Consider the following 283,360-nt stretch of genomic DNA (forward strand, 5'->3'; position numbering starts at 1 on the left):
CACACACACCTGAATTTAAACATGCTTTACCCCCCACCCCCCGTGCTTGCCATCCGACAAAACTGAACTGCCACTAACCTTCAACTTATGAAAGGCCGTATCTATGAAGCACAAGAACCTGGGTGGTCCTGTGCCTTGCCAACGGTCTAGGAAACCTGGAGAGATTATATGAACAACACAAAAGAGACTTTAAGGCAAAGCGTGTTGTTAGAGACAAAGGGACAATTCCTAAGGATACCGATGGAAGGGTCAGTTCATCAGGAAGACGAGCAATTAATTCTAAAGGGGCGCGGCTGGTACCAGCTTCAAGACGCTCGACGCAGAACCTGACAAGTGGGGTTGGAGACGCTGACGGCCTCACGCTCTTGCTAGGACAGCCGGGGAGTGAGCGCTGGAGGAGGGAAAAGGGGATCGGGGCACCCACGGATGCCCAGAGGGCACGCGCTGGGAACTGCCCCCCACACGGCCACCTCGAAGCGCTTCCGCCAAGACCCCACTGCCGTGGCTTCTGGGTACAGAGGCTGCAGGCTGCACCCCACTCCTGCCACCGAGGCTGGATGCCCACTGGAGGCACGGCCACCTGGGCCCTGACACCTTAGGGGCAGGACCATGCAGCACCTGGCTGTTCCTGTCGCCCACCTCTGGTCCATTTCCTGAGCGCATCGCCTGAGCCTGCGGTGACCGGTAAGTCTGGAGCCCCCTCCTCTCGATGGCAGTCGCATGTAGATGACAATTCTGCGGCCAGCAGGTGCCCCAGGCCAGGTTAACTCCAGGGCCCGTGAGAGGGAGGACCTCCTGCCAGGTCTGATGACACCTGTCAGGACAGGGGTCCTCTCCAGGCCTCTCAGTGCTGGGGGGCTTGGGAGGAAAGACCCCCGCTTTCAGGGGAATGCAGCCTGGATGGGCAGAAGCCCCCTGGATCTTCAAGGTGGGTCCGGGTCGGGGGTGGGGCTTGGAGGGAGCAGCAGGTGTGTGCCCCACACTCAGGTCTACGAGGCCAGGGCCGCCTGGGCCGCTTCAGGCGCAGTGGGGACTCCGGGTCCAGGGGAAGGAGTCGCCAGGATGGGGGCTGTCAGGCTTCACCCCCAGACCTGTGTCTGGGTCTGGAAGGGTCCCCCCGACCCGGTTGGCCCAGGTAGTGGTGGGTCAGCCCAGGGCCCCTCTGCCCAGCATGGTTCAGCAGAGGTGCCTGTCCCCCCGGGGATTGAGTGGCTTTGGGGCCACGTTCCCAGGGCGCCCTGCCAGGTTTGGGGAGCAGAGTCCCCAGGAAGCCATTGTGGTGGCTCGCAGGGAGGTGGCACAGGGATTCCAGGAGAAGTCTGGGGGCAAGTCCCTCAGTCCATTCCACTGCGGTGGCACCCCTGGATGCTGAGGCGAAGGGCCACTGGTGAAACCTGAGCCGCCCCCTTGCCCCACCTGTGCCCGTCCTGTTTGGCCATCCGCATTTGCAGCCTATGTGCTGGGTGTGCAGAGCATAGCTCATGAGTGTGGTCGGGTCCCTGGGGAGGCGGGCACTGCACATGGGTAGGGGGCTGCTCTGGACGCTGTCCTCCCACCTGGACCTCTCCTGGGAGAGCCAGTGGGGGGTAAGCCCCCCAGGAGTCAGGGCAGTTTGCACTTCCCACAAAAGGAGGACACCCTGCGGAGGGAGCGGGCTCTTCAGCCAATTCTGCGGTGGAAGAAGCCCGGGAGGCCGGCCCAGGGCCTCCCCTGCCGGGAGCGGCAGTGGCCAGGGCCAGGGCCGAGCAGAGGAGATGGGGAGAGGGCGGGGGTCGCAGGAGGCTGTCTGGGCCGCTGTGGGGATGCAGGTTCCCTCCCACCAGTGAAGTGGGTGCCCACTGGCCATCAGGGCGCCCTGTGCACCAGGCGAGGGGTGGCCAGTGACAGGAGTCTGGGACACCGCCCATCGCTCGCCCCCTGCCCCATACAGCTGCTTCCCGACAGCAGCCAAGCGTCCGGGTGCCTGGAGGGGAGAGCCGGCCAGGTCTCCTCGGAATTCCTTCCAAGGAAGCTGGGGGAGAGCTGTTGGCTTGGCCGGCGCTGCCAGGCCTCCTGGGCAGAAAGGCCCACGCGGCCGCAGGGGCAACAGTGTGCCCAGTGTTGGGGACATGGCTCGGATCGTCAGTGTCAGCAAACGAGACGTGTACACGGGGAGCTCTCGACTAGGCTCTTTCCTGCTGCAGAAGGGCCCGGGCTTCGAAGAGAAGACCCTCCCTATTGATTCCCGACGCAGGTGGTGTCCCTGTCCCCTTCCCATGGGTCAGGTCAGGGCGCACAGCTTTCTCGGTTGGCTCATTTGCAACGAATTGTTACTGGGAGAAGAGGGAAAGCAGATGGGGTCGCAGTAGGGCGTTGCAGCCGAAACCCGAGCAAAATGGAGTCACCAAGGTTTCCTTTGATGGAAGGGACGTTATGATACTTCCCACAGCAGGACCAAGGTGAGCCAGCTCTGTCACCTGTCCTGCGGGCCAGCAGGATGCCTCCAGGGAGGGGGCAGGGCCCTCAGGGAAGATCTGTGGGCAGGGGGTGCCAGCTCTCTTGCCCCTCCCCTCCATCCTGTCTCTCCCTCCACGCCCCACCAGGGGCTGGTGCAGGGGGATGCCCACACCTGCTGGCTGCAGCGTGGGGACTGTGGGCAGCGGAGTGGGTGCAAGAGCTTCCTGTCTGGCAGGCTGTGATTGGCACGTGGATGCCCATGCATGTGGTGCCCATGGTGGGCGCTCAATGGCTTCTTCTTGGGGACAGGGTTGTGCTGTGGTCACGCTCTCAAACCTCTGATCAGATTTCGAGTCATCAGCTTCTCAAGGGCGCTCATGCCCCAAACCCGCACCTCCGGGCCATGTGCATGGGGCAGCCAGGGCCCCGGCCACCCACTGGCACCCGCTCCCCGGTGTGGCCCCGCGTGCTCTGACCCAGGCCTGGGAGCCAGCAGCTCACACGAACAAAAAGGAAGCTGGCCGCCATCCCGAGCCCTTTGGCCACACTGGGAGCTGTCATGAGCTGTGATATTTTGAAAACATGAGCTGGATGTCAGAGATTGTGGGCCAGCCCTCTGCCCCGACGTCTGGCGCCCTGGCTGCTGTATTTTGGTGAACAAACCATTTTAGCCTACAGGAGATGTCGCTTCCAAGAAATTCTGGATTGAAAAATCACCCGGCAGCAGCTAATTCTTATCAGCTGTTAGGGACGCAGGGTGGGGCTGAGGGCCAGAGCTGGTGGCCCAGCCTCTGTCCCCTCTGTGCTGAGGCCTGAGGTGCCCGTGGCCCTCCGCGTGGCGCAGCTCGCGGCCACCGGCCCCGCCCTGGAAACCTCGCCCTCAGAGGGCCAGGGCCTCTCACGCCTGAGCTGGGTGCCAGGCTCGGCCACCCGCACTCCGTGGCACCCCCTCATTCCTGTCACCCTCCGAGGGTGGATTCAAGGTCCCTGAATGCAGGTGAGGAGGCTGTGCCCTGAGAGTTTAGGGACACCCCCGTTGCGCAGGGACCGGGACCCCAGCTCTGGCTCCAAAGTCCAGAGCACTGCTTTGGTCTGCAGGGCCTGTGGTTGGCCCTCCAGCTGGTGCGGCCTGTCCCTTCGCTGCCTGGGGCCTGCTCCCCAGGTCCCCAAGGCTGGCTGGATCCGCCCCCTCCTCACCCCCCTGCAGCTCAGCTCCAGTACCTGGACTCCCACTGTCCAGACAGCAGCCACAACTGGAAGGTAACCCCCTCCAGAGGTGGGGGCTCCCTGCCCACCGCCCTGGGGCTTATTCCTGTCCCGCCACCTGCCCGGCAGCCAGGTGGAGTGGGTTCAGGGGCAAGGCCCCAGCTATTCTTAGTGCCTCAGGCTCCAAGGCTGCTGTAAACACAGTGCTCCAGGCTCTCTTGGCCCCAGAGACCTCCTCTCCTGGCGGCAGCGTAGCCAGGACTGTGGCTGTCACGTGTCCCCGCAAGGCCTGGAGGAGAATCTGAAATGTCCCGCAGAATTCTCCTCCTCCTGCCGAGAAAGTCGCCCTGAGTCCCTCAGCTCCCTGATTCAGCAGTTTCTCCCCGGAGCCAGGCGTCAGGACTAGGCCACAGCTCGGGGCCGCGAGTGCCACCAGCCCTAACCTGGGCTAAGCGGGGCTCTGCGGTCCCACTGCCACCTGCACCGGCCCCAGCTTAAGCCGTCGCCACAGGCTTGTGCTGAGGCCCCTTCGCCTCTGCCCCTTACTTGCCTGTTGGTGTGTCGCCGTTGCGGGGGATGACTCAGGCGACAAGCCCTAGTGCGGATCCCGGGGCTGGACGCGGGGGTGGCGGGGACCCATGTGCGGCCTCTCATCAGTGCCGGCCCCAAAGCCCCCGCAGCGCCTATGCGGGAGGGACCCCATCCCTGTTCTTCCCTTTCCCGCTGGTCGACGGACAGCTGACCGCTCTGCAGGCTGCTTACCGGCCCAGCCGTCGCTTTGGGGGCTAATGGTTCTGTTTGTTTTCCCAGAGCAGGTGGGGGCAGGGCCTTCTCCCGGTCCTTTGTCCCGCACTGAGCACACCAGGCAGAATCTTCTGGCTCTTGCTTGAATTAGCCAGGAAACAGCAGGGGGCATGGTTGGAGAGGTGTGAGTATTTGTGGCTGTGCAGGCCCAGAATCAACAAGTAATAATCAGTAAATCAGCAAAAATTACACCAACAATCCACAAATAATAATACCCCAGGAATCCACAAGTACTGGGAGCGAGGTTGGGCATTGCAGCCTTTCTCCGCTTTCGGCCCCTCTGCGGTCACAGCCCAGGCGGCGCCGGCTCGGCTCCCAAACCCCCCAAGGTGGTCGTGGGGTCTCCTGTTCCCTCGCCAGTGGGGGAGTCGGGGCTCAGAGAGGTCCCAGGGCCTGTCAAGTGCCCAGGAAGCAGAGGGCGAGCAGGACCGTAGGTGCAAAGCAGACCATCTGAGCAGATCCTGGGAGGCTGGGAGGAGCCTGGCCGGAGCCGCTGCGGGCAGTGACGGAGCTGGTCACCCCTGCGGGCTCCTGGGGTTCAGTCTGCGGGTCCCCCTGAGAAAGTGTGTATCATACGCTTGCAACGGCCGATCAGCACGAGGGGAGGCCAGGTATTTGTCCAGTGATTCCTGACCCAGGATGTAGGGGCCCCCCCCAGGGGTGATAACGCTCCAGCACCTTCCACTGGGAGGGGAAGACGGCTCAGCTGGGGTGGGGCTGACTCAGGACCTAGCCTTGTCCAGCCCTGTCCACGGCGGCTGCACAGAAACTGGGCCAGGGACACCCAGACAGCGTGTCAGCCCGGGGCCTTGGAGCCTGGCTCAGGTGCATGCTTCAGCCCACGTGGCCTCGGAAAAGAACGGGGTGATGCAGACAAGGAGGGCTGCTCCTACAGACACCCCGAGGTTAAAGTTCACCAAAGCCCTTCGCTTTCCAGTGGCAGCAACACACTCCGGGACCCGCAGAGTGGGCTCGGCAGGGAGCCGCCTGCCCGGGGCTCGGTGACCCCCAGGCTGGGTCTCCCATGACCAGGAACAAGGCAGTGGCCACACAGTGACCTGCACAGACCACGGGCCGCCCAGCGCAGCTCCATCAGGGCCCAGATGAGGTGGGGACCGGGCCTGGGGCTCAGGGCTCAGATGGGGCCCTCCGGTACAATTAGTGGGACCCCAGGAGCAGGTCACAGGGCTGTCAGCCTGAGAAGGCAGACAGGCCCGTCTGAGAGGGTCTGCCCTGAGGCCGGGTGAACTGGCTGGTCATGAGCCTAGAACTGGGCTCCCTGGCGGGGTCGCCTGTTACGGGAGGCAGGAGGCCCAGGCTCCACAGCTGCACTCAGATGTCAGCTCCGCCACTCAGGAGCTGTGTGACCCTGGGCTGTGTGACCCGCTCTGGGCCCCATTGTCCTCATCTCTAAGGCAGAGATAATGGAACCTTCCACAGGGCAGCGTGAGGGTCAACTCAGAGAGCTGGGCAGTGCGTCATCGGAGGGGCTTATTATTCCTTAAGATTTTCCTTTTTTCTATTATAGTTCATTTACAATGTTCTGTCAGTTTCTGCTGTCCAGCAAAGTAACCAAGTCATGCACACACACACACACACTCTTTTTCTCACATGATCCTCCATCCTGCTCCATCACAAGTGACTAGATAGAGTTCCCTGTGCTAGACAGCAGGATCTCAGTGCTTATCCACTCCAAATGCAATAGGTTGCATCTGCTAACCCCAAACTCCCACCCTCCCACTCCCTCCCCCTTGGCAACCACAAGTCTGTTCTCCAAGTCTGTGAGTTTGTTTCTTTTCCGTAGGTAGGTTCATCTGTGCCATATATTAGATTCTATATGGAAGCGATATCATATGGTATTTATTTTTCTCTTTCCGACTTACTTCACTTAGTACTAGAGTCTCTAGTTCTATCCATGTTGCTGCAAATGGCATTCTTTTGTCCTTTTTAATGGCTCAGTAGTATTCCATTGTGTATATATACCACATCTTCTTAATCCATTCACCTGTTGATGGACATTGAGGTTGCTTCCATGTCTTGGCCATTGTGAATGAACATAGGGGTTCATGTGTGTATATATAATTTTTTTTTTTTTTTTGCTTTTTAAGGCCTCATCCATGGCATATGGAAGTTCCCAGGCTAAGGGTCCAATTGGAGCTACAGCTGTCAGCCTCTACCACAGCCATAGCAATGCAGGATCCAAGCTGCATCTGCAACCTACACCGAAGCTCACGGCAGATCCTTAATCCACTGAGCAAGGCCAGGGATCGAACCTGCATCCTCATGGATACTAGTCAGATTCTTTTCCGCTGTGCCACAACAGGAACTCTGCATGTGTCTTTTTCAATGAAAGTTTTGTCCTGTCCTGATATATGCCCTGGAGTGGGGTTGCTGGGGCATATGGTAGTTCTACAGTTAATTTTCTGAGGTACCCACCCAATGTTTTCCACATTATTTGTACCAGTCTATACGCCCGTTAATAGTGAAGGAGGGTTCCCTTTCCTCCACACCCTCTCCAGCACTTCCTCTTTTTTTTTTGAGGCTTTATTTATTTAGTAATGATTTTTATGTTTTCCATTATTGCTGGTTGTGTTCTGTCAATTTTCTACTGTGCAGCGAGGTGGCCCAGTCACACACACACGTGTACATTCTTTCTTCTCCCATTGTCCTCCATCCTGCTCCATCAGAATTGACTGGATAGAGTTCCCAGTGCCCTGCAGCAGCCTTTGCTAGTCGTTGACTTGTGCATGATGGCCATTCTGACCCTGTGAGGTGGTACCTCGTTGTCGTTTTGATTTGCATGTCTCTAATAATTAGTGACGTTGAGCACTTTTCCATGTGTTTGTTGGCCATCTGTGTGTCTTCTTTGGAGAAATGTATATTCGGGTCTTCTGCCCATTTTTCAGTTGGGTTGTTGGGTTTTTTGCTGTTGAGTTGTACAAGTCGTTTGTCTATTTTAGAGATTAAGCCCTTGTCAGTTGCATCATTTGAAACTATTTCTCCCATTCCGTGGGTTGTCTTTTTTTTTCTTTCTTTTTTTTTGTGGTTTCCTTTGCTGTGCAGAAGCTTCTAAGTTTGATTAAGTCCCGCTGGTTTATTTTTGTTTTTATTTCTGTTGCCTTGGGAGACTGACCTAAGAAAACACTTGTACCGGTTGATGTCAGAGAATGTTCTGCCTGTGTTCTCCTCTAGGAGTTTGATGGTGTCTTATGTTCAAGTCTTGTAGTCATTATTATTTTTTTTAGCGCTGCACCTGCAGCATATTGAAGTTCCCAGGATAGGGGTCGAATTGGAGCCAGGGCTGCCTCGCTACACCGCAACTCACGGCAATGCTGGCTCCTTAGTCCACTGAGCAAGGCCAGGAGTCGAACCCATGTCCTCACGGGTACTAGTCAGATGTGTTACTGCTGAACCACGACAGCAGCTCCGGGCTTATTACTAGCCATGCTGACCGGACAGACTGCTCTTCCTTTCGGATGCACCGTATGGTTTCTCTTCCGGCCCGCATGCAGGGGCCGTGGTCACCCGGCTCCTGTGTCCCTCCTGGTCGCTCACCACTCTCCCCTCCTCCTTCCCCACGAGGGCTGGAATCTTGGGAAGGGTCAGCTGGGCTGAGGCTGAGGCTACAACCTAGGGCCACCCATTCCTTGTCCAGAGGTGGGGACAGGTGGCAGAGGGGTTGGGGTGCCCCAAGGGGCTGGTGGGGTTGGGGCGGGGCTGAGCACCCAGTTCCCCCCCCAAGACACGGTGACCATTCCTTCAGCCCAGAGCCAACACAGGAAAACATGAGTATTCATGGTTTTTCTCCCAATTCAAAGTGAAAATAACTTTACTGCGACCCACAGGAAAAATCATACAGGCAGACCTTAGAAGTACTATGGGTTTGGTTCCCAGTGCATATAAAATTTATATTTACAGATGCGGCTCGGATCCTGCGTTGCTGTGGCTGTGGTGTAGGCTGGCAGCTGTAGCTCCGATTGGACCCCTAGCCTGGGAACCTCCATATGCCGCGGGTACGGCCCTAAAAAGCAAAAAATAAATAAATAAATAAATAAAATAACAATTTAGGTTTACCCTGTACGGTAGGTATAGTTACCATGAGGGCGCAGTAGCATTGAGCCTACAAAAAAAAAGTACTACCTTAACTGAAAACTACTTTATTGCTAAACCGTGCTGGCGTCTGAACCGTTCGCAGGTCACAGGCGTGCATATCCAGGATCACTGGTCACACGTCACCAGAGCCAATCCCAATGAAAGGGATTGTGAGAATTAGCAAAATGCGACACAGGGACACAAGCGAACAGATGCTGCTGGAGAAATGGCGCCGACAGACACGCCGGAGGCAGGGTCACCACAAAATCTTCCATTTGGGAAAAACGCAGTATTTGCAAAGTGCAACCAAACAAGGAGTGTCTGTCCTCATGTCAAAGGCCTCTAGATTATTTCCCGGAAAAACCGGCCCACCTGCCTCGGCCCGGGATGTCCCGATAACCCGGTGCCTGGTGGGCCCTGAGCTGCTCCCTGGGGCCGAGCCGTCCACAGCCGAGGGTCTGAGGTCACGAGTGGACCCCAAGGCCCCCTGGGGACCCTCTGGAGCGGATACCCGATCCCCACACCCAGACAGATTCCCCCCCTCGGGCCCCTCGCTCTGGGCAGAGCCGTCTGCTCCCTGCCCTCCGTGCCAACCAGGGCCCAGGCCTCCTCTCTGCCTCTGCCCCCCAGGGGTCCTCCCCAGGCCCCCGTCTGCCCCTGTCCGGGCTCTGCCTCTTCCTCCCCGCCTCCTGGTCCTGCCCTGAGGCTGCCCGCTCCAGCCCGGCCCTGCCTCCTGACTTCCCCAGGGGCTCAGGGCTCGCCCGCCTGCTGCCTGAGGCCGGGGCGGTTCCGGGCCCTGCAGTCCAGAGAACCGGTCTGGGTCTTGTGCGCCGTCTTCTGGGACATCCCATCTGGGAGTGCAGCCCTCGTGGCCCCAGGCCCCTGTGAGAAAGACCCTGCTCCATCTAATGGGAAGGGATCCAACACACCGAACTGCTAGACCACGGCCGTGTCCTGGAGTGGGTATAGGATGTCGCAGTGAAAAGGCATCTTCTTAGACCCCGGACTTCATGTGGGCACAGCCTGTGCTGCCTCACGGGGCTGCCCTGGGCAGCACTTTGCCGTCCTCACCCTGCTCTTCCTCCGAAGCAGCTAATGCAGGTGTTTATTTACTTATCTATGTATTTATTTTTTTTTTTTAGGGCCGCACCTGCGGCATCTGGAGGTTCCCAGGCTAAGGGTTGAATTGGAGCTACAGCCGCCAGCCTACACCACAGCCACAGCAACACGGGATCTGAGCCACGCATGTGATCTACACCACAGCTCATGGCAACACCGGATCCTTAATCCACAGAGCAAGGCCAGGGATCGAACCCATGTCTTTATGGATACTAGTCAGGCTTGTTTCTGCTGCGCCACAACAGGAACTCCTCACAGTGTGATTTGGGTCATGTCAGAGTCCTGGTGGGGCTCCTTCTGGGTCCCCGTTACCCTCACAGAACCTCCAGACTCCAGCCCCAGTCCCCAGGCCCTGTCCCCTGTGGGGTTCTCAGGACGCCCCCTCCTCTAGGCTCAGCTACCGCTCACCTCAGAAAAGCCTTCTGGGGCCCTGGACCTTCCTGGGGGCTCTCTCTCTGTCCATGGGTGGTTTTACATCCAGTCGCGGGGTAGCTTAGTTAAGTCCCCTGGGTTAAGTGCCACAGGGGCACGTGTGCTGCTGGCCTGACCCCCAAAGGCCCTGGGGGGAAATGACTGAATGACTCCGACACGCTGGGCCTGGAAACTCACTTTCTCCTCTTTCCAGGACCTGTCCCGCAGGTGACCCTTCTCCCCGTCCTTGACTGTGCCCATCTCAGCGGGGGGCCCCACCAGCCATCCAGCCACCCAGGCCCCATCCTGAGCGTCACCTGGCTCACTCCCCACTCCACCCCCCCACCAGCTCCCAGCCCACTGCCCAGTGATTCCGCCTCTACCACCTCCCCAAACCAGAGCCTTCTTGGTATGTCACATGCTGCTTCCCCAGCTCAGGCCTGCAGAGTGCGCCCCAGAACCTACCGCCTTCCCACCAGTCCACCCTCCATTCTGGCCACCCAGGAATCTCTGCAGGATGCACGTCCACGTCCACCTGACCAGGTCCCTCCCCATCTGTGGCTCCTCTGGGCCCGCAGGATAAACCCCAGCCTCCTTGGCCTTCCGCGCTTTTGCTCCCTGACCTGGCCCAGGGCCCTGCCAGCCTTTCCCTCTGCTGTGCCCTCTGCCTGAGCAGCCTGTGCCACCTGACCCCGCCCAGGCATCCCCTCCACCGGGGAGACCCTGCAGCGGCGACTCCAATCCCCAAGCCCTGGGTCCACACCTGTGCTGACCACACTGTGTGGACACTGGCTATTTCCCCACTAAAGTGAAGCCCTTTGAGGGTAAGGACCACGTTTTATTCACACTCACACGTGCCCCCCGGCGGCAGACACAGCCCCCGGCCTTCTTTAATTATCACTCAGGTGTTGGACCTGCTCTGTGTGTTCTGGAGCAGAGTGACACGTGGGCGGTGGCTTCTGAAGGACTGAATTGAGTGGCCTTGGGGTGCTCGGAGGTCCCAGGCCCGCAGGCTGTGCACAGAAGCGGCAGCCCCTGATTTACCAGAACAGGACTCAGCAGGGCACCGCCAGCCCCGGGCGTTCGGGTCTGGGTCCTCCGAGCTCTGGCTCTCGGAAATGATGAGCTCATCGCCACACAGAGAGGCTGAATTCCGCATCCTGAGTACAGATAAAATTGCATTCTCAGAATATATATAAATCCTTATTTTAGGACTGGCCAATTGGTGTCAACACCGGACGTCAGCATGATTTTTCTGGGCCTGTCTGTATATCTTTAGGACACTGGTATATTGGGAAGGTCAGTAGCTTGGCCGGCGTCATCATCAACACCACTGGCCCGAGAGAAGGAGAGAGTGGATTTAGAAAGCCCAGGACTTTAAGCCAATTCCTCTGGTGACACAGCACACAGAAGGGGGCTGATGGCCTGGAAAGTCACTCTGGGACACCCCAGAGCCAAACATGCCTTTTCATTTATTTCGCTAGGTGGATTTTAGTTTTAATTATTTAAGAGAATACTTCATGAGGTATTTTCAAAGAGAAATGTGAGATCTTAATAATCTAAGCTCTCATTAGAGCCCTCAGCTATTAAATCCTTATATCTCTCTGCGGGAAGCCGGGCAGGGAGGCTGGGTTTGGAGGGCCATGGACTTGAGGCAGGACTGAGTAGGCAGTGGGGGCTTGGAAGTGTTAGGAGGCCCATTTTCCCATCTGGGGTTTCAAGTTCAAGGGTGAGGGCTGCTCCCTGGGTGCAACTGTGGGCGGGACCAGTTCCGACAATGACAACTGATGACAGGGAACTGAGGCGGGGTGGGCCAGCTGCCAGAACCCAGGAGGCTGCCTGTGGAGGTCCCCCTCCCAGTGAGCTGCCCTCTCCGCCCCTCCCCAAATCAGGACGTTTCAGTGCCTTGGGGGAGAGGCGGAGTTTGGGTTCTTGTAACTACCCCAAATGAAGCAATGCCTGTCCACTGGCTGCAGGCCTCACTGAGGCCTCAGTTCTGCTCCCCTGATTCGCTCCTCCCTCCTGAAGCTGCTCGGACTCCTGGACCCCAAGGGAGGCTCAGGGCCCCGAGGACTCACCAGGCCTCTGGCCACCATGCTGCTTCCTGCTGAGAAGGAAGGACTGGCGAGGGCCTTGTGGGTGGATGTCCTTCCCTTTGGGTCCCTTGTCCTCACCTCAAAGGCTCCAGGCCCCAAGCTCTACCTCTCCCCCCATGCCCACAGCTCCCCTTGAGTCTCCCTGGGATGTGGGCCAGGAGCCTCAGACTGCACACGACCGAGCTGGTCACAGCCCTTCCCCCCACCCCCTCCCCGTATCTCTTGCCCGGGCGCCGGGGCCAGAGCCCTTGGAGCCTCAGCATCCACATGCCTTCTCCCTCACCCAATGGCCAGTTGGTCACCAAATCCTGCCAGTGACAGAGCCTAAGCCCACCACAGATCAATCCTAACCTCCCACCTGCCAGCTGGAGGCCTGGCCTCTGCTCAGACCCTCAGCATCAATGTCCTCAGGCCTGGTGGTCACAACCACTGGCCACCTGCCCATGGCTGCCTTGGTCCACACTCTGCCTGGAGTTCCCTTCCCAAAATGGATCCGAGCATCCTGTCACTCCTCTCAGTGACCTTTGCCTGGAGCCCACGAACAGGACTGACGGCGATGACGACCCCTGGGGGTCCCTGTTGCCCTCCTGTGTCTCTCTGCCCCAGCCCATCTGGGTTCACTGCCTGAAGACCCCTCCAATCCTCTTGAGCCTGGACGGTCCCAGCTGGTCTTGAGAAGCAGCTTAACCACTGCTGCCTCCGTGGAGCCTAAGGAACCCAACTCATGTCATAGAGTAAACAAAGGGGTGAATGAATGGATTCTTCTCTAGAAGAGGGTGAAGCAGCCTTTTGTTCCTCCCGTCACCTGCCACCATCATCTCGGAATCACAGTACATCTGCAATAGGAAAGAGGTGGAACTCCTCTGGGCCTCTTCATCGACAGGGAGGAACTGAGGCCAAGATGGAACTGGCCTCAGCCTCCAGACTTCCAGGACAGGCCAGAGAGTGCAAGTCTGCAGTCTCCCCCAGCGCCCCCGAGCTGCAGGTGGGAGCAAACAAATCCGGAAGAGCTCACAGGAGCCTTCTGCCTGGCAGCTCCTCTCCGAGGGGCGGGAGAGGGAGAAGGTCAGGGGTACCTCTGAGAAGAGTCCCAGCGCCACCGTGTCGGTGGACTGACATCCTCTCTTGTTCAGTGTCAAAGATACACAAAGAAAACTTCAAGTGCATGGCAAAGTTCCCACGGAAGCAAGGCATCCTTTTTCTTTTCTAGTACAGGTCGTAGAGCCCAGCACACGCTTCAGTCTTAGAAGCAGAAACGTACGCTGTGCCCGCAGGCACTGCCGAGAAGGGCGTGTGTTTCCAGGAAAAGACAACTCAGCTGCTTAGAAAACTATTTGGAAAATCTGCCTACCTGCCACCCCTCTTTTGACATCAGACACCCTAGACCCGCGAACCCCCCTCATCATTACAGAATCGGGTCCTCTGCACCCTGCCCATTATCAGCTAGGACACTTTCAGCTGCAAGTAACAGAAACCTGATCCAGCTGGATTAAATAGTAAGGAAAGCAGGTGAGCCTCCCCAGGAAGGGCAGCTCTAGGCTGACCAGTTCGCTCCCTCAGTGGCACGTCGAAGGGCCATTCGCTCACACTTCTGCTCTGCCCTGCCCTGCTCAGGTGAGGCGGCACGGGTTGCAACCGCGTATGCCTCAGAGGTAAACTCTGATTGGCTAAGCCAGCGGTTCTCCTCGCCGATGACTGGCTTATAGAGGGCATGTGACCCTATCCTAGCCAATGAGGTTTGGGGGGCTGGCTACTGAGGAATGCTGGGAGAGGTTTCTTGAGCCATAAAAGAAAAAAAAAAAGACAAAAGGAGGCTGTTTTTGGTCTTATTGGCTAGGATTGGGTCACATGCCCTGTGCAGAGCCAGTCATTGGCTAGGAGAAGCATTGGCTTTAGCCAATCAGAGTTTACCTCTGAGGCACTGGGCAGTGGACCCGAGGATGAAAATGGGCTCTAGCAGCGAGGAAGGGTCCTCGGCCGTTGGCTGCGGCTTTGGAAGAACCAGGCCCCTTGCTGTTCTTCCAAAGTCTGTTACAAGCGCCACTTCCACCTGGAGGCAAAACCCTCAGAGGTTGCTTTGCTCTGCTCTGCCAGGGTTTGGGTCAGTCTGGGGGTCCCTGTGGGAGGAAAAGGCCATTTCCTAGAACTTTCTAGAAACTGAAAGGAGGCGTCTCCACGAGGGCCAACCCGTGAGTGTTGCCCAAGGCCGCCTCGCCTAAAAGCTGCTCTCCAGGCACAGCTCCCAGAGTCGCTGAGTTAACCCTCAGGGCAGCTGGTGAGTGGGGGAGCCGGGATTCCAGTCCAGAGCTCACGCTGTCCCCCGCACCCGTCCAGCGAAGTCCTTTTTAAAAATCGAGTGTAATTTGAACGGCATGAAATCTGCGCTTTTGAAGTGTACGATTCCGTGGTGGTTGGTATATTCGCAAGGTTGTGCAACCATCACCACAATCAATTTTAGAACAAGAGCATTACCCCAAAGAGAAACCACTCGCCCCTTAGTGGTCTCCCCGTTTCCCTCCCTCCCAGGCCACTACTGGTTTACTTTCTGACTCTCTAGGCATGCGAAGCTGGGCATTTTCTACACCGGAATCATGCAGTATGCAGGCTTTGTGTCTGGCATCTTCCACTTCACGTCACGATCTCACAGTTGACCCATGTGTAGCAAGTGTCAGGGTTTCGTTGCTCTTACTGCCAAGCAGCAGCCCATGGCGTGGACACACCGGGCTGTTTACCTGGTCCTGGGTTGCGGGGCCTCGGGTTGTTTCCTGCTTTTGGCCACTGTGAGGAAGGCTGCTGGGAACAGTCGTGTGCAGGTTTTCGTGGGGATGGACGTTTTCATTCCTCTAGGGTAGATACCCAGGAGTGGCATTGCTGGTGAAAGAACTTTTTAGGAGGTGAAAGCACCTGTGTATTTAAAAGTAAGAGTGTCAGCAGCGCCGGAGTGGGAGTGAGGAAGGTATGGTCCCGCTGTGCTGTCTGGCGGCTCTGGGACCTTGGGTGGATCTCACGAAAGGGTTGGGGAGTGAATGCTCCCCTCCCTGCCTTGAGGGGGTAGCTGCAGGCCCAGCTCCTCCCTGACACTGTGCTGGGGAGTGATGGCGGTGCCCAGCCACAGAGGGCATAGAAGGGTGTGGGCCTCTACCCTGGCTTTGGCTCCCTGACCAGGCCCTTTGCTCCCAGAGACAGGAAGACCCTGCTCTCCTGCTGTAATCAGCACCAAGTTTCCATTTGCACTTGAATGTCTACACTGCTTTCCTCTGTGGTTCCCACTTAGACTGACAAGTAAGGGTTAGCTAATTGCAACAAGACAGCCACGCAAAGCTCTGCCAGAAATTTAATTGTATTTACTAAATAGCTAATAAATATTTACTACAAACCCCATTGCTCCATAAAATTGAAGACCGAACCTTGGGCAGGCTTTCTGGGCGGTGAGGCAGGCCTGGGGGGAGAGAGGGAGGCAGGCTGGGAAGGGGAGGTGGAGGGTTGGGTCTGTCTCCTTGTTTCAGCGTAGCCGTGGTCCTGCTTCAGGTTCTCTGTAATGAGATCTGATCGCTCACCAGCGCCTTTGATCTGAGGATGATCATTTTATCCAGAAAGCGAGCTCTTACAAGAGTTCATTTCACTTGCAATTCCAAAGCAGTTTTCTTTGATTATGCATGGAAAGCTTACAGAATTTTCCACCGAAATGATTTTTTTTTGGTCTTTTTGATATTTCTTGGGCCGCTCCCGCGGCATATGGAGGTTCCCAGGCTGGGGGTCCAATCGGAACTGTAGCCACCGGCCTACACCAGAGCCATAGCAACGAGGGATCCGAGCCGCATCTGCGACCTACACCCCAGCTCACAGCAACGCCGGATCGTTAACCCACTGAGCAAGGGCAGGGATCGAACCCTCAACCTCATGGTTCTTAGTCAGATTCGTTAACCACTGCGCCATGACGGGAACTCCAGAAATGATTTTTGAATTAACTGAAAACTTAGCAGTTTCCTAGTTTTGGAATTGTAGATTTTTCACCTCCCCTTCTTGGTCTCGTAAGTCCATGGCTGGGTCATTTTAAATCTGAAATTTGCCATAGGCTGAGTCCTCGAAGAAAGATATATACCCTTGACATTTAAAAAAAATTAATGGAAAATCACTAAATCCCTTCAAATGCTACATTGAAATGTAGTTATAGCTCTTCCCTCATGCCCAGTGAGAATTTAATCATAGCAAAATCTTCATGTTTAATATAGAAATCTTCATTCAAAAGACCCAAAAAAGTTTTGCAAGGGGCAGCTTGGCATTTCCCAAACCTGCCGCGTAGCTCCTGGATCCAGGGAGATTGGAAGCTGTAGCAGCTGGAGAGATGACGCTGACTTTTACCCAGATCCAAAGTTTGGGGCCCCAGAGGTCGGAGACCCAAGGGCAAAAAGTGTGGGCTGGGAGAGTATTGCTCTGGGAACGCTGCAAGGGCTGGTTCCTAGTTGCTCCCAGGACCCGCAGGAGCCCCAGAGCTTGTAACTGGACCATAGGTCTCATTTGGGTGGGGGCTCTGGCTGTTTGGAGAACCGTCTTGGCTGATAGCTCTTCAGGTCGGTGTGAGCTGCATGCAGGGGGGTCGGAGGGTCAGAGGGCCTCTTTTTCTCCATCCATGCAATGATAGCAGGTTGGCAGGCTCTTAGGGCGATTAGGTTTCTGTAGTGGACACTACTGGTGCCTGTATTAGTAGCTCTGACGAGTAACAAACCACCCAGAGACTTTGTGACTTAAAATAGCTAGCATTTAAAGGCCTTGGATTCTGTGAGCTGGCACTTCAGGCTGGGCTCAGCAGCGTGGTTCTGTTTGTCCCACTTGGGCTCAGTCACGTGGCTCAGCTGAGGCTGGGTGATTCAGGATGGCCTGATAGGTATTTTTTTTCTTTATATGGCTCCATATGGAAGTTCCTGGACTAGGGGTCGAATGGGAGCTGCAGCTGCCAGTCTACACCACAGCAACACTAGAGCCAAGCCACATCTGTGACCTACAGTGAAGCTTGCGGCCATGCTGGATCTCTAACCCACTAAGAAAGGCCAGAGATCAAACCTGCAGCCTCACAGACACTATGTCGGGCTCTTAACCCACTGAGCCACAGTGGGAACTCCTGATGTGTGTATCTGCAAGGTGAAAGCTGCTGACTGGAACGCCTTGGTTCTCATCTGCGTGGCCCTTTTGGGAGTTAGCGTGAGTGTTCCCCTGGTCTCAGGGTTCCAGTACCCAAGCACTCCACACGTGTCATGTGTGCTAATGTTCCAGTGGCCAAAGCACATGACATGGCCCAGCCCAGCCTTTAGGAGTGGGGAAGAGACTCCTCTTGGAAAGAGTCATGAAGTCGGGAGGGAAAGGGGGTGTGTGCAGGGAACGGCGGGCTTTGCGGCCCCTCTGCAATTGACCAGGGAGCCCCCATGCTACCTTTGCAGGGCTTGGGACAGCCATCCAGTCCCAGCTGCCACGTGTGTCAGCCACTGACCGAGCTGCCTTCTTCTCCAGAGCATGGCCCCAGCTAATGAGTGCCACGCACCCCAGTTCACATGCTTCCCTCCGCAGCCAATGAGTACGGAGGCTGCCCCCTTTTTCTTCAGGACAGGGCAACGGTGGTGTGGTTTGTGCTCCCTGAGCCGCATCCCCACTGGGCTCTTTCCCCTTCCCACCCTGCTCCCCTTCCTCCCAGGTTTTTGGTGAAAAGCAGACCCTCCACAGACCACAGGGCCCCCTCTACGAGCTGCGTCCAGGGAACTCAGCTGTGGAGGCTGTATTTTCCCAGGATGGCCCAGTGGTATTTCCGGCCCCACGTGTCTCTCTACAGTGTGCCCCGGACACTCTTCCCACTGAGAGGTGGGGTCTGTGTCCCCTCCCCTTCAACCTGGGCAGGCTGATGACTTGCTTGTAACCAACAGGGAGTGGAATAAGTGACACTCTGTGGCCTCCAGTGGAAGGCTGTCAAGGTGGTACAGATCCTGCCCTGTTTGCTCCTGAAGCCTCCAGCCTGACCGACGGCCCGGAGGCTACCTGGTTGTGAGGAGCCCAAACCAGCCCACGTGGCTGATGCCCGGCCAGCTCCATGCTGTCCTGGCTCTGCCATTATGTCACTGCACCTGGAGCAGAGACCCGACCCATCTAACCCTTTCCTGATTCCTGGCCTCAGAAACCTTGAGGGATAAGAAAATGATTGTTGTTGTCTAAGCCTCCAAGCTTTGGTCTCATTTTTTTTCTTTTTGGTTTTTAGGCCCACACCTATGGCAGGTGGAAGTTCCCAGGCTAGGGGTCGAATCAGAGCTACAGCTGCCAGCCTACACCACAGCCACAGCAACGCAGGATCTCAGCTGTATCTGCAATCTACACCACAATTCACAGCAACACCAGATCCTTAACCCACTGAGCGAGGCCAGGGATCTAACCCGCATCCTCGTGGATACTAGTCAGGTTCTTAACCCGCTGAGTTGCAGCGGGAACTCCTGGTCTAATTTTTTGTGCGCTGATCTTAGGCGGTGTCCATCCCCCTATAACCATGAGGAGCGCAGATAAGGAGAGGCTTCCCGAGGACGTGGGCTCCTGTGTCCAAACTGCTGGTCCTGCGTTCTCACTCCCTGCACAGGTTAATTCGGTGTGTGTGTGTGTCCTTTTGGTTCATTTGTCTTCCCACCCCCAGAGCCCCCGAGAGTGTCGGCTCTCGGTGCTGTCAGTGATATTAGCGAAGGTTCCTTGAGCTCAGGGCCCCAGACAGAGCCTCTTGTTCTCTAGCGGCCTGTTCTGTCCTCTCACCTCCTTTCTGCTAGAGGACTCAGGAGAGAAACTTCCAGAACAGTGGATGCCTCTGTGGTTGCCCTGTGGAGGGGACGGCAGTGGGCTTGGCTAAAGGTCTTCTCTACTGGAGACTCTGGACGTGCGCCCGTTTCCAAAGGAACCTAAAATTGTCCAGCCTTCCTCTCAGCCCTGTGTGGGCAGCTCTGCAGTCCTGGGGTGCAGTCCTGCAGGAGGACCCGGGAGAGGGGGGAAGGGCTGGGAGGGCTGGGTCCCGGGGTCAGAGCTTCTGAGGTTCGGATGCAGTTGGGGGGTGTTGGCATCCTTCCCAGCCCACAAAGGCTGCCCACTCTTCAGCCTCTGCTGAACTGCTGGAGCTGGGGACGCGCACTGGGGGAGAGTGACACCCTTCACCACCCAGGAGGCTGAGAAAGGCGCGTGGAGGACGATGGGGCAGGACTGGTGAGCGGCAGGGAGTGGCGGGCATGTGGGCGACAGAGGACAGAAGAACAGGGGAGGGCAGTGGGGACGGCCAAGGGCTGGCGGATGATAGGAAGCTGTGATGAGGGCTTGTGGGTGGCAGGGAATGGCTTGGGGTACGTTCCAGCATTTGGGGACGGATCCTAACCTCTGTGTGTACAGCTGAGCAATGCTATGGATCTGGCCTAATTACAGAGGGCTTTAGGGGTTGTATGTTTAAGTTGTCTTGTTTTTCTGGGCAAATGTCGGAGAGTCTATTGCACTATTAGGGTTTCTCTTGACAGGATGGTGACAGCTGGACCCTTGTCCAGGGGCAAAGACCTCGCAGCACGCAATTCTGAAAACAAACTCAGTGAGTTCATGGCCGCCTGCTTCCAGATCCATCCCAGGGGGTCAGGAAGCTTGGACAGAGTGAGGTTAAGGTGCAGGATGGGGACACTTTCAGAGACCATCACCAGCCGTAGCAGCGGGGCTCCCAGGCTGGGCAGCTTTGGGGGTTTACACAGGAAACAGGCCTGATCAGATCCCATTCCTCAGCTCAGCTCCGTGTCCAGCGAACCTCGTAAGCGGATGAATGAATATGCCAGAGAGAGACAGACGATGTTATTTTTTACTGATCTTGGAGCAAAATCAATCTTGTTTATCCTTAATGATGGTGGGAAAAAAGTAGAATCAGGGCTGTGGATAAACTGGGGAACTTTTCTTTAATCCTTTTCCAACTTTTGTTTCCTTTTGGGAAACAAGAGATGTCACACCCACCTGAGTGGAAGCATGCAAGGGGCATCCAAGTCCCATTTCCTCATCGCCCAGGCGACATCAGGCAGATCCACGCCTGTTCCCATTGTGTCCCCAGAGAGGACAGGGCCGGGGCCCTCTCTGGGAGGTGACCAGGCAGTGGCTGCCCAGAAAGGCCTTTCAGTTTCTGCATTTGGAGTTGCAGAATGAAACGCTCCATCAGAATGTAAAAGCCCCAGGCCAAAGTTAGTGTCCGATTTTGGTTCCTTAACCATCTGTGGGGAAATTTTTTGGTTTGCCTCATACTCAAAAAGAAACAGCAAGGGAGGAAAGGCCGTTTCCTGTCACAGAACCACTGGGGGTAGCCAGGCTGTCTTCATAGGCCTGAGGGCCTGCGTGCCCACCTTCCCCTGCAGGGCCTCGCCTCCGCTGGGCCTCACGGGTTGACCTCCCGAGAGCCCTGCCCAAGTGGCTTAAACTGGCTGGTGCCTCTTGTTATCCTCCAGAACGTCCCCTCGAGGTGTAGGAATGGGCCCAGGACGCCCAGGCCCAGGGCCCCAGGGTAAGCAGAGAGTCCAGGTGGGCATCCACGCCAGTCCTCGTCCCTTTAGTCCTGCCCTTAAGGCTCCATTTGGCAGCTCTGCCTCCCCTGCTTTAGAAAGGACAGTACAGCTGGTGTTGAGCAAACTCCTGTTAGACTGATAAAACACAGTTATTTAGGTAGTCTGCTAATCACAAGGAAAAGAATTATTTCCTCAAAGAAGCTCTAAAACTGTCACTTTAGGTATTGGCACATTCAATCCCCCCTGTGAAATGAGCTAATTTGGGTCCATGTTGAAAAACAGTAGAGGGAAATTCAAACTTGGTGGTTATGAAAAATCACCTACCTTGCAAATCTCTCACAGAAATTAACATCTTGGAACAATTGATTGGGTAGAAGTGCAGTGATAACCTGAATTTGTGACTCTGTGACCTTTTGTCCTTGCTACCCAGGACGGAGGAGATTTGGCAGTTACAGGGCTATTTAGATCCCCTTTGGGGATCCAGATTGGAAACTCCAAGTCCCAACTGTGGGGGGATGTTTTCCTTCACAGCAGCTCACCCCGGTGGCCTCACTTTACTTCTCGGTCCTGAAAATGCTCCAGAGTTTAGGAATTCTAGTTGTAGTTGACTTTTATTGTGTGTGTGTGTGTGTGTGTGTGTGTGTGTGTGTGTGTGCGCGCGCACGCGTGTTTAGCTGTGCCTGCGGCATATGGAAGCTCCCAGGCCAGGAACTGAACCTGCGCCACAGCAGTGACAATGCCAGATTCTTAACCCACTGCACCATCAGGAAACTCCCTGAAGTTGACTTTATTCATTGCTTGACTCAAGTGAACCAAAGTCAGAGCTGGTTTTCCTGGGAATTCCCCAGGACACACAATCCACAGGATTCTAGAGTGGATTCTTGATCGCCCTGGGGTGGACAGACGCCGGCCTTGGGTTTCTTCTGTGTCAACACTCCAGAGACCCCCGATCTCCAGCAGCCCTAGATCTATCCCCAATCCTCGTAGTAAGTGAAGGAATCGTGCTTGTCATGGGAAGGACCACTCAGGACACGGCCCTCAGATGTCCTTCCAGACAGATGACCACACCACAGACCTGCCTGGTGTGGGCTTCCCCGGCGGCCCAGCCCTGAGCCCTGCCCCAGGCCAGAGTCCCCTGCGGGGAGCTGCCCAGTGATGAACTAAAACTGGAGGCATATGAAGTGGACAGGAGAGATGTGGCTCGGGCAGGTGGTCCGCTCATTCATCCACTTATTCATGCCTGGATTCCCTTAGCCACAGGTTTTAAGGGCTGCCCAGAACTTTCCACAGGGAGAGGGTGAGGGAACTAGCCAAGTGGACCAGAGCTTCTGGCAGTGAAGTGGGCCAGTCCTCCACTCAGATCCTTCTGGAGGATGCATGCAAGGTGAGCCATACCATCATTTATTTGTTGAATATAACAAACCTCATTAATCCAGACTCTTACTAATTTTGAGTATTTCCCCCTGGAGTGGGTAGAAATACCAATTTTCACAGCACACAAAACAGATGTGTCAGCAGATGTGAGGAAAATAACTTAAAAAAAATTTTTTTTTTTTTAATTTAGGGCCGTACGCACGGCATACGGAGGTTCCCAGGCTAGGGGACTAATCAGAGCTACAGCTGACGGCCTACGCCACAGCCACAACAACAGGGGATCCGAACCACGTCTGTGACATACACCACAGCTCACGGCAACACCGGATCCTTAACCCACTGAGCGAGGCCAGGGATCAAACCCACAACCTCATGGTTCCTAGTCGGATTCGTTTCCGCTGCACCACGATGGGAACTCCGAGGAAAATAACTTCTAAACTACGTACAAACTCCACCTGAGTTGTGTCTCTATTAGGCTGGTGGCCTTTCAGATGCACCAGAATCCATAACAAGAAATGCATTTTACCTTAAGACAGACAAAGTTATGTATGCCCATGCAGAACTAAAACAAAAGGTTCTCAAAACTACACTGACCCTTCCTAGGTGTGAAGCATTTTGCTATTTCCTGTTTTATTTCTTTTGTTTGTTTTCTTTTTTATGGCTGCACCCCTAGTTCCTAAGCTAGGGGTCGAATAGGAGCTGCAGCTGCCAGCCTATGCCACAGCCTATGCCACACGGGATCCCATCTGCATTTTCAACCTACACCCGATTCTTAACCTCCTGAGCAAGGCTAGGGGTCCCACCTGCATCTTCGTGGAAACTAGTCAGGTTCTTAACCGGTTGAGCCATAATGGGAACGCTTCATTTTTTTTTTTAAAGATGCTGCTCACACTCACTCAACTGCTTTTATGACCAACTGATAGATTGCAAAGTGCAGTTTGAAAAACTGCATCCTAGGGAGTGGGGCTGGCCCCTCCTGATAGCTCATCTCATCCACAGTGGAGACCTGAGGACCAGTCCTTCAGAAAATACTTTTCAGGGAATCAATAACGAAGTGTACCATCAGTTTAATACCACGACGGGCTGGCACCCCTGACGATGTGATGAGAAAGCATTAGACTAGGTAACATCTCCCCAAATAGTGGGGCAGATGAGACTGTTACCTAGGGTAACTGACCATGAACACCTCAAGTTTCAAAGGTCCCTCCCACCCTGGGAAAGCTGGCTGGGACTTTTCTACACAATACTAGCAACAGCAGCAGAAACACAGCTTCATGCCTTTCTTCTGGGTATCATGGCACCTCGCAGGGACACGTTGGCCACATGGTCCCGCTGGCATCAGCTGCCTTCTCAAGGCCCCCTTGGGGTAGGCCAGGCCGTCGTATTTCCGCTCTGTGAAAGGGGAAACCCGGGGCCAGGGAGGTAAAGTGCCTGCCTAAGAGCATACAGCTAGTCATGAGTTGAGTTCTGCTTTTTCGATTCCTGGTCAAGACATCTCCTGCTTGAGCGAAATCCTCTGGGTCACCTTTCCTAGGAGACTCAGCACTAGGAGGTCTGGGGAGCTTGTCCTTGGCCTTGTTCTGATTTGGAGGTGACCCGCAGTGAGTCCCGGAATCGAACCTTTGATCTGGAATCCCCCCAACTGGCTGTGCCCAAAGAAGAGCAAGTAAAGCTTCGAGTTACCTGGGAAGAGCATTCCAGGCCGAGAGAACAGCGTGGCCCAAGGCCTGTGGGTGAGTCAGCCTGGGTCCACCGAGGGGCCCTGGAGGCCCACGTGGGTGGATCGGGTGAGCAAGGGGAGCCACGGAACCTGCGGTGACAACTGTGGCCCTTTGGTTCCTCCTAGGGACTCAGCCACTGAGCAGCTCCACCAAGGCTGCTCTGTGGAGACAGTGGTGCTGTGGCTGGAGCCTTGGCCACAGGCGTGCGCTGCGGGCTCTCACCCTCACCGGGCAGCAGATCCCGCACTCTGAGCATCTGTTGGGTCTAGACCACCACCCTGTGGGCCACCAGATCAAGGCCGATACCCCTTCCCTTGCTTTGGTTTCAAGGGTGGGAGGTACCTGATGGTTTCCTCGTGTTTGGTATTGTTTCTTTGGAAGATGCGGGCCACTGGGTCAGAGGGCTCCTCTCCCTTTTTAGTGCTCAGGGGGTGTGTGTGTCTGGTTGCTGGCCCACACCTGTGTGCCCATTTGCCAGTGCTGAGTGTCCATGACTGATCTCATTCATTGCATCGCAAAATCATGTCCCGCTGTTGCTCGGATTTGCCTGGTGCTCAGGATGTGCTCATTGGCCGAAGGACAGTGAAGTAAGATCAAATGCGGGGTTGCTGTGGACAGAGCACAAACTTCCCAGTGGCTGCCCCTTCTGCTGTTAGCCAGGTCTCCCTGAAGGACAAGACTGGGCAGGAGTGGGGGGACTGGAGTCCTTGGCTTTCCAGCCCAGCACTGCCGTGCCCACGCCTGATGGGGAGGAGGGAGGGGGTCCTTTCCCACGACCCCCATCCCAAACCCGGCACTGCTTTCTCCATCCTCAGCACTACTTTTACTGTAGCATAGTGTTTCCAAACCTCAGGTCATAAACCAAAGCAGCATTTACAGAGTAAGTAGAATGGAGTTCCCATAGTGGCTCTGTGGTTGACGAATCCCACTAAGAACCATGAGGTTGCGGGTTTGATCCTTGGCCTCGCTCAGTGGGTTAAGGATCTGGCATTGCCTTGAGCTGTGCTGTAGGGCGCAGATGTGGCTCGGATCCAGCCCTGCTGTGGCTGTGGTGTAGGCCGGCAGCTACAGCTCCGATAGACCCCCTAGCCTGGAAACCTCCATATGCCGCGGGTGTGGCCCTAGAAAAGACAAAAAAGACAAAAAAAAAATGGAATGGAGTAGAAAATAATCAGAGTTTACCACGGTTGAGATCAAATATTGATATACGTGTGTGTGTCTCTGTGTGTGTGTGAACACACACCTCCTACGCAATGGGTTGGTTATGTAAACTGTATTCCAGGAGCTCCCACCATGGCACACAGGGACCGGCGGTGTCTGCAGCACTGGGACGCCTGTTCCCCCCCCCCCCCCAGCACAGTGGGTCAAGGTGCAGCCAAGGCCACCGCTGTGGCTCAGATCTGATCCCTGGCCCGGGAACTCCATAAGCTGCAGGGTGGACAAAAAACCAAAAAAGTATTCCAAAAGTTTGGGAGCCACCTGTCTGAGCAGTTAGCGGAACTGTTTTTGATTTTGCCACGTGCCCTGGTCCCTCCTGAGGTGATGGTTCGCAGGTTTTAGCGGGAGCAGCTGCCAGCACATTTCAGCCAACGTCAGACCTTCAGGGGCTGAGGAACCTGGCGTGGAGAGCGGTCCCTGTGGGTGTGACCCCGGGCGCTCAGGGAGAGCGCTGGTGAGGCCCCTCGCACACCTGAAGTCCCCTCGCACTGGGCAGTGCGCAGCTCTCCGCCTCTCTGGACGACACACGGGAATGGCTCCGGAGCCACTGTGCAAGTGAGTCCCTGTAGCATCTGCGTGCACTTCTCCCAGAAATGCGGCAGACAGAACCTGTAACGCTACATAAATTCCTGTGAGAGATTTCTTTGCCCAGAAAGCCTGTCGGCTTGTTGCTCCACGTTGCCATAGGGAACGGAGAGCTCGGCTTTTGAAATGCAGCGAGGAGAGCTGTGATTGGCTCTCCTTGCTGCCCATCACTGCTGCCCAGCCAGCTGTAATTGCCGAGGACGGAGGGCCCGCCCCCAAAGCGGTGGCCCCGATTCGGGCAAACTTCTTTGTGCTGCCCCCTCCCCTTCCTCAAGGCAGGGGACCCGGAACTGTTCGGTCAGTTGGAGAAGGAAAAGGCTCAGGAGCAAGGGGGGGACGAGAAGGAGCAGGTCCCCGGTCCCCAGCAGGGGGCTCAACCGCGGCTGGTAGCTGCATCTGTTCATGCTGAATGTCACTTGATGTTGCTCTGCCGGTTGTAGAAAACCCCTCTGGCCTTCGGGTCTTTGAAACGTCCACCTTGTTGCTTATTTTAAAAGAACCAGAAAGGGTTCAGTCCAGAGAATTTCTGGCAAAGTCTTAAAGAGATACCAATATGGTGTGAGGCAATAGTCCCGGCTGACTGTGTCCCAGGACTGTGGCCCGAGCAGGCTTGGTGACCCGGGAGGAGATGGGCAGGTACACAGAGGCCTCGGAGCCTGGGGTGTGAGCAGCAGTCTGGACGCTGTCCTTTGAGTCAAGTGCCATTACAACTTCTGAGAGCAGGAAAGGATACCCAAGGCTCTGGAGGGGAGTCACCAAGAGGGAAGGGGGAGCTCAGCTGGTGGCCTAGGTTGGGCCCAGAGCCCAGGGTCTGTGAGCCAGGGCTGGCCGGCCACCCTGGCGCGGTCGCCTGCGGATGGGCAGCATCTTGGCCTCTCCGGCCTGAGCTCAGAGCTGGGCGCCTTCTGCGGTGGCCCCGGCCCTGGTGCTCCTGCAGGCTGGCTGAGCCTGGAGGGCAAGGCCGCACCTCTGTGGCTGGAGAGCCAGCACCTGTTGGGCTGATGGAGCCGGAGGCGTGACTCCAGCAGCCTGGTCAGACTGTCCAGGGTTCTGGAATGTTCCCCAGAGGAAGCCTCAGGAGGAGATGCTGGACTTCCTGCCTCTGTTCAGTATGAGTCACTGCAGAAATATAAGAAGGGAGGCTGGCCTGAGCTGGTCACGCGGGTCTCAGCTGCGGCCTAGGGGTCTTTCTGAGCCCTCCTGAGAAGAGAAGCGCGAAGAGGCCGTCCTGTCTCCGCAGTGTTAACCTGCGCAGTTGTGCGGCGTGGCCTGGCCCTGGGCTTGGCCTGGAGCCTCCCAGAGACAGGCCCCCATCGCTAGGCCCAGTCGGGTTGGACGCCGGCTTACAGGACTTGGCGGCGTCACCGATGCCTGCGGCCCCCGGAGGCGCGGCCGGCCCTGGCTCTGGACGCTGCACACGCCCAACAGGCCTGGGGGCGGGCGAGGAGCGGGGCGCGGGGCAGCGGGGCCAGCGGGGGGGCCCCGGCCGCTTCGGGCAACCTGGCCACGCTCCTCAGACTTGACAAACCCAACTTCCCGGGTGTGGGGGGAGCCCAGGGAGCCGCGAAAGTCCAGTCAGGCCGACACTTGGACAGGCCCCCTCATGACAAACTGGCCCCCACGGCTGAGTCAGCCTCGGCCGCGCCCACCTGCTTGCGAGTCCGAGGGCCAATGTGTGCAGGGGCCAGTGCGTGTGTGTGTGCCTTGCGCGTGGTGCGTGAGTGCGGGCGACTGCGTGTGCAGGTGTGAGCACGAGCTGAGACCGAGGCGGGGGACGCACGTCTGTGGCACGCGTGTCTGAGCGGGAGGGACGGCGGGGGAGAATGTGGGTGTGTGTCCGCCGGAGACTTGTTGTGCGCGAGGGAGAGACTCAGAACGTGTGCGGACGGACGCGTGTCTGCGTGCGTGTGGGGGATGGTGAGTGTGAGTGAGGGTGGCCGCCCTGGTGAGCCGGTGACGCCATCGCTCGCGACCGCGCGGAGACCTGCACCTTTGGGGCCCCCGCGCGGCCTGCGCGGCTTTTTGACCCGGAAGAGGGGCGACGCCGGGGCGGGGGCTGCGCGGGGCCGGGGGCGGGCGGCGGGGAGGGCGCGGGGGGCGCCCGAGGCCGCCCGCGCCCGCGCCGCGGCGCCGTTGCTAAGGCCGGCCGGCGGGCGCCGGGCGGGAGGGCCTTAGCAACGGGCCGCGGGCTCGCGCGGGCCCGGCGGGGGCGCGCGGGGCCGCGGCGCGTGGGCCGGCCGCGCTCGCGGGCTCCCGCCGCTCCCACGCGCGCGGGCGGCGGGCGGCGGGCGGCGCGGGCGGGGGCGGGGCGGGCGCGCGCCGGGGCGCGCTCCGGCGGCCGGCGGGGATTTCCAGCGCGCGAGAGGAAGTGCTGCGAGAGGGTGCGTGAGGGCGCGAGGGAGCGCGGCGCGGCGCGGCCGCCGCGTGCGCGAGCCGGGGTTGCAGCCCAGCAGGGACTTTCCAGCCGGCGGCGGCGGCGGCGGCGGCCGCCGGCCCTTCCCCGCCCCCCGACATGGGGCTGCCCGGGGAGCAAGACGCTGCGGACCGCGGCGGAGGACGCGCCCGGCGCCCCTGAGCCGGCCGAGCGGCGGCGGAGCGCGGGTAAGGGGCCGGGCGGGCGGCGGGCGGCGGGCGGCTCCATCCCGGCGGCTCCATCCCGCGCCCTCGGCGGCGGGCGGCGGCGGGCGGCGGGCGGGCCCGGGGCCGGGCGGCGGGGCCGGGGCGGCGCAGGCCCGGCGCCCGGGGGCGAGTGCCCGGTGCGGCGCCGCCTCGCCCCCGCCCCAGCCCGGGCCCGTCCGCCCCCCGGCCGCCTCAACTTCGGGAAACTTTGTCCTCCAGCCCGGGCCGGGGCCCGCGGCCGGGTTCCCGCAGCTTTTCAGGAAGCGGGGCGCCGAGGCCTCTTTGAAACGTGACCCCCTCCTCTCGGGGCGGCGAGAAATCAGCATCCCCGGCGAGGTGTGTGTTTGCGGCGAGAGGAGCGGGCTGGCCCGGGTGTCTGCAGAGACGAACGTGCTCTCCCTTGGGCTGCTTTAGCTTCTTCGTCGGCGCCGTCGTCTTCTTCTTCTTTTCTTAAGCCATTATTTAAAAGTTTATACTGAGTCATTCCTCTGCAGATGAACCTCTGACGGATTCATAATCGGAGAGCTGCAGTGGCCTCGGCGGCAGGCGGGTCCTGCGATCCAGTTTGGGGCGAAAGGCACACATTCCACCTTTGGCTGGTTGCTCACGGACGCTTTGCCACGTTTTCACACTGTCACCCCTTTGGGGGACATCTCTTTGATACTTAGGCCTTGGGGGAGAGTTCTGTGTGGAAAAACATTCTTTATCTTTCCTTAGAAACAGCAACAAAATGGAAATGGATGGAGTGTTGTGGACGTGCTTTGAAATTTAAGAAGCCTTGAGATAATTGTCCTTTGAAGGAAGCAGTTTGGTTTCACGTTTTTTGGGTTAAGCTCTGAATCAGTTTTTAGAATGAGATGGGGTGTGTGTGTGTGTGTGTGTGTATGTATTTCTTATTCATTAATTTTTGTGGAGTCATAAAGGCTGAATTGAGTAGCGTTGTTGCTGCTTCTTAATTTACATTCACAGCATACAACTGAGGAGGAGCCATAATTTTTTTTTTTTTTTTGTGGCATTTGCTAGGAATACACGCTGGTGAGGCTTTTGGAAATGTTGTGTTCCGTAATCTTATATATGTCTGCACAATCCTTGTTGAAGGAAATGACCAAGTGGACCATCATTTAGTGCTAAAATCTTCTTCTGTCTTTTGCATCTTTGAAAATGGCTTGTTTAAAAGACTGCATCATGTGTAGGATGTCTGGCAAAATAGTGAACAGCCAATCGTTTTGCAAATGAAAGGAAATATTTGCCTTTTTACTGTGTGGTGACTGTATATATGGATATATACATACATACATACGTGTCTATATCCGTGTCTGTCTGTGTCTATATCTATATAAATATTTAGTCCAAGATGAAAAATTCTTTGGCTGAAACAAAATAAGCCTTATCAGTGTGAAAACTGTAAAATACATGAAATTGGAAATCTGATGAGTAGATGGACCTAGAATTCCAGCACTAGTTAAAATCAGACCTTACCAGGGATGAGGTTTAAGATGTAAGGTGTCTCACCCAGACGCCATCTGTTCCAGCTGTCACAATGCAGAAGCCAGGAAAGCAGAGAGCAGGCAGGGAGAATTCCAGCATTTTTTTTTTTTTAAGACATTTATGTGAATTTTTCTGTGAGGGGTAAGAAGACCAATTATTTTCCTTGGATGCTATCCATTCATTTTGGAATTAATAAGATGACCCCACTCAGTATAAAGAAGGATATAAAGACATTCCACTGGAAACAGGCCATAGCAGGGGCCAGTTGTTTCTTTTACCATCAAATATTCCCACTCTTGTTCATGCTTTGAAGAGAGTCCTTCATTTAACTGAAACATCTGAGCTGCTCCTCGCTGTTTTCCCCTGTGTTTGGGATTTTGATTCTGTAAACACCCCTGCTAGCATCCCTTTAATTTTTCTCTGTTCAAGGCCAGAAGGGACTTGGAGGAGAGGTGTATTGTCAGGATAGATATGCTAATGAGCTGAAGGATGAGAATGATTTATCATTCCCTTAAAGTGCTTATTTTATGATGTTAAAGCTGTACTTCAAGAAAAACTGTCACTGTGGTGTTGCAAGTCTGGGCTTGCTCAAGCAAACAAAGGAAATTGCGTTAAATTTGCCCATCTCTCTTTTCTCATCTTTGTATAGCAAGACTCTCCAAACAGCAAGTGATCTAACCTATCAAATATTATGCAATAGCTGAGTTTCCTTGTAATGGTCCATTGAGGAACTATTAGCTTAGCAGAGGAGACAGCTTATGACCAAAGCCTCTGCGTCAATTCCATGGAATCCGGGACCCCTGCATGCTTCTTTACGAGGGTTCACAGAGGAAAAAAAATTACTATTATTTTTTGTGTGGGGGGACAGGGCAGGAGAGTTCAGCTACAGAGAGAAACAAGGAAGAGAACCACAAAGTGAGAAAGAAGAAAACATGGCCAGTGGATTTAGAAGGCGACCAGGGAGAGGCAGCCGAGGCCTAAATGTGGAGATGATGCTTAGACTTGTTCTGGGCAGGAGGCATGAAGCCAGAGTTGAGAGGGCTGGGTGCCCTCGGGCAGGAGGGCACTGGAGAGGTGAATGGGGATGGGCGGCTTGTGCCGTAGCAGCAGGCTTTGGATCCAGAGGAGCTCATGGAAAGAGAAGACAGTGCAACTTTAAACAGAAAAGGAAAAAAAAAAAAAAAAAAGAAGAAGAAGAAGAAGAAAAGGATACATGCACTTGTGTAATACCTATTTTAAAAAAAATTTTTTTGGGGGTCTTTTTGTCTTTTTAGGGCCGTTCCCCTGGCACATGGAGGTTCCCAGGCTAGGCTGCCACTGCTAGCCTACACTATGGCCAGAGCAACTTGGGATCCGAGCTGCACCTGTGACCTACACCACAGCTCAAAGCAACACCAGATCCTTAACCCACTGAGCAAACCCGCGTCCTCATGGATACTAGTCAGATTTGCTAACCGCTGAGCCACGATGGGAACTCCTGTAATATCTATTATTAATAATTAATTGAAAAATGCAAAATGGGGAGTTCCCATTTCGGCACAGCAGAAATGAATCTGACTAGGAGCTATGAGGTTGGCCTCACTCAGTGGGTTAAGGATCCGGCGTTGCCGTGAGCTGTGGTGTAGATCGCAGACGCTGTTTGGATCCTGCCTGCTGTGGCTGTGGTGTAGACCAGCAGTTGTGGCTCCAATTAGACCCCTAGCCTGGGAACCTCCATATGCCACGAGTGCGGCCCTGGAAAGCAAAAGAAACCCAACAAACCCTCCCCCAAAAATGGCTTTCTCGTTTTACAGCGAGTTCGCATTTATTGACAGTCTGTGGTCTGCCCAACGCTCTCCTAGACATAGTGAGGGTAGGGAACTGACCCGTTGAGGAAGGAGACGGTGAGATTTTATCATTAAGTATTAAAACCTCTTGGGCCAACGTTTTTTGACTCCCGGTGCAGACACCTTGGGGTAAGGCTGTTGGGTGGTGAGATGAAGTAACTGCAGGTGACTGTCGTTAGTGTCTGTCAACTCCAGAAATCAGGTTGGAATCTCTCTTTTTTTTTTTTTTGCCTTTTCTGGGGCCACTCCCGTGGCATAAGGAGGTTCCCGGGCTAGGGGTCTAATGGGAGCTGTAGCCGCTGGCCTATGCCAGAGCCACAGCAACGCGGGGATCCGAGCTGCGTCTGCAACCTACACCACAGCTCACGGCAATGCCGGATCCTTAACCCACTGAACAAGGCCAGGGATCAAACCTGCATTCTCGTGGATGCTAGCCGGGTTTGTTAACCACTGAGCCACAACGGGAACTCCCAGGTTGGAATCTCTTGCTTAATTCTCTATTCTCTGAGACAGGTAGATTGTTACGTGGGACTTGGGAATCTTTTGCTCATTGAATTTGGTGTTCAAGGAGCATGCCTTGAGTTTTCATAGCCTAAGTGTTTCAGGGCTGGGCTGCCTTTAAGGGCATGGCCCTGCAGAAGTCCAGGGCATTTTGACTCCTGCACGTGGTGAGAGGGGATGCCAGAAACCAGTGAGTATTTGGCCCAGATAGCACCAGAACTGAAGCTTGTGGCAGGAAGGGTGGAGAAAAAGCAAGGTCTCACCATTCTGCCCTCATGGAGATGGCCTCTTAGCTAGAGAGGGAAGACCCGCTGGGAAGAAGCTAGAAAAGTCAAACAGTGTAGGCTCGAGTGCATTGGTGGCTTGTGCAGGAGACTTGAAGTATGGTGGAAATTCAGAAAAGGGGAAGAAGGCTCCTGGCTGGCTGAGGCAGTCAGGGAAGACTTTGCTCCAGGAGCAGGTGTTGAGACCCAGGGTCAGGAAGGCAGGCACAGTGGGCCAGTCCAGGGGCTCTTGCTGGGCCCTGAAAATGGTAGTAAGAGGATTTCTCCCCTCCCTCCTTTGTTACTGTAAGATGGGATCTGACAGTTTGCTGTCCTCTTGTTTCTTGCCAGTAGATACAGTACTGGAAATGCTGCTGGTCAGTGGGTTTCCAGTTGTTCTATTTCCTGTGCTGTTCTCTGGCACCTACTAGACCCTTTGTGACCAGGAGCTTGAGCGGGTCAGGCCGTCGACCCTGAGATGGGCCTGGTCCGCTGGGGAACACAACTGTGGGCCCCACCCTGCACCCACTTTGCTGTCCCTGCTGTTTCTCACTGAAAGGAGAAAGTCTCAAAAGGCGGTAGTGAGGGCAGGGGTGTGAGTGTTAGAAAGCCCCTCCCCCAGGGGTCCCCCTAAACTTACTGCTGTATCGTCCATACTCAAGTGACCTCAATCTCTCTAATTCTCAGGAAATAAAAAGAGGGCCCTGTTCATAGTTTCCACTTTTTCCTATGGTTTGCTTCATTCTGATTTTGACTTCATATACTTTTTCAATGGAGGTTAGTTGGTAACTTCTTGTGAGGCCATTCTCCCAAGAAATTTATCACGCCTGCTGTTCTGATATCTTGATTTCCTTTCCAGTTGAAACACTGATTTTTATGGCAAAACCCAAAAGCATATTTATTGGAAGCTTGGTGTCTTCAAGTGGAGAGAACAGCTAAATTGATTGAGTGGGGGAGTTCCTGTCGTGCCTCAGTGGTTAACGAATCCGACTGGGAACCATGAGGTTGCAGGTTCGATCCCTGGCCTCGCTCAGTGGGTTGAGGATCCAGTGTTGCCGTGAGCTTGGGGTGTAGGTTGAAGATGTGGCTCGGATCCCGCATTGCTGTGGCTCTAGCGTAGGCTGGCAGTTACAGCTCCAATGAGACCCCTAGCCTGGGAACCTCCATATGCCCCAGGAGCGGCCCCAGAAAAGGCAAAAAGACAATAAATAAATAGATTGATTGAATGGGATAAGGTAGTCTTTAGGACAGCAGTTGCATCAAAATACTAAAACATTAGTTTCCAGGAGTCGTAGTTGCCATGGAGGTTTTCAGAGACTAACTGTGTTCTCTGGCAGGTTGATGTTCAGTTGGAGGCCTGCATATACTGGAGGTAATGAGATCCTGGTCAGCCCCCTCTCCCCCCACGGCCTGGCACATGGTAGACTGACCCTCCATCAGTGCTTGTGTCCAGGTTTGCAAGTTCGGGGAGAGGAGGGGTGTGGCAGATGCTCACACGGTGGTTCCATGTGGTTTGGCATATGTGTTTGCAGGTGGATGTGCCCTGGAGCCGCCTCCCTTGACTGTGCGCCCCCTCCTCCCCCGCCACCGTTCTGAGAGCGCTTGGCTCCTTGATTCATTGCATTATGGGGTTTATAATCTGGGAGGCTTCATTCGACCTTTTAACTTTCCTGGGTGCTTTTAATGATCTAAAACGGAGGAGCAGGGAATCTAGTTCTCTTGAGGTCTTCCTTGCCCAGTAATGCCCAGAAGTCACAACTTTATTCCAGAAATTAAATTCTGCCTTTTTTGGATTAATATAGCCTGATGTTTGAAATGTTATTATGGGGTAAATTAAGTGTCCTGGTTTCAGAAGGGTTTTCTGTGTGAGAAAGGGCGTATGGCATGGTGTTAGTGCAGTATGTCTCAAACCCTTGATAGGAGTCCAAGCCCATTAAGTTTTATTTTAAAATTTAATAGGAAATTTACACTGTATCAATAATACGTCTTTTTTTGAGAAACATGTTATTGTAAACATACTTCGTCCCCTCAGATTTTGCGTACCTTTCATTCTCCAAAAGATGCGTTGTGTTCATCCTTGGCTTCCCCAGGACCTGCTGGGGAGGGATCTCCTGGCATTCCCACCCTGTGTCCCTAGGCTGTCCACCTGAGAAGCCTGAGAGTGTGGCTGTGGTGGATGGCACCAGCGTTAAAGATCTGGGTGTCAGCCCTGCCCCCCGTCCACACCAGCAGTGACCTTGGGTAGGCTGCTGGGCCTCTCTGAGCTGGTTTCCCCATCTGTAAAATGAGACTAAAAGTACCACGTGCATACTTGCTCCTTAGGAATGAAATGGATACGAAAGCATTCTGCTGATGCTAATTTTTATAGCAACGGAGGACGGAGGCGTCAGGGAGCAAGGGTGTTAAGGTCCTGGGACGTCAGCGTGACGCGTCCGATCCTGTTGGTGAGGACCATAGGGATTGTCTGGTGGAGTTCCCTCATCTTGTACGGAAGGCAGCTGGGGCTCAGAGTTCAGGTGAGGAACTGCCCTGAGTCAGGAGTCGGACAGTGGCAAAGCAGGGACTGTTCACCCGGCGAACCGGTTTTTGTTTGTTTGTTTGTTTTTTCCCCTTGCAGTCTTCGTTTTTCCAAGATTGGCCCCAGGGAAGCTGCTTGGCCTCTAATTCCAACTTGAGATAATTGAAAATTATTTAATCAACCCACAGTCTTTGAGAATGTACCCAGGAGCTATGCTAGCTGCCAAAGCTAAAAAGTCGAGTGAGATCCTGTTTGGTCACTGTCCTCATGGAGCTCTGTGGGGTGGCTAAGCCGGAAGAATCTTTGGTTTCAACACAGTGTGGCGGGTGCTGTGATGGTAGGACACAGGTGCCCTGGGAGCCTGGGGGCACCGTACTTTGGGGGTGTTTTTTGCAGGGAGGGTGAGTGGTAGTGAGCCAGCCGGGGAGGGGGTCCCTTGTCAGTGGCCCTGAGCCTGCAGTGGTTCCTTGTGGCCGCCTTCAGGGGAGGGGGCTCAGGAGAAGGGGCCCGGCTGCCCCTGGGGCCGCCTTTGGGCGGCTGCCTTAGGGAGACTCTCCCCCATTTACACACGGGGAGAAGGAAGAGCAGCAGCCTCTTGGACCCAAGTGCTCGTTTTCATCACTGCGCTCTGCAGTCAGTTTAGGCTGACTTAAAATCTGGTTTTGGATTTTGTTCTTATTCTAGACTTTTTAGTTTTGCTTTCAGATTCTAGATGATTTAGTTTTGCTGCTGTGTAGTGCTTCTTATAGAAGCTGTGCGTTTTTCCAGCATCAGGTTACCATGCAGGCTTTCCTTTCCTACAGCGTCGGTTTTGCCTATACTGACTCATTTCCATTCCCTCTCTCTGCTTTGAGTTATGTTCTTACAGCAGCAACCGTGCCTTCCATGTGCTTTAATAAGTTCAGTTAAAGCGTCCTTTGCCCCTGTCCTTCTTGCCAAGGAACCGTCCCAAACCTGATTTACTAACGTGTGTTCTCTTCTCTCACTCTCTCTCTCTTCATTTCCATTTAAACTGGTAGTCTAGTAATAATGGTAGTGTTTAGTCATTATGTCTTTACAGTTACAAACATTAGCTGGTTAGTAGTGAACAAGTCCCGGAGGCCTGGTCACTCTAGAGAGCTGGTTGCAGCCCAGCATAGGCAGATTCAAACCCATTAGTCTGGAATTTCATGATAACTGTGGGTTACTTACGAGTTCAAGACAAAGAAGCCTTCTCCACAGCTAGCAAGGGAATGACATCATTGGCCATTCTGGAGAAACTTTTATGTGGCCCTTCTGCTGGAACCACTGTGAAGTTTGGAACCAGGCAGGGTCAGCGATGGCTGGACGAGGGTGAGGGCTTGTTCCATAGCCGTCGGTACCTAGTCCAGGGAGAGAGCGCGCCAATCAAGAGGACACAGCTGGGCACGGAGGCCTCGAGATCCGGCTCCTCGAGTTCTGGTAGAGGATGGATTTCTTAGTTCTTCCAGCAAGGCAGGCCTTTTGGGGTCAGGGCAGTGGCCCGGGATGGATACCAAAGCCCTCGTGTTTCTGGAGCCTGCCCCGCCTCCTCCAGCTCGAGGGATGCTCTGATGTGTCTTGGTTGGGCCTCAGTGTTGAGAAGACAGGCTCCTCAAGGACAGTGTCACTTCATTTTTTTTTTTTTTTTCCAGTCTGGCCTAGGATGTGCTTAGACCATCTCAGAGGAGGCGAATTGTGTATGTAAGGAGTCTGGGTCTGAAGTCAGACCTGAGGTGACTTCTGGCTCTTCCTTTGACTAACTGATAGTGACTTGTCTTCTCTGAACTCAGTTTTTTCATCTCTGAAGAGGTGATTGTGAAGATTAAGTGAGAACATGAGTAAATGTGAGGACCTAGCATCACGCGTGGTGGTTCCTTTCCTGAGGGATTTCCCAAAGGGAGAACAGGCCTCGTTAGCTGTCTTGGGAGTACGACCTGGCCCTGCAAGGCAGGTAGGAGCAGAAGGAAGATGCACATTATTGGATAGTAAAGAGGTTATTTGTAACCAAGAATAAAATATCTGGAAACTAAAAATCATTGTATATTTGCACAAAAAGGAGTATCTGTAGATAAGCCCCTTTTTAAGAAATGCAATTTTTGCATATAATGATTTTTGAATAATTTAAAATTATATTTTAGTACATTATTTTCTTCTGAATCAGAGCCACAGCCGTCAGCCTACACCACAGCCACAGCAACGCGGGATTCGAGCTGTGTCTGTGACCTAGACCGCAGCTCATGGCAACACCTGATCCTTAACCCACTGAATGGGACCAGGGATTGAACCTGCGTCCTCACGGATACTAGTCAGGTTCATTACCACTGAGCCACAACAGGAACTCCTTCCTTACTTTACTTTTTTAAATTCGCAGCAGAAAATTTTTGTCCATCACCTTAATCCATTTACTAGGAGAGTGCCTGGAATATGTTAGATATTCAGGTATTTGTATGAATCAATCAATGATTAACTATAGTCCAACCAGATTTTCTTTTATTGAGGCAAAATTCACATCAGATATAATTAATGCTTTTAAAGTGTATAGTTCGTTGGTATGTAGTGTATTCAGAATTTTGTGCAACCACTAGCTTGCTCTAATTTCAAAACTTTTTCACCCCGTAAAAACTCTACTTCTTAATCATTCCCTATTCCCTCTTTCTTCCAACCCCCGATAACCTTTAATCTGCTTGTCTGTAGTTACAGATTTGCTTCTTCTAGATGTATCATATAAAAGGGGTCATGTGTGGAGTTCCCGTCGCGGCTCAGGGGTTAACGAATCCAACTAGGAACCATGAGGTTGTGGGTTTGATCCCTGGCCTTGCTCAGTGGGTTAAGGATCCGGCGTTGCCGTGAGCTGTGGTGTAGGTCGCAGACGCGGCTCGGATCCCACGTTGCTGTGGCTGTGGCTGTGGCGTAGGCTGGCAGCTATAGCTCCGATTAGACCCCTAACCTGGGAACCTCCATATGCCGCCAGAGTGGCTCTAGCCAAGGCAAAAAGACAAAAAAAAAAAAGTGATTTGTGATCTTTGTGTCTAGGTCCTTTCATTTAGCATACTTTTTAGGTAAATCTGAGTTGTAGCATGTATCAGCATTTGTTCCTTTTTGGGGCCGAGTACAATTCCATTGTGTGTATACATCAAGGTTCCCCATGCATCCACTGTTGGACATTTGGGCCGTTTTTACTTTTTGATGATTATGAATGATGTGTACAGGTTCCTATGTGGACATGTGTTTTCATTTCTCTTGGGTAATATACCTGGGGGTGGAATTGTTGGGTCCTATGGTCATGTTGCATTTAACTAGTCCCATCTCCAGTGTACTGGGGTTCCAGTTTCGACACATCTTTGGCAGCATTTTCTTTGGTGTTTTTGTTTTTGATTAAAGCTATTTTAGTGGATGTAACATGGTATCTCATTGTGGTTTCTTATTTCCTTAGGGACCAATGATATTGAACATCTTTTCATTGTGTATCTTTTTTTGAACAATGTCCACTTAAGTCCTTTACCCTTGTTTTAATTGGACTCTTTGTTTCATTGTTGAGTTGTATGTGTTCTTTATATACTTTGGATATTAAACCCTCAATAGATATATGATTGACAATCTTTTTTTCTCTTTTTTGTAGGTTTTTTCACATTCCTTTTTTTCCCTCCTTTTTTTGGAAGCCCTGTGGCATATGGAGTTCCTGAGCCAGGGATGACATTCGAGCTGCAGTTGCAACCTGAGCCACAACTGTGGCAAAGCTGGATCTTTAACCCACTGTGCCAGGCTGGAGATCGAACCTGCGTGTCAGTGCTCCCAAGACGCTGACAATCCCATTGCACTAGCAGGAACTCCGTTTTTTCACATTCTTGATACTAACCTTTGGTGCATAAAAGTTGTTAATTTTGATAAAGTATACTTTATTTTTGTTGTTGCTGTTCCCTGTGCTTTTGGTATCAAACCTGTGAATCCATTGCCAAGTCTGAGGTCATGAAGACTTACCCCTATATTTTACAGTTTCAGTTCCTACATTTAGATCTTTGGTCCATTATGAGATAATTTTTTTGGCCACACCCACTGCATGTGTAAGTTCCCGGGTCAGGGATTGAACTCATGACTCAGCAGTGACAACACCAGATCCTTAACCTGCTGAGCCACATGGAAATTCTGAGTTAATTTTTATATATGAAGAAAAGTAGGAGTCCCACTTCAATTTTTTTGTGTTTGGGTATCCAGTGTCCCAGCACTGTCTGTAGAGGAGACTATTCTTTCCCCATTGGATGGTCTTGGCACCTTTGTTGGAATTACATTGGCCATAGATGTTTGAATTTATATCTGGACTCTCAGTTCCATTCCTGATCTATATGTCTATCCTTATGCCAGTAGCACACTGTTTTGATTATTGTAGCTTTGTAGAAAGTTTTAAAGTAGTAAGTTTGAGAAGTGTTCATCTTCCAACTTTATTGTTCTTTTTCAATATTGCTTTGGCTACTTGGCACCCCTCTTAGTTCCATATTAATTTAAGGATCAGTTTTTCTCATTTTGGAAAAAGGTCATTGGAATTTTGACAGGGATTGCACTGAATCTGCTTTGGGGAACTGTCATGTTAGCACTTAAGTCTTCTAATCCATGACCACGGAATGTCTTTCCAATTATTTACACCTTTAATTTGTTCTAAGAAGATTTTTATAGTTTCAGTATATAAAATTTTCACCTTCTTGGTTAAATTTATTCCTACGTATTTTATGCTTTTGGTTACTATTATTATAAATGGAATTGTTTTCTTAATTTCCTTTTTGGATTGTTCATTGCTGGTGTATAAAAATGCAGTTGATTTTAGTGTGTTGATCACATACCCTGCAGCCTTGCTCAGTTTAGTTATCACCTCTTAATTTTTTGGTAGGTTCCATGGGATTTTCTTTTCTTTCTTTTTTTTTTTGTCTTTTGTCTTTGTTGTTGTTGTTGTTGTTGTTGCTATTTCTTGGGCCGCTCCCGCAGCATAGGGAGGTTCCCAGGCCAGGGGTTGAATCGGAGCTGTAGCCACTGGCCTACACCAGAGCCACAGCAATGCGGGATCCGAGCCGCGTCTGCAACCTGCACCACAGCTCACGGCAACGCTGGATCGTTAACCCACTGAGCAAGGGCAGGGACCGAACCCGCAACCTCATGGTTCCTAGTTGGATTCGTTAACCACTGCGCCACGACGGGAACTCGGGGATTTTCTATGTGTAGGATCATGTCCTTTGCAAATAAAGATAGTTTCTTTCTTTCTTTCCAGTGTGGATACTTTTTATTTCTTTTTCTTGCCTAATTGCTCTTGCTAGGACTTCTAGGATACCATTAATAGAAGTAGTGAAAATAGACATCCTTTTATTTTTTTACCTTTTAAAAAAAATTGTAGTTAATTAGACATCCTTGTCTTGTTCCTGATCTTAAGGGAAGGATTTTCAGTGTGATTATGAAGTTATATGTGACTTTTTTTTTTTTCCTTTTTGTGACTTTTTAAAAATAAATGCCCTATATCATATTAAGGACGTTCCTCTAAAATCCTAGTTTACTGAATGTTTTTGAATTTTGTCAAGTGCTTTCTGTATGTCTATTGATATGAACATGTGTTTTTTTCCCCTCCTTGTGTTATTAATGTCATGTGTTTCATTAATTGATTTTTATATGTTGAACCACCATTGCTTTCCTGGGATATATCTCACTTTTTAATGTGTTTTTGGATTTGGTTTGCTACTATTTTGTTGAGAATTTTTTTATCTGTGTTCATAAGGGATATTGGTCTTTAGGTTTTTTTGTTGTATTTTTGTCTGGATTTGATGTCAAGGTACCAAACCACATTTTGACTGTACATTGTGTTTCTTCAGAATTTTGAAACCTGTCCTCAGTAGTTTGTAGAAGATTCTAGGAGGGTTTTGAAGCACACAGGAGAACTCTTTTTTTTTTTTTTTGTCTTTTTGCTATTTCTTGGGCCGCTCCCGCGGCATATGGAGGTTCCCAGGCCAGGGGTTGAATCGGAGCTGTAGCCACTGGCCTACACCAGAGGCACAGCAACGCGGGATCCGAGCCGCGTCTGTAACCTGCACCACAGCTCACGGCAACGCTGGATCGTTAACCCACTGAGCAAGGGCAGGGACTGAACCCGCAACCTCATGGTTCCCAGTCGGATTCGTTAACCACTGTGCCACGACGGGAACTCCAGGAGAACTCTTTGATGATAATCATACCACGAACCTACTTGCTTTTTTTTTTTTTTGGTATTTATTTACTTTATTTTATTAAAAAAAATTTTTTAGGAGTTCCCTTCGTGGCTCAGTGGTTAACGGATCCAACTAGGAACCATGAGGTTGCGGGTTTGATCCCTGGTCTCGCTCAGTGGGTCAAGGATTTGGCGTTGTCCTGAGCTGTGGTGTAGGTCGCAGATGCGGCTTGAATCCTATGTTGCTGTGGCTCTGGCAAAGGACAGCGGCTACAGCTCCAATTAGACCCCTAGCCTGGGAATCTCCATATGCGAGTGCAGCCCTAGAAAAGACAACAACAACAACAAAACAAAAAAAAAAAAGAAAAGAAAAGAAAAATTAAAAAAAATTTTTTATTAATGTATAGTCAATTTACAGTGTTCCTTCAGTTTCTTCTATAGCAAAGTGACCCAGTCCCTCTCTCTTTCTCTCTCTATATATTCACACACACATGTACACACACACACACACATATATATGTATACACACACATTACTTTTTTCATGCTCCTTTCCATCATGTTCTAACCCAAGAGGAAGGGTAGAGTTCCCTGTGCTGTATGCTAGGATCCCACTGCTTATCCGTTCTACATGTAGTAGCCTCCTTGCTGTCCCAGTGGCTTGCAGCTAGGACGATCCTGGTGACAAGACCACCGTAACTCTGTGTCCACCAGTGGAGAATGGAGGAGGGTATTCCATTTCTAATGCCAGAGCTGGAGCTTCTGCCATTTCCTGAAAAAGCCACAGATTGTTCCAGATCGTGTTTGCTGCGTAGCAGACCGTCCTGGGCGTCAATGACTTAAAGCAGTAGTTTGGTATTAGAAACTGTGGTTCTGTGGGCTGATCAGGCAGGGCCCCGCAGGGTGATTCTTCTGCTCTCTGTGGCATTAATGGAGGCTGCTCACTGGTGTTTATCTCTTCCGGTTTGGAGGGTCCACAGGGGCTCTATTCATGTGCTTGGAGGGTTGGAAGGCCAGGCTTAGTGGTTCCTCACTCTCCGCATAGATTCAGGGCCACCTCGGGCAGCCTCTCTGCGAGGGTGGCTGGACTTCTTACATGGCAGCTGGAGACTCCTAGGAGTCTCCTAGAGTTCTAGGAAAGGATGTGGGGGCTAACCTGTCAGTAGCATTATTCTTGTTGTGTTCTGTTGATGGAAGAACCCATAGAGTACACCCAGATTTAAGAGGCGAGGCCACAGCCCACCTCTTGATGAGGGGAGTGTCAGGGAATTGGTGACCATCTTTTGATTTTTGTTGTTGTTGTGTCTTTTTGCCTTTTTCCAGGGCCGCACCTGCAGCATATGGAGGTTCCCAGGCTAGGGGTTTATCTGAGCTGTAGCTGCCAAGCCTACGCCAGAGCCACAGCAATGAGGGATCCGAGCCACGTCTGCCACCTACACCACAGCTCAGGACAACGACGAATCCTTGACCCACTGCGTGAGGCCAGGGATCGAACCTGCAACTTCATGGTTCCTAGTCGGGTTTATTAACCACTGCACCACGATGGGGACTCCTAAATTTCTTTTCTTCACCCTAGATCATTCTAGTAAATCTGCTGGAGAGACTTATTAGAATAAATTTAGAGCGTTTGTGTACAAAGGGTGGGAATTTGGCAGCATGTGCAGAGGTGTGTATGCATCGGTTCCAAGTAGAAATTCCATTTTCTGTAAACCCTGCCTTCTCAGCTTATCTCAGTGGATTGTTGTAACTCTGTTTTAGTGGGAACAAGTGTGATGAGGTCAGAGGGGAGTGAGGGTGCGGATTTAAGTAACGAAACAAGGAATGTGCGCGTCTTTGGTTGCAGTGGAACCGCCAAATATCGGGATTAATAAGGGTGGAGGGGACGGAGCTGTGTCCTGCCTTCTTTCGCCCTTTGCCTGCACCTGCGCAGACAGCCCTGCTTCATGGGATGCTGCAGAGGCCAACCGAGCAGGAGCTGCCCAGTTCTGTTTCCCAAGCGTAGCCTTGGTTCCCTAATCCCCATCCCTCCTGGGCATCCAACCTTCTGTTCAAAGTCGGTGTGAATGAAGAGTCTGCCACTTTACATAGTTGGTGTGCCAGAGTGACCGGCTGATATGTGGAATTTCAGGGCATCCTGGGAGCTCCTGAACCCCTCCTGTCGTGCCCGGGTCGTCTGAGGTCTCCTGTAGTAAAGGAATCAGTGGATGAGGAAAGAAGGAAGGAAATTTGGTACAGGGCACCCATTTCTTTTTCTGTCTTTTTTTTTTTTTTTAATATGAATTCGGAAGTTTGTGGCCTTTGGCCATTTCATCAGGGAGAAGAAAATTGCTCTCTGCAGTTTTGGGGGTGTCCCTTTGAGACCACTTACCATTTCACTGACCTTTAGCTTCAGGGTTCTGTCTACCACAGGATGGTGGCTGTGGCCCACGGGTGACAGCACAAGGGTTGACAAAAGGCACGGAGACTTGAGCACCAGGGTGGGTGGTAACCGAGGCAGCGAGGGGGTCAGGAGAGCAGCGCCATTCACACAGGTGATGACAGGCCCTTTGCCTGTTTGCTCTCTGTGTTCTGGCTCACGTAAAAGTGGTAGTTCCTCGTGTTGAGATGAATTAAGATAGTTACTCTTGCTTTTTATTTCGTCATAAGGAGCCAGGAACTGCGTCAGATTTTTAGTCGCTATACTTAGAGTAAAATCCGTAACCTGAAAAACATTGTGGGGTGGCTTCATAGGGGTCTCAGTTCTGCGTATGGAAGGTACGGCCTCTTAAAGCTTTGACCTTCCGTTCTTCTAAGTATAACACTACAGATAGAAACACAGGTTCTAAATTACATAGAGAGGCAGAAAACTGGGAGCCCCCCTGTTGGTGAGCCAGGAGCTAGAGAGGTGGGCGTGGGGGCCAGGAGCCAGCGGAAGCCCCGCAGCAGAGGGACGAGGTCCAAGACGGCGTCGGTGGCCAGGGTGAGGCCCATCAGTCCTTGTGACCTCGGGCAACTTATTAACCTTTGAGACCTGTCCTTTCCTGGAGGACAGGGGCAGCAGTGTTGTGGTGCTTGTGAAAAGTGAAATTGTAAGCCTTAAAAAAGGAATTCACCAGAAAAGTGAAATGTGGCCTATAAGGCTAGAGGAACTTGCATTTTTCAGCCCAGGCAAGTAGAGGGTACGTCCATCAAACATTCACCATTTCAGCACTTATTCATCTGCTGAGTGCCTGGCTCAGTGTCATGCTTGGCGGGGGTGTGTGTATCTGTGTGTGTGAAAACAACGTTTAAATGAACACTGACCAAATTTAGTTTAGCTCAGCAAAATTTTATAAAGCACTTCCTGGATGCCAGTCACTCTGGGGGGGGTGTGTGTGTATGTGTGTGTGTGTGTAAATACTGAGGTGCTCTCTGTGCTCCCAAGAAACTCAGACTGCTCATTTCAATCTGGAACATTAGGCTTTTTGAAAGAGGCATGTACTAGCTCAGGCTGTCATAACAAAATATCGTTAATTGTGTGGCTGAAACAACAGGAACTTATTTCTCACAATTCTGGGGGCCGGAAGTCCCTGGTTAAGGGGCCACCCGCTGAGGGTCCCTGGAGAAGGTTCTGTTCTGGCTCGTAGATGGTCACCTTTTCGCTGTGTCCTCGCGTGGGAGGTCAGCGCTCTGCTCCCTCCTCTCATTAGGGCCCCTCGTTGTTTCCCAGAGGCCCGTCTCTCTCCAGATGCTGTCACGTTGGGAGTGAGGGCCCCGACATAGGAATGTTGAGGGGGCACAGGTCAGCCCCTCGCATTCTGCTCTGGACCCCAGCATTCATGCCCTTCTCACACTCAGAATACTTTGGTTCTACCTCAGCAGCCACTGGAGCCTGAACCCTGTATCCCCTCCACCATCCAGAGCCTCATCTGGGTGTCAGCGACGTGAGGCGGGAGTGACACTGGAGGAGAATCCGTCTTGGGCAGAATTCCTCGCCACCCGTGAGCCTGTGCACCGGGTAGGTTATGTGCTTCCAGCATGTACTGCGGAGACAGGCACAGGGCAGACAGCCCCCCGACCAAAGAGGGGAGGGGAGAGGAGAGCAGGAGGGGCCGGCCTGTCCACAGGTTAGCAAATCAAATGCCGACAGATCTGGAGACTTGAGAATAATCCTCTTTGGTTTGATGCTTTGCCTTCTGGGCTCATTGGCCTGGAGGTTCCACCTCTGCTGGGCTGTGCCGCCAGGGCCCTGGCAGCTGCTGCCTGGCCTGTTGAAACCTGGGTGACAGCCACCCGTTTTTGACACTGAGGAGGCAGCCCTGATGCTCTCTGTATGGCCTGGAAAGCAGTAGGACAAAAATTAGAGGGGGCAGAAGACGGGAGGAGTCAGTAGGTTGCTAAACCAGTACGGATCAGGACGGGGCTCTAGGTCCGTGTTCATGGGGCTTCTCCCGAGTGAGAGCCTCACTCGGGAGAAGTGACCTTAGGGTGTGGAGCGTGTGCGTGTCATGTCAGAAAGGACCCGAGGCTGGGCGTGGAGGGCAACGGCTGAGGCGGCGTTTGGGAGGCTGCTGTGGAAGGCTGCTCAGGCCCTCCTCCCGGCTGGCGTGTTCCCTGGAAGCTGGCAGACGTCTGGCCGGTGCTGCACGCGGTGGGAGGAGCAGGCCGCGGACCAGCTGATGTCCCTTTCAGCCTGGGGGGTCAGGACGCTCATGAAAGGTCCAGATCCACAGCTTGACTGCTGTGTGCACGTCTCACTCAGTTGGAGGATTCGAAGCAGCAGCCTGAGCGTCAGAAGGTCTTCTCTCCTGACCTTCGCTTCTTGTTCCTGTCCGCGAATGGGCAGCAGCTCTCTGTTCTTGGTTGATGATGTGTGGTTGTCCGATAGGACTCGGCCTGTCGTGTGGTGTGTCTAGGATTTCATTGGTTTGGCGGGGAGAGGATGCTCATGGGGTATTCCATCCCTAAGGAATGAAATGACATGCCTGGTCGTCACTGGAAGCGTCGCACACTCCTCTGATGGAACTGGGGACTCTGGACTGGAACTCCTGGAGACCGTGCCGCAGGCTGCCTTCCCAGGGTCCCGATGTGGTTAGTGCCTGCTTCCTTTCTCTTCATGGTTTCGTGTCAGTGACTCTGAGTCCTGACTGTACATTGGAAATATTGGAAAGAGCCACAGCAGGTTAAGGATCTGGCGTTGTCACTGCTGTGGCACCAGTTCGATCCCTGGCCCTGGAACTTCTGCAGGCTGTGGGCGTGGCCACAAAAGAGAAGGAGGCACGAAGGCTGGGGGCCCCACTTCAGACTGTTTCAGTCAGTTAAGTCCCTGGAAGTCAGATTTCTGGGTACTGTTCAAGACTCCCAGACTGGGTGCTGCTGTGCTCTCAGCAGGGCCGGAGCCTGTGCTTAGTGCAGCGAGCATACTCCCTTCTCCTCAGAGGGTGATTCCTGGTCCTTAGGAACGCAGCTGGGGTTCCAGTCACGGGAAGGCTGCACACCCTGCCTCTCCTCCTTCTCAGCTTGCGTGACCTTGAGCAAGTTCCCTGACCTTCCTGAGCCTCGGGCCTGCACGTGGAGTAAGGCCCGTGCTGCAGGCACCACGTTCCTCAGCCTCAGAGTCCCTGCGAGTAGACTGCTTTTGCCATAGATTTGGTGCCCAGACCTGGCCTGAACTCGTGTGATGCTTTTTGTAATCTTTATTCCACTCGGTATGAATATTCTTGAATTTCAGTGCACGCTGCTAATGTGTTTTCTCATGGCTGCTGTCCTAGACTTCACTGGGTAATGTATAATAGATACACACAATTCTTTTCTGAAATCCCTAAATTCGGAACCCTGAAACACATCTGGCATTGGTTTGGGGCAGGGACCGGGGAGCGGTAGAGCCTCAGCTCATAGGTGGTTGTAGTGAGTCCGGTGTGTATCATATTCACGTGTCACTATGTATGTGAAACTCCTGGCAGTTAGCTGGCATCCCGCAAGTGCAGCTATTAGTAGGCTTCTAACTTCCATGTGTGCATTTTCACTTTCCCGTTTGGTTCCTCCACTTGCTCAGCACCTTTGTATTTGGTCTACCAGACTTTATTCTTCAGATAATTCGGTAGTTCCTGTAGATCAGAAGTGCATTGAATCAGCAGCGGGGTATCCGCAGTCCACTCTGTGCATGTGTCTGGATGTCACGGGAGAGCAAAGTGTGCATACGACAGGGTCCCTGCTGGCCAAGAGCTTAGAAGGTAGTCTTGGAAATAGAAAACGTGGAAAGGTTTTTTTTTTTTGTTTTTTAAGCACCTATGTAATAACATTTCAAGCCAAGAAGAGAGGTTGCATTAGAAGCTTATGCTCCTGGCCAGCTCTTTATAAAGGGGGCAGTTCTCGCTGGGTGTGGGAGCCCCATGCACTTCACAAGGATGGCGTCTCAGAACCTTCGCTCCCAGGCTCTTGCATTTCTTTTCACCCAGGTGATGGGTGCCTGGGAGGCCCTCAGGGCAGTGCCCTGTGCTGGTGAAGGGCGTTGGGCCCTGTAGCCCGCCTGCTCACAGCCCTGTGGCTCTGGACAGTCTCCATCTCTCCAGCCTCTGTCTGGCTGTTTGTGGAGAGTCTGATGACCACTGCATACACCACAGAAAATGCACAGACGGAATGCTTGACTTGGAGGAGGTTGCCCTGTGCAGTTGGCTGACAGAACTGCCTAAATACTCAGAGAAATGCCGAGTTTACCTCTGTGCCTAGATAAACAGCTATGCCTTCCCCATTTTACTGACCTGAGACACGGAGCCTGAGGTTCTCCAGTGTGCCTGCCAGTGCTCCTTTCAGCCTTGACTGACCCAGGCTAGGAAGACAACTGGGTGACGCGTGTCAGCATGTCCCCAGCTTTGCACTATGATGACTCCCCCGCCTCGTGACAGAAGAGTGGGCATGTGGCTTGTACCCTTACAGGGGCCAAGAAAGTGGCCTGTTCTCCACACAGGGTTTTTGTGGTTTGTTTTGTCTGAAGTTCATAGGAATTTTGCATTTTTCTATGTGGTATGTGTTGTAATATTACAACCCTATAAAAAAAATCTGTGCACCAATGGACCGTCCAGGCAGAGAAGCTGTGCCTGTCCTCCCACGGTGCCTGACTCAGCGCGGCACTTTGAGAAGCGCAAGGACAGACTTTGACCTTCCTTGGGCAGAGCAGAGTCTGTGTTGAGATTGACATGTCTTTAGTCCCTTAATTACTTGTCTTCAATTTTCTTTCCTTTTGGCCCTTAAGGGAGTGTTTGTTCTACATGTATATTTGGTGCCTTTTGATTTAGATAATTCGGGTAATTGGCAACCAGTTTTGAGCTTATTAAAAATTTTGATCTGGATACCAGCATCACCAGTCACATCAGGGGGGCATTAGAAGGCTGAGAGCCTCACTGGCTGCTTGTTTTGTGTGTGAGTGCTCTTGTAGGAGGGAGGAAAAAGTTAAAGCCTCAAAAGCTCTGTGGTAAACTGATGTGGGATCTGATACTGCACACGTCTCCAGTGATTTAAAGCGTGTCAGTTTGTTGACTCTCTCATGGAGGGCAGTGCACGTACGGGCAGTGGGCTGGAGAGGGTGTCCACGTGAGGCCGTCACTGCTCTCGGTCCGGGGCCTGGGAGCCCCCTTGAGAAGGAATCCCCCTCTGGGCTGGAGATGGCCCTCCTGGGATGCAGCGGGGCCTGGAGCCGCAACTGCCCGCGATGTCCGTTGGGTCCTGGCCGTGGGGCAGGGAGAGCCGCGGAGGCACCACGGAGCCTGCATGTAGCCTCCTCTGTGCCCCCCCCCCCCCCCCCCCGCCAGTTGTACATCTGGGGCAGCAGCTACACAGGCCGTGTTCTCAAGTGCTGTGAAGGGCCTCGGTCAGCGCAGGTGGTTTGCTTGGGGGAAGCTTCATCTCGTAGGAATGGAGAGGCTCGGGGACGAGTTCCCTCCCTAGAGTGAGAGGTGGCCCTTCCAGAGATTCTCACATCTAGATTCACTCTCTGCAGAGGAAGTGTCAGCATTGCTTGATGTCATGGTTCAAAACCACACCAGGATGGGGGTGAGTGTATGTGTGTGTGTATCTGTTTTGCTTTCAGTTTCAGTGGAGGATGTAAGTTGGGTCAGTTTTTAAGCAAGCAGGTCAGACGTAATAGAATTTTATCCCTGCTTCCTTGGTCATATCGATAATATGAGAAAACTGTTTGGTCTAGGATAGGTGTTCTCAGCTGGGAGAGGGAATGGCGATTTTGTCCCTCAGGGACAGTTGGTGACGTCAGAGCGGGTGGGCAGTGCTGTTGGTATTTAGGAGTCCAGGCCTTAGACATCCTCCAGTGCCCAGGATATTCTCGTGCAAAGAATTGTGTGGCCCGAAATATCAGTTGTGCCACGGGTGAAAATATTGGGGTGGAGATTGTTCAGAGATACTCTTTTCTTGATTCCCAGTGGTGTGTTATTACTATGATTTAACGTTTTTGTAAGGTGAGACGCTTACAGAAGCTTCAGTCTTTAGCCACTCAGTGAGATCTCAAGGATTAAAACCATCTTATTGATTTATTTTATTGAGGTGTAGTTGATGGACCGTATGACATGCTTCCAGTGTACAGCATTGACTCACAATTTTTAGAGGCCATATACTCCATTTAGAGTTATTTTAAAGTATTGGCTGTACTGCTCCTGTTGTGCAGAAAAGTCTTGGAGATAGTGGGGTTCTACTAGACGTGTGTGTTAAAATTAGCAGAGGGAATGGGAACCCCGATGTCCATCAGGTCTGTTTGGATAACCCCCCCCCTTATTTACATTTGTTTTTTTATTGTGGTTGATTTACAGTGTTCTGCCCATTTCTGCCGCACAGCAGAGTGACCCAGTCGTACACACACATTCGTTCTCTCAGTTTATCCTCCACCCTGTTGCATCACAAGTGATTGGATATAGTTCCCGTGCTACACAGCAGGATCCCATTGCCCATCCACTGCAAATGTAACGGTTTCATCTACGACCCCCAGACCCCCAATCCATCCCACTCCCTCCCCCCAGCAAACACAAGTCTGTCCTCCAAGTCCAGACTTAAAACCCTTTTTAAGATACCGTAAGTTACACTGAAACTTTGGTCAGCAGAATGGGAATTTTTTTTTAGTAGATATCATTAGAAAAATAAAGTAATTTTCCAGCTGTGGTTCCCAAGTTCCCCAAATTTATGTCTTTAACCCACAGCTCTCTTCAAGCTTTCGATTTAAGCGCGCGTATTTGTTTAACAGCTCTTGATGGAGTCCTCAGTGTGTGCCAGGCGCCATCACACAGGGACAGACAGGGAAGTCCGTGTGCTGATTCCGTAGTAGGGTGGGATGGGTGGGGTTGGGGGCAGGGCAAGAACAGGACACTGCCCCGGGGGGGCTGGATGCCCAGGACCTGCAGGGGAAGGAGGCGTGTGTCCCTGCGCCCTGAGAGGGCATGACCAGACTCAGCTGAGGCTACCTGAGGCTGCGCTGGGATGTCTCCCGACCTGCGGAACTCTGGAGCCCTCCCTGCGCCCAGCCGGCTGCTTGAGCCACAGATGGGGGAGCCTTCCGTGATCCCTGTCTCCCCCGTTTGGTCCGTGGCACTCAGTCCTGCGTCCTGCTTTTCTTCGTGTCGCTGGTCCCAGCCTGGTACAGGCCTCTGGCTGATGTTGCTGCTCTGACTCGTTCTGCTTCACTCCAGGCCCTTCTCCATACGGTGGCCAGAAACAGAGACTGCCTCCCGCCCTTCCGTGAAAACCCTTCCGTGCCTTCCCCCGGCACTCGGGAAATTCAGCGCGCTCCTCACCAGCCCTGTGCCATCCTTCCTGCTGAAGCTCCCGTCTAGCCTTCCAGGGGCCGCTTTTCAGAAGAACCGTCTGGCCAGAGGCTGCGTCTCTTCTCTGCACTCCTGCCTGCGGCTTCCTCCCTCTTCCTCCGGTGGGCCTGGAGCCCCTTCCCACCCCGCCTGGTTCCTGCAGGCGCCCCTCACGCTGGCCATGTTTAGATGAGAAGCCACTCACCTGGCTGTGCTCCCTGGGAGGGAGGTGATGATTCAGAAGGCCCACCCTCCTTCCCGCAGGGCTGGGGTTTTTGCATAGGGGATTTTTCTGTCAGTTATTTTTTCCTCACCTTTTGGAGTATTAAAAGAGCCGGGGCAGTGGTGTGTGTGTGTGTGTGTCGGGGCGGGGGGGGGGACTGTACCTCCTGGGGGGCTCTCTGATCCCCACAGCCGGCTTACGCTTCACCCCTCCACAGTGCACAGAAAGACGGTCACGCGCTGACTTGGTTGGGACGCTTTTGGGGTAAAGCATGGTGCGTTCATCTTACGAAAAGGGAAATGGGAGCGTCGTGCCACGGTTTCAGCGTAATTACTCCAGCATGCAAATTGGTGCTGCAAGGAAGCTGGGGCCGTGTAGGTCTATGCTCTGCTGGTCCTCAAGACGGGCCTGCCGTCCATGCAGGCTTGTTTTGCTAGATGTGAAAGAACCCATTCTCCAGGTGTTCATGACTGAGTAGTGGTGTGTTTATCTGGCCCAGCTTTTTGGATGAGCAGGATGTGGAAGTGGGCACAGAGGGTTTGCCTGGCCTTGTCCCTTATTTGCCACAGGCAGAGGCTGGAGAATTCCTAAGTTTCCCAGTGGAAGATGAGTCTAAGTGAAGGAGCCTACCTGTTAGGACTGCAAGGGATTCCAGGTGGCCTCTGAGAAAAGAAAGCCTCTGATTTCTTGGTCACAGAAACTTCTGAGTCTCTCTAGCAGGTGGAGATCAATGAGCTATTTTACAAGAAGTCATAAGCTGGAAATACTGAAGGTACATTTTCCTAATGAGGGCAGAATACACCCTCCAACAGCTAATTGCTTTTTCTAGAAAAATTTGAATCCTGGTCTCAATTTTCATTTGTTTGAATTTGTTAAGATCGAAGGTTTTTTTTTTTTTTTTCTTCCAAGCCTGCGTATCTCCTGAAAACTGCATATATACCACATAGGTATTGTTTTTAGGTTTTGTAATGAAATCCTTTATAGTATAGAATTTTAAAGACCTGTGTGGACAGGAGCAGATCTTTGAAAGTAACCCTTGATTCGGCATGAAAGTTCGTGTAGTTGAAATTAAACTAAGGAGGTTCACCACCTCTAATTCCAGGCAGTCTTCATGTATTCAGGATGCTCCTTAGAAATCTGCTGTACCAAAGACAAGTTCTTTAGCTGCTTGTGGTGGGAAATGCTTAAATAAGCAGTTTAAAATTCAGCACACTGTTCAGAAGTGATCATTTTAAAAGATTCGTGGACAAAGCACCTTATGTGTATTCATACCATGTAGTGGGTGCTATGGAGGATAGAAGTAGATTTTTCTTGCCTCCTAAGAACAGGTAGCCAGAGGAGGGGCAGATATGCAGACAGTGTTAGGCCAGTAGCAGAGTGCAGCAGGTGTGCTAGAGGGACAGTGTTAGTAGCCATGGTAGTAAGAGAGGCAGAGGCAGCGAGGAAGGAGACATCACAGCCCAGCGTGGGAGTGATGCGTTTGGAACAGGGGTTGGAAAACTGCAGGTCTATAAATGGGTTTTTTTTTTTTTAAAGGTTATAAAAATAAGCAGAGAAGAATATGTTACAGAGACCATCAATGGTCTACAAAGCCTAAAGTATTTATTATCTGACTCTTGGTTTAAGGGTCAGGAAATGCTTTTCAAAGACGAAGACTTGAGCTGGCGTTTGATAGGATAAATAGCATTTTGACGTTCAGGGCAGCAGCGGTGCGGGTCGGGGTGTTGCTATGGGAGGGCCGGAGGCGAGAGGATGGGGAGCACAGGCTCTGTGCATCACACACATGCTGTGGGCCGCGGTTGGCGCTTCGGGTGGGCCACGTGTTTTGTGGGACCTGGGAAGAGGGGCAGAGAGTGTGGCTTAAATACCAACAAGCCTGAACTCACTTCTCAAGTGAGTCATGAGCTCTCAAAAGCTTTTGAGTAGGAGACTGTCAATGTCATATTAGAGTTAAGGGTGAGAAGTTGAAATAATAGGTCTTTGTCGGAGTTCCCATTGTGGCGCAGTAGAAATGAATCCCACTAGGAGCCATGAGGTCACGGGTTCGATCCCTGGCCTCGCTCAGTGGGCTAAGGATCCGGCGTGGCCGTGAGCTATGGTGTGGGTCAAAGACACAGCTCTCATCCCAAGTTGCTGCGGCTCTGGTGTAGGCCTGCAGCTGTAGCTCTGATTTGACCTCTAGCCTGGGAATCTCCATATGCTGTGGGTGCGGCCCTAAAAAGACAAAAGACAATAAATAAATAAATAAAAATTAATAGTTAATTTTTTCTGAGTCATGCTTTTCTAAACTATAAAATAGGGTTCTCTAGAAGTGATTGTATTGCTGGAGTTCCCATTGTAGCTCAGTGGTAACGAACCCAGCTAGTATCCATGAGGACATGGGTTCGATCCCTGGCCTTGCTTAGTGGGTTAAGGATCTGACATTGCCCTGAGCTGTGGTGTAGGTCCCAGATGTGGCTCGGATCCCACATTGCTGTGGCTGTGGCGTAGGCTGGCGGCTATAGCTTTGATTAGACCCCTAGCCTGGGAACCTCCATATGCTGCGGGTGCGGCCCTAAAAAGCAGAAAAAAAAGGGGGGGGCTCTTGTTTGCACCAGGGTCCTCCCTGAGGAGCCCTGACCAGTCCTTCGAGATCAGGCCCCTCCACCTAGGCTTGTCCATCTGGAGCCACCCTCCCGACCTGGCCCCTGAGGTTTGCTGTGGGCATGGGACACAGCCCCCACCCTTAGTGGAACTATGTGACTCAGTCTCCCCTTCTCCAGGACACCGAGTGTGGCAGACCGGGCCCCCGGTATTAGCAACAAACACACGAGTCCCTGTGGGCTTCACTTCAGGATGACCAGCATCTGCTTACACTTGCTCTCTCTTACTGAGCTTCCCAAAGGCCACACTGCTCCCATACCAGGATTTTAGTGTCCTGAAAGGGGTGTGTGTGTGTCTTTTATTTAAAAAAAAAAAAAAGCCAAAAGAAGAGAAACTTTTAAAAAAGAAAAAAGTCAATGTCATGGCAGAATATTTAGAAAATGCAAGTATTTCCCACTGCCTCACCACTGTCATTATTTTGGTCTATATCATTCATCTTTTGGGGAGGCATCATCTTATATCTTTTTATAATAATTGGAATATAATTAAACAGGTTTTTTTTGTCTTTTGTCTTTTTAGGGCCACACTCATGGCATATGGAGGTTCCCAGGCTAGGGGTCCAATTGCTGTTGCTGCCAGCCTACACCACGCCACAGCCATGCCAGATCTGAGCCACGTCTGCAACCTACACCACAGCTCACGGCAGTGCCAAATCCTTAACCTACTGAGCGAGGCCAGGGATCAAACCCACAACCTCATGGTTGTTGGATTCCTTTCCGATGTGCCAAGACGGGAACTCCTAATTAAACAATTTCTGTTATTTTTTCTTTTTTGGCTGCACCTGCAGCCCTCAGAAGTTCCTGGAGCCAGGGATTGAATCCTCGCCATGGCAGCAGCTGGAGCTGCTGCAGCGACCATGCTGGATCTTTAACCCACTGAGCCATAAGAGGACTTCCAGTGTTGAATTGGAGCTGTAGCTGCCAGCCTACACCACAGCCATAGCAACACGGGATCTGAGCCACCTCTTCGACCTACCCCACCGCTCTTGGCAATGCAGATCCTTATCTCACTGAGTGAGAACAGGGATCGAACCTGCATCCTCAAGGATACTACTTGGGTTCTTAACCCACTGAACCACAACGGGAACCCCCACACCCCTTTTTATTCAAAAAAGGAATGCCCTTTCTGTTACAGGGAAATTGTTTTAACAGGCAAATTAAAAGATGAAAAATACGGAGTTCCCATCGTGGCGCAGTGGTTAACGAATCCGACTAGGAACCATGAGGTTGCGGGTTCGGTCCCTGGCCTTGCTCAGTGGGTTAAGGATCTGACGTTGCCGTGAGCTGTGGTGTAGGTTGCAGACGCGGCTCGGATCCCACGTTGCTGTGGCTCTGGTGTAGGCTGGCAGCTACGGCTCCGGTTTGACCCCTAGCCTGGGAACCTCCACATGCTGCGGGAGCGGCCCCAAGAAATGGCAAAAAGACAAAATTAAAAAAAAAAAAAAAAGGATGCTCAACTTCCCTAATTATTAGAGAAATGCAAATCAAAACTACAATGAGACATTCCCTCATACCAGTCAGAATGGCCATCATTAAAAAAAAAAAAAAGATGAAAAATACAAATACGGTTCTGCTCACTCATGTCCCTGTATGTTCTCCTAAGCCATCTTTGGGACATACATATATTTTCTTTTTGTAAAGCTACAACTATTCTTTATCATACCATTTTATAATCTACTTTTAAAAATAATGGCATTACGGAGATGTAATTCAGATGTAACATTCGCCCTTTAAAAAGGTACAAGTCAGTCATTTAGCACAGTCAGGAACTGGCAGTGATTACCGCTTTCTAGTTTTAGAACCTCTCCATCCTCCCCAGAAGAAACATTGTACCTGAGGGGTCCCTTCTCGTTCTCCCCTCCCCCAGCCTTGGACCGTCATTCATCTGTGTTCTGCCTCTGTTGATTTTCCATTTCTGGAAATTTCATGCAAATAGGATCATATAAAATGCGGTCTTTTGTGACTGATTTTTTTGTATATAACAGTGTTTTCAAGGTTCACCCATTTCGTACTATATAACAGCAGTTCCTGTTGATAGGCGAATAATATTCCATTGTACCAACAGGCCACATTTTGTTTGTACATTCATCAGTTATGGACAGTCGATGGTTGGTCCCCCCTTTTTGGATATGACGCACAGTGCTGCTGCAGACAGTCCTCTAGGTTTTTTGTGAGAACCTAAGTTTGGTTCTTTTACCGAGTTTTTGTGTCTGTTGTAAACAGCTGGATCATGTGGGAACTCTGTGCTTAACTCTTTGAAAGACTGCTAGACCATTTTTCAAAGCCGCTGGGACATTTTACATTCCCATCAGCAATAAATGAAAGTTTCCGTTTCTCCGCGTCTTCACCAGACCCTTGTTATTGTCTGTCTTTTTTATGTTAGCCATCCTGGTGGGCATGAAAGTGGATATGAAATGGCACCTCGTCTGTGGTTTTGGTTTGCATTTCCCTGATGACTTAATTATGTTAAACATCCTTTTGTGTGCTTGTTGACCATTTAGGTATCTTCCTTGGAAAAATGTCTCTTCGTGTCCTTTGCTCATTTTTAGAGTTGGGTTGTCTTTTTGTTATTAAGTTACGAGTTCTTTATATACTCGGAATACAATTCCTTTATTACATAGATGACTTGTAAATATTTTCTCCATGTTGTGAGGTGTCTTTTCACTTTCTTGATAGTGTCCTCTGATGCACAAAAGTCTTTAATCTGGATGACATCCCGTTTATCTATTTTTTTCCTCTGATTGCTTGTGGTTTTGGTGTTGAATTTAAGAGACCATTGCCTGGTCCAAGGTCAGGAAGATTTATTCCAGTTTTCTTCTATGAGTTATATAGTTTTAGCTCTTTAACCTGTGATCCATTTTGAGTTAATGTCTTTTGTGTGGTGTGAGGAGTCTAGTTTCAGTCTTTTGCGTGTGGATACCCAGTCGTCTGTTCATTAAAAAGACGAATCTTTCCCTCATCAAATGGTCCTGGTACCTTTGTCAGAAGTTAAATGACCGCCAAGGCAAGGGCTTATTTCTCTACTCTGACTTCTGTGCTGAGGATCTCTGTGTCTGTTCTTATGCCAGTACCTTCTTGATGACTTAGCTTCGTGGTGAGTGTTGAAATTGGAAATAATGAATCTTCCAAATTTATTCTTCTCTTTAAAGCCTGTTTTGTCTGTTCTGAGTACCGTGTGCTTTTATGGCTTCCTCTGTGCATTTTGGGACCCATTTGTCAATCTCTGCAGCATGTAACTTTTTCACTTATCATACCATGGACAGTTTCCCACTTCTTAGTCTATAATTGTGCCCAGTCCAGATTGAGATGTTCTTTGTGTCAAATGACAACAGATTTCAAAGAGTTTGTGTGGGGAAAACCCACAATGTATATCTCATTCGTAATTTTTTAGCTTGGTGACATGTTATATTGGGCTAAATAGTACACGTTGCGTAAGTTTAATTTCTTTTTGCCTTTTTAATGGGGCCACTAGAAGCTTTCAATTAGCTCCGTGGCTGTCATATTTATGCTGGGCAGAAAAGAAGCACTTTAAACAGAGTGGTCTCTTCGGTTGTTGACGTGAGGATTCCGTGATTGCGTCGGGACAGACTTCCTTGACGCAGCTCTCTGTTGCTGGACACTGAGGTTGTTTCCAGTTTTCTCTGCTTTACACAGTGTCCTGGTGAGTAGTCACTTTGCAGCTGGGCCCTCCTGCACCCCAGCGATGGTGCCAGGATGGAGTTCATAAGGAGGACGTGGGCATGTGTTTGCTGGACTTCTAAGTCTAGGGCTTGCAAACTCCTGTGCCAAGTAAGTGAATGAATGTTTTCATATTAACACAAACAGCGTTTCAAAACAAGGCTGCAAACAGATCCAGCAAATACTGATTGAGCCCCCCCCCCCACTTTGAGTCAGGTTTTGTTGGCGAATGAGTCCAAATTCTAGCCCCCTTGAAGTTTGTATTCTAACGGGGGAGAGCGATAGTTCACACACCGGTACCTGTGTCTGTGGGTGCTGAAGGGTGGTGTCAGGAGGACGGAGAAGCAGTGCTCTCCTGATAGAGTCGTCGGGGAAAGCCTTTCTGAGCAGGCAGCCTTTACCTGGGCGTGGAAACCTGGGGGCTAGAAGAAAGGAAGGGAGCCACGTGGCGATCTGGGGGAAGAGAGTTTTTAGGTAGAGGGGTCAGGAGGGTCAAAGGCCTTGCAGTGAGAATATGGGTCTTTTAGAAACAGGGAGGCTGCTGTGGCTGGAACTTGTTGCGAAGGAGTTGGGTTGGAGATGTGTTTTGAAGGTGGAGCTGACAGTCTTTTCTGCCGGGCTGGGTGCGGGGCATGGCCGGAAGGGAGGCTCTCGTGACCTGAGCAGTGGTGGGGTGCTGTTCACTGAGCCGGATTGCTAGAGGTGGGTCAGCAGGGAGGGCACCGAGTTCAGAAATGCCTTTTGGGTGTTCACCTGGAGGTGCTGAGCTGGCCCTTAGCTGTACTGGGCTGGAAATCACGGGGGAGGCAGAGCCGGAGATGCCTGTTTGCAGGTGGGGAAAAGGCACGTGGACCTCAGGTGGGTTGAGTGAGCGTGATGGTTGGATTTGGGAGCTGGAGTCTCCGAGGGCGTGGGTGAGATTGGTGTGGGTGGGCTGCAGCGGGGCGGCGGGTGGAAGTGTTCAGGGGAGGGTGGGGTGTGCGTGTGGACAGCTCCCACGAGTTTGCTCTGAAGTGAACAGAGTAATGGGGGGAGCTGGGCTAGACTGCCTCTTCCCGGGCACTGCTGGGAGTGGTCCTGGAGAGAGCCTGAAATGGGGGCTGGGCTGGGATCTGGGCCGGTGTGCAGGGTGGGTCTCGCTCACAGGGTCGGGAGAGGAGGCAGAGTAGACTGTCAGCCTTCCATGTGGTAGTGGAAGGATGAGAAATTTCCAGGTGTTTCTAAAAGCTGAGAGTGACACCGAGGGAAGGGGTGTTGTAGGGTTTGTATGGAGTTAAATGTAAAATTACCCTGAATTTTTAGCATGAAACATAAGACTTGACATAAATTGAGTCGCTTCAAAATGCTTATTACCCTGGGGGCTCTCTCTCCTGTGCCTTTGGGTGTGTTTTGGTGGAAAGTTTGAGAAGCCACTTCATTATTGTATTCTATTGTTACATTGTTAAATCTTACCCAAGTGACTGTTTAACCTTAAAGAGTTTGAGATGCACTTACCCATTTTGTTGTTCTTAATAGGGCTTTTGCAGCTGCTTCAAATATCCCTCCATTTGTGCATCTTAATAGTTGCTTGGCAAGCCACTTCCTTCTGCACACACAGGGGAGGGTCACGCGGCAGATGGCCGGGTGTCTGTGGGTAGAATGGGACGGCCCTCAATTCCAGGCCTTTCCAGGGAGGCGTATGGAGGCTGGCAGGGCCCCTGAAGTGCACCACCTTCCAAGGACATTTTTGTGAGCCTTCTCCCTCCTGTCACACAGTGATTAACCCATGCACTGCACGTGTCTTAATTCTGGCAGGTGGTTCGGGTAGTGCTGTTTGCTGCCTTCGTGCAGTGCTTCTTTCCTGTTCATCCCATTGCCCACTCTTCCTTTCTATACAGTTTAGTAGAACTAGGTGCTGGCCCCCCCGCCCCATTTAGATTGTTCACCTTTCTTAGTAGAAAGCTCTGTGAACAGTTGGAGGCGCTTCACGGGATGGGAGCAGGAGAACAATCAGAGTTCCGGTCCCTCTTCCCTTTGGCAGATGAGATGGCTGAGGCGTGGGAGAGCTTGCTTTGGGATTGGAGGTTCATGTGCATGACCAGGTCGCGTGCTCCTTGTTCCCAGTTCTCCTGCAACCTTGCTCCTGTCGCCTGCTCCTGCCCTGCAGCCCAGAGCGAGGGTGTTCCTGCCTGGCCTGCAGCACTCCCCGTTCCTAAAGGCTGGCCCGCAGAGGAGAGGTCTCCCCTGTCCACCTTCAGCAGGATTCCTCTTGGAGCGTCTGCACAGGCACCCCGACCCCAGCTGGCGTCTGTCCTGTGTGGCCGGGAGCACTCATTTATGACTTCCTGGTCTCCCCCCAGGCGCCGGGTGCCACGAAGGCGGGGAATCCGGCAGCCGGTGAGGGGTTTGGCACACTTGTGCCCAGAAAGTGTGTAGAGCAAGCAAATATGTATGTAAATCTAGGCTTTTACTCCAGGTGGCCGCCATCTCCTGGCCATTACGGGGGCTCGTGTGTCGCTGTTTCAGCCAGTGCCTGACCTGTTGGCACTTAGCACTAAGGAGTGCTGGGGTGTTTGGGAGGCTGGAGTTTTCGAGGTTTGAGAATGGAGTGAATGGCTGTGCCATCCACTGTGCAACATCCTCGGCTGCACCTTGAAATCAGACACTGAGATTTTGGCAGCAAGGCGTGTGCCTCCAGCAAGTGGGACTGAGACTGCGGCCTGCAACCCAGTGTTAGGAACACGTTCTCAGAGCTTTTGGGATTTTGGAATCACAGATAAGGGATTGTGGATGTGTTTGGTGGATGTCTGTTTTTCAGGCACTTGTGCCTTGCTCTGGAAAGGAGGAAGAAGTAGCGTCTGCCCTCCCGTGTGGGGCACACAACCCATCCTGTGGCCTGAGGAAGGCTCTGCTCTCATCCCTAATTGCTTTCGAGAAGTGTGCCCCCAAAGGCACTGGCTGCAGGGCCACTGCACCTCGGGATAGGAAGCTGCTGTCCTGGTGCACCTAGATCCCCTTCCCGTGACACTGCGTGGGGGGGCCCTTGTCATCTGTACCTGTTCCTTTGCCCCTCTGTCCCTTTCACTGGTTGTGAACCAAGCCTGGAGGCCGCTTCAAGGCCTTCAGCTCTGGGGCTGACCTGTCTGCAGGCTCACCACCCTTTGCCCTCTTGAGCTAAGAGTTTTTAACATTGGGTGGGTTTAATATACGTTTCCTGACTTTCAAAATATGAGTATAGTTTTACTTTAATGTTTTTAGGATGATTTTTGATGTAGATAGAAATCTTTATTTTAAAAAAATTAGCTGCTGCTTTCTGAGATGGTGCATGCATTTTGAAAAAATGTTTAATTACCAGGCTGTGGGAAAGCCTGCCCTTTCTTATTAGAAAGTGAAGAGCTATCACTCAGATATGGCTAAATATGTATATTTCAAGTATTTAAAAAGGATATAGGGTGAAATAGCTGTTCCTGAAGCAGATGTCCCTTTGTAGCATTTCCAAAGTTCTTCTGTGGTCTTCGATAAATTATGTAGATTGTTTTAACGCACATCTGAACATGTATATTAAAGATGATTCTTTCGAAAGATGCGGAGTTATTTTTGTCCAGGGTACCGGACTTCAGATTTAATCTGACGCTGCATTAGAAACACACTTTCAGTCTTTCAGATTTTATGAGATATTATGGTTTTCAAAAAGACTTATAAGAACAGTGTTTTGCAGTGTATTTTAAGGTAGTTAAGAATAGAGTTTGTATGGTAAAAACTTCCTTCGAGACACATTCTGGGGTCAGTGGTTAATGGTGGATCACCCGAGTTTTGTGGTTAATAATTGCAAATAATTAATTTAACTCCTTGTGTTTTACCCTTTTGGGGGGACCAGCCTATAACATAAAACATACCTGGTGGTATTATCTTTGGTACAGATATATTAGGTTTGTAGAATGGGGTATTTGATTTGTCAGAGTGTGCACGTAACCCATAGATTATGTAGTATAAAATGTTTGCATCTGTATTGCATGTGCAAACATTAGCAGTTTCCAAGCATAGCCTTTAGAATATCATAGAAGATGAAGGGTTTTTTTTTAAAAAGGTCATCATATAAAATTTGTGAGTTTTAATTGCCTAAGTGTTTCTTTCCCCTGGGGATTGTTTAAAAAAAAAAAAACCACACACACACACACAAACCCAACACTGAATGTAGCATGTGAGAAACTGCTAAATGGATGCAACATTCTGTATAAGATTTTCCACAGAAGTTTATTCACAGTGAGGCACGCTGGGAAGGCTCCTTTAACACATTAGATGGTATCGTAATTTTGGAAAAACCATTTCACCGTAGGGGTGTTTACAAAAACTAAAGCCACCTCTGCCAGGTTTTGACATTGCTTAGCTATTTAGGTAGCAAGTGACGCAGTGTCAAAACCAATTTGAAATAACCTATGTTGTCAGCATGCAGATTTTCTTTATTCAGTATTTAAACTACAGACTTACCAGTCTGAGTAATTTGAAGTACAGTAGCTTAAAAAGACTTAGAATTACCAAACCGAAAATGTGTGCATATCTAAAGTAGTTTCTTTTCTTGATTTTGGTTAAGTTAACAGAAGTATCTTCACATCTGTAATTTCTGGTAACTTAATGAGAACACACTGAACTTTTGGGTCACAATAAATTTTCCCATTATGTAAAATATTTTACACGCTGGTTGACTCATTGTGACTTGTGAGTAGACGTGATTCTCTTCCTGCGGAAAATAGAGACGTGTTATTGTAATGACGATGCTAGCCAGTTACAGAGTCGTGCTTGGCCTGCCATGTGGTCTCCTGCTGGTGGCTCGTTGAAAACTCGAGGTGGACAAACAGCAGTAGGAGCCAGTTGGGAGCACCTTGGCTGGGTGTTGGGAAGCTGTCTTTCTGTAAATCAGTCAGGCGGCTATTTCTCCCATACCTGGGCTTGCTTCTGCTTTGGTTTTTTTAAGTGATTTTTATTTTTTCTATTGTAGTTGGTTTACAGGGTTCTGCCAGTTTTCTGCTGTACAGCACAGTGACCCAGTCACACATACATGTATAGATTCTTTTTCTCATTGTTTCAGTTTTTACAAGTGTGATGCTTAGCACATTTGTTTTCTCCGACTGCAGTGACTCCAAGTCTTATACATATTTCTGGGTCTTTTTTTTGTTTTTGTTTTTTATTTTAGGGTCGCACCTGCTGCATGTGGAAGTGCCCAGGTGAGGGGTGGAATCAGAGCTACAGTCGCCGGCCTACACCACAGCCACAGCAACATGGGATCCGAGCCACATCTTCAGCCTACCCACAGGTCACGGCAACTCTGGATCCTTAACCCACTGAGCGAGGCCAGGGATCGAACCCGAGTCCTCATGGATGCTAGTCAGGTTCATTAACCACTGAGCCACGAAGGGAACTTCTGTTTCTAGGTCTTAAAAATGCAAGTTCTTAGAGTTCCAGATGTGGCACAGTGGAAATGAATTCAACTAGTAACCATGAGGTTGTGGGTTCAGTATCTGGCCTGGCTCCACAGGTTAAGGATTTGGCGTTGCCATGAGCTGTGGGGTAGGTTGCAGACATGGCTCGGATCTGGTGTTGGCTGTGGCTGTGGCGTAGCCTGGCAGCTGTAACTCCTATTTGACCCCTAGCCTGGGAACCTCCGTATGCCCTGGGTGTGGCCCTAAAAAGCAAAAAAAAAAAAAAAAAACAAAAAACAAAAAACAAAAAACAACCAAGTGCTCGTATTTATTTCGTAGTGGAAAGAAGTGATGAGTACTTTTTGGTGATGGTGGTGCGGTTGATAGTTTCCATAATGATCATCCTCCCCCATATTTACATGTGTAGATGTAGTAATTTATATTTTACAGTAAGGCTAAAATCAAATGTTTTGTTACAAAATTCTTGAACTCCGAGATTTGGGTAAGAAAAGGTTACCCAAAACAGTTCTGAGTTGTTTTGAACAGCGAGAAGCTCATTTACAATTATATGGAAGGGGCACCCCAAAATAATGCATTTGAGAGTCACAATGAAGACGCTTGTAAGACCATTTTCCCTTTTTTGTTTGTTTCTTTGAGACGGAGAGCTGCCTCTTGGTAAGTGATGTTAACTCTCAGATGTTTGGCCTTTTGCCTGATTGTGTCATCTTTTTAGCAGAGGTATCACCTACCATGCAGTTCACCTGTTCCAGAGCCCCTCCTTTTAGTATATTCGCAGAGTTGGGCACCTTTTGCCTATTTTGGACATTTCCTATGAATTGGATCATCCTTTACGTCATCTTTTATGGCTGGCTTCTTTCACTTGGCATCATGTTTTCCAGGATTCATCCAGGTTGTAGCATGTGTCAACTGGTTGTTCCTTTTTGTTACTGAATAATATTCCTTTGTACAGATGTACCACATTTTATGTATTCCTAAGTCCATCGATAGACATTTGCGTTGTGTTCGCTTTTTGGCTGCTCTGACTGGTGCATTTTGTGCAGGTGTTTGTGGATGTTTTCATTTCTCTTGGGTTCAGACATGGAGGAGTTTGTGCCAGCTTCTGATGCTGCTTTGACCGACTCTTCAGATCCCTTTAAATTTGTAAAGAGGCTTTTGCTTCTTGTAACTGGGGCTTCTTTGGCCTTTTTTGGGGTGACCTGGTGGTTCCTGTTTCATGTTTGAAGCCCCTGCACTCCATTGCCAGCAACATGGAGAAGCAGCAGAAGTACGGTAGCCTTCTTTCCTGAGATCAGATCACATCTGCCGGTATCACAGGGCCTTATCAAATAAGTGTCCTGTTAGATTTTTTGCAGCTAATAAGTGAAGTCTGTTTTGCATTTTATATTTTTCCTATGTCCTTCTCCCTGCTTCTTCTTGAGGACACCCTTTGTTCCTTGGCCCCAGCAGTATCTCTGTCTGTCTGTGTGTTTTCCTTTTAGGCAGTATACTGCTTTCTCCCTTGGCTTTGTTCATGGTAATTTTGGAAACTGGGTTGCCTGCTTTCGAGGTAGGGAACACCTTAAGACAGTAGTGATACTCACGAACATTTTGTTAAATACAAAACGAGGCCTCTGGGGCTGTTTCCGTCGTTTGTATTGATACATTACCAGTATTAGCTGACTGCCCAAGTTAGCAATGAGTTTGATTCCTGCTCTTTAGTAAAGGGATGGATCTTGCCACGGTCATTTCAGTTCATGGGGAGAGCCCTTTAGGTCTCTCGTCACATATTTTAACTGAGTTAAGGAGTTCCTGTTGCGGCTCAGTGGATTAGGAACCTGACTCATATCCATGAGGATGTGGGTTCGATCCCTGGCCTTGCTCAGTGGGTTAAGGATCCAGTGTTGCCACAAGCTGCGGCATAGGTCGTGGATGTGGCTGGGATCTGGCGTTGCTGTGCCTGTGGCATAGGCTGGCAGCTATGGCTCCAATTCGACCCCTACCCTGGGAACCTCCATGTGCCACAGAATAAAATAAACTAAGTTCAGCTTGGAAAAATTGAGTGCTTTGTGAACAGTGGTTTTATTTTGTAACGGTTGTGCCTTACATTTTGAGAGGCTTATACTTTCAGGTACTTTTCATATGCATTATAATAGTTAAAAATCAAATCAGTTCTGTAAAGTTTATAGGAATTTCTCTGAGGTTTATAGGACAAGAAATTCCAGATTCAGAGAATGAGTGGAGTTCCCATCATGGCTCAGTAGAGACGAATCTGACGAGCATCCATGAGGAAGCAGGTTTGATCCCTGGCCTCACTCCGTTGGTTAAGGATCCAGCGCGCTGTGAGCTGTGGTGTAGGTCAAAGATGCGGCTCGGATCTGGCGTGGCTGTGGTGTAGGCTGGCGGCTACAGCTCTGGTTCGACCCCAGCCAGGGAACTTCCATATGCTGTGGGTGAAGCCCTAAAAAACAAAAAACAAAAACAAAGAAAGAGTGAGTGATTGGTTGGGGGACAGAGTGCCCTTTCTGCCCTGCTCCAGGCATGGGCTGGGAGGAGGCAGGATGTGGGGAGCAGGACCTGCCCTCACCAGGAGGGTTGTGCCAAGTCCAGGGCCAACAGCTGGGCAGCATGCTTGAGCACCCAGTGGTGCACTTGAAAAATTACTTCTGTTCAAGTCTGGCGTCTTCCTCACATGTAACGTGGAGCAAATCAGAAGTCACCCCACGGCGACTGGGACTGCCACGTGCTGGGCATGAGCTCACCGCCCCGGTTTGCAGCCGGTTGACGGTTGGCCTGGAAGGCGGGTCCTATGCCTCCACCTCCTCACCCCCACCTCAGCCTTCCACCTCTGGCCCTGGAGACCCCACTGTCCAGGGTGCACTCCCCGGAAGCAGTTCTCCTTGCTGCGGCTGGAGGGGGCGCTCAGCCCCAGGTCAGCTGTCAGCCCTGCTCTCCAGGCATTGCTTGCTGTGCAGACCCTCCTCGGGGAGCCCTCTCAGGCTGGAGCCCAGGCTTCTGGTGCCCAGGCTCGGGGCCGAGCTGACCAGGCGGGGGCACGTGCCAGCACTGCAGCCGCCCGGGCCCTGGGGGTGAGCCCGCTGCAGGGCAGCCCTTGATCCTGATCTGAGAGGCAGAGTTCCACGGATCGTCTGGGGGGGGGCGCCCAGACTGGCGCCTTGGAGGCCTTTGATGAGAGTCCTCTGAGTCTGTTCAGCCACTCCAGTGAGTCTCTGCAAAGCAAAGAGAAAGTCCCTCACGCTGCCTCTTTCTTCCTGCCTTCTGATCACCCACCGCGTGCTGTGAGATTATCCAGCCAGGCAGGAATTTACACACGAGGTGCCTCTGGTTGGGTCTAAAATACTCATTTTTTCATCGCTGCCCCTGGAGAGGGGGACGGTGCGGGAAGGCTGCAGTGCTTGCTTAGGTGCGTCCCATCCCGCCCCCGACAGCCAGTGGGGCTGACGGGATGCTGGGTGCCTGGAAAAGCAGTTCCTGGCTGGGTGGGGTGTGGCCTGGGGAGCCTGGGACCGGGCGTCTTGGACTCCTGGCCCTCTCATCTGGACTGTGAGCCTGTCTGTGCCTCAGATGGGGATGATGCTGGAAGCCTTCCCAGAGGGACAGTGTTCGGTGCAGCCGTGGCTGGCATGGAGAGCCTGCTGCAAGCTCTGGCCACAGCGGGTACAAAGGTGACTGCCCAGATGGTCAGTCCTTGAAGAAATGTCACTTCCTTGTAGTGTGAAGGGTGGCGAGAGCCCGGAGGAAGGCTCCTTGCTGCTGGGGTAGGGAGGGAGCTGTGAGGACTTCGTGGAGGAGAGGATTCTGGAGCCTGTGGTGTAGGGGGCCAGGTAGACAGAGGAAGGGAAGCGGAGGATTTGCAGCAAAGAGAAGAACCCAGTGTTTGCAAGGCACTGCCCTCTCCTACTCTCCACGAGCACGTGGCAGTATGTTCCCTCACTGCTTAGTCCCTCACCTGACTCCCTACTGCTACCGAGGACCTGCTCAGTGTCAGCTCAGGACTAATGGGGGGAGAATGGAGCCGTGGGGGGGTGGTGGCCAGCATCCCTGGGAGATGGCTGTTAACTGCGGGCAGGGGCCGGCGCGTGGCGTGGTACAGAGCTGCCCGCCAGTTCAGACTCTGCACCTCTGCCTGATCATGTGCCCCGGCAAGGGTGTGCCCAGGTGCAGACACCCCCCACCAGATGCTCTTGGTGGTGGCAGTGCCTGCCCCAGGCTGCCTGGGGGTTAGGTGGGCTTCAGAACAGAGCCGCCCACGCTTTTGCTGGGGACTCAAGGATATAGCACGTGCCAAGGCGCCCGTGTGTCATTCTGAGGGTGTTCCTCTCCTTCCCCAGCGGGGAGCTCACCCCTCAGCCCCCGCTCAGTGGCCTTCCTCACAGCCCCTGGCCTGGACCCCCAGACCTGCCCCAGCTCTGCCTCCCTTGTGTGCGGGCCTCTCCCGCATGCAGGTCCTCGTGCGTGGAAGGACATGTCCTCCGTTTGTCACCCACCGAGTGCCTGTGACCATCAGGACAGTGAGCGCTGTCTTACTCAGGCCCTTTCACACACAGCACGTGGTCGGTGCTCACCAAATGTATTGAATGAAGGAACCAGAATTAAAGGTCACTTAGCAAGCACGCTGCTATTTTAAGTTGTCTTTTTCTGAATTTGGTTGTAGCGTCAATGGTTTACTATTTCGAGTGCTCTGACCACATAATGGTTTTTACTGTCTGGGAAGGTAGCTGGGTGGTCAAGGTGATTGCTGCCCACAGAGGAACTAGAAGTGCTTACTGCACTTGCATTTTCTGGAACGAAAGTCCTGGTTCGCTCCCAGTAGCTCCTCTGCAGGGGCCTTGAAGCTGGTGTGAGGCTGCAGCTGTGCAGGACTCTGGCAGGGAGTGCTTGAGCATGAAAGATGGTGTATCATCAGGCACGTTCCATTAATTTCAGTTCAGTTGTCAAAGCCGTCCTCTAGGAAAAACCCCAAGCTCGTCAGCCTTTAGGAAACAGGTTGGAAATCTAGACCTGCCCCCTGCCCCAGGTTTTTGCAACATTTTAAAAAAGATCCTTCCAAAATCTTTGTGATTCCAGAGGCAGCTTCCCGTGCTGGGGAGTCTCTCCAGCGCTCCTGCTTCCGAGGTTGGTAGCTTTCAGAAAGACTGCAATGCAGCGCTCACCAAAGTCCCTGTTATTATGGAAACGGCCGGCCAGCCCGTGAGGGCTCTTGCTCCCCTTCGCAGCTGCCACTGCTGCTGCCGCCGGTGGCCTGCAGTCTGCAGGAGGGCATGACGGAGGTGACGCTCCCTGGACCTGACTGATTAGTGCCGAGAATGGAGGCGGTGTGGGGGGACGCCATGGCAGCACAGACATGCCCTGCAGCAGCTCTGTCACGTCCCTGATGCAGTGGGCTTCCCGGGAATGTGAGGCCGAAGATGCCTTTGCAGTTAGGGCATGGTGATTTGTTTTCTCCTCGGTGTTCACGGTGGATTAGGAGAAGGTAAGGGACTTTAAAAACCAGGCATAATGTCTATTTTAAATGTTTGTCAATAGCCCTGAGGCAGGAAAAGAATTGTGATGGAGTAGATCTCTTCTGAACCTAGGAAATAAAACTTTGATTTCTTATTAAGGACAGTTTGGATGTTTGAACAGCTGCCTTATTTGTGTTAACAGATGCCCTCTAAATAAATGATAAAAGATGTTCCTTAGAGAGATCTGCCTTTTCTTTGACTTGCTAAACATGGTCAAATTCTAGAGATGTAGCTGTGGATGGAGTGAATGTATTTGTTTCTTCAACTTAAGCGATGACAGCTTGCGTGAATCTGGCAGGGAACACTTTGTTTTAGGAAATCTCAGCCATGTGGCGGTGGATGATGAAGTGTGATATCCTTAGCTCTCATTTGCCTTCAGATGAGCATTTTTGGGTGTGTGGAGCCCTGTCCTTATCCTGGGGTGAGTTGGGTACTTCCTCCAGCTGTTCCTCTTTGTTTATCGAAGAGGCAGGCTGAGAGTCAGATTTATTTTGCTATGAATTGGTGGCTCCAAACTGTATTAAATACTTTACAGGTGGTCATTTATATGTCCAACGCCAAGGAATATAATGTCAGGGTTACCATGGCGACTGCACGCTTTCTGAGAAGCTTATGAATGGGGTCTGAACCTTCTGGCATTTTAAGTGAGATGTTCCAGCTGAGAGGCTGCATCCGTGATTAGTGTAAATAAATTCTGCCTCCCTTGTGCAGCACCTCCTTTCTGCTGGTTCACCACAGCTGTGCCTTCACCTCAGCTCTTTCTCTGGTGGCATCTGCCTCCGTCTCTTGGCTCCTGGCAACAGACTGTGTTTGAGAGGTGGTTTTCGATCTGAGGTTGGGGACTAGCCTGCACATGTGCAGTATCCTGGCACTGCCGTCTGTGGGCAGTGTAGACGCGGCTGGCAGTCCTCGACACCCCAAAGCACACTTGGGGCCCGGGTGCTGCTGTGGTTCTGGCAGAATCCTCTCCATCCGAAGAGTGTCTCTGCAGTAACACACCCAGGGCTCTGGGAGAGCTTGATGTGCAGGGAGGCAGCCCTGCCTGTCACGGATTCCAGGGTAGCGTGATGGCTGGTTTTGGAGAGGGAGGCCCAAGTTAGAAAGACCCACGTTCAAAATGCCAAACTTGGAGTTCCTGTTGAGGCTCAGTGGAAATGGATCTGACTGGTATCCGTGAGGGCGAAGGTTCGATCCCTGGCCTCACTCAGTGGGTTAAGGATCTGGTGTTGCCGTGAGCTGTGGTGTAGGTTGCACATGAGGCTCGGATCTGGCACTTCTGTGGCTGTGGTATAGGCTGGCAGCTGCAGCTCCGATTCAACCCCTCGCCTGGGAACCTTCACATGCCATGGGTACAACCCCAAAAAGACAAAAAAAAAATTTCGAAAAATTTAAAAAATGCCAAACTTGTGAACATAATAAGCGAAGGCCTGTTATCTTCGCTTCCAAAGGATTGTTTGCTGTTTTTAGAAATACGGGTAGCATGATTTGTTTGAAAACCAGTCCCCTGTGCGTTTAAACTATATTCACATCTTATCTGCAGGGCACTGAAGTATCTGGTAATATTTTGTAAAAGGCATCTAGCAGCCTGCGCGTGGGGGGCCTGAGGTTTGAGGCAAAGCTGGCTGTTGAGGCAGTAGCTCCTAAGAGGGCCGGCCAGGTTCAGAGAGAACATTTCATTGTCATTTTGTCGTTAACAAACATTCAGGTCCTATAGTTTAACCTCCGGGGAGGGTTGGCCTTTCAGCCTGTACATCATCTCAGTGACTCGCCTGTGGGCCTCAGTGAGGAATCTTGATCTAGTTCAACCCCTTTATTTTACAGATGAGAAAACCGAGGCCCGAAGAAGTTAGGCTACTTGGTTAAGGTCCCAAAGCAGGTAGAACCAGACCTAGGATCAGAAACCTGGCTCTGTGTTTCCCAAGGATCGCTTTCCTCCTGGAAGAGCCGTGCCCTCAGCTCATTATTTTTTGCTTCTCTTTTATCAAAGAGAGGCCTGGCGTAAGAACTGGGATGGTGGCTGTAACTTTAAAGTTCCTCCCTCCCCTCCCATCCTTCTTCTGTCGTCGTCGATGTCGGGGGCAGGGTGAAGGAGGGCATCCCTGCCCCACAGGCCCCGTGCCATGATGAGAGGTTCGGGCACCAGACACAGCCTGAGCCTCGACAGCTACGCTTCTGCCTGTGTGTGGCATTTTCCAGAGACGCCGATGCCCAGTGGTCACTGGGGGTGACCCTGAATCATCACCTATTGAATCGAGGTCACGATGCTGTTTTCACTGAGGCAGAACAACAGGGTTATAAGAGGTTCAGCTTACAAGGCTTGAACTATGACTTGATAGTCCAGATGCTGGTTAACCCGGGTTCTGGACTTCAGGAGGGCTGGGGTTTTATTGCAGACCTTCCTTGGGGTAAGAGACTGTGTTCTCCGAAATGGCCTCAGTGTCCTCTCCCATCCTGTGTACGCTCTCACAGTGGGACCTTGGCTGGAGCTGAGGTCTCTGTTCCTTCTCTGTGAACCGGGGCCAGCTGTGTGAGCTGCCTCGCCTAGCCATGTGGCAGAGGTGATGCCCTGTGCCTTCCAAGCTGAGCCTTAAAGAAGATTCCATTTTTGCCTGGCTCTTCTTTTGTGGAAAGCCAGTGCCATGCCGTGAAGACCACTAGTTCTTGCAGGAATAGCACGTGGTGAGGTCCTGAAGGAACCATTCAGAGGCCCCAGTCACCACCGCCTGGCATGAGTGAATGGCCCAGCAGGTGATTCTGATGGTCCAACTGAGGCCCCAGACACCGGAGCAGAGGTGTTTTGTCAACACTGTAACTGGTCCAGGTCCCCAACCCACAGGGCCTGTGAGCGTGACTGGTCGGGGTTTATACCACTTCATCTTGGGGTAATTTATTATGAAGCCCAGTTACTAGAGTCCTTATGTTTTCTTTTTTCTTTCTTTTTTTTTTTTTAAACCTGTGCGAGGTAGTACCTTTTTGTGGTTTTTTTTTTTTTTTAATTTATTTTTTTTCCCACTGTACAGCAAGGGGATCAAGTTATCCTTACATGCATACATTTTTCCCCCCACCCTTGTTCTGTTGCAATATGAGCATCTAGACATAGTTCTCGATGAGTCCTTATGTTTTCATTCGCCAGTAGTAGGTATGACATTTTAATTACATGCTAGATGTAGAAAGCATTAGAAATTGCTATTTTTAAAAAGTAATTAACCACAGGAGTTCCCACCGTGGTACAACGGGATCTGCAGCATCTCTGCAGCTCCAGGACACAGATTTAATCCCCAGCTCAGCACAGTGGGTCATAGGATCCATTGTTGCTGCAGCTGCAGGGTAGGTTGCAACTGGGACTTGGATCTGATCCCTGGCCTGGGAACTCCATATGCGGTGGGGTGGCCAAAAAAGGAAAAAAATTAACCTTAGAATTTTTTTTTTTTTTTGGTCTTTTTTAAGGCCACACCCGTGGCATGGAGTTTCCCAGGCTAGGGGTCCAATTGGAGCTACAGCTGCCAGCCTACGCCACAGCCACAGCAACGCCAGATCCGAGCCACGTCTGCGACCTACACCACAGCTCACAGCAAGGCCAGATCCTTAACCCACTGAGTGAGGCCAGGGATCGAACCCCCAACCTCACGGTTCCTAGTCGGATTCTTTTCCGCTACGCCACGACGGGAACTCCAGAAATTTTTTTAATAACAGCTTTTTGGAGATGATTTGCGTAGCATAAACTCTACCCTGTTAATAGTGTACAGTTCAGTAGTTTTCAGTACATTCCGGGTTGTTCATCCAGAACAATACTTATCACCTCGAAATGATAGACTCTTAATCTGATTTACTCCACAGACAAGTAGAGATGAAAGATTAGGATCACTGTGTTGGACCGTGGCCCTGGGTGTCTGGGACCTGGCAGGCCCGCAGGCCATGATGACGATGCGTGAATTAAACTCCAGAGCAAGGATGATGACCTGATGGGTCGAACTGGCTGCAGCGCTCCAGGCACCTGTTACGTGCTCGGGAGTTCCCATCAAGTCTGCTGAGAGGCGAGCTCTAACTGGCGTTTCGTGGAGGGAAAGGCGGGAGTGTGCGGAGTAGAGACTCTCTCCCGCGGGCCTCCACGTCAGACGAGGCGGGAGCGCCAGGCGTTGCCAGGCAGGGCAGATCCAGGCTCGTGTTGTGCCCACGCGTTTCCCCCCACCACACCTGCGTTCTTCTGCTCCTGTCTGCCCTCCGTGGGCGCGTGTGTGCCTTTCCACACACGCCTGTGCAGGGGCTGACGTCATGGGAAGCCAAGATGTGGCCGGGAGAGGAGAGGGCTGCTGACCGCTTAGACCACGTTTTCTGTAAAGGGCCACATAGTATAAATGGTTGTGGCTTTTGCCAGCCAGTCCCATGTCTCCGCTGTTGTAGGTAGTCCATAAACCAGTGAGCACGCTACAGGACGGTGGGCCGAAGGGTGCCTGCCCCTGGCCCAGGTGAATCCGTCAGCCACTGCCCGGCCTTTGGTCCTGACGCAGACATCGCTGGCACTGCCCGTGTCCTGCTTGGGCTGCGAGGCAGTGAGGGCCTTGTCACAGTGCAGCCCTGCCTGCTCACCCTGCACTGAGTTGGCTCTCTGGCTCCAGACACCGCAGGAGCCTGCGAATACCTGGAGCCCCTGAGGAGTGGATAGGGCTGTTGCAGATTCGGGGGTGGGCGGTAAAGACGGCACCGAAGGAGTAAGACTAGCAGGTCCTGGACCCCGTTGCTTAGTGTAGGCCTGTGGTGAGGCATGGGGCTATCTGGAACGGTGAGAAAGAGGTCGGGCAGGTGGTCTCTGAGGTTTCTCTCTGGCTCTTACGTGAAGAGCCAGGACCCCTGCGCTGTTCCACTTAAGTGAGAGTAAATGAGCTCTGGCGGGGACCCGCACTGGGAGCCTTCCAGGTAACCTCTCAGGGGGAAGCTTGTCTGCTTTTAGATCTGGGGAGACCCTGCTTGTTATCATGAGGAATCACGGAACCTAGATGCCTTACCTGAGAGTCTCATCAGCAGGTCTCTAAAGCAAGTGCCTTGGTACCCAGCAGGGGGTTCAGCTCCCCAGGTGGTTCAGGTGAGAGAAAACCCTAGAAGGAAAAGCCGGCACAGTCGTGGGCTGTTGACCCCTGTCCAGGTCCAGGGAGCAGTATCCCTCACTCATGTATCGGGAGTGCATCAGACCCAGGCATTAGAGCCTGGGGTAAACTAAACATGAATTCAACAGAATAATCTCATTAAAATTCTTCTTTGAGAGTTCCCTCGAGGTCTAGTGGTTAGGACTCGGCACAACTGCTGCAGCCTGGATTCAGTCCCTGGCCTGGGAACTGAGATCCCACGTCAAATTGCACACAGGGGCAAAAACAAAAACAAACAAACAAAAAATTGTCCTTTGGCTTAGAAAAATAAAATTCCTTCAATTGAAGGGGAAAGGATCTTGACTTGTCAAAAAAATGATAATTAAAAATGACAAATTTTCTCACTTGATAAGCCCTGCGTATGTTACAAGGTGGCATTTCACGGGCAAATTCACTAGGTAGGATTATTTTGCAAGGGTCTTCAGACCCTCGGATTGGAGGAAGCACAGCTGCTGCTTTCCTCGCAGCTGGTGTTCAGCCATAGGACACGTATGGAACGAGGTGACCTCTGTATTCCGAGCGACTCCACTGTTGCGTTGAAACTGCATCACTTTGCTCTACAGCAGAGATTAACACTACATTGTAAATCAACTACAAGCAAAGCAAAACAAAACAAAATAGCTGTGTCCCTGAATATACAGTTTGCGAAGAGAAGGTTAGGATAGGACTTGGGTTTGCCACACCATGAAGACAGGCCTTTTTGCAGACATGGGTTGTGAAATCTGTAAACCTCAAGAAATTATTTCATTCAGTTCCTTGCCACCAACCCTCTGTTCACTGAAGTTCAGTCCAGGGTGCAGAGGGGAGGGTCCGATCCCAGGTCTGTGGGCTCCTGTCCAGCCTCTCGGAGCTGTTGACTGCCCTCTCCTGGGGTGGCTTTCTTTCTCCAGCCCCAGCCATGTGTCTTGCCGCCCAGAGAAGAGGAATCTTTCTTAGCTTTGAACCCGAAGTCAGAACCCGCAGGACCTGGAGCATTGCTTCCATTTTCCCTCTGCCTGGGGTTTTGAAAGTATCTAATAATGTTGGACAGTTTTCCTCATCGTTGCGAGTAGGATGGCTTATCACAACTTGCAACCACAGATCTTGAGCAAATTCATTTTCTGCATTCAGATTTGTTCATTAAGAAATTCTGTTTATAATATTAACATATTAATACTTATACTATTCTATATGATAATTTGTGTTATTGAAAAATAGCTCCATCACCTTTAATAAAGGTATTTTTGCACTGTAATTTAATGTGTGGAAGTGAGTTCCATGGAAATTTAGTTTGTTGCTTGAAAGAGTGTGAGAAGAAAAGTACCCTTTGGGGGAGTTGGGGTGGGGGGGTGCTGCGCCTTTGGCAGGCACAAGTTCCCGGGCCAGGGGTTGAACCCAAGCCACAGCAGTGACAACAAAGCTGGATCCTTTAACTGCTAGACCATCAGGGAACTCCAGAAAAGCATCTTTTTTTTTTTTTTTTTTGGTCTTTTCGGGCCTCACCCTCAGCATATGGAAGTTCCCAGGTTAGGGGTCAAAATGGAGCTACAGCTGCCAGCCTACACCACAGCCACATGGGATGCGAGCTGTGTCTGTGACCTACACTACAGTTCGTAGCAACACCAGATCCTTAATCCACTGAGCAGGGCCACGGATCGAACCCACATCCTCAGGGATACCAGCTGGATTCGCTTCCTCTGCCCCACAATGGGAACTCCGAAAAGTATCTTTTTAACAAACACATTTTCTAAGATCTGACTGGCAAGCCGCTTATTCAGTTAATATTTTTCAAGCACGAGTATTTATCAATATAGCATATTATTATATTTGTGTATGTACTTATATCCTTGTGCTAAATAAACGTTAGTGTATGTGGGTATATGTGTATGTTATACTCTAATTATATATACACATATATATGTACATTAATTATATATATGTCCATGTATACACTAATTAAAATCAAGAAGTATAGCAAAAAGTTTGATACCCTAAAATTAAAATGTTTTTTTCCCCTGTATAACCTTTTATAAAATGAGATACTGAGTTGATGTTCAGTATGAGCCACTTTTTAAACACTTTATTTTTCTATTTTATTATTATTATTATTATTATTTATTTATTTATTTTTGCCTTTTTTTTGAAGACCGCACCCATGGCATATGGAGGTTCCCAGGCTAGGGATCTAACCTGAGCTACAGCTGCCGGCCTACACCACAGCCACAGAAACATGGGATCCAAGCCGTGTCTGCGACCTGCACCACAGCCACAGCAACGCCAAATCCTTAACCCACTGAGCGAGGCCAGGGATTGAACCGCAACCTCGTGGTTTCCTAGTCGGATTTGTTTCCCCTGCGCCATGACAGGAACTCTAGCAGTTGATTTTTTTAAATTATACTTACCTACGTTTATAATTTTTAAATTTGGGGATTTCAGAAATAGTCGATTTCTGTTGATCCTTTGGCTTCTGGCTTAAACATCCTCTCCTCAGGGAGGCCTTCCCTGCACCCACGCAAGTGGGTGTCACTGGTGGGTTTGCCGTGTGTGTCTGTTCACTAGTTTCCGTGTCACTCTGCCCCTCCCCACGGACGGACAGGCAGGGAGCCCTGGGAGGGAGGGCCCGTCTTCCTTGTCCCCACTCCTTGGCTCCTTGCACTGTGCCTGCCCCATCCCAGGCGCTCGAATCCATGCTGAATCCCAGGTGAGGCTGGGTACCAGTGTCTTCCTCCAGAGGGGTCGTCATGATCTGTATGAACCTTTCCTTTGTAGGACTGGCTGTCTTGGAAGTCTTCAGATGCTTTTTGATTCAACCAAGAGATCTTTTTATTATTTTTTTTTCTGTTACTTCCTATTTTTTTCAAATTATTGAATACTTCTATTTTCCTCTCCTCCAAGGAGTAGGAAACTACTAAGACTATTTTCCTCTCCTCCAAGGAGTAGGAAACTACTAGACTAGGCGAAACTACTAACCCTCTTTGTTTCTTCTCTCAAGTCCGTCATGCAAGTGGACAGATGTATTGTGCAGGGTAGCACAGTGAAAAGGATCCTTCTGATGCAGGATGGAGACTGAGAGCAGAATGAGGTGGTTTTATGGCACTAGTGAAACCTGCCCTGGTGCCTGTGATGCGTCAGCTACAGGAAATTCTCTTTCATTCTCCTCATGACAGGTGGTGGATAGGAAGCTGTCATTCAGAAATACTTTTCAGGCACTTAATGAGAGTGGAAAGAGAGAAGGTGAGGTCGGACAAGCCTGGCTTTTGTCCCAGCTGCCCGTGACCCCATGGCCCTCATCGGGGTGCTCCACACAAGGTGTGCAGCTGGGTGCTGTGGGGCCACCGCACAGAGGTGCTCACTCCCTGCCCTTCGCCAGGGCACCCTCAGCTCACTGGGTCTGTCCTGCTGTCATTTAGCAGCACGGCTCTAACCTATAGGTAGAGATTTGTTTGCATATTACTCTAGTAGAAAGTTTTATTAATATAGCCACTTTATTCATAGAAAAACTGTTGACAGTAGAATTTTATGTTCAAAATATTGATTAATTTGGGGGGAAACCTAAGAGGTTTGATGCTGCATAACAAATCTCTATATGAATTCCCCGAATAAACTGCAGTGGATCATAACTATATGGAGCAGAAGCCAACACTGCAGAATAGAGTTTATTTGAAAGACCAATTAGATGAGAATTTCAGGGTGACCAGAAAGGTGTCACGCTTCTGTATAACTCTAGGTTAAAAAAATAGGAACAGTGGGGTACCATGTAGGAGTCTTTGTTCTGGTGGGTCTATATCAGCAATAGGGGTCACATTTAACTAGAAAGTAGATTTATTCCAGATGGTTTATGTAGCACGAATAATATCAAATGCAAAGAGATCTTGGAAATATTACACTAGGTATCTTAAATTTTGAACGTGACTCTATCCCAGAAATATTCCTGACATTTTGTATTTTAGGACTAACGTAGGGATGCGGTGGTAGTGACTGTTTGGCCATGATTTCAGGCGAATGATACTTCAGAGAAACCTATCCCAAGGCCAAAACCAACCTCACCATTACCTTGCAAATCCAAACCATGACTTGTTTCACCCAAGGATGGTTTTAACTATGACCCAGGAGCATGGGGTAGTCATTCCACTCTTACCTGGCTCGCCTCCTTGTTCACATCCATTTGGATGGTGCTTTTCAAAAGTAAACAAAATTAGGAGTTCCCTCTATGGCACAGTGGTTTAATGATCTGGCTTGTCTCTGTAGAGGTACCAGTTCAATCCCCAGCTTGGTGTAGTGGGTTAAGCATCTGGTGTTGCCATATCTGTGGCATAGGTCGCAGATGCATCTGAGATTCAGTCCCTGGCCTGGGAAATTCCATATGCTACGAGTGCAGCCAAGAATGGGGCGGGCGGGGGGGGGGGGAAGCAAAATTATTCTGGTCAATTCTCATATTAAAGTAGCTAGAAGCTAAGCAAATAATTATTTAAATGATGTGAGAAAATTCATTTTAGCCTACCCAAGATTTCAGTATCTTCCTTGAAGTCAGAAATGGCCTTCCTTGCTTCAGCCACAGGTGCTTTTTTTCAGGGCATTGGGTTGTGAATGCTGTTAGTCCTAAGGGAATAGATAAACCCTGGGGATGTCAGTGCTGAAATTCCGTGAAAAAAGATGCTTGGTTTTAAAAGGGGACACATGCATCCGTTAGGCATTATTGAGTCTTGGGAATTTTGAGGTGTGAGTTTTGCTTCCTGCTAAGGCATTAGGTGATTGCCCAGGATTGAACAGGTGTCAGAGCCATCAGAACAAGCTGATATGGGGAACACTGGTTCCTGAGACCTGGGTTTCAGCCCTGGTGACTCTGACTTTGGACGAGTAGTTAAATGTCATTATTTTAGTTCCTCAACAGACCAAGGAGGATTTTGGACCATGGGATAACCTTCAAAGATAATTTGTGCAAATGGCAGATGCGATTTTACAGCATCAGTCTGTATTGACTCTCATGACATCTTAAGTCAGTGAGCAGTCACTCTTGGATAGCAGGCACTGTTGTTAACAATGTGGGTTTGAGGAGTTCCCTGGTGGCCTAGTGGTTAAGGATTAGGTGTTGTCACTGCTGTGGCTCAGATTTGATCCCTGGCCTGGGAATTTCCGCATGCAGTGAGTGTGGTCAAAAAAAAAAAAAAAGGAACATGGGTTCAAAAGGCAGACGCTCTGCCACTTGCTAAGGTGTAATGTTGAGAAGCTGTTCAGCCTGTGTGTTTTAGTCTTCTCATCTCTGTGACGGAGGAGGAACGTATTTGCAGAATGGTGAGCAATAAGCGAACACCTGCAGGACAGAGTTGGTAAGAACTGATAATGACAAGGATCCGTATGCACTGAGTGCTGACAGTGCGGCAGGCATTTTCTAAGTGCCGAGGGCACAGACCAGAAGAAGATGCATTTGTCTTCAGGTGCTTACAGCCAGGCTGGAGGGAGAAGGATGCAGGGCTTGTGCAGCCTTGTCAGCGTCACAGTAGGCATCCTCGCAGTGCAGACCAGGGTCACTTTCCCTGGGAAGGGGCAGCTCCCAAAGATGCGACTTGACATCCAGTTTAACTGAAAGGAGTTTAGCTCCGCAGAAAGCCAGTGCTTTGGTGAGTGGGCCTGGCACCTTATTAGATGCTGTGGACGCTGCCCTAAAATTAGAAGCCGGGAGTCTACTATTAGTGTCCGTGGTGGACTGCAGGACACCCGAGTGTGGTCTTCAGGATGAGGTACTTGACGGGACAGTGGAGGGAGGGGAGGCCAGGAGCATGAGCACAGGAGGAAGGGCTGGGGTCTCCGCAGAGGAGGGTCTGCAGAGCCAGGCTGGGTGCGAGGCGTGGCTTCCTGCCATGAGTGGTGTTTGTTAAATTGAGTTTCAGCAATTCTAGACTATTCATGAAAACTTTAACTTTTAATTTCATAGTCTGTTTTTCCACCAAACTTAATACCATAAAATTTTTAATTAAGAAAAAGCGCTTTTTGGTTATCACACTTGAACATTTTTCTGCACCTGTGCCTTAGAAAATGAAATAAACAATATGTAGAAGTTGGCCTGGGTGCAGACGGTTCTCTAATTCTCAGGTAGATGAGCTGGTCTTTTGTCTGCCCGGTGCTCTTCCACTGCATTCTTTAGAGAGGAGTGGGAGCTGGGAATACCTCGGAAATGAGCTGGCTAACTTCAGAGGGAGGGCAGTCCCACAGGGTCAGGAGAGGAATTTTGTTGGTTGATTTGCTTTTAATTGAACTCATATGTTCAGGGACTGTTCTACTTTCACCAATCAACAAACTGACTTGGTAGCAGCTGCCTTAGAGGTTATTTTTGTTACACAATGTAAAAGTATTGGCTGGATATTGTGTAATTTGGTACTGATTTATACTCACATTGTCTTTGTATGCATATATTTATTTAGCGATTATAAGAAAATGTCTAGGAGTTCTCGTCGTGGCGCAATGGAAACGAATCTGACTAGGAACCATGAGGTTGCGGGTTCAATCCCTGGCCTTGCTCAGTGGCTTAAGGATCCGGTGTTGCCGTGAGCTGTGGCGTAGGTCAAAGACGTGGCTCAGATCTAGCCTTGCTGTGGCTCTGGCGTAGGCCAGCAGCTGTAACTCCGATTAGACCCCTAGCCTGGGAACCTCCATATGGCCGTAGGTGCGGCCTTATAAAGACAAAAGACCAAAAAAAAACACAAAAAACTACTTTTTTTTTTTTTTTTTTTTAAAAGAGCTGCACCTAAAAAAAAAAAAAAAGGAGTTCCCGTCGTGGCGCAGTGGTTAACGAATCCGACTAGGAACCATGAGGTTGCGGGTTTGGTCCCTGCCCTTGCTCAGTGGGTTAATGATCCGGCGTTGCCGTGACCTGTGGTGTAGGTTGCAGACGCGGCTCGGATCCCGCGTTGCTGTGGCTCTGGCGTAGGCCGGTGGCTATAGCTCCGATTCAACCCCTAGCCTGGGAACCTCCATATGCCGCGGGAGCGGCCCAAGAAATAGCAACAACAACAACAACAAAAAAAAGAGCTGCACCTGCGACATATGGAAGTTCCCATTCTAGGGGTCAAATCAGCTGTAGCTGCCAGTTTATACCACATCCACAGCAATGAGGGATCCAAGCCGCGTCTGTGACCTACACCGAAGCTCATGCCAACGCCAGATCCTTAACCCGCTGAGCGAGGTCAGGAATTGAACCTGCATCCTCCTGGATACTAGTCAGGTTCTTAACCCTCTGAGCCACAACGGGAATCCAAATGTTTATATTCTTGTAGTACTTTCCTGTCGACAAAATGGGTGTGTATGGGACCCGTACATGTAAGACTGTGGCAGCAAACGGGTCCTTAGAGCATCATGTTTCACATCGAAGCATCTTCCGTTTCTAAGATAATCTCTTGAGAAAGAAAGCTTTTAAATTCTTGTAGTTATAACGCATTAGCGTGATTCTGCTTAGTAAGAACGTTATTCCTTGAGCTCCTGCTACGGCACAGTGGGTTAAGGGTCCAACTGCAGCAGCTTGGGTCGTTGCAGAGGCGCAGTTCAATTCCCAGCTTGGAGCAGTGGGTATTGCCACAGCGGGTATTGCCACAGCTGCAGCTTGGATTCAGTCCCTGGCCTAGGAACTTCCATATGCCGTAGGCACAGCCACTAAAAAAAAAGGAAAAAAAGAAAGTTATTCCTAGACTCTTTTATTTCACTTGTGATGGTTATTTACTCTCCACCAAGAGTAGGGTGAGGTGAGTGAGGCATTTGCCTCAGGTGCAGAGTTTAAGGGCACACAGGAAAGCTCAGTCGTTGAGATTAATAACTTCTTTTTTTGGCCAAAGGAGCAGCTTGATGTGGGATCTCAGTTTCCAGACCAGGGATTGAACCCAGGCTACAGCAGTTGAAAGTACCAAGTCCTAGCCACTAGACATTTTAGTGCAATACTTTGAAAAAATGGAATTTGATAAAAGTAAAAAAAAAAATCTATAATTTAAAAAAATCAAATTTTAAATAAAGATAGGATCAGTAGTAACGATTTTTCCTTTTGCCTCAGCTTCAATATGGCTTGGCTCAGCACTGTTACTGATACTATCTTTATTTAAAATTGTAACATTTTGTTTCTCATGGTTTTTTGCATTAATTTTGATTTTATCCCTATTGCTGAGTGTTTTGGCACTTTCTGAAAATTCGTACCTGAGGTGAGTGCCTCACTCACCTTGCCTTCCTCCCAAACCTAACTTCCATCTTAAATGCCTTGAAGACCAGACAAAACACATGAAACAATAGTTCTCAGACGTTGGTCAACAGGCAGGTTAGGACTCTGTTCCTCGAAATAAGGGAAATGAAAGAAATGAGCTGTACAGTCACTCCAACTTATTCTCTAGAGCAGGGAAAAACAGACTTTCTCTATAAAGGGCCAGAGAGTGAGTATCTTAGACTTTGCAGACCATACGGTCTCTGTCGTAGTCATTCAACTCTGCCATTGTCTGTGATTACTTTCATACCAAGTATGAAAATGAATGGCCATGGGTATGTTCTAATAAAACTTTATTTATAGAGACAGCAGGTTGGATTTGGTCCTCAGGTCACAGTTTGCCCATCCTGGTCTAGAGACAGTTTCCATGTTACAGGACAGGGAGAGAGAAAAGGTGCTGAGTTAGCTCTGGACTAAAGGACTGCTGCAGACTTGCCCTAACTGATTCCAGGTAACTCAACTGCATTCCCAGAACAAAGTCCCTGCTGTAGTTTAAAGGACATGATAAAATCCGGCATCCAACAGTGTAAAAAAGTTTCGTGTCCAGCATCTAACAAAAATTACCAGGACTGCAAAGAGGCAAGAAAATGTGATCTTAACCAGGAGGAAAATCAGTCAATAGAAACTCAGAAATAGGAATTCCTGTCGTGGCTCAATGGTCACGAACCCAACTGGTATCCACAATGACGCAAGTTCCATCCCTGGCCCTGCTCAGTGGGTTAAGGATTCAGCGTTGCCATGAGCTGTGCTGTAGGTCGCAGATGAAACTCAGGGCTCCCGTTGCTGTGACTGTGGTGTAGGCCAGCAGCCGAAGCTCTGATTCGACCCGTAGCCTGGGGACTTCCATATGCTGCAGCTGTGGCCCTAAAGAGCAAAAACAAACCCTCAGCAATAACGCAGATGACGGAATTAGCAGGCAAGGACACTAAAACAACTATTATAAATAAGTTATACCCATTTGTGAGGGAAATGAGCATCATGAGCGAAAGATATGGAAAATCTGAAGTAGGAAAGATGCAACAGAGATTTGCAGCACATCGGCACTACAGACCAGTGAACTTCGAGACAAAGCAATAGAAACTATCCAAAATATGGTACAAAAAAGAAAGACTGAACAGAATAATAGCGTTTAGTGACCCGTGAGACAAAATCAGCTGTTTGGAGTTCCCGTGGTGGCTCAGCAGAAGCAAATCTGACTAGGATCCATGAGGATGCAGGTTCATCCCTGGCCTTGCTCAGTGGGCTAAGGATCCGGTGTTGCTGTGAGCTGTGGTGTAGGTCACAGATGCAGCTCAGATCTGGCGTGGCTGAAGCTTGGCATAGGCCAGTGGCTGTAGCTCTGGTTCCACTCCTAGCCTGAGAACTACCATATGCTACAGGTATGGCCCTCAAAAGACCAAAAAAAAAAAAAAAAATCAGCTGTTTTAAGATATGTGTGACTGGAGTCCCACGAGAAGAGGAAGGAATGGAGACAGTATTTAAAGAAATAGTGGCTGAAAAATGTCCAAATTTGCTGAAATCTACAAACCACAAGCTCACAAACCCCAAATAGACTAAACAGAGAAAATCACACCAAGGTCCCACATAATCCAGTCGCTGAAACAACCAGTGATAAGGAGAAAAAAAATCTTAAAAAGCAGGGAGAAGAAGAGATATCACATCACAGGGGAGTAAAGACGAATGTCAGCAGACTGCTGGTCAGAACCAGTGCTGGCCAGGAGGCCGCAGCGACGTTTTTAAGTAACTGCCCCGAAAGGAACAAATTTGTTAGTTTAGAATTCTGTACCCAGTGCAAATATCTCTCAAAAGGGAAAGCAAAATCAAAATTTCTAGACTGAGAAAAGCTGACAGAATTTATCGCCAGCATAACTTACATGATGAGACATTTTAAAGGAAGTTCAAATAGAAGGAAAATTATATCAGATGGAAATTTTTACACAAAGGAATGAAAAGATCCGGAAATGATCAATAGATTGGTAAATATTCACACTTCCAATTTTTTTTTAAATTGACTATTTAAGGCAAAAATAACAATGTATTTTGGAACTTAAAATACTTTTAGAGATGAATAAATGGCAACAGTAGCACAAAGGTTGGAAGGGGAGAAATGAAAGCACAGTATTACTGTATCTCAAGTGGTTGTAACATTACTTGAAGGTAAAATGTGATAAGTTAAAGATGTGTGTTATATCCAGCAACATCTCTCATCAGTGGGGGAAAAAAGAAACATTAATTGCCAATATCAGGGACGTAAAAGAGGATATTATTACAGATCCTACAGACATTGAAAGGGTGATAAGGAATATTATGAATAATTCTATGCCAATAAATTTGACGACCTAAATGAAATGAACAAATCTGTTGAAAAACATAAACCACCAAAGTTCACTCAAGAACAAATATATAATCTATATAACAGTGTATTTATTGGAGTTCCCGTCGTGGCTCAGTGATTAACGAATCCGACTAGGAACCATGAGGTTGCGGGTTCGGTCCCTGCCCTTGCTCAGTGGGTTGACGATCCGGCATTGCCATGAGCTGTGGTGTAGGTTGCAGACGCAGCTCGGATCCCGCGTTGCTGTGGCTCTGACGTAGGCTGGCGGCTACAGCTCCGATTCGACCCCTAGCCTGGGAACCTTCATATGCTGCGGGAGCAGCCCAAGAAATAGCAAAAAGACAAAACAAACAAACAAACAAAAAAGTGTATTTATTAAAGAAGTTGAATTAGTATTTAAAATCCTTACCTCAAAGAAAACTTCAGGCCCCAATGACCTCATTTATCAATTAACTGTTAAACACTTAAAGAAGAAAGAAGACTAATCTGAAAATAAGAATATTTATTTTCAGAAAATACGAAAGGAGGAAATACTTCCTATCTTGTTCTATAAGGCCAGTGCTACCCTGAAAGGAAAATCAGACAAAGACATTATAATAAAGGAAGGCCACCAAGCAGTATTTGGCATCCACACAAAATCTTCCATAAATCTTCACAAATAGAACCCACTAGGCAACATATAAAAAGGATATTACATAATGATCAAGTGAGGAATGAAAGGTTGGCTTAACATCGGAAAAATCAATCAGTGTAATCTACCAACAGTAATAACCAAAAGAAGAAACATGAGAATGAAGCACAGAGATTGGAATGTGGCAAACACAAAGGGAAGGCAGGAGAGGCAGAACAGTGAGCTCCTGCATGCTCATCATGGAGTTCCCACTGTGATGGGTTCTCAGGAGGAGAGAGAGGATGGTACAGGGAACTATTTAAAGAGGTAATGACAGAAAATCCCACAAACTATGAAGGAAGCCAAACCAAAGATCCAAGATGTTCAACAAATGAGAAGGAGGAGAAGTCAAAGCAGATCACCCCTAAGCCCACAGTGAAACCCACGGAAACACTTTAAAGGAACAGCAGTAGACTTCTCCGCACGAACAGTGAAAGTCAAAAGACTTGGAGTGATAGCTTGAATACACTAGAAGAAAGAATTGTACATCTAAAAAAAGAATGAATATTGTATAAAATATTAACCACAAAAAGATTCACATGTGTACACATACAACAGTAGAATGTAAGTTGGAAATATGATAAATGGAGTTAGTATTTTAAGGTCTTTGCTGAGAAGGGTAAGAGTAAAAATATTGAATAACATTGAACTTTGACAAGAACCTGTATGTTGTAATATCTAGAGTAATTGCTAAAAAATAGAAACAATATGTAACTTCCACATTACTGGGGAATGGGTACTAGAATGATAAATAACCCCAAAGAAGGCACATAGAAAGCCCCTGATAAAATAATAGAATTAAATCTAGGTATGAGTAATTACTTTCCAATGTAAATTGATTAAATGTTCCAATTAAAAGATAAAGACAGCTGAAGTTCCAGTTTGGCTCTGCAGGTTAGGAACCCAACCAGTATCTACGAGGATGCAGGTTTGATCCCTGCCCTCACTCAGACTGCGGCATAGGTCGCAGATGCAGTTCAGATCCCACATTGCTGTGGCTGTGGCAGAGACTGGATACTGCAGGTCTCATTCAACCCCTAGCCTGGGACCCTCCATATGTTGCAGGTGCACCCCTAAAAAGCAAAAAAAGAAAGAAAGAAATTCATCATGGAGTTCCCATTGTGGCTCATTGGTAACAAACCCAACTAGTACTCAAGAGGATGCTGGTTCAATCCCTGGCCCCACTCAGTGGGTTGGGGACATGGCGTTGCCGTGAGCTGTGGTGTAGGTTGCAGACTCGGCTCAGATCTGGTGTGGCTGTGGCTGTGGCTGTGGTTGTGGTATAGGCTGGCACCTGTAGCTCCGATTCAACTCCTAGCCTGGGAACTTCCACATGCCACAGGTGTGGCCCTAAAGAAAGGAAAAAGAAAAGAAAATCATTATAATTATAAATGTGAATAAGCCTGATAATATGACTCTAGAATATCCAAAGTAGAGGTTGACATAAGTACAAGGGAAAAATAGATTTATAGTTATAGTGGAAATTTCAGCATATCGCAGTAACTAACAAAAAGAAAATCTGTTAAGCACAGGTTTTTTGGTGGTGGTGGTGTTTTTAGGTGTTTTAAATAGGCTCTGATATACATATAAATATTCTATTCTGAAACTGCAACGTATACTTTATATTCAGGCATACATAGGACATTTACAAAAATTGACCATATTAGACCATAGTGAAGTACATTTCAAAGAATGTAGATTATAACCTCTGACCTCAGTGGAATTGAGCTATAAATCAGTAACAAAAATATAGTTATAAAATCCCTAAAAGTTTAAAAATAAAGGAATATTTTTATTTTTGTTACATACCTCCCTGATTTATTTATTTATTTATTTATTTATTTATTTTTTTAGGGCCATACCTGCAGCATATGGAAATTCCCAGGCTAGGGGTCAAATCTGACTTGCATCTGCTGGCCTACACCACAGCCACAGCAACTCGGGATCTGAGCCGCGTCTGCAACCTATACCATAGCTAACAGCAATGCTGGATTCTTAACCCACTGAGTGAGGCCAGGGATTGAACCCACATCCTCATGGATACTAGTCAGGTTCTTTTCTACTGCACCACAATGGGAATTCCCAAGGAATATTTTTAAAATATTCTAAGTTGATGACATAATGGAAAAAATTACTAGTTAGAAAATTATTAACTGGATGAAAATGAAAATACTTCATACTTAGAGAATGTAGCCAAAGCTGTTCATGGAGGGACATGTATAGCTTTAAAAAAGTAGAAAGCTGAAAATTAGTAGCCTAAGAATCATTCTAATTAAACATTAGAAAAAGAATAGCAAAAAAAAAACCCAAAGGAAGAATGTAATAAAAATAAGAGCAGAATTATGCAAATGCAAATATTATAGTAGAAAAGATCAGCAAAGCCAGAAATTGGTTCTTTGAATAGTCTAGTAGAATTGACAGACCTCTGGTGAGACTGGCAAGGGAAACAAAAGAGGCGGAGTCAATGAAAAGAAAGGAAAAGAGAAACTACTTTGAATTCTATAGACTATTTAAAAATCATAAAGTATGATTATTTATTAGAAATAGCATCGTCAGTAAATTTAAAACTTTAGATGAAATAAATTTCTTTAAAAATGTAACTTTTCTTGGAGTTCCCGTCATGGCACAGTGGTTAACAAATCGGACTAGGAACCATGAGGTTGTAGGTTCAATCCCTGGCCCTGCTCAGTGGGTTAATGATCCGGTGTTGCCGTGAGCTCTGGTGTAGGTCGCAGATGCAGCTCGGATCCTGCGTTTCTGTGGCCGTGGTGTAGGTCGGTGGCTACAACTCCGATTCAACCCCTAGCCTGGGAACTTCCCTATGCCGAGGACGCTGCCCTAGAAAAGACTAAATAAATAAATATATAAATAAATAAAATAAAAATGTAACCTTCTAAAAGTAGCTGCAAAAAAAGTGGAAAACTTCACTAGTTCTATAAACCCCCCCCCAAAAAAATAGAATCAGTAATTAAAAATTTTTAGGCACAGATGGCTTTGTTGTTAAATTCCAGCAGACTTTCAAGGAAGAATTAATTCCAGTCTTACCCAAATACTTCCTCAGAATAAACCAGGGAACACTGCCTAATTTATTTTATGAGGTTATCATAACTTGTTACTGAAGCCCAATAGGGATATAGTATAATTAGTGAAGTGTTTAGAGCAAACAAGGACAAATAAATTACAACTATTGATTTTTTCATTTCTCTTGCCAAAGCAGCATTCAGAGTTATTTAACTTGCCATTTGGCAAGAACTGTAGTCCAAGTTTGGGTGATAAACTCTTTGATTTACAAAATGTAAATGGAAAAACATTGGGGCTGTGTGTGTATGTAGATGCATTGTCCTATATTACCTTAACTGACCTGTGTGGCTTACTGAGTAGACTAAAACTGCTTAATGGGAGTTCCCGTCGTGGTGCAGTGGTTAACGAATCTGACTAGGAACCATGAGGGTGCGGGTTTGGTCCCTGCCCTTGCTCAGTGGGTTAACGATCCGGCGTTGCTGTGAGCTGTGGTGTAGGTTGCAGACTCGGCTCGGATCCCACGTTGCTGAGGCTCTGGCGTAGGCTGGTGGCTACAGCTCTGATTGGACCCCTAGCCTGGGAACCTCCACATGCCGTGGGAGCGGCCCAAGAAATAGCAACAACAACAACAACAACAACAAAAGACAAAAGACCAGAAAAAAAAAACTGCTTAATGATAGGTGATTGTATCAGTGAGGGCTCTTTCTGAGGTAACTGGACTTCAGCTGTTACAAGCTACAGGGGATTTATTGATCACCTAATTAAAAAGCCTCAGGTAGTTCCCGCTGTAGCCTGTGGCGCAAACAGGATCCAGGATCGACAGTGTCTCTGCAGCAAGGACGTGGGTTTGATCCCTAGCTCAGTGCAGTGGGTTAAGGATCCAGTGTTGCTGAAGCTGTGGTGTACTTCCCAACTCTGGCTCAGATTCCATCTCTGGCCTGGGGACTCCACATGCTGTGGGGTGGCCAGAATGAATGGATGAATGAATGAATTTATGGAGAAGCCTTACGTAGGGCTGGCTGCAGATAGGTCCGTTTGCTTCTATGGGCTCATGTTCATATTTTTTGGGAAATAAGAGCTCCTTAAATTCCGGAGGACGAAGGCTTCATTCATTTTGCCTTAGGTTTCGTGCTTACAAGGTGAACCAACTCTGGCCGGGAATAGGATGCTTTTACTGGCCAGGCCCCACTGACACCCATCCCCTTGGGCCTGGGGGTTGGAACCCGTGTCTCTGGAAGCTGGTGGGCTGAGATTGAGGGGTTACTCCCTGTGAGAAATTGGAGTGCTATAACCGTGGCAAAGGGAACGCAAATGCTCGGTCACAAAATTAAACCTCCATTGTGGCAAGTGTCAGATGTAAGATTTCATGAGTTTTTTTCAAAATAATGATAAAATTCTACATAATAAAGAATACCATTCTTTATCCTACCATTAGGATACCATTGCATAACCATTCATTAGCAGGAATTTAAAAGCCTGAGGAATCTTGAAAAAGTTGAGCAACAAACTCTCATCCCCTTCTGGTGGGAGTATAAATTGTTACAACTGCTTTGGGAAGTGGTTGAATATGCACTTACCCCGGAACCTAGACACACTTGAGGCGTCTGCACGAGATGGGTACATGCCTGTGGGTAAGATAGCAGTGCCTGAAGATGCTCCAGGGCAGAAACTGCCCAGGGGACAGGGGCGGACAAGTAAACTGTGGTGTGTTAACACAGTGGACTCTTACCCGCAATAAGGGCCAGCAGCAGCAATGGAGCACAAGCAGAGCAGGATGAAAGAATGCACACTCCATGATTGCGTCTACATGAAATTCAGGAGATGGCAAGAATAAACTTTCAGTTAGGGCTACCACGCCTAGGTGATAAATCTAAAGAAAAGCAAGGAAATAATTAGCAGTATTATTTTTTTAAGTTGGGGTAATTGTTACTTACAGGGGGAGTAAAGGGCTTAGGACCAGAGAGAGGCACCCAGATCTTCTGAGGGTTCCAACAGTGCCTTGGTGGATGGTACTTGGACTGCTGTTTGTATAATAGCCTTATAAAATGTACATACATGTTTGCTTTTCTATATATATGATATTCATGTTAAAAGTAATTTTAAAATAAAAGTAATCTATTATCACAACCTTGTAAATCAACTATTCTTCAATAAAACCTTTGAAAATGAAAAAAAAAAAAACCATAAAATGAAAGTCATCTGAAATTATCTGGACTGTAATTTATGTTCCGCTCAAAAAATGCAGAAAGTCCAAAGTTTTAAAGTCCACGTGTTTATACAGACTTGTTAAAAGTGTTTTCCCTTAAACTTCTTACTATACCATTTTTCAGAAATTTCCGTTTTAATATTCTGTTTTTAAAAGCTTTAAAATTCGTTTTCCACATGCAAGTTAACCAAGTATTGTTCTGACTTCCTAGGCTGAGGGACTCCACTGCGTCATCTGAGGAAGGATAAGGTTGACACAGCTTTGCTTTTTTCTTTACTGAAGTCTCTCCCTCCGTGATCAAGCTTGGATATACCTTCTTACAGCACATGACACACAGGTACGTCCCTGGAAATTTTTAAGTTGTGTAGATTTCTTTCTTCCGCTGTTATTTGTTTGCTTTGCATGACAGTAAAGTGATGAAAGTCGGAAACACCCCAGACTTACTCGCGCTCGGCTTCAGCAGTTTCCTTCTGTACAGGTAACAGTTTCCTTCTGTAACATGGCACTGCACTTTGGAGAATAATAAACTCTCTACCTTCATTGTGTTTGAAAACCAAGGGTGATGGCATCACCTCTGCCCGCCCTCTGAAGGCTCTGAGGCCCACCCTCCCTGGGGGGGTGCCCATTGCAGTAAAGGTACTAGCGGCTGAGGGTGGAGACCTGCCTGCCTCAGTTGAGGACTGCATCTTTGGATGCTGAACTGCTTGCTCTTGGAGTTTGAAGGAAACAAAATACCCTATGTTTATAATCTCTGATGTGTGATTGAGTGGCATTTATACTTGAAACTAAGAACTCTTTGTTAGAACATTAAAATGAATATGAAGTGAGTTTGAAATGTTTGCATCCAAAGTAAGATTTAATACATAGCTATTTTTGATAAATTCTTAAGTATCAAGGAAACTGCTATTTAAAATTTTATTCATAATCACAGTACCATTCAATTTCCCCAGTAGTCTCAATTTTTTAGGTTGGTTTGAAGCAGAGTCCAAACCGATGCATTTAGCTGATCTGCCTCTTGGGTTTCTATTAATCAGTGGATTGCTCCTCCCTATCCCTTGTCTTCCGGGCGTGGTCTTTGTTGGAAAATCCAGGCTGCTTGTTCTGGAGTCTGAGGTTTCCCTGTTTTGACCTGTGCTGTTTCTATGGAATGTGTTCTCTGTACGTCCCAAGTGAGGTGGAAGGTGGGTCTGGAGGCTCCATCCACTCAGGCTTTGAGCACACACGCTCGGAGGGCTGGGACGTGCCCTCCCCAGAAGGCACACGCCTGCTCTGCTACCAGGGATGCCCACTTCCTGGACCCAGTCATCAGGGTTAACGATGATGTCAAGCGGTTTACCATTTACTCCGCCTTGATTTACTGAAATACTCTCATTAACTATTTGGTTACCCAAGGGGCGGATCGTATGGGAAGGTTTCTCTTTATGGGTTCTCCAAATAATGAGATGGTTTGATAGCCACTCCAAGAGTGACCAGAAATTGTTTTAAGTACCAGTGTAAACTCAGGAATTTAAATCTAGGTGATATGTTTTAATATGTTGCAGTTATTATTCTTACAGATGCGAAAATTGTGCCCCTTTGGCCAGTGGAGGCTCTTTAGGCTGACCTGTCCTTTGACGAGTTTTCCTTCCTTCCTGAAACGGTGGGATGTTTCAGATTCATTTTGTACTTTTTCGCTCCAGACCTGGAGTTGGCTGTTTCTCTCCTCAGCTCTGGTTCCTGTTTGTAGAAAATGGTATCTTGGGACCACAGTCTGGGCACTGGCGATGCTTATTGCTACAGGGCTGGTGGTGGTTCTACACTTGTTTTGTGGATAGCTAGGACATGCACTTTTTAATCGTGAGTTCAGACTGATGTTTTTGTTTCAAATCTAGAATTGTACGGTTTTCACTTCTTTGATTTTATATTGATATGTCTTGTCTTTTATGCTGAAAATCCTGACAACATAGTCTCAACATTACTAACTTGTTTTAACCTACAAAATATACATGGTAGTTTGAGAGTAATAATACCAGTATATTATCAACCAGTATATGATTACTGAAAACTGTTTTACAGTTTCCTGCAGGTCTTTTTGTCCTTAGGTCCTATCCCTAGGGAGCTTCTGCCACATTAAAGTCACTTGAACCAGTTCCAGAGTGTGCCACCAACCTGTTACGCAGATCCATTTGTCTCATTTTTATTTGAAGGGATAACGTCTTTGTAAATTTTGTGCTGGACATTTATAAAAACTATTTCCATGGTTGCATGTCAAGGTGAAGCATTTTCAGCAATCTAACTCTCATCCTGACCTTTATACCCTGTTTTTTTCCTCCTCTACAGGTAGCGTGTTTTTAGATTTTGACTTCTCTTTGTGTTTTTAGTAGAGGTAGCTCTGTGTGTGTGTGCATGTTCATATGCACAGCTGTCTTTCTTAGGAAATGGCAGTATACAGTACAAGCTTTTCTCCACGCTGCTTTTAATTTAACAGCACATCAAGTGCTCTCACCATAGCAGTATAGAAAGAGCCTCCTCATCCTTTTTTTCTTTTTCTTTCTTTCTTTTTTTACAGCTGTATGTATTCCATCATGTTGGCTATATTATAGGAAAGACTTTTTTTTTTTTTTAAATAAATTTTAGGAGTTCCCATTGTGGCTCAGTGGAAACAAATCTGACTAGCATCCATCAGGACACAAGTTCGATTCCTGTCCTTTCTCAGTGGGTTAAGGATACGATGTTGCTGTGAGCTGTGGTGTAGGTCACAGTGTTGCTGTGGCTAACATAGCTGGTGGCTACAGCTCTGATTCAACCCCCAGCCTGGGAACTTCCATATGCTGTAGGTACGGCCCTTAAAAAAAACAAGAGCAAACACGTTGGCATTAATCAACAGTATGTCTCTCCTGCACATAAATGTCATCAGTTTTGCTCTTTATCCAGCTGAAGATTTCTCAGTAGTTTGGGGACTTTGCAATTCCATCTCCTGTCTTGGCTGGTTTTTCCTGTGTGTAAAGTGAGGGGCTGGGACTAGAAGCTCAAGATAGGTTGTTTTAGCTGGAAGAGACTGTGGGTGAGTAAACTGAACCTGAGGAACAGAATGAGCCCCTCTGAGCAGCGATGCGGTGTGGTCGGGAGAGTTAGGCTGGAGGTGGTGGAATCATGGTTTTGAGTAGTGACTGGGTGTCAGGCGGGGAGGCAGGGGCAGCTCTGCCTTGGGCAACTGGCCGGGCGGGAGTGTCTCCCTGGGGTGGGAGCAGGTTGTTACTGAGCAGGCAGGGGTGTGCTGAACAGGAATGGGAAACACTGACGACAGACAGATTCCGTCTTGGCTGCATTGGCTGCGTTGGCTATGAGGCTGCAGCGCAGGGTGACACATGGAGCTGGGCTGTCTGGAAGCTCAGTGAGAGTGGGGCTCAGAGCTGGGTCTTGTTGGTGCAGGTCTGATGGGTAAGGCCTTGGGAGGGCACGGTGGTCCCCCGCAGGAGTATGTGGAGGAGAAAGAAGGTGTCTGAGTTGGCACCTGAGCAGCTCCCACCTCTAGAGTCTGCCAAGGAGATGGGGAAGGGGCACAGAGATGAGAGCCGCTGGTTTTCCAAGTCCCATGCTGTATTCTGAAAGTGACTTAAATATGGCAGCCCACTCCTAAATATGGCCATGTTTTATGCTTTTCACTCATCTTTCCCAGGAGAGTCGATGCTCCAGGAGAAGGTACCTTATCACACAACCTGCAGCCCCTCTCGAGGCCAGGCTTGGCCTCAGGGCAGCATCCACCTGCTGCCCCCTCTTAGCTCCATGTCAGGTGGACTGAGCCCCGAGCTTTCCGCCTCCTTCCTGTCCAGATGGCGGGGCCCTGGCCCTGGGCCAGGAGACGCGCTGCATTTTTGTACATAGGCCAAGTTGAATGAATTCTCTTCTAAAAATCCTACATCATATGCACCAAGGGATATTGGCAGTGCTGGGCCTCAGATAGCTATTGTTTTCCTCAAGGATTTAAGACCAAGTTTTATATTTTGGTTTAATCAGGTTCTTTTCCAGCTGTATGCCTGTGTCACTCGGTCTCTCTCCCTTTTGCTCTCTCCTTCATGGGGCTTTTCCTGTGTGAGTACGATCTGCCTATTTGTTTGGATGCAGATCTGGCCTCCTCTTGCCTTTGCTTTCCCGGCACATCAGCCACAGGCCCTCTCCCTCTGCAGTGCATTTGGCATGAGGCATCGTGCCAAGAGTCAGTGCAGAAGTGTCTGTATAAATACAGGTTGCCAGAGCACATTTTTATCAACAGGGCCCACACTCTGTCTGGTTTGCTCCTGCTGTTAGCGGCATCGCTTGGATGGTGTTTTTCGTTCCTCTGCCGGGCGTGGTGTTGATCTTGTTTTTCTGCATCAGTGTTGTGTTTGGTACTTTCTTGCTGGCAGGAGCCATTTTCTTTGTTTATCCCATGCTTCCTTTTTTGGTTTTCCCCGGGCTTTCCAGTTCTCGGAACACCCTTTTGTCAGCAGATGCACTTTTGTTTCCAGTTTTTAATCTCCAAGTAACATGCAGCTCAACGTAAATCGCAGAAGTAGGGACATAACAGAAATCATTAGGGCAAAGGAGGCACAGAGGAAAGTGAAAGGAATCCAGTCCAGCCCTGCTGGATGTCTAAGCACAGACATGGCTCAGCTCTTAGAGAAGGGCTTCCTGAGTCACTGACCGGAAACATTCATGAAACAAATTTCTTAAATAGAGACTGTTTTCATTTGAGTGAAAATACAGCCTCAATGTACAGTAAATTCATACCTAAACATGAGGCAAGCAGTAAATAAGATAATAATACGGTAATAATTCTACTCCCTTGGAAGCTGCAGATCAGAGCAGTAGGACCCTCGGCGCTGTGGCAGGCCCTGGTCGTCGTTGCAGGCCTGGGACCCCCGCTCCGAGGCGGCTGCTTCCGGGGCTCTGGTCTTGCCTGCACCCAGCTCCTGGGAGCACACTGACTCGGCTGCCCTTTCCTGCCCCGTCCGTCCCTTTGCTGTAGCTTCCTCTGCAATTGCTTTGCCCAATGTGTCTGTTGGTACTGCTCAGCAGGACACTTTTTTTCATGTGGGTGGAAGCATCTTGCCAAGTTGATGCTGGAATGTGGACGGGAAGGTGAGGTGTTGGCCGCAGCCTGAGGTTCCCCTCGCCCGCACGGCCCAGGGGGTCACACGAGGCACGTGTCCACCTGTGGGTGTCATATTTCCACGCTGCTTCTCCAGATCCAGCTGTTACACGTGAGTCCATAGGCACCTAAAAGCGGCCTCCTCCACAGTCTCTTTAAAGCATTTCACTGAGTTTACATAATTTTTCTTCATCAGCACAATGGTTATCATAAATATTATAGAATTTCATTAACCTGTAATTATCACATCTGAACTTTAGTATTAAGGTAGAATTTAACTTTTTTTTTGTCTTTTTTTTTTTTTTTTTTTTTTAGGACTGCACCCACGGCATAGGGAGGTTCCCAGACTAGGAGTCAAATCAGAGCTACAGTTGCTGGCCTACACCACAGCCACAGCAACGCCAGATCCGAGCTGCCTCTGCGGCCTGCACCACAGCCACAGCAACGCCAGATCCTAACCCACTGAGTGAGGCCAGGGATCGAACCTACATCCTCATGGATGCTAGTCAGATTCATTTCCGCTGAGCCACGATGGGAACTCTGAATTTAACTATTTTTATACCCACATATAAATAAGTGAAATAAAGGTATTTATATTTAAATCGAGAAGTCGAGTCAAAGGTTTCCATAATCCCGCATTTCAGAAGCTTCCAAAGATGTGACTTTGCTTATTTACTGCCACGTCTGTGACGTGAACAGAATGTATTACATCAGGTTCAAATTTGCTGCTATTTGTTGTTGTTGTTGTTACTACTACTATTATTATTATTATATTATTATGGGCTACACCTGCGGCCTGTGGAAGTTCTGGGCCAGGGATCAAACCTGCACCACAGCAGCAGTCTGAGCCACTGCAATGACAATGCCAGGTCCTTAACTTACTGTGCCGCAAGAGAATTCCCTATTATTATTTTTTTGCTGGCGTTGGTGAGAAGTGGTTATCAGGCTGTGTGTGATGAAGAGAGAGATGGGGTATCTAATGATTAAGAAGCTTCATTAAATTTTTTCAACACTTGATAAATTTTTATTATGAAAAGAATTTGTCAGTTAAGCCATTCACAATGTACAGTTCAGTGATTTTTGTATATTCACGATGTTATAAAGCCTTCACCACTGTCTAATTCTGGAACATTGTCGTCATCCCAAAAAGGAACCCCCTGTGGTCCCTCTCTGTTATTCTCCCCTCGCCTCAGCTCTTAACAACCACTAATTTATTTTCTGTCTCTATATCTGCTTGTTCTGGACATTTCATGTAAATGGAATCCTGTAATGTGTGACTTTTTGTTTCTGACTGCTGTTACTTAGCATGAGGTTTTCAAGGGTCATTCATGTTGTAACTGACATACATCAGTTATGTCAGTTACTTTATTTTATTTTAGTTTGGCTTTTTAGGGCCATACCTGCAACATATGGAAGTTCCCAGGCTAGGGGTCAAACTGGAGCTACAGCTACCGGCCTACACCACAGCCACAGCCACACCAGATCCAAGCTGCATCTGTGACCTATGCCCCGATCATGGCAACGCCGGATCCCCAACACGCTGAGTGAAGCCAGGGATCGAACCTGCACCCGCACGGATCCTAGTCAGGTTCTTAACTGCTGAGCCAGGGAACTCCCCAGTTCTTCATTTTCTTATGCTTGTTTAACCATAGTACATTCTGTGTGGAGGTATGCGCATTTTGTTTATGCAGTTATCTGTTGATGGACATTTGGACTTTTAATATTTTTGTCTGTTATGAATATTGCTGCCATGAACATTCATGTACAAGTCCTTGTGTAAACACATGTTTTTGCTTCTCTTGGGTATACACACAAGTAGAATTGCTGAGTCATACGATAACTGAGTCCTTTTTTTTTTTTTTTTTGTCTTTTCTAAGGCTGCACCCGCGGCATATGGAGGTTCTCAGGCTAGAGGTCTAATCGGAACTGTACCCGCCAGCCTATGCCAGAGCCACAGCAACTCGGAATCCAAGCCGCACCTGTGACCTACACCACAGCTCACGGCAACGCCGGATCCTTAACCCACTGAGCGAGGCCAGGGATGGAACCCGCAACCTCATGGTTCCTTGTCGGGTTCATGAACCGCTGCGCCACAGCAGGACCTCCGATAACTGAGTCTTTTAACTTTTGAGGAAAGTACCAAATTGTTTCCTACCGAGGGTGAACCATTTTATGTTCAGCAACGTACGAGTGTTCCGGTTTCTCCATATCCTCACCAACACTTGTGAGTTTTCCATTTTTTAGTTTATAGCCATGTAACGGCTGTGTAGTATCTCATGATGGTCCTTTTCTTAATGGTAATTTTTAAAAAATTGACATGAAATTGACACAACATAAGTAACCATTTTATTTCATTTCATTTTGCATGGCTGCACCTTGGGCACATGAAAGTTCATGGGCCCGGGATTGAAACTGAGCCACAGCTGTGACCTACACTGGGTCCTTTTAACCCACTGCACCAGGCCAGGGATCAAGCCCGTGCCTCCACAGAGACCTGAGCCACTATAGTCTCATTCTCTTTTTTTTTTTTTTTTTTTTAACAGCTGCACCTGAAACATATGGAGGTTACCAAGCCAGGGGTCTAATAGGAGCTGTAGCCGCTGGCCTATGCCACAGCCACAGCAACACGGGATCCGAGCCACATCTGCAACCTACACCACAGCTCACGGCAATGTCGGATCCTTAACCCACTGAACAAGGCCAGGGATCGAACCCACAACCTCGTGGTTCCTACCTCATCAGATTCATTTCCGCTGTGCCACAACGGGAACTCCTGTAGTCTCATTCTTAACACACTGTGCCACTGCAGGAACTCCTAACCATTTTAACATGAGCAACCCAGTGGCGTGTAGTATATTCACTGTGTTGTGTACCCACAACCTCTGTATGGTTCAAAACACTCTCATTACCTCAAAAGGAAACCCCATACCCATTATGCAAGTAATCCCCCTTATCCTTCTCGTCATCTCCTGGGCAGCCACCGATCTGCTCTCGTCTCCACAGATCTCCCGATTCTGTATATTTCATATAAATGGAATCTCAGTATGTGACCTTCTGTTTTTGACGTCTTGCACTTGGCGTAATGTTTTCCAGGTTCATCCACATTACAGCCTGTATCATTACCTCTTTTTATGGCTGAATGATACTTACCCCACATTCTATTTGTCTTTTCACGTGGGCTGTTTCTGCCTTTTGAGCATTGTGAGTGGTGCTACTATGAACATATCTGTACATATGTTGGTTTGAGTACCTGTTTTCAGATCTTTGGGGGGTATACCTGGCAGTGGAATTCTGGGTCCTATGGTATCTGTGTTTAACTTTTTGAGGAATTGCCAAGATGTTTTCCACAAAAGCTGAACCATTTGGTTCCCAGCAGCCATATATATAGGAGGGTTCCAGTTTCTCCACATCTTCACCAATACTTGTTACCTTACCTTAAAGAAAAAATCAGAGCCGTCCTGGTGGGATGAAGTGTAACCATGCAGGTTGATTTGTGTTTCCCTAGCAACTGATGATGTTGGACATCTTTTCCTGTGCTTGTTGGCTACTTCTGTGCTTTCCTTGGAGAAATGTTTATTCAAATCCTTTGCCCATTTTTATTTTTTATTTTTATTTTGCCACACCCATGGCATATGGAAGTTCCCAGGCCAGGGATCGAATCTGAGCCACACAGCTTCGACCTACACCACAGCTGTGGCAGCACTGGATCCTTAATCCACAGACCAGACCTGCTACAGAGGCAATGCTGGATCCTATAACCAGCAGTGGGTTAAGGAACTCCCCTTTGCCCATTTTTAATTGAATTGTTTGTCTTTGTGTAAGAGTTCTTTGTATATTCTGGACCCTAAAACCCTTATCAGAGAGGCGGTTTGCAGATATTTTCTCCCATTTTATTGTTGTCTTTTTGCATTCTGGACAGTGTTCTTCTATGTACAAAAGTTTTCAAATTTGGTGAGGCCAAAATTTTTTCTTTGTTGCTTGTGCTTTTGCTGTCATATTTAAGAATCCTTTGCCAATTCAAGGTCATGAAAATTTACCCCATGTTTTCTTCTGAGAGTGTTATAGTGTCACCTCTTATATTTTAGTTGTTCATCCATTTGAGTTAGTTTGCGTGTATGGAGTGAGGTAGGGGTCCAGATCTTCTCTTCAGTCACCCAGTTGTTTCAGAGACTATTTTTTTTTCAACTAAATGATTTTGGCTGCCTTGTCAAAAATCATTTGGCCATATATATTTGGGTTTATTTCTGGACTTTCAGTTCTGTTCCATTGGTCTATGTGTCTATCCTTATGCCAATATTACACTATTTTTATTAATGCCATCTTATAGGAAATTTTGAAATAGTAAGTTTGAGAAGTGTGAGTCTTCCAACTTTGTTTTTCTTTTTCAATACTGTTCTGGCTCATTGGGCTCCTTTTTTTTTTTTTTTTTTTGCAATTCCATGTGAATTAGAGAATCAGATTTTTCATTTCTGTAAAAGAAAGGCCACTGGAATTTTGATAGGGATTGCATTGAATCTGTAGGTTGCTTTGGGTAGTAAGTTAGGGTCCTCCAAGGAAAGAGACTCAGTGAGAGGGGTGTGTGCATATGTGTGTGTGTGTGTGTGCATGCGTGTGTGTGTGTGAAGATACATTTATTATAAAGAATGGGTCCCACACAATTATGGAGGCAGGAAAGTCCCAAGATCTCGAGAACCAGTGGCTTACTTCTAGCCTGAGTCTGAAGGCCTGAAACCAGGAGAGCCAGTGGTATAGTTCCTATCCAAAAGCTGGCAGGCTCAAGATCCAGAAAAGGTGATGTTTCAGTTTTACTTTGAAGGGAGGGAAAAAAACAACGTCTCAGTTTAAAGACAGGCAGAAAAAATCCTTCTTACTTGGGAGAGGATTAGCCCTTTTGTTCTGTTCAGGTCCTTGACTGATTCAGTGAGGCCCACCCACACTGGGGAGGGCCATCTCCTTTACTCCATCTACCAATTTAATTGTTTTAATTGTTAATCTCATCTAACACCCTTGCAGAAACCTAGAATATGGAGTCCCATCATGACTCAGCAGAAACAAATCTGACTAGCATTCATGAGGACACAGGTTCAGTCCTTGGCCTCGCTCAGTGGGTTAAGGATCTGGTGTTGCCATGAGCTGTGGTGTAGGTCACAGATGCAGCTCAGATCCAGCATTGCTGTGGCTGTGGTGTAGGCCAGAAGCTACAGCTCCAATTGGACCCCTAGCCTGGGAACCTCCAAATACCACGGGTGCAGCCCTAAAAAGACAAAAACAAAAAACAAAAAACAAAAAAAAAGAAAGAAAAGAAAAAGAAAAAAGAAAAAAAAAAAGAAACACCTAGAATAACATTTGACCAAATGTCTAGGCACCTTGAAACCCAGACAAATTGGCACATAAAATCAACCATCGCAAGTAGTATTGCCATCATAATAATATTGTCTTCCAATCCATGTACATAGATCTGTTTCAGAACAATTATCTTGCTTAATTTAATAGTGTCTTCTTTAATTTCTTTTAGCAGTTGTTGCTATTTTGAGTGAACAAATCTTTTACCTTGTTGGTTAAATTTATTCCTAGGTAATCTATTCTTTTGGATGCTATGATAAATGGAATTGCTTTTCTTTTCTTTCTTCCTTCCTTTTCTTCCCTTTCTTTCTCTCCCTCCCTCCTTTCCTTCCCAGGGCCAAACAAGGAAAGTGAGTCGCTTGTGCTCAAAAGCTCCAAACTCATGGAATTGCTCTTTGAATTTATTTTTCAGATTATTTATTACTGGTGTATAGAAACACAACTGATATTTCTTTGTTGGTCTTTTTACCTTGCAACTTTGCTGCGTTTATTAGTTCTAGTTGCTTTTCCTATGAATTCTTTGGGATCTCCTATGTATAGGATCATATCATTTGTGAATAGAGATAATTTTACTTCTTTCTTTCTCATTGGGATGTCTTTTATTTATTTTTCTTGCCTAATTGCTCTGGCTAGAACTTCCAGTATAATATTGAATAGCAGTGGTTAAGGCATGCATCCTTCCCTTCTTCCTGACCTTAGTGTGAAAGCTTTCACCATTAAATGTGAGTTTTTTTATAGATCTCCTTTATCATGTCAAGGAAGTCCCCTATTATTCCCAGTTTTCTAAGAGTTTTTATAATGAAGGGGTGTTTGATTTTGTCAAATGCTTTTTCTACATCAGTTGAGATGATCATGCGTTTTTTTTTCCCCCTTGTTCTATTAATGTGGTATATAGTACATTGATTTTCTTATATTGAGCCACCCTTGCTGTACTGGGATAAATCCCACTTGGTCGTGATGTATAGTTCATTTAATGTGCTTTTGGATTAGTTTTCAGTATTTTGTTGAGAGTCTCCTTCATTTTTGAAACATAGTTTTGTTGGATATAAGATTCTTTGGGGGGGCACACCTGTGGCATATGGAAGTTTCTGAGCCAAGGATCATATCTCAGCTGTATCCAGATATGCAGCAATGCTGAATCCTTAACCTGCTGCACCACAGTGGGAACTCCAGATGTAGGAGTCTTTTTTTTTTTTTTTTGTCTTTTTGCCATTTCTTGGGCTGCTCCCTTGGCATATGGAGGTTCCCAGGCTAGGGGTCAAATCGGAGCTATAGCTGCTGGCCTATGCCACAGCCATAGCAACACAGGATCCGAGCCGCATCTGTGACCTACACCATGGCAACGCCAGATCCTTAACCCACTGAGCAAGGCCAGGGGTCGAACCCGCAACCTCATGGTTCCTAGTCAGATTGATTAACCACTGAGCCATGACGGGAACTCCAGGAGTATTAATTGATATCTTTTTCTTTCAGCCCTTTGAATATGTCATCCCATTGTCCTTCATGGTTTCTGATGAGCTATCAACTGTTAATCTTATTGAAGAAATCCTTTTCTGAAAGGAGTTACTTCTCTTGCTGCTTTCAAAATTCTCTTTTTGTCTTTCAGCAATTCAGTTCGTATATTAGTGTGGATCTCTTTGAGTTTATCCTACTTGGAGTTTTCTGAGCTTCCTGTAGTGCAGGTTAATATTTTTCATCAAATATGGAAAATTTTTCTTTGTTATCTTTTAAAGTATTCTTCCCACATTTTTCTCTCCCTCCTATCCTTTCTGGCATGCCCATAATGTATATGTTAGTATAATTGGTGGTACCCCACAAGTCTTTGAAGTGCCGTTCATTTTTTTTTCTTCTTCTTCTTTTTTCCCTCTGTTACTTAGACTGGATAAACTCAATTGTCCCGTCTTCAGGTTCTCTAATTCTTTCTTCTTCTTGCTCAGTTCTGCTCTTGAGTCCCTTTATTGAATTTTTCATGTTACTGTGGTTTTTCAACTCCAGAATCTCTATTTTATTCCTTTTATTTTTTAATGGCTGTACTTGCAGCATATGGAAGTTTCTGGGCCAGGAATTGAATTCAAGCTGCAGTTGCTTACTTACACCACAGCTGCAGCAACTCTGGATCAGGGATCAAATCTGTGACTCAGCAGTGACCTGAGCCGCTGCAGTTGGATTCTTTTTTTTTTTTTTTGTCTTTTTGCCATTTCTTGGGCTGCTCCCGCGGCATATGGAATTTCCCAGGCTAGGGGTCTAATCGGAGCTGTAGCTGCCAGCCTACGCCAGAGCCACAACAATGTGGGATCCGAGCCGCATCTGCAACCTACACCACAGCTCACGGCAACACCGGATCGTCAACCCACTGAGCAAGGGCAGGGATTGAACCCGCAACCTCATGGTTCCTAGTCAGATTTGTCAACCACTGCGCCACGATGGGAACTCCTGCAGTTGGATTCTTAACCCACTGCACCACAGCAGGAACTCCTAGTTCCTTTTAAAGTTTTTTCTTTGTTCATATTTTCTATTTCATGAGAGATTATTCTAATGGTTTCTTTTATTTCTTCTTTTTTAGCAAACACATTTTAATTTTTAAAATTTTTTTTTATTTTTTGGCTTTTTAGGGCCACACTCACAGCATATGGAAGTTCCCAGGCTAAGGGTCGAATTGGAGCTACAGTCGCCAGCATATACCACAGCCACCGCAATGCCAGATCCGAGCTACATCTGTGACCTACAGCACAGTTCACGGCAACACCAGATCCTTAACCCACTGAGTGAGGCCAGAGATCCAACCCGCATCCTCACGGATACTAGTCAGATTCGTTACCACTGCACTATGACGGGAACTCCCTTCTCTTACTTCTTTGGACTTGGTTTCCTTTACCGCTTTGAACTTATGTAAAAAAGTCTGATGATTCAGACTCTTTGTATCTAATGTCTGGGTTTCCTCCTAGACTGTTTCTAGTATTTGCTTTTTTCTCCTGTGTGTGGGCCATACATCCTTATTTCTTTGCCTGCCTTGTAATTTTTTTGTGTGTTGAAAATGGACATTTTGAATATTACAATGTGGCAAATCTGGAAATGAGATTCTCCCCTCTCCTTAGGATTTGCGCTGCTTGTTAGAGTTGTTGTTTGCATAATGACTTTTTTGAGCTAATTTTGTAAATCCTTATTCTTCAGCATATACGGTCACTGAAGTCTGTTGCATCAGTGTAGTCAGCTAATGGTTGTGCAGAGATTTCCTTAAGTACTGGAACCAAAATTATCTCCAGGTCTGTCTCTTCAGATGAGGTCTGTGTGAGTGTGTTTTCAAACCTCGGCCAGGCAGTTGACAACCTTGCCTTAGTGTTCACTTCCTGCTTGTGCTGAACCTGAAGGTCAGCCAGAGGTGAGAGCTTAGGGTCTTCTCAGGCCTTTCCTGAGTGTGCACCTGGCCCTGGGTATTCGCATGGCCTTCTAGAATCCCAGGAACATGTGGGAGCTTTGCACAGCCCTTACTCCCCAGCATTTCCCGTCAGCCAGTTGGTTAGTTTGCCCTCGGCAGGAACACCTAATACATTTGCCTGTAAATGTTTTCAGCATGTAGCCCACCACCACCACCTGTAGCAGCCTCAGCACAGGAGAGTCCAGAGTTTGTGAGGTCAAGGCAGCCATTGGAATGGTCTTCTAGGAAGCCACCAGATCCTGAGATTCCTTGCAGATGAGGCCTGTTCCGCTCCACCCACCCCCACCCCCAGCCCCCACCAAGTGCCTGTACTGGGACTGCAAGCCTTTGGCTTCTGGGCACTGCCTCTCAGGGAACAGGATGAACCTAAGGTAAGATGCCACAGAGCTCCCGGTTCTCACCAAGGTTCAGCCGGTTTCTCTTGATCAAGGCTTCCACTGATTGCTGCAAGCTTTTGGTTAGTTTCTAGAGTTCCACAAAGATGTTTCTGAGAGATTTTGCCAGCTTTTTTCGTGATTTTAGTGAAGGATGGACTTTTGGAGTTCATCACGTAACCATTTTCAGTGACATCACTCACTCGTTTCCTTTTAACATTGTGACCAGTTTTGAGTTTGCCTAATTTATACACATCCCACTTGATTTCAAAAAGGAGTCAAGATGCCTTATAAAGGCAAATAATATGAAAGGTAAAATAAAGGCATTCTAGTGAAAACCATGTCCTCCCTTGTTGCTGTTGAAAGCTTTGGTCTCTACAGATGGAAATTTTGTGTCTCTGGGTGATCTTGAGGTTCTCACCCTCCCTGTTACAGGTGGGAGGGCACCTGGAGCAGGTGCCCTCTGGTTGTCCTTCTGCATGACTTTGTGTGTGGTCTTAAGGTGATGGATCACATTTGCCTGCAACTTCAGCAGTGCTCACTGTTGTCTCCCTCTCAGCTGACTATGAAGTATTTGCCTCCAGTGGTGGTTTTCTTAAATTCCTAACTCCTCTTTTCTCAGGGCACAAGAGGTGGGTAATTGTCTTATTTTAAGACTTAAAAACATCATTGCTATTGTCCTAGTTGTTTTAGGAGGTGAGCAGGTGATTCTTAGACACTTCAGATCAGAACTAACTGGCACCTGCTGAGGGGTCCAGCTCCTGCTTCCCTCAGGCCAGCGAAGGCCCACCTCAGCCGTCTCGAAGACACAGAGGGTGTGGGCCTATCCACTTGGCCCTGCTCAGTGTCCATGTCCTTTCTTTCTCAAATAAGCTTTTGTTTAGGAAGAGTATTTTCCTTGAGCTGTCTGAGTCTGACATAATCGATGGCTCATTCGCTAGTTTTGTTTGAGCAGAATATCCTTTTGAAGATGATTCTGTGAGAGAATTAGAGGTGCTTTCTATTTTGTCCCTTTTTCATCAGCATCACCCATAAGCTAATCTGAATATTTTTTAAAGGCCAAGATACAGATAAAGATTTATCCTTTAAAAGGATACATTTGACTTTACTAAACTTAAAAATGTCTTTTCATTAAAATACATAAATTTAAAGCCAAGCCACAACTGGGGAATTGGGGAAGACATATACATATAGCTAACAAAGGATTAGCAGTCAGAATGTATGCATAACCCCTACACATCAATACTTTAGAAGACAGCAACCCAGTTAAAAATGCAAAGGAGGGGAGTTCCCGTCGTGGCGCAATGGTTAAAGAATCCGACTAGGAACCATGAGGTTGCGGGTTCGGTCCCTGCCCTTGCTCAGTGGGTTAACGATCCGGCGTTGCCGTGAGCTGTGGTGTAGGTTGCAGACGCGGCTCGGATCCCGCGTTGCTGTGGCTCTGGCGTAGGCCAGTGGCTACGGCTCCAGTTCAACCTCTAGCCTGGGAACCTCCATATGCCGCGGGAGCGGCCCAAAGAAGTAGCAAGAAGACAAAAAAAAAAATGCAAAGGAGACACAGTCAGGCATTTGTTCAGCAGAAGGAAAAACACAAGTGGCCCATGAACTTATGAAAAAAACACTAAATCTATTTATCAGAGTAAGGAAGAGAAGGGACCATTGTACCTGCTGTGTTGGCAGAAATTAGATGTCTGATGATACCAGTATTGGTGAGGCTATGGATTAACAGAAGTGCTTCTTTCTGTAAAGGGCAAGGGTAAATAGTCTATGCTTTGTGAGTGACATACAGTCTTGCCACAGTTGTCCTTTGTTTCATTTAATTGTTCAACTCTTAAAAAAAATCCAAAAAGCATTTTAAACTCAAGGGCCTAACAAAAATAGGCTACTGACTAGATATGACCCATAGGTCATAGCTTGCTTAACCCTAATCCCACGATCTAGAGTATATACCCTAGAGAAGCTTCTTCAAGGGCTCCAGAACAGATGTGCTAGAAGATTCAGAACAGACTGTCCATAATAGCAAAACAGAAACAGCGCGATGAGAAAGCAAGGGAGTGGTACAGCGTGGACTGCTATGCAGCAGTGAAAATGAGTGGTGCGTATCTATGGCACAAAGCCGACGTGGGGGCAGGGAACGCTGATGGCAGAGGACTGAGTGGGGTATGCGGTTTTTATGAAGTTAAAAACAGGCAGAAGTATATTTTTCAGGAAGAAAAATACATGATTGTAAGAGACCTGTACAGACAGAGTTCAGGATGACATTGACTTTTGGAGAGAGGCAGGAGGAGGCCTGAGGGAGGAGCACCAGGTGGGTGGTGACTGGGTTCCCAGCATCATTGCTCTTGTTGTTGTATTCTTACCTTGCTAATATACTGCACGTAATCTCTTTTATGTGTCAAATCTTGCTTAATCCATTTTTTTCAAAAGGCAGGGAAGGGTACCAGCCAAGGCGGTCTTAGAACCCACCTGTCTGTTCTCCATGGAGCAATGCCTTCTTACCAGAGCTCTGCCGAATTGATCAGCGGGGAGGGAAGGACGTAGGAATCCAGGCAGCTGTTGAGTGGTGGCCACCAGCACCGCCTGCCAGGGCTGCAGGAGGTGGGCTGAGCACGGAGCATTCTTGTCTCTGTAACTGCGGTGGGATGGCTGAGACTGCGTGCGTGCTGTTCCTTCCCAGCAGCCCCGTCAGAAATCAGTTGACCGTAACTGTAAGCCTTCATCTCCAGACTCTCACTTCTGTCTCATTGATCCACATGTCCTCACTGCCAGCGCCACAGTATCGATTAATTTGTACTAGGTTTCTAAATGAGGATGTGTGAGCCCTCCACCTTGGGCCTTCCTTTTCAAGATGGTTTTGTCTATTCCAGGTCCCTTGTACTTCCAAATGAGTTTTAGATTCAGCTTATTCATTTCTGTAAGAAGGAAAAAAAGAAGCCAGCTAGGTGTTCCATGGTGGCCTCGTATTTGGGGATCTGGCGTTGTCACTGCAGTGGCATGTGTTCTGTCCCTGGCCCGGGAACTTCCGCTTGCTGCAGCTGCGGCCAAAAACACAAACAAACAGCTCAGATTTCGATGGGATTGAGATGAGTCTGTGGGTCAGTGTGAATATTGCCATCTCAGCAGGGTGGTCTTCCAGCCCGTAAACACGGGCAGGCTTTCCCTTTACTTTTCTCTGTGATGTCTTCAACAGCGGTTTCTAATGTTCAGAACCTGCATCTTGTCCACCTTTGGTATTCCTAAATATTGTATTCTTTTTGAATCTCTTGTAAGTGGATTGTTATCTTAATTTTATTTTTGGATTGTTCACTCTAGTGTAATAGAAATAAAACTAGCTCTTATATATTAATCTTGTATCTTGCAACCTTGCTGACCAAGTTTATTAGTTTAACTTGTTTTTAGCTGATTCTTTAGTATGTTCTGTACTCAAAATTATGTCATCTGAAAATAGAAAGAGTTTTACTTCTTCCTTTCTAATCTGGATGCCATTTCTTTCTTTTTTCTTGCCTCATGGCTGAGAAGGGGCTTTTTGAAAAAGGCTTTGAACTGTCTAAGATGAGGAAACAGCCCATCCTTGTCAGACTTCCTGCCTCGGCTGGAGGAGGAGGTGTCTTGTGTGTGCAGTGCTGCAGAGTCTGCAGTGGGAGCCCGCATCTAAAATCTCAGTGATGCCTGATAGTGCTCAGAGAGTCAGGGTGCTGTCTGCATTTCACGTGAAAAGAAAAGTGAGGCTCAGGGGATAAAAGCTGTGCCCAAGGACCTGCCTCAAGGGAAGGGGACCCCCAGGCCTGCCTTCCCACCCAGATACCCGGGGTTCTCCCCCCGAGCCTACAGTCCCTGGTCCCCTCTGCAGCCACCGGACGGTGCTCTTTCTGCCTGCCCTTCTTGTCCTCTGCTAGAATCAGGATTAAGCCTTAATTTGGGCCAGCTCAGGAACCCTCCCCAACCCTTCCCGGCCCTGTTGCCCCAGGACAGAGGCAATATCTTCCTCTCGAAGACCAAAGATCGGCAGCTCTTCGTAACCTCTCACATCTGCTGTGCTGCTGGTTATGCACGTTGACCCTGGCGTGTTCACCATTCTCACGACTCCCACGGGGCTCCCTCAGGGTGGGGATGCTCTCCCCTGTCCCTGGTCCCGACCTGCAAGGTGCAGAGCTGGGTACACTGTAGGTGCCCAGCTGTCAATCAAGAGCAAATGAGGCTGGTGTGGTGAACCTCGGCAGAGTCACTGACACAGAGAAGGGCTTCCACCCGTGTAGGAGGGCGTGGGCGTGCCCCCCCAGCGTCCTGGGGCTGTGCCCACTGACAGCTCCACGGGAGGTGGGCACCCACGGGAGGCCCCGGAGGTTTGCTTGGCGGCACAGCCACCAGTGGTCTCCAGGACACGAATGAGGTCGAAACAAAGTCAGGAGCATCAGCACTTGAGTGAAAGGGGTTGTTGTTACCCTCAAAATAATGTTAAATAGTTTACGCACCATCGCAGCGAATACGCAATGGACAGCCCTCCTAGAAGGATGTTTGGCAGCGATTATATACCTTAAAATGCACATCAGCTTAGGCTGGCAGTGCTGTTGCTCTGTGCTCTTCTAAGTGTCCAGCGACGTGTTCAGGAGTGTTCACTGCAGACTGTTTATACTATCAAGACCGGCCTCACTGTCCCTGAGAGACCTGGTTGTGTGGATGTCGGTGAGCCGTGCAGTGGACTTGTGCAGCTGTGCACAATAGCACAGTGCGTCTTTCCATGCTGATAGGGAAGAATGCCCGAGATACGTTGCTGGTGACAGAAGAAAAGCGGTGGCTTGGTTTGCATGCACGGCGCAGTCTGCATGAAGGAGAAGAAGGCAGGTTTTCTTCCATGAGCACTTGCTGTCTCCAGGCATCTGCGCGGTCGGCGGAACACCAGTGGGAGTTGCCGTCAGGCAGTGCCTTGCTCTTTATACTTGACCCTCCGTGTCTCTTGTTTTCTTTGCAAACGTGTTGTCCTGAAGAAATGTACTGTCCCTTCGTGTGTCAGGCATTGGCCACAGCGTCAGCCATACCCACTTTCAGTTCTAGTCTCATAAAGTATGTGACACTCTATATGAATGTCACACATTCACCGAACCCAAACAGAACCATTTGAAACAGTTATTCTGAAATACTCTTTTTTAGACTTTAAGTTGAAATGTAATCCACATACCATAAAATGCACACCTCCACAGCATGCCATTCAGTGGGGTTTCGCGTATTCACAGAGTTGTGGTGTCACCCCCACTGTCCAGGTCCAGAACACTCGGACCACCCCAAGAGGCCCAACACCAAGCCCCCAGCCACGCGCACCTGCTCCACGTCTTGATGGATTTGCGCACTCAGGCCATGTCATGTTTCGGTGGTGGTCTTCTCCCCTGTGAACGCTGGGGGAGCTGAGGGCTGGTGGTTCTCTTGCTCCTGCTGTCTAAGCACTGCAGGGCGTCTTTCTCTCCTTCCCTGAAGGCTCACTTTCAGCCAGCAGCTTAGCTCAGGGTAGGGCCATGCATGGGACATGGGGCAGGATACAGGACACTGGGCAGGGTTGCGAGAGGCCCCGGGGGGTCCCACTGCAGAGGTGGCCCGTCAGTGCCCCAGTTATAGGGAAGTCCTGCTAGACCTGCCCACCACAGGCTGCCCTCTGCCCTTCAGAACAGGGCTGCCGGGAGGCTTTCCTTTATGTGTGGTTCTCCTTTCTTATGCAGCCTATAAAAACCCAGGGTCTAAAACTATATTCCTTAGTTGATTGTACAGAGTGTGACTTATTATAGGTAAGTGGACATTTGTCATTAGCTTGATTCTAAGTTGACTGTCTCTCATACTTGAAATAGGAATTCACCTCCAAAGAATCACACATTTCTCACTAAAAACTTGATTGAACACACAAGCTTCCTTAAGCACTATAGGATAAAATACTAAACCAAAGTTGAGAGTAGCTCATAGCCTGAGCAGGGGTTTTCACCGCATAAAGCTGTGAGAGCAGATCTGAAAACTGAAGAGTGTTCTTTTCCTGGTTTTTCTTTTTCTTTTTTCTGGTTTCATAGACACATGGTTTGGTATGAGTGGCTCAAACCTCACTGTTCCCTCTGTTTGTTAACCCAAAGAATGTGTATCGAGACCCTTCCAGCCATCAGGCAGTAGTGATTTTCGGTACCTGGGGTTTGTCAGCCAACACAAGAGAGATCAAAACCCATGTCACTGGGGGGCTTGCATCCTGCACAGGGAGAGAGCAGTAAGTGAACCATAAGCACTAGTCTTAGGCAGACGCACGAGGGGTGGGTGAGTGGGGCCGGCCGGGTGGGCCTCCTTGAGGAGGTGGGCGGGGCGTTCGCAGAGGGAGCAGCAGGCGGGGTGGGCATCTGTGGAAGCAGGGCCCGAGCGGGGCGGCCGGTGGCAGCAGGTTGGCCCTTCCCCTGACAGGCACTTTCCTACCTGCATCTTAACAGGGTTCTAATCAATTTGGTGAGCAGAGGGTTGCTGGCCTTTTGGGGTCACTTGGAAATCTTTTTTGTTTTGGTTTCACAAATAGATTTCACAGGAGGCTCCCGTGCTTTGCACGATAATGTGCTGTTTTGTTGAAACTACCCCAGTGTGGCCTGAACACCAGTTTGTTTACCTGTTAGATGTCCTGCCTGCGTCATTCCTACACATTCCCAGCCTCAGAGAGGCAGAAAGAGGCCTGGGGAGTGGGCTCCACACCCAGCCCACCTGGGCACCACGGGGCACCAGTGGGCTGGGTGAGGGTCCCCCCCATCCCACGGACCCCGGTGGCTCACAGCAAGCCTCAGGCTGAGGGGGGCGGGCAGGGATGCGGGACGATGCCCAGGCCCTGTTTCTGCCGGGAGCAGAGTGGTGGGCTAAGCAAGGACACGAGGTAGCTTTGGAGACCTGGTGAGCTTTGGAAGGAGCTTCCTCTGTAGGGTCACCAGATGCTGGCTTCTCTGTGGCTCGTTTCTGGGAGCTTGTCATTTGCCCATTGATGGGAACTTGTCACCATGTGGGGTAGGAGAGCCTGCCCAGGCGGCCAGGAAGACCGTTCCCCCCTGGCAGCCCTGGCTCAGGCGGCCCCTTAAACCCACACAGGCCCTCCCAGAGCTCCGAGCTGCCCGCACTTGTAGTAAGTGCTCTTATTGGGGTGCGAGGCGCATGTCCCACCCCGGGCTTGAGCGCGAGACGGGCCACCCCTGAGTGGAGTGGAGACTGCCGCCTGGCAGTGAGGCTCATGGGGAAACAAAAGTGGCTGAGAACAGCCACAGCCACGCCATCAGAAAGATGCATAGAAGTTGACGGTATGGCAGAGCAGTACTGTGTTTTAAATCAGAGAGCCTTAAAAATAGGGTGTCCCTTCTAGGAAGCCCTTGAATGGGATGTTGACAGTGGCGCCCGGTGACAGGCAGGAGGGCAGGCCTGGGGGCGCTCTTCTCACCCTCTCTGTCTTTCCTAGAATGGAGCCGGGTCAAAAGGTGGATGCGGCCGGCGCCCTGCAGCCCAACCCCCCGCTGAAGCTGCACCCCGAGCGCAGCGCGGGGCCCGCGGTGCTCGTCCCCGAGCAGGGCGGCTACAAGGAACGGTTCGTGAAGGCCGTGGAGGACAAGTACAAGTGCGAGAAGTGCCGCCTGGTGCTGTGCAACCCCAAGCAGACCGAGTGTGGCCACCGCTTCTGCGAGACCTGCATGGCCGCCCTGCTGAGGTGCGCACCGCCCCGACCCGGGAGACCCCCCGTTCCTGGGGCCCGGCCCACAGCCTCCTTCCTCCCCAGCATCTCCCTGCCGTCTGTAGGTGGATGGTGGCGCGCAGGGTTGAGGGGCAGGGCCACGGAAAGGACCCTTGCCCTGCGCTGGCTCAGCGACCTACCTTGGAGGCCCAGGTCAGCTGGGGAGATAGGACATCGCAGAGTCCCGAGGGTCGGCTGGGAGGCCGGTGTTTTCCGGGCAGCATGCTGGGCACTGGGTTGCAGTGGGATGTGCTCAGCCTCAGCCCCACCATCCCAGGGCATGTGGGCCTGGGAAGGCTGCCCCTTCCTCTCCTGACTCGCCCCCAAGCTCAGCGGTCAGCCTCCCTCCCCTCGCCCTCCTCCAGGCGGGTGCTTTGGCCGTGCCCATCTCCACTTGTCCCAAACCCGAACTCAGCTTCCCCGCCTGTGGGTGAAACAGCTCTCAAGTTGAGCTTAGTGCTGGCAGAGTGGGCTCGGAGCCCCCAGTTTCCCTGGGCTGCCCCTGGGGCCCTGGTGAGGAGCGGGCACCGTTTCTCTTCTGTCTCCATCCTTCTCTGCTCCCGGGAGCCCCTCCTGCTCGTGTTTCTGCAGGTGTCAGGACCCCATGCTGATGCTGCTCAGCCAGGGTCTAAGGACGTGAAAAGATTCATATGATTTTAGCAGTTTAGCACAAGCTCCATGTTAGTGTAGTCAAAACGAAGGAGCTTTTATTTTAAAGCACGTTAATTTCCTCTGCTCCAGCCCTCAGCTCTCCAGCCTGGCTTCCCAGGCTCATGGGCCCACCCCTCCCCAGGGCCCCAGCACCCACACCGTCCTGCCCCCTGCGCCCTGAAATCTCCCTGCCTCACCCTGGCCTGGGTGCCTGGCACCCTCGGTTGTTTAGGGCAGGGGCCCTGGATGTCGGGAGAGGTCACAATTAGTTTGTGATCTCTAGGAGGTGGTTTCCAGGCACAAGATGGGCAAGAATTAGGTCTGTAGAAGGGCACCTTGGATGCAGTGGCTCATGTCCTGAGTTTGGGGACAGACTAGTGGTTTCCTTAGACAGGGTCAGCTTTGAACACCCACTCTGGTAAAGTCCATGGATTTTCATCAACCTTTTGATAAACTGGGAAGGAAATAGCCTGGGACAAAGTACTGGCTCTGTATAAAGCAAGACCATTCAGAGGCTTTTCCAGTGAGCTGTGGGTGCTCACTCAAAGAGCAGGTTTTAGTTTCAGAAATAAAATTTCATTTTTATTTTAATTGAAAGGGGCTTTCCATGTGGGACTGATCTAAAGGCTGTTGTGCTTAAAAACTTCCTTGTGAAAAATTACTAAGAAAAACTCTTAGCCCTTTTCTCCTGCTTAAACCAAATTCCCCATGGCATCCTGAGCCTCTCACAGCAAACGGGATCCTTTGTAAAGGGTGTGAAAAATGTGAACAGTTTACTGCACCCGGTGGGCTCCAGCGAGAAGGGGGCTTTCACACTAACATGGTTCTGTGTGTCCCCCCAGCTCCTCCAGCCCAAAATGCACCGCGTGTCAAGAAGGCGTCGTCAGAGACAAGGTATTCTTGGTGTTTAATCATTGTTTTGCCACTGTTTGGAGCTGAGTAGTGCCTTCCGCGCAGTTGGCATCCAGTGCTCTGGCCCTGGGTTTTTCTGAGCGTGACAGCTGACGCACCAGGGTTAGGGCAGGGACGTGTCCCATACGCACCTCGACGGCGGGACAGGTCTGCGGGGCAGCTGCCCAGACTTGTGACCCTGACGGGGTGCTTCAGCCCCCGAGCCCCTCTTCTCACCTGTTTCAGTAACGGCATCACCTCCCGAGCCCCCAGGTGCCCGAGGAGGGAGGAGTGTGCAGAGGTGCACGGCCATCTCAGGTCTTCATCCCAGACGCCTGCACTTGGCGCTTGTACTCGACTTGACCCTCAGACGGTGCTGGTCTGAGGGCTTCCCTTGGACCTGCTCTCCTCTGCCCCCCACCCAGGGAGCGCCCTGAGGTCATGGGACAACCTGTGAGATTGCAGCCCTTCCCCCTCGCCCATGTGACCATGGAAACCAGCAAATCAGCACACGGGGGCCTGGGCACTCCAGCTTCCCTGCCGGGTTCTGGTCCCTTCTCACCATTTCTGTGGTCACCCACACCTGCCAGCCCTGCCAGACACACTTCTAGTTGGAAACGCCTTGTTCCCGAAGTACTTAGAATATCAATAAAAATATGTGTGGTTCCAATATTTTGATTAATGAACCTAACAGATGTTTAAATGTAGCTCATTAAGTTGTACAGCAAAATCCTTGCTCTGGGGTTTTCCTGCCTAAAGCACTTTGCAGATTGGCTTTGCCGTCACAGCAGCACAAGTGAGTGCAGTGATCTGAGGGCCGCTGGGACAAGGCGTGGCCTGCTCTGGACAGGTCAGAAACAGAAGTGGCCAGATGGCCACCCGCCTGTTCTTCCTTAGCATCTCCCTCGCCGACTGATCGGGAGGGACTGTCTTTAAGAAGAACAAATCACACAGTTCTACCTTATGCTAACACGGCAGCCTGTCAACTTGTTAACATGTATCTAACCAGCGTGACTGAGAACGAAGATCGAAACAGTGGACTAAGATGAATTTTTTAGTATCAACTTTTGTTAATCAGAATTATTATCCCACTGATTTTTTTCAGTGGCATTGATAGCCGAAGGAGACTTATAATTTTTGTTGAAAGAGACGGACTAAAGTCATGGATCCTAATGGGAAAATGTGGGCTGGTTGGGTCCTGGGAGTCTGAGCTTGACCCCTCGGCAGGCCCCTGAGGATACAGGTGCTGTGGGCCTCAGTTCCTCATCTATGAAATGGGACCGTTGTAATAATGACATGAGATCTTTTTCAGCTCTAAAATTCTATGCTTTTATTATTCTCATGTTTTCAATCAATGGTTTTTCTCTCTAAAGTTTAACTCAGATGACTTCAACTTAATGGCACAGAAAGGAAGCTTATTTCTTGCTGCTTAAAAAATACCTGTTCTGTTGACTTTTAATATCTTAAATTGTGACCTTTGGAAAAAAGTCAGGTTTACAGAAGATTAGATTTGACTCCGAATCATTTTATTTTTAACTCTTAATAGCTGTTGGTTCTGTTTCTTTGCCTGTGGAGTCAAGAAAGGCATACTGAGCTCCAGTCTGTTTTTCCACTGTTGGAGCGTGTTAGCATGTGGGAGCTTCCCTCAGAAGTGCCCGAGGACTAGGATGGTGTAGCTTCTGTTGTTACAAGGAGTGAGGGTCTTCGTTTACTACGGAAAAAATTAAAGGAAGGTTTTTTATTTTCAAAGGGAAGCAGTTTCACTATTGAATTAACCTCTGTCTTTGAGATATATATTTTTAAAGCTTTTTAAAATAGCAAGCTCGGAGTTCCCGTCGTGGCGCAGTAGTTAACGAATCCGACTAGGAACCATGAGGTTGCAGGTTTGATCCCTGGCCTCGCTCAGTGGGTTAAGGATCTGGCGTTGCCTTGAGCTGTGGTGTAGGTTGCAGATGCGGCTCAGATCCCGCGTTGCTGTGGCTGTGGTGTAGGCCGGTGGCTATAGCTCCAATTGGACCCCTAGCCTGGGAACCTCCATATGCCGCGGGTGCGGCCCTAGAAAAGGCAAAAAGACTATAAATAAATAAATAAATAAAATAAAATAAAATAGCGGGCTAATGCCTTCCTTCGTGTGAAAAAAATGAGTTTTAAGTGACATAACCTTAGGCGCAGGAAAATAATGTTTTACAAACCATCTGCAAAATGTAATCTTTTACAGTCGTTTCTCTCGTGAATGGTCTAGAGGGACACGGAGCTGCAGGGGCCCCGCCCTCGTCCTTGGTGGGATGTGCTCGACCTGTGCCGCCTTCCCCTGCTGGCGCCTAGACACCTCCAGCGTCCAAATACGAACGTGGCCCTGGGGGTGTCCTTGTCTTGGAGAGTGTGTCAGAGCCCACTGGAAATGTCCGGATGCTCTAGAGTGGCCTTCGGTTGTCCAGTATAACTTATTTAATTTTGGTTACTCTAACAAAAGATGGCAGTTAAGGTTATATGATTTAAATTGTGTCTCTTAGTGGGGACAGCTCTTCCGTTCTACCTAAAGACACTAAAATGGTCCTTGATGCTCTCTGGGGCCCACTTCAGGAACGCTCTCCTGACTTTTTAGAGTGGTTTTGTCTTGTCTAAAGGAGCAGCATGTGGGGATTAAGAAATATTAATCCTCTAAAATAGCTGTCTTTCAATTTCAGGTGTTTAAGGATAATTGCTGCAAGAGAGAGATTCTGGCTCTTCAGATATACTGTAGGAATGAAGGCAGAGGCTGTGCAGAGCAGTTGACGCTGGGACATCTGCTGGTAAGGACGCGAGCCAAGAGTCGGCTTTACAGTCAGTGTGAGGTGGCCCTCACACTGGTGTTCCCGTCAGTCCTGCAGCATACGGCGAAGTGTGAGCACAGTCAGAGCCACGTGGGTAGGAAATGTAGTTTCTACGTCATCGTAGACAGAATTGTCAGGGGGTTTTTGAACACCCCGTCTTATTTAGAGTAGAAAGAAACCTGAATTGAATTTTCATTTTAGAAGGCCCATTAAAACCTCCTCCTTCTTATAACCACGAAACTCCATGTAACTTCTTATGTTTCCTTTTGATTAGTGTCATATTTTACCCTGGAAGGATATTTGAGATGGAGTGAAACAAAGTCCTTAGCAGATAACCACTTTTGTATCCAGGAAGAAGAGTTAATTGCCTTAATTCTTAAAAAGCAATGTAGTTTGAGTAATCACTAAATGGAGTATGGATTTAGTGTCTCTCAATACATTTCACTCTTCTCTGTGAAAAACTGGTCTAGCAGCAAGTAGAGACATTTTGTAGCATTTAATTGCATAGAGGCTGGAATTGGGTATTTCAGATTGGATTTTTGCTGGTTAAGAACTTTGAATTGGGAGTTCCTGTTGTGGCTCAGCAATAACGAACCCGACTAATATCCATGAGGATTTGGGTTCGATCCCTGGCCTTGCTCAGTGGGTTAAGGATCCGGTGTTGCCATGAGCTTCAATGCAGCTCACAGGTGCTGCTTCTGATCTGGCATTGCTGTGGCTGGTGGCTGCAGCTCCAATCTGACCCCTAGCCTGGGAACTTCCATGTGCCATGGGTGTGGCCCTCAAGAAAAGAACTTTGAATTGTTTGTCTTACAGGTGCATTTGAAGAATGATTGCCAGTTTGAGGAACTTTATTGTGTTCGTGCCGACTGCAAGGAGAAAGTACTGAGAAAAGACCTGCGTGATCACGTGGAGAAGGCCTGTAAATACCGTGAGGCCACGTGCAGCCACTGCAAAAGCCAGGTCCCAATGATCACATTGCAGGTGCAGTGTTTTCTTGTTTTACCCACCTTCTGCTCCATCCAGATGTCATTCGTCCACAGAATAGCTTTTTAAAGGACTATTCTAACAGAAATAAAGAGAAAAGATAGGAGTAAATAGCAATTTTCATCTGACTTTATTTCAGAGTTAAGCTTTATTTGTTTGCCCATTTTGATTTATGCAATTAACATTTTCCATTGCCTCAAGTGACTGTCATTTGGGGTGCCAAAAAATGAAGACTGATTATTCAGAGAAGGTAGAATTTTTCATTTGTCCCAGGGAATAGCCTTAAAATCATGTTGGATTACTTAATCATTTCACGGCTCCATGACATAACCATCATTTCAACAGAGTAATTTATCCTGCAGTATTGAAGTGCAGCTGTATCTCTTGGTGAGAGATGAGAATTTAAAATTTTTCACGCCTCCATTATTTTGGCACAGTTTTACATTGTGTGCATGTTAGAATCAGATCATATATATAAATTTAAGAGGAAGAGATGTTGGGATAGAGGACATGCTTTAAAAAGAGTCAGTGGTATAGACACCCTCAGCTGTTTGTTTGTTGGACAGTTGTTCACTGAGCACCTACTGTGTGGCGGGCCCTGTGCTAGGAGCTGGGGGTTCAGGGATGACCCTCATCTTCCAATGGGAAGATGGTTAGTAGGCAGACGTATAGCATTAAGTACTAGGAAGACAGATAAACTGGCATTGGGGAGCAGCGGTGACCAGGGCAGGCTCTCTAGGCAGGTGGGACGATGCAGGAAGAGCCCTTGGAACAGAGAGAGCACTCAGGCTCCAAGATGGAGCTAACTCAGTGGGTGGGAGTCAGGAACGGGGATGAAGACAGAGGTGATGGAGGCAGCCCCGAGCAAAGGCATGCTCAGAGTTAGGCATCACATGCGCTGCTCTGGCAGGTGTGACAGCCAGACGAGAGGGGAATCCGGGGAAAGGATGGAGTCCACAGTGTTCTTGGTGACCTGTCTTTTGAAAGGAGAGGGGCGGGCAACAGTTAGATTGAGGTACATTTTGAAGGTAGAGCCAGTGGGATTAGCTGATGGCTCATCAGCTTGAATGTGGAGTAAGAGTGCAGCTAACACCCAGCGTCTAGAACTAGAGCAACTGGACAGACCTGAGGGTCCTACCAAGGTGAGGCTCAGGGGGAGAAAACAGGCTTTGGGGACAATAGGCAGCAGTCTGGGCTGCAGGTTATGTGTTAGTAGGTGGGCTGTGCAGCCATGGGACTGGCCAGAGGCAGGGAGTAGTGGCCTGGGGCCACTTTGTTCCCCTTCTTAGCTTACAGACTGCTAGGAAGGGGCGGCTGTCCAGCAAAGGGGTGGCCGGCGTGGAAGGGCCGGGAGAGCCAAGTCCCAGAGGGAGGCGGAGCTGGAGGGCGTGGTGGGGCAGGTGTGGCACGTGCCACTGAGAGGCTAAGCAGGGAGGGGCCGGGAATTGGCTGCTGGACCTGGCAGGACAGTGATGTGCTCGCGGGGTAGGAAGGACCACGGACGTGCAGCCGGGCCTGAGGGGCTCCGTTGAATTCCTCGTGGACATTCCAGGGCACTTGCTGCCCCAAATTTAGGGAAGCTTTTCCGTACGAAATGAGCCACGCTCTCCTTGATATTCTCCAGCTTACCTGGCTCCGTAGAACTTCCCTGTGCCTGAAATCTGTCTCCTGTACGAGTCTGTGGTTGTTTCCAGTTACTAAAAACCTTCAAGACACTGTACCCTCCCCTTTGGAAAACTGAACAATTGCTTCAGTAATTAAATTCAGGTGAATGGGACGTGTACCCAGTGAGCATACTCTGACCGTACACATTCCTGTGTTGCTGTCAGAGTTGCCCTTTGCCTTTTGCAAAAATCAATTACATTTATTTGCAGAATAGAATCCAGGAATTAATCTTCATTTGAGGAAGAGTTTTCGAACATGTCAGTTAAACAGTTAAGTAACCAGCTCTGAGCTCCAGACAAGGCTGTAAAGCGGCTGGTTTTATTTTATTTTACTTTATTTATGTATGTATGTATGTATGTGTGTGTGTATTTTTGGTCTCTTTAGGGCCACACCTGCGGCATATGGAAGTTCCCAGGCTAGGGGTCAATTCGGAGCTACAGCCACTGGCCTACACCACAGCCTCAGCAATGCAGGATCCGAGCCGCGTCTGCGACCTACACCACAGCTCATGGCAATGCCGGATCCTTAACCCACTGAGCGAGGCCAGGGATGGAACCCGCGTCCTCTTTGATGCTAGTTGGGTTCGTTAACCACTGAGCCACGATGGGAACTCCATAAAGCGTCTGGTTTTAGAATAACGGCGTATGGAGTCAAGAAGCCCTGCAGGGGGCCTGTTGGGCAGCAGACCCTGAGCCGCTGGCTCAGGAGACACCAGAGGAAATTGCAGTCTCTCCCCTTTGTCCCCCTGCTGGTGGGGAGACACAGTCAGACCTGCAGTTATGCATGTGGTCATGTGGGCAGAGCCAGTTAGCAAGGCCCGAGAGGGTTACGATGGCTCTGGGGAGGAGGTGGCCTTTGATGGTCTGGATCTTAAATTTGTTGACTGCAAACGAGAGAAGCAGACAGATAGCAGGTGCAGAGACACAAAATGATAATTAAAAGTTGGGGACCTGAGTTGTGCAAATAAATATTCCTGTAAATCTTGCTGCACTTCTGTCGAACTGTTCTAACACTGCTGACACCGGAGCCTGTGATAATTTTGAGAGGCAGGCCTGGCCGAGGTCACCGCCAGTGCACCCCTCCCCGACTTGCGGGAACCCTCGGTGCCAGCAGGCAGTCACACTCTGCTGGTGTGTCGTGTGCCCTGGGCCCCGGCCTGTCAGTAGTGGTGGGATTCAGCTCCTGCCTTTTTTTTTTTTTATTTTTATTATTGTATTTTTTTTAGTGAAAGGTGAAGGATTTATTCGATCTGAAGAGAAGCCAGAGTATCAGCTCCTAAGTCTTGTTCCTACAACTCTAACTCATTTCATCTTGTCCTCTCAGGCCTTAAGTTTATTTTTAAAAAGAGCAGTTATTTGACTTAGGCCCGAAGCCCCAGGTCATCCTGACTTTCCACATGGCCCAATTTTTGTGATGTGACAAGTACGTCAGCTGTTGGTAAAACATAGGTTGATAAAACACTGAGTCTCTGGACCATTGCAGTTCACGCGAGCGTTTCTCTTCTCTTTGAACCGTGGCATTGGCATGTCAGCCGTTTTCATGTTTGTTTTTTTAAATCTATTAGCATATTTTAAGGTGTCAGGGAAAAAAATCTCTTCTTTCCCATTCAGTTCAGAAATGATCGAATATTACTCTCTTTGAGCAGTTCTTCTAATTTGTGAGAAGCCAGAATGGTAAAGGCCTCCTTTTGTGGAACCATGTACACACAGTTGGCCCCTGATCCGCGCAGGCTGGAGGCACTGGCTCCCGCACGGGCTGCAGCCTCGCAGCCACCCTCACCCCTGAGGTTGCTCAGCCACACACTCGCCTGCGTGTAGACTGCGGTCCCCGTGGACTGGGTAGAAAGTGTACGTGGACGCCGACCCGCGCAGGTCAGAGCCACGTTGACCTGGGTCCACCACGCGCTGCAGGGGGGGGGGTGTGCATATGCTGCAGCAGGGGGCTAGAGGTACAGACACTCCGGAAAACACCTGGCAACATGTCATTGGGTTGAAAATTCACAGGCTCAGGGAGCAGTTCCCCTGCTAGATGTTTAAGAGAAACGCGGCACATACGAGTCAGGCAGCGTGCAGAGCATGACCAGGCAGCAGGAATATTGGACCGACCTGACGTCCACCCGCTGGAGAACAGACACCTGGCTCATGTGGACTCAGGGGACTGTGTGACACAGCAGTGACAGTCAAAGACCTGCTGCTGGGGCGGCACATGGATTAGCCTGAGAAGCATTGAGCAGGTCGCAGAAGAGTCACAGGGGAAAATTCCATTGGAGTAAAATTCAGAGCAATCGAGACAAAACAGTATTTTGTCTGTTACACATATATGTGTAATGAAGCTTATTTTTTGAAACGCAAGATTCAGGTTTGTGGTCTGGGGGAGGGAAGGAGAGGAAGAGCTAGGAGAGGAGCGTACGCCTGGAGGGGAGTTGCCAGTTACGTCCTGGCCCCTGGACCCTGGCAGGGGCTGCCTAGTAACTCACACATGTTACGTCTCCTCCGTGTGTGTATCAGAGTTACATGAATTTTTTTTTTTTTTTGTCTTTTGTTGTTGTTGTTATTGTTGTTGTTGTTGCTATTTCTTGGGCCGCTCCCACGGCATATGGAGGTTCCCAGGCTAGGGGTTGAATCGGAGCTGTAGCCACCGGCCTACACCACAGCCACAGCAACACGGGATCCGAGCCGCGTCTGCAACCTACACCACAGCTCACGGCAATGCCAGATCCTTAACCCACTGAGCAAGGGCAGGGACCGAACCCGCAACCTCATGGTTCCTAGTCGGATTCGTTAACCACTGCGCCACGACGGGAACTCCTGAGTTACATGAATTTTATAGGCAGAACTCACTTCATTGATGTGCGGGGGGTTCTTATACACCGACAGATTAACAGGGTTTTTTAAAATGGGTGTATTACCCTCCTCTGGCTGTTATAACAAAGTGCCACAGAAGTCTGTTCCCCCTCGTTCCGGAGGCAGGGGTCTGAATCCAAGGTGTCCTGTGGACGCCCTGGAGAAGTCCCCTCCCTCGCCCCTTCAAGGCCCCTGGAGGTTGTGGCCCTTGGGTTCCCAGACTGGCGGCTGCTGTTCCGCACTCTCCCTCCACGTTGCCGTGGCAGTGTCCTGGGGGGCGCCCTCTCCTCCAGCGAGGACGTCGGGTCCAGCCTCATCCAGCGTGGCCACCTGACTAGTTGCATCTGCCAAGACTCTGCAAACACACGTACCCTCTGAGCATCAGGGTGGGCCTGAACTTTGGGGGGTCACTGCTCAACCTGCTACAGTGGACAAAAGCCATGAAAAGGCAGTTCCTGGGAAGTGTAAAGGGTTCATGTGAAAACATGCTAGTGCCCGTTCATTGCTACGGATTGCGGGTCACACTCCTGGCCCTTTTCACCCGTCCCGCTGTCAGAGGTCGAACCGTTCACAGAACTGGTGAGGTCCTGGGAAGCCGTCTTCTCACAGCGAGAGGCTGCCCTGATTGTGGAGGGGGTATCAGGGGTATTGGGAGGCCATGTCCATCCAAGTCACACGTCAAATACCATGCCCTTTGGTACCCCCCGGAAGCCCCTTTCTAGCAGTTTGTCACCTGGACACCCTTGCACAGATCTGCACAGACACATGGAGACCCTGCTGGGCTCGGCCTCGCCTCCACTGCCCTGCCGTCCCGGGCCCGACCCCGGTGCTCCCTCCCGGCCCCCTGCCACAGTGGTGATGTCTGTGTGCCGCCCAAGCCGCCCTGGTGGGGCTGACCCAGCACGCAGGGCATGCCCGCCTGGTGAACAACGGTGGGGTTCAGGGAGGGGGGCGTGGCCTCTGTGGAGTGTTTGCCACCTTAGTTCTCCAGGCCCGTGACGATTCAGTCCTCAAGACACCCCCCCCCCCGAGGAGGGCGGGTCACGCCCCCATCACAGGAGAGGCAGCATGAAGCCGTGTGTCCAGGGTTTCCCACTGAAAGACAGGAGAGCCTTGATTTGGGAGCCCGTGGGGATCCTGAGCACAGCCAGGCACCCCATGGCTGTCCTCTCGTGGGAGGCCTGCTGGTCACTCAGCCTGGTCACTTCTAATGAGCTCTGGACAGCTGTGGACTCGCCTGCCGCGGGCTCTGCAGGCCTCTGAGGACCGAGCCCGGGTACAAGCAGCCACGCACCTAGGGTGTCATCTCTGTGCGGCAGACGCACTGTGAAGAGAACAGTGTGGCCCTGGCTCCAGGCCTCAGAGGAGAGGAGCGTCCCCCATGGGCCACCGTGTCCTTGACCTCCCGCCTGCCAGGTCAGACTGAGCCTCGCAGCGAGCGCTCCCCCACGCACACTTAACAGCAGTGTAACTGGAGGCGCAGAGAGAATCCGAAAGAGCAGGCTGGGGGCGTTGAGAGGGTCCCAGGGCTGCCGAGGACACCACCACGCTCTCTTCCTGCTCAGTTACAGCCCCGGCTCTGCCGCATTCGCCTCCCTCCAGCCACCCTCTGTCACATGTCTGGAGTGCTCTCCAGGCCCTGGGATTTGCTCTCCTTGTGAGAAGTCTTTCCCTGGCTTTGCTTCTGGACAGGTGTACTGGGCAGGTGCCCAGCAGGTGCCCGTGGCATGAATTGAACTTTCATCATCATCTAGGCTCCATCAAGTTGAAATCTGTGCCATCCAGAGAAGGGCTAAACCAGAATTTATCCGCATTTTCCACGTGCTAAAGAAAATCTAGATAATTTCAAGACAGTAAATACCCAGTAGATCACTTTATTTTCAGGTTGCTGAGAAGCATTATTTCCAAATCCCAAACTGAGGGGCCAGAGGAAATCCGTCCTTCTCCTCACCAAGCAGAGGCTGGGCACCGCCGTCTCCTGCTGTGGGCGAGGGCAAGGCCAGGCCTGCCTGCACACAGGTGTCGGGCAGTGGCTTGGAGGGGATGAGGCTGAAAGGGAGCCATGGTTGGGGCACCCCCTCCGGTGGACTCTGCATCCACAGGTGCCCTGGGCAGTCAGGTTGCATAGCCCCGGTGAGATGCCGCCTTTCTCGGTGCTCAAGCTTTGGCAGCACAGCGACTCCTCCGGGGTGATGGGGCTGGCGTGGCGCAAGGCACTCATGTAAGGGGAGCGCTCCCCTCCGGCCCTTGGGGACCTTGGGGATGTTGGTGGGGTCTCAAGGAAGACGGGTGTGTGTTTCCAAGTTGGCAACGCTTCCTCTTTCCCCTTCAGAAACACGAAGACACCGAGTGTCCCTGCGTGGTCGTGTCCTGCCCGCATAAGTGCAGCGTCCAGACCCTTCTGAGGAGCGAGGTAAGGGCGTGGCCGGGGCCCCTCAGGAGCTGGGAGCCCTTGGGACCCCGCTCTCCCCTTGAAGCTGAGGCCTGAGCTTCCCACAGATGGTGGGTCTGATGTGTAGAGCAGGAAACGAGGACAAACCTTAGGCTCCGTGGAAGCCGGATCTTTCCGACGCAAACAGTTAAAAGCTGCGGAGTGGTACATTCAGGGCGACCATCGCCAAGAACTGAGAAAATGGGCACATTTACAGTGCAAGCAATGGTGATGCTTGTTAGGTTTTTTTAAAAAGTCTATTTTTAAGTCTGTAAAATAGGAGTTGCTCTTAAGAGTTGTCTCAGGAAAAGAAAGTAATTGAGAGATGCTCCTGCACCACGCTGGCCACACGTGCTTGGGCGAGTGGGTGCCAGGCCAGTCCCGCATTTGGGGGCCACCAGGAAGGCCACCCTCCCGCTGCCTGTGTCATGCACACTCCTTTGAGGCAGGAAGATTTTGCATTAACCTCGTTGGGTCAGGAGATGTCCAGCTGGAATGATTCCAAGGATTCTTGATGGTTTTGTGTCTGGTCCTGACCCAGATCCCTCCAGTCGCTGTTCTGGGGGCTCCTGTGGGCTCAGAGGGTCCCCGTGCCCGGCCCCCTTGGTCCTGGGAGCTCTGATCTGAGGCACCTGCTCACCTCAGCCTTGTTCCACAGCCTGGAATTTTACACCTGGGTGTGGGGGGGGGGAGGGTCAGCCTGTCACACCCCTGACTGACGGAGGGGACCCATGTGGGCCTGCGGAAAGGACAAGAGGGTGCACGGAGAGCCCTGGTGACCGTGGCCTCTGGGCCCCTGCACGTGCCCCTAGGGATGGCAGGGCCGAGCATGTAGGCTGTTCCCACAGTTGGAAGCCCTTCTGCTAAAGTGAATGGAGGAAGAGTCTACTGCTGAAATAGTTTCCTGGGTTTTATGTACTTTCCTAAATTTTGACTCACTCAGGGACAAAAGCTGCCTCCATTTTGCCTCTGAGTTATTTTTATTTTTAAAAATCTTTAAGCTTGCATTTACCTTGGGTTTCTGGTGAAAGACACTATTGAGTTATAGATTATTCTTGCTTCTATCCCGAAGTGCCCGTGAATTCTGTAGGGCTCTAAGAATGATGATAATAAAGCCAATTTAGGAAAAAGTACAACCCTGAGTTTATAGTTGGTGCCCTGAGAGTAACATCAGACTCCGTGTATCCTTGATCGTAACATTGTAACTGTTTGCTGGTTAGATTGACAATTGTGTTGATGGCCGTGAAAGACTATGTTTTTAAATTCTCCAATTGGCATTTTTGCACACACGGTCTCCTGTTGGGTTTCTGTGCCAGTCGCCCGTGACATGGCTTTGGGGTGCTTTCCCCCAGGGACAGGCCAGGCCTCTGACCACCGGGACTCTGCCCTGGCCCAGGTTGGCCCGGCCGTGGTCAGGTGGATCCCTCAGGGCGCCCGTCCGGTTCAGCCGTGGCAGCAGGCGGGAAGGCCGTGCTGGGAGCCACTTCCCCCTCCCAAATGCTGACCTGGGGGAGGACGGTCCGTCCTGCAGGACTGAGCAGAAGGTAGAAACGCCTGCGCCGCCAGAGCCGCGCGCCCGGCTCGTGGGAAAGCGCGTTCCCGGGGCCGCTGCACACGGCGCTCAGACTATTCTCATTCAGGGTCTAATTGTTTTCCATAAAGAAGATCTATCCCTAGAGTTTCCTGATGAGCATTTCTTCAACAAAGAAGGAAATTATCCTTAAATTGGATTAGCCTAACGCAAAACACAGTGTCTTTAAAATGTAGACATTTCAATTCCCTTTTCTCTCGAGGGGGCATCGTAAGTGGGTTTTATCTGATGATTTGCCGGCATTTCAGCTGAACTTGGGGGGGGTTCCTTCCTCGCAAGACGAGTTAACTCCCTTCTCCCAACCCTCTTGGTTTCTTCCTCAGTTGGGTGGGCGGGGCCGCCTTAGGGCGCCTGTCGTTAGAGTTGAGAAGCTGTGGGGATTTAAGGCCCTACAGAGGGAAGGAAGTGTTCCAGGGAGGGAACTGCTCATCTCCAGTTTATCTTTGCGTCTGAGAGTAACGGTGCACTGTGTGAGCTTGCTTTGAAGGTACTCCCGTGTACTGTATATTAGGTGTGTGGCCCAGTTGCATCCTGAATGCTTCCTATTATTTGTGTTTCATGCAATTTTTGTTGAGAGTCTTTAAATGTGCATTTCAGTTTATGTTTTTTTCCTTTCTTTTTAAAATCCCGGCACTGCAGACGGCATGTCACCAAACAACCCGTTCTAGAGAAACCGCGAGTTTAAGAAATGTTACAGTGAATGTACTTGTGTATATTGGTGTACATATGTGTATACACGTGACGATACTGTATATTTACTGCATATAAGCCTAGGAAGCAGATGCTGTATACACACCTGTAGCTAATAACACCATTCGTAAGAATACAACCCAGATGCTATCTACCTGTGCCCTTGATATGTTTGAACATTTTCATGCAAACGTTTGTGCCACAACTCACGTCTCTTTCCCGTTGCAGTTGAGTGCACACTTGTCAGAGTGTGTCAATGCCCCCAGCACCTGTAGTTTTAAGCGCTATGGCTGCGTTTTTCAGGTCAGTATCCGACATTTGTCCTTCCCAGTCGCTGACATTCCGCCCTGAGAGAAAGTCATTCTATTAACATTTTCACATGCAGACTCTGGACTTCTAGTCTTTGTCACGGAACCGAGTCGCCCTGTCGCATGGGTGACGGAAGCCGCATGCAGCAGACGTGGGGGCTGGCTTTCCACGCCGGTGGCGTTTTGCGACTCCAGGTGGACACCCGTGCTGAGGAGGAAGTTAATGTGTTAGAACCGTCACCTCAAAACCAGCTAGTAAATGGGACAGATAGGGCTGACATTCGGTGGGGTTTCTAGGTAGATTGTCATGGAATCTCAGCTGTTGTTGGAACATAAGTCGGTAGCAAACCGGACGTGGTTTCAGCAGCAGGTGCGTCCCTGCACAGTCGTGAGGATCACCCACGCGTGTGTCCATAAGTGCGTTCCGTGTACATGCCACACCTCCCAGAGACCGTGTGGAGAGGACGTCCCCGTCGCTGCCACACCTGTGCTGTGAGAAACCTGTTCCTGGTTCTTTTTGGTTTCGGTTTCGTTTTTTCTTTTTAACACGTCTGGGATCACTAGTGAGTTTGAACTGAGTTTTCATTTAAATGTATATCTTAATCTTAAAACTATCAAAGGGCAGTATGTGCTACAATTAAGGTATTTTATATTCAGTTTTATGTATTACTAATACGTTATTATGAAATCAGAACAGAGATATTGGCATCTCAGTATTAGAAAGTAAAAAGCCTGAGGGTAAGAGTGACTGTAGCTTTCCTTTGCTTCAGTCTCTAAGGAGACTGAGCCTTCACCACTGTTATGTCGTATGTACATATATATCATTCATTCTGTGTATGTATATATATATGTTTATATATATATAAAACGGTCCTTATATCAACATATATATATGAATATGCTATGTACAGAGTATATGTTTTGGAGATCATTAAAATGCTTTCGGTGGCTTTTTAACTTTCCAAGATCAAAACAAATTATATCTTCTATGCACTTTTTCCTTAAATATGTGAATTGCTACTCCATGTGCTTATACTGACTCTGAGATGGTCCACATCTCATGTACTCTGTCCATTGTTTATGTTCTGTATGTAACCCTCTAAGTACACTCAGAATATTGAGGAACCTTTTCAGATACAGTGTATTTCATGAGTAAGTAAATACTTTAGTGAATGATTTAGAACGCTACTTGGATGGCATGTTACTAGATTATTGTAGCAGCATCTAGCTATGACTGCAGGTGTCTTTAAATTTTCCACTTATGTTTTAATGCCAAAAAATTTTTCAAAAAACAAAAATGGGGAGTTCCCTTTGTGGCACAGTGGAAAAGAATCTGACTAGGAACCATGAGGTTTTGGGTTTGATCCCTGGCCTCGCTCCTTGGGTTAAGGATCCAGCATTGCCGTGAGCTGTGGTGTGGGTCGCAGACATGGCTCGGATCTGGTGTTGCTGTGGCTGTGGCGTAGGCCGGCAGCTAAAGCTCCGATTAGACCCCTGGCCTGGGAACCTCCATATGCCACGGGTGCAGCCCTAAAAAGACAAAACAAAACAAAACAAAAATGATATTCTCAAATTTAATTTCTTGATGTTATAAGTATGAAATGTAGGTGAGAAGGCCCTCGGTATGAAGTTTGAAGGGTGAGGAGCAGGGCCCTGGGATAGTTGTGGAATTCAGTGTCTTGTCTCTGAGCTACTCTGCTCTCTGAGTCCCCCACCTGCACACAGGGGAGTAGGGGCTGCAGAGCGTGACCCCTTTGAGGCTGGAGGCTCCCTGTTCACCTTGTGTGGATAAGTCTCCCCTCTCTGTGCATGGTGCTGGCTTGGGGTCGTCTGTGAGTCTCTGTCCTCTGTCACGGAATAAGGTTGGCTTAATGCATCGCTTTTTTGTTCCCACAGGGGACAAACCAGCAGATCAAGGCCCACGAGGCCAGCTCTGCAGTACAGCACGTCAATTTACTGAAAGAATGGAGCAATTCTCTAGAGAAAAAGGTACGCAGCACATTTTCCTGCTTTTGTTGGTTATTAATAGTTTCTTCAGATTATTTAAAGAAGAAAACCTTTTTAATAGCAATGGTTTTAGAGTTCCCGTCATGGCTCAGGGGAAGTGAATCTGACTGGTATCCATGAGGGTGCAGGTTCGATCCCTGGCTCAGTGGATTAAGGATCCAGCGTTGCTGTGAGCTGTGGTGTAGGTCGCAGACATGGCTCGGATCCCACATTGCTGTGGCTGTGGTGTAGGCTGGCAGCTATAACTCTGTTTGGATCCCTAGCCTGGGAACTTCTATATGCTGAGGGTGCAGCCCTAAAAAGACAAAAAAAAAAATAGTTATGGTTTTGGATAAAAGAAACAGCATGGAGTTCATGTCATGGCTCAGTGTTTAACGAATCTGACTAGGAACCTTGAGGTTGCGGGTTCGATCCCTGGTCTCGCTCAGTGGGTTAAGGATCCGGTGTTGCTGTCAGCTGTGGTGTAGGTTGCAGATGTGGCTTGGGTCTGATGTTGCTGTGGCTCTGGCGTAAGCCAACGGCTACAGCTCCAATTAGACCCCTAGCCTGGGAACCTCCATATGCCACGGGTGTGGCCCTAAAAGGACAAAAGACCAAAAAAGAAAAAAAAAAAAAAGAAACAGCATCAAGAGACTGTCAAAAAAGTAAATTCTCTTTAAGTGATCTTGAGTTTATAAGCGAAGGTGTGTGTTTTTGATAGCTCACTCTTTATTTTTCAATTGCCAAGCAAGTACGAAGTGCTTTTTAAAAAAATCAGACTGTGGTTATCCTAGCATGGATCTAGAACAGGGATTGACGAATGTCCAGCCCCCACCCCATCTTTTTGTAAATAAAGTTCGCGACCCTGCACGGTGGCTTCAGTGTGGTGTGTGGCTGTCTTGCACCACGAGGGTGGCGCTGATGAGTGGAGACGGACACAGCCTGTGCAGCCTTAAGGATTACCCACGGGCTCCTTACGGAGAAGGCCTGCCAACCCCCGTCCTGGGAGGTTACCATGTGCCCTGCCTTGCTGCCCGCCTTCTAAGTGGCAAGCAGGGAAAGACGCGTCCTGATCACTGGTGTTGCTGTTGAATTTCTCAGCCAGTGGTGTGCGAAGTGTGGGTACCACGCACCCACTTCCTGGACACACTTGTGCTCCTGGGGGTCCCCTCAAGGTCCTCGGCTGGGGGGTCTGGACTCCTTGGCAGCCCTGTCTGCATGATGCTCCTTCCTGGGGGACTCAGCTCAGCCGGTCCTTCTTCCGTGAGAAAAACACGGACGCCTCTAAGACTTGATAGACAAGGTTGTCGGGCCTCCTATCGTGGCCTGTGGCTCCTATGCAGAAATAAGCGCTTAAGTTGATATGCGGCAGGCATCTGTTGAGAACTTATGGTGGTCGGAGGGGACGAGGGCAGATGACAGCCAGGCAAGTTGATATTTTCCTTACTAAAGATTTGTAAAGATTTGAATATCTTGTTTTGAGTATTAAATCCAAGTAATTTAAAATGTAAATGTACTGGAAAGAATCTAAAGCTTTCAATCAAAAGGTGTTTATTAAATCTGGCGTAGGAGTTCCCGTTGTGGCACAGTGGTTAACCAATCCGACTAGGAACCATGAGGTTGCGGGTTCGATCCCTGGCCCTGCTCAGTAGGTTAAGGATCCGGCGTTGCCCTGAGCTGTGGTGTAGGTTGCAGACGTGGCTCCGATCCTGCATGGCTGTGGCTCTGGTGTAGGAAGGTGGCTACAACTCCGATTGGACCCCTAGCCTGGGAAGATCCATCTGCCGCGGGAGTGGCCCTAGAAAAGACAAAAAGACCAAAAAAAAAAAAAAAAAAATCTGGCATAAAATAGTTTCTCTCACCTAAATGCTTAAGCTCAGAGGGTAAGCAAAGCGGGGCTCTGTGTGCCGAGTGCACGGTGGTGCAGGAGGGCTTCTGTGCGGCGGGAGGGAGCTGTGCTCCGGGATGGTTTACCATCCCCAGGAGCACGCAGTGGCTCCGCGCTCAGTGACGGCTGGCCCGTGGACCTTTTCTCCCTCTTTTGGAAGAGTGTGTTCTCTTTCTGCCTCTTTAAAGTCATAGGCCCGGATCTCAGGGGTTTTGTCCCTCGTAGATGCTGGTTCTCGCTGATCTGCCTTCTCAGGTGATCTTCACTTACAGTGAATTGGTTTGGTTCCAGCCGTGCTAGTTGCAGGACAGTGAGTGGGTCTGAGGTGCATGGTTGTGGGTGGTGCTGTCACCACGTGGCTCCTGCCTCCCCACCCGTCACATGTGTTGTCCCCCCGCCCCTGCCCCGACAGAGCACAAGTTTGCATGGTTAGAAACCCCAGAGCACAGCAGAACGGCCGGCCCCGGCGCCCCCCGCCCCGCAGCAGGTTCTCGCTGCCACCACAGGTTTGAAACGTCTGCCCTCTCGGTGTCGCTCCGTGAGTAGCCTCTCCTGATCCACCCCTCAGGAGGGCCCCCCAAGCCTCAGCTCTGTGCCCCCTCGTTAGTGTTCACGAGAAGGTGTCTCCTTTTGACCAGGCCCAAGAGCAAAAACCGAACAGTGAGTGTAAGTTCTGTATTTTCTTAAAGTGGGAGTTTATTTCTCATTGTGGGATTATTTGGTTGGAATCTCCTGAGTTATCTTCTTCATCTATAATAGAAACTAGAACTTTCCAGTTGGTTCAGAAAAACTGCCTGTTACATTCACAAAGTAAATCAAACTGAAGAAAAATGGTTTTGTGACACCCAGACTGTAAAACACCCATCCTCTGTTTTAGGAGAGCCGCCGTCTGAGGGCAGTGTGGGAGCCCGCAGAGCAGGCTGGGTCAGGAAGCACAGGGGCCCCTGTTTTCACCTGCTGTGTGGATGTCACACTCTGCTTCTGGGAAACACACCCACCAGATGGACGTGCTGTGCGGGTCCCCCTGCCCGGCAGGTGAAAACAGGGACTGCCGGCGCCAGGTGGGCTCTTGGATTGAAATGTAAATAAATAGAGACAGTTTAGGGGAGTCCCTCAATGAGACGCCGAGTTTCCTGTGACATGAGGTGCGACTGCTAACGTGCGGTTCATCCGCTCATCCTCAGGTAGCCTGATGTGCGCACCAAGAGCCTGCTGTTGGTTTTGCAGCTGCTCCTGAGACTTTTATCCAAAGGGCTGGTGGTGCTTGATCTCTGTCTTTGGGGTGTGGGAATAAGGAGCCTAGGAATTGTGTCCACCATTGACAGATGGGAATGAGTGAGTTGTCACTTTAGCAAAAGCACAAGCACCACGGCTGCGGCCTGGGCCCGTCTGGGTGTGTGCAGGCTGGTCACGTTAGGAGGTTCTGTGAGACGTTAGAATCAAGGGGCCATGTCCTTTTGCGCCAGGTGAGGCCCTGGGGCAGCGAAGTCTGTGCTGCAAGTTTTCTGTTCCTTCCCAGTCGCCCCCAGGGGCTGAGCATCCTGAGTACTGGTCTTCTTCAGAAGGCAGGGTCAGGAATCCAGATTTGTCCTAGTGCCTTTGGGCTGTCACCTGGTCCTCAGGTGGGGAGGGGTCAGAGCAGCACCTCTGAGCGGCCGTGCAACACGTCCGTGAGTCACGGAGCTCACCGTCTTCCCGAGTGGCAGCCGCACAGAGACGGAGACAGCTGTTGGCAGGGGGAGCCTTTCCAAGGCCTGCAGTGCCTTCGTGAAGCCCTGCGAGGAGGCCTCGTAGGATCGCCCTCGAAGCCTCACCCCGGGGGCTTTGAAGACCAGTGTAAATTGGTTCTGGGGAGCTAATTATTTTTCAGAAGGGAATTTTGAAAAAGCCCAATTTTGAAAGAGTCCTTGGACCGCCGTGGCACTACTGGTGGATGTGCTGAGCTTTGTGGAAGGCCTGCAACCCGGGCCCGCAGCTCATGTCTGCCGGCTGCCCAGAACCAGTGAGCCCGCGAGGGACTGCTCTGGCCTGCTTCCTCCTTATGCTGAGAGCTTTTCAGGGGCGCCTGGTGGGTGGGAAATAATTGAATGGCTTGCATCTATCATTCTTTAAAGTAAAATAGAATAAAAGGAAATATTCGGGCGCATTTTGAGTGATTACGGCAAGAACTTGGTTTTGTGACCGTTTTTCAGCACGTACACACTTACGCAAGTGCGCGTACAAGCAAGGTGAGATGTGATCATGTGTTTCCTACTGTGTTTCCTGGTCGGAGCTGGGGAGTGGCTTTTAGTTGCCAGCATTGTAATTGTTGCTAATAAACATTAAAACCACTTGCTGTTTGCTTAATTGAAGACTTTCTTTTTCAGGTTTCCTTGCTGCAGAATGAAAGTGTAGAAAAAAACAAGAGCATACAGAGTTTGCACAACCAGATCTGTAGCTTTGAAATTGAAATCGAGAGACAGAAGGAAATGCTGCGAAATAACGAGTCCAAAATACTTCACTTACAGGTAAGAAGCGGAAGATTGTGCCTGCATAAGGGGGACGCATTCGTGTTTCTGGGACCTTCTCAGGGAGGTGATTTCAGCAGAAACCCTGCCCTTTGTCAGACAAGGCAGCTGGTTTCTCTGGCCTAAGCAAAGCCGGGGAGAGGCATCCTGGCCCCGGAGCCCATCTGTGAGGCCGCAGGCGCCGCTCCGCCCCCTCCTGGAGGGCAGGCCCCGTCCTGTGCCATTTATTCATTATTGGCGACGTAAGATGCAAGGCACATGTTTTTAGGTTAGCTGTTTTTGTTATTAAAGATTTTGTATTGTTCCTGAGTAGTCGTGTGTAAGGTTTCACTTCCCAAAGTGAACTGAAGCCAGACGATCCTGTGTTGAATCCTCTGCTGTCAGTGCTTCTCCGTGGTGGGCGGTGGTCCAGAGCCGCCTCCGCACAAGCCCACGAACTCCGCTGCCCCGAGGGCTGTGGTGTGGGGATGGGCCTGATGAAATCTGGCTCCTCGCTTCTGTCACCGTGTGCTTGTTTCGCGGCGCTCTCCTGGGCGCTGTCTTCACATCCGCCTGCCCTCGGGGCCCTTCCCTGTGGACCCCGTGTGGAGCACATTTCCAAAACGGTCTTCCGGTGCTCCCCAAAATTATCTGGAAGAGAAGATGTTTCTTTCTTTCTTTTTTTTTTTTTGCTTTTTAGGGCCGTACCCACAGCATATGGAGGTCCCCAGGTTAAGGGTCCAATCGGAGCTGCAGCTGCCAGCCTACACCAGAGCCACAGCAACTAGGGATCCGAGCCGTGTCTGTGACCTACACCACAGCTCACAGCATCGCCGGATCCTTAACCCTCTGAGCGAGGTCAGGGATTGAACCCGCAACCTCATGGATGCTAGTTGGGTTTCTGTTGTACCACCAAGAATATCTTTCTGCCCATTTTAACATTGAGATGAGTTACAGTGCCTGGAATTGCATAGGGATTTAACTTAGTTTCATTGTATTAAATTTCCTGGTTGTCCAGAGATGAGGAAAAACATGAGACATTAAATTGAGTAGAAAAGATACAAATTGCAAGTATTGAATCAAGCCAGGAAGTACAAGGTCACATAAAATACTGCGAGGCAGCCGGACCTCCTCTTCCCTCACCTCCCTGTCCTGACTCTGCTCCTCCTCACACACCGCAGATGTCAGCGTAAAAGCCACCTCCTCCCGGAAGCCCCCCCAGCCTCCTCAGTGCCCCCCCAGCCCTGTGTGGTGAGCCACCCTGCTGCTGACAGACCTGTGGAGCTCTGTCCTCTCCTTCCCTGAGTCTCGAGCAGACAGGGCCACACAGGAGTCCCCACAGTAGGCAGACACGATGCAGGCAGAGTGTTTGCTCTTGCCGCTCGAGGAAGGTAGCTTCTTACTGTTTTACTTTGTAAAGGACACGTTTCTTCTTAATTAAAAAGACAGCCTAGGAGCTCCCACTGTGACGCAATGGGATTGGTGGCGTCTTGGGAGCACTGGGATGCAGGTTCGATCCCTGGGCCGGCACAGTGGCTTGAGGATCCAGCTTTGCTGCAGCTTCAGCTCAGGTTGAGACTGCGGCTTGGAACTGATCCCTGGCCCAGGAACTCCATGTGACACGGGGCAGCAAAAAATGGGGGGGGGGCATGGGGGGGCGGAAACAGCCTAGATGTGGTCAGTAGAAGCCACATGAACAGTCGTCCTGCAGTCGAAGGGTCTTGGGGCTGGAGTGAGCTCTGTCCACGGGCCGCATCGCATTGGCTCGGTGACTGCATGGTGTGAGGCGACACACGGCAACTTCAGCCCCGAGGGGCACGAGCCTGAGACAGACAGAGTGATGCCTGAGCCATCCTGTGATTAGGGCTTATTCCCATAGTGTGTGGTCTGTGCCATCCAGCTCAGCTCCTGAATCCTTTCTGCTAAGAAAATCCTCACTTGGCTTTAAGGCGGGTTTTTCTGGAGGCGCTCCCCCGCTTGGGGAAGGACGTGGGCTTGCTGATCTCACAGGGGCTGGCGGAGGCCACCGCTCTGCCCTGACCCTGCACCGCTTTCCCAGGTGACAGCAGAACCTCCCCTTGCCGCGCGTGCGCCCTCCTGACTGTGTTCTTGGTCCCGCTGTCGCCTCAGACTCCTGGGCTCTGCTCCCGGGAGCCCCTCACCGCTTCACACCGCTGCCCTCATGTGTCACCTGTCTCGGGGTGATGGATGGGCTGTCCCGGGCTGTCCTTCGGCTCGTGGCTCACTCCAGGGTCCGCCAGTCACGCAGGGCCATCCCTCAGACCGGCCACTGATCGGGTGCCTTTTCATTAACTGCCCTCGTGTGCTCAATAGTGTCCCCCCTAGCCTGGTTTGTCACTTTGTCATTTGAGTAAGTAGAGGACGAAAGAACAGTTACAGATACTCAGTAGGAATACATTACAGGTTCGGGTGTCTGTTAATGTCAGTTGCATTGTCCCCAGAAAATAGACTTTGTGAGCTAATAACCATGCCTTAGTCGTAGGTATTTAAAAATGAGGTAAGTCAGTGTAGCAAGCAGCAGTCTTTGGAGAAATCAGCGTTACTTTTCAAATGTTAGCTAATATCAGGGTTTCTTGGAAAGAGGAGGAAGATCAACACTGTACTTTTACCCCAAAAAGTAACCAAAGCCTCTGTTTGTTCCTTCACGGTTACTGAGAACCAGCAAAGGTGCTGAAACCTAGAAGTTTAAAAATAGGCCCAGAAGCAGAAGTGCCCTCAGCAGGCGCTCGGGACGCTCCGCTGCCAGGCCTGCAGCCACTCAGCCTTCGGGAGCTTGATTTCGAAGACGCGGGTTCTCTTTAGAAGTGAAGACCCCCTGGGTCGTCCGACCCGCGGGCAGGCCAGCCCTTCCCACAGACCAGCCCCAGTCCCGCCCCCCGGGACTCATATGGACGGGCTGGCCTCGGGCTTCCGGGAAAGGGGGCTTCTGACTCATTTAAATCGAGCCTCCCTGTCGACAGCCATGTGTTTGTCAGCAGGACCCTCTGCCCCCCGATGGCCACAGGGCACTGAGCAGGGTGCCGTGAAGGGAACAGACCCCTCTCGTGGGCCCCCAGGGCCTTCATGAAGACCTGCCGCCATCCTGCACAGACATCCAGGTCTCTGGAGCAGGTGGCAGCGTGGTGGCAGCTCTACCCTGGGACACAGGCGGGGTTCTGGAATGCCCTCTGCCCCCGCAGGGATAGGGTGGCACCCCTGGCCCTAGACCAAGCCGCGGGTAGGAAGCTCACATAGCTTGGCCCCGGCTGGTGCTCAGCCCTGTTGGGGACAGAGGCCTTGAGAAGGGCCAGTGGGCGTGACTCCAGTGTCCTGAAGAGAGAGGCTGGCGCAGAGCAGTGTGGGGGCTGAGTGCCCTGCAGGCGGTGGGTGAGGCCTCTCAGTCCTTCCTGGAAACTGGGGACCTCTGTACCTGTGTCCCCTGAGGTGCTTGTGTGCCCTGGATATGATGCCCTCTGAGGGCTGGTGTGGGGCAGCGGGCCTTGTGACCCCTGCTCTGCTCCTGACTCGCGGGTATTTGATGGCCGTGGTGCTGCATTTTCGGAGAGTTCTGACTGTGTGTTGCCTTTTTGACCCTTTGATTTGGAAGCGAGTAATAGACAGCCAAGCAGAGAAACTGAAAGAGCTCGACAAGGAGATCCGTCCCTTCCGGCAGAACTGGGAGGAGGCAGACAGCATGAAGAGCAGCGTGGAGTCCCTGCAGAACCGGGTGACCGAGCTGGAAAGCGTGGACAAAAGCGCGGGCCAGGCAGCTCGCAACACAGGTGAGGCAGGCGGGCCGGCAGGAGGCGTGCGGATCGGGGAGGGCCTGGGACGGGCGCCACGTGTCTTGGCTCCTCCTGGGAGCCTGGCCGGGTCCCAGGACCCCAGGTCGGCGGCGTGGCCAGATGCCGAGGTGAGTGGCGCGTGGGCTGTGCTCCCCGGCTCCAGACCCTGCGCCGTCAGGTCGGGCACTTGCTGCCGAGATGCCTTTGGCAGAGACGGGGACATTTCCCACATAGACTTGTCCCCTCCAGGCGGGCGAGGCCAGTGTGGCAGAGCACAGGTATGGGGCAGACCCGGGTGGAGGGCGGGGCCTGCCGGGTGGGCTGTCCCCACTACTCACAAAGGTCCCAGAGGGTGACCAGCGGGTGAGGCGGAAGACCTGGCCCGCCCAGCGGCCTGCTTCTCTGACACCAGAAGCTACTGGGGCCGCTGCTGCAGGGACTGAGGGACTATTCTGAGTATTCGCATGAAAAGGATTAAGAGGGAGAAAGAACAAGGATTATGTGCTGCAGGCAGGCTGGATTAAGCCGCCCGAGGCCATGGAGTGCGGGGCGACGGCTCAAACTCTGCAGATGGCTCCTCGCATGGAGGCTGGAGGCCGGGTCCCAAGGGGCCTCAGGGGACAGCTCCCCGTCTGGAACCTGCCTCAGGGGGGCCCGTGACACCCAGGCCTGAGTCAACCGGGTATCCCCCCTCAGCAGGCTGTGGCCATGGGTGCTGGGGGTCTGCGGCCTCTCTCCCCTGCCCCCAGCAGCTGCAGTGCCTCTGGGCCGCTTAGCTCAGATGCTTCTGCCTCCGTGATAGTCACGTGCCTCCGCACCCGTCTCTCCTGCCTGCCCAGGCCTGCTGGAGTCCCAGCTGAGCCGGCACGACCAGATGCTCAGTGTCCACGACATCCGGCTGGCCGACATGGACCTGCGGTTCCAGGTCCTGGAGACCGCCAGCTACAACGGCGTGCTGATCTGGAAGATCCGGGACTACAAGCGGCGGAAGCAGGAGGCCGTCATGGGGAAGACGCTGTCCCTCTACAGCCAGCCCTTCTACACCGGCTACTTTGGCTACAAGATGTGCGCCAGGGTCTACCTGAACGGGGACGGCATGGGCAAGGGCACACACCTGTCGCTGTTTTTTGTCATCATGCGTGGGGAGTACGATGCTCTGCTCCCCTGGCCGTTCAAGCAGAAAGTGACGCTCATGCTGATGGATCAGGGGTCCTCCCGGCGGCATCTGGGAGACGCCTTCAAGCCGGACCCCAACAGCAGCAGCTTCAAGAAACCCACGGGGGAGATGAATATTGCCTCTGGCTGCCCAGTCTTTGTGGCCCAGACTGTGCTAGAAAATGGGACCTATATTAAAGATGACACCATTTTTATTAAAGTCATAGTGGATACTTCGGATCTGCCTGACCCCTGACCAGTCCTGGGGAGGTGGATTGGGCAGAAGGCAACTCCTCTGGGGGTTTGAACCGACTGTCTCCACCGAGGTCCTCGCGCTCGGAAAAGGACCTTGTGGACGGAGGAAGCGGCGGAAGGCGGCCTCGGGCCGGCGAGAGGAGCCACACGTGAGGACCTACTCGACACGCTTTCTAACAGACTCGCAGCCCTTCGCTCTGAAGAGGTATTTGTCCTTCGCCGAGACAGATACTGCTGTCAGAGAAGGGTTTCCTTTCCATTTTTAAAGATCTAGTTAATTAATTAAGGTGGAAAACATATATGCTAAACAAAAGAACCATGATTTTTCTTCCTTAAACTTGAACACCAAAAAAAGAACACACACGCACACACACACACACACTCGCACACACACACGCACACACACACCTGGGGACAGCTGGACGTGTCAGCATGTTAAGTAAAAGAAGAATTTATGAAATAATAATGCAATTCTGATATATTCAAAAATTCAAGAGTACAGTCTTGTTTCAAATATAGTATATTGTCTATTTTTAAGGCCTCATCTGGTCTCTGTTTTAATAATTTGTTTGTCAGAGGACCCTGACGTTACACTTAGGTCTTTTTTGAAAGCCTCTAAATTCCGAATCACTTTTTAATTTAAAGTTCTAAGATAATTGTTACTGCAAACATTTTCCTTTAAAACGTTGATAGACTGATATTTCTTGGAAGAAAATGTAAAGTATCAAACACTGGTTATCACTTGTGATAGGAACGCGAATATCCAACCCGTTGTTATTTCTCGTTAGAAATGTGAACCTCCACTATCTGTCGTAGTTAATGACACTACTGCAAAATTACTATGAAAGGAGAACTGCTCATGGATGCTGTGCATCATTTTCAGGTCTACACTTGTTTTCACCCTAAAATAGGGCATTAGTTGAACTTTGGAGTTCTAAACAAAATCCTCTAGGTTTTTAAAATTCTGCCCCATGTGTTCAGACAAGCGCTCTGTGCTGACAACACCGACCTTCCGTGTCCCGTGTCCGGGGTGGGCAGCTGACTTGTGCTGAAGGAGGCCACAGCAGATGCGTTTCTTCATCCTGTCCCGTTGCTGCATTTGTTAACCTTTGCGTGGGGGGGTGGCGTGCTGTACATGTGCCTTAGCTGTGACATGCTGCTTCTTGACCCCAGCTCTGTGCTCCCCGTGATTCCAGAAGGTGATTGTGCAACCAGACTTTCCTCTTGACCGCTAGACCGTTGCCTCTTCCAGGGCCCTCACTGGGCCCTGCACCTGCAGACGAGGCCGGGCCCTGTCCTCGGCTTCCAGAGCCTCCACTGCTTAATTATCACAGATTCCCAATCTCTAGGCCCCCAGAGTGAGCCGCCTGGTCCAAGCGCAGGCAGGAGCAGGGAGTGGGGCGGAAGCGGCGCCCCTCCGAGTCCCTGGGCTGTGGCGCCACGCCGTCCAAAGCAGCGCCCCCGAGCATTCCAGAGACCCCCCCCCCGGGGGCCACCCAGGCTGACCGGCAGGCGGCCCGGAGCTGCCCCTCTCTTGGGAGGGGTGGTCTCGGGTCTGCCGTGCAGCCTGCACCTGCCCGGACGGCTGTTCTCACCCGTTTACCTTCTCTCAATGGTCCAACTGTGACAGAAGCGGGGCCCTGCCCCTGTGCCCCTGCTATGCACCACGCCTCATGGGTGCTCTTACCACTGATGGGTGCTACACGTGACGGGTGCTTCTTCGGCAAAACCAATGTGTGTGAACCGCCGCATCTGTGCCACTCACCCAAAAGACGCGCCCACGATTGGCCAGCTGGGCCGCGCACCTCAGACTGCCTGCCTCCGGGCTCCCCGCGGCTGCGCGGGGTGGCTGGGTGGTGCCCGGTGGCCCCCATGTCTCTGGTGCTGCCACCTGCCCTGGGTGTGCCTTCGCCCCGGTGCCTGCTGGAAGCGCCCCTCTCCACACTGTCGAGAGCCTCCATAAGTGACCTCACCGGGTCCGAGCACCTCTGCTGTGCCCTTTGGCAGATAAAATGCTCAGTTGTCTTCATCTTCTTCCCTTTCCCCGCTGCCCAGGGCTGGCTGTGGCGGCGAACCGGGGTCGTGGGTTCTGCCCAGTACGGAGTCGCGTGTCCCCACTCAACGAGGACCTCCTGTGGGTGCTGCGGGACCCCTGTGCCCTCGAAGGTGCCCGACCTCCTCCAGGCCTTGACCTGGTTCTGCCCAGAGGCCCAGGGAGGGGGGACGCCCGGCAGGCCCTTCCCGGCCTCGGGTGGCTTTCCTGAGCCAGGGGTTACCAGCAGGGACCCCCTGCCACGTCCTCCTCTCCCGAAAGCACTGACGCTGCTAACGCTTTTGGGATGAGCGGCATCTTGGTCTGGCAAAAAAAGCAGCTCCCCTCCCCTGGGCTGAAGTCCTGCTGGGGGCGGCCGGCCGGGGGGCCCTGGGGACTTCACCAGTGGCTCCTCCTGGTGGGAGGCGCCGGGAGTCCTGGCCGCCCCCCGGGGACCCGAGCGGCTAGCTTGGGTGCGGCGGTGGCGAGAGCTTCACGCTGTGGCTCGGTGAAGGTTGCTGGTGACGGTTGGTGGCGTGTGGGGTCGCAGGCCCTTTGGCCACTCCGTGTGCACCTGCCACTCGCGCACGCGAGCTTGCACAGTCCATCCTGACGTTCGGTGCTCGCCGCCGGGCCGGCCTCCCTCTGCTGGGGCCCCAGCGACAGGGCCGGAGTCAGACGCCGTGCGTGGCTGTGCTTTTCCCATTGACTGAACAGGACAGACTCCCCACAGAACAAACTCCCAGTCCTTTAGAGGAGCCGCACCAGGTCCTGTGCTGAGGTGGCTGTCGCCTGTCCCGGGAGTGACAACCAGGCCTGGCCCACCTGCCCTGCAGCTCTGGACACGGCGGGCCGGCGCAGTGGCCAGCGGGGCCCGGCCTGCAAGATGGGGCCAGGGCGGCCGGAGCGGCTCACCTGGGCCTTTTTTACAGGTTAGGGTTTCAGTTTCCTGGTTTGTAGATGACAAGGAGACAAGTAGGGGTTCGTGTAAATTGTTTGAAGACGTGCGACCCAGGAGAGTGGCGCCGACCCCAGAGAGCGAGTCGGGGGCGTCAGCTGTGCAGGTGGACAAGGAGGGCTCTGTGAGGGCAGCTGTCCCCCCAAGTCCCAGCCCGGCCCCAGGGCCCAGCCACCGGCCGGGTGAGGGGGAGACTCTCGGCCAGGCGGCTGTTTCCCCACCTCCCGGTGCCCGCCCTGTCCTGGGCCCCGAGGACTGTGGGCTGCAGGAGACCCGCCCTCCCTGGTGGCCGACTCCACCGGGCCTTTCAGACCCCGGCCAGCTCCAGTGGCCTCCGCCCGGCCCTGTGGCCACCTTGGCCAGGACGGTGCAGCCCCTCCCCAACCAGCTCATCTGCTCCAGGGTCCCGAGCCGCCTGGGGCCGCCAGTCACCCTCGGTCTGGTGAGGGTGCTGGGCCTGGCACCCGAGCCTGTGGGCAACGTCAGGCAGAGGAAGGGGCAGCCGAACAGACCCTTAAACAGAACAGGGTCCGAAGTGGGGCCTTTCCTGGTCAGCCCACGGGGACAGGGAGAGGGGCAGGACCCCAGTGCGCCCTGGGGCGCAGTCCCACCTTCTTCCCGGAGTGACGTCATCCTGTGCTGGACGCAGGCCTTTCCGGCCCCAGCATCTCTGCCAGGCTCCACAGGCTTGGTCTGGGGGTCAGAGCCCTCGTGGGCCCCTTGCCCACACCTCCACCCTCCAGCCTGTCCCCGTGCTTGCGTGATCATCAGTGCTAGAAAGGGCTCAGGCAGAGCTGTCAACTGCTGTTTTTTTTTTTACTTCTAGTCCAGACCCTTACCGCTCAGGCCGCAGAGGGGAGCGGGGGCGTCCTGGGAGCTCCTCTGCTCTGCGACGATGGGGGTTCTGTCCCCCAGTCCACTTCTCAGCCCGAGACCATGCTCCTGTTTTCTCTTCGCACATCTCGGTAGTCCTGTGTTTTCCAAAGTAGAACGTGTCCACTAGGGTCCAGGTCCCAGGAGCTCAGCGTGAGGCCCCCTGTGGGCAGGTGACCCGGTCGTCTTTACTGTCTGCCGGGCGGAGCGGGTTGTCGCCAGGGAGCCAGGCGGTAGGGGGGCGGAGGCCCGGACGTGTCCCTGGTGTTTCTCTGGCCTTGGGAGACCCGGGCCGCAGGTGGTCGGTCCCGCTGGGGCCCCAAGCAGTGCTTGCCTTTCATTTCTGCTGCGGCTGCTGTGTGTAGTCTGTCTCGTGAGCGCGTGCGGAAGGGGTGAAGCCCGGACGGCTGTTCCACTCCTGCGATTCGCGGTGGCGGCTCCTAACTCAGTCCCCTAGACCAGGGCGGTAACCTTCAACAGCAAACTCAACGACTCAATTGGTAAACGCAAAAGCTGGCGCCACTCCCAAGGATGTCTCTGCGAATCCCCTGTAGAATCACACCCGTGGGGGAAGGACTCACGGTCGAGCAGCTTCTGTGGTGAAGGAAGTGTGCGCTCCACGGAGACGCCGGGTAGCGTTTTCAGAGTCGGTTCTCTCTCTGATGGCACACCTCTTCGTTCAGTTCTGTTACCCAAAACAAAGACCAAAGAAGGCCAATCTCCCATTTGACTCTTCTTAACCTGCCTGTGTTAAAACTCGCCGTCTGTAGTAACCGCTCGCTGTGAGGACCCATCTCGACAGTCCAAGTGATCGCGACCAGTGACTCATGTCCCGTGTTTCTCTGCTCTTCTAAGAAAAAGACAAAAATCTAAGTTATTGCTCAGCAATAATCATGTTGTTACTGTGGATTAACAACATGTCTGATTTCCCGACAGCATTATTATGTTTTATATTTGTGTTGACTGTATATCGTGTGTGGTTTTATTTGGTATTTATTTGTGTTTTGAGGTCTTGCAATGTTTTTGTGTTTCCGATGCTGATAACTAAAGTTTGTAAGAGTGTAGAATGCAAAACTTTGAAATGCTAAACTGTCTTATTAGAGGAAAATAAATCTGACTAAAGAGTCTTGTTTCTTTATTGCAGACTCACAGGCCCGGGCATGGCCCCCGGGCAGTGGCCCTGGGCTCTGGGGGAGGGTCCTGCACGCCTGCCGTCCCTGTCCTGGGCCCTGCAGACTGGGCAAACAGACAGCCCCTTCCCTTCAGGCGCTGCCTTTGTCCAGAGCCAGCCAGGTGGCCCTGCCTCTCCCCGAGGGATCCCGGCCCGTTTCGACCGCTCGATCGGCTGTGGGGCTGTGGGCTCTCTGAGCCTGTTTATTCATCTGTCAGGTGGAAGAGCAGCATCCAGCCGCTTTTCCGGAACATGGGGGCTGGTAAACAGCCCGGCTGGCTCGGATGTTGCAGGTGGCTATGGGGGCTCTCAGTTGGGGTGTGGAGTATGGGGCGGAGACGGCCCCCTGCCAGCTCGGCATCTGGTCACGTGGGTCAGGCCCAGTAGTATGGAAGCCCTGCGTCTCCCACGACGTTCCCCCAAGTTAGCAGGCGTGAGGACTGCTTTCCAACACTGCAAGGCAGTGGGAACCCCGGGAACGGCTCAGCCTACCCCACTGACCCCCCCACTGCCCCTGCTCCTTCAGGTGTTACGGTCCCTCTTGACCCCAGAGCCACCGCGCTCAGCTTCTCTCCCTTCTCCAAGTCTCGGCTGGGGTCCCAGGCCTCCCCATGGGCCTGCTGGGCCGAAGACAGGCTGCCCCCCGCCCCCCAGTCTCAGCGCCTGGCCCAAAGGTGCCACCTGCCCCCAGGGCTCGCTGTTCCCTCCCAGCCACCCCGCAGCCTTGGGGGAGCACACAGCAGGGAGGCCGTGGCCCCCAGCTCCTCCTCACCCAATCCCAGCACTTGGGCTGCTCACCCCCACCCCTTGTGCTTGCCTATGTCCCCGCTCAGGCCTGCAGCCAGAGCCCCAGGACTGCACGGCAGACGGTGGACACGGGGGCAGGGGGTCCCTAGAGGGGGTGCTCCACGGAATTTCAGAAACTGGCTCCTTTCTTCCACCCTTTTGGAGTATTTTCTCGCAGTCCTGTGTGCAGCCACCCCAGGAGGAAGGGCACTCTCCCCCAGGACGCCGTCGGGGACACGGGCACAGCAGGGCGTGATGAGGAAGGGGCTCCGCGCGGCTCCCCGGGGCCCACCCCGACCTGAGCCTCAGCCCCCAGCGACTGGGCCTCAGCCTTGGTCCCTGGGGTCTGCCCCAGGCAGCCGTGGTCCAGGCCTGCAGTGGGGCAGGCAGCCGGCTGGGACCCTCGCCGCCTCCCTCTGCTCGGGGCACAGGGCATGGCTGCTCTGCTCTGAGCCCGACTAGAAGGAGACTCCTGGGTGAGCTGGGGACTCACGCCTGGCAGGGCCACAGGAGCCTGTGTCCCCAGCAGGGCCGCCACTGGTATCCCCTCTGCGTGCCCTGCGCTCCCAGAACTGAGCCAGGAAGTGAGCCTGGAGCCCTGGCAGTGAGGGGGCCACCCCACGGCCAAGGCTCTGGGCTGCAGGAGCCCCCCTTTCCCACCCCCATGGAGTTGGGACCTGGTTGACACAGCCTCCGTGGGCTGGTGAGGGCTGCCTGTGACGGTGCCCAGGGTTCAGCCCCTGGTGGCTGCCCTCAGACTCTGCCCTTAAGCAGCCCAAGTCCCATACACATGGTGCTTGTCCTGGCCCAGCCAGCCCCAGGGAGCGACAGCAAGGGGTTTGGAGCCAGCCAGTGTCTCTCCCTACGGCTGTGACTCCTCTGGGCCCAGAGGCTTGTGTAGTGTCCCTGACAGACTTCCCCTCAATTCAGAGACTGTGGGGGCAAGTGACAGATCAAACCTCCCACTGGGACAACACAGGCCCCTGGCCGGACGCGGCAAAGCCCTCCCCAGGGTGGCGGGTTTAGCAACTCACTGGGGGTGGTTGCCAGTCAGGCTCCCCCCACATCCTCCTCTTCCCATAGTCCACAGATGGAAGAGGGATGGAGTGTCCCAGGCCCTCAGCCTCATCCCGGTGCCCTGTGAGGTGGGCACTGCTGCCTGGCTCTGCCTATGAAGAATGAACCAGGCTAAGTGAACTGTAGAGCCTCGCACAGCGTGCAAACCCAGGGCAACCTGTGTCGGAGCCTGGCCCCACCACTGCTGGACACGCAGAGGTGTCCCCTTGGCTGACAGGTGGCCAGCTTGGTCCCATCCAAGCCAGGCGGAGACCCCCACCCTGGCCTCCTGGGCTCCTCCACACACAACAAGCCCAGCCCCCAGCAGCAGTGTGCCCGCCTCGGGGCCCCCCACCTGCAGATGTGGCCTCGCCTTCCTGGAGCCTCATGCTCCTGCTGCAGGGCCTCCGCACCAGTTGTTCCCTCTCCCTGTGAGGTCCCAGGCCTTAGGCAGGGTCACCCTCTCTGCCCTCATTTGCCCGTCCACTCACAGCCGTATCTAGACCCTGCGTGCCAGTCACATATCACCATTCACCATCCAAAGGCCAAAGCCTTTTATCACCCACCATCCATCTCAACAAGCCACTTGTCCACACAGTGTATCTCCCACCCTCCAGCCATCCATGCATCCCGCCGTCACCGCACCTTCCACGCTCGACACCATTCCCCTTCCCCCAACCAGCGTCTGCCATCCACTGCCCGTCTTTCTGCAAACTACATGCTCCTCCTCCTTCCAGCCACCCAGCCATCCACCACCAGCTAACAACTCTCCGCACACACCTGCCCCCCGTCATCCGTCTGCGGGTCACCAGCCATCCATCTCCAGGCCATGTAGGCATCCGTCTACCACCTGGCACGTCCCACTCACACGCCACTCGTTTTCCACCCACTGTCACTCGATTACTGTCCATTCATGCACCATCTTCATCCATTCCTCATCCACCCACTAACCACACACCCCGTCCCGCAGCCACCGTTCCTCTCTACACGAGACACCCGGCACCGTCTGTCTCCCACTGGCCATGGTCCCTCCAGCTCAGGAGGCAGGAGGGCCTGCTTGGGAGGGTGGACACCCAGCCCCAGAGGTGGGCAGACAGGGACAGCCCAGAGGTTGTTTCCCCCAGCCCCAGTGCACCTGTCTTTTCTCAGGCAAGTCCTTCCCAACAAGCCCCTCTTCCTGAGCACCCAAGGTCAAGTCCCAGAGGGCTGAGTGTGGGAGGGAGGGGGGGGTGCCTCCGAGGGGCCCAAGAGCCCTTGCAGGCAGGTGAGGAGGTAAATGTGTGACCATCCCTGGCTGCCCCCGCCCCACCCAGCCTGGTCACGTGGGCCCCACAGGGCAAAGTCTCCTGGTCCAAGACTCTGAAACTCAGGCGAGATGGGTGCGCCAGGCCGGGTCCTGCTGTGGCTGCAGCTCTGCGGTGAGTGGGGGGCACTGTGGGGGCTCCACGCCCAGAGGCCAAGGTCCCCCGAGGGTGGGCAGTGAGAGCTTGAGGGTCTGTAAGACCCAGCAGGGCCTCCCCGGTGGCCGAGCACAGCGCCCCGTCCCACCCCACCCAGCTCAGGCCAAGGGAGGCTGGAGGCCGGGACCCTGGCTGGACCGACTGCTCGGACCTGCACCTGCCCTCCCGTAATTCCTCTGTCTGCGAAGTGGGCACCGTCCCTGCAGGAAGCAGTGACAGCTCTGGAGGCTGCAGGGCTCTGCTGCCGGCCTGTCCCCCACTTGTCACACCCAGGCGGGGGGCATCCCGCCCCCTTCCCCTCCCTTAAGGCCCTCGCTGCTCCCTCAGGACACAGCTCCTGTTGGTTTGGAGACTGTCTGGCCGGGCCCTGCCTTCCCCCCGGGCCCTTCTTCTTGCCAGAGCCTCAGCTACCCCATCCACCTTCCTCCCTTGGTTGTCACCATCCTTGCCTGGCCCAGGCCTCTGTGCCAGTGCGGGGCAAACTGGGAGCAGGCTCGGAGGTGATCTTGGTGGGCATTGTGGAGGAGGGCACATTTGAGCAGGATCTGCAGATCCAGTAGGAGTTCCTTTGTCAGAGCTCCTGGGCCAGGCTCCCGCAGGGTCTGGTCTGACGCAGAGAGCGTCAAGGGCCTGGGTCTGGGTGGCTGCGGGACCCCCATCCGTGCCCGGGCCATGGGTCCTGAGCGGCCTGCTGCACCTGTCTGGGCGAGGTCATCCTCCCTGGCCACTGGGGCATCTGGGCAGGAACCTGGATCCCAAGGGCCTGGGGAGCATTCACTTTCCTCTTGCCCAGCGCTGACACGGGCCGCCTACAAACTCTGGGTCCCCAACACCTACTTTGATGCCGCCGATAACTGGAGCCAGAACCAGACCCCATGCGCAGGCGCTGCTGTCAAATTCCCTGCAGACAAGGTGCCTGGTCCCCGATGCTGGGCTCGGGTGGGGGGACTGGGAGGTCCGGCTGGTGGGAGCCCAACTGGGGTTCAGCTGCTGATGGAGCTGCTGCTTCCAGATGGTGTCCGTCCTGGTGCGAGAAGGTCACAGCATCTCGGATATGGTGAGGCGGGGCTGCGAATGCAGCCTGGGCTGGAGAGGGCTGGTGGGTCCCCACTGGGGTCAGCCAAAGCCCCTTCCTGCCTCCTGACTGCTGCCACCTGCAGGGAGCACCAGGCAGGCCACTGGCCTTTTGCCTCTGGTTGGGGATGCTGTGCCCCAGCCTTGGAAGGGGGTGTGGAGGGCACCTCCCGTCTCCACTGCCCTCTGCCTTTGGCCCCTGCTCCCAAAGGCCTGTGTTCTTAAGGTTTGCTTGGGGAAAGCACCCACTCTCTGCCTCACCAAAGCCCTTCCCTGTGCCAGTGCCTGAAACTCGAGGGGACCTTGTTCTTAAACTGCTTCACGGGGTGAATTCTGGGGTGGGGGGTCCTCACCCAGAGCCCACTGGACTTTGTGGGTAAGTGAGGGTGATCCAGAGGCAGCCCCACCCCATCTCTTGCCCAGATGGAGGATCTGGGGGGCCCGGAATGTATTTCCAGTTGGAGGTGGCTCCAGTTAGGTGATGGTTTTCACAAGGGGCTTTAATTCTGAAAGCCTGGCCCCATGCAGAGGGGCTGGTGGGCACAGGGGACCTCGTCCTCACTTTGCAGCCAGAGATACACCCCTGCCTGGGAAGGGGACATGGAGCAGAGTGTCCTGGTCCCTGCAGGTCCCGAATGACTATGCCTTTCCTACGTGTATCCAACCCAAAGAGGACGGTGGGGAGGGGGCTGTGCGTAGGGGTGCAGAGGCTGCACCGGTGGCCCCGCCTCCACAGCCCTAGTAACCATGGCAACCAGGGGGCCTGGAGCCAGAGGGAGGCGTTCTGGGAACTGGTGCCCCCCACCCCCCACCCTCGGGACAGAGGAGTCCCTTGGGGGTGGGGAGCCCGGGACCTTGGCTGGGGGGGAGGGGGGGCTCTCTCCAGACCTCGTTATTTTGATGATCTCCTTCGGAAGAGCTCGGGGATCGTAAAAGAGAAAACATCCATTCATTCATTCATTGTTCATTCATCGATCGGGCCTCTCCACCCGCCTCTCCCTTCCGGTGCCCAGCTGCCAGGACGGGAGCCCTCCTCCCTGTGCAGAGCCTTCAGTGCACCTGCATCCCTGCGCACCGCCCGGTGAGGCGCCCCCTCACCTCCTCCGCCTCTCCTCCGTGCCGCGGGGTCAGCCTCGGGAGGAGCCGGGTAGGAACGGCCCAGGGACCCCCGGGACAGGAGTCCGAGGGGACCCAACACCGAGGCCCCTCCCACCCCCGCGGGCTGTCGGGCTGCGGAGCCGTCGCCCTAGTAACAGGCACAGCGATTTCCGTGACTTCATTTGCATTTCTTTTGGTTTGGAACTTCTCTCCCTGGGATTTTTCTCTTCCCGAACCCTTCTCCCCTCCAACTTCTACCCAGTTTTCTTGTCTGCAGGGGAATCTCCTATTTTCCACCCATCAGTTGTTGCTGAGAGACTGCCAGTCTCTTCTCACTGTGGACGTGGCCTGCGTTTCCCTTTGCTGATCACAAACGCTTTTTATTAATCTATTCAGTGCAAACCCCCTGCCGTATAACTGTTTGGGGTGTTTTGTTTAAGCATCTCTTCCCTGCTTGAGAGTCACGACCTTAATCAACTATATATTGTGTCTGTTAAAGTCACGGTTTTGCCATCGGAGCACCTGTTTGAGCAGGGCAATAGCCAAGGAACCAGCTTTATTTTTCTCCTTGGAATGGGCCTGATTTCCAACGTCCTCCTCCAAGCCCCCAGCGTTGACCTTTGGCTTTGTGGCACTGTGGTCACTGCTCATCAGCTGCCGAGGGTGCAGTGGGGGCTCTGAGTGCCCCTTCAGCTCCTCTGATGGTTCCTCCTAGTCTCCAGCCAGCACCACATCGCCCTCATGCCATGGCTCCGTGGGGTGTCTTCATACCCATTGCCGCAATTTGTCTTTTTCACTCTTCTGTGACAGGTTGACTAGTTCTTTGTAGATCTTATTGTTGCAGAGAAATTGTAGAGTAGGTTACAATGTCACCAAAACCCTAGAATCTGGGAGTGAACAGCAGCTTTATACAAGCAAGCCAACCTCTCAAGAGCATGGATGCCTTCTCCAAATTGTTCAGATCATTAATTATAAACCTCTTTACATGAGAGTTTTAAAATTGTCCACACAGAAGTCTTGTGTGGTGCTGGCTAATTTTCAAGTGCTTTATAGTTTGGTTTCTATTATGAATTCTATTTTTACGAGTTATATTCTCTATCTGGTTATTTTTCATAAATAATGACATTTATTCCTCTTTGTTCTCAGTCCTATTTTTCTTTCTTATTCGCTCCTTATAGCATTGTCCAGGACTCTTCTCCTGTGTTAAAACACAACAACAACAACAACAACAACAAAAAAAAACGACAAAAGTAGGAGTTCCTGTTGTGGCTCAGTGAGTTGAGAGCCCAACTAGCATCCATGAGGATGCGGATTTGATCCCTGGCCCGGCTAAGGATCCTTCGCTGCCACAGCTGTGAGTAGATCTGAGATGGGCTCAGATATGGCGTGGCTGTGGTGTAGGCCTGTGGCTACAGCTCAGATTCAACCCCTAGCCTGGGCACCTCCCTCTGCTTCAGGTGCAGCCCTAAAAAAAAAAAAAAAAAAGACAAAAGCAGTCTTCCTTTTCGTTCTCCAATGTGAAAGAGAAGGCATTCCAGTTTCTCCACTGAGTATAATGTTTACTGAGAGTTTTGGTACATAAATTTTATTTAATTGTGGGAATTCTAATCTATTGCTAGCTTACCAGAAGCTTTTCTTTTTTTAATCATAAATAGGTTTTGAACTTCTCATGTTTTTTTCCTGCGTCAGTTGTGATGAAATGTCTCTCTCCTTTAGCTTGTTAGTGAGATTTTCTGGCACCAAACTGTCCTTGTAAGTGGGATCTCCTCCTTCAGGTGCCAGTCAAAGGGCCACATCTTGGAGTTCCTGTCGTGGCTCAGTGGTTAACGAATCCGACTAGGAACCATGAGTTTGCAGGTTCGATCTCTGGCCTTGCTCAGTGGGCTAAGGATCTGGCGTTGCCGTGAGCTGTGGTGTAGGTCGCAGACGCAGCTTGGATCCCGCGTTGCTGTGGCTCTGGCGTGGGCCGGTGGCTACGGCTCGGATTGGACCCCTAGCCTGGGAACCTCCATATGCCGCGGGAGCCACCCAAGAAATGACAAAAAGACCAAAAAAAAAAAAAAAAAAGCCACTTCTTCAAGATACTTGACTTCCCTGGGTCTTGCTGATTTTGCTGGCACAGGACTCTCCACTGCCACCTGCTGGGAGACCGTGATACATACTGCAGGGAAGTCAGGATGGGAGCCTTCCCTGTCTTTCTACCCCCACTCTTGAGACATCAACGCTGTGATCCCCGTGTTTTGTTAAATGCATGATTAGAGCCATCATCGAACATTTTAAGATGTGTTTATAAGTCAATTGAGCCTATCATTTTTCTTCTTTTGTTTTGTCCTTAATTTAGTTTTGGAATCAAGGTGACACTGGCTGAATGATATGGGCCAGCAGTTTTCACTCTTTTTCTGTTTTCTGGAACAACTTCTGTAAGTTTCCCTGAGGGTTTAGTATACCTCACCTGTGAAAACACTTGGACTGGGGATTTAGGGAACAGGAGGTGGTTGACTAACATTCAAAATTCGTTAGTGCTGGAGTTCCTGTTGTGGCTCAGCAGTAACGAAACCGACTGGTATCCATGAGGGTGCGGGTTCGATCCCTGGCCTCATTCAGTGGGTTAAGGATCTGGCGTTGCCGTGAGCTGTAGTGTGGGTTGCAGATGGGATCCCAGTTCCTGTGGCTGTGGTATGTAGGCCAGCAGCTACAGCTCCATTTTGACCCCTAGCCTGGGAAGCTCCATATGCCATGCGTGCGGCCCTAAACAGACCAAAAAAAAATTTTTTTTACATATATATGCAAAATAAGACAGGGCCATGTCTAGAGGCGGCTGTGGGCTCCGGAAGTCTTTAGCTAGCCTGTTCTGCCGTCTATTTTCATGCATCTTTGTGGCTGAGGAACCTGATTTCTGACTTTTTTCCTTCCCAGGTGATCTATTCTTTCCTCTGATGCCTTTAGAATGTTCTCTTTGTCTTCGATATTCATAAACCTAGTGTCCCATGACTTGCCTTATCTGGCATTCAGTGGGAGCTTTCAACTGGAGGTTTCGCAGTTTTCTGCAAATAATGAACACTTTATTGTTTCTTCGGATATCACACAGTGCACACACACGCACACACTCTGCAACCGTATCTGAATATTGGTGCTTCAGTGTCCAGCTTCTGTGTCTCCTGGTTTCTCTCTGTCCTTTCTTCCGGAGAGTTCCTTAATGGGAAGGCGCCAGTCACATTCTTCAACCAGATCGGTCCTCGCCTATTTGCTCTTCCTTTTCAACATTACGCTTGGTGTGTTATTTGCATTTCCTGCACGCTGATCTCCCCCCACCTCTGAGGCATAGCGAGTCCCCCTGTCCCCAGGGCTCACCCCTGGCACCTGTAGGTGGGTTTGCCTTGAAGTCCCAGTGCTGTGCCCTCAGCTGAGAAGGTAGTTGGCCTGTGACCTTGAAGCCTTCCAGCACCGGCCTCTTGGTCAGGCCCAGTGCTTGGGTGATGACACACTGAAAGGCAGGCCCTACAGCCCAAGTTGGGACACAAACCTGGGCCCTGGATGGATGTCCCCTGAGATGCTGAACCCCTTGTGACCCCTGCATGGAGGAGTTCCCCTGGCCCCGCCCTCACTTTCAGCCCGGAGGGGAAGGAGGAGGGGCTTCATCCTGAGGCACCGAAGGGCCTGGCGGGGGCGGCCAGTCCTCCCTCGTCAGGCCTTCTCTATACCTTATTTCCTCTGACACCTGAGGCCTGGGCTTCTGTGGTGGAGGGGCTGCCCAGGCTGCGGGGAAGACACAGGTGACTCCAAGGCCCCACCTCCCACCATCCCTGCTACCTTGGCAATTGCAGCCGCCTCCCCTGCTCACAGGTCAGGCTGCCTCCAGACTCCCCAGCAGCTTGGCTTCCTGGAACCCACAAGCCCATGGGTTGTAGTTTTTTAGGGGTGACTGGGGAGGGGGAATGGCCCTGACAAGAGTCAGTGTGCCCCGAACTCCTCACGCTCCCGGGTCTCAGGCTGGCTCCCTCTGGCCTATTTGACCCTCAGCCAGGGCGAGGTGGCCTCAGGCCTTGACCTCACCTGCCCACTCCTGGGTCAGGGCCTAGGTTCTCTTCCCCAGCTGCAAAGGGGAGGGGCAGAAGGGGACGCTCTGATCTCCAGACCACCGCGTGGCGCTGCCTCAGCCTGTGCTTCCTACAGCTCCTGCCACTGGACGGGGAATTTGTCCTGGCCTCCGGAGCTGGATTCAGCGCCCCGAACACCGGCTCACACCTGGACTGTAGCGCAGGTGAGGGGGGCGGGCCGGGGGCGGGGCTTGGGCCGCGCGCTCGTGGGTGGGGCCTGGAGGGAAGGACTAGCCCCGGTTGGCGCGTGGCCGGGGGGGGCGGGGACCTGGAGGGAAGGGCGCCATCCCGGCGGAGCTCAGGGCCGCTGGCTCGCGCAGGAGCCTCCGCGCTCTTCCTCGACCCCGACCGTTTCTTGTGGCACGACCCGCGCCTGTGGAGCGCGGGGGACGCGGGGCGCAGTCTTTTCTTCGTGGACGCTGAGCGCGTGCCCTGCCGCCACGACGACGCCGTCTTCCCGTCCGACGCCTCCTTCCGGGTGGGCCTCGGCCCCGGCACCGTGCGGGTCCGCAGCGTCCGGGCTCTGGGCCAGGTGAGCTGGGCGCGCGGGCGCGGGGCGGGGGCTCGGGTCTCAGCTCCGCGCCTTCGCCCGGCAGTGCCGCTCCCCGGAGCACCTCCCACCCTGCTGGCCTTGTGGGTTCCGAGCATTCAAATGTTGTCTTGTCCTCGGTCTGGCTCCGGTGGTGCCTGGCCACCGCAGACGTTCACGCGCGACGAGGACCTGGCTGCCTTCCTGGCGTCCCGCGCAGGCCGCCTGCGCTTCCACGGGTCGGGCGCGCTGAGCGTGGACCCCGAGGCCTGCGCGGACCCGTCGGGCTGCGTCTGCGGCAACGCCGAGGTGAGGGGGGCCCGCATTGGGGTGGCTGGGGTTACCGCCCGGACGGCGCCCAGGGCCGCGGCGCCCTGGGGTCTCTGGCCTGCTCGCCCCCCGGGGTGCACGGCCCTCTCGCTGCGGTCTGCCCTCCTCCGCCTTCGAGCTGAGCCCCGCTTCCCCGCTTCCAGGTGCAGCCGTGGATCTGCGCGGCACTGCTCCAGCCCCTGGGCGGCCGCTGCCCCCAGGCCGCCTGCCAAGACGCCCTCCGGCCCGAAGGGCAGTGCTGCGACCTCTGCGGTGAGCGCCCCGCCCGGCCGTTGCTCCTGGGACGTCCTGGCCACCGTGGCTCTCCCCGAGCCCCAGGTTCCCTTTCGGACCCAGATCCGCGGTGCTGACCACTGCCTTCCTGCTGCAGGAGCCATCGTGTCGCTGACCCACGGCCCCGCTTTTGACCTGGAGCGGTACCGGGCGCGGCTGCTGCACGCCTTTCTCGCCCTGGTAATGGGGCCGCGCTCCCCTCGCCCCCACCGCCTCCGCAGCCCGGGTCTGGGCCCTCCCCCTCTGCAGGGACCCCCAGGCCCAACTCCGCCTCCTCATTGCGTCGGTTCTCCGCCGGCCCCACCGCTTGTCCCTGCCTCCAACGTTCCTACAGGTCCGAGGGTTGCAGTCCCCGGGCCAACTCTGTCCCCCTCTCCAGCCCCAGTACCAGGGGCTGCGAATGGCCATGTCCAAGGTTCCGCGCCAACCGCACCTGCATGAGGCCTCCGGCGCGAAAGCGGACACAGAGATCCAGGTGGTGCTGGCAGAGACCGGGCCCGAGACGGGCAGCGCGGGGCGGCTGGCCCGGGCCCTTTTGGCGGACATAGCGGAGCACGGTAACGACCAGATGCTCCTTTCCCGGCCGCCCACCTCTGCCCCGACCCCCTCGGGAGCGACTGAGCCGGCACCCTCCATTGCAGGCGAGGCCCTCGGGGTCCTGTCCGCGACCGCTCGGGAGTCGGGCCCGCCCATCGGAGGCAGCTCGGCTGCTGGGTTGAACGCGCCAGGGGCGCGCTCGGATCTGATAGGCGGCTTGGTGGCCGCGCTGCTGCTATTGCTGCTGGTGCTGCTGCTGGTGGCGTTGCTGTTGCGCCGCGCGGGGAGGCTCAGGTAAGCGGGTGGGCGGGGCGGGCGCGGGGCGGCGGGGCGGGGCGGGGCGGGGCGGGGCTCAGGTACGCAGGGCTCCTCCTGCCCTCAGGTGGAGTAGGCGCGACGAGGCCGCCTCCGAGCCGGCTGGGACGCCCCTGGGCTTCAGCAACCCGGTGTTCCACACGGCAGACTCCGTGGACCCGGTGAGGGGGCGCACGGGGTGGGGGTGGGACTTCCCTGCGGCCGGGCTCCCTGACTCTGCGCCTCCGCAGCCCCCGGCCCCGCAGCCGGAAGTCAGGAGCTCCAGCCGCAGCTACTTCGTTAATCCGCTGTATGGCGAAGCCGAGGCCGAGGCGGAGGCCTGAGCAGCCGCGTAACCCGCCCGCCCTCTCCTGCCGGCGTCGGGGGCCCTGCGGGATCCCCGCACCCTCCGCTGGCCAAGGATAGGGTGGCCTTGTCCAATAAAGGGTTTTCCTGCACCTGCTGTCAGCTGTGGACACACCAACGCCTGCGTCCTCACCGCTTTGCCCCTGCCTGGTGGGAGCTGGGGCGCTGGGAGGGCCCGGTCCGATGGTGAGGGGTGGTCCTCAGAGCCCTCGCCCGCAGGCGCCTGGCCACCCGCGAGGGCAGTCCTGGGTGGGTGCAGGGTGGGGCGGCTAGAGGCATCCGGTCGGCGAAGTTCCACCCAGAACTAGGAGGGGGCCGCCTCTGTTCTGGAGAAGCCCACGCGGCAAAGGAGGGCCCTGCAGGTGCGGCGCGGGGGGCGGCAAACCGAGTGAGGCGCCAGGTGAGGGTGAAGAAGTGGGCTGCCAGCTGCCCTCCTACTTCAGGCCAAGGTGCTCAGGACCAGGCTGCGTGGGGCTGGGCTGGGGCCTGACAGGTGGACCCGGACTTCCGCTAGACTGGGCTGCCCTTGGGGACACAGGAGGTCTACGGCCTCTGCAGGGGGCAGGGGCAGAGCAGCGGGCCCTTGGGGGTGGCTGCCAGAGCCCTGGCAGGCGCGTCTGCTGGGTAGGGGGCTGTTTGGTGTTTGCTGCTGCAAGGCCTTGCCCGCCCCCCTCCGAGGGCAGCTCTGACCTGGGGGGTGAGGGGCGGGGCTGACTCTGAGGAGGTCGCGCATTGGTGGGCACTTGGTGGGGCAGCAGTGGGACTGCGATTCACACACACGTGTGCGTGTATAAAACTACTGACAAGTTACCACGTCTGTGTAACCAGTATCTGGAAACATCCCCCTCCCCCACCAAGGGTAACCCCTCGGCTTCCAACACAGGGGATTACTGTTTAAATTCCCATCTGGTAGGAAGCCAGGCTTTGTAGCCAGCATCCTGTTGCGAAGCTCACCCACGCTGCTTGCGCTAAGCAGCCCTGGAGCCACCACTCCACCCCTCCACCACTCATTCTGCTACAATAGCTAAAAAAACAGCTGACACTTGAGCACCTGTGTTTCAACCCCCCTCCTGCCACCGCCCACTAGCCTGTGCTTATTTTTCAGTGTTCCAGGGGCTGTGATCACACTCAAGTGTGAAAGACTGCCTGTGCCTTTTGTGGTCCCCTTTCAGGGACAGGTGTGAGGACTGTGTCTGTTCCAAAATTTTGCCATGTTCCCTTCCCAGCTGTGACCACAGAGGCCCACAGTGACACAGGCCACAGGGATGCCCCGGACACTCCTCAAGAATCACCTACCCAGCGCTGGGCTGGGTGCCCTCTGCACTTTATTGTATCCTCATACCATCATCTTTGGCAGGTGTTGTCACTGCCCTCACGTTTTTTTTTAAGTATAATTGATTTACAATGTTGTGCCAATTTCTGCTATATACCAAAGTGACCCTGTCATGTATGTATGTATGCATTGCCTTTCTTATGTTACCTTCCATCATGATCTATCCCAAGAGACTGGATACAGCTCCCTGTGCTGTAGAGTAAGACGTCGTCGCTTATCCATTCTACATGTTTTGCATCTACTAACCCCAATCTCCCCGCCATCCCATTCCCTCCCATCCCCTTGGCAAGCACACGTCTATTCTCCACATCTGCTTCTGTTTTGTCCATAGGTTCATTTGTGCCGCATTTGAAATTCCACATGTGACACCGTACGATATTTGTCTCTTTCTGACTTCACTTAGAATCACTAGTTGCATCCATGTTACTGCAAGTGACATTATTTTGTTCTTTTTAATGGCTGAGTAGTATTCCATTGTGTATATGTACCACATCTTAATCTGTCGATGGACATTTAAGTTGCTTCCATATCTTGGCTATTGTGAATAGTGCTGCAGTGGAGTTCCCGCTGTGGTTCAGTGGTTAACGAATCTGATTAGGAACCGTGAGGTTGTGAGTTTGATCCCTGGCCTCGCTCAGTGGGTTAAGGATCCGGCGTTGCCATGAGCTGTGGTGTAGGTCACAGACGCGGCTTGGATCCTGTGTTGCTGTGGCTGTGGTGTAGGCTGGTAGCAACAGCTCAGATTCGACCCCTACCCTGGGAACCTCCATGTGCCATGGGTGTGGCCCTAAAAAAAAAAAAAAAACGAGAAAAAAAAATGGTGCTGCAATGAACATAGTGGTAAATGTATTTTTTTTATTACTCAAATGCATTTATCACATCTGTAGTTGTGTAATGATCATGAATGTATCGTTTTGAATTGTAGTTTTGTCTGCACATATGTCCAGAAGTGGGATTGCTGGATCATAGGGCAGTTCTGCATTTAGTTATCTGAGGAACCGCCGTACTGTTTTCCAAGTGCTGGTACCAGTTTACATTCACCAACAGTGTAGGAGGGTTCGTCTCTCCACACCCTCTCCAGCATTTGTTATTTGTACACTTATTAGTGATGGCCATTCTGACCTGTGAGAGGTGCTGCTGCCTCATTGTAGTTTTTACTTTCATTTCTCTAATGTTTAGTGATGTTGAGCAATTGTTCATGTGCCTACTGGCCATCCGGATGTCTTTGGAGAACTGTCTGTTTAGGTCTTCTGCCCATTTTTTGATTGGGTTGTTTTTTGGTCGTTGAGCTGTACGAGTGAGTTGTGTGTATATTTTAGAGATTAAGCCCTTGATGGGTGCATCGTTTGCAACTACTTTCTCCTATTCTGTGGGTTGGCTGTTCCTTTTTTAAGTGGTTTCCTCTGCTGTGCAAAAGCTTGGGGATTTAAGTTCCATTTGTTTAATTTTGTTTTTATTTCTATTCCCTTGGGAGACGGACTTAAGAAAACATTTGTACCGTTGATGCCAGAGAATGTTTTGCATTTGTTTTCTCCTAGGAGTTTTACGGTGTGTTGTTTTATACTTAAGGCTTGAAGCCATTTTGAGTTGACTTTTGTGCCTGGTGTGAGGGTGTGTCTGGTTTCGTGGATCTACATGCAGCTGTCCAGTTTCACCAGCACCACTTGCGGAAGAGACTTTTTCCCATTTTATATTCTCATCTCCTTTGTTGAAGATTAGTTGACCATTAGGTTCTGGGCTCTCTATTCTGTTCCTTTGATCTGTATGTCTGTTTTTATACCAGTTCCACATTGTCTTGAAGTTTTTGTAATGCGGTCTAAGGTCTGGGAGAGTGATGCCGCCTGCTTTGTTCTTTTTCCCAGGATTGCTTTGGCAATCTTGGGTCTTTTATGGTTCCATATAAATTTTTGGATTATTCTAGCTCTGTGAAAAATGTCATGGGTCATTTGATAAGGGACTGCATTGAATCTGTAGATTGCTTTGGGTAGTATGGCAAATTAACCAATATTCTTCCAATCCAGGAGCATGGGATCTTTCCATTTCTTTGAATCTCTTTAATTTCCTTTATTAATGCTTTATAGTTCTCAGTGTATGTCTTTCACCTCCTTGGTCAAGTTTGTTCCTAGGTATTTAATTTGGGGGGTTACAATTTTAAAAGGTATTGTTTTTTATATTTCTTTTCTAATATTTGTTAATATACAGAAATGCAAGCGATTTCTGAATCTTAATCTTGTATCCTCCAACTTTGCTGAATTGGTTTGATCACTTCCAATAGTTTTTATGTGGAGGCCTTAAGGTTTTCTATATATAGTATCATGTCAATTACATATAGTGACAATGTAACCTCTTCTCTCAAGTTCGTTCTTTCTTTGGTCAGATTGCTGTGGCTAGGACTTCCAATACTATGTTGAATAAAAGTGGCGCGAGACAAGACAGCCTTGTCTTGTTCCAGGTTTTAGCGGGAATGTTTTCAGCTTTTCCCTGTTGAGTATTACGTTGGCTCTGGGTTTGTCATAAATGGCTTTTATTATGTTAGGATATGGTCCCTCTATACCCACTTGGGTAAGAGTTTTTATCATGAACGATGTTGGATTTTGTCAAATGCTTTTCTGCGTCTATTGCTGCCTGTGTTGTTTCCGACTTTGCTTTTGTGAATGTGCTGCATGACGTTGATTTGCACTTGAACCATCCTTGTGAACTTGGGATGATTCCCACTTGGTCGTGGTGTATGATCTTTTTTGTGTGTGGTTGGATTTGGTTGGCTAAAATTTTGTTGAGGACTGTTGCGTTTATATTCATCAAAGATATTGGCCCTGGAGTTCCCACCATGGCTCAGTGGTAATGAACCAGACTAGCATCCTTGAGGATTCAGGTTTGATCCCTGGCCTAGCTCAGTGGGTTAAGGATCCAGTGTCCCAGTGAGCTGTGGTGTAGGCTGGCACCTACAGCTCTGATTCAGCACCTGGCCTGGGAACTTCCATATGCTGCAGGTGCGGCCTTAAAAAGCCAAAAAAAAAAAAAAAATATTGGCCTATACTTTTCTTTTTTGGTAGTATCATTTTCCAGTTTTGGTATTGGGTGATGGCAGCTTCAGAGAATGTCTCTGGGAGTGTTCCTTCTTCAGTCTTTTAAAAAAGTTTAAGAAGGATGGATATAAGTTCTTTTTAAATTAATTATTTTTATAATGATACAGCAGAAGTTCCCAGGCCAGGGATTGAACCCACACTACAGCAGTGACAATGCCAGATCCCCAACCTGCTGGCTTCTGGGGAACTCCAGTTATACTTTTATTTGAATCCATTCTTTTTTTTTTTTTTTTTTTTTGCCATTTCTTGGGCCGCTCTCATGGCATATGGAGGTTCCCGGGCTAGGGGTCGAATCGGAGCTGTAGCCACCAGCCTACGCCAGAGCCACAGCAACGCAGTATCCGAGCCGAGTCTGCGACCTACACCTCAGCTCACGGCAACGCTGGATCCTTAACTCACTGAGCAAGGCCAGGGATCAAACCTGCAACCTCACGGTTCCTAGTCGGATTCGCTAACCACTGAGCCACGACGGGAACTCCTGAATCCATTCTTTTAGGGAATTTGGTCCTATGTAGCATCCCAAAATTAACACTGATAATGAGAGAATGATATGAAATTAATAAAATAAAAATTTCATTAATACATTTAATGCATTATATACAAAGTCTACTTTTTTATCAGTACATGTGTATTCATAAAGGCCACTTTGGAGTTCCCGTGTGGTCCTAAAAAAGAAAGACAAAAAAAGACTGCTTTGTCACAGCTACCATTATGTGCTTCAAGGAATTTTAGCTAGGATGCACTTTAGAGTTTTAAAATTTTTTGTAGTTCCCGTCGTGGAGCAGAGGAAACGAATCCGACTAGGAACCATGAGGTTGTGGGTTCAATCCCTGGCCTCACTCGGTGGGTTAAGGATCTGGCATTTCCATGAGCTGTGGTGTAGGTCACAGATGTGGCTCAGATCCCATGTTGTTGTGGCTGTGGCCAGCAGCCACAGCTCGGATTTGACCCCTAGCTTAGGAACCTCCATAAGTCACAAGAGCAGCCCTTGGATATAACTTCTTTGTATGTTTAGCAGAATTCACCTGTGAATCCATCTGGAACTGGGCTTTTGTTTGTAGGGAGTGGTTTCTCTCTCTCTCTCTCTTTTTTTTTTTTTTGGTCTTTTTTAGGGCTATACCTGTGGCATATGGAGGTTCCCAGGCTAGGGGTCAAATCAGAGCTATAGCTGCCGGCCTCCACCCCAGCCACAGCAACGCAGAATCTGAGCCACGTCTGCAAACTCCACCACAGCTTGTGGCAACGCAGGATCCTTAATCCCCTGAGCAAGGCCAGGGATCAGACCTGCGTCCTAATGGATGCTAGTCAGATTCGTTTCCACTGAGCTACGATGAGAACTCCTGTAGGGAGTGTTTTTATTACATATTCAATTTCATTTCTAGTGATCAGTCTGTTTGAATAATTTATTTTGTCTTGACTCAGTTTTGGTGGGCTGTATGTTTTTAGAAAGTTGTCCGTTTCTTCTAGGTTGTCAACTCTGTTGGCATATAATTGTTCACAGTATTCTTTTATGGTTTTTTGCATTTCTGCCTTAGCCGTTGAGATTTCTCCTTTCACGTTTCTTATTTTATTTGGGTTCTCTCTCTCTCCTTGATGAGTCTGGCCAGAGGGTTTTTCAATTTTGTTTATCCTTTCAAAGAACCAGCTCTTGGCTTTAATGATTTTTTTACTTTTTCAAATCTCTATTTTGTTGATTTCCTCACTATTATGATTTTCTTCCTTCTGCTGTAGGTTTTGTTTGTACTTCTTCTTCTAATTCTTTTAGGTGGTAGGTTAGGTTGTTGATTTGCGATTTTTGCTTTTTGAGGAAGGCCTGTGCTGCCATGGACTTCCTTCTATGAACTGCTTTTGAGGCATCCCGTAGATTTTGTCCGGTGTGTTTTCATTGTCATTTGTCTCAAAGGCTTTTTTCCTTTTCCTTTCTTTTCTTTTTACAGGTGCACCTATGACATATGGAAGTTCCCAAGCCAGGGGTTGAATTGGAGCTGCTGCTGAGGCCTAAGCCACAGCCATGGCAGTATTGGATTTGATCAGACCTTTCTAATCTCCCAAACAGGTAAGAAGGATGCCTTTTATATCCAAAATGTCTTTTTAGCCCGCTGGTGGTGATGAGGCTATGCTTATAGGGTTCGTAGTAAAACTTTAATAGGCCAACCTGATGCCCCTGCTTTTTTTTTTTCTTTTTACAGCCCCACATACGGCATAGGGAAGTTCTGGGCTAGAGGTAGCACTGGAGCTGAAGCTGCAGGCCTACCTCACAGCCACAGAAACACCAGATCCTTAACTCACTGAATGAGGCCAGGGAGTCCACATTCTCACAGAGACTACATCAGGTCCTTAACCTGCTGAGCCAGAATGGGAACTCCTCTCGAGGTATTTTTTAATTTCCTTTTTTTAAGTCTCCTCACTGACCCGTTGGTTTTTAACAGCGTGATGTTTAGTCTCCATGTCGTCATGTTTTTTCTCATTTCTTCTCCCAGGGTTGATTTCTAGTTTCATGCCATTGTGATCAGAGAAGATGCCTAAAATAATTTTGAAGCTCTTACATTTGCTGAGGCTACTTTTGTGCCTCAGTATGTGGTCATCCTGGAGAATGTTCCACGTGCACGTGAAAAGAATGTATCTTCTGGGTTTTTGGATGTAATGTTCTGAAAATATCGATTAAGTCTGTTCCATCGTGTCGTCTAGGATCTCTGCCGCCTTATTTACTTTCTGTCTAGAAGGTCCGTCCACTGGTGGGAGAGGGGGTTCAAGTCTCCGACTGTCACTGTATCCCGTCCATTTCTCTTTTTACATCTGCTAGTATTTGTTGAATGTACTTGGCTGCTCCTCTACTGGGGGCATGTGTATTGACAAGTGTTCTCTTCTTGAGTGGATCCTTTTATCATTAAACAGTGTTCCTCACGTCCTTTATTTTAAAGTCTATTTTCTTTGATACGCGAACGGGAACCCCTGCTTTCCTGTCATTTCCATTAGCATGAAATACTTTTCCATCCCTCCCTTTCAGTTTATGTGTGTCTTTGCCCCAAGGTAGGCAGCATACTGTAGGCTCTGTTTTGTTTTGTTTCTTAACCCAGTCTGCCACTCTATGTCTTTGGATTGGAGCATTCAGTCAATTGACATTTAAGGTAATTATTGGTGAATATGTATTTATTGCCATTTTAAACCTTGTTTTCCAGTTGATTTTGTTTCTTGTTTCTTTGTGATTGGATGATTTCCTTTTATTTTATGCTTTTATTCTCTTCTCTTTGGTTTTTGTGAAAATAATGTTTGTTTTTGATTTGCGGTTGCCCTGTTTTCCAAGTATGTTAATACCTTCCTACTTGTGCTTGCTTTAGACAGATAGTCACACAGGCGCAAACACATTCCAAAAAAACCTCTAGATTTTCTTATTCTCCTTCCCCACATTTTACAATTTTATGGCTTTTTTTTTTTTTTGTCTTTTTGCTATTTCTTGGGCTGCTCCCGCGGCACATGGAGGTTCCCTGGCTAGGGGTCGAATCGGAGCTGTAGCCACTGGCCTACACCATGGCCAGAGCAACGTGGGATCCGAGCCACATCTGTGACCTACACCACAGCTCACAGCAACGCTGGATCCTCAACCCACTGAGCAGAGCCAGGGACCGAACCCGAAACCTCATGGTTCCTAGTCGGATTCGTTAACCACTGCGCCACGACGGGAACTCCATGATGTCCTTTTTTTACATTTTCATGTTTATCCTTTTGCTATTCCTTGTGTGTATCACCACTTTCACAAGTAGGGGTTTTTTTTCTTTTGTCTTTTTAAGGTCGCACCAGCAGCATATGGAAGTTCACACATCAGGGGTCAAATAGGAGCTGTAGCCGCTGGCCTACACCACAGCCACAGCAACGTGGGATCCGAGCTGCGTCTATGACCTACACCGCAGCCCGTGGCAATGCCAGATCCTTAACCTACTGAACGCGGCCAGGGATCGACCCCATGTCCTCATGGATATTAGTCAGGTTGGTTAACTACCGAGGCAGGAAGAGAACTCCGCAAGTAGGGGTTTGTGTTTTTGGTTTTGATCTGTATACTGGCTTATTTAAGTGATTACTTTCCAACTGTGATTTCTCCATCCTATATCTTCTTACTTCTTTCCTATTTAGAAGACACTGTTCAGTATTTTAGAATGGGCTTAGTATTCCTGTATTCTTTTAGTTTTTGAGAAATTCTTTGTTTCTCCTATTTTCAATGATAATCTTGATGGGTAGAGTATTCTAGTCTGCAGATTTTTCCCTTTTAGACATTTGGATACACCTTGCTACTCTTTTCTGGCCTATAGATAAATCAGCTGATAGCCTTGTGGGGGTTCCCTTATAATGAACTCACTTTTGCCATTTTTATCATATGTCTTAGTATAAGTCTGTTTGGATTCAACTTGTTTGGGGCCTTCTGTGCTTCCTGAATCCAGATGTTTCTTCTATAGACGTGGAAAGTTTTCAGCCATAATTTCTTCAAGTATGTTTTCAATCCCCTTTTCTTCTCTTTCCAGAATCCCTACTATGTGTAGACTGACACACTGTATATTATCCAATGGCTCTCTTATATTGCCTTTTTTTTTTTTTTTTGGTCTTTTTGCTATTTCTTTGGGCCGCTCCCTCGGCATATGGAGGTTCCTAGGCTAGGGGCTGAATTGGAACTGTAGCCACCGGCCTACACCAGAGCCACAGCAACGCAGGATCCAAGCCGTGTCTGCGACCTACACCACAGCTCACCGCAACGCCGGATCGTTAACCCACTGAGCAAGGGCAGGGACCGAACCCGCAACCTCATGGTTCCTAGTCGGATTCGTTAACCGCTGCGCCACGACGGGAACTCCCCATGTTTGTTTGTTTGTTTGTTTGGTTTGGTTTGCTGTTCTGATTGGGTGATTTCCATCATTCTATCTTCCAAGTCACTTATTTATTCCTCTGAATTATTCATTTTGCTCTTCAACGACTCAGCTTTCATCTCTGCAAATGAATGGCCTCAGTTTTCTTGGTTTCTCCATAGAGCTTCTAGTTCCTTTTTCTAAAGCGTTACTGTTGATATCCATTTGTAATTTCTTCAGCGTTGTCATTACCTCCTTTTTGAACTCGGTGTTTGTTTGTTCCTTCAGGGAAACTCTCTCCTGTCCTCTCAGCTGGGAATGGTTCCTGTGCTTCACTTTGCTTGTTTTTCTCACTTTGCGACTGCAGGGAAAACAGTGATTTACTGCCGTCTTGAGGGCTCTCTATTTATACGCGGGAGCATCCCTGAGTAGCTCGCGAGGGCTTCCTTCTGTTCTCTTGGCACGAGGGCTGCTTGCGGTTTGGATGCTTGCTGTCTTTCTCCTCAGGGTGACGGGGTACCCCTGATAGGGCACATGCGGGTGCACAGCCAGTGCTTCCAGGGAGGCGGAGGCAATGGACGGTGCCTGCAAACGGCACCTGTCAGAGCCCTTGGCAGTGGCAATGGCAGGGAGTGTGCGCTCCCAGGGAGGTGAGGGTGGTGGGTGGGACTTGGTTTCAGGGCCCTCTCTGGTGGCTCCCCGCAAGGTGACTGGGGCCACAGGTGGTGCCTGTTCACGGGACCCGTAGTGGTGGCGGGCCGCTCCCACCTCAGGAGTCCGAGGTGGCTGTGGCTGTTTGTACCCAATCCCGCAGCCAATGCAAGAGGTGCCCCGCTGCCTGACAGCCTGTGTGGGCGCAGGGAAAGCGGGTCCTCGTCCTCCTCCTCCTCTCGCAGTCCCAACAATGGCGCCTCAGGCTGCCCCCTGCCCTGGGAGCCAGAGCCCCTGGCGCGGCCCCCTGTGACCCAGCCCCATCCCTCCTGGGGCCTTGCTCTGCCTTGCGGAGCTTTCGGGCATGTCACCCTCTCCTAGCAGAGGGTCGTGGGTATATCCTGTGCCCAGCCACTGACCTCGACCTGCCCGTGGCCCTTTAGGGCTCCCGCTGCTCTCAGGCGACATCCCAACCCACCTGGCCTTGTCCCTGGAGGCCTAGAAGGGACCCTTGGCCAGGCGGCCCCTCCCTCCAGCCAGCAGCCCATACCCAACCCTGCCTACCATGGGGGACCTTGGCAGGCAAGTGCACCCAGCTCTGGGGGCTGGTTCCTGCCACATGGACACAGGTACCTTCCCCAAGCAAACGGCTTCCAGGGGTAAGACAGTTCTTTCACTGCCTTTTAGGGAGGGAAGGGAGGGATTCCCACCCACAGGCTGACGGGTGATCCATTCAGGCAAAACACAGAGAACTTTAAAACTGTCATCTCTCTGCTTTATTGACAGGTAAATTGTTCAAAAATGTTCTCACAATTCAATAATTACAAAGACTCGGACTTACGTTAAAAAAGTAAAAACCAGAAGCCCCACCCAGCAGGTGCCAGCCCCAGCAGAAGGCCCAGCGGGGTGGTTGGGCAGGCGGGTGCTGGGTTTGTGACACACACTGGCAGACAGTGGTGCCACATCACTCAGTGCTGACTCAAGGTAAGTGCACGTCTTCAGCAGCGTCGCCAGGAATGCTGACCAGTGGGAGAGCTGGGAGAATCTGTCCAGGGCCAAGGACAAGCTGTGTGCCAGCCAGGTCATCACGAGCCTTTAGAGAGAGAGGCCACCACTAATGACTCAAACGCTGCAGGGAGGGAGCCGGGAACACGAGGGTGCGGGGGCCGCTGGGGAGTGTGGCGGCGAGTCGACGTGATCCAGAAGGGCACGAATCACGGGGCTCCATGCAGGGCGGGGTCCTGGCACCTGCTGTGGGGCTCCATGGGGCTCTAGCCTCCTCTCAGCCCACAGGCCGCCAGGCCCAGCAGCACCACGACACCCGCTGCTTTAACAGCAGGAGGCAGAGCTGCGGAAGTGAGCCGAAAACAGAGCACAGCTGACTTCACAGTAGTAGATACTGGTGACTCTTCATAGGTGTGACCGGGAAGGGACTGACACGCACAAGGGACCCAGGGCAGGTGTCACACGACAGAGGCCTCTGTCCACGTTCTACAGGGGTGGCAGAACCACCTCAGCATCTGTAACGGCTAAATGAGTCAAAAGGCCACAAACTAACCTCCACTTTCCTGTCTTCAAAATTCTAGTGACACTGGGAATGACAAACGACTTCCTACTCTTCTCCTAAGGGCCTAGGAAAGTTTTAGGAAACAGGAACAGACGTGTTACGGAGGCCGCCCTGCGCTGTCTGCTTGCCGAGCTGAGCCGAGCCGAGCCGAGCCGAGCCGAGCCGAGCCGAGCCGGGTCTGCTGGCTTTCTGCCCAGGAGGCCGGCGTCTGCAGGCCCCACGCGCCTGCTCGGCTGGTTCTGGAGGCAGCGGCTGCGTGGCGGTCCTTCCTGTGCAAACGGAGCGGGCGCCTCACACCCGTGCAGAGGCAGGGGCCTGGTCTACCGCCGTGGCCGGGGCACAAAACCGGTCAGTGTCACAGTAGAGAATTTTTTCCTCCCCGCTTCTACACGTCACTGCTACACTGCCTTGGGCGGCACTGGAGGTCAGATCAGTCTTGGCACTGACACTGGAGGCCCCCCCCGGCCCTGAGGCGGTGAGCGTCGGCTTCAGGCGTCATAGGACGGCTGCTCCAGGCCTTCGAGGGGGAGCTGGCTCCTGTGGGGAGAGTTGGGGCTCGGCGGGCCGCTGGGGTTGGAGCTGTTCGATGGAGTCGAGTGTTTGGTGGAGTCCGAATCGGGCTGTTAGGACGAAGAGGGGGAGAGCATGAGGACCAGGGGCCCTGGGCCTACGGGGGGCGGAGGGGATGCTGCCCGGGCAGGGGGCGGCCAGGGCTGTCTGCTTTCTCGTGAGAAGCACACACGCTGGCACTTCCCGAGGCCTTTAACCCTGCTGGTGGGGAGCACGAACCAAGACCCAACCCCAGCGACAACGACAAAGAGTAACGCGCAGTGAAGAAACCAGACAGCAGCCCACGGTCACGGATGGGAAGTTCTTTCACGAGAAAAGCACGAGGAATAGAGAGGAACTTCTCAGCGTGACAAAGGGGGTCCACAGGTAACGTCCCACCCAATGGGTGAAAGGCAGAGCCTCCCCTTCAGAGTAGGAACAGAGAGGGGCGCTGCTTTCCCTGCCAGCAGAGCCCACACGGCTGCACGCTCCGGCCAGAGCCATCAGGCAGGAAAAAGGTGGCATCCGGGCTGGAAACGAAGAAGTAAAAGCATCTCTGTTTACAGACGACATGACTCTCTATAGACAGAAAATCCTAAAGGACTCACACAAAAACTAAACAAATCCAGAGAAGTTGCATGGTATAAGATCAACACACAAAATCAGTTGTATTTCTATACACCAGCAATAAGCAGGCTACAAAGGGAATTCAGAAGATTTCATTTACGACAGCATCCAAAAGGGTACCATATAGCTAGGAATAAATGTAACATAACCAAGGAAGTGAAGTGTCTGGATGTAAACACAGCTGGTGGAGTTCCCTCGTGGTTCGGCAGGCTAAGGTTCCCGTGTTGTCACTGCTGGGGCTCTGGTTACAGCTCTGGCTCCGGTCTGATCCCTGGACCGTGAAGTTCCACATGCCTCAGGTGTGGCCAAAACAGAACAAAACTTACCAAAAGAAATTAAAGATCCCTAAATAAATGGAAAGACATCCCATGTTCATGGACTGGAAGACTGATGTTAAGACGGCAATATTCCCCAAAGTGATCAATCTACAGATTCAGTGCAATCCTAACTGAAATTCCAATGGCTTTTTTTTTTTCCGGAAGAGGAAAGGCCAATCCTCAAATTCATGTAGAATTTTTGCAAAGGACCCAGAAGAGTCAAAATAATATGAAGAAGTTGAGGACTCACACTTCTCAAACTTACTACTTCAAAATGTGCTACAAAGCAGCAGTAATCAAAACCAGTGCGGCAGTACTAGTGTAAGGACCAATGGAATCGAACTGAAAGTCCAGAAATAGATCCATAACCCTGTGGCCAACTGATTTTTGACCAGGGTGCCAAGACCACTCAGTGGGGCAACAAACAAACGGTGCAAATGCAAAGAATTACACTAGACCCCTACCTCAGAGACACACCACCTAGCTGAAAATGGGTGAAAGACCTAAATATAAAAGCTAAACCCACCAAACTCTTAAGAAAAACAGAGGACCAGATCCTAAATCTTCATGCTCTTGGATTGGGCCATGGATTAAACATCAAAAGCATGAGGAACAAAAGAAAAAAACTGAAAAGCTGGACTTCATCAAAATTAGAAATTTCAATACATGTAAGGACATTATAAGAATGTGAAAAAACCACCCAGAGAATGGGAGAAAACATCCGTGAATCATATATATGATAAAGGCCTGGTATTCATATTATCCCAAATTCTCTTGCAGCTCAATGACAAAAAGACAATTAAAAAGTGAGCAAAAAACCTGAATAGACGTTTCTCCAAAGAACTGCATGGATGGCCAGTGAGCCACACGAAAAAGATGCTGGACATGACTGGTCATGAGGGAGATGCCACCTGAAACCACAATGATTAAAACCTCACACCTGCTAAGACGGCTGTTGGAAAAAACGTTTGCTTTCTAGGGCCGCACCCGCAGCACACGGAGGTCCCCAGGCTAGGGGTCCGATCGGAGCTGCAGCTGCCGGCCTACACCACAGCCACGCCACATCCTTAAGCCACTGAACAAGGCCAGGGGTCAAACCCGCATCCTCATGGATACTAGTTGGGTTCATCACCACTGAGCCATGATGAGAACTCCCTCAAATTTTCCTTTAAGAGAAAAATAAGCACTGGCGAAGGTGTGGAAAAACCTTCAGCCCTGTATGCTGCTGGTGGGACGTGAACGGTGCCTCCAAGAGTCCAACATAGAAGCTGCTGTGGGACCGGCCATCCCACCCCAGGCAAGTACCGCACAGAAGTTCAACATGCGCTCAAACAAATACACGCACACAAACGTGCCTCGGGGCACTATGCCCAACAGACAGAAGACAGAGACAGCCCGAGTGCCCATGGCGGAGTGGTGAGTATGCAAGTGCGCCCCATCCACACGATGGAAGGTCCAGCGACAAAAGGACACAACTGCTGACCCATGAAAACACGATGCTCGGTGAAAAGAGCCACAGACGCAAAAGAGCACACGTCTGACTCACTCCCTTACAGGAAATGCCCAGAACAGCCACATCCACCCCCAGAACAAAGCCTGGCGCAGCCAGGGGTGAGGGAGGGAGGAATTGAGGAGAGGGCTCCTGGGGGGGGGGGAGTGACCTCGGGGTGACGGAAACGTTCTCAGGAAGACAGAGCTGGCGATTCGACAACACTGTGAACCTATCAACAGCCTCTGGATCGCTGACTTTAAAACGCTTCCTTTTACAGTAGGAAAAAAATCGCATTAGGGAAATAACAAAAAACATTAAAAAACAAAAGAAAAAATCGAATTAAAAAAAGTGCTTCCTTTTGTTATGTGAACGTCATTTAATCAACTAAAGAGGCACAAAGAAGGTCAGTGCAGGACAAACAGGTGCCTGTGCCTCGGGACGCAACACAGCCCAAGGAGGACACGATGTCCTGTGCCGCGTTCCAGCCTGGGACACACAGCCCCAACGGCAGGACAAGGAAACGTCAGACACCCGATCGAGAAGCATTCTAGAAAGTAAAAGATGCGCTTTCTGCTAGGCAGAAAGACCAAGGACCCATTCCAGAGTAAAGGGAACGAAAGAGGTAAGGCAGCTAAATGCCATGTGCAGTCAGGGACTGGGTCCCGTACCAAGAAAGGACATCACGGGGACAACTGGAGAATGGGACATGCAGGCTGCAGCAGTGGTGAGCTGGCTCCTCAGGAAAGGGCACAGCGTCTGCAGCTCTGACGCAGTTTAGGAGAACGTGTGCGTGTGCGTGCACACATGTGCTCATACACACTCCTTTGTTGGTCTCGGGAGAATTGGGGTGGCTAGGGAACAGGTGTGAGGACTTCTCACTGTTTAATTCAAAAAGCCAGACACGAGTTCCTACCGTGGTGCAGCAGAAACAAATCCCGACTAGGAACCATGAGGTTGTGGGCTCGATCCCTGGCCTGGTTCAGTGAGTTAATAAGGATCCAGCGTTGCTGTGAGCTGTGGTGTAGGTTGCAGATGCGGCTTGGATCTGGCATTGCTGTGGCGGTGGTGGAGGCTGGCAGCTGCAGCTCCAGCTCCAATTTGACCCCAAGCCTGGGAACCTCCACATGCTGCGGGTGCGGCCCTAGAAAGACAAAAACAGGCCTTGACTGAGGAGGATTTTGGAAAAGAACTGCGTTTCTAAAACAAGTAAGATACAAAAGGCCCGACAGTAGACCAGACATTAAAGAGATGCCTGCTGGAGGTGGCACATGGCTGGGCTGGACTGTGGGTGTCAGGGGACTGGCTGAGAACAGCCCTGGGGACACCGGAGGGGAGATGCCCTCTGTCGGGAGACCCTGGGCCCTGGCCAATTACTGCATCTCACTTTCTGCTGGTTCTTCCCAAAAAAACCAAGTGTGGAAAGACGGGTCCGGTAAAGGTATATGGGTTATTCTCTCCACTATTCTTGCTACTTTTCTAGAGGTTTGAAAATTTTCAAATCGGATATTTGAAGGGAAAAAAGAGGGGAAAACCCAGTAAGACAAAACTCACCTCCCTAGCCATCAATCTGGGGCCCTTTTAAGGGTGGGCTCTGAAACTTTCCAGCAAAGAAAACCCCTGTGTTCTGGCAGCTCAAAAACGTGGAGCCCTGAACCAGAGCTGAGGCTGCTGCAGCCCTGCAGACAGCTGACCGAGGGCAGCTCCGAAGAGAAGGCACAGGCCGACTCCACTGACAGCACGGACGGAAGCGCTGTCCGCCAAACGTCCCCCGGCCGAACCTCTCAGTGTCCCAGGCACGACGAACACACGCTGGCCAAGGAGGCTTTACTTCCAGGACGCAACACTCACAGGTTGGAGCGAAAACCCACAGAGGTCACTTCGGAAAACACCACAAGCGGATTCCTATCGTCACCCCTTCCTCAGCGACGAGGCTCCCCAGCTGCTTCCCGGGAGGAGGACACCCCCCCAGCGGGCGGGCGGGGCCTCGGTCTTCGCGGGAGGCCTCGGCAGGGGCCTGGGCCTGCTGTCGGGTCCACATCTGCCCCGTTCCCAGCCCCGGCCAGCACACGGAGAGGCCGCACAGAAACACCGCCCCAGCCCAGGGCCAGAGCCAGAGCCAACACTCCCAGGCCACCAAAGGGATGAGAACCAATCAGAGCTCAGGCCGGCCGGGGCCGGACAACACACACTCCAACGGGCCCGGCTTACGCGGACCCCAGCAGCCACCCCAACGGGCGACAAGGGCCCTGGAACGATTAGCTATGGGCCACAAACATGCACGGGCTGTGCCAGGAAAGCCATCAAGAGGGGCTCCTACACAGAAACGGCCAACGTGGGGGACAGCCCCCATTAACCCACAAATGCCACACGAGCGCAGCGAAGAGCTCCACACAGCTTTCACTTTACGATCACGACGTCGACGAGATGGTTTCAAACTTTATTTGAAGGAGAGGCTAAGAAATTGTTTCGAAAAGGGGGAACAAAGATTTTCTGTGGCTCTCAGGTGAGAGGTGGTACTGGCACAGGAAAAGGCCATCCTGGGGCAGAAGAGGGTCGGGAACCAGAAACACGCACACAAAGGAATCTAACCAAGTAACACTTCGAGGTGAAGGGAAGTGGTACAGGGCCAACACGCCAAACACCTTGGAAACAGAAAGCAGCCCTGGAGCTCCCTTCGTGGCTCAGCAGGAACCAACCCGACCAGGATCCACGAGGACGCGGGTTCGATCCCTGGCCTCCCTCAGTGGGTTAAGGATCTGGCGCTGCTGTGAGCTGTGGTGCAGGTCACAGACACAGCTCAGATCCCGTGGTGCAGGCCGGCAGCTGTAGCTCCAATTTGACCCCTAGCCTGGGAACCTCCATGTGCCACAGGTGTAGCCCTAAAAAGACAAAAAAAAAAAAAAAAAAAAAAAGCAGCCCAGGTCCTTGCCTATCTCCCTCACTCATACACACACAACCTCTCTCTCACACCCCCCACACTCCCCCCCCACACACCCCCAACACCCCCCCTCACACACACACTCCCCCCCACACACATAAGACAAACTGAGAACCCTGCCAAGCTCTCAAAGACTACAAGAAAGCATTTGTTAGCTTGATGTTTTTCAATTAGGACAAGGCACCATAAAAATTAAAAATTTCTCTGTGATAAAACACCCTTAAAATTAATGACAAAATTAAAAAGTTGGCGATAACGAACAAAGTATTTTTACAACAGAGAATACCCACAATTCATAAAGAGTTTCTACGAACGAGCGGGAGCAAAACCCAGTGTGGCTCAAGAGGTGGGCGGAGGGCGGCCAGACAGGGGGCCTCCCCGTCGGGCGTGCCGAGGGTGCGTGGCTGCAGGACAGCCCGGCACAGACCCAGTGCCCACTCCGCCTTGCCTCCCTCACCCCCACGTGGGACCAGGCGCAGGGAACTGCACCCCAAGGATCACGACGATGCTGCCACCCGAGGTGCGGTGTCCCGAGAGCCCCCACCCCTGACACGAGTGGCTGTCCCAGGCAAGGCAGCTTCACAAGGAAGAGGCCTGGGGGGTGTCACAGTCCCCGCCACCTAGGAAGTCTAGCCAGGACCGGCACTTCTCACAGGAAGGCCCATTTCTCAGTTGTGCACGGGGATGCCCTGCCCCACAGGCAGGGGAGCAGGAGACTCGGGGACGGAGCCTGGAAGGCAGCCTGGCATCAGGCTGTGGGGGCCTTATGCTCATGGAGGCCATGACCTGCAGGCAACACTCCCCACCTTTCTCCCGCAGGGCTCACGGCCACAGAGCCCACGTGCCCCCCAGGCCCCCGTGGCTGCTCTGGGGAGGGGGCGTCTTTCTCCCAAGAAGAGCTGCTTCGAGTTTCCTCCACGTGCAGAGCTGCAGACCCCAGGCCTCGGCCCTCGTGATCAGGCGACTCTTACCTCCTTGTCAAAGTCCTGGTCGGGATCAGACATGCTTCTCAGAGGCACAGCCACCCCGGGCTCAGAGCCACCTGTGGAACAAAGACAGCCATCACCTTGGGGGTAAGGGTTAAGAGCTGGACCAAAAGCCCAGAGTCCCAGCATCCCAGCTCCCTCAGTACCCGATGAGGGCCAGGAGACGTAGGGCTTGTTCCTGGGCGGGGGCTGACGCGACAGGCTGGCAGGAGCAGGGCCGGGCCTTTCCTCCTGGGAAGGGGGCACAGCGCTCTGGGCAGAGAGAACAGCAGGTGAGCACGGAGCTTCGGCAGAAAGTGCAGGTGGCCCCGGGGCAGGGCACGTCCCACCCCTGCCCACCCGGCCTGCAGGCCAGGTGCAGAGCCCTGGCCTCGACGAACAAAGCGGGCCCTCTGGATAGGACAGTGGCATGAGGTCCGTTTTGAGCTAGGGATCAGCAAGAACAGGTTTAGGCCCAAGTCAAATCCTCCAGACACATACTTTTTACGTGAGAAAGAAAACCCAGTATGCACGGTGCTCACACTAAGATGGTTCAGCCATCATTTTGGAGAGCTCTGTCCTCCGGAAACCCCACACAGTGACACGGACAGACCCCTACCAAAGCCAAAGGCCCGGCACTTGCAGCTCCCAGGAGCTGCAGGAGGGCGAGCCGGGGGCGAGGAGGAGGACAGGGCGCCCGGGCGCTCACCAGAGGCAGGTCCATGAGCACCTGCATGCCGTCGCCGGGGCCCATGTGGGCCACGTGATTGAAGTTGGTGGGGTTGGAGATCATCCGCGACCTCAGCTCCGGGTCTCTGAGCATCTCTCTGCGGAGAGAAAGCCCGTGAGGGTGGGGAGCGCCTGGGAAGGCGCGGGCGCCCCCGGCCCTCCCCGAAGGCTCTTACCGCCGCTGCTGCAGCCGCTCCTCCTCCGGCACCTTGAAGACAAACCGCCTCTTGCTCCTGGTGCGAAGCATCTGCTTCTTGCTGTTGTCAGAGGTGTCGGGCACGTTGAGGGCCGGCCCTGCAGGAACGAGGAGAGCCCGTGGCTCTGCGGCCGCAGCGGGGCCTGCCTTTCCTCCCCTGCCCTCCGCTCCCGGGACAGACGGCTCACCCGCGAACTTGCTCTTGAAGTAGATGAGGCGGGGAGGCTCGCAGTTGAGGAGGTTGAGGCTGCCCTCCGAGTTCAGCGGCCGGATCTGGGGGAAAAAGGGCGCCTGTGGCTGCGTGGGGGGCGGAGCCGGGGCGGGGCCAAGGACGGGGGGCGGGGCCAAGGACGGGGCCGGGGCGGGGCTTACCCTGCGCAGGCCGATGGTCTGCACCCACTCCATGGAGCGCGCATCGAAGACGTCCACGCCGTAGTCGCTGTACACCGTCACGTGCGAGGGGCTGCAACCTGGCGCAGATGGAGCGAGGGTGAGCCGGGCGGCGTCCCCCAGGGGCACACGGCCCCACTCGAGGGAACCTTCACCTCGGGGTTTGCACAGACCACCAGCTCCGGTGCTTCGCCCCGCTGCCGAGACTAAACAGCAGCGGGTCCGCCCCGCACAGGTGCCCAAGACACTGGTAAAAAGTCAGCTCTGCCAGTTCCCTTTCGTACACAATTACCGCAAAGCTTATTATTACTTCCGTCTCAGTACATCTGAAATTCAGGTAGGGGCCCAAAGCTCTGTTCTTTAATGCAAATCTTTGCTGTTGTTTCTTTTTACTGCCACACCTGCGGCACATGGAGGTTTCCAGGCTAGGGCTGGAATTGGAGCTGCAGCTGCCAGCCTACACTAGAGCCACATCCACACCAGATCTGAGCCACATCTGTGACCTACATCACAGCTCACAGCAACACTGGTCCTAAACCCACTAAGCGAGGCCAGGGATTGAACCCACATCCTCATGGATACTAGTCGCGTTCTTTACCTCCGAGCCACAACGGGAACTCCCCCCCCCTTTTTTTTTGTCTTTTTGTCTTTTTTGTTGTTGTTGTTGTTGTTGCTATTTCTTGGGCCGCTCCCGCGGCATATGGAGGTTCCCAGGCTAGGGGTTGAATAGGAGCTGTAGCCACCGGCCTACGCCAGAGCCACAGCAACGCGGGATCCGAGCCACGTCTGCAACCTACACCACAGCTCACGGCAACGCCGGATCGTTAACCCACTGAGCAAGGGCAGGGATCGAACCCGCAACCTCATGGTTCCTAGTCGGATTCGTTAACCACTGCGCCACGACGGGAACTCCGGAACTCCCCTTTTAATTTTTTTTTTTTTCCTGGCTATGCCCACAGCAAGTGGAAGTTCCTGGGCCAGGGACTGAACCTGTGCCACAGCAGTGACAATGCCAAGTCCTTAACCACTAGGCTACCAGGAAACTCCACAAACTCCTTTTTTTAAGAGATGCCAAAAAGGCAGATTTCTGGGTAAATATTTAAAACCTCCACACAGAACTACTGCTGAGCTCTGGGCGGGTACACTGGCTGTCTCAGAAGGTGTTTCAGGCGTCCTCCTGGCGGTCTGGTCTGAACACCCATGCCAGTGACAACAGTCTCCGCACTGACCTTGGGAGTTGCTGCGTCTGTCCCTCTCCCGCTAAATGACAGTATGCTGTCTGCTTGTGACGGAAAACCCTCCCGGGGGTACGTGCCAGCCCATCCGGCCTTGGAACTGTGCTAAAACATATGGGAACCAGCCGAGAGGAAGCAGCAGTGGGTGTCGAGGCCGAGGCCCCAGCACGCCGACGGCTGCCACACAGCTCTAGCTCAGGCCTGGTCCCTGGCCCTTCTACCTTCCAGGGTTAAAAGTTATCTTTCTCACATCACACTTAACTAACTGAAGACGAATTTCTGAAAAGCTTCTGCTGTGTGGCTATCACAGCTTCCAAGTGGGCCTCTCAATCATACCCGTTCTTTTGAATGCAAAACAGAAAATACAACAGGGTTTAAGAAATAAGACAAAAGGTGCTGGAACCGGCACCAAAGTGTCCCCGAGGTGACATTTCAGACAATCCAGGAGGCCTTCTTTTTGAGCGCCACACGGCCCTGAAGTAACGCAGAGGACCCCGCCCCCCGGGGTCTGGGTCTGCTCCTGTCACTTCTGAGCCTGTGGGGCTTCCACGCAGGGCTGAAAGAGCTGTGCCTACAACATGACGGTAAAGAGAGGACCTGAAGTGCCCGACCCAAAAAAAACTTCAACCAAAAAGCAAGCATCCATGGGAAGGGCACAGGCCACGGAGGCTGAATCCAGCCTCTGCTGCCTGACTGTGCAGGGAGCTCACCTTGGGGCCCTCAGTGTCCTCCTGGGGGACACTTTGAGTTCTCCATCCGGAATTAATTTTTGCCAGTTCTAAAACCGACCTGGTGTCTACACTGTGCACGAAGGCAAAAAAGAGTAGGAAGGTGGGGAGAGAACCGGCCTTGGACGTGAACTCAGACCCCGAGGTGTGCCTGCCTGCGGGACTCACGGCCGAGACTGTGCCCGTGGCCTTTGTTTAGGATCCACATCCTATTCCACGTCGAACTTCTCAAAACCAGAGAGAGAGAGAGAGAGAGAGTTCTAGAGGAAAAGACCACACAACGTGGAGTCTGCACAGCTTTGCGGCCATGGCCACACCTCTCCCGCACCCTGGGCCCCGGCTGAGGGCCAGCCGGCGAGCCTCCGCCGGGTGAAGGCTGCTCACCTCAGGGCGCCTCAGTTCCCAATGCCCTGGGTGCTCTGCCAGCTTGGAGAAGCTGGCAACGCAGGGGGACACGAGACTGCACCTTTATATAGTTAAAGAGAAACACGGCAACCCCCTCCCACCCCCGCGACCCGTGTCCTGACAGCTTGGACGTGGGCCCGGTGGCTGGCCTGCTTCCCTTGGACCTCTGGTGTGACACTGTGGATCGAACCTGCGACGTCGAGAAGGCAGAACCCGAGGTCTGGGCTCTTTAAAAAGTGATGAGAGAGCAGGCCGGGCAGGAAGAGCCCCCCGTGGAGCCCGGTCTCCAAGGGCCTCGCTCTCCAGGCATGCGGGCCCAGCGCCCTCGCTCACGCAGGTTAAGCAAGAGCTGTTTCCCAGGACAGCTCCTACCGCTCGGAAAAACGTCTGTCCCGAGAGGACCCCAACCTGGACATCAGAGCTGTTTCCTGGCCACCACAAACCTTCAGCTGGTCTTCATGACCCGTGAACTTGCGCGTCAGCAGGAAGGGCTTTTCAAAAGTAAACCAAGCGCGGGTCCTCCCTTCCTCGTGCCCGAGGCGGGCGGCTGGCCACCGAGCCGGGAGGGCCCTGGAAGGCCACATGGCCCCCCCCCCCCCGGGCAGAGAGGGCGGGCAGGGCCGCCTGCAAGCCTGCAAGCCTGCCCCGGGCTGGTGGCGGGCTGGTGGCAGGCGTGGCCGCCCCCTGCTCCCCTCTGACCGCTCAGCTAAGGGAACTGGGAGACGAACCAAAGCAAATAGGACACATGCCGACCGTCGAGGTGGAAGCGGCAACAAGGGGATGGCGACAGAAAACATATACATACTACAGGCGACAGGTGCCGCAGGCCACATGAGCTCCTGCATGCGTGACCTCCGACCTTGTGGGTCCACGTACAGTCCCATGTGGCTGAAGCAAAGCAGGTACTCCTCACTTTGGAGCTCCACAGCACAGAGGGCATCAAAAGACTGCTGTGAGAGGAACGTAAGCGAGGGGTCATTGGGATTTACCAGGTTTAGAGCCTGCCCCTCTCCCTGGGGGCTCAACAGGGAGAACCCAGAAGGGTAGCCAACACAGAGCTTGTCCTTGAGCACGGCCATCCACTGCACAGGGCCGGGGGCCGCAAGCTCGCTGAGCTTCCTGTGGAAAGGCTTAGTTCTCTGCATCTCATAGCAAAGGACCAGCCGCTTCACTGCCACAAACAGGCAGGTGGGGGAGCTCTTCTTGGGCGTCCCGGTCGCGATGAGCTGGCAGCCTTTGGTCTCCGGGAGCTTGATGTCGACGGTGCCTTCCGCCCCGTCAAAGGAGGACCACGGACAGAGGTGGACGTGGCGGTTCCGGCCGCAGAGAAGGGCAGCGACCTTCTCTCTGGGAGCAAGCTCGATCTGGCACACCTTCTTGTAGTCAGCCACTCGGACGATCACTGCGGGCCGGGCGGGAGCGTGAGGCGGAGAGCGAGGGCCTGGCGCCCGCGGCCGCCAGGAACCCCTCCGCATCCCACACCGCTGGGCCCCAGGGCCCTGGCCAGGAGAGCGGCGAGGGCCTGAGGGGAGCCTGGACCCCCTTCCAGCTCACCCCTGAACCCAAGAACCTCAGGCTGCATCTAGAAAACAGAGCGCTCTCGCCACCCTCACCAGATCCTCAGACAAACCCGCCTCACGGGGCCCCCAGACCAACCCGGACCAGCCGGACCAGGACCTCAACTCAGGGCCGAGTCAGAGCCCTCCGTCTGGATCCCAAGGCATGAGCAGCCCGAGCCGGCAGCCACCACCCCCAGGCCACGCATCTTCACCCTTCTTCCACGCGCCATGGCCCACACCCAGGCTTGCCAGGGACTACCGCCACCCAGGGTGGCTCCCTGCTCCCGGGGGAGGCTCCCAGAGCCGGGCCCAGAGCACTGGAGGGGGACACAGGGGTGTTCGTGCCTTTTCTTGCTGAGAACAAAAGGTCAAAATCTGAAGCAAAGGTAGCACATTTCGGTAAGACCTCGGTGCCGCCAGAAATTAAGGACAGGCTGCTTCTTCGGGGACGTCCTCCCCGCCCGCGCCCCGACTCGGTCCTCTCCTGAGGACTTGCAAGCAGCTGCCGGCTGCCAGGTGGGGCCTGCCCTTGGAGGGGCGGGTGGCCGCTCGGACCCCCTGCCTCGAGGTGGAGGGTAGGCTCTGCTCAGCCGCCTGCCTTTCCTCTTCCTCAGGAAGCTCTCGGATGCCCTGACTCAACAACGGACACGTCCAGGGCTTCACCGACCCTTCCAAGTCCCTACCGCCGGCCCCGAAAGACGCCCGAGGGCCGCGCTCCTCACCGTCGCGGGTCACCTCCACGACGTAGAGCCCTTCTTCCAGGCCGACGGCAATCCTGTCCGCATCTGCCAACGCAAGACAGCACAAGGGCTAGAACTCGAACAGGTGCCCCGACAGCGGACTCGGTGTCACGGCCCCGTGAGCCTCTCCACCCGCAGCTCGCGGCCTCCCGGCCCGGACACGCACCCAGGATGGCGGCGGCGAGGACGGCCTTGATGAGGGGCAGGGAGCTGTCGTAGGCCTCCTGGGGGGAGTGCACCACCTGGCTCCTCAGGCGGTTCTTCTGCAGGATGGACTGCAGGCCTTCCAGAATCCCAACCCACTTCCTCTTCTCGTTCTCATTTTCTGTCAGAATGAGCAGTGAGCTGGTCTTAGAAGGTGTACCTAAGAGAGAGGCCGTCACCTTCACGACAGAAAACAAAACAAAGAAGAGCCGTCAGACAACCAAACACACCACCCGACGGCGCCGGCGGCCGGAGAGGCGAGGACAGGAGGCCGCTGCCCGCATCCTGGCCCCGTCGGCCTGCCGCTACCTCTGCTCCTGCCAAAACGGTGGCGTGACTGCTCACTGCCAGAGCGCCTTCTCGACTGCTCTTACTACAGCTGAGAAACATGCTCAGAACACGTCCAGGGAAAACGGGTCTCAGCCCAACAGCCCCCCGGGCCTGGCCCCTAACACTCAGCAGGAAACCCGGAAGCTTGAATTGCCAACGACGGCAATTTTCTGCATTATACACGGAGGCAGTTTCTCAACAGCGACGTGATTTCACAGAAAATGATTCACAGACTTCATTTCGGGGTCAAGCAAAATTCACTGGACTTAAAAGCTTCCCAGTGGAAGAGGATCCACAGTCTTCTAGAAACTTCCTAACGCCACAGACTATCACTGCCTCAGCGGGGGGCTCTGCAGCTCAGTCCGTCAGTCCTCGGGAGGGAGGCTGCGGGGGGCGTCTCATCCACAGCCGACAGCCGACTGCGTGGCGGCGCCCAGCAGCAGGGACTCTGGACGCCACCCCCCCCCCGCCAAGGGGCAGGGGACGCAGCGGCCGGCGGGCCCCGCGTGTGCCCGGGAGGGCGTCAGAGCGGCCGGGCAGAGGCGGCGGCGGTGGCGCACGGGCCCCTTGCTACGGCACGAGGACGCGCTCACCACACTCGTTTTATTTTAACCGTCTGTTTGCTTTTTTAACGACTAATGAAATGCCTCCAGAGAGAGAAGAAAACCAAAGCAACATACCCTGAATATACATGGAATATCTCGGCGCGACGCGTGTATGACGTCTGAGGCCAGGACTGAGCTCACAGAGAACTCTTCATCTCTGGTAGGAAACACGACACTCAGCGACCTGCCCACGGGCGCCCGTCCCCCGCCAAACCCCCGCAACTCCCACGAGGAAGGAGCTCTCGAGACTGTTCCCCAGAATAAAAGGGAGGCTCCTCGCGTCCGGCTGGATGAGCAGACACTTGCGCTGACGGAGCCCACACGCGGAAGACTCGGGGACCCCGCGTGCGTTTCAGGGACGAGGGCTGCTGGAGAGTAAACTCCTCCCCGGTGGGTCCCCCTGCTCTGTTCCGTTAGCCTGTCCCCGAGTCACAGCAAACACAGCACTGACCTGGCCTCTGCTTGGCTATAAACAGGGTAACGGATGTGCTCAGATAATCATGGAATCACCTCCAAGTGGCTCTGAGCCCGGCTCTGCAACGCCCTGGCACCCGTGTGCGGGGAGCGAGTGGGGTGGCCTGGGCCCCCCACCAAATCCTAGCCTCCCCTCCGCCCCGACGGCCGGGACGTGCAGAGTGGAAACCGCCTGCGGTGCCTCTGCCACACCTTTGTTCTTGTAGCCGCCCTCGGGCTCCCCCGAGAAACTGCTGGACACCGAGGCTCCAGGCCAGGGCTGGCACCAAACTGTGGGGCCCTGGGGGCGGGTGACAGAGGGACGGGCACCGCATACTCAGAGGGGGACGTGGCAAAAGCACTAGCTGTGCATGCCAGGCTCTGTGCTAAGCACGCCCTTGTTCTTACGTGATCGTCCCACCAGCCTGCTGACCGAATGACACCCCGTCTCAGGGACATGAACCGCAGACAAGGGACAAGGGGCGGGGAGGGTGGGTGGAAGGAAGACGCCTGCTGCGAGGAGTGAGAGCCCAGGGCGCTGGCACTCGGCAGACTCCACAGCCACACAAAGAGGAGGACTCTAGCTCTATCGGGGGCACAGAGGCGGTCTGCTCATCAGAGGCCCGCCTGGCAATTCTCTCAGGGCAAGAACGCGCACAGCAGGAACGCACCTGGCATGCACCCGTTTCTGGAGCCTCGCGCTAACTACAGAAGGGAAGGTACGGAGGGCTGAGAACACGGGCAGGCTGCCCCCAACACCAACCTGAGATCCAAGACCTGGCTGGCCACGACGCCAGGCTGTGTGGACTTCCCCTCGGGCAGGTCATAGAGAAACAGCTTGCAGTCACAGACCACCGCGTAGGCCCGCTGCCAGCCCTTCTTCACCCCGGTCGGCTTGGGGACCTGCAGATTAAACGACAGTGTCCCACTGGGCTGAGGGGCCAGCACATCCCATCCGGGAGTGGGCAGTGGAGGCTGCAGGCCGGGGAGACTTCTCAGAGCGGCTGCCATGCCCACGGTGCCCTGCTAGCTGCTGCCCAGCTGGCCCAGGGCACCGCTGGGGAGGGTTCCACCCATGACAGAAGGTGACGCAGGAGAAAGGAGGGCCACGTAGCCAAGAGGTGAGTCCCACCAGACGTGGAGGCCCGTGGAAAGCGGTGCGGGCACAGCACCTTCCAACAGCGCTTGGCTTCAAACCCTGTCGTGCAGCACGCCAGCCAGGAGGTGGGGACGAGGGGCCCCGGACAACTCTGAGTGTGCTTCTGCAGGGTCCTCAGGACCCCGGGGCCCGACCCCGCTTCCCAGGACCCGCATGGGGGGTCACTTCACTCGGCAGAGGGACCGACTTCGAGAGCAGCTGGGTGCAGCTGTGGGCCACGAGGCTGGGTGCCCCGCCCTCCTACCTTCACGTAGCCCTTGTAGGCCGTCCCTATGCCCCTCTGCACGTCCACGCCCAGGGGCCGCTTGGACTGCTCGGGGGGGATGGGGCACACCTGGGGAGCGCTGTCTCTGCAGGACACGTGGCAGGCGAACGAGCACACTGCAAAAGTGCAAAGAGCCATCAGAACCTGCGGCCCCAAAGCAGCCGCTGCCATGAACGAGTGTGGCCCAGGAAGCCACCTGGTGATTCGCACGTGTCGCAGCAACTCTCTAGCCACCCAAAGGTCAAGTTTTTAGAACAAACACTCAGGGACTCTGGCATCAAGTAAATTCACACTCCTACTGGCACCCGCTGACCACGGCTGGGGATCCACCAGCTCCAGCCCCCTGCACATCACTTCCCACGTGTGACCCCAGCTGGCCACCCACAACCCCCTGCTCAGGCGCTGTCACCCAGCGTGCATGCAGGGCCCGGTGCGGAGGCTGACGATGCAGTTAGAGGAAGAGCCACCAAACCGCGGCGCTCGGCGCTCAGTGACCTCGATCTTCCAGTTCTTCGCACTTCTCTCTGCTTCTCATTTTGGAGAAGAACCCTGGACATCCCTTTTTTTTTTTTTGGTCTTTTTAGGGCCAGACGCACGGCATGTGGAGGTTCCTGGGCTAGGGGTCCAATTGGAGTTCTAGCTGCCAGCCTACGCCACAGCAACTCAGGATCCCAGCCGCGTCTGTGACCCACACACCACAGCTCACGGCAATGCCGGATCCTTAACCCACTGAGCAGGGCCAGGGATCGAACCCGCGTCCTCACGGGTCCCAGACAGGTTTGTGTCTGCTGCGCCATGACAGGATCTGCTGGACATCACGCAACAGGCACCAAGAGATAAGCCGGTCGCCCCACTGCAGTGCATCGCCCCGCTGCAGCAGGACTTCAACTCCCAAACCTTCACTACGCGTTGACGAAGCCAGAGAACGAGCACCTGCCCTCCGCCACCGGGGACGGCAGGCCGGGCCGCTGCACTCACCGTCACAGGCGTAGCCCTGGCGGATCAGCCCCACCATCAGGGAGGTGCAGTGGCTGCACTGAGTGGGGCTGGAGAAGGACTTGACGCTGAACTGGTGCGCTTTCGGCTGCAGGGAGAACGTCAAGTTGCGAGAGGCAAGGGGGAGGCGGACGAGCGGCCGTCCTCCAGCGCCCAAGGCCCCTGACCCCGGGAAGCTGAACCGCGCGTGTTCGCCGTGGGGCTGGCCCGGAGCAGCGCCGACACCGCCCCCGCGGAGCCTGAGCCCACAGCAGCCGCTCCTCACAGCAAGAGCCTGGGAAGACCCGCCGTCCCTTGACGGGAGAACAGCCCCAGGACAACGTCGAGAGCGAGCGTAGATGCAGGCCGCAGGCTACGCCGCACGGCGTTCCTAAGGCTCAGGGCAGCAAAAGAACAGATTCCCAGGGCATGTCAGGACACTGGGCCGTGGACAAGCAGCAAAGGAGGGCCCCCCGCAAAATCCCGAGCTGACTGATCCCTGAGGCCACAGCCATTAGATCGTCTCAAAATCGAGGTGGCATGGCTGCCTACGGTCAACGACTTCAAAGAGGCCACGTCTACGTGAAAGAAGAGCAACCGTCCGTTATGCACGGCCACCCGCTTGCTAAGCCTGAAAGCCAGGGCCTCGTCACACCTGGAAGGCTGTGTCCTACGCTGAACCTGCAGAGACGGGCCCGGCCTCCAAGGTAACCGGACCAGGTACGAGGCTGCACGTTCGGCACAATCCCGTCAGGCTGGGAAACGGCCTCCCGTAAACCACGTGGTCCCCGAGGCTCGAGGCGCCGCCGGATAAAAGGCAACGCAGGTGGAGACGGGACTTGACAGACGCAGAGTGGCTACCACCGGAGGAGGGCGCGCGGCGTGGGGGGAGAAAGGGGACCGGGCCCACTCCTGACATTTCCCAATTAAAATGCACTGATGGGGCATTAGTTTAATTAAGAAAGCCCAGGGTCCTGGCCCTTTCTGGATCACACACCATTCATAATAAAACGTTCCCACGTACGTGGAAACAGGAAGTCCATCTTGCTTCCAGGCAAGTCGCCTCACACTGAGAAGCCCCATGGGGAAGAGCAAGGCCCCTACCTTTGGTCCAGCCAGAGCGAGGGCCTGCGTGCTGGGCAGCGGCACGCTGGGTGGCCTCTGAGGGGCCCGAGCCACGTCCTGGGGGACAGGTGGGGACAGATGAGCGGTGGCCTAGCGCAGTGCAGCTCTCAGGCGTCAGACCCTGCTGGGAGCCACCTCCCCCAGAGCTGGTCCGTCACGAACGGTTCTGCGCTTCCAAGTTACTACGTGGCTGAGACACCTGGCAGGCGGGCCTCAGCTGGCTGGGGCACTGGCAGCCACTCCGACGACAGGCGGGGCTCCGAGCTACAGCTCTGAGCATCAGAGCACCTTCCCTCTGGGCCCTGGGCCTCGGGGGACGGGGGGCAGACCCCCAGGGCTTCTGGGGCATCCATGGGGCAACACTCTTACCTCCTGCTGTTCTGTGCTCGCGGCCACAGAGCTTGGGGGCATCGCCTCTGGCTTTGCGGCTTGTGTTTCCTGCTCACTAGCTGAGCTGGCCTGTGAAAATGAAGGCGAAGAAACACAGTGGGGAAGAAAGAACCCATATTCTGCAGCTCTGGGACTCCAGCTACGTGCTCTTCGTCTCGAGAGTGCCTTCGCTGGAGACCTGAGGTCCCAGCACAGGTCTCAGGCCTGTGACATCTGGTCCCGGACCCACCTCACTCGCCGCTGGCCTGAGCTCTGCAGTCTGGGGTGGTGACTGCGTGGAGGGCAGAGTCTGACCAGTCGCAGTCACACCCAGACGTTTAAAGCGCAGGAACCGGAAATGGCCAACCCTCCATCGTCATTCACAAGTGACGGCTCTGTGCCCGGGAGCCCTCAAATAAGGGAGCCAAACATTCACAAGCTCATTTCAGGGTCAGGAAGAGGTCCAGTATCAAAAAAGGGTCTGTGGACCCATAAAGCAGGAATTTCCCTGTAAGTTTTATTACACAGGGAAACAATGTTTTATTCTAATAATTCAAGATTCCCAAATTGATCTCACAATTTGCAATTGAATCTAAAGCTGCATTTTTTTTTTTTTTTTGCTTTTTTAGGGCTGCCTCCGCGGCATAGGGAGGTTCCCAGGCTAGGAGTTGAATCGGAGCTCCAGCTGGGGCCTACACCACAGCCACAGCGACACGGGATCCAAGCTGCGTCTGCGACCTACACCACAGATCATGGCTTCGCAGGATCCTTAACTCACTGAGCAAGGCCAGGGATTGAACCTGCAACCTCATGGTTCCTAGTCGGATTTGTTTCTGCTGCGCCACGACATGAACTCCTAAAGCTTCGTTCTAAAACCACCTAAAAGTGACTTCACGTTCCTAAGGGTTCCCGAACCGAACGTTTCCAGCAATTACTATGCACAGATGCAGAGTTCGTGTCCGTGTGGGGAGCGGGAGCCGGGGGGAGGGCATGCTGGCACAGAGGGAGCGGGCAGGCATCTACACGAGCAGCTTAAAGCTGTACCTTGGGTTCCTTATGGAAACCCCAGTGAACCAGATCACAGAAACGCTCCCCAACAGCCAGAATTAATTAGGCTGCCGTGTAAGGAGCCAAATTCAGATGGGAAGGCAGTTCATACACAAAAACACATGCACAACTGTGTACGGCAGGGTCTGAATTTGTGAGCAAACTCACGAGGGACAGCCAGAGCAATTACCTACACGTGGAAGCAGGTTTCTTCCATAAATTAGGTGTGTTAAGCGATGTAATTTAATTTCAGCCACGGAACAGCCCCCACCCAGTTTCCCTGGGCTGGTGCATTAGTCAGAAGGATGCAAACTGCGGAGGAGGAGGGGCCCACACTCAGTGCTGCTCAGCTGACTTCGGGTGGGCGAGGGGGCAGCGGGGAGGAGACCTGCTCCTTCCCAAGAGGCTGGCAGAGGACCTGGAGAAGCCGGAGTCCTCAGCGGGGACAGAACCATCATTTCCACCCAGTGAAAACTGGCATAAAATGCACAGTTTTTTTTTTTTGTTGTTTTTTTAAGGGCATATGGAAGTTCAAATCAGAGCTGTAGCCGCCGGCCTGCACCACAACCACAGCAACACCAGATCCAAGCCATGCCTGCGACCTTCACCACGACAGCTCAGGGCAACGCCGGATCCTTAACCCACTGAGCAAAGCCAGGGATTGAACATGCGTCCTCATGGATACTAGTTGGGTTCGTTTCCACCGAGCCCTGACAGGAACACCCAGAGTCACTGTGGCAAACACTGCAGGCACAAACAATGAGCTTAAGAGAAGACGGGTCTCCCGGCTGGAGCCCCAAGAGATGGTCCTGCAAGTCAAGCAGGGCATCGCCTGCACGTGGGATCGAAGATAGGACAGAATGGACTCACCCACAAACAGACTCACGGACGAGAAAACAAGAGCTGTGGCTGCCAAGGGGCAGTGGGACGGGTGGCCGGGGAGTCTGGGGTGAGCAGACGTAAACCGTCACCCAGATAAAAACGGACAAACAACAAGCTCCTACTGCACAGCAGAGGGAAATACAGTTAACACCCAGTAACAAGCCCTGATGGGAGAGAATACGAAAGAGACGTGTGTGTAAACGTCTACCTGAATGCCTCTCCTGAACACCAGACACGAACACAGCGTGCCGCACCGACTCCACTCCCGTAACACCCCCCCCCACCCCCCCGACGCGGGGCAGCTGGCCTCTGCCCGCGGCAAGGACACACCGGCTCCTGGGCAGGGTTCACGCCGAAACGTTCAACCCACATCCAATCAAGACAAGAGCAGAGGGTGTGCTCCAAGACAACGGGTCTGGACACCCCAAAACATCGACGCGTAACAAGGGCAGAAAAGACAAGGCCACCGCTCCAGCCTAAAGGCGACCGAGGACACGTGGCAAGTACCCGGGTCCACATGGCTCAGGAGGAGGAAGGCGTGTGCAGGCGGAGAGAGGACGCAGATGCAGCCAAGCGCCAGCTCAGAGACACATGTGCTCCCTGTACTATTTTTTCAACCTTCCTGCAGGTTTACAATTTTCGAAAAGAAAGTTAGAAACCAACAAAAGCAGTGACGACCACACCAGAAGTCCGGCTGATGAGATGTGCCTCCAGGGGCTGCTCGTAAGGGTCCATCCCTAACCGTCTGGAAAAGACGCACTGCCTCCAGGAGAGTCGTGGGGAAGCTCAGCGGCCGGCAGGGCGGGACTCCCGCGGCTCAGCAGCCGCTCCCTGCGGGGGCCACGCCGGGGCACCCCTGTGGGGGTCAGCCGGGCCGGGCCGCTCTCCCAAAGCGCCTTCTCCGCCCGCGGTGAGCCCGCTGACTCTGCACTTGCTGCACTGGGGGAATTGGTACTTAAAACGCTGCCTGGCCTTCCCGGCACTCAGCCAGAGGTCAGTGTGGGTTTTTCTTCCGAGGATGCCGAGCGCTCTGTCAACATCCACCTCACCCGAGGAAGCTGCTCTGCGAACGTTTCAGACACCTCAAAACTGCCTCTAACCTTATATGTTTAGCATCCCAGGCCAATCACGGGGTCATAAACTATCAGATGTCAATTTACTGGTGAGTTTGGGGCCCCACAGGGAGTCAAATCTCATATACTATTTGTAACTTAGCATCATTTGCACTTACAAAAAATTACTTACTCTAAACGTCAGATCATGTGCAAGAGGTGCAGTGTTGAAATATTCAAAAATGGAATCCTGGAAATCTGGAAGTTTGAGCCCTATAAGAAAAACAAGGCTAGTCAAGGTAAAAATTTAAGACTGAATCTCCCGCTTAGATGGGAAGACTCGGCGTTACTAAAACATCAATTCTCCATAAGGTAAGGGACTATCTGGTGTCATTCCAGTAAACACACCTTTAGGCCCCGCAGGGCTGGACACTTGGGAGCGTGACCAAGGACACCAGGGTGGCACTCTCTGAGCTAGAGCCGCAGGTAGGAGAGGCTCTCCAATTAGGACCAGGTGGCTCCTGCCTGTGAGCAGCGACAGGGCAGAAACCAGAACCCCGCCCTGGGCCCCTGGTGACCTCTCTACGTAAGAGTCCCATCTGAAATCAGCAGCGAGAGACTTTTTAATAGCTGGTACTGGACAACTCACTAGCCACAGGAAAACGACAAAACAGGTCTGTGCCTCAAACCTCACATCCCGGTAAATTCCAACCGCATCAGTAATCTCAATTTTAAAAATGAAACCACCCGGTATTTATTAGAAGAAAAGGCGAATTACTCAAATAACTGGGGACTGGGGATACCCATGATTCAAAAGAGGGAAAGCTGGTAATTTTGACACACAAAAATTTAACAAACAGGGAGTTCCTGTTGTGGCCCGGCAGGTTAAGAGCCCAACTAGTGTCCATGAGGAAGCAGGTCTGATCCCTGGCCTCGCTCAGTGGGTTGAGGATCTGGTGCTGCTGCAGCTCAAGTGTAGGTCACAGACGCAGCTCGGATCTGGTGTTGCTATGGCTGTGACGGAGGCTGGCCCCTAGCCCGGGAACTTCCATATGCCACAGGTGTGCCCTTAAAAAGTAAAAAAAATTGAAAAATTGAAAAAATAATTGCCTTGTGCTTGGCAGGGAGCGCATCACAAGCAAGGTAAAAAGATGAAAGATATACTAGGAAAATACTTGCAACGTCTGTCACAAACCAAAGGCTCCAGTCCTCAATATACAAAAAGCTTCTAAAAATTAAGGCCGTAACTTGAATTTTTAAAAATGGGCAGAAGATACAAATACATGAACCACAGAATAAGAAATACAAATAGCCTTCGAATATATGAAAGGATGTACAGTCTTGTGCATGATAACAAAAGTGCCAATGTGATGCTATTTTGCAGCCAGTGGAGTGAAATCCTGCTCTGCGGGTGAGGCTGTGGGGCAGGAGCCTCGCCTGTACTGGGGTGGGGACACACCCACGGCCTCGGAGCAGAATCCAGCAATGTTTAGCCTGAGCGTCCAGGCTTAGCCTTTGACCGGCAATCCCACAGTGGGAAGTTGATCCCAAAATACCCGCAGAGAAATGGGAACTGCTAGGCACATGGCTGCTCACCGCAGTGCTGCAACAGCAAGAGACCAGACAGCCCAATGCCGGCAGTGCCTGCACGGCTGCCAAGGGCCGGGGCCCAGCCTCGGGCTCTGGCTTCGTTCTGCAAAATCTGGGGGGATGAGGACAACCCGCGAATGTCTAACTGTGCACAAGCAGGTATGTGCTTTATATTTTAAAGAGGAAACAAAGGAAGAAGAACCCAAAACCGTGGTTACCTTTGGGGAACGTACTCTACTTCAGAATTTGGGCTTTGGAATTATTGTAAGTCTTTTCTTTATATAACTAAAAACTATTAAACCTAAAAAAAAAATTAAAGCTAAAATAAAACCATCACATTAAAAAAGACTTAAGCAATTCAGAAACTTATGATTCTAAATTACCAGCATCTGTTCTAAATTTTTCTTCCATCTTCTTCTTCAAAATTTCCATTTCTTCTAATAATTCTCTATTTTTGGCTTCGGAATCCTTTAGTTTGCTAAAACAAAAAACAGACAGCTTTAAGTGCACGGAGCCCAGGTCATCTATGTGCTGGTTCAGAAGGTGTCGAGACACGAGGACAGAGTCGTCCCAGGTGCCAGAAAAGCGCTAGGACAGGGTGGGCATGCGGCAGATGCCAACAAAGAGACCCGTGAACCCGCCCGCGGCGGTCAGCCCTGGCGAGGCTCCAGAGAGCTCGTGTGTTTCAGAATCGTAAGTGAACGTGGACTTTCAGTCGTGGCTGCTGGCAGTGTACCTCATGCAGCTCTAAGGGGAGGAGCGAGCTCACAGGACACGTGGCCACATACCTGTCACCTAGCATGGGGGGGGGTGAGTACCAGCACCCCCATCACAGGCAGAGACGCAGGCACTCAAACTACAGACTCACACGCTCTCGTCACCTCCCTGCAACACGAGGCATGGCCCGGAGGCGACGTGCACTCACTTCTGCCCTCCCGGTTCTAAGCGAGCACCTAGTAGGTGCCGGAAAAGGTCCCTGAGCACCTTTCGAAGGAGAGATTCATGTCCTTGACCTTCCTCAGCTCCTCCTGGACGAGCTGTTTGGCCCGGATCTCCGCCTCAAGAGCAGACTGCAGCTCCAGCCGCGCAGACATGTCCAGCTTCTGGCTACGGCGAACTTTCCAAAGGGGATCCTGCAGATCCAAACATGAGAGATACATTCTTCAGCTATTTATTGGCTTAATGGAATTAATACTAACAAATATGTAATTCACCTTCCTCGAATCTTGAACTTTCATCATACACACACATTTTTAAATCAAAGTATCACGACGTACACTAACTTCTGCTCTGCAGCAGTAGGACTTAATTACACACACACACTCTCTTTTTAAAAAACTATTCTTTTCCATCGTGGTCTATCCCAGGAGACTGGACATAGCTTCCCGCACTGCACAGCAGGCCCTCACTGCTTATCCATTCTCAACCCAATAGTCTGCATCTACCAAGCCCGAATTCCCAGATATTGGAGTTCAAATATGAACGCTCAGATAGTACAAAAGTCTAAGGGACGTGATTTTAGTTTTGATGCTCTGTGACTTTCATTCTTCCTGAGAGGTCTTCTAAAGAACTACATTTACGTCTTGTTTACAAGGATGAGACCACTCATCGCTGATCGTGTGGTCTCTCCAGGGTTCTACCGGACTCTGCAGAGTGACGCTGTCTCGCGGGGTCGCAGTGACCTCGTTTTCCGCTATCTTGAAAGCCTATTTCCTCATCCTGATAGTTAGATGGTCACTACCTATGATGGAAGACTAGGACAGTAAGAGCAAGGAAGAATGCGGCGACCGAGAAGGACGAAGCAACAGTGAAACAAACCAGCCCGAGCTCAGCACTCCTCCCTTTTCTTGCCTCGTGTATTTCATTGACTATCGAGAGTACACAGGAGGGAGCTCCTGCCATGGCGCAGTGAGTTATGAACTCGACTAGGGTCCACGAGGATGAGGGTTTGATCCCTGGCCTCGCTCAGTGGGTGAAGGATCCAGTGTTGCCCTGAGCTGTGGTGCAGGTCGCAGATGTGGCTCGGATCTGACGTTGCTGTGGCTGTGGCATAGGCTGGTGGCTCTGATTTGACCCCTAGCCTGGGAACCTCCATGCGCTGCAGGTGTGGCCCTAGAAAGCAAGAAAAAAAAAAAAAAAGGATTACACAGGAAATCTGGAGCGATCATCTTGGTAAACTTTTCCTTAGGCTTTCACTGAATTCAGTGGAGAATTTTTCATGTCTCCTCCATGACAGGGAAGAGGGCGACTGACGGAGGAAGGCGTCTCGGGCTCGGGGGACAACCAGAAGAGGACGTGGAGCAGCAGAGCTGGGCCCCACCTAGCGATGCTGCAAGACTGACCAAAGGAGAGGGGGCTCCGGGGGTCCTCGGCGACACCCCGGCACTCGCCACCCTGGGTGCCCCGAATCACAGATCGCTGAATGGACGGGCGGGTCATTTCATTAACACAGCGAAACCTCCTTAGTCCTGCTGCTCTAAGGCTTCTCCACGGAGCCTGGGACTCAATGGGGATTTGCCAAAGAAATGATGGTATCAAAGTAATCAAAGTAACCTGTGGCTCCGGACCCATAAGGTGCTGGGGTCCTTGAAAGGGGTGACCTCCTGGGGGCGTGGGAGCCTCGCCTCCCTGGGAGCACCTGCCTCTCCCACATCAAAGTGGAGCCAGGGATGGCGCCACGCAGCACAAACTCGGTTTCAGCCGCGGACCTACCAGTGTCCTCGACCCCAGGCTGGAGCTCCTCAGCGCCTCCAGCTCCTCAGTCATCTTAGAAGCGAGGGCCTGAAGGTAGCCCCGGGCATCCTTCTCGTCGCTGACCCTGCGGGAGGAACACCCTCCCGTGAGCGCGAGGCGCCTGGGCGTCCCGCCCCGGGACCGACTGCACAGCGCCGTCACCCCATCGCCTGTGACAAGCCGGCGCCGTGTGGGCGAAGGCCAGCCCTGGCCCCGACCCACGCCCTCAGTCCCACGTGATGCTCCTGGACAGGACTGCTGCCCCAGACGTCACGCATCTGGGGAGACGAGAGAACCGCGGCGCACACGCACCACTGAATGATCTCTGCGATCTGGGCTTCCCAGTGGGCAACCGACTCCTTCTTGGCCGCCAGATCCTGCAGCTCGTCCTCCAACTGCCTATTTTGAGCTGTGAGCTTATCCACAAAGGCACAAAGCTGAAATCAAACAATTGCGGCACGCGGCTCATTATCTGGCATCCTTCATACACAAGATGTTACCATTATCAAAACTACAAGCTTTTTTTGAAGACCTGAAACATTTTTAAAAAATTATTATGAGATTTTTCCAAACTAAGTTTCCAACATGAACTTTCTGATCACATCTAACTTAAGTCGCATTTCAATACAAGAGCGAGGAGTTCCCATCACGCGCGGCGGAAATAAATCCGACTAGGAACCATGAGGCTGCAGGTTCGATCCCTGGCCTCGATCAGCGGGTCAAGGGTCTGGCGTTGCCACGAGCTGTGGTGTAGGTCACAGACACAGCCTGGATCTGGCGTTGCTGTGGCTGTGGTGTCGGCTGATGGCTACAGCTCCAAATGGACCCCTGGCCTGGGAACCTCCATGTGCCACGGGTGCAGCCCTAAAAAGACAAAAGGACACACACGCACATACAAAAAACAAGAGTGAGTGGTTTCAGATAATTAGCATAACCCAATGGAAACATCCCACTTAAAAGATCAAACACGTTTCATTTAAAAATTAGAGTGTTGAAAACACGAAACTTCTAAGACTCAAGAATGAAAAAAAAAAAAAACCAGTTTCCACTCAGCGGCAGTTCAGATCCCTCGAGTTACCTTCTCGTTCTCAGCAGTTAACTTCTTGTTCTCCTCGGACAGCACGGCCCTCTCGCGTTCGTATTTGTCCTTGACTGTGCCCACGGCCTCCTCCAGCTCGCTGTGCCTGGGAAGCGGAGGGCACAGGCTCAGGAGCCCGGCCCGGCCGGCGCCCTCCGGGCCCTGCCGCTGTGCGGACTTACCGCTCCCGCTTGGACTTCTCCAGCTTGTCCTTCAGCACCAGCACCTCCTTCTGCAGGGCCAGCTGGTGGCCCTCGGAATCGTGCACCTCCTTCTTCACGGTCTTCAGCTCCAGCACATGGGAGGCCTCACGCCTGACCAACTCCTCCTCGTAAAACAGGACTTTCTTCTCGAGCTCAGACTTTATCCTGGAAATCTCCTGCTGGTGCTCCAAGGTGGCGCCTGGCCCCCGGCCTCCTTGCTTCATCTGCAGATAGGGGTCGGGGTTAAGTGCACACCTCTGTGCCCGCCCCGAGGGCCAAGGGTCACCCACCACCTGGCTGCATGCGGGCTCTTGCCAGCACGGCTCCTTGTGCCCCCGCCCCACGCAGGCCAGGCGCCGTGCCAAGGCCGCAGCTGCCTCCGTCTCACGCTCTGACACCAACGGTCCGCGGGGTCCCCTTGGGCTGTTGATCCGTTCGGCCAAGAGGGACCTTCCCAGGGCTGAGAGGCAGGCCCTCCGGAAAGGGTTACGGGTGGTTGGGGGCGCCGCTGAGGCGGTGGCACAGGAGGTGAGCTGGCAGGCCAGGAAGGTCTTCAGCGCAGGGTGGGGATGGGGGTCAGGGGGCCGCAAGGGCAGAGGCATTAGGTGGGCGTCAGGGGGGAAGAACTGGTCAGGGAGATGGGGTGAGGCCAGCGAGGAGGAGGGGCCACCAGGTAAGGAGGCTGCTGTCACTGGAGAGCGGCAGGGAGCCATCCGGGCCCCGTGGACACGCTGGGCTGACTGGGGTTTAACAAGCCGCTGGGAGAAGGGCACTGCCGAGGGCAAAGCCCGACGGGGGCTCAGTCACCGGGCAGCCAGTCCAAGCAAAGGCTGCCGCGGTGGAAGCAGGGCTGATGAACACAAACAGGGGCCTCGGGTGTGAGCTGGGGGATGGGCCAGGTGCAGGGCTCCGGGGAGAGAAGACCCGCTGTCTCCATCGCACGGATGAGGACCCGAGGCCCAGAGAGCGGCCCCCGTATCTGACGTCTTGCAGGGAACAAGGAGCGCCCCCCCCCCTGCTGCCCCCCCCTCCCCCCCACCCGCGGCCCCGGACGACCAGGCTGGACATGGGCTGTGAGGAGCTTTTCCAGAAATGGACTCCACTGAATGCAGAAGCCCCAGCTGCAGAGAAAGCATTAGGCGTCAGCTGACCAGGGCTTGTCTCAGGCTGCCTGAGACACTCACGCGGGGAAAGACCTCAAAGAACCTGTTTTCTTTTTTTCTGTTTTGTCTTTTTAGGGCCACACCTGCAGCACATGGAGGTTCCCAGGCTAGGGGCTGAATTGGAGCTGTGGCTATGACCTACACCACAGCCACGGAAACCCAGGATCCGAGCTGCGTCTGCGACCTACACCACAGCTCACGGAAAGCGGGATCCTTAACCCACTGAGCAAGGCCAGGATCGAACCCTCGTCCTCATGAACACTAGTCGGGTTCATTACCGCTGAGCCATGACGGGAACTTCAAACCTAGTGTCTAAAAGTGAAAAGCTTGTATGAGCTTTCACACCAAGTTCATGGCCCATCCCCAGCCTGCCCCTTTCGGAGCCGCCCCGAGGGAGGGTGCGAGGCGCTTAGGGCAAGTGCCACAAGGTGGACACTCTCTCAGGAAGAAAAAGGCCGAGCAAGGCACTACCTTGAGGGCCTCAAGCTCACTCTCTATTTGCTTGGAGAAGTTCTCGCTGTGCTCTCGCAGCTTGCGCTCCTTGGAGGCCTCGGCAACCGCGTCCTCGAGCTGAGCTTCCAGCTGCAGAAAGAAGAATATCGCTTCTTATCACACAAAGCAAGTGCCTGAATCAGGCAGATCTTCACCCAGAAGGAGCTTGCTCTCAGCCACAAAACCTTGAAGGGCTCAGTAATTCTTCAGCAGATTTTATCACAAGTTAAAGGCTGAGAGGACATTTCAGGACTTAACTGGAATGGTTGGTTAGCAAAACAAGTTTAAATTCTCAGTTAAATCTCATTTCCTTTGAAACTATACTTCAAGAAAGGATACTGGTTTGTGACAACAGGTGCTTGTAAAATCTGCTGAAGCCAAATCTACTTTTGCCAAGGACAGCAGCGCTCTAAGGAGCCCTCCAGCCGCGTCACTGCCGGTACCAGCAGGTAGCTCGCCACACCCACCTGCCCACCTGCTGCAGCCGTGCGCCTACTCCCAAATCATTTTAGAGTCCCAGACACAGTGTCACTTCTGCCAGAACTGGAATGGTGATGCCTGATTAGGCGTTCAGAGGGGAGAGCTGTAGTTGGCTCTAAATACAACTGCACTGGGGTTGCAAAATCAACTGAGAAACAACTAAGCCTTGGGAGGCCACGAGCCCTTAACATGAGCGTGAAAGGAACAAGAGCCTGTGAGTCCACCTCGCTTCCTTTTACGGAGTAAAAACCCTAACAGAATTTTAAAGGAAGGCTTATGGGAATCATGTGGCCCTGTAATAGCAGAATATTCATTTGGAGTTCCCACTGTGGTGTAGTGGGTTAAAAACCTGACTGCAGAGGCTTGGGTCACTGGAAAGGTGCAGGTTTGACCACCGGCCTGGTGTAGAGGGCACAGCTGTGGCTCAGATTCAATCCTTGGTCTGGGAACTTCATAAGCCGTGTGTGCAGCCATAAAATTAAAAGAAAAAAACAAAACAGCAGAACATGTGGAATTATCTAGGGCAAGAGTCCTCAAAGTGGGGTCCTGAGACTTTCAGGGTCTGCAAGGCCCTTCCTCTTCTAATCACCTATGTGTAGGAGCTGGGTTTTCTTCAAGCACATTATCCAAAGCAGCCTATCACTACAGACTGAATGCAGAAACAGACACATGAACCTAGGTGCGTTCTGATAAGTCAGATACTAAAGAAAAGCACAAAAATATTACAAATGCCACTCATTACATTTTTTTAAAAAGTCACTTTTCATAAAAAGTATTTATGTTAATTAACATTTAATGAGTCTATTTGTCAATATTGAAAAAAAGCTTTCAGTTTTAATTTCTAACATGGTAAAACATTAAGATCTACAACCACATCAACAAAAGCTCTCCGGGGCCTCAAAGACGTGTTTTGGCTGTGCCCATGGCATGCGCGAGTTCTCGGGGCAAGGATGAATCTGGCCCACGGCAGCGACCCGAGCCGCGGCAATGACAACGCTGGACCCTTAACCACGAGGCCACCAGGGAACTCCTTTTTCTTCTCAGGGATTTCGTCAGGGTGAAGGGAGTCCTGACACCAGGCTTAGAACTGCTGCTTTAAGCAGCTGGCGTGGCGCACGCCAGGCAGAGACTCGCCTTCCTTCCCTCCAGTCTTTATCCCTACTGAGGCCATGCCGCATCGCCTCATGACGTGCTTCTATGGCATGCCCTGTGCATGAATACCCACCACTCTGCTTTAAAAGGGAATTTTATTTTTTATGACTGCATCTGCGGCACATAGACGTTCCCAGGCTAGGGGCTGAATCAGAGCTGCAGCCACTGGCCTGCACCATACCACAGCAACACAGGATCCAAGCCATGTCTGTGGCCTCCACTGCCGCTCACGGCAACATAAGATCCTTAATCCACTGAGCGAGGCCAAGGATCGAACCCATGTCCTCACAGAGACAATGTTGGGTCCTTAACCCGCTAAGCCTAAATGGGAACTCCTAAAAGGGCATTTTAGTACCACAAAAACCTCTTTCACAAATAGGTGTCAAGGGCTGAGAACCACAAATCAAAATAAATGCTCAGAACAGCAACTCACTTGGCTTCATGGCAAACTTAAGATCCATTTAAAGTGATTTACACAGCACAGCCCAGGTTGTTTCATTCTGTTTTGCTTTTTAGGGCGGCACCCTTAGCACATGGAAGTTCCCAGGCTAGGGACTGAATCTGAGCTGCAGCTGCCACTGCCACACCGGATCCAAGCCACGTCTAGGACCTACACTGCAGCTCACGGCAACACTGGATCCCCGGCCCACTGAGTGAGGCCAGGGATGAGCCTGTGTCCTCATGGATACTAGTCGGGTCTGTTTCTACTACGGCACGACGGGAACGCCCACAGCCTGGGTTCGGAGAGACGTTTTACTGGAATCGCCCGGCGGCCGGCCCACAGAGCCCCGGCTGGCAGGAGTACCTCCTTCCGGCACTTGTCGGCCCTGCGGACCTCCTGCCGCAGGGCGTCGATCTTCTGCACGGCCGCCTCCACCTCCTCCTCTCGGTCCCGCAGCTGCCGAGACACCTTCTGCTTCTGGGAGCGGAGCTCGGCCATGCGCTCGTTGAGCTCCGAGAACTCCTGCAGGGCCAGCTTCCGCTGCTGGTGGGCGTCCTTCAGTTCCCTGGCCTGGGACTTCAGCCGCTCGGAAGCTTCAATCAATTGCTGAACACAGAGAGTCAGACACGGGTTACGTCTGAGAGGCTGGGCTGCCCGGGCACAGGCAGCGAAGCCCTGGGGGCTCTGAGCGCCTGCCGAGGGCTGAACGTGGCAGACAACACCGGTGACCGGCTGCAGTCACGACCCCAGAACCGGTGCTCCGGGAACAGCCCTCTGCCCCGTCCCTGCGCAGCCACACGCGCAGCCCCCGGGCCCAGGGGAAGCCCTCCTGCGGTGGGAGCAGCCTGGCTCAGGGCCTCTCCCTGCGTCATCCACGGGCACAAAGACAGGAAGCACGGGCTTGGTCATCAATCCAGTTACTTAAACCACACCAGAATCAGAGAAGAACAGATCATAAATGAAAATGCCTAAGACGTCAACCAAAGAATGCCTGACCCTTAACAAGTCTGAGGCACGGAATCCGGCTGTCCCTCTGGTGCCCTGATGCCTGGCCTTACCACCCGCGGCTCTGGCCACCTCCCTGCCTGCATCTGATCCCATGACAACCGGGCGGCTTGGTGGGCCCTGCTGGCCTGCGCCTGGAAGCAGCAGGATCTGAGCAGGCTGGAGGGGCAGCTCCCAGCACAGGAGGACAGGCCCCGGGCCCGCTCAGGGACGCTTCCCTGCCCCACGCTGCAGGTGGCAGAGTACCGGGAACTGAAATCCTGCCTGTCGCACAGAACGGGCCCCAGCTCAGGGTTACGAGTGGACGCGCTCTAGGAAACACGATCCTCACCGCTCCTGGTGTGGGGACACGGGTGTCTCGGCCCGCGTCTTACTGATAAAGGCGCCACGGGGAGACCACCCACGTTTTCACCAGCGGCCTCTTGCAGATCCCGCTGCCACAACGGCAGGTGCAGGAGGGCAGCTCAGCTGGCGGCCAGAAGGGCGAGGGCCAGCACCCTCTGCGCGCCGCGCCGGCGACCGGGACCAAGCCGCAGGGGAGCCCTCTGTGCTCAGTGCCAGGTCCTCGCTCTCACTTGGGGGACAGTGCCCGCTGTGGCGACTGGACGGTGTGGACCAGGCGAGGCGAGGCGAGGCTTGGGGCCACCTACGACCAGGCGCAGCGGGACCCCCGGAGCTGCTTGGCTCTTCAGGAGCTGCAGGAAGCACGGGCCAGGGATCTGCAGGGACAAGGGCCCTGGAGGCCACGTCCCCACGACTTCAAGCTCACACCCTCTGCCAAATCACGCACAGCCTGTCCGCACACACCCGGCCTCTGAGTACCTTGTGGAAGTCCTCCTTTTCCTGCCGCACCGCACGGTACTGCTTTTCCAGGCCTTTCAGCCGGTGCGTGGAGTCCTCCTGCTCTTGGCGAAGAGTCACCGTGTCCTCAAGCTGTCGCTCCAGCTTATTTGACTCTGCAATTTGAGCAAAGGAGAAAGTCCGGTTCCCTTTGCTCTCTGACTTAGGGACAGTGACTTATTTAATAATCCCAATACTCTTTACTACCTTGAAGCCTGTCTGAGGGTCTCCTGCACATGTGCAGAGCTACCTGCATGCACCAGCACACTCACCAGACTCTGCTCCATCTTTTGCACACTCTCTCCCAGGGACCACAAACCCCAGGGCGGCACACGCCCGCTCGTGCCAGCAGCACGGTCTAACCGAAGGAGAGGCTGAGGGCCCTCTCTTGCCAGTCCAGCAGCTTCAAGAGACCAACCCTGCAAACCACTTCTCTTCGGCTCCTTATAGTTTGATGTGGGTTCTAGAGTCTGGGGCGGGGGGTGGATCCAGCGGGTACTGGAGGACCACTGCAAAGTTTCCAACCCCCAGCTTCGGCTGCAGCCCCAGTTCCTGTCCCCGTGGAAGCCGAGCTGGTCCAGGTGAGAGCAGAAGCTACTGGGGTTTCCGATGAGAAGCCCAGTGTGTCAGAGCAACAGCTCTGGGGTCCTGAGCGACTTCCCAGCTGGGGAGCGATGTACAGTGGACCGGACCCAAGCCAGAGGCTCCCGAGGAGCCAAGGGCAGCTGGACCTGAGGGGACGTGGCCAAGGGACCAAGAGCTGCCACCAGATCCTCAGCTCCCTCCCCCGCGGCCAGGCCCAGGGCAGGATGAAAAAAAAAAGTGACCCGAGACTTTAGGAAGCTCTGATAACCCTCAAGCATGCACAGTAACAAGAGCTCCAGCACCTAACACACTGAAAAGACAGCACAGCCGCCGAAGAAAGCTTCGGGCGGCACTTCTGCCTCAGAGTGACAAAGAGGAGAATTAAGATAGAAAACACACAGTATTCTGAGAGTTTATGGATAAAATATTAGGAACTGATTCCAGCCATAACTATAATATCATACTAGTAGAGTTAAGCAAGTTGGAGAAATTATTTTATTTTATTTTATTTTATTTTTGTCTTTTTTGTCTTTTTTTTGTTGTTGTTGTTGTTGTTGCTATTTCTTGGGCCGCTCCCGAGGCATATGGAGGTTCCCAGGCTAGGGGTCGAATCGGAGCTGTAGCCACCGGCCTACACCAGAGCCACAGCAACGCGGGACCGAGCCGTGTCTGCAACCTACACCACAGCTCATGGCAACGCCGGATCGTTAACCCACTGAGCAAGGGCAGGGACCGAACCCGCAACCTCATGGTTCCTAGTCGGATTCGTTAACCACTGCGCCACGACGGGAACTCCTGGAGAAATAATTTTAATCACATTGGCAACGTGCCAGAACTCTAAGCGGGTTTGCTGAAGTTTAACAAGCTCTGTCCCCTGCTTTGCCATCTGATGAAAAGGACTCTGAAAATTTTCTTTGCAGCAATTAATGCCCTAGAACAGAAACTAAGCAGTTTGACCTGAAAACTCTCACCTGCTATTTTATTCTTCAAACGTTCAATTTCTTCGTTGAGCTTTTTGATTTCTTTGTCACGGGCGGCACTGCCCAGGGTCCGGGCTGCACCGTGGAAGGACTGCACGGTCTGGGTGGCCTCTGGAGACAGAGACAGGGTGTGAGCGTGGGCCCGCGGGGACGGCACTGCACAGCTAGGCTCTGCACTAACCTTGGAGCTTCCTGCTCAGCTCCAGCCTCTCCTGCTCCAGCCTCCGGATCCGCCTCTCATAGGCTTCAACCTGCAGGCTGTTCTCCAAGTCCCGCTGCAGGCCCTCGTCTTTGGTCAGCGTGCTGGACTGCATTATGCTCTTCAGAGAGCCTCGGTCAGAAAAACAGCTGCAAATAAGCAACGGCGATTCTGATCTACCGAGAACTTAAAGGGATTTCAATAGCATTTAAAAACTCCCCGGGGGAAAAGAGCAGCCTTTTTATACTGGCAAACAAAAACACCTGCGAAAAGACTGTATTGTTTACAGAGCCCAACGCCGACCAAAGTCTTCCTTACTGCAGAGGACAATGACAACAGGCGGTGGAGAGGGATGCGCCCGCAGAGCATGTGGAAGTTCTGGGGCCAGGGATCGACCTCCAACCTCAACAGCAACCCAAGCCACGCAGTGACAGTGCTGAAAGCTTAACAGACCTGCCAAGCAGAACTCCCTCCACTGGCTTTTACGTGACAGTGACGCCAGGGACGTTTCTGAGTCCTACCCTGAGTGCCATGAGGCAGCCGGCAGACATGCGCTCACAGAGGGGCTGGCTGGTGGCCTGAGGGTGCTGCTGTGCCAACACTTGTGGAGTCTGCTTCGGGGGAGACTCTGGGGCCCAAGGGTTTGATTAGCACCAGAAAGGCCGAGAACCTCTACAGAAGGACAGTAGGTCCCCTGGGCCAGGAGGCATCGGCCATCACCTGGCTTTTAAGTGCCGCTGAGCTCACACCTACAGACAGTTTCTGCCGCTTGAGCAGAAGCCCCTTCTTCTAGGGGATTTCTGTCTATTTGGGCACCAGGCGCCAGAAGCCGTGAATCAAGTTCTGCAACCTTGCTGCAGGCGCCAAGGGAGCTCGGTCTGTTTTATTTCACCCGCCTTTCTTCCCAACCCCTTTCTTCTTGGCCCAGTTTCCTTTTAAAAGCAAGTTAAAGCACCTCGGGCAACATGACGCTGCAAGAGGCCCATGTAAGACAGAGGCCTCCACATCCAAACACAGCCATGGGGCCTGTGGGGCCCCAGCTCTCGGCTCTCCAGAACGTCGTTGTGGGGAGGGGGGGGGGTCCTGCAGCCCCTCCAGTGGCAGCTACGGCGAACGGCAGCTAAAGTCTCTACAAAAGCAAGCCGAGTGCTCTGTGAAGACGGCTCTCAGCTGAGCTCCACTGGACTCATGGGCTCCCTGAGCCTCGGATGCCGTGGGCCTGCAGAGGCCAGGGCCCAGCAAGGCCCCCAAGGCCTCTCGCGACCTAAGAACGGCTTTCAGGTCCTTCGGCTGTAAACTAGAAGAACACACCACAGGAACCACAAGGCCTCAACTGCTAAGGTGCCCGTTAGGGGAAACGGTCTGCCGGCCCTGCTGCAGGTGCTCACGCACAGCAACCGGGGGGCGTCTTTTACCCCCCACCCCCCTGCTCCCTTCCACACGGCCCTCCCAGCCCGAGCCGGGCGTGCCCTCGCACAGACGCACCCGCGCGCCCTGCCTCTCTGCCCGGGGCTCTGCTGCGGAGGATGGAGGCAGACGTACCTTTCTGTTGTGAACGTGAAGCCGATGAAGGGCAGGTGTAGCCCCGAAAAGCCTGTGTGAGACGCGGGAGGTAGTATTTCCTGCGCAAGAACACACACAACACAAATGAAGTGATGCTCTAGCACACGGCGAACGAGGAGGAAGGAGCGCTGCTGTGACGGCGGCATTGAGCCGGCACCGGGGAGCAGCGCTCGGCCTGCCTGAGCCTGGCGCGTTTACTTCTAATGCCTGGCTCCAGCCAAAGGACGATGCCAAGAGGGGGACAGACACACTGCTTCCGACGACGCCAATGACAAAGGCTGGACAGGGATCTGGCCAGTAACTGGGAAACCTTTAAAGCGGGAGGAGCCACTGCTCAGCAGGACCCTGGGGTGACAGGGGGCAGATGCTGGGCTCCAGGTTCTTGGCCTGAAACAGAGGCAGAAACAGAGTCTGGAGCCCAAAAGGTAGACTTAGATAAGTTAATTACAACTCTGTTTTTCAACCCGAGGGTCCTTCTCTATTGAAAATAAAGGTAAACTTATTCATCTGGGAATTTTCAGCGTGGAAATATTTTCTCTGACATCCAGGAAAAGTCCTTTCAGCAACGACAATGCTTTTCTCCTGTCATCTCAGGTTCCGCTATTATTTTATGAAGAACACGTCTCCAAACTAAGGTGTAATCAAGGTGTTTTTTTTTCAGGCGCGGCCGACCCTCAGTTTCTCCGCCCTCGACAAAGCCATGTACAGACTGATGAGGCCAGATGCGATGAGGCCCAAGGAGCGCTACGCCGTCTGCACAAGACCCTCCGGGGCTGGAGGGACGCGTCTCGGGCATCCGAAGCCCCCGCCTGGGAAACCCACCCTCTTCAACGTCAGCCACTCACTGTCGCCCGACCTGCTGCCTCGGGAGGAACCACTGCACGTGCACGCAGAGCCCACGTGAAGGTAAAAGACTGGACCTGTCCTCGTGCTCGGGGGACAGCAGCAACGGCCAGAAGCCCGGGGGCCTGCACGCCGCTGGCGGGGCAGCAAGCAGGCGCTCCGCGGGGGCGACGGGGCTGTGACAGGCAAGTACGTCTGATGAATTCTGACCCAAAACAGCTATTCAGCTCCGTTTTACCCAACCTGAGTGACCCATCGTCTGTAAAACGGGACATGAGGGACCAAGCTAAAGGCTGGAGGGAAAGGTGCATTTTCTTGAGAGCTGCCAACAGTTTCAGACTCGCCACGGCGCTAAGGTTCGTGACCGTGACGCGCGGCCTCCAATGGGACACGGCGCACACAGGCCCGCCCCGCGCCCCACTTACGACGTTTCTCAGCACGTCGTCGTCCACGTCGAAGTTGGACGTGTCCGAAGGGCTGCTCACGTCTGGAATGTACGGTGCCTCGAGGTTCCGTATAGTTTCCCAATTCAGGCCTTGGAAAAACGCGTGCTTCTTGAAGTCCTCAACCCCGTTCTGGCCCAGCCGGCGCTCCCGGCTGCAGATCAGCCTCTGGATGAGATCTTTCGCTTCCTCAGACACATCCGTGACGTGGGAAGGGAACTGAAATCGCTCCTGGGGAAGAGGGGCGACCCGTGGACACGAGGTGAAAACCCTCAGAAGCAGCTCCCGAGCACAGACATCGAGGGAAACCAGGCAGAAGCTGGTCCTCCAAAGCAGCAGTCCCTTTTATTTCACAGCATCTAAGTGCCACCAAAGCCAGAGAAACTGAAGTCCAGACAAGCAAACGTGAAAACTGTCTTACCGGGTTTACTCACGGCAGACTTGTTACCACCTTGCATGTAAAATAAAACAGCGATAAATTTTCACCTATCAAGGTGGCAAAGAAGGCCGACGACAGGCTGTTGGCGGGAACACCAACAGGCACTGCCTCTGAGAACACATGTGCCAACGGCTATGGCAGTTCCACTTCTAAAATTTATTCTAGACAGTCGCAAAGAGAAAACAACACGCTCGAGACGCCATTATGTTCTAACCAAGAAAACTGACAATTAGCTAAATGCTCATCGAAAAGGGACTTGATAGGAGTTCCCATGTGGTTCAGTGGGCTAAGGATCGGCCGTTGTCACTGCAGCCGGGCAGGTCGCTGCTGTGGCATGGGTTCGACCCCTGGCCTGCGAACTTCTGCATGCTGTGTGGTGCAGCCAAAACCAGGGGGGCGCTCATTAAAAAAAACACAGGGCACACATACACGGAAAGTAAGGGCCATCTCTGTGCACTAAGGGAAAGCGGACAAAGAAATACCGGCCATGTGTGATGGCAGAGCATTTACTTAAACACACCCTCCCCCACCATCCAGACAGCAGCTTGAGGTCCACAGAGCCACACACATCCCCGCCCAGTGGGCCTGAGCGCTAAGCCGCCACTGCTGCCCCGGCCTCAGCTCTGCGATCTCTAAGGCTAGTCAGCAGCTGTGCCTCCCAGGGCTGCTGCGAAGACGGAATAAATGAACACGCAGTGACCCCGGGACCAGGCCCCACAGGCAGCAAGCCCCAGGAATAACAGGCTCCTGGAGTCCACGAGCCCTGTTTGCCACCTTCACCACGCCCATCAGGGAGCAGCGGGTGGGGAGACTTTCACTACTTAGTGTCTGTCCTTTTGCAGTGTCTGAAAGGTCTGAAGTTTTTAGAGTAAGTATATATTGACTTATAAATGAAAAAATTTATTTCTATTTCAGAAGTGTTTTTTAAAGTATAGCTTGCAGGAGTTGCCATTGTGGCTCAGCAGTTTACAAACTCGACCAGCATCCATGAAGACGTGAGTTCGATCCCTAGCCTCACTCAGTGGGTTAAAGATCCGGCATCGCCGAGAGCTGCAGCATAGGTCACAGATGCAGCTCGGATCCCGTGTTTGCTGTGGCTGAAGTGTGGGCGGGCAGCTGTAGCTCAATTCAACCCCCTCGCCTGGGAACTTCCATGTGCCACAGGTGCAGGCCTGAAACAAAACAAAATAAAAAGTGTAACTTGCTTTGATTTAAACAAAGACCCTTTACCACTGAGCTGCTCTCTACTGGAGCAAACAACAGGAGACGGGGCTGGGGGACAGAGCAGTGCACGAGTTGGGGGAGCCTTCCTGGGGTGTGTGAGGGGCCGAGCAGGCGGGGAAAGACTGCAAGAAGCGCCTGAGAGGAGGAAACTGGCATAAGAAAGACGTGTGACGGGAAGTATAAAGAAAAAACACAGATAACAAAAATATGAGCTGGAGTAGGAAATAATAAAAAGAAAACGAAGGACAGACAGAAGACAGCAATGCTGAAGTGAAAAATGAACCGCTGAGAAAGGGAAAAGGGAAAAATAAGAGGAAAAGAAACAGGACCAAGAGGGTTTACAACTGCTGTGCGGACGCGGGAGCCGCTGGATAACCTACTTCTGGGAAAAGGCGAGTGAGAGCCGGCACCGCACCAGCGAAACCGGCCTACAGGTGAAGCGCCCGCCCGGCCGCCTGCGGGCAGCCCCCAGCTCCCCCGTCCCCCGGGCGCCCGCGTCTTTCCTCCAAAGCCCCTTCTCCTGCGGGGCTCCGACCCGATGACCACCACCTCCCGCCACCAGGAAGCGGGTCGGCTCCCCTCACGCCCACGGCTGCTGGGTGGGCAGCCGGGCGGGCAGCCGGGGGGATCCTGCCTCCGAAACCTCGCCGGGGCGGGGGCGGGGCGGGGGGCCGGGGCGGGGGCCGGGGCGGGGCCGGGGGCGGGGCGGGGGTGGGGGTGGGGTCTCACCTCGTGGTTCATGATCTTGCCGTAGGTCTCCACCAGCGACTCCGCATAAAACGGCGTCTCTCCGTAGAGCATCTCGTACATGCAGACGCCCAGCGACCACCAGTCGCACTCGGGGCCGTACCTGCCCATGCCGTCCTCCATCGCCTGCAGGATCTCCGGGGAGATGTAGTCCGGGGTGCCCACGGCCACGGAGGACTGGACCTTCGGGGAGAGGGCACTGCTGAGGGGAACCCTAGGAGAGCCTCCAAGTTCACACTTCCAATTACTTTCTCTCTAACAGAGACAACAGATGATGAAAAAATCATGGAACAAAACCGGCACATGATCATGATTTTAAAACCTAATTAATTCAAAATTCAATGCAAATAAATGTTCTCACCACACTAAACCTCGGGCAGTTTCCAGAATGCGCAAGGCTCTCTGGCACACTGGGTCTCTCAGTGCCCAAGCGCCCCACCAGAGCTCCCACGTGGCACTGCACTGCCACACTGTCCATCGCTGCTCATACTGTGGTCCAGGGTCCACGTGCGTCCAGGCCAGGCCTGCTCAGACCTTCATGGGCATGGGCACCACCTGGGCTCTTATAAGACGGATTCTAAGGGAGTTCCCGCTGTGGCATAGTAAATTAAGGTTGCTGAGGAGGCACGGGCTTAACCCCAAGCCCAGCACGGAGGGTTAAAGGATCCGGCGTTGCCACAGATGTGGCTCTTATTCAATCCTGGCCCAGGAACTTCCATATGTCGGGGGTGGCCATTTAAAAAAAAAAAAAAAAAAAAAAAGACAGGTTCTAAGATGCTGCACATCAACAGGCTCCCAGAGGAGCTGCCCTGTGACCTCCCAAACAGGAGGTCTAGAGGCAGGTCCTGGTACCAGCTGGGTGCCCAGGTGCTCTCGAGCACACAGCAAGTGCCACAGAGAATCACAGGCTGGTCTCAGAGCACAGGGGGGCCTGCAGGACGGGGACACCAACCAAAAAGACCTGGCCGGAGAAAGGCCAGACTCTCCTCGGGTCCCCACCCAGAGCCCATCTGAATGACAGCAGGCAGCAGGGAGACTGGGCGGCCCGGTTGCGACACAGGTGACTGTCCATCTGGATGCGAGGCCGTGCAGGTAAGAAAGGTGACCAAGGCCACCGCTCCATCCCTGGAGGCTGGACTCGGGGACAGCACCCAGATGTCAATCAACACAGCACATCGAGACTTCTAGAAGTAAGAGACTGGCTTTTGCGGAGACAAAGCGAGTAAACCACTTCACTCCCTTTAAAACCCTGTCAACGAGGCCAGTTTCACTGGTTCTTTTACTGCTGCTTGAAAGCTCCCAGTTCTACAAGAGGAAAAGTAGTTGCCTTAGACTTTCCACTTTGTGTAGGGTTAAAAGAAGAGACTCCAAGCGTCTCACACGAAAACCACGACAAGGGCCACAGGCAGAAGGCAGGCAACCCCCAGCGCCGTGGAAGCTGCTCATGGGAAGCGGCCAGTGGGTTAGGGCAGCCCCACGAGGCCAATGCGCCAGAAAGCTGGTCTGACCAAGGCCCAGGGCGGGTCTCCTGGTGACAGGCACTTCAGGGGTGACCTGCTCTGCAGGGGGAGTGTCCACGGGCTCTTGGAATGCTGAGCATCAAAGCCCCCATGTCTAGACCCCCAACACCCGTGACCGACAGGAAGTTCCTGCGCAAGACAGAACTGAGAATATCCACCTGCCAGGACATCTTAAGAAGAGACCCAAGAGCTGCACCTTCCTCACTGCAGGGCTGACACACTTTCAGCTGCCTAGGGATTCGAGGAAACCTGACAACCCCCCTTTCAGAAGGCACATGTATTACTTTTGTAACTGCAAAAAGCAATAAAGATGTTTTTTCAAATAAAAAAATTTCAACTGTCTCCTGAATGCATTTGTCTTGATTTACATTAATAAACTGGTTTCTTAACTGTATCTCAAATTGGAAATGTAAATAAGCCCCTTCTAATGGCAAAACCCAAGACCAAATGGAACACCTCCCGACAAAAATACCTACAGTTCCATCATCGTTCATCTTCAAACATGATCCAAAGTCGGCCAGGCGGATATGACCATTCACATCCAAAAGGACATTGTCAGGTTTAATGTCTCTGTTAGTAAAATAAATACACATATTAACCATTATCACGCACACATTAGGCAGGTCAAAGCCCTTAAGCAGTAGTGGCTCACTGCAGGAAATGCTCGTACCAGCCACGCCCACTGTGACCATCTAGGAAAACGTCCCCCACGATATGCAGCTGGGCAGCAGCAGTCGCCACCACCGGTTAATCCCCATTAACCCGCAGAGACACTGTCACTGTTCCTACCCACCCACCCCGCTAACCAAGGCCTCCTGAGCGTCCCCCACCCCCCGCAACGGAGGCCCCACGCTAGCTGGGCATCAGAGAGCAATCCGCATGACCAGCGCTCCAGAGACATGAGGACACATAAGAGGGGCAGAGAGACAGAGCAAAGGAGTCAGGAGGCCGTTACCACTGACAAAGAGACCCTGAGCGGAAACTTGATGGGTGAAGGTATCAAACCACCGCATCCCCCAGACCGTATCTTGCAGACAAAGACATGGAAGCTCAAGAGTGGCACGGCCTGTACACTCGTGCACAGGGGGGCAGCAAAGCAAACCCGAGGTCTTCCTGCCTGTCCTGGGTACTTGCTGACACCTGGTGGGGAGTGGGGGCGATGGGGGTGGGCTCTAAGGAACTGGCTCTCCTTCCTTGGCAGAACAGGCTTATGTGACTGGACAGCATGGAAAGGAACACAAACGGCTTTTTTGTCTTTTTAGGGCTGCGCCCGCGGCACATGGAGGCTCCCAGGCCAGGGGCTGAATTGGAGCAGCAGCTGCCAGCCTACACCACAGCTCATGGCAATGCCAGATCCCCAACCCACTGAGCGAGGCCAGGAATCGAACCTGCATCCTCATGGACTCTAGTCGGATTCGTTTTCACTGTGCCACAGACTTTAAAAAAGGACGTGTTTCCCAAGAGCAGGACAAGGATGCTCCCCGTGACACAACTCCTACCAGCCAGCGTGGGGTCCCACTAACGTCAGGCCGCCTGCAGGAGAAGGGCCGGCCGTGGGCAATCCTCTGACAGAGTGCACACACATGGGTACCAACACCTCCCAGGAATGGGGGTGAGTCTCACAAACAAATGTGAGCAAGAGATGACAATTCACACCCCCAAGAGACAGACAAAACAAGAAAACCCAACAGCACAGCACAGCACTCTAAACTGAAATAAATATCCTTAAATAAACATTCAGGAGGAGTCCCCACTGTGGCACAACAGGATTGGTGGCATCTCTGCAGCACCAGAACAAAGGTTAGGTTGCAACTATGACTCAGATCTGATCCCTGGCCTGGGAACTCCGTACGCGGCAAGCCCTCCCCCCACCCCCAAACCAACCACCTGGGAATATGCAAGAGACACAAAACAATGAGTCAGAAAAATGAAAAGAACTAGACAAAAATAAGAAGGAAATAAAAAAGTGAGTTGGTTTAACCCAGGAAAGAAACAGAAAACAGACATGAAGACTAAATTACAAGATGGCAAGGGAGCATCAACTTAAAATCCAATGAAAGGCACTGAAGACAGGGAGAAAAGATCTGTAAGAATAAAAATGAGACAAAGAAGGAATTGAAAAGGACCAGAAAGAAAGGAGCTGGAGAAAGAACGGAGGACAGGACAAGAAGGCACAACGTATATACAATGGGAGTCCCTGAAGAAATCAAAACAGTAAAACAGAACCAATATTTACAACTATAATCCAGGAGAACTTTCCAGAAGTAAAAAAGACTTGAACCTGCAGACTGAAAGGCCCATCGAATTAAAAAAAAAAAAAAAAATTTAGTGTCCCGTTTTTTGGAGCCAGACAAATTGGTACTGAAGTTTACTGCAACATGTAGAATAGCTCGAAAACACCAAGAGAGAGAGTATGATGGGGGACTGGCCTCCCTTTCTTCAAGCCTCTGTAGTTAAAGCAGTGTGGCCCCGAAGCACAGAAAGATGAGTGTCCAGAAACAGACCAAATTCAGAAAGAAACAGCATATGGGGGGCGGGGGGAAATGGGCTGGGGGTTTAGGATGGAAATGTTGTGAAATTAAATATAATAAAATTCACTGAATCTAAAAAAAGAAAGGAGCAGCATAGATACCGTTGGTGCTAGGACAATCGGAGAGCCTCTGAAAGATAAAATTAGATCCACTACCTACAAGAGTAAACTCCAGATGGATCAGAGAGCCACATGTAAAAAATGAAACTATGAAAAGAAAACATGGGTTTTCCTTTTTTCTGAGCGTTTAAAAAGAAAAACAAAAAAAACAGTCTTGAGGTTGCCGCCAAGGGGGAGGTGGGATGGGGAGGGATGGGCTGGGATTTGGGGGTTAACAGAGGCCAACTATTATACAGGATATGGATAAACACCAGGGCCCTACTGTACAGCAGAGGGCACTACATCAGTACCCCGGGATGAACCAAAACGGAAAAGAACATATATGTATAACCGAGTCCCTTGGCTGTACAGCAGAAATTCACACAGCACTATAAATCAACTCCACTGCAATAACATTTTTACAAAGGACTAAAAACTGAGTCTAACTATGACTCAGAATACTGACGTAATAAAAGACCAATACATTTAATACATAAACTCTGCATGGCAAAGACTACAAAAAGCCAAGTCAAAAAACAAATGCAAACTGGGAAAAAAATATTTGCAACATACATTACAGATAAAGAGCAAATATTGAACAACTAAAGGAAAAGAGCCAAAAGTCCTATAGAAAAACGGGCAAATGACATGAAATAAACAACACACACACACAAAGCTAGAAAAATGATACTCAACCTCACAAGACCAAAAAACCCCACCCAACTGTATACCATCTCTCATCCATCAGATGGCAAAAGTTTAAAAATACACTATGCTGGCAAGGCTGCAAGGAAATAGGCAGTTTCACACACTGCTGGTGTGACCACTAAAAAGTATACTCTCTATGGGATGAAACCAGCAACACTTCATAAAACTAACTAAAAAATATTACTATCTATCTAATATGTATTCTTACTTCTCTGTTGAGCCAGTGAGCCCACCTCTAGGAATTTACCCTAAAGACACACTAATACTCTAAAAAGTATTTGCCCACTGTTATATTAATCTATGGTATTGTTTGTAATTGCAGAATCCTAGAAACTGCCTAAACGCCCACCCACAGGGGAGGAAGGGGTACGGAAATGCGTGGAGGACTAGGCAAGCGTCAAAAGGAAGAGCCCCACCAGCTGCTGCAGAATGACTGCCAGGGCATCTGTTGGGTGGAAAAAACTAGCCGCCAAAGTGCCTCTTTACCGTGGCACCTTTTGTTCAAGGAGACACATCTGCTCATCTTTCGCATCCACAGGGACAAACAGAAGCCAAGCGGGCCGGGCGACTCGCCGCGGGCCGGGAGCCCGGGGGGAGCGGGCGCGTGAGGAGGGGCTGGGTTTCTGGGGGTCGCGTCGTACGGTTTGGGTTTGAGTGAGAAGTGCCCCTTGTCCCAACTCAGAAATGAAACCAAGTCACCGAGGCCGGAAGGGGCGCCTGAGGCTGAGGGAGTCGGCCGACCCCGCTTGCATCTCACAGGAGACTCGACAGCGCTGGGGGGGGGAGCAGCGCGGGCCTGGGCGCCGCAGGGTTGAGTTAAGGCCGCCCACTGGACGGCACCGGGGCCGCTGGGAGCCGGGTCCCTGCGGGACGGAGACCAGACGAGGGAGCGAGAGGTTCCCAGGCGGACCCCGGCGCGCGCGTGCGCGTCCTTCACTCTGGCGGCGGGAGGGCCGAGGGCAGGACCCCCCCACCCCACCCCGTGCTAATGGGCCCCCCCGGGCCCGGCCTTGAAAGCTGTGCCCGCCGAAGGAACCGGGGTTCCTCCGGAAATGCGGGAGTGAGAGCAGAGAAGCCACCAGAAGCCAGGCGGTTCCCAACGCCTGCCCAAGGCGGGCCTCGCACCCGGGGTCCCGCCCAGACCCGAGGCGGCGCGGCGCAGGGTCACGCCGCTGCCGGGCGGCAAACTGCCGGGCGGCAAAGGAGCCGCGCGCGCGTCCTCCTCGCTCACAGACAGCCGCGTGGGGGCCAAGGGAGGAGCTCGGCGGCAGAGGGGCCTGGGGTTCGGGCGGCAGCCTTGGCGGGCAAGGCCGGCCCCGCAAAACTGGCCAGTGGGGCCTCGATCAGGGAATCTGAAGAGCAGGCGGGACCCCCCACGACCCCCCCCCCTTTCAGACACAAAGGGGGAAGTGCAAACTCCCAGGGGATGCTCACTGCTTGACACCCTGGGCCCTGAGAAGACGGCTGGGGAGGGGTCTTCACAAGTTGCCCCTCCGCCTTTGACACCTTCCAGGGGCTCAACCTAACCACCTGCATGTACCCTTTAAAAAGAAAAAAAAAAAAAAAAAAAGGGCATTGGATTATTTGGGCCGCGTGAGTCTATACTTAAAATTTAATTCCATCAATAAATGGTATTATTGTTTTAAGTGAATTGCCTGTTTGTATTCAGGGGGGTTACAGAGAGGCCCTCGGGCAGAACAGCACTGGGGGCTCAAGCCAAGGACTGACCCACAACTTCCACCAGCAGTGCCCACGCCGCCAACTGGGAGAGCAGCCAGTCCAGCAGCTGACAGCCCCCAAGAGCCACCACCCTGCTTGGGACAAAGCCAGCCCAGGCTCCCCCACGGCCCAGTGTCCGTGCGCCAGTGGTGCTTTAAGGAAAGAATCAGGCACATAGCTGAGCAGCAGCTCCGGTCACCCCAGAAGTGCCTTTCCTCTGTCAGCCACTGTGACCCTGAAGAACAGGGGACGTGGCCAGTGGGGTGCGTGCGTGCTCAGGAACAAACCGCAGTCGGACCCTCCCTTCCTGTCCTGCCCATGATGCACTGAGCAGGAAGGCCAATCCTGTCCTCCACCACCTGAGTTTCTGAGGGACGCATCAGTGCCAGGCTCCAAGCCCACTCCGGTGAGGCTTCTACTGCAAAACTGACGGGTTTGGTGCAGGTGGGTGCAGGGTGGTCCGGGCCAGCTCCTGGGGGAGGCCCAGAGCCGCCCGACCACTGCTGCCTTCACCCTCGGCTGTCCATTTTTTCCAGCTTCTCCTTTCTAAGGTCTTTTCTGTTCCCTGAATATCCTTTCCCTTAAAACTGTACCTGTCTTATTTGGACCCTACGACGTCCTCTCCCTTCTCCCTGGGGTGTGACGTCCTCCAGGCACCTGTCAGTCTCCATCTCTGCCTTGCCTGGTATCCGGGGCTGACCCAGCCGCATGGCCCGCTCCCTGGGGAAGCCCCACAGGCGTCCAGCTGCCAAAGCCGGGCAGCTGCCGTTCTGCCTGCGGAAGGCCAGCCGATGGGGCAGAGGGCACTGCCCAAAGTCACCCAGATGGTCCACATCCTCCCACGGGAAAGGAGCTGAGAGCTACCTCCAAGCCACGCTTGTCAAATCCAGTGACAACGCTCTCATGCTAATCAAACTCACTTGCTTCGGGCCCCACCAAACGTAGCTTCAACTTTAACACAGCATACCCCTGAGAACAGGGCAGGAATGACTTCCGTATTATCGAACTTTGTCAACTTTCCAGCAAAAATGCAAAGCTTTCTGTTCTTAGACAAGATTGCTCAAGCACTCAGTCTGATACAAAGCTGACTTTGGAGAAAATGTTTCTGAATTACGGATTTCAATGATTCCTACTCTACCCAGAGGTTAAAAGACAGAGCAAAGTTTCTACACAACCAATTAAGAAAACAAAGAGAAAGCTTTCTAATAAGTGAAAAATAAGAAAGAACAGACTATTCAGAAGGAGTTCAAATTAACTTCCCCAGGGACCTGGGACAAATACAGACATTCCTCTCTCTGCTGTACATGAGGCAAAGTTCCAGCAGGAAGAGTATAAAATCAAACGTTAAACTGTTACAAAAGCAGGCATGATGACATTAAAGAAAACAGGAGAAGGGAAAACGCACCTCCCCAAACCTTGGGGCCCCAGAAGCAGCACCCGTTACCCGGGGACAGCTCCCTGGGCAGGAGCACGTGGCCTGAGGCAAGCGGTCCCGCGGCCCAGGGCCTCTGTTTCTCCCCCGAGCAGCAAGGTCACACTCGCGCAAGGGCCTGAAGGGCTGTCACTCCGACACCAGGTGCCATCGCTACACTGGGAGCAGGACGTGCCTCTGCTGAGCAAATGCCAGCCAGGCCAGAGGTTCCGCCTTGACCTCGGGGCAACGTCAGAGGGCTCCTGGCACAAAGAACCTCTCGCCTGCACCGCTGAAGGCACAGTCCCGCCCCGCAGCAGTCAGGGGGGACCCAGCAGCCACGTCTGGAAGCCAGGGTCTAAGGCTCCGGAGCTCCGAGGGGCGTGTGTGAACACGGACCCCGTCCAGCGGTGGGCTACCTGTGCACGTAGTGGAGCTGATGGATGGAGTCGATGGCCAGCACCATCTCCCCGACGTAGAACCGCGCCATGTCTTCCGGAAGCCGGTCTTCGAACTTGCTGAGCAGGGTCAGCAGGTCGCCGCCCACGTAGTAGTCCATGACCAGGTACTGGAGGGTGGGGAGAGACGGGCAGAGGACGCAGGGTTTAGTCGGCACGGAGCCTCCGAGCCCAAGGCCCGACCTCCGCCGCGGAGGCTTTCGCCTCGGGGGTCTGGCCGCCCAGGGCTTCCCCTCAGACCCGGTCTCCGAGCTGCCGCAATCCTGCTTCAGTTTAACTTAGTGCCTGGCAGAGAAGAGGTTTCAACACTTATTCCTGCTGTCCCTAAAATGCCCGCCTGCGCAACACAATCGGATGGGATCAACGCAGAGTCAAACTCCACGTATACGCCGGTGACAGGATCACTGATTTCCCGATACTGTTACGCCTCCCAACCAGCTGTGTCACTATGTTTCATTCGTACAACTCTCTTCGTGTTCTTCAGAAATGTTCTACTCCAACCCTTTTCTTAATTAAATGAAAGATGACTTATTTATTTGGACCGCATCCACATGGAGGTTCCCACGCTAGGGGTCAAATCAGATCTGCAGCTGCCGGCCGACACCACAGCCACAGCAGCACGGGGTCCAAACCACACCTGAGACCTACGCTGCACCCTGCAGCAAGGCTGGATTCTTAACCCACGGGGCGAGGCCAGGGATCGAACCCTCATCCTCATGCATACTAGTCGGGTTCTCAACCCGCGAGCCACAGTGGGAACTCCATATAAAAGAGTCTTTAAATGTTACAGAGCTTTGTGATGTTCGAGTTTCACACATGTGATTTCACATAATCCCATAATAACCCTTTTTCCTCCCCCAGCCCATCCAGCCCCGTCCCGCTCCCCTCTCCCACTGGTAAACACTAGCTCATTCTACTGTGAGTCTGCTTCTTTTTTATTCACTTAGTTTGTTGTATTTTTAGAGATTCTACATATAAATGATATATGATACTTGTCTTTCTCTGACTTATTTCACTTAGCGCAACGCCCTCCAAGTCCATCCATGTTGCTGCAAATGGCAAAATTTGGGTTTTTGGCCACACTGTGGCAGGAGGAAGTTCCCAGGCCAGGGATCCAATCTGCGCTACCGCAGTGACAACACCAGATCCTTAACGTGCTGCACCACACAGACACTCCTCGGCTTGTGTGTGTGTGTGCACATGTGTGTCTTTTTAGGGCCGCACCCATGGTACATGGAGGTTCCCAGGCTAGGGGTCGCACTGGAGCTACAGCTGCCGGCCTCCACCACAGCCACAGCCACCTGGATCCCTAAGCCACTGAGCGGGGCCAGGGATCGAACCCACATCCCCCTGAATGCTAGTCAGATTCGTTTCCACTGCGCAGTGATGGGAGCTCCCTCCTCAGCTCTTTTGTGTGGTGAGTCGCCTTCTTCTTCTTCCTCCACTCATCGCCCAAGACGCCGACGTTGCTTCCGTATCTCGGCAATTGCAGATAATGCTCCTATGAGTACCGGGCTGCACGTACCTTTTCAATTAGGCTTTGGGGTTTGTTGATGCACATGCCCAGGAGGGCGCGGATCACGCGGTATGGTTTTCGGTCTCTGGGCCCCCCCCGCCCCGGCTCCCCCCGACCCACAGCGCACAGGCGTCCCTCTGCTCCACGGCCTCACTGACGCCTGGCATCTGTGTCCCTGCTGCCGACACCATTCTGCCAGGCATGCGGTGGTGCCTCCCTGTGGCTCTGTGCTGCGTTTCCCTGGCGACCAGTGACGTGGAGCATCGTTTCACGGTCTGCTGGCCTCCTGCGTGTCCTCTGTGGAAAAATGTCTAATCCGATCTTCTGCTCATTTTTAAATGGGTTAAAGGAGAACGAACAAACAAGGTCAGCAGCACGTCTGAAGAGAAAAAGGAGAGTCGGGTCCCCTAACATATATTATAAAGAACTGGAAATTAAAACAGTTTTGTGTTGATTCATGGAAATACAAAATTCAAAAAGAAAGCAAATGAGTAAGAAATTCTGGAGTTCCTGTTGTGTCTCAGCGGTAAAGAACCTGCTTAGTTAGCGCCCATGAGGACTTGGGTTCATCCCTGACCTCGCTCAGTGGGTTAAGGATCTGGCGTTGCCATGAGCTGCGGCATAGGTCACAGAGGCAGCTGAGATCCGGCGCAGCTGTGACTGTGGTGTAGGCCGGCAGCTGCAGCTCCGATTCAACTCCTAGCCTGGGAATGGCATAGGCTACAGAAATGGCCCTAAAATGCAGAAAAGAAAAAAGAAATTTTACCTACAGTAAAGGCAGCAGATGGACGAGCAGATGCAGGCTCATGGCCTCACTGGAGACCTCATGCCACAGACATGCAGGTAAGCCTGTCTCCCCACGTGTCTGCTCCCCGGGGCTGGTGTTTGACACATGCAGGGAGGACACTGGACAGCAGAGAAAGAGCAGCTTCAGCTGCTGTCTGATGGGAATTTCTGCTGGCCCCCCACACACACTGCCACCCGTTCTCAGGGGTCGTGCTATGCTCCCTGGTGAGCTGAGGTGTCCGGGCCATCGGCAGGGCTTTGTCACCTGCGCCTGGCCCTCTGTCTCTGCCTGGGATCCCCAGTAATTCCAGGAGTTGAGGACCTGCCTGGTTCTGGACTATGTGCAGGACTCAACATCCCCAGGCCACAGGCGCCAACAGTCTGTGAACAGTCCAGGGAGGGGCCAGCTGTGTATGGACATGGGGACAGGACACCCCAAAAGTGGATACTCTTAGTCCTTACCACAAACTGGCACAGGCAGAAGAGCCAACTTCCTTTAAAAAAAATATTGGGAATAACAAACATCCTTGATTATGAAAAAAACAAAACATCTTCAGAAGATATGCTCAAGTGAAACCTTCCTGGACAGAAATCTTTTTCTTTATGAGAATCCTCCTCCTGCACAAAGTTAGAAGGACTTTAGGATAATGTTAAGAGGCACTCAAAGCAACACGGGCAGGAGACACTATTATCTTCAGAAGAAAAAATACGTGGAAATAACGAGCATCTCTGATCATGTAAAACCAACCACCTTCTGGAGTTCCCGTCGTGGTGCAGTGGTTAACGAACCTGACTAGGAACCATGAGGTTGCGGGTTCGGTCCCTGCCCTTGCTCAGTGGGTTAACGATCCGGCGTTGCCGTGAGCTGTGGTGTAGGTTGCAGACGCGGCTCGGATCCCGTGTTGCTGTGGCTCTGGCGTAGGCCGGTGGCTACAGCTCCAATTGGACCCCTAGCCAGGGAACCTCCATATGCCGCGGGAGCGGCCCAAAGAAATAGCAAAAAGACAAAAATAAATAAATAAATAAAATAAAATAAAACCAACCACCTTCAGCGCAAACACTAAAATGAAAGCTGTCTAAATGGGGAAAACACACATGCATATATTTAATCAACGGAAAAAACAATTGTGGGGTTGGACACTGGAGTGGCACTCTGAAAGCTAGTGACCCAAAGTAGAACAAATAAGAAATAGCCCATCAAGTCCTAGGGATTTTTACAAATAATTCTCCAGACCCTCCTGCCACAGGAAGAGGACATGGGACCAGAGAAGGGAGGTGAATTATCTAGAATCACACAAAATCAGCAGCTCTAACTAGCAAAACAGTATCACCAGCAAATGAAAGCTAAGAACTTATGGGCTCAGCCCAAGAAGGATCCGGAGATGAGCTGCTGGAACAGAGCTCAGAGCAACCGCGGGGAGGCCAAGGCGCCACTGAGCCCCAGGCTGCACCCGGAGGCTCTGCCAGGGTGGCCCGCTGGCAGAGTCAGGGCGGCAGCAAGGCCCTCTGCTGGGGCCGGGCACAGAGACTGCTGAAGATACCATGCCCGGCCTCACGGAATCACACTCTCTGATGCCACCCCTTTTAAGAGGGGGCGCTCTGGTCTGAGCGGTCCGTTTTAACTGGAGACGGGAACGCTGCTGGCCCGAAGAGCTGCCACTCAGAGGGCAGCGCTCAGGTCCTGCCTTTGCCCGCGGCACTGAACACAGTTGTCACGACCCCATCTTAAGACAGGGAAAGGAGGCTTGGTGACACACCCCATGTCACCCGGCCAACAAGGGGCAGAGCTAGAATGTGACCCCAAGCATCTGGACTCTGGGCGCATGCTTGCCACCCATCAGCACGTGGCTGGGCCTAAGGAAGGAAGACCCTTGACCTGCCCCAGAACTTGGCCTGCAGGCCTCACCCCAGGTGCCCCCACCCCGCCCAGGGGCAGCCTCGTCAGGCAGCCCCACCCAGGGCCTCTTGGCACCATCCCTTCCCTCCGACAGTGGGTCCTTAGGGTCCTAAGGGCAGGAGGGCCGTGTGAAGGTCCCCGTCCCCCCAGGCCTGGCACAGCTCCAGTTACACCGAGGACCTTAAAGGACCTTCGCGGACCCTCTCTCTCAATGACACACGGGCCGCCCCACGCCCGGCCCAGGCCCAGGCCACAGGTCCCTCCGGTGTGGGGCTGATGTCAAGTGCAGGGAGAGGGACCAGAAGCAAGCCCAGAGATGAAGACAGTAATTTCAGAGGGACAGACGCCAGGAAGGAAGTGGAACCGTGCAGCGTGGGGGGCAGAGCAGGACCTGGGAAGGAAGGGCTGACGCAGGGGAAAGCCGCCGGGGGGCCAAGGGTCGGGTTCCAGACAAAGGCACGTTCAAGACGTGGGAACCAGCGGCCACGTGGAGCCCGGCGGGGAAGGAGGGGGTGAGGCCACAGAGGGGACTGCGGGCTGCACCCCGAGACAGGTGGGAGCCGCAGTGGACGTCAGGGAGGGGCCAGGGCAGGACTGCGGGGGCGCGGGAAGTGGGGGTCACAGTGCGGGGCCGAGAGCAGAGACAATCCCGGGCGAGACCCCGGCAGCCGCGGACAGACATGCGGGTGAGGGGCGCCGAGACACCAGCCCCTAAAGGAAGTGGCAGCAGAGTCAAGTGCCACATCCAGCTGAGCCGCAACAGTTTCCAGGTCCACCGGGAAATCCAAGAGGACAAGCAAAAGCCGCCGGCAGCAGCGCTGGGGGGCAAGGGCACGAGGAGGCTGACTGCGAGGACTTAGGAGGCAGACAAGCAGAAACTTAGCTTTGCAACAAAACAACTAGACCAAGGATTTCCTCTGTCGCCTAAGGCAGCCTTCTGGCTGCGGTCAATAGGGCGACACCCTTCAGGGACAGGTCCAACAGGCTTGACTGTGGAGACGGCCACAGGGGAGACGGCCACGCGCCGGGCTCTGCAGGGCGGCCCCGTCCCGAGGGGCCCAGCTTCCCGCCTCCCTCCTCCAGGCGTCCGCCCCGGGAGGCGGTCACTGGCACTGGTGCCTGCAGACGGCCCTCGTGGGTGGCAGGGGCCACACCTGGCCCACAGCCCCGGGTGCACAGACACAGGCCTGGCTTCCTTCTCCCACCAGCGCTCACACTCCCTCTAACTGGGCAACTCCCCGAACTCAGGAAGGCGCCTTCCTCGCTGTATCCCCTAAGCGGCTCCTAACTCGGGACGAGCTGGTGACGCCTAACATTTCAGACAGCACCGCGCCACGCTGACTTCAGGAAAAAAGCTAGAAACAAAACCGCGGTTTTCCTTCTGCACAGACCCATGTGGCCGAGCACTCTTAGAAGCGTCATTCAGGTCTTATCCAGGGAGGAGATGAGCTGGGGACAGTCCGCTCAAAGCCGCGACGCTGATTCAGGAGGCAGGGGCTACGCGGAGGTGGCGTCAGGACCCTGCTCTCAGCAGCCCTCCTGCCAGAGAGGCCTGGGCTGGGTCCCAGCACAGCCCCGTGCCGCTGTGACAACCGGGGGCAAGTGATTCGTCTCCCTCGCCCCACACGCCCCGGTCATACAGTGGTGAGAGACTCATGACCGCCCGGCTCGCCCGGCCCCCGGGGAGACGGATGGGGACAACCCCGGGGCCCGTGCTCAGCAAAGCCGGCTGCCCCTCCGTTGACCAGACGCGTGTTCACTCGGTTCTAAAGACAGAGCACAACCAGCTGTCTGGCCCGACCCTGGACATGTGAACACAGGGGGCTTCTGACACCTGAGGTTATGTTAAGGTGAGTGAAAGAAATCCTGCGTCGCTGCCCTTGCGGTGAGCAAACAGAGCCCATTACTGAGAACGAACTCACAAGCCAGGAGCTCTGGAGAGAAGGCAGCCGAGACCCTGCACCTAAGTCCCCTGCGGCGGCCACTGCGGGGGAACCGTGCCAACCGCCCAGCGGCCGGAGGACCTGGGCTGAGGGGCTGCTCCCAAGTCTGTGCAGGCCCCTTGCCCCCCGAGCTCTGTGGCACAGGTATTTTTAGGTTTAGGCAAACCTGGAAAGGCACTCTCAGAATTAAAAGACCTAACAAAGCCGTTGTGAATCACTTGGGCCCGAGCCGAAGGTCTGGCTTCCCTTTCGCTCTGAACTGTCCACATGCAACTCCAGCCACAGGCGTGATCAGGGGCGGACGGGTCCCTCCAGATGGCGAGCCCAGCTCCAGTCAGAGGGGATGACAAGAGCAGGGAAGCCGAGAGGCACCCAAACAGCTGTGTCAGGTGGCCCGGGGGGTGACGACAGACCGCGGCCAGCACAGGCCCGCGCCGCCCCGGAGCCCCGGAGCCGTGGCGGGAACGCGCCGTCAGTGCCCAGAGCAGTGTCTTTCTCTTACTCCAGACAGAAAATGTTTTCAACGCCCCGTCTGTGCAACCGCAATCAGCCAAGTGAACAGAGGAAGCAGGTCACCTGGTGACTGGAGGGGCACGGATGCGACTCGCCAAGTCTAGCTGAGGTCTACCCGGCGGTCAGCACGTTCCAGCAAACCCTCGGCTTTATCGTCAAACACACTCGAAGCAGCAAGAGCGCCAAAGGGTCTTGCTTGTTTTAAAAACGTTGGCGAGAAGCCGCGTGACAGTCCCGAGGTCCTGGGGGCCCCAAACCTACCAGATAGTTTTCATCCTGAAAGGCGTAGTGCAGCGTGGTGAGCCACTGAGAGTCGCCGTTCACCAGCACGTCCCGCTCCTCCCGGAAACAAGCCGTCTGCAGAGAAGTGGGGGGAGAGCGTCTGTGTCTGTCCCACCGCGCCCGGCAGAGGCGGGCAGCCCGGCCCGAGCAAGAGGCCCCCCCCCCCACTCCCACAGTGACTTTAGAACTTGTTTTCCACAAGCTTTTCTTTTCTAAACTTTCAAAACTTTTTTTGGAGTTCCCGTCATGGCTCAGTGGTTAACGAATCCGACTAGGAACCATGAGGTTGCGGGTTCAATCCCTGCCCTTGCTCAGTGGGTTAAGCATCCGGGGTTGCCATGAGCTGTGGGGTAGGTCACAGACACGGCTCAGATCCCGCACTGCTGTAGCTGTGGCATAGGCCGGTGCCTACAGCTCCGATTAGACCCCTAGCCTGGGAACCTCCATATGCCAAGGGTGTGGCCCTAGAAAAGGCAAAAAGACAAAAACAACTTTTTTTCATTCAAAAACATGACTGAAGCAGACAAGGGCCTGTGTGGGCCTACATGAGTGTAGAGCGCCCAGGTGTGCAGAGACCAGGAGTTCTGGAAGCCCTGTCGCCTGAGACCATAGGACTGGTGCAGGGACGGCTGAAAGAAGGCTGGCCCGGCCCAGAGCCTCTAGTGTCCAGAAATGTCCCACCAGATGGCCACATGCTCAAGTGTCTACCTATCTATGTCCAGCAAAAAACCCCTCCTTTTTTTAAAAGGGCCACGCCTGCACCATACGGAGGTTCCCAGGCTAGGGATCCAAACTGTGCTGCAGCTGCCGGCCTACACCACAGCCGTGCAGGATCTAAGCACATCTGTGACCTACGCCACAGCTTGTGGCAACACTGGATCCTCAACCTACTGAGTAAACCCGCATCCTCCTGGATACTATGTCAGGGTCTAAACAGGCTGAGCCACAATGAGAACCCCTAAGACCCCGTCTTAAACTCAGATTTCCAGTACGGAGTCTTTGCGTTTCTTTTCAATGTCTAGAGTCACCAAAGCGGCTGGCCCGTGCCCCACCCCCACCCCCCGGCCAGGGAGCGGGCGGGCTGACCCGGTTGGTTGTGATCTGATAAATGCACGCACCCCCGCCCCCCTGGGAAGGGGTCAGCGCCCGTTGGCATGTATTAGTCTGGAATCGCCACTGCCCTCCAGGAGGAGAGGAGTGAGCGACCCAAGTAGCCGCGACTGATTTACGGAGCCTCTCGCAGTCTCACTGCACCAGCCGAGCCGTCTTAGACGGCACACTGGGGGCCGCTCCGCCCACGGCGAGGACCAAGGACGGGCTGCCCACAACTCCCGACCAAGGGCGCAAGCAGCGCAGCGCCACGGCGAGACGGGGAGAGTGATCCCTGGCTGTTTTAAGGGCAGACCAAACTTAAGACAAAAAAAGAAAAAAAGCCTAAAAGCCCAGCTTCACCTGCAACTTATGACCTTGCACGGCCTAGGGAGACCTTGTGCCGGTGCCACAGCCGGAAAGGAGACAGGTGTGGACAGGGAGGAGGACAAGCCACCCCGTGCTCACCAAGACCAAGCCGGGGCGCCAGGACGCCGCGAAGCAGGAACGCCCCTGAGCCGGGGACACCTCGAGTCCAGGAGCTCGTGAGCGTGCCGGGCCTCACGACTGAGCGTGCATGTGGATGTGCCTGTGCGTGCACACTCGAGCACGTGCCACCTGAAGCCTGGGAGCGTGCTCGGGGGTAACAAGTGAGCGTGCGTGTGTGAGCGCGTGCAGCCCTCACGAGCCCGCCTACAGGCAGAGGAAGGCCCAGATGTACGAGGGCTGCGGCTGCGGCCCGGCCGGGCTGGTGCCCGCGCACCGGCACTCGGAGCCCGCGCACTGACCTCTGCTCGCTTCAGCATCTCCCACTTGTTGAGAATCTTCATGGCGTAGATCCGCTCGGTGCTCTTCATCCTGACCACAGCGACCTGCAACACGGACGGGTTCACACACTCAGTGGCCGGAGCAAAGGTCAGCACACTTCACAGAACTGGAGTGAAGGCCTCACTGCCTTGCGATCTGGAAAACGCCTTGTGACAGGAAGCTTGCTCTACAGATAGAGATTTGCCCCTTTAAGCATGAAAACTTGATTTCGGCCACACGGCAACTCGATTTCACGGCTCAGTTCCAGCCTCCCGCGCAGAGCAAGGGCTGCACACGGGGGTTGGGCGGCCTGCAGTGCGGCTGGGGGTCTTCACGGCCCCAGGTCCTCAAGTTCATCGTGGCTCCCCAGCCCCCCTGCGGCATTCAGGGCTCCACCCACGCCCACTTGCCCCCACGGCCGCCTGCGTCCACCTCTTGCCCCACGGCCAGCCCTTGCCTGTGCCACTTCCTGTCTCTGCCACCTTCGCTTCACAGGGGTAGTGAGGACCCAGGTGGGCTCTGGAGTGGAACTTGGGCAAATTCACTTCTCTGTGCCTCCGTTTCTATAGAAGATGGACAAGAGCAGGACTGGCCTAAGACTGCCATGTGGATCAAAGGCTTCAACCCATTTAAGGTGCTCAGAATGGTGTCAGGCACATAAGTAGCACTTTGCACGGTGGCCATCAGCCATACTCTTCAAGGTTCGACTCAAGTGCCACCTCTTCCAGGAAGTCCTCTTGGACGCCTGGTCTCCATCAAATCTCAGACAAGCTCTTCCACTGCACTAGCAACGGAGGTGGGGTCTACACTGCTGTATGCCGCATTCTACCCCAAAGAGATCAATCATTTGCTAACCTAAGTCCCCAACACAAAACTACAAGCAGTGACGGCAACTTCCGTGCCTTTTTGCTGTCAACGGCAGGCAGGCACCCCGCAGGTGTGCAACAAAGAGTTCTACAAGTCAGGTCCCTACCTCCTTGCTTTCTGAACAACCCCGCCACCCAACACTGTCAGAGTACCCACAGAGCGAACAAGCACAGGGCACTTTCCATGTGCCCAGAGTCGTGCTGAGCAGCTAATCCCCTCCACAATCCTAGATGGTAGTGGTTTGTTTGTTTTGCTTTTTAGGGGAGCACCTACAGTATATGGAAGTTCCCAGGCTAGGGGCTGAATTAGAGCTGAAGCCGCCAGCCTACACCACAGCCACAGCAACGGAGAATCTGAGCCACGTCTGCGGCCTACAGCACAGCTCACAGCAACACCAGATCCTTAACCCACTGAGCGAGGCCAGGGATCCCGCATCTGCATGGATCCTAGTCGGGTTCGGCTGAGCCACGACGGGAACCCTGGTGGATGTTTTTAATACCCTTGCTTTGCAGATAACAACACAACTAGGAAGGGGCAGAGTCTCACCCTCAGGCACGTGCTTCCAAGGACTGTACTATACCGACAGTAGCAACTGGATGTAATTCTCCCGAGCCTGAAGATGGGGGTCCATGAACAACATGCTCTGATGTGACCCCGAACTTGCAGAGGATCCCAGGCATCCGCCCTCCACGGCAGGGCTTCCAGCCAGGGTCCGCGGCCACGTCATGGGACGCTCACGACCCACGCCTAACCTGCTGGTGACTAGCTATGGTCTTAGAAACCACGGGCCAAGTGTGCTGTGACTCTGAGCGCGTCAAGAATAACGGCACCAACAGAGCTCCTGCTGTGGTGCAACAGGATCGGCAGGTGGCTTGGAAGCACCGGGGCGTGGGTTTGATCCCAGCACAGTGGGGAAAGGATCCGGCGTTGCCACTGCCATGGCTCGGGGCACATCTATGGCTTAGGCTGCTACTGTGACTTGGATCTGATCCCTGGCCCAGGAGCTCCCCATGCCTCAGAGTGGCCAAAAATGGGGGCCGGGGAGGGGGGGAGGAATAAACGCCAAAACAAAGGCACAGGGGGCTCTCAGAAATGTCTAAGAACAAGAAGCCTGGGCATATGCTTTGGGGAAAGTATCCATTTCTCTCTTCCCGGGAATCAGCTACAATCCAGGTAAGTGAGATATTAGTGTACAAAAAAAAAAAAGCTACATGGTATTTACAACAGAAAGGGTCTAACTTAGCAAGAATGGTAAAGTTGATAACATTTGAGGAAACTAATGAAATTATGAAAATGACAAGCCTCATGAATGACCCAGATCTGGCTGGAAATTAGATGCTGAACATAAGGAAGCTTAATTCTTCAGAAGAGGCCTATTAAGGCACAGACTACTTCCAGAAGACATACCATACATACAAGGAAAGAGAATGTATCTGTCTGTGTAAAACATGATTCAGATTAAGATGTGTAGGAGTGAAATGCAGAAGTAAAATTTAATGTAAAAAAAAGCAATTGGCTCGGATCTGGCGTGGCTGTGGCTGTGGTGGAGGCCGGCAGCTACAGCTCCGATTGGACCCCTAACCTGGGAACCTCCATATGCTGTAGGTACAGCCCTAAAAAGCAAAAAAAAAAGAAAGAAAAAGAAAAAAAAAATCTTGTTTGGTTTACCAGAAAATGGCCAAAAACTTGGTCTTAGCAGTTTCAATGAGAGATGAGCCTACAACTACCTTCAAGAAAAGACATTTTGGAGATTTCCCTTTGTTGCTCAAGGGAAACGAACCTGACTAGTATCCGTGAGGATGCAGTTCGATCCCTGGCCTCGCTCAATGGGTTAAGGATCTGGGGCTGCCGTGAGCTGTGGTGTAGGTCACAGACACAGCTCAGATCCTGAGTTGCTGTGGCTGCGGCTTGCAGCTGCAGCTTTGATTCAAACCCTAGCCTGGGAACTTCCACATGCCAGAGGTACAGTCCTAAGCAAAAAAAAAAAAAAAAGACATTTCAGTAAAGAAATACAAATCAAAATAATTTTACAAAACGTTAGAAAGTGATTCTGGAACACGACAAGTAAGCACAGTGCCCAGACCTGGTGAACAGCACTGGGCCAACCAGCAAAACTGGCACAAGACGGCAGACTGGGTAAACACGTGTTCTGTCAGCTTTAAATTTCAAGTTTCTGGGGTTAAGTAAAAGACTGTCCCTAGTTGAAGACAGGCGTTGAAGTAGCAGGCACTGGGGACCTTACCTAACATAAGCCGCTTATTCTCAGGGGTTCAGTGAAACTCGCACACACCGCACGGTCGGGGAGGGCAGGGAGGGAGGAGCAGCAGCCAAACGTGAGAAAAGGTCAGCACGAAGGGAGGGGGCGAGGGTTAGACTGCTCTGCTGACTTCAAACTGTTCTTTTCAAAGTCACTCTGGGAGCGAGAGAGATGGCAGGGCACAGGGCTGGGGAGACAGGCGGGGGACCAAGTGCCCTCCTCCGCAGCCCACCCCGGGGCCAGGCCCAGCCTCGGGGCTCAGTTTCTTATCTGCCCCGTGGAGCCGCAGCGTGGGCAGAGGCGAGAGGCTTCGGTGCTCACGGCTGTGAAAATACGGGAGGCTGTGGTGCTCAGCAGGCACCCAGCTGTCAGACAAACACCAAAAACACGGCCCTGGGCACTGCTAGGGAACCAGCTCGCTGGAGGGGTTACCAGGATGGAAGGAACTCCTGGACGGCTGTCCCAGGACGCTGACGGGAGGAGGAAGCTCACAGTCGCTGTGCTCAAGGAAAAGGGGCAACACAGCCCGATGTTGACAGCAGCCCCACCCACAACAGCCAAGGCATGGGAGAACCCAAGAGCCCATCAACAGAGGGAGCGATCAGAAGACGTGGCACAGGAGTTCCCGCCGTGGCGCAGTGGTTAATGAACCCAACTAGGAACCAGGAGGTTGCGGGTTCGATCCCTGCCCTTGCTCAGTGGGTTAAGGTTCCGGCGTTGCCGTGAGCTGTGGTGTAGGCCGCAGACGTGGCTCGGATCCCGCGTTGCTGTGGCTCTGGCGTAGGCTGGCAGCTACAGCTCCGATTCGACTCCTAGCCCGGGAACCTCCATACACCGCAGGAGCGGCCCAAGAAATGGCAAAAAGACAAAAAAAAAAAAGAAGACGTGGCACAAAGACACACCGGAACAGCACTCGGCCTTAAGAGAGAAGGAAACAGTGCCAGCTGCAGCCATGCAGATGGACCTAGAGATTCTCACACTAAATGACCTCAGTTAGACAAAGCAAATGTCCCAGTATCACTCAATACACGGAACCTAAAAAAAAAAAGACTAACTTATTTACAAAACAGAAACCCACAGACATGGGAAACAATGTACGGTTACTAAGGGAAAGGGAAGAGAGGGGTAAATGAGGAGTCTGGCTGAACACACACGCTCTGCTACACATCAAAGAGACAACCGGGCCCGTGGCACAGCGGGTCAGGCGCTGGCCTGGCACAGTGGCTTATGGTCCTGGCGTTGCTGCAGCTGTGGTGTAGGTCACAGCTTCGGCTCAGAATCGATCCCTGGTCTGGGAACTTCCATTTGCCATGGGTGCAGCCGAAATAGAGAAAGAAAAAAGAAACCCAGCAAGGACCTAGCGTACAGCACTGGGAACTACACTCGCTGTTCTGTAATAACCAGTAAGGGAAAAGAACCTGAAAAAGAAGACGTGCTTACACAGGCATAAGCGACTCACGGTGCTGTACACCTGAAACTAACACAACACTGGAAATCAACCATGCTGCAATTAAAAAAAAACTTCATTGGCACAGGATGAGCTGAAAGAACTTCTGGAAAAACAGACTGTGAAGGATGAAAGACGGAGATAACTTCCTGATTCAAAAATTCACTACGTTAGGAGTTCCCGTTGTGGTGCAGAGGAAACAAATCCAACTAGCATCCATGATGAGGTTGTGGGTTCGATCCCTGGCCTCGCTCAGTGGGTTAAGGATCCGGCATTGCCATGAGCTGTGGTGTCGGTTGCAGACGTGGCCCATATCTGGCGACGCTGTGGCTGTGGTGGAGGCCGGGAGCTACAGCTTCGAATAGATCCCCAGCCTGGGAACCTCCACACATCCATAGGTGTGGCCCTAAAAGCATTAAAAACAAAAAACAAACAAAAAACAAACAATAAAAACAATGAGCTCCCTGTGCCATGACCCAAATCTGGCTGGGGGTCCTGGATCCAGGGTCCCGGTCGGCATGGGAGCCGCCGTCGCAGAGGACCGGGCTGCTGCCAGAGCACCCTTGGGGCAGCGGGGAGAAAGGGGTGAGGAGGAGAGGTGGGGGCCGCGCTTCCTCCCTGCAGGGGTCTCACGGTGTTTTCCGCAGCAGTGGTTTCTTCTGGGCCCTGAGGCCCCGCAGCTAAAGCAGGGCTGTCGCCAGGGGCCGGGGGCAGCATCGCCCAAAGTGCTGCCGCGTTTCCTGAGGCAGAGGACAGGCTGGATTCGACTCGGCAGGCTTGAGACACTCAGGGCAGAGCGCGCTCGCTCAGGGGCTCGCTTCCCTCCACGTCTCCGCCGCACACTGCAGAGCGCGGCCCCCCAAGGCGCGGGCAACAGGTTCGCTGCCAGGCAGGGCGCGGGCGCTGCATGAGGACAGAGCAGCTGGCACGCATGTTCCCTGGGGAACCAGCACACGTCCCCCAGCCTCAGGCGCTCAAGGTACAACCTCGGGAGAGGACTTAACCTGTTTCACAGTTGAAGGGGCAAAACTTTTTTTTCCTCTCTCTCTTTTTTAGGGCCACACCCACGGCATGTGGAAGTTCCAAGCCCATGCCACAGCCACGCCGGATCCTTAACCCACTGAGCGAGGCCAGGGATCGAACCCTTATCTTCATGGATGCCAGTCGGATTTGCTACCACTGAGCCACAAAGGGAACTCCTCAAGAGGCAAAACTCTTAAGTGACTGAGAGTAAGCCCCTGGATTCTAGCTTGCTGAGGGACCCACAGCAGCCCCATGCAGGGCAGAGTGGCCTGCCCTCCGCCAGGAGGGTGCTAGGCACAGAGGCTGCGGCCCCCGCGGGACCTGGCGCACCACCTGCTCCTCCAGACGCGGGAACCAGGCTCACCTCCTGGACGGCTGCAAAAAATGAGAACACCCGTCATGTTCCCCTGCTTGTTTTGTTTGGAGAATGAGTGCCAGGACCTTCATTCAACTGACCACCCCCACGGCTCCGCTCTCCGTAAGAGCTCCTCCAGGCCAGACGATGCTCAGGGTCATTCGCCAGCCACCAGCGCCTGTTTTTTATTTTTCTCTCCTTAATTCTACCTTTCGGACTTTACCCATCCTAAGTACGGAGCCCAGTAATTACCTCCTCCTGGGATCACTGGATGGGACCCTAGAAGCACTGGGTGGGAGCTGCTGCTGTTCTGGCAGAAGAGGCAAAATTAACAAAACGAAGTTGGTCTTACCTCACCGAAAGCACCTCTTCCAATTACTTTAATTATTTCGAAGTCTTCTCGATGAAGTTGCATTTCCTTCACCAGCTGTGTAAATGGTTTAGCTACAAATTAAAAAAAGTAAAATTAACCTTTTACGCAAGTAACTTGGTAACAGATAAAAATTTAAATGATTGGAACATTGCACTAAGTTATACTTTAAAAAAAAAAAAAGTTCACTTTTTAAATGAATTCTTTTCAGGAATAGTTAACGTCCATAAAGTTGTTACTGTCTGGGAAGTCGGGATTTTCGCTACATTAACAAGGACACTGACCTCAGGACCCGAACCTCGCATCTGTTCTAACAAAGACCCTCGCCAAGAGGAGTCCCAGTAAAATCATTACAGCTCGGATCCCCAAGGAGCGGACACTAAGCTGTCCTGCCAGGTCTGCAGGATGGCTCGCGGCCCACCACGCCAGGTCAGTGAGCTCTGGGCGCCACCTGTCAGCTCATCGGGCCACTGGGCAGCCGGCATGGGGGGCGGGGGGAGACAAGACATTGTCCAGTGGTAACCACCCTGGCCGTCACATGAGCCCCAGGAGGAAGCTGGGTCGGGGCTGGGAGCCGCACACCCACCCCCCGAGAGCAATCCCACTACCACCCACATTTTAAGAGGAGACCGCCGAGCCAGGGCCCGTGGGAGGTGGACTGGGCTGGACGGTGTCCCCTCAAAAACTGTGACTGTGACCTTATTTGGAAGCGGGGTCTTCGCAGATGTAATCCAGTGCAGATGAAGCCCCAAACGGGAACAGGGTGGGTCCCACGTCCAGCATGGCTGGCGTCCTCCTAAAAGGAGTCTGGGCCAGAGCCACAGAGGGGACCGTCACGTGGAGATGCAGGCACCCGATGCCAAGGGCGGCCCCCACCAGCAGAGGCCAGAAGAGACGGGCAGATTCTTCCCTGGGGGCTCAGAAGGCGCAAGGCCCTGCTGTCCCGCCTCAAGAACCATGAAAGAAAAAACCTCCACCACTGCGAACCCCCAGTTTGTGTAGCTCGCTGCTGCAGCCCCTGGACTGGAGGCCACACGCTCTGACTCCAGAAGCCGCACTCCCGGCCACGGTCCATCCCGCCCTCGGCCTAGCATCCAGCGGGTTACGCCACCCACACCCGCTCCTATTTTCACCTTCAAGCCTCAATTCACGTTTACACTAAGCTTGGTTTGTCCTCTACGGGTTTTTTTTTTTTTTTGTCTTTTTGCCTTTTCTAGGGCTGCTCCCGCGGCACATGGAGGTTCCCGGGCTAGGGGTTGAATTGGAGCTGTAGCTGCCAGCCTACACCACAGCCACAGCAATGCCAGATCTGAGCCGCGTCTGCGACCCACACCACAACGCTGGATCCTTAATCCACTGAGCGAGGCCAGGGATCAAACCCGCAACCTCATGGTTCCTAGTGGGATTCGTTAACCACTGCGCCACGATGGGAACTCCGCTACAGCTCTTTTCCGAATCCTCCACTGTTGCAGCCTGACAGACATTCCCTTTGGGGGAAACTGGGCAAAATCTCCCAGGGCTTTTTCTGAGTTCTCTCTTCTAAGTATGTGCATGTCTGCAGGTATCTCCCAGGCCCCCTAAACCCGCGATCGGTTATTTTCCGGGCTTCTGGCTGAGCTCCATACTATTCACCTAACTCTTAATTTTTCTCCTTAAACAGCTGCTTAGCACCACCCGGCTTCCTCGCCGTGGTTCCCAGAGCTAAGAAAAAGGCCAGAGCACCGGACGCTTCCTGGCGCCCACGACGGTGAATGACCACCAGCACCACGGTAAACACCCGTGACACAAGTCGCAACAGGACACACTGGGCCCCAACTATTTAGAAAAGGGGCGGCGGGGGCCGCTAAAGAAAACCCTTGAGCTAGAACTTAAAAGGCCACCTAAGGTTCACCTTTATTGCTTTCACATATCGCCCAGAACATTCATTCCCAGAATTCCTCATGGAAATATGGACTTTCAAAGGCCACTTAAGACCACAACCTCTCCTGGCATCTCTGGAGAGAAGCAGATGGTACCTTCCATTTCACTGTGAAGAAAACAATCCCAGCAAGTCAGATTTGTCCTGTCTCGCCTCTGGAGGAGCGAGCGTGGGAAGGAAACAGTGCCGCCGCGTGCCAAGGAGCCACGCCACAAGCCAGGTCCCAGCGCCGCGACACTCGCCCTGGCAGCGGCTCAACACACCCTTCTGGGCTCGTCTACAAAACTTGCCGGCCACTGTTTTAAATGTGCAAACCTCACAGCAATACTCATGGAACGCAAGGAAAATTCCACTCCCAACTGTACCATGACCCACTCTAACTCCATGTGCCCCTGCCCAGCCTTGACTGTAGACACGGCCAATGTCTGCATGGCTGGTTCTGTATTCTTTTATTTCACTCCTTACATTTTTCACGTCTCTATACTCCACGATCTTCAAAAGCTGCAGAGTTATTTCATTAAGTTGACATACCAACAATTTAAAATTGTGTATCCACTGAACAGAGGTTAAACACTGAAGTTTTTAAATTAAAAAAAAAATTTTTATGAATATTTTTTTCATTTTTGCTTTTTTTTTTGTCTTTTTTTTGTCTATTTCTTGGGCCGCTCCCGCGGCATATGGAGATTCCCAGGCTAGGGGTCCAATCGGAGCTGTAGCCACCGGCCTACGCCAGAGCCTCAGCAACGCGGGATCCGAGCCGCGTCTGCAACCTACACCACAGCTCACAGCAACGCCGGATCCTTAACCCACTGAGTGAGGCCAGGGATCGAACCCGCAACCTCATGGTTCCCAGTTGGATTCATTAACCACTGAGCCACGACGGGAACTCCTAAATTATTTTTTCATGGCGAATAAATTTCGACAGATTTTTTACTGTTTCAAATTAATTTTTAGGATGAAATTCCAGGACTCTCCAGCAGGCACTGCCGTTTACCTGGTCCTAACCTGCCTTCCGGAGCGCGTCTCCTGAGGTCTCATCTTCCTTTGAAAGGGGCAGTTCTTCGATGCCTGGGAGGTGCGGTTCTCTCACAGCGGGTGCCGGGCCTGTGACGTTAAGTCTCACTCTTGACATGTGCTCACTGACCGAGCCGTGATCTTTTCAGTCAACTGCGTTATTTTGGCTTCGTCACACGTAACAGCTATAAACACCGTGCCACCATTCTGTTGCTTCTTTTCAACTGAATTATGCTATTTTTACTTTATAGCAATGACTGCTTTTAATAAAGTATCGCAGAATGGGAGAAAATAGTTGCACATGATGCAACCAACAAGGGCTTAATCTCCAAAATATACAAACAACTCATACAGCTCAATGACAAAAAAATCAACAGCCCAACTGAAAAATAGGCATCAGACCTAAGAAGACAGAAGGATGACCAGTAGGCACTTGAAAAAATGCTCAACGTCACTCACTATTAGAGACGTGCAAATCAAAACCACCATGAGGTGCCACCTCACACAGGTCAGAATGGCCAGCATGACTGAGTCTACAAAAAGCAAATGCTGGAGGGGGTGTGGAGACAAGGGAACCCTCCTGCACTGCTGGTGGGACTGTAAACTGGTACAGCCACTATGGAGAACAGCGTGGAGCTTCCTGGGAAAAACAATACAGAACTAGCACACGATCCAGCAATCCCACTCCTGGGCACATGTCCAGACAAAACCATAATTTAAAAAGGACACGCACCCCTGTGTTCCCTCCAGCACTACTCACAACAGCCAGCCAAGACATGGAAACAACCCGAAAGTACTGGATAAGGAAGATTTCATACACACAATGGAATACTCCTCAGTCATGAAAAAGAACAAAAGAATGCCATTTGCAGTAACGTGTATACAACTAGAGATTCTCACACTAAGTGAAGTCAGGAGGAAGGAGACAGCACGTGAGGTAGCATCTAAGTGGAACCTCAAGTGGGGCACAAATGAGCCTGTCTACACAAGAGAAACAGACTCACAGAGAACAGACTTGTGGTTGCCAACGGGGAGGGAGGCGGGCGTGGGATGGGTGAAGAGGTGGGGTTAGCAGATCCAAACTGTTCTACTTAGAACGGATGCACAATGAGGGCCTGCTGTACAGCACAGGGAACCGGTCCCATCTCCCACAAACTAACAGCCAAAGCCCCTCCCGCCCCAGGGACCTACCGGCAGGGAGGGCTGCGGCGGCGAAGAAGTCCCTGCGGCAAGGATGAGACCTAAACAGCTCTCTCTGCATCTCTTTTCTTCCCACGTCACTTATCTTACTTGAAGCTCCTCACGCGGTCCCCCCTTGCCCTTCTAGAGAAGCTGTCTGGGTTGCTTCTGCACCTCACACAGCTCTGCAGTGTCCCTGAAAGGAAGGACCAGGGTGACAGCCTGGGCAAGGGCTGTGGAGACTCCTTAGACGAAGGCTGAAAAGGTGACGAAACTGAATCAAGCAATGAGAAATCGACTTGATTGAAATTGAATGAAACCTAATTTTAAAAAATAGTACAAGAGGAGTTCCCGTCGTGGCTCAGTGTTTAACAAATCCGACTAGGAACCATGAGGTTTGATCCCTGGCCTCGCTCAGTGGGTTGGGGATCCGGCATTGCCGTGAGCTGTGGTGTAGGTCACAGACATGGCTCGGATCTGGCGCTGCTGTGGCTGTGATGTAGGCTGGCAGCTACAGCTTCGATTCAACCCCTAGCCTGGGAACTTCCACAGGCCGCGAGTGAGGCCCTAAAAAGACAAGACCAAAAAAAATGAAAAAGAACAAATAAACAAAAGGATCCAGAAGGAAAACGTTTCTTTGTAAATGCCCAGTATCTGCAAACAGTTCTGAGGACCCAGTAGAAGTCCTGCAGGCGTGTGCAGAGATCCTTGAGACTCTGCATCAGCTAAGACCAGACAGAAACCCACACACAGCAGCCGACCACCCCGCGAACCACACGAGTACTGAGAGGCCATGAAATCACTCCGGCAGGAGGGGACCAAGAAAGACGGAAGGGCTTAGCCAGTGAAAAGAAGGAAGAGGGACCTTCGAAGGGGTTTCGATAAGTGTCTACACCCGCAGCCATCCGGACTGGGGAGCGTCAACAGACAGAAACCACACCAGCTACCTGAAGAAGCTACCACACAAAGGACTGTTAACTAGGTGCCCAGAAAAGCGAAAAGGATTAACACGGGCACCGCAGATGCAGGAAGCAACTGCTACCCTTAGGATCAGGGCAACCAAAGAAAGCAGCGGCGTTTTGGAGGCCCGGGCTTGGGTCGGCTGCTGGTGGCTGGGCTCTCGAAGCAAAGGCGGGCCCTAGGGGCGGGCCCTAGGGGCGGGCCCGGGGAGCTGGGGTCTCTGCGAAAATGCCCAGACCAGAAGACGCTTCCTGCCGCCAGGAGGAAGAGGGCTGCAGGAGTGTCCCTCAAAGAGAGAGGAAGCCAGCAGGAAGCCACCAGTCCCTTCTCCCTCTGCCAGCCCCTCCAGTCTCCATCCGGTGCCCCCTTTAGGCAGAGCCCAACAGGGAGCAGAGGTGAGAGCCCAAACTGGGTGATGCTGGGGTGTGGGGCAGGCGACGGACAGGAGGTCTGCTGCATGGAGCAGGATGCTCACACGGCCCGCACATTCAACATAGCGGGAGCCAGGCTCCGCGCTGTCAGAAGAGGAAGTTACGGATGAGGGAGACGACGAAACCCTCTAACAGTGGCTTAGAAGAGGAGGCGTCAGCCAGCGTGAACTCACAGTTTCAATATACGTGGATGCAGAAAACACACAGATAAATGGGTGGGAAGGTACCCATGGAGCCTCCACTCTGTCTACGGAGAAGCCCTGAGGCAGCAACACCCCAGCTGAGAGCGCAACTAGCGCCAGATCTCGGCTTCTGAATCCCAGTCTGCAGCCAAGGAACCAGGCCAACTCCAGAGCTGGGCGGGAAAAGACGAGGAGCCAGGACACCTTGTCGCGCCTGGAAGTAAGAACGTGCTCGAAGGACAGGGAGCCAAGATCGTGATTGACAGTCACAGAGTAACCAGCCCGTTAAATGAAGCAGAATCGGCACACACGGATATTGATCCACTACTACATTAAAAACTGCTGAGAAATGGGATATTGACATAATTTCAAAGTGCATCCAAACGAAACGCTTATGGATCAAAAGAGGACAAAGGGACTTTATGTGACGCCGGGAAGACACCACCTAAGTGATGATGACAGAGTCAAACCCGGCATCACCCTGAAGGACACAAGGAGATAAAAGGTGTCATTGCTGTGATTTTCCTGCCAAACTTGAGTTTAATCGCGACGAAAGCGGAGGGCAAGCGCAACTGAAGCAACGTTCTACCCTCCTGACCGGCCGCCAGGAGAGGCCCCCCTCCTACAGAGGGGGCGGGCGAGCCCAAGTCCTCCTCCTTCAGGCAGCGCCGCCAGCACCACCCAAGGCCAAGGGCGAGGGCACACCCGCAGACGCGAGACGGGGTTCCCTGCCCTGTTATTTGCTACTTCTCTGTAAGATCAAAGCGTTTCCCCAAACACTTCTAAGCTCTTTTTAAAGCTCATCTGCGGCCACAGGGAGAGCGGGGTGAGCCCGCCAGGGAGGTGACCAGGGAGGTGACGGGTGCTGGGGCGACGAGGACGGCCCGGAGGAGGAGGGCCGCATGGGTTACAGTGACACTTCTGAGCGCAGTCGCCTGCGGCCTGGGGTGAAACAAGAGGAGACTCCAGGATGACTGCGGGGTCATCCTGAGCGCCTGGCCCTAAGCACCCAACCCAGGCCCCAGGCGGCTGCGGTGGGGAGGGGGCGGCGACCGAGTGGTGGGGGCTGCCATGCAGCCCGAGAGAGACCAAGCTGACTCCTTACACGATTCCACTGCTGTTTTATCACTTCAGCAGGGCCAGCTGACGCGGGGGACCTCTAGCCAGGGAACTGGCGCTCCAGCCCCCTGGAGGGCGAGCTGACGGCTCCGAAAGAGCCTCTCAGCAGGCCGGGCGCCCACGGGGTCGGGGGGCTGGGGGGGGGGGGCTCTGCAGAACACAGGCCGCTCCCAGCTCTCCACACTGCTCCTCGAGAGCCAGGATGCAAGCAAAACCACAGCAACCAGACACCTCTGGGGACTCACTCTAAATGTCATTTCTATCGAGATTCTTGCAAGGCAAACATGGAGAGCTTGAAGAAAACAGATCAGCTGTAATGTCGAGATAATGCTTGACTTCGTGGTGATAACAGATTATGAAGGAAGACAACAGAACTACTACAAACTTTAGAGTCCCTGGTGGCCCAGCAGTTGGGGATTCAGCGTGAGCACTACTGAGCAGTGGGTTTGATCCCCGGCCAGCGACTTCCCTGCAAGCTGTGCCCACGGCCAGAAAACAAACAAACAAAATGTTACAAAGAGTGAAAGCACCTCTCCCTCCCGCTCCATCGGCAAACACAAAAAGGTGCCCAGTGGGCAGATGTTCGCTGGGCCTGTGCGGTGTGCCCGCACCAGCCACCAAGCTAAGGACAGATACCGCCCCTTTCAGCTCACAGAGCCGGCCCTGGGGGCCTCTGCGTCGCAGCCCCTGCTGGGGTCGGTGCCCACTGGGAGTCCTGCACCACTGGTCTGCACCCACAGCCGCAGCCCCTGGGCACCCTTCTGGACCACTCCCCAAACCCACCCCCAGGCGCCCCCGATGCCACCTCTTCCTGTTCCTGGGAGGCAGGCCACCAGGCTGCCCTGCGCTCCTGCAGCTGCTCTCCTGCCCTTCAGCCCCACAGCACCCCTCTCCAAAGCCATCTCATCACTTCCCTGCTCACTCAGTGGCCTCTCGAGGCTCTTGGTGAGACTTTCAATGCTCACACATGTGGCACAGCAGGTTAAGAATCCAGCGCTGTCACTGCTGTGGTGCAGGTTTGATCCCTGGCCTGGGAACTTCCATATGTTGTAGGCAAGGCATGCATGCATGCATGAATAAATAAAATCACCCAGCTTGAGGCACGCCCAGGCCCAGCCGATGCCCCCTCTCCTGCACTCCCCTCAATCCTACTGTACCTGCCTTCCAGCTGGCAGGCCCTCACTCAACACTGGGTCGCCCACAGCAGAGCCCTGGAGGCCTCACCCATAGCTCCTACTCATTCTTGGGCCCCGACTCCAGCCAGGTGACTAGGTCAGCAGCCCGCTGGTAAGCCTGGCACCTGTACCCACTCACTGCCATCCTTCCCGCTGGACTGGAGGGCCCAGGAAGGCAGGGTCTACCTCCACCTGGTCAAGCTGCTCCCCAAGTCCCTGGGGCACAGAGACTCAACGACTATTCTCAAGAGCTGGTCTCAGGGAAGGCTACCTTCTCCACGGGGTGGGGGCCGGTGGGGGGCGCTTGCATGTTTTCCTAAGTTAAGAATATATTCAACAGCTTGAAATATCTTTTCACCAAAAAAAGACTGAATAAAGCTTTAGCCCTTATTTAGCTAAACATTAATGAGGATACATTTTTTCCTAATCTCTTCATTCTTCTACAACCCAAGACTGTCCCCTACAGAACCTCACGGATGCCCTAAAAGGCAACAACTCAATCAACCAATCAGGGCAACTGCTGGCACATATGCGATCCAGTGCTGCCTTTAAACAGGAAAAAGCTTTGCCAGGAAGAACTGGGGCGGGGGGGGAATCTCTGGCAGAAACTGCCCCCCGCCCCGGGTCTGTTTATCACCAGAGGAAGTAAGATCAGACTGGCTGGAAGGAGCGGCAAGACGGAGAGGCTGAGCAAAGAGGGCAGTGTCACAGGGCAGCGCCCGCAGGAGGGGCCGCCCGGCCTTCCCCAGTGTCTGTCCTGCCCTCCCCCGCCTCACCTCGGCCCCCTCAGGCTCACAGGCCCCCCACTCCCCAACCGGCCCAGGCCACTCTGCAGCCACACGCTGGGACCTAGAAATGGTCTTTCAGACTATCCGGTCCCAACAGTCCGTCTGCTAATGAAGAAACAGGAGCCCAAAGGCCAAGGGACAAGCAGAAGACATGAGGGACAGGTCTCCTCCCTCCCTAGGGGACAGTCCACCCCTTCCCTGGCAGCTGCCAGCTCTGGTGCCGTCACGAGACAGCAGGACCTGCTGCTGCTAAGAGCGAGGACCCCGCCACTGGCAGGTGCAGGCCCAGGGCAGCTCCGAGAGGCGGCCGCAGGTGGTGCGGGCAAGTCCCCAGGCTGGAGCCCAGGACACGCCAAGGTTCTACATGTCCGAGCTCCCGTGGGAGAAGAGGCCAGACCAGCGCCCCAGGGTGCAGGGAGTGTGGCCACAGGCAGGACAATGAAGTAGACACGAATTCCACCCACGCTGAGCAGCCGCGGCAGCATCCCCGGCACTGGAGAACAGGAGAGCCAGGTCCTGATCCAGCGGCAGGAAAAGCAGACACGCTTCCAGCAGCACAAGCTTTGAATGAGTTTGAAATTCCCAAACAGCTCTAACTCCGCACTGTTCAGATCGCTGATAGGATCAACATTTACCAAAAAGTTTTGGAAAAATGTGCTTAAATAGGCTATGTTTTAATAACTATGATTTTTTTTTTCTTTTGGCCTTTTTAGGGCCATACCTGGGGCATATGGAGGCTCCCAGGCTAGGGGTCGAATCGGAGCCACAGCTGCCGGCCTACCCCACAGCCACAGCAACGCCAGATCCGAGCAACATCTGTGACCTACACCACAGCTCATGGCAATGCCGGATCCTTAACCCTCTGAGCAAGGCCAGGCATTGAACCTGCGTCCTCATGGATACTGGTCAGGTTCATTACCACTGTGCCACCACAGAAACTTCAGTAACTGTGATTTTTTGGTTAAATGACAGAAAACTACCCTTCATGGGGAGACAGTCACAAACCCGTCTCCCTATGAATCACTAGTCTGAGAAAGCTGAATCTTCTGAGAAGCCCCATTAATTCCCAAATAAAGCTCTCCGAGGACAAACTCTTCCACACAGGCTGATAAGCAGGAACTATAATGCTGTGGCACGAACATTCAATTTTAACTCAATGCGGTCTAAGATTTTAGAGGATTGCAAAGGAAGCCCTGTCATACTGTGACTCAGAAGACGAGTCAGGTTCAGCTTGAGTCAGAAAAGCTGGGGTGGGGAACGGGTGGGGAGGCCGTGCTGAGCCAACAGTAAACCAGGAAAAGCCTCATGCCAACAGCCTGCTGCCACATGAAGGCGGCTAACCCTGCCCAGAGCTGGTCTGGGGACAGACTCCAGGGTCGGCCCCGCATTCCTTCTTCTGCCTCCGCTCGGAAGTTGAAGGGCTGCTTTTCTCAATTCCTTCCGTTTGGTCCATCTTTGCCAACCGAGTCCCACCCAGGTTTCCTCGTGACCGAACATGGAGCGGTCCTGGGAAACTTTTCCTGAGCCACTAAGCCGAGCCGCTCGCAGGTACTTGCAGGTGCGGTGCGAAGCCGCGGGGAGGGGGCCTGGCGGGGCCGCTCTCACTGCTTGGAGGGTGGGGCGCGGGCGCGCCTCGGAAACTGCAAGATAAACACTGAGCACTCTTTTCACCTTTCCCCTCAAAGTGAAAGCTGTACTGGGGCTTCTTGTGGTTACCAAAAACAAGTATTAACGTAGATGTTTCGTAAAAGCGAAGTGGCAGAAACCTAATTTCTGACGGGCAGGAGTACCTGCATGCAAGTCCCAGACACCGGCGACAGTATTACGTTTGATGCTCGCGCCAGTGAGCCAGCTACATTCAGGCCACTTCTTCTGGGAGTCACTGGAAGCATCCTGCTCAGTAAAATCCAGGTTTAAGAAAAGGGAAAGGCAGAAGCACAGAATGAACACTGGCTAGCGACCTGCCAGGACCCCTGTCCCTCGCCGAAGGCACACACTCGCACGCGGGCCAACCCAACCGCTGTGGGTCCGCGTGTTAAACCCGAACACCCCCGGGCTACCCCGGGCCACCGCAGGGGCCTGGCGGACGCCCCACCTGCCGACTGGAAGCCACAGCACTTCTCCAAGAAGCCACTGGCCAAACCCTCAGCGCCGTGCCCAGCACCGAGTAAGCTCTCATGACCCACTATCCCTGGGTGACACTGTGTGCTCATCAGTTCTCTTAGCACTGCTTTATGACACATTTAACACACAAACAAACTGCACCACCCAACTCATCCTAGAAACCAGCTAAACTAGCAACCAAGAGGATGCACGCCTAACAAACACGCTCTACCAGGCAGGCTCCACACCGACGGCCGCGAGGCGGCCCTTAGTACCTGCCACTAAGGGCTCAGCCCCGAAAACCGAGTACCCCAAAAAGGCCCCACGAGCGGGCCGCGAACAGCAGTGCTGCCACCAAGCAGAGGCTCCCGGACCCGCTGAACCAGCGGAGGGAGGGGAGTTTGGCCCACGAGGTCCTGACCACCCCGACAGCCTCCACCCCGCCTCGCCCGCCCCAGGGAACGAGCCCCCCAGAGCGGCGCTTCCACGGGCCGCCCTTCACCCAGAGCCGCGCGCCCGCGGGTCCAGCGATCTCGGCCCTTCTGCGCGCCTGCCTGCCATGCTTCACCGATGCCCAGTTCAAGAATTTCTTCCTAAATGTCCAACACGAAGCGGCAGCGGGAGCCAGAGCTCGGCCCAGGCGGAGACTGCGCCGGGCGCCCTCCGGTCGGGCTCGGAGCTGCCGTCCGCCCCCCGCACGGGCTCAAAGGCGCGACGCTCATCACAGCGCGGCGACCGGCAGGACGCAGGAGCCGGGACGCGCCTGAAAGAGCACAGTCGGCACGTGACGCTGCTGCTCCTGGGGAAACGGGACGAAAGCTTTCAAGAGTCACATTTTTTCCCATACCAAGCACAAGTTCTGAGGCAGGAGCTTTAGTTCACTGTTCTGACCTCACGTTACTCAGGCAGGTGAGGGCGAAGTCTCTGCGGAGCGTGGACGTGAACCAGTGACCCACTCAGGCAGAGCACCTGCTGCCGAGCCCGCCACAGCATCCGAGTGACAGCGAGGCGGGCCGTGAGTCTGCACCCGACGTGACCTACGGCCGCCGCCAGCCCGCAACCCTGCGCAGCGGGCAGCACCGTCCCCCCCCCCATGAGGGAGGGAACTGGGCCTCCCTGAGCCCAAGGCTGGTGCAGCGGCTCAGGTCTGTGTCTGCCCAGGGCACTGGGGCCGGCTTCTGGGACGGGTGGGGCGCGCGGTCTCGCCCTTCCGCACTCCTAGACGAGCCAGTGGAGGCAACGCAAGGCACTGGCCAGCGGCCCAGAAGGTGTGAAGGCCCTGCTGGAAGGGCCGCCTCCAGTACCCTTCCCCTAAGAGGTCATCTAAGCTACGTTCTTGCTCTGGTGACCACTCCAGCGCAGAAAGAAAGAAGGGAAAAGCTGAGGGCATTTTTCTCCTCTAAAATGTACCCCAGGAGTTCCCATCGTGGCTCCGTGGTTAACAAATCCGACTAGGAACCATGAGGTTGCAGGTTCGATCCCTGGCCTTGCTCAGTGGGTTAAGGATCCAGCGTTGTCGTGAGCTGTGGTGTAGGTTGCAGACGCAGCTTGGATCCCACGTGGCTGTGGCTCTGGCATAGGCTGGCGGCTACAGCTCCGATTTGACCCCTAGCCTGGGAACCTCCATGTGCCGAGGGAGCAGCCCAAGAAATGGCAAGGAAAAAAAAAAAGATAAAATGTACCCCATTCCAGCATTTAACTAAAAAAAAAATGTCATTGGAGTTCCTGTCACGGCTCAGTGGAAACGAATCTGGCCAGTATCCACAAGGACTCGGGTTCAATCCCTGGCCTCGCTCAGTGGGCTAAGCATCCAGTGATGCCGTGAGCTGTGGCACAGGTCACAGACATGGCTCAGATCCCGCGTTGCTGGGGCTGTGGTGTAGGCTGGCAGCTACAGCTCCGATCTGACCCCTAGCCTGGGAACCTCCGTATGCCCCGGGTGGGGCCCTAAACAAACAAACATTTCATAGTTTAACATCGAGTCGTCTGGCTCTTTCACCTAATTTTGTACCAATAAAGAACCCAACCGTGGAGTGGAAAGATCTGAGAAGCTGCTTCTCCTTCTCGATGGGAACAGTCACAGCTTCCTGTGCTTTTCAACACTGTACAGTTTTCTAGAGCCTTTCAACCATCTCTGTCATTCTTCTGCACACCCGAAGGCTCCCTGCCCTCTCTACCACACTGCTCTTCGAATGCAACAGTTCTGAAGAAATGCCACGGAACCAGCTGGAATTATTCCCCAGGAGGGTGAATCCGCAACGGCTGGGCCACGCGGGCAGGCATTCGCTGAGGCTGGCCGCCCCCCAGCACGTGCACGGGGCCCGCTGCTGGGCACGGGCACCTGCTGGCTGGCACGCCCCTCGCTCCGAACAGTGTCCCCTCCCGGGGCCCTCTGGCTCGGCCCTGCTTCCTTCTCCATCTCCAGCTGCCCCGCCAGGCTGAGGCCCACAGGCCTCCTGTCCAAGTTCAAGGCAAAACCTCACTTATGAGAAAAGCCCGGCTGGAGCGCCTCCTTGAGGCCACCTCCCTGCCGTTCAGAGTCCCCCTGGCCGGGCAGATGGCGGGGCGAGAAACACTGAACACAGCACATGGACGAGCAAGGGAAGAGCCATAGGATATTCAGGAAATAAGCTGCATGGATGAATTTTCAGTTGCTAAGAGAGAGAGAAGACACTAGCTATGAGGGTGCAAGGGGGGGGACATACCTTTTCTGGAAGGATGGGGGCAGAGGGAGAAACAGGTAAAAGTTCTGTGAGGACACAGCTTTTATTTATTTATTTATGTTTGTCTTTTTTGAGGGCCACTCCCGCGGCATACGGAGGTTCCCAGGTTAGGGGTCTAATCGGAGCCGTAGCGGCTGGCCTACACCATGGCCAGAGCAACTTGGGATCCTAGCTGCATCTGTGACCTACACCACAGCTCACGGCAACACCGGATCCTTAACCTACTGAGCGAGGCCAGGGATTGAACCCACAACCTCATGGTTCCTAGTCGGATTCGTTAACCACTGTACCACGACGGCAACTCCAGGACACAGCTTTTAAAATCAGCCTTGGAGTCCTGCTCCCGGGTCAGGTATGGAGCTTACATTTTAGTGGAGCAAGACAGCAAGGAAACAAAGCACACTAAGAATAAGCAGATGGCACAGAAGACAGTAAATCCTGTGGATAAAAGGCGAAAAGCAGCAGAACTGGGGACGGGGCGGGGCAGGGAGGAGAGTGCCCACTGTGGCTGGACACTGAGGTTCCGACTATAACCCAAAGGTGGGCCCGGAGGACTGGTGTCTCCAAGGCAGCGGCCCAACCTCCTGGGAGGAGGGGCAGGGAGCAGAGTGGGGTGACCTGCGCACCCCAGGAGGGGCCGGGCCAGTGAGCCCGGATTCTGGAGAGGAGCAGGGCTGGAGCTGTGAACCTGGACGCGGGATGCAGCTGGCATCAGAGTCAGGGCCTGGCTGGGGTCCCCCGGGGAGTCAGCAGAGGTTAGGAGGGGACAGGACTGTGCCCCAGTGTCAGCAGGAGGGAGAAGGCACCCAGCAATGCGTGTATTTCTGTTCTTACTGGCTAACTAGCCATCTAGGAAGCTTACTAGCCAGCTGTACCCTTAGCATTCTATTGAAAGACAAAAGGCAGTCCACAGTGCACCCCTGGCTTACAGGAGCCACCCTGTAGGTCAGCTGAGCGGACCCTGCACACACCCGCACGGAGTCGGGGACGCCCCCGGAGAGCTCGGCCATGGGCAGGAAGAGGGAGCAGGAAGTGAGCTTGGCTGCTGTGCGGGGCAGGAAGAGGGCCCTGCAACCCTCACTCCTTCCCAGCACAAAGCCACGGCATCCTAAAGCGACACACTCACGACTGGGCTGTGACCCGCCGGCCGGGCGGAAGGGGACGTCTACACCTCTTCCTCCCGGATGCCCTGGACTCACCAGGCCTCTGTCTGAGACTGAGGACAGAGCACAGCGCCAGGGCTCCGGCCCCTAGAAGCCTGGTTCCCTCTTTCCGGGCTCCTGACCGTCCAGTCTGAGCCTCGCTGGCACATTTCTAGAAGACACTAGTCCAAGGGTTTTCACAAAGACACTGATAAAAATGGCAACTAAGAAGGGAACGGCGAGAGTAAAATAAGAAAGTAAGAAGTTTGCAAATCATCAGCAAATTAATACATTCGAAGAAAGGCAACCTATTTCATTAATCAGTAATTTGGGGGGATTTTTGGAAACCAAAAATACCCAACGTTGTGCTGCGATCACATCAAATAGGACATGGTTTGACTTCAGAGCCATAAGAACATACAGATCTTGACATAACACTTTAAATCCATCTTCTACTCTCTCTTCCACCCCGAGTATTGGACAAAATTGTCACCACTTGCTAACATTTACCTGTGTGTTAGGGAAGTCAAATAACCTCTCAAACCTGCAGAACAGAAACTGTCAGCTTTTGAGGAGCGAGCAAACTGAGAAAACCCAAAGCCCAGGTTTCGTACAAAGAAACGAACTTGAGATTTTTATTCCCTTGTTATTTATCTGTATTTCCCACATATGCAACACTTCATATTTCTTATTACATTAAAAAATTTCCATTTTAAAAACCAAAGGGGGGAAAAATTTTTTTTTGGTGCTGAAACCCGGGATCGAATCAGCAAGGGGAAAAAAGCACCATGGACGTCATGCACGGCGCCCAACATTACGTATGCGGGTCGTTGAGGGAGCCGACCCTTTTGACATGTTCACACGTCCTACTGCGAGATAACCGGCACGCAGCCCTGTGTGTGTTTGGGGGCACGGGATGCTGACCTGGCGTCATACGTTAGGAAACGATGGCCACAGCGAGTGTAGCCCCAGGACACAGGTTCGAGCCCCGGCCTGGCACAATGGGTTAAGGAGCCAGTGTTGTTGCCGCGGGGCATGGGTCACAACTGTGGCGGGGAGCTGACCCCTGGCCGGGGAACGAACGCTCCTGTAATGAGAACTCTTAGGATTTATTCTGACAGCCGTGAATCTTGTCTTTCACCATGAAAGTGGCGGTTTTGAAGGAGAACTGACCGACGCGACGTTACTTCCTGGTACAGACGGCGACGCAGTATTTCTGTACATTCCCAAATGATGGACACCGCGCGGCTGGTTGTCACCCGTCGCCACACAAAGATATCACACGATTACTGACTATATTCCCTCCCCACGCTGCACATTTCACACCTGCGGCTCATTTATCTGGTGACTGAAAGTTTGTAGCGCTTTCTCTCATCCCAAGGAAAACTGTTTTCTCTTTAATTCTGTTTCTAGAGGAGATGATGGATGCTCCTGAAATGCACTGAGGTGATCGCATCATGATGCATGTAAGTTAAATCATTCTGCTGTGCACCTTAAACTCATACAGAGCTGTACGTCAGTAAAATTAGAAGAAAAAATAAATACATGAAAAAAAACCCCTAGGGGAGTTCCCGTTGCGGTGCGGTGGAAAGGAATCCAACTAGAATCCACGAGGATGCAGGTTCAATCTCTGGCCTCGCTCAGTGGGTTAAGGATCCTGCGTGGCTGTGGCTGTGGCTGTGGTGTAGGCCAGCAGCTGTAGCTCCTATTCGACCCCTAGCCTGGGAACTTGTATATGCCGTGGGTGCAGCCCTAAAAAGCAAAAAAAACAAAAACAAAAACAAAACCCTAAAAGTATTTGTGCTTCAAAGGACACAACTAAGAAAGTGAAATGACAAGCTACAGTATGGAGAATTTATGTGCCGATTTGCAAATATGTGCAAATTCATATACCTGGATAAGGAACTTGCACCTACAAAATAGCAAAAAAATCTCATAGAACTAACAAAAAGACAGATAACCCAATTTAAAAATGGGCAAAAGAGCTAAACAGACATTTCTCAGAGAAGACACACAAATGGCTGAGCACAGGGAAAGACACTCGACATGGTGAGCCAGCAAGGAAGCACAAACCAAAGCCACGCGTCCCTCGCCTCCTCGCGCGTGCGCGCGAGGACGGCTGGAGTTCACAGCAGCAGGCAGAGCCTTCTTGCCGGTCTGCGTGCATCTCTCGCAGCATCCCATCTCAGTTCTTGCCTATCAAACACCCTAACACTAACAATAATGAATAACTGCCGGTGGGAGCGAAGGGAACAAGGGCCTTCCCACGCTACCATCAGGGCCGTAAAGGGTGCAGTCACTCCTGTCCGGCGGTTCCTCCAAACGCTGAATGTGGACACACCACGTAACTCCTCAGCTGCACTCTTCGGCATGTACCCAAAAGAAATGAAACGTGCGTCTACACAAAAGCTTGCACATAGAATGTTTACAGTAGCATTACTCATCGTACCTCAAGCCACAAACAACCCGAATGTCCATCGGGCGATGACTGAAGACACAAAACATGCTCCCTCCACACAACGCAAGACTACGCACATCTGTGCTACCATCAACGCCTCCTACGAGCCGGGTGCCAGGCGAGGAGCCAGGCACAGAGACCACACGTTTTATGGTGCCGTTTAAGCGAACTGTCCATAGGGGTAAATCCACAGACAGAGAGCAGATCAGTGGCGGCGGGGGAGGGGGATGGCGAGTGAGTGTGCGGGTTCGGGGCTCCCTGAGGGTGGCGGAAATGTCCTAGAGCAACTCGGGGCAGCAGTAACAATCTGTACCAAACCGTGTTCACTTGGAAGTAAGAAACTTAAAAAAAAACAGGCAGTAACTAACTAGTCTGCGATACAGGTCACAAGAGTGCTTACTACTAGGGAAGCGGTTACAGAAACACCGGAGGATGGAGGGCGGGGTCGCAGATGCTGCTGGGCTCCATGATTCGTTCATTCACTTATTCAAGAAGCATCAAGGGGCGTTCTGGTTGTGGCCCAGTGGTTAGCGAATCCAACTAGCATCCATGAGGATGCGGGTTCGATCCCTGGCCTTGCTCAGTGGGTTAAGGATCCAGCGTTGCTGTGAGCTGTGGTGTAGGCCGTCTGCTAAGGCTCCAATTTGACCCCTGGCCTGGGGACCTCCATACGCCGCGGGTGCGGCCCTAAACACACACACACACACGAGGTATCAAGGATACTTACGGAAGCCACCGACACGCAGCCACAGGCACAGCGGCCAAGAGCAGCGCTTGGGTTAGACGGGCCCCCCAGTGGTGCTGCGAGAGTGTGCCCCGAGCTCCGCTTTCCTCACCGGTGAGTGAGGATGATCGCGGGACGGAGGGTCGTCGGGAGGATTACGCGACACGCAGACGTACGCCACGAGCTCTCGGTGTGCACACGTGGGGCCGCTGCATCGTGTGGTGACTCGGCCTCGGCCCGAAGACTGGCTCCCCCACGCCCGCCCTCCGCCTCCCTGACTAGTGACGCCACAGGGACACACACCGGGCCCAGAACGGGGGCCTCAGGGCCAGCCGGTGCCCAGGCAGGTGCAAGGACCGCCCCACGGCGCTGCCCACGGCTCCGGCCGCCTCTCCCATCGCCTTCTCTCACCCGCGCCCCGCGAAGGGCCGCCCCCTGCCCAGCGCCCCGACCTCTGACCCGGTTGGAACAAAAGAGAAACTACCGCTTCCAAGGAGGCGTTTCACCGTCATCCACCCCGTCGTCACCGTCCCAGCTCCTGAGCCGGACACAGGGCGCCTTCTCCTACCTCAACACGCGTACGTGGGAGTCTCCTTACTAGACAGCTATTTACTCCTAAACACACGCGACTGGAAAACAACAGGAAAAAGCACATCAGCGTTCAAAGAACAACGCCAGTGTCCGTGCGGAGACCACGGCGTCCCATCGAAGCTCCGGAATCTTCTGCACATAAACCATGCTCATCCCGCTTCCTAATTATCAGCCGGGTCCCAACACTGAGCGGGCCAAGGCCCACGCGGCCGCGTCTCTGCACTGGATGGTTGACACACAAGGAAGACCATGGTGTCAAAACGAAAAACAAACAAAAACGGTGAAAAGGAAAACTTTTCACGGTAATCCTCTTCCTCAAAGTTGATTCAAGCCTTTACCGTATTTAACCACGACTGGCTCTGCAGTCTCGCGTGAGGAATAAATGTCTCTGAGGGAAAAGAACTACTTCTACCGAGACCACACCAGTCTTCTAGAACCCGATCCCACGCCCGACACCTGAGGCTACAAAGAAACGCCAGACTGCAGCCCCCGCGGCCAGACATGAGAGCAAGAACCTCCGAAATGGCAGGAGCAAGCAACTCCCCCAGCAACTCAGGGTTAACCTATGTTCAAGGCAACCGCTCTGAACCAGAGCAAGAACCAAGCCAGCCGCCTTCACTCCCCTTCCAGGAAGAGGGAACCGGGAGCAGCCGGCCTCTCTGCCAAGCCAAGGGGGTGGCCCTGAGCTCTGACCGGCTCTCACCCACTCCAGCCCCCGACAGGCCTGCGCTTCTGGGCGCTGAGGCCATAAGCCCTGGCACTGCCAGGCTAAGGTGGGAACCATGCCTTTCCAAAATGCTTACGAGTGTATAGAAAAATCCGGCTGTGTGGTTTTGGTTTGTTTTTTGTTACAGAGGCTCATAAAGTAGTTTGAGGAGCAAAAATATTTTAGACAGGATAAAAACAGCTTCACTGCTTTAAATGCTATTTCTTTTACCATCAACCATTAAATCTGAATAAGACTCGATGCCATGCTATCCACATTAAAAGCTCTATCGCATTATCCAGCTGAACCTATGCATTTCTGAGGTATTTTTTGTAAAATAAGCAAAAATATTTTTTCACTAATACAAAAATGTCAGCATAAAGGAAAAGAACCCGGACCGCGAGCAGAGAAGGCAGGAAACGTCCCTCTGCCTCCTGTTCAGCTCGCCGTCCACCAGGCAGGGCAGCTAATAACAGGAAGGAAGCTGTTTTCATCTAACTTTCTAAAGTGAGACTCCGGTTTCTCCAGCCACTGCCAGGCCGGTCCTGTCCTCTTCCCGCGACGGCCAGGGACGAGACCCACTGAAAACAAGGCAAACGACAGGAGCCTCTGAAACGCTGGCAAATAATTAACATTTCAAAACAGGACATCTAGCCCTGGGAAGTCTGCAACTGAAGGCCACAAGAGCCATTCAAAAAACAGCGTTCTCTTCAAACAATCCTTGGATAAAAAAGATTTATATGACAAGTGTCATCTTATTACCAAAAAACCACACTTTTCCAGAAAGTCTAGTGATTCCGAGTGAACTAAATGTGCGCACACACCCCTACTTAGCTCCTCCCCTGAAGGCTCCCTGCAGGAAGCTCCTGGCTCCCCTAACGGATCAAAAGCACAGGCTCTGCCTGGGCCCCGGACAGCACAGCATCACCGGCAGACACAGACGAGTGTAACCACTCTTTCCGCAGCTGGATGAAAAAAGCCAAAAGCTTAAGGTCATATTTTAGAAAGCAAGTCCTCCACTGACACACGGGATCTAGGACACAACACACGAGAGCCCGGCTACGCAAGAAAAACACACACAGAGCAGACCTGCAGGTGCCAAGGGCGAAGGGCGGGGAGCTTGGGGTCTGGGCTTAGCGGATGCAAACCACCACACACAGGGCAGGCTGGCAAGCAGGCCGAGGCCCTCTGTGGGGCAGAGGACCTGTGCTCAATACCCTGTGACAAACCAAACTGGAGAAGGACACGTGTGTGTAACGGGTCACTCTGCCATACGGCAGAGAGCAGCCCGGCATCATAAACCAACCACACTGCAACACGTTTGTTAAAAGAGTCCTCACTAATGTCAACTCCGATGTGTCTCCAGCAAACAACTACTGTATTTATATAAGACCTGCCTTGCGGCGTTCCCGTCGTGGCTCAGCAGACACAAATCTGACTAGTAACCATGAGGACACAGGTTTGAGCCCTGGCCTCGCTCCGTGGGTTAAGGGTCCCAGGTGCGTCGTGGTGTAGGTCACAGTCGAGGCTCAGATCCCGTGTCGCAAGCCAGCAGCTGCAGTTCCAATCCAACCCCGAGCCTGGGAACCTCCGTGTGCTGCGGGCTTAGGCATAGGGTGGGTCTGTACCGAAGGACAGGAGGTGACACGACACCTTCCACCACTTCTCGCCTCCACCTGCTCTGTCACTTCCTCGCTCACAACCTGCAGTGATCAGAGCAAACCCCAGCTTAAGAAGAGAGTGCTGGAGTTCCCGCTGTGGTTCAGCAGGTTAAGAACCAGACTAGTATCCAGGAAGAATCGGGTTCCACCCCTGGCCCTGGTCAGTGGGTTGGGGATCTGGTGTTGCCGTGAGCTGTGATGTAGGTTGCAGACGAGGCTCAGATCTGGCGTGGCTGTGGCACAGGCCAGCGGCTTCGGCTCTGATCCAACCCCTAGCCTGGGAACCTCCATACGCTTTGGGTGCGGCACTAAACACAAACGAAGAAAGAAGAGAGCACAGAGGGCTCCTCTGACCCCCACTGGACCAGCTCACAGGCGCCTGGAGGCCCCGTCTCTGGGCCCCGCGACAAGCAGCATCTCGGGAAGGCAACGAGCCCCTGAGCTGTGGCTGTGGTGTAGGCCACCAGCTGTAGCTCCGATTTGACCCCTAGCCTGCGAATCTCCATATGCTGTGGGTACGGCCCTAAAAGACCAAAAAAAAAAAAAAAAAAAAAACACTGGCCATGGCTTAATAACTGTTGAAGCTGGGTGAGTGCAACGAGGGGTTCAATATTCTATTGCATGCAGCAAGCAGAAGTTCCCAGGCCAAGGATCAAACCTGCCCCACAGCAGCAACAATGCAGGAGCTTTAATCCACTAGGCTACCAGGGAACTTCCTGCCCTCTACTTTTTAGTGTGTTTGAAATTCCTACAACAAAAAAGCTTCCTAATGGGATGAGGAAATAATACTAACAGCTTCTATCACTTTTGTTATTACTGGTTATGAAAACAAAGAATCAATGTATGAAAAATTGAATCCACTCCAAAAAAGAAGGATGACATTTTTAAACACAGGGTCATTCACTGCTCTGCATCTAAGCGGAGGACGGAGGGAGGCTTGACGTGGGATACCAAGCCAGAAACTTCCGAAAACGAGTTTCCTTTCACAAATACTCAGACCAACTGAAACCCAAACAGACTGACTCCCAACTGCCACACGCTCTGGTCCCAACCACATCGTAGCTTTCCTCATTGCAAGCGTATCTGGGCATGAAAATCAGCTACATGTCCAGATGGCCGTGAGTTCACTCATTTTATTGCTGGCATTCCTTCTGGGTAATAAAACAATTTTACGAGCTGGTAAAAATCTTGTATGAACTCTGCAAAGCTGACATGGCTAATGGTTTCAGTGTCCACCGTCCTAGATCTACAGCCTGGGCCCTGGTCAATACCAGTACAGCCGTAAGTACTCTGGATGCTACTTTCAAAAGGCCGTCAGGGACACTTCAACTTGCTGAATGTTTACTTAAATCCCCCGTTCAAATGCAATGCTGGAGAACACTACTCGGAAAATGGAAAACAACAGTTAAATTCCTCCACATGGAACATTATTTTAAAAACATTTAAAGTTCATTTTACTGGAGAATGTTTTTCTCAGATAATTAATGTAATATTTTGAGCATCATTAAACTTGCAACACAATCCACAGTGATTACTGTAGTAGGAAAAAAATAGGCCGTAGGAAAAGAGATGTAGGGAGTTCCCACTGTAGCTCAGTGGTAACAAACCCGACTAGTATCCATGAGGACACAGGTCCGAGCCCTGATCTCACTCAGTGGGTTAAAGATCTGGCATTGCCACGAGCTGTGGTGTAGGTCACAGATGCAGATCGCATCCCGCGTTGCCACGGCCAAGGCCAGCAGCTGCAGCTCCAGCTAAACCCCTAGCCTGGGAATTTCCACGTTGCAAGTGCAGCCCGAAAAAGAAAAAGAAAAAAAAAAGGCAAGAAAAGGAGGAAAAAGAAGTGTGATCATCTGGCAACTATAAATGGTCGAGGAAACCTTTCTGGACTAAAGTCAATTTAATCAGCTATGTGTTTAAAGTTCCTCTCATGCTGCTGATGGCTGGTTTTTGTTTACAGACGACATGATACTACATCTAGAAAATCCTAGAGATGCTACGAGTAAACTGTTAGAGCTCATCCATGAATTTGGCAAAGTCGCAGGATACAAAATTAATACACAGAAATTGACTGCATTTCTATATACTAACAGTGAAAGATCAGAAAGAGAAATCAGGAAAACAACCCCATTTACCATCACATCAAAAAGAATAAAATACCTAGAAATAAACCTACCAAAAAAGACAAAAGATGTGTACTCTGAAAACTGTAAGACGTCGATGAAAGAAGTCAAAGATGGCACAAACAGATGGAAAGACATACCATCCTCTTGGATTGGAAGAGTTAATATTATCAAAATGACTATACCACCCAAGGCAATCTATAGATTCAGTGCAATCCCTATCAAATTACCAAGGACATTTTTCAGAAGGAAAACAAAATATTTTAAAGTTTGTTTGGAAGTACTAAAGACCCAGAATAGCCAAAGCCATCCTGAGAAAGAAAAATGGAGCTGGAGAATCAGGCTCCCTGACCTCAGACTATACTACAAAGCTACAGTCATTAAAACCACACGGTACCGGCACAAAAACAGAAATATGGATTACTGGAATAGGACAGAATGCCCAACATCCAACTCACAAACCTATGGTCAAGTAATCTATGACAAAAGAGGCAAGAATATACAATGAAGAAAAGACAGACCCTTCAATAAGTGGTGCTGGGCTATAAGTGGACAGCTACATGGAAAAGAATGGTATTAGAACATTCCCTAACACCACACACAAAAATAAACTTAAAATGGATTAACGACATAAATATAAGACCAGATAGTATAAAACTCTTAGAGAAAAACATGGGCCGAACACTCTCTGACATAAACCACAGCAGTATCTTCTCAGATCCACCTCCTGGAATAATGACAATAAAAACAAAAATAAACAAATGGGGCCTAATTAAACTTCAAAGTTCTTGCACAGCAAAGGAAACCCTAAACAAAACAAAAACCCACAGAATGGGAGAAAATATTTGCAAATGAACCAACTGACAAGCAATTAATCTCCAAAATATATAAACACCTCCTGCAGCTCAATACCAAAAAAACAAACCACCCCATCAAAAAATGGGTAGGTTCCTGTTGTGGTGAAGCAGAAACAAATCCAACTAGGAACCATGAGGTTGTGGGTTCGATCCCTGGCCCTGCTCAGTGGGTGAAAGATCTGGCGTTGTCATGAGCTGTGGTCGCAGACTCAGCTCAGACCTTGCACTGCTGTGGTTGTGGTGTAGGCCAGCAGCTATAGCTCCAATGAGACCCCTAGCCTGGGAACCTCCACAGGCCTCCTGGTGTAGCACTAAAAAGTCAAAAAAAAAAGGGGGGGGGGGGCGGGTAGATCATCGAAACAGACAGTTCTCCAAAGACGACATACAGATGGCCAAGAAACACATGAAAAGATGTCCAGCGTCCCTCATTAGTAGAGAAATGCCAATCACAACTACCATTGACAGGGATGGCGTCGGCCCAGGTAGTTGCAGAAGTCGCGTTAAAGGACCGCGGTTAAAGAGGGAAACTTCGGGGGGCACTGGGAGACCCTGCAAGTTCATAACTGCTGGAGAAAGCCACCAGCACAAGGCAGGCTTGCCTGACCAGTGGAGGCCTGAGAACTGCCCCAGGTCGTTGGATGGGGATGGGATCAGGCCTGGGTTCAGATTCAGACCCAGGGCAGGAGTTTGAGGACCACCATTCTGCTGATTTGAATTCACACCCTACGGATACTAAGGAGGAGCTGCCACTCCCAGAAATGAAGAAGTGGGCTTTTCCAATCCCCACTCCCCTCGTACAATAAAACTGTAGCCCTCGGGGCGGCGCTTCTGTGCCTGCCCACTTGTGAGAGGTGCAAGTGTCCTGCCTTAATAAACCTATTTCTTGCCTGTCACTTTGTCTCTTGCTGAACTCCTTCTGCACGGAGACATGAAGAACCCGAAGCTGCCTAAGTCCAGACACAGGTTGAGTGACTCTAAATTAAATGGACTTAAGTCCCAACCTGGGTTTAGCCTGGGTCTGAGTCCCGGCACGTGGGATGGCCCTTCATCAAAAAGTCTACAAACAATAAATGCTGGAGAGGGTGTAGGAAAAAGGGAACCCTCGGAATTCTGGTTGAGGCTCAGCGGTTAATAAACCCGAGTGGCATCCAGGAGGTTGCAGGTTCGATCGCTGGCCTCGCTCAGTGTGTTGAGGATCCAGTGTTGCCGTGAGCTGTGGTGTAGGTCAAAAAAACAGCTCAGATCCCACGTTGCTGTGGCTGTGGTGCAGGCCGGCAGCTGCAGCTCCGATTCAACTCCTAGCCAGGGAACTCACATATGCCGCAGGTGCGGCCCTAAAAAAAAAAAAAGAAGTAAATGTTTGTACAAGAAAATATATCCGGGGTTATCACTTTGATCACATAAACCATAAGTAATGCCTGATGTTTTTGACAAATGTTTTGTCCAAATACAGTCTAAAAACAATGTTATCCTTGGAGTTCCTGCTGTGGCACAATGGGACTGGCGGTGCCTCAGAAATCCTGGGATGCAGGTTCGATCCCCAGCCCAGCACAGTGGGTTAAGGATCTCTGCAGCACAGGTCGTAACTGTGGCTCAGATCTAATCCCTGGCCCAGAAACTCCATATGCCGTGGGGTAGTCAAAAAAGGGAAAAAAAAAAAAAAAAAGCTATCTTAACACCTTAATTAACTGGTGAAATTGGAAATATGGCATTTCCAATAACTTCCCAAATAACTGCAAGTTAGACAATACATCCTACCTGGTTTGTTTGGGTTTTTTTTGGGGGGGGGGGTTGTCTTTTTGTCATTTCTAGGGCCACTCCGGTGGCATATGGAGGTTCTCAGGCTAGGGGTCAAATCGGAGCTGTAGCCGCCAGCTCACGTCACAGCAATAGCAACTCGGGATCCGAGCTGCGTCTGCAACCTACACCACAGCTCACGGCAACACCGGATCCTTAACCCACTGAGCAAGGCCAGGGATCGAACCCACAACCTCAAGGTTCCTAGTCGGATTTGTTAACCACTGCGCCACGACGGGAACTCCACATCCTATGTATTTGAAATCACTGCTTCATCGACAGATTTATTACTTCAAAGGTACATCAGAAAGGGGATGTGTTAATATACTTAAAGACTTTTTTCAACCATCTAAGTTCAAATGCTTAGAGTTAGGAGTTTCTGCTGTGATGAAATGGGACTGGTAGCATCTTGAGAGCCCAGGGACAAAGGTTAGATCCCCAGCCAGGCACTGTGTGTTAAGGATCCAGCGTTGCCAGAGCAGCTGCAGCTTAGGTCACAACTGCAGCTCCGATCTGATCCCTGGCCCAGGAACTCCACATGCCATGAGGCGGCCAAAAATGAAAAGGAAAACAAAAAATTAAGGTTAAAAAAGAAACAAACCCATTTGTGACCAAGCTGCAAAACTACTGTTAGTGATTGCTGCAAACCGATTGCTGCGAACCCATTAATTGTGAAATCGACATCGTTGCCAATCATAAAGAATCAACACGAACGCTACTTCAAGTTTAAAATAACATGGTTAGGGAGTTCCCGTCGTGGCGCAGTGGTTCACGAATCCGACGAGGAACCATGAGGTGGCGGGTTCGGTCCCTGCCCTTGCTCAGTGGGTTAACGATCCGGCGTTGCCGTGAGCTGTGGTGTAGGTTGCAGACGCGGCTCGGATCCCACGTTGCTGAGGCTCTGGCGTAGGCCGGCGGCTACAGCTCCGATTAGACCCCTAGCCTGGGAACCTCCGTATGTCGCGGGAGCGGCCCAAGAAATGGCAAAAAGACAAAAAGTAAATAAATAAATAAATAAAGTAACATGGTTAGGAGTTCCTGCTGTGACTCAGAGGGTTAAAACCTGACCCTGTGTCTGGGAGGATGTGGGTTCGATCCCTGGCCTTGCTCAGTGGGTTAAGGACGTGGTGTTGCCACAAGCTGCAGTTCAGGTGGTAGGTATGTAGGATGGCGTGGCTCACATCCCATGTGGCTGTGGCTGTGCCGTAGGCTGGCAGGTGCAGTTCTCATCTGACCCCTGGCCCGGGAACTTCCATGTGCCACGGGTGCAGCCATAATAAGAAAGAAAAAATACGTATGTTTAAAAAATAAATTTAGCCCCCTGATTTAAATTCCTTCTAGAAAATCAGCAAAACTCAAGGATTTCAATTCAGTTCTTTCACACAAATGGGCAGCAGCCTTCAAAGGCAGTTTGGGTATCACGCTAAGGCAGGTCTAGCTACCTTTGGATTTCACTTCTGTTACTTGTTTTTAGAAAATTATGACTGGCAAGAACACTTTTTTCTTTACTCTTTTTTAAAAACTGCAGCTTTTCTTAATTTATTGGCCAAGCCTACTGCATGCAGAAGTTCCCGGGCCAGTGATCGAACCCCACCCAGCCAGCAGTGACAACATCAAATCCTTAACCCACTGCGCCACAGGAGAACCCCCCAAGAACATTCTTATTCTGCTCTTTAAATCGGCGACTTTTTCCTACATACCAAAAACTCTGGAGTTAAACAGAACCAGCTCTATGTCAAGAAAGATAAAGTTTGTACGTATGAGGGCCCCCGAGCCTCAAACACCCAGCTGGGAACACGGCCGCCTTGCCCAGCGCCACAGGGGGGCGCCGTCCTGCTGCACCCGCCGCACCCAGGCCGCCCAGGGCGCCCGCGGCCCTGCTTTCAACTCACTCATCATCTACGCCCCCCCTCCCACCTGTCACCCTTTCTCCGTTCCCCCTCGACCCGTGTTGTGCAACTACTAGAAAAAACAACATGCCCTCCCGTATTTCCGTCTCTTCCTTCTACGCGGGGGGGAAGCTTTCTAATAAATAAGTAGATACCAGAGAAACATAGTCCATCCAGAAAAGAAAATGGTTAACTCTGCACTCTGACTCCATCTAGAGACGGAACTGGGGCACCTTTCAGGTGACAGTATGCGGAACAAAGCCCCCACTCCTGCGCATCTGGAAGCCCCACTGCAAGGACAGCGTCAATTACAACGGGACACAGGGTAACATGAGCGCCAGAGAACAGGAATTTCGTTTGGTTTACCAGGGCAATGCCTGGCACTTCTCGAGTTCTTAAAGAATTCTTGCTGAATGAACGACAGGAGAGGATGGTAGACCAGGAAAGTCAACCCACTTCTGCACAGCGGGCACCCCATCTAGCAAAGCTGGAGAACCGAAGGCCAACTGTCGGTGAGCTAAGGGGCTCGGGAAGCATCGGCAGCACCCGTGCCTCAAAGGCTGAGCGGTAACGGAGAGAACAGAGCACTGGCCTTAAGTCAGCAGAAGCATAACCCAGATCTCCTCCCACCCCCACCTCACCCACCTCCCCAGAAAGCTGGCAGCTCCTCGCCATCCAGGCAGGAGACCAGAAACGCCACTCTGAGGAAAATGACAGGCCCAGAAAGCGAACTACTCTAGCAACTCTGGTGGTGCCCCTGTAATTGGCAAGGTCCTCATGCTACTCCCTAAAGAGAAGAGTCTGCAATCAGTCCACCCGTAACCATGGAAGACAGCCAATAACCCCCAGACACCCGAAGATGCGCCTCCAACGCCAGCGACAAAGAGCAAAGCAGGAAACAGGATAAAAGAGAAGATAACACAGGAAACAACAGAAAACATCTACGTAACGAAATGTGTGCACAGAAGTCAACAAACAACGGTGCCGCGGAAACGAATCCGACTCGCGTCTGTGAGGATGCGGTCCAACCCCTGCCCTCAAACAGCGGGTCGGGGAGCCCAGGTCGCCGAGGCTGTGGCTGGAGATGTGACCTGGGAACTTCCACATGCCGTGAGTGTGGCCCTAAAAAAGCGAATAAATAAATAAATAGAAAGGCTTCTTGAAATGACTGGCTTCATGAGACAAAGAACAAGATGTTATAAAAAGTAATACCAAGAACGAAACACTTAGAAATGAAAATTATGAAAGCAGAAATAAAAACTCAATGTAAGGACTAGACGATAAAGTTGAGGATCTCTGCTAGAAAACTAAGAACAAGAGAGCCAAGAATGGAAAAAAGTAGCAGAAAGGAAATTGGCTGAGTACTTCGGAAGGTCCAGCATAAAATAACAGGAGATCAAAAAGGCTAGAACGGAGAAATCAGCGATCCCCAAGAAATAACACAGCAAAGTTCTGGAGCTGGAGGACCCAAGCGTCCCCACCAGAAAGGGCCACCAAGGAGCATCAGGGATGAAGAGGAGGCCCCGAAAGCTTGCAGGGAGAAGACACGGTCTCGCCGTCCCGTGTGGACAGCAGCAGGCGGACAGCAGTGGAAGGAGCCTTCCCACCCTGAGGAGGACCAGCTTCTAACCGAGAACTTCAAGGGCGGGGGAAGGAAGGCATTTTCAGCCAGACCAGGTCTCCGAACGGCTTCTCCCTGGTGAACTCCTCCTCAGGGAGCCCCAGGGTACAAGACGCGGGAACCGGGAGCTCCTGTTCAACAGAGAAGAGGCGCGAGAAGAATTCCCGCGGAGTGAAGGGACTCCCAGGACGACTTCCAAGTGGCAAGAGGAAGACAACTGCCTCGAGCGGAGCAGGAGAACGGAAGCCCTCGAGGGGAGGACAGTGGCAGAGTCTCCAGGCGGCTGACTGTACCGGGGAGTTGCTTTAAACCCCGGACTGCGAGCGCCCGCTGTGGCTCCACGAAAACGAGTCCGCCGAGGATCCATGAGGAGGATCCCAGGTTCAATCCCTGGCCTCGCTCAGAGGGTCAGGATCTAGCACTGCCCTGAGCTGTGCCGCAGCTCAGATCCCGAGGTGCTGCGGCTGGGGTGCAGGCCGGCAGCTGCAGCTCCGATTCAACCCCCAGCCTGGGAACCTCCATATGCTGCGGGTGTGGCCCTAAAAAGACAAAAAAAAAAAAAAAAAGGAAGGGGTTCCCTAAAAACAAACAAAAACCTGGACTACATTCGTACCTGCACCTTGGGGCCCAAGCTAACTCATTCCAATAAACACTGCTGCAGTAAAAACACAAGAAACGAACCGTCTCCTGAGCGGCTTAGCTGTGAAGATATTTCCCCGATACTAACAACAAACGCTGAATATCGATTTAAACAAAAATTACTCCACAGCCAGATTTGGAAAAACAGAAAAGAAAGGGGTACGTGTTCCGGGCAGTGTCGGGAGAAGAGACAGAAGGTTCCATAGCTTTCTCTTCCACAGGAGGACGTTAACTGATAAGGCGGAGAACGCGACGTCGCCACCGGCAGCAGAAGCCACAGAGAAGCGCGGACCCCGGGCGGGCCCGCTGGACAAAGAACCGCCGCTGCCCGAGCCCCCTCCTCACCCCCAGGAGCTTAACACCCCCCGCGTGTGCGACGCAGGCAGGGTGGCCGCCATCAGCCCAGACGTGGTGGCCTGAGCAGGAACAGGGCGCAGGTCCCCGAGGACTTCTTGGAATGAGGCTGCCACCAGCCTGGGCCCGAGAGCGCCGTCCACCTTGAGTCCGTTCAGGTCACTGGTACCTGCTTCTGTGTTCTGGGCAGCTGAATGCGATCCCAAGACAGCTGATCACAAGGAAAGGCAGGAGGGCTCAAAGTGACTGCTCACGAGAAATGAGAACCTAGCGTGCACAGAGGCCGGTAGAGGGATTGCTATTTTGCACCCGAACTCCACAGAGGTGCCACTTGACTTGAAAACTAAATAAACGCGCTTTAATAAAATTATATTTAAAGAAAATCGCCCCACAGGGTAAGGTCAGAAGCGCCATTAATCTCAATCTCTAAAACTAGGATTGGCTATATCTTTTATTATTAATAGTTATTTCCCAATGCATTTGTTTCCTACTGTGCAGCATGGTGACCCAGTTACACATACATGTACACATCCTATTTTTGCACGTTCTCATGCTCCCTCGTGAGTGACTAGACATGGCTCCCAGTGCTACACAGCAGGATCTCATTGCTAATCCATTCCAAAGGCAATAGTTTGCATCTATTAACCCCGAGCTCCCAAACCACCACACTCCCTCCCTCTCTGCCTTGGCAACCACAAGTCTATTCTCCAAGTCCATGATTTTCTTTTCTGTGGAAAGGTTCATTTGTGCCGTATATGAGATTCCAGATAGAAGTGATATCATATGGTATTTGTCTTTCTCTCTCTGACTTACTTCACTTCGTATGAGTCTCTAGTTCCAACCATGTTGCTGCAAACGGCATTATTTTGTTCTTTTTTATGGCTGAGTAGTATTCCATTGTGTACATATATCACATCTTCCTAATCCAATCGTCTGTTGATGGACATTTGGGTTGTTTCCATGTCTTGGCTACTATGAATAGTGCTGCAATGAACACGTGTGGGTGCATGTGTCTTTCTAGGTAGAGTTTTGTCTGGATATACGCCCAAGAGTGGGATTGAGGGGTCATATGGTAGTTCTATGTGTAGATTTCTAAGGTATCTCCATAGTGGTTGTACCAGCTTACATTCCCACCAACAGTGCAAGAGGGATCCCTTTTCTCCACACCCCCTCCAGCATTTGTTACTTGTGGACTTATTAATGATGGCCATTCTGACTGGTGTGAGGTGGTATCTCATGGTAGTTTTGATTTGGATTAGCTGCATCTTTTTAGGTCAATTTTTAGTTTTTCTTTTTCTTTTTTTTTTTGGCTTTTTAGGGCCGCACTTGCAGCATATGTAAGTTCCCAGGCTAGGGGTCTAATTGGAGCTACAGCTGCTGGCCTAAGGCAATGCCAGATTCGAGCTGAGTCTGCGACCTACACCACAGCTCGTGGCAACACCATATCCTTAACCCACTGAGCAGGGCCAGGGATTGAACCCACAACCTCATGGTTCCTAGTCGGATTCGGACTGCGCCATGACGGGAATTCCGTAGGTCAATTTTAAATTCTAACACTTGACCATGGATTTCAGACTGGATTTTTTTTTTTAATATGCACCCACAGCATATGGAAGTTCCCAGGCTAGGGGTTGAATCAGAGTTGCAGCTGCCAGCCTACGCCACAGCAACGTGGGATCTGAGCCGCATGTGTGACCTACATAACAGCTCACAGCAATGCTAGAACCTTAACCCAGTGAGCAGGGTCAGGGATCAAACCCACATCCTCATAGATACTGGTCGGGTTCATTACCACTGAGCCACAAGGGGAACTCCAGATCTGATTTTTTTTTTTTTTTTTTAAGCCACAGAATACAAAGTCACTGTAGAAGTTTTGAAAGCGAGAGTGATGAAGTGAAAAGCAGTGTTTAAGACTGATTTGGCAGGAGTTCCCATCGTGGCTCTGCGAAAACGCACCTGACTAATATCTATAAGGAAGAAGGTTCAATCCCTGGCCTCACTCAGTGGGTTAAAGACCTGGCGTTGCAGCGAGCTGTGGTGTAGGTTGAAGACACGGCTTGGATCCCACATTGCTGTGGCTGTGGTGTACGGCAGCAGCTGACTCGACCCCTAACCTGGCAACCTTCATATGCTGAGGGTGCGGCCCTAAAAAAACCAAAAAAAAAAGACTGATCTGGTAGATGCTTTTAAATCTTCAAGTGAGAAAGGCTTTCATTTAGGTCTGAGGGCTGCTAGGCCAGTGATAACAGGAATGTGGGGAAAAAAGGTTAAAAGAAAGCTGAGATATCTCAAAGCCAGGGCCTGCCCCGAGGACCAAGGCCGATCACAGCCTCGAAGGACAGAAGCCCAGGTTAGGGGGCTGCTTGCTCAGAAATGCCGAGGGCAGACGCCCAGAGCCTGGTTTACCCAAAGGGGGCGTGGAGGCGGATCGTGTGATCTCTCAAATTCCTCAGAGTGCTCAAACCCAGGGCTGATTTGAGAGTCACTGTCATCCGGCCTTATGACCGGAGTCCCCCGAGGAGAGGAAGTTGCCCGGCTCCAAAGGAGCTCCCGTACGAGAACGGCAACGGGGATACAACTCAAGTTTCTAACTCTGTCCTAAAGATAACAAAACCCAAAGTTTCCTATTATATAATTGATCCTTTTTGAAAAGTTTTTCAAAATTCTGAAAACAATTTTGTTGCCAATTACCAGTCAATAAAACTGACTGAAAACCTAATACGCAACACAGGTTATTTAATATCATACTGCAAAGTTGACCTTCATCTCACAAGTGGTATCTACTTTGGTTTTTGCTTTTTTTTTAAGGAAATGAAGTTTCTCTGGTAGATTTTAAATTAAATAAAACTGTCAAAAATTACCATACACAATTTTTCCTGTCAAAACACATGATTTTAAATCTAAGGGGAGTTCCCATCATGGCTCAGTGGTTAATGAACCCGACTAGCATCCACGAGGATGCGGGCTCGATCCCTGGCCTTGCTCAGTGGATTAAGGGTTCGGTGTTGCCATGGGCTGTGGTGTAGGTTGAAGATGCGGCTCAGATCCTGCGTTGCTGTGGCTGTGGTGTAGGCCGGCAGCTGTAGCTCCAACTGGACCCCTAGCCTGGGAACCTCTACATGCTGTGAGTGTAGCCCTAAAAAGACAAAAAAACAAATAAAATAAGGAAAGTGTTTGTTCCGCCTACATTTTCATTAGTCAGGTGGCACCTGTGTGAGCGTCTCTCACAAATCTTAGATAACCCTAAACTACCCGCGTTCTGGAACACGCTGGGAACCAAACTAAGAGGTGTCAGGTTACAGGGGTTACTTATGGTGATGGGATTGGGGGGGTTAATTCTTCCAAAATTTTCTTTTATTTTTCATCACCTTTTGAGTTAAGAAAAAGTAAAAATCTCTATCTGGTCTCTTCCAGGGTGATCTTTTTACCGTATTGGTCTCAAAAAATACGTTTTGCCTCCTTACAAGAACAGCATTGCCCAGTTTTGCTGCACTTAATCTAGTCTGGGATGAGCAGTCCTGCCTGCTCCGTGGGGACCCAGCCTGGGACGCGGCGCTGCAGCCAGAGGCCCCGCCGAGGCCAGGGCGCTTCCTCCACCCCGCCGGCCGCGCTCAGGGCTGCGTCTTAAGTGCGGTTGAGAATTTTCCTTGAAAACCAAGTGGTCGCCCATCTCAAGGCTTCTCGGGAGCTCACGCAGCGGCGTCCCGAAGCGAGACGGCCTCCCTTCAAGTCCAGCCTCACTTCCTGCAAGTCTAGATTTAACACCCACTGCTGTTCACGTCCAGGCCCAGCTGTCAGTGGAGAAGGTTTTGAGAGAGAAAAGGTAAGGTTGGCTGGTTCATGTTTAAAGTCTCACTGTTCCAAGGCATGCCTTGAAGACGACACCCTCAGCATTTCAAATAGCTCCTGACAAGTCTAAATTATGGTAACCCAAGTTTTGTTACACGATCCCAATATTCCCCTACAAGTTAGATGTTCTTATTCAAAAGATCTGTTTCTTAAATCTGTTACTCTAAAGAAGTGTTCCCACGTTATGCAAATTCTATCTGGAGAAACCATTAAGATTAAAATGTACCTTGGGAATTCTACACCATCCGTCGGTTCAGCCTGAAGGTACTACACCTGGTCCCGTCACCCCACGTCCACCGGGGCTGGGCACCTCCACGCGAAGAGCGACAAGGGCTAATCCTGCCCCTCGCAGAGGAAGTACGGAGGCCCAGTGAGAGACAGAGACGATGCCCGGGCCTGGGCATCAGGGAACCCACGCTCAGGTCTGCCTCCAGCAGCGAGCCGCAGGCGTCCCGCCTGGTGGGGAGGCCACGCGGGGGCCAGAGCAGGCGGCCACCGTGGTCCAGCCAATGCCAATGGGCTGGGACTTCAAACATCGGCTCTGCCCCCATATAACACCCGCGGTTATTTTTAGTCATGAGATATTTCACACATGTAAAAGCATTTTTATATGACAAAGACGACAGACAACGGCGCCTCACTTAGCGTCCATTTCTGTTGCTGTTTGCTTCTACAAATTTCAAAGTGTTTCATAAGACTCTGCTTCAAATGCTGTCAAACTTGCATTAAAAAATAGCTTGAAGAAATACACATGCAAAGCAGGATATTTCCAACTCTTAATTAAGATCCAGGATTTCATAGAGGAAACTAATCAAACTATAAACATAATCAAGGGAACATCAGAGGCAAAACCTACAGGGACGGCCAGGATGGGTCTCGACCCAGGCAGCGACGGAGGAGGTAAGAAAATCCTCTTTCAAAGCTTAAATTTTATTACTTATACTTTCCAAAGTTCCTTACCGATTCCCCACTAAGTCTCAAACTCTAGGCTGAATCGGCTATTTTTCTTCATTACGTTTCAGGATTCCACACACCTGTCAGCAGACACCGAGCGAGGGGCAGCCCTCTGCATGCCCGACACGGTTCAAGGCATCGGAGCCTCGGGCGCCATGCAGAGTGCAAATCCTGAAACTCAAGGGCCCACAGGTTCCCAGCCTGTCTATGCTCTGAGCAGAGGCAATTCCAAAGTCAGGGAGCCAAACGATGCTCCACAAACAAGTCCATCTGCAAGGCCGTTCTCCGCGGTCCAAGCACAGTAACTGGGCATTCCGAGAAACACTAAATGATGACCACACACCACCTAACTGGTAACACCCACGGGGAGTTACGACGGCACAGAGGTTAAGGTACACGAGATTAAACACCGCTTCTGCAACGCCTTACGATAAAACTTTAAAAAAAATAATAAAACCTTCTTAAAAGTGAAAAAAGTAAATAAAAATAAAGTACATTACTATTCCATGAAAATGCCACCTTAAACTAGAGTCCATTCTCCTCCTGCGTAATTTTAGGTTTACGCCTCTGTACAGACTGAATTCCTAGGATAACATAATTTTTTTGTAGTTGTAATTTCCAAAAAGCCAGAATACAATTTTCAAGACATTTCTTTTTTTTTCTTGCTTTTTAGGGCTGCACCCATGGCATACGGAGGGTCCCAGACTAGGGGTCGAATTGGAGCTACAGCCGCCAGCCTACACCACAGCCACAGCAAGGCCAGATCCGAGCCGCAGCTAGGACTATGCCACAGCTACACCAACTCCAGATCCTTTAACTTACTGCAGCAGGCCAGGGATGCAACTCACACCTCTGCAGTAGGAATCTTTTGGGGGTTTTTTGGTCTTTTTTAGGGGCTGTACCCGTGGCATATGGAAGGTCCCAGGCTGAGTCGAATCAGAGCTGCAGCCTCTGACCTACACCACAGCCACGCCAGATTCAAGCAGTCTGTGACCTATACCACAGCTCATGGCAACACCAGATCCTTAACCCACTTAGTGAGGCCAGTGATCGAACCTGCATCCTCATGGATGCTAGTCAGATTCATTAACTGCTAAGCCACAACGGAAACTCCCCAAATATTTTTCTATTATAGCACGTGGCTTCTGTTTGGACTTGGAAAAGCCAAATCTCTAAGCGACCACCTCCGCCCGTGCTGAGAAGCGCTTCCTCCAGGGAAGCCCACCATCCCTGGTACCGTCTGGTGGTGAGGGTGTCGCACAGGCCCCCAGGGGGCCCAGCTCTTAGGACACCCACCCAATGAGCACCGCACAGAACCCAGGCCACAGGCCGCTGGACCCCACCTTACCTGCTAACACAACCGCCCCTCTGCAGCCTCCTCACAGTCACACCTTTACACACACACCAAGCACTGAGCTGAACCTGGCTGTGAAAATGTCTCAATTTCAAGACCAGATGTGAAATTGGATTGTGATAATCATTATACAACGACAGATGTGATAAATCCCTTGAATAATAAGATAAAAGGTCAAATGCTCAGCAAGGAATGGCCAATTCAACATTCAGCAGGCTCCGACGCAACAGGCACCCAAGGCTCCATCTTCAGCAATCGCTGATCATTCCGCTGGAAACCCCGTCGCCGACCCCAGAAAGTGAGTAGCATCCGTACTTTATTGATACCGCATGTAACCTAGAACGGAGAACTCCACCCAGATAAAGCAGAACAGACTGCCCTGGGCCTCTGGGCCTCCTTCAACTGCCCTCACAAGACATCATGCCACTATGTCACTAATGGGCTAAAAAAAGAAGCTCTCCAAAGAATATCACATCTTAAGTAATTCCAATCACCACTTTGGCAGAGTAGATGGCCTCAGTATGGAATACAGCCATTGGTTTCTTCAGGTAAATATCAGCTTTATCAGCCCTTGAGATTAGAAATTACTGGTTCAAACTGAACAGTCCTAGTCCAATGACGCAAATGATGCAAAGGATAAGATTTCCATGGATTTGGCCTGAACCCTGAACATAAGCACTTCGTCTTCCTAATCAGTAGTTTCAGGTGAGTCTGAGGGTCCTGCAGGTCGCCTGAGTTAGAGAGTTAAGAGGAGCTTGCTTTACACCTGCAGCTGTTCTTCAGATTCTCAGGATCACCATTAAACAGCTTTATCAAATTATCGTCCTGGTAAAGTGTAATAGTTTAGTGGACCAATGACTGCAGCATTTCTACAATCCTGCTCCAACTAGAGAAAGCATGCAAAAACTGGATGAGTTAAGTTTTTAAGTGACTTCCACATACTAACAATTCCAGCCTCCCCCCCCCCCCATATTACACGGGTCTGGTACGATTACAATGACAAAACTCGATTTGCTCTCACGTGGCGTATTCAAGATAAAGCTCTGAACCCTAAAATACCCTTGGAAGTAGTACAGTAAAAGGGGGGTTGAAGCCCTGGACACCAAGGGGATGCAGACAGGGTGTCACCTAGGAGAGGCGCCCCGGAGATGCGGGGGGGGGTGGGGGAAGCAGACGCGAAAAGCCCACGCCGCTGCCGCTACAAGCCAGCGGGGGCGGGGGGGGGGGGGGGACCTCGACGCTGACTCCGGACCCCAAAGGCGAGGTGCGGGGGCGGGGGCGGATGTCCCTGGGAGAGCTGCAGGAAACGATATCCAGACTCGGAGGGTGGATCTAGGAAGCGGCCGGGGCGCTGGCCCGGCGGGGGTGGGGTGGGGGTGGGAACGGAGGATGTGGCTCCGAGGGGCAGGATGAGGGGGCGGGACGGCCGAACGCCGAGGTGCGAAGGCCAAGGAGGAGGGCAGGGCGGGACCAGGAGCGGCGAAGGGGCGAGCGCGCAACGGGCGGGCGGAGAGGGCCGGGGCGGCGGGGCTGGGAGCAGTGACGAGGCGGGATGAGCGGAAGCCCGAGGCCCGGGAGGAGGCAGGGCGGGGAGGAGGGAGCCAGGAGGGGGTCGCAGGGGCCGAGGGTCAGGCGGGGGCCCCGCGCGCACTTACCCCACTCGAGGAACTCGGCCACATACTTGTCGCGGCGCAAGGCCGAGTGGCTGCACTCGGTGTACAGGCAGACGAGCACGTCGAGCAGCGTCTCCACGCTCAGGGCGCTCTCGTTGCGCCAGGGCCCGTCCAGGAGCAGCTGCTCCAGCTTCTTGAGCCGCACCTTGGCCGACATGGTGCCGCGCGGCTCGCTCCCCACGCGCCGGCCTCTCGCCGCCCGCTCGGCCAGTCCCTCAGGGCGAGCCCTCGGGGGCCCGGCGGCCGCGAGCCCCGGCAGCCGCGGCGCCTCGTCGCCGCCCCGTCCGCGTCGTCGCGCCCCGGCCTAGGCCGACATCTTGGGCTCGGTCCCGGCGGCGCAGCGTCTGGGGCGCCGGGCCCCGCGGGTCCATGGGCCGGTCTCCTCCCCTCGGCGCCGCCGCCCTCCCCGCGCGACGCGGCCCGCCCTCGCCTCGCCCACCGCCGCGCGCCCCTCGGCCCCGCCCGCGGCCGCGCCCTCGCCGCCCGTCGCCCGCAGGCCACCAGGAGCAGCGCGGAGCCGAGCGCTGCGCAAGCCCGGCCGGCGCCCGAGCCCCGACCCCAGCCCCGACCCGGCGGCCCAGCCCCGCGGCCCGCAGCCAACCAGGGCGCGGCCAGCGCGGGCCCAGCCAACCACGGCCCGGCCGGCCGCCGCCGCGCTGACCTCAGCGCGCCGCCCCGCCCCTGCGCTCCCGGCTCCCGGCTCCCGGCGGGATCGGGCCTCGCCGCTTGCCGTAGCGGGGCCGGGATGCTGGGAAGGCCGGGGCCGGCGGGGCGGAGGGGAGCGAGGCCCGGCGGGGCGGGGGCGGGGCGAGCGAGGAGCCAGTGCGCTGCCGAGATTGCGGCGCCGGCGCGTGCGCGGAGAGCCCCCGGGCGGCGTGCGCGAGCGCGCGGGGGTCGGCCTGTGTGTGCGGGGCCCGCGCGCCCGCGACCCGGCTCCCTAAGCCCCCCCGCCGACGCTGGAGCCCGAGGCGGCCTCCGGGGTCCCTGGCCTGCCTGGGAGCTTCGCGGCCGGTGGGCCGATGTGAGGGTCGCGGGCTGTCCCGCAGGGGCAGATGTGGTGGCCTGGGCGGCTGGCCTGGCTGTTTTAAAAACTGGGCTCGTCTGGTCTGGGAGCGGCCTTTCGGTAAACGCAGGTCCACCTCTGCCTTGACGGACGGGAGGCTGAGGCCGGGACAAAGCGGAACTGCTGGAGAGCGGACCCCCACCGTCCAACCTTGCCTCCACGCAGATGCTCTAGGGTACCAGTTTGCTATATGGAGCGGCCTGCCATTGGTCTCCAGGCTGGGTCTGCCCAGCCGGCTCCTGCTGGTTCATTCGTGTGCCTGGAGAAGGAAAGTGATGGAGAATATCGCCCACCCAAACGAGCTCTTGGCGTCGGGAGAGGAGGATCCCACCTAGAACTCGTGGGAGGTCACTAAGTCCATGAGGGGGAGAAACCCGGGGGACTCCTAACTTGGGGAAGAGGGGAGAGAGGGGGCTTCAGTAGAAGCAGGGCAGCTAAGTGGAGCAGATGAGGGACAGATAGGGGTTTGAACACTAAGGGAAACTGTGGCAAAACTACTCTGTGAAGGAGTTCCCCTTGTGGCTCAGCAGCAAGGAACCAGACTAGTATCCATGAGGTTTTGGGTTCAATCCCTGGTCCCGCTCAGTGGGTTAAGGATCCGGGTTGCCATGAGCTGCTGTGTAGGTCGCAGATGTGGCTCGGATCTGGCCTGGCTGTGGCGTAAGCCGCAGCTGTAGATCCAATTCGACCCCTAGCCTGAGAACTTCCATATGCTGAAGGTGCAGCCCTAAGTTTAAAAAAAAAAAAAACTGATCTATGAAGACAAGTCAGGAATTCCCTGGTGGCGCCGCAGCTTAAGGCTGTGGCATCATTACCACTGTGGCCACAGCATTTCTGCCTGCTGTGGACGTGGCCAAAAAAACCAACCAAGGAAACAAACATCTGAGCAGGTCCTGTGGCTCAAAACCAAAGCTATCCCCTTGGTTTAAGGATAAAGACCAAATTCGTCAATGTAGCTTTTAAATAGCATGATCAAAAATCTGAATTTGAGGAATTCCCTTTCTGGCTCGGTGGTTAAGGAACCCCAGCTAGGATCCATGAGGATGCGGGTTCCATCCCTAGCCTCTCTCAGTGGATTAAGGATCTGGTGCTGCTGGGATTCCACGTGGCTGTGGCTGTGGTGTAGGCCGGCAGCTGCAGCTCTGGTTCAACCCCTGGGAACTTCCATATGCCACCAGTGGGGCCATAAAAAAGCAAAAAAGAACTCCGAATTTGCCTGAGGCAGTTCCCACGCTTTGCCCTTGTCCTAGTGTCCGGGTAACAGTGTCCTTCACTCCCTCCGTGGACGGGTTCGCCCTGTGTGTTCTCATCCCCGCACCCAGCAGGCTGGCCCTGGCTCTGCTCCTGCTCAGCCCTCCTGCCCTGTCCTTAGCCTCTTCTCTTGCATTTCTGACTCCAGTCTCACTGGCCTCCTCGCCGCTCCTCTCCTGCTTCTGCTTCCTCCTGCCTCAGGGCCTTTGAACGTGCCAAGCCCTTCACCTTGGACGCCCCTCCCTGACCATCTTCACTTTGTCTGCTCAGCCCAAATCTGTTTCAGTATTGTCCCTTCGGGGCAGCCCTTCCTAACTCCCTCGGCTGCGTCAGGACCCAACTCCCCCTGTGGTTTTCCTTCGAACTTGGCTAAGGGGAAGCCTGTGGGTCTTGCCCATTAGTCTGGATACGGGAAATCTTCCTGTGCCTCAGTTTCTTCAGGGATTAAAAAAAAAAAGAACAGTACGAAAAGGGAGAGAGAATAAGGAGTTCCCATGTGGCTCAGCAGGTTAAATATCCAGTGTTGTCACTGCAGTGGCTTGGTTCACTGCTGTGGTGCAGGTTCAATCCCTGGCCCAGGAAATTCCTCATGCATGGGTGTGCTGAAAAAGAGAGGGAGAGAGAATTTAAAATAATTTAAAAAAAAAAAATGCTTGCAGCAGTTCCCATTGTGGCTCGGGGGAAATGAACCTGACTAATAGCCATGAGGATTTGGGTTTGATCCCTGGCCTCGCTCAGTGGGTTAAGGATCCAGCATTGTCTGTAGGTCGAAGATGAGGCTAGGCTCTGGTGTTGCTGTGGCTGTGGTGCAGGCCAGCAGCTACAGCTCCAATTCGACCCCTAGCCTGGGAACCTCCATATGCTGCAGGTGCGGCCCTAAAAGACATAAAATAAATAAATAACTTGCGCTGGGAACTCTATCTAGCCACTTCTGACGGAGGATAATGTGAGGGAAAAAATGTATATATGTATGTGTGACTGGGTCACCTTGCCGTACAGTAGAAAATTGACAGTGGAAAAAATAAAAATCATTTAAAACAAAAAAAAAAATTCCATTATTTCTTTGAGTTTCTGGAAGGATTAAATGAGTTAATACCCAGAAAGCTCTTTGAATGGTGCCTGGCACACAGTGTGCGCTCACACATTGGTGGCTGGTATCGTGCGCTAAAATGGTTATCTAGGGCTAGGGGCTCTGTGACCAGCTGATGGGTGGAGTGTCTCAGGTTCCGCAGACCAGGGAATCCCAGTGTCCTCAGGCTCCCCTGAGATTCCTGTGTGTCTGTCTTAATCACTTTGGGTTGCTGTAACAAAGCACAGTAGACAGGGTGCCTTATGTATTTCTCACAGTTCCGAAGGCTGGGAGTCTGGGATCAGGGTGCCAGCATGGCTGGGTTTTAAGTAGCGCCCCATTCCTGGTTACAGAGGCCTGTCTGTCTGTGTTCTCACAAGTGGAAAGAGGTAGCTCTCCGGACTCTTAAAAACAGGCGCAAATCCATTCACCAGGGCTCAACCCTGACAACCTAATCATCCCGCAAAGAACCCGCCTCCTAATACATTACACTGGGGACTAGGGTTTCAGCATCTGAATTTGGGGCACACAAACATTCAGTTTATAGCGATACTTTTACAGTAAACTCCTCCTACCTACACTGGCATGGTAGGTTTCTGGCCTTGGCAGCACTGCCAAGCTGGACTAAGCCTAGCCTTATCCCCGGACTCTGAAGTGTATACACGCCACAATCTCTGTCTCAGTTCAGAAATTAGAACGCCCAGGTCTACAGAGTCAAACCTCTGAACTTGACTTGGCTTTAAGTCTTACTCTCGGGCCCCTTAGGTCCTGAGATGAGCTCTGGGGCAAGGGGGCTGCGCTCAGCATCTTCCTTGTTCCTGCCCAAGCTTCTGGGCTAACTTGGCCCTGCACCCACCCACCTGGGGCTGCTGCTCAAGTGGAGGAGGGAAGGTGTTGGTACCCGGCACAGCGGAAGCTGACACCTCTTGCCTGGGGACACTCACAGGCTCCCAAGCAGCTCCCTGCCATTCTCTCTCCTGGGCAGAAGAGTCACTTTCCTGGGTGGGTGTTTACGTGGTGGCTGCAGGGGACCCTCTGCCCTTCCATGGGGACCACTGGACAGGACATAAGATGACCGTGCATGTGGCTCACATGTGTCCACAGGAAGCACCCCTCCCCCTGACAGACTTTGCAGAGTCAGGCTGGTCCAAACATGGCAGCACCGGCCTGACTCTGCCTCCAGAGCAGCTGGGAACCTTCTCTTCCAGCAGGGAGTCCCAATGGAGGGCACCCTTTAAGCTCTCTGAGCAACCCCTAGGCTTCAGGTGAGGGAAGGAGTCCCCCGTGCCCTGTGTCCCAGCAGGACCACGTCACCAGACCCTCCCTCCACTCTCACCTCTATCCCAGGTGTGGAACAGGTGCCCGTGCTTTTGCCAGGACAGTCTGCATCCAGTGCTCTCTCACCATGTTTGGTAACTTGACATTTGTTGTCTCTACATGCCCCCCAAATTTCCGTTTAGTGTCCTGATACATCTTCAACAGGTGCACCAGACGAAGGTCATTGTCCCTTTGCTGGACGGTCTTATGTTTGCCCAGCACTCTCCCTTGATCCCCGCCCCCATGTGTCTCTGCTCTGGCTCCACTCTGCTCATGGGTCCCTAGAGGGGCTGCCACCGGGTGTGGACATGTCACCCGCAGTGGCTGTCAACTCTCCATCCCCGATCAGGTGTCATCACATGACTCATCCAGGACCAATCAGAGAATTCCTTCAGGATGTTTTGCACCAACACCGGGAGAGACAATGTCTTATCCTTTCTTGCGAGCAGGGGAGCTTTTTCTGCAAAGAGCCACAAGTAAATATTTTAGATTTTGCATGTTTAGAATGGATAAGCAATGAGGTCCTACTGTTCAGCACAGGGAACTATATCCAATCTCTTGGGATAGAACATGATGGAAGATAATATGAGAAAAAGAATGTATATATGGATATGGATGACTGGGTCACTTTGCTGTAAGGCAGAAATTGGCACAGCATTGAAAATCAACTGAATTTTAATTGAAAAAGTATTTTATGCTTTGCATGTCCCATAGTCCCTGCCTCTACTGTTATGGCATGAAAATAGCCATAGACAATGTGTGCACGAGAAAAGCATCACTTTTTGTTTTGTTTTGTTTTGTCTTTTTTAGGGCCGCACCAGCAGCGTATGGAGGTTCCCAGGCGAGGGGTCGAATCAGAGCTACAGCTGCTGGCCTACACCACAGCCCCGGCAACACGGGATCCGAGTCGCATCGTCGACCTACAGCACAGCTCACGGCAACACTGGATCCTTAATCCGCTAAGCGAGGCCAGGGATCCAACCCGCGTCCTCATGGATACTAGTCAGGTTCCTTAACCACTGAGCCACAATGGGAACTCCCAGAAAAGCATTATTTATAAAAACAAGTGACAGGCTGGACTTGGCCCACAGGCTGTGGTTTGCTGATCGTTGCTTTGTAGCACATGCTGTGACAGTGGGGATTCAAACCATCAGCCACCGAACCTGCTAGAGAAAGAGAGGAGCAGGAAGTATTTGGTTACATGAAATGATAAAATTTCCTTTTTTGTTTTTGTTTTTTTTTTGTTTTTTTTGTTTTTTGCTTTTTTTGGCACATGGAGGTTCCCAGGCTGGGGGGGTCTCATCGGAGCTCCAGCCTCCGGCCTACGCCACAGCCACAGCAACACCAGATCCGAGCCACATCTGTGACCTACACCACGGCTCATGGCAATGCTGGATCCTTAACCCCCTGAGCAAAGCCAGGGATCGAACCTGCACGCTCACGGTTCCTAGTCGGATTCGTTTAGGCTGTGCCACGACAGGAACTCCTCCTTTTTTCTTTAGACCAATGTGAACAAAGGTCTTGCTGTTTACACTGAAAAGTGCCCTTTCAAATCATTAAGAACCACGGAAAGTGATACAGAGAAAAATGAACAAGGAAATGTACAGAAGACACAAAAGGCCAGTATACACATGAGAGCATGATTAGTCGCGTGGAGGAGTTCCTGTCAAGGCTCCGTGGCTAACGAACCCAGCTAGTGTCCCTGAGGACGAGGGTTCGATCCCTGGCATCGCTCTGTGGGTTAAGGATCCAGCATTGCCATGAGCTGTGGTGTAGGTAGAAGACATGGCTTGGATCCTGCATTGCTGTGGCTGTGGTGTAGGCCGGCAGCTACAGCTCTGATTCAACCCCTAGCCTGGGAACTTCCGTTTGCTACAGGTTGGCCTTAAACAGACCAAAAAAAAAAAAAAAAAGATTAATCTCATTGATGGTGAAATGCAAATTAACCTCTTCTTTCAAACAAGATGGACTAACAGGGTTCAGATTTACCTTCCTACCTGAAACAAGGAAGAAAATGGGCAGAATACATGAAACAATTTTCATGCCATGAGGAAGCAGGCAATGACGGACAATGATCCCTGAGACACCATAGGCAAAAGTGAGCCCAACAGCTGCCAGCCAGGGAGGGGGGACTGAGGTGGAGCCCGGTGGGCTGCATGAGGTGAGGAAGCTGAGCTAAGAGTCTGGGAAGAACAAGGCAGCTGGAAAGCTCCGAACAGGGCACCGCAAAGGTGTGAGCTGCACAGAGAGAGTGCCCTCTCTGTGCAGGGGCTCCTCACAAGCTTCCAGCAGCACACTGACTAGCACTTGTGTAGCAGGAAATACTCAGGGCTGGGGAAAGAACCATTCCCAAGGATTAGAGGAAATCGTGCCGGTTACTTTGGAAATAGTCTTGTTTCCACCATCCAGGTTAGAAAAATCTGTTAACGCACCAGCACTGGGCAGAATGCTCAAGAATGTTGTGCCTCGGGAGTGGGAACTAGCCCCGAACTAAGCACTATTCCCAGATCTGCCTACGAACATATCATAAAAATAAGAACCCAAGAGCATCAAACTGTTTCCAAGTAATTTAACTGCAGCCCGGAACAAAGCTTAAGAAAATTTATAGGAACACAAAAATATCCACCACCAGGAGTTTCTGTTGTGGCTCAGCAGTAATGAACCCGGCTAGTATCCATGGGGATGCAGGTTTGATCCCTGTCCTCGCTCAGTGCATCAAGAATCTAGTATTGCTGAGGGCTGTGGTGTGGGTTGCAGATGTGGCTCGGATCTGGTGTCGCCGTGGCTATGGTGTAGGCTGGCATCTAAAGCTCCAATTCAACCCCCCTAGCCTGGAAATTTCCATATGCTGCAGGTGTGGAACTAAAAAGCTCCCCCCCACACACACACACATATACATCCAGCACCCAAAAATGTAAATCACAGTGTTTGGCTTCTAACCAAAGATTACTAGGCATTCAAACAGGCAAGAAAATACCCCCGTAATGAAGGGAATCATCAAATAATCAAAACCAACCCAGGGGAGTTCCAGTTGTGGTTCAGTGGTAACAAACCAGACTAGGATCCCTAGCAGTGTAGGTCACAGATGTGGCTCAGATCCTACGTTGCTGTTGCTGTGGTGTAGGCTGGCAGCTGTAGCTCCAAATTGACCCCTAGCCTGGGAAATTCTATATGCCATGGGTGCATCCCTAAAAAACAAAACAAAACAAACAAACAAACAAAAACAACCCAGAACTTACACAGATGTTAGCATTCACAGAGAAGGATGTTAAAGCAATTATAACTGTATTCCACAAGTTCAAAAAAATAATAGACTCATAAAAGACATTTTTTAAAACCTACACTTTTTGAGATGAAAAACCTACTGTACAGGATTAATGGCAGGTTAGATATTACATGAGAAAAGATCAGTGAATCTGAAGGCATAGCAACAGAATTTATCAAAAATAAAACAGTGAGAAAAAAAGAATTAAAAAGCGAACAAGGAGTTCCCGTCGTAGCACAGTGGTGAAGGAATCCAACTAGGAACCATGAGGTTGCGGGTTCGATCCCTGACCTTGCTCAGTGGGTTGAGGATCCGGCATTGCCGTGAGCTGTGGTGTGGGTCACAGACACAGCTCGGATCCTGCATTGCTGTGGCTGTGGCATAGGCCTATGGCTGCAGCTCCAATTGGACCCCTGGCCTGGGAATCTCCATATGCTGCAGGAGTGGCCCTAGAAAAGGTGAAAAGACAAAAAAAAAAAGTGAACAGAACATCAGTGAACTGAGGTAAAATATTAAATGATCCAATATATAGATCAGGGTCCCAAAGGAGAAGAGCAGGAAAGAGGAAGGACAAAAAAAAATTTTTTTTTGAAAAACTAATGGCTGAAAAATTTCCAAACTCGATGAAAACTATAAATCACAAATCCAAGAATTTCAGTGAACTCCAAGCACAAGCAACATTTTAAAAAAGCAAAAATCAGGCGTTCCCACAGTGGCTCAGCAGAAATGAATCCAACTAGTAACCATGAGAGTGCAGGTTTGATCCCTGGCCTCACTCAGTGGGTTAAGGATCTGGCGTTGCCATGAGCTGTAGCAGAGGTCACAGATGAGGCTCGGATCTGGTGTTGCTGTGGCTGTGGGGTAGGCTGGCAGCTGTAGCTCTGATTGGACCCCTAGACTGGGAACTTCCATGTGCCACAGGTGTAGCCCTAAAAAGCAAAAAAAAAAAAAAAAAAAAAAAAAAGCAAAAGTCAATACTATACTAAGGCCCATTATATTCAAATTACTCAAAACCAGTGATAAAGAGGGGAAAAAATAGCCAGAGGGGGGAACAAGACACATTACATGCCAAGGGAAAGAGATAAAGATGACGTCAAAGTTCCTATTGGAAATTATGCAAATGAGAAGGCATTGGAGCAACATCCTTAAAGTGCCAGAAGAAAAAAAATAAACACCAGCCTAGAAACTGGTCCCAAGCAGACCTGAAAGGAACCAGTGAACCTCAGGAGTAGGTGTCTCAGACTCCATAGAAGGTATCTACTCCCGTTTTACCTTTTTTTTTTGGCTTTTTAGGGCTGCACCCATGCATATGGAAGTTCCCAGGCTAGGGGTCCAGTTGGAGCTACAGCTTCCAGCCTACACCACAGCCACAGCAACATGGGATCTGAGACACATCTGAGACCTACACCACAGCTCGTGGCAACGCCAGATCCTTAACCCACTGAGTGAGGCCAGGGATCAAACCTGCAACCACATGGTTCCTAGTTGGATTCATTGCCCCTGTGCCATGATGGGAATGCCTCCTGATTTACCAACTATTTAAAGCCACAGCTCTGTGCTCACGGGAAGGGTTGTGATCCATCAGTAGAGGATGAAAAGTTGTGTGCCCAATTTAAAGATTGTTCTGGCTGCGGGGGTGACCTCAGGCAGAGATGGATGGCTGCTGTTTTGCAAACATACTCAGGAGAAGCCTGGAAAGACCATGTGAAGAGACGTTCTACCAGAAGGCAAAACTTCTGTGCTGATTCACGGGCAGTGGTTCACAGGTTGGCCGGCTGAGCTCCAGCTGGCTAGGAGATCCAGGGGGAAGGGGAGCAGGTGCGCGCGCTCAGAATGGGGACAGAATACTCGCCAAAGGACATCTGCTGCGGAGGGAGCGCTTGTGTGTCACGTGGACAAATGACCTGTTCTGAGGATGTCTGCCTCTTTCCTCCCCTACCCCAGTGCTTGCACAGCGGGTCCATGGACAAGCGACCAGTGACCTCCACAGGAGTGGAGGCTACACGGGGGCTCAGCCACACAAACTGCTCTCATCTCAGCTGACATGGCTTCCATTATGGCTGAGTGCCCACTGTGTCCACAGAGGCCCACACTGAGCTCCTCAGAGGGTACCAGTCCCCAGAGGGACCAGGCAGTTGCCTGGTAGCCAGCTTGGTGACATCGGACCCTCTGCATCACAGAAATTTCAGATCAGGATTTGTCTTTCCCATCACATTGCTTCTACCAGCACCACCACTTGTGGACTCCGCGAATGCTTTATTTATCCGTCACCATAGCAACTCCTGCAACATCACCTTGGACTATGAGACTTATCGTTAAGATTTTACTTTTTTCCTTTTAGGGCCGCACCCGCGGCATATGGAGTTTCTCAGGCTAGGGGCTGAATCAGAGCAACAGCTGCTGGCCTACATCACAGCCACAGCAACTCAGGATCCGAGCTGCGTCTGCGACCTATGCCATAGCTCATGGCGACACAGGATCCTTAAACCCACTGAGCAAGGCCAGGGATCCAACCCGCATCCTCACAGATACTAGTTAGGTTCCTTAACGCTGAGCCACGAAGGGAATTCCAAGACTCATCTTGTGATAAAGAAAGTATGGCGGAGAGTTCAAATCCTTGAAATTCCTTGGACTTACCATGTGCCCCATCACCCAGCAGCAGCAGGCTTGGCAGAATGCTGGAATGGTCTGCAGAAGACTAGTTATGGTGCTGAATGAGAGCCAACACCCTGCAAGGTTCAGAACTATCCTATGGGCTGTGGTGGCTGCCTCCACCCAGCCGGCATTATATGCTGCCACCACTCCCCCAGCCCCCTGGCATGGGTTCAGGAGCCAAGCAGTGGGGGAGGGATTTTTGCTTTCCTTCCTGTGACCTTGGGCGGGTGTCCACGAAAGGAATGCCTCCATCGGGAAACAGTCATGCTTCCGATGAATTAAAGCTGAGGTGTCCCCTCCCAAGACCAGCTGCCTTGGGTCCTCAGGCCACTGAGCCAGCAGGCAGCCAAGGGGATGTTGATCCCAGTCAACAGAGGGAATTCGAGTTGACTCTACACGTTGGGGGCCGGGTGGACGATGTGCGGACGCCAGAGATGTCACTGTGGTGCTTAATGGTTCTTATTGGGAAAAATGGAGCAGGGAGTTCCCCTCGTGGCTCAGCAGAAACAAACCCGACTCGCGTCCATGAGGACGCAGATTCGATCCCTGGCCTCGCTCAGTGGGCTAAGGATCCGGTGCTGCCATGAGCTGTGGTGTAGGCCGCAGACCCAGATCAGACCTGGCATTGCTGTGGTGTACACTGGCAGCAACAGGTCCGATTAGATCCCTAAACTGGGAACTTCCATATGCCACGGGTGTGGCCCTAAAAAGAAAAAAAAGAAAAAAAAAAACAGACACAACTTAGAATAGATTTACAAGGAGATCCTGCTGAGTAGCATTGAGAACTTTGTCTAGACACTCATGTTGCAACAGAACAAAGGGTGGGGGGAAAAATGTAATTGTAATGTATACATGTAAGGATAACCTGACTCCCTTGCTGTACAGTGGGAAAAGAAAAAAAAAAGAAAAAGAAAAAAAGAAAAGAAAAAGGAAGGGGTTCTCTAATGACAGGCCCCCAAAGCACTCAGGTCCTGAAGGAACAAAAGTTTGGGTCACCCCCCAAGGCTAAAGAATAAGCATTGCCAAGGGCCTGACCCAGGGTCCGTGGTTGAAGAAGGCGTGGGAAGCCGGCGCTGTCCCAGCGAGCCCCCCACCCCCACCCCGGGCTGTTTCCCTCTCACCTGCCCAGGACTCCCGCTCCCCGCCACCGCCCCCACCACAGGAAAAGCACTGTGATGCACAACAGCTTGGGCTCGGCTGGCCCACACCCTGGTTGCCACCCCCCACGGTGCTCAGAGGCTGATGCACCATCCTTGGCTGTGGGTGTGGGGGATATGTGTCCCACATAGGACAAGGGTAGATGCCGAGGGCCACATCGGGGTGTGCCTCTGCCAGGCCCGCTCTCTGCCCTCCTCTGCCTGCTTTGGCCCCAGAAGGGCTGGACCCATGGGTGGGGAGCTCGGGTGAGTGAGACAGCCGTCTGGTCTCCACCTCCCCTTGCTGGTCGCTGCAGCCACAGCCTGCCTCGGGCCCCTCTCTTAGAAGCTCGCGCCCCCAGGTTCTGCCCCGGCCCCATGCCCACCCCCAGGAGGTATCAGCTCCCTGCTCTACCAGCTTTGGGAGCCTCCCATCCCTTCCCAAGAGCTCCGGACCCTGGCCTTGATAAACAGGCCAGTTCTCATGCTGTCCTTGATTCCCCTGCTTTCATGTCCCCTCTTGGGACTCTGACCAATGGGGTCACACACAGCGTATTCGTTTCCAGGCTACGTGCATTTATTTTTACTTACTTATTTATCTATTTTGTCTTTTTGCCTTTTCTAGGGCTGCACCCGCAGCATATGGAGGTTCCCAGGCTAGGGGTCGAATCGGAGCTGTAGCTGCCGGCCTACACCACAGCCACAGCAACGCGGGATCTGAGCCGCATCTGCAACCTACACCACAGCTCATGGCAACGCTGGATCGTTAACCCACTGAGCAAGGGCAGGGACCGAACCCCGCAACCTCGTGGTTCTTAGTCAGATTCGTTAACCACTGCGCCACGACGGGAACGCCAGGCTACTTGCATTTAAAATGATGGAAGCCTAAATGTCCCTTCGTGGACCATTTTCATATGTGGGGCATCCAACATATGAAATTCCATGGGGCCATTAAACAGATGACACAGATCCCCCACTGTTCTAGATGCCGAATACACGGCAAAGGCCAAGACGGCGGCCTGAGCGTCCGTGCTAGGCCAGGGACAGGCTGTAGACCAGCGCGCAGAGTGGTAAAAGGAGAATTTCAGAGAGTGACGAGGGCTTGGAAGAAAGGGGACACGGCGATGACATGGAGAGGGAGGCGGGTGTCTGCCTTATAGATGGGGTCACAGGGTGGCTGCTCCGGCGGTGACCTTGTGGCTGAGAAGTTAACACAAAGGAAGCAGATTTGTGAGGCTTTCCAGGTAAAGAAACCTGGGCACAGGGTGGGAACAGAAGGCAGAGCGCTGAGCAGGCCTGGACGCCCGTGGCTGGGCCTCCGCCCAGGGGCCAAGTGGCTCCACCCTCCCTGCCTGGGTCCTGCGGCCACTGGTGACCCTGGCAGCGGTTCCTGAGGTTTCCTGCCCCTGATTTGCTGGGCCACCGAGCTTCCTGAGGGTGTTTCCCTTCCTCCTCTCAACCCCCCAGCTGACGGCAGAGGACTTAGAAGGCCAGGGGCATGAAGCGGCACTCTGCCAAGGTCAGACACAGAGCAAGCGCCCGATGGATGTGTGTGCAGGAGGCAGGAGGCCGGGAGCCCGGACAGGAGGGCGGGTTGGCAGTCCTCTCTCCTGGCGGAGACCTGGCTGCAAGTCTGCAAGCCCTGCCCTCCTGCTCCCTGAGGCACGTCCTTGCAGGAAACAGAAATGCCCCATTGCCACCGGGAATGTTCCCTGCATCCAAAAGCGCTGAACCCAGCAGCACCTGCAGCTGCCCAGGCGGGCATGCTCTGTGGGATCAAGGAGGCCCCTGACTATGGGACCCCAGCGCCTCCTCTGAGGCGGGGGGAGCCCCTCCATTGCAGAGTCGGGTGGAGACTTCAGTGACGTCACGGGGGCAGCCTGCCGTCACACTTGGCACGTTAAGTGCAGAGTGTCCTAGCTGATGACAGTGATGACAGGGGAGCTGAAAGACTGGAGGTGGCCATTGGTGCAGCCTGTGCAGCCCTGTCCCTGCCGGGCCACGCCCTCCTACCTGGTGGCCCCTCCTCCACTGGCTTCCAGAAGCGTCTTCACAAAGGCTGGCTCTGACCACAGCTCTCTCTTGCTCAGAAGCCTTCCATGGCTCCCCAGTGCCTTGGGGATAAAGGGCCCTTTGGAGCCTCTAAGCTAGGATTTCCTGATTTCCTCTCCCAGAGCCTACAGCACTACTGGAGGGAATTGCTCGCTGCCTGGGGTGGAGGCTGGACCAGGAAGTCAGGGAGGAGGCATGGGAGGGGCTCCAAGGAGGACGCCCAGGCTTCACAGCAAAGCCTGCAAACACCCTAAGTACCTGCTCTCGGCTCTTTACAGACCAACCTGCTGAGAACCCAGAGACAGGGACAGGAATGGCCCCTCTTTCAGAAGAGCAAACTGAGGCTCCGAGAAGTGAGGCCATCGGCTGGTAAATGGCAGGACCAGCTTCTGAGCCTGGGCGCCTGGCCCCCTGCTGTGCTGCTTCTTCATGGAAGTAGCAAGGGCTGGCATCTTCCTCCGGGGAAGAAAGAATAGCTTCACTGGAGTTTCCAACGTGGCTCAGCAGAAACGAATCTGACTAGGAGCATGCGGGTTTGATCCCTGGCCTCGCTCAGTGGGTTAAGGATCCGGTGTTGCCATGAGCTGTGGTGTTGGTCGCAGATGCGGCTTGGATCTGGCGTTGCTGTGGCTGTGGTGTAGGCCGGCAGCTACAGCTCCGATTGGACCCCTAGCCTGGGAGCCTCCATATGCAAAAAAAATCAAAAAACAAAAAACAAAAAACCTGCAAAGTAGCCAGCCGGGTTCTGCCTGTGTTCCTGGAAGTGGTGGGTCCTCAGAAGGCTCTAGAGGTTAAAGCCCAGGACAGCGAACCCAGCCCAGCCCGGTTTGGCCCTGCCCACAGCGGGAAGGACTGGGGTGAAGCACAGGGAAGGGTGGGGGACAACGCTGTCCTCGGTGGTAGGCGGGGCGCTTTTGACCGGGTGACCTCCGCCGCCGTGGCTTTGGACAGCTCCCTTCCTCCCCTGAGGCCTGGGTCAGCTCCGCGGTGGCACCAGAGCTGGGTCCCAGCAGCAGCCCCAGGCTCACTTGCCCCGGCCGACGTCCCCACACCTGGCCTGCCTTTCTCGCCACCTGTCCCGGGTCACCTGTCCTCCAAGCCGGAAATCAAGCACCGTTCCCTCCCCCTACCGCCCGGCTGCAGGCCTCGGATGTCCGGCCGAGTCCCCCAGGCCTAGCCCGCCGGAGCCAGACCCCCATCCTCCCTCTCCGTCCGCGTTGAGCTCCCTGCGCGGTGGGTGAGGGGGCCGAGCAAGCGCCCGGGCCTCTGAAATGGGGAGCAAGTCCCTTCCTCCCGCCGAGAGTAGGGTGTCAGCGCCGCGCTGGATCCCGTCCAGCTCCGCCTCGATCCTCGGGCCGATCCACTCTCCTGCTGTGCGGGGCTAGAGGCTGCAGGCGGCGGCGCTGAGCGAGGAAGATCAGCGGGATCCCGTTCTCCGTCCGGCTCGTGCATCCGGCACCCGCGCCGGTCCCCGGGGAGAGACGGAGGGAGGCCGGAGACTCGGAGAACTGGGGACCGAGAGAGACTCCGAGCCACCCACGTCCTTCATCGCCCCCCCCCACCCCACCCCGGTCCAGGGCAGGGCGAGGCCCCAGGCCGGCCGCCCGCATCTGCCTTTCCCCGGTGGCGGTTCGCGGGCGCTGCGGTCCGGGGGAGGCTGAGCGGCTGTGTGTCGCCCGGGCCGGGAGGGGGCGCCCGAGAGAAGCTCCGCGGCCCAAGGGTGAACGCCCAGCCGGGACCCCGGAACCCCGCGGTGGGGGGCAGGCCCATCCCAGCTGACGCAGAGTCTCGGAACCCGGTTCAACGCGGTCCCCCCCCCCGCCCCAGGCAG

General features: G+C 52.4%; 3 protein-coding genes across 12 annotated transcripts; 2 read left to right on the plus strand and 1 right to left on the minus strand.

The window, feature by feature from the left end:
• Window positions 1-23,535: 23,535 nt before the first annotated feature.
• On the plus strand, window positions 23,536-143,187 carry TRAF3 (TNF receptor associated factor 3). 8 transcript variants are annotated; one of them, XM_047796642.1, is made up of 13 exons: window positions 27,969-28,197; window positions 44,826-46,037; window positions 90,007-90,132; window positions 111,506-111,751; window positions 113,269-113,320; window positions 116,005-116,109; window positions 116,947-117,114; window positions 123,958-124,038; window positions 126,566-126,640; window positions 128,542-128,634; window positions 132,886-133,026; window positions 136,613-136,787; window positions 137,630-143,187. In XM_047796642.1, the coding sequence occupies exons 3-13, from the start codon at window positions 90,122-90,124 to the stop codon at window positions 138,199-138,201; spliced, it is 1,719 nt and encodes a 572-aa protein (XP_047652598.1). In that variant the 5' UTR covers window positions 27,969-28,197; window positions 44,826-46,037; window positions 90,007-90,121; the 3' UTR covers window positions 138,202-143,187. The 8 variants fall into 8 exon arrangements, with proteins under 8 accessions (XP_047652601.1, XP_047652598.1, XP_047652597.1 ...); XM_047796644.1 differs by lacking the exon at window positions 27,969-28,197 and having other exon boundaries at window positions 42,447-44,964; window positions 45,916-46,037; XM_047796645.1 differs by lacking the exons at window positions 27,969-28,197; window positions 44,826-46,037 and adding an exon at window positions 23,536-23,805.
• A 3,254-nt stretch (window positions 143,188-146,441) lies between these two features.
• Window positions 146,442-155,226, plus strand: AMN (amnion associated transmembrane protein). Its single transcript, XM_047795747.1, has 12 exons — window positions 146,442-146,494; window positions 147,330-147,448; window positions 147,549-147,593; window positions 152,882-152,969; window positions 153,126-153,337; window positions 153,506-153,643; window positions 153,808-153,916; window positions 154,035-154,117; window positions 154,317-154,494; window positions 154,579-154,768; window positions 154,857-154,950; window positions 155,020-155,226. The coding sequence occupies exons 1-12, from the start codon at window positions 146,452-146,454 to the stop codon at window positions 155,110-155,112; spliced, it is 1,392 nt and encodes a 463-aa protein (XP_047651703.1). The 5' UTR covers window positions 146,442-146,451; the 3' UTR covers window positions 155,113-155,226.
• A 10,563-nt stretch (window positions 155,227-165,789) lies between these two features.
• CDC42BPB (CDC42 binding protein kinase beta) lies at window positions 165,790-268,151 on the minus strand. 3 transcript variants are annotated; one of them, XM_047797172.1, is made up of 37 exons: window positions 267,704-268,136; window positions 229,720-229,811; window positions 223,400-223,483; window positions 221,502-221,597; window positions 214,547-214,695; window positions 208,137-208,230; window positions 206,123-206,323; window positions 203,713-203,961; window positions 202,424-202,503; window positions 200,864-201,030; window positions 200,674-200,793; window positions 199,100-199,233; window positions 197,636-197,878; window positions 195,178-195,288; window positions 193,523-193,767; window positions 193,341-193,446; window positions 192,575-192,699; window positions 192,242-192,347; window positions 190,514-190,662; window positions 189,913-190,007; window positions 188,133-188,212; window positions 184,959-185,048; window positions 184,569-184,646; window positions 183,468-183,573; window positions 182,469-182,605; window positions 181,829-181,968; window positions 180,688-180,769; window positions 179,640-179,856; window positions 179,456-179,518; window positions 177,980-178,576; window positions 174,789-174,886; window positions 174,605-174,689; window positions 174,397-174,514; window positions 174,201-174,318; window positions 173,659-173,764; window positions 173,498-173,592; window positions 165,790-167,223 (listed from the first exon to the last, which is right to left on the minus strand). In XM_047797172.1, the coding sequence occupies exons 1-37, from the start codon at window positions 267,876-267,878 to the stop codon at window positions 167,092-167,094; spliced, it is 5,163 nt and encodes a 1,720-aa protein (XP_047653128.1). In that variant the 5' UTR covers window positions 267,879-268,136; the 3' UTR covers window positions 165,790-167,091. The 3 variants fall into 3 exon arrangements, 2 of the variants coding, with proteins under 2 accessions (XP_047653128.1, XP_047653129.1); XM_047797173.1 differs by having other exon boundaries at window positions 173,498-173,568; window positions 267,704-268,133; XR_007137172.1 differs by lacking the exons at window positions 165,790-167,223; window positions 173,498-173,592; window positions 173,659-173,764; window positions 174,201-174,318; window positions 174,397-174,514 and having other exon boundaries at window positions 174,606-174,689; window positions 178,164-178,576; window positions 267,704-268,151.
• Between the last annotated feature and the right edge of the window lie 15,209 nt (window positions 268,152-283,360).

Source organism: Phacochoerus africanus, chromosome 9, assembly GCF_016906955.1.
Source record: "Phacochoerus africanus isolate WHEZ1 chromosome 9, ROS_Pafr_v1, whole genome shotgun sequence".
Taxonomy (NCBI): Eukaryota; Metazoa; Chordata; class Mammalia; order Artiodactyla; family Suidae; genus Phacochoerus; species Phacochoerus africanus.

What these genes read in the sequence shown, in the direction of transcription:
- AMN (XM_047795747.1), top strand. Translation starts at nt 146,452, where the DNA reads ATGGGTGCGCCAGGCCGGGTCCTGCTGTGGCTGCAGCTCTGCG. An exon ending in GCAGTGCTGCGACCTCTGCG is followed by an intron (nt 153,917 to 154,034) that starts GTGAGCGCCCCG and finishes TTCCTGCTGCAG; the next exon opens with GAGCCATCGTGTCGCTGACC. An exon ending in CGGCAGACTCCGTGGACCCG is followed by an intron (nt 154,951 to 155,019) that starts GTGAGGGGGCGC and finishes GCGCCTCCGCAG; the next exon opens with CCCCCGGCCCCGCAGCCGGA.
- CDC42BPB (XM_047797172.1), bottom strand. Translation starts at nt 267,878, where the DNA reads ATGTCGGCCAAGGTGCGGCTCAAGAAGCTGGAGCAGCTGCTCCTGGAC. An exon ending in CCGACAAGTGCCGGAAGGAG is followed by an intron (nt 195,289 to 197,635) that starts GTACTCCTGCCA and finishes TTCTTTCTGCAG; the next exon opens with CTGGAAGCTCAGCTCGAGGA. An exon ending in GTGAGCTTGAGGCCCTCAAG is followed by an intron (nt 193,768 to 195,177) that starts GTAGTGCCTTGC and finishes CCCTATCTGCAG; the next exon opens with ATGAAGCAAGGAGGCCGGGG.
- TRAF3 (XM_047796645.1), top strand. An exon ending in AAGGCGTCGTCAGAGACAAG is followed by an intron (nt 113,321 to 116,004) that starts GTATTCTTGGTG and finishes TTTCAATTTCAG; the next exon opens with GTGTTTAAGGATAATTGCTG. An exon ending in CCAAAATACTTCACTTACAG is followed by an intron (nt 133,027 to 136,612) that starts GTAAGAAGCGGA and finishes TTGATTTGGAAG; the next exon opens with CGAGTAATAGACAGCCAAGC.